Source organism: Homo sapiens, chromosome 10, assembly GCF_000001405.40.
Source record: "Homo sapiens chromosome 10, GRCh38.p14 Primary Assembly".
Taxonomy (NCBI): Eukaryota; Metazoa; Chordata; class Mammalia; order Primates; family Hominidae; genus Homo; species Homo sapiens.
The window spans coordinates 49,337,284-49,580,051 of record NC_000010.11 but is presented as its reverse complement, the minus strand read 5'-3'; the positions used below and the strand labels follow the sequence as shown (position 1 = coordinate 49,580,051).

Sequence of the window (242,768 nt, the reverse complement as noted above, 5' to 3'; positions counted from 1 at the left end):
ATCCCATGAAAGTAGTTTTCATCTCAGGAATTTCACTTGGGTCTTTTTAAAAAATAACTTCCTTATTCTAATTATGGTCATGTTTTCCTGCCTCTGTGAATGCCTGGTAATCCTTTCTTTTTTTTTTTTTGGATGTCAAAAAAGAGAGTTTGCCTTACTGGATGCTGAATATTTTCCATTCCTATAAATCTTCTAGAGCTTTGTTCTGGAATGCAGTTAATTCAGAGTCAGCTTGATCTTTTAAGTCTTGATTTATGATTTGTTTGGTGGGTGTGGCTCAGTGCCCAGTCTCAGTCTGATTATTTTGCACTACTGAGGCAAGACGTTCCTGAGTCTCCTACTGTGAAAGCATGAGGTTTTCCAGTTGGCCTGGTAGGAAAAGGCACTATTCCTGTCTCAGCGTGAGCAGGGGGCATTGCTCCTTCTTATCATTTTGGATAATTCTTTCCCCATAGCTGGGTAATTTCCTTACACACACATGCCGATCAGTACTCTGCTAAATGCTCTAAACCTCTCTCTTTGCTCTCTTCAGTGCTCTCTTCTTTGGCTCTCTGTCCTATGAACTCTAGCTTAGTTGCTCCAGGCTCTCAGCTCCATGTTCTCAAACCAGTCTTCCAGTTCTACTTGGCGCGCCCTCCACCCCGCCCCACCCCCGGCAGGCTAGAAACTCTCTCAAGGTTCTGAGCTGAGGAACCTAGTGTTCACCTCATTTTCCCCGTCTTTCGGGAATTCCCGTCCTTCATTGCCTGATGTCCAATGTGTTGAAGTCCGTGGTTTCATATATTTTGACTGGATCTTTTATTGTTCCAAGTGGGAGGGTAAATATGTTCCTTGTTACTTCATTTCAAAATCTGGTTTTGACTACTATGCACCTACTAGAACGGCAAATCTTCAGAACATAGCAACACCCAATGCTGGTGAGGAGGTGGATCAACAGGAACTCTCATTCGTTGCAGGTAGGGATGCAACATGGAACAATCACTTTGTTTTTCTTTTTTTTTTTTTTTGAGACAGAGTCTTGCTCTGTCTCCCAGGCTGGAGTGCAGTGGTGCAATCTTGGCTCACCGCAACCTCCGCCTCCCAGGTTCAAGCAATTCTCCTGCCTCAGTAGCTGGGATTACTGGCTTGTGCCACCACGCCGGGCTAATTTTTGTATTTTTAGTACAGACAGGATTTCAGCATGTTGGCCAGGCTATTCTCGAATTGACCTCAAGTGATCTGCCTGCCTCGGCCTCCTGAATTGCTGGGATTACAGGTATGAACCACCATGCCCAGCCAGAGCAGGCACTTTGGAAGGCAGTTTGTTTGTGATATAGTTTGGATATATGTCCCGCCCAAATCTCATGTTGAGTTGTAAACCCCAGTGTTGGAGGTGGGGCCTGGTGGGAGGTATTTGGACCATGAGGGTGAATCGCTTGTGGCTTGGTGGTGTCCTTGTGATAGTAAGTGAGCACTCATGAGATCTGGTTGTTTAAAAGTATGTGGCACCTCCCCCACCCCCCCCTCTCTTGCTCCTGCTCTGACTATGTGAAGGGGCTGCTCCAGCTTTGCTTTCGACCATGAGTAAAAGCTCCCTGAGGCCTCCCCAGAAGCTAAGCAAATGATGGTGCCAGTAGGTGGTGCTTCCTGTACAGCTGCAGAACTGTGAGCCAATTAAAACCTCTTTTCTTTACAAATTACCCAGCCTCAGGCATTTCTTTACAGCAATACAAGAATGGCTTAAGACAGGTGGTTTCCTTTTTGAAAAAAAAATTTAATTTCAGGCTGCTCTCAAACTCCTGGCCTCAAGCCTTCCCCTCACCTTAGCCTCCCCAAACGCTGGGGTTACAGGCATGAGTTACTGTGCCAGGCCCAGCTTGGTGGTGTCTCACAAAGCTAAATATACCAGACAACCCAGTAACTGTGCTCCTTCGTATTCTATTCACCCAAAGGAGTTGAAAAAGCATTACCACATGGATGTTCATAGCAGTTTTATTTATAAATTGGAAGCAATCAAGATGTCCTTCAGTAGGTGGATGGATTAGCTGTGGTACATCCAGACAATGGAATATTATTTAGCACTAAGAAGAAATGAGCTATCAAGTCATGAAAAGACATAGAGAAATCTCAAATGCATATTACTAAGAGAAAGAAGCCACTCTGAAAAGGCTACATACTGTATGATTCCGTTCATATGATGCTCAGAAAAAGGCAAAACTGTGGAGATAGTAAAAAGTTTGGTGGTTGCTAGGGGTTGGTGGCAGGGAAGGATGAACAGGCAGAGCACAGAGGATTTTCAGGGTAGTGATATAACTCTGTGTCACTATGTGACACTGTAATGATGGGTACATGCCATTATACACTTACAAAAACCCATAGAATATATAACACCAAGCGTGAACCCTGATGTAAACTGTGGATTTTGGGTGACAATGATGTGTCACTGCCATTTATCAATTACAATAAATGGTGGGGGAAGATGTTGACAAGGGAAAGGCTGTACATGTGTTGGGGAAGGGGTTATATGGGAATCTCTGTACCTTTCTCTCTCTCTGTCTCTCTCTTTTTCTCTCTCTCTCTCTCACACACACACACACACATACACACACACACACACACAACATGCAGAGTCAAGTACCAGAGAAGCTCATCATTGTCATGCAGCTCTGTTTAACTGTGGCTTGTTCAAGACATGGAGAAGCATAGAGATGTTTAGAAATGACTGGATTGTTTTACCTTTTGAAACAATGGTTTCATACTGCCTGCTCTTTCATAAATAAACCCAAAGTTACTCAGTTCTTTCTGCTGAACCACTACTTTATAAGATAATCCCTTTTATCATCCAATGTGCAGCCAGGACTAACTAGGTGATGTTGGGGTCTGATGTCCTCATGAGGTTGGGATGATCCTCTGCACTTCCTCTGGCAACCGGTTTTCTGCATCCTTAGGGAAAATTCTTGCCCTCAGGCATGATGTTTGTAAACTTTTTCTTCTTTTTCTTCATTTTCTTCTCCCATTTGATCCTTCTAGAACTTCATTAGAATTTTCTTGGTATTCTGCAATTCCAATTAGATTTCATGAGAGAAATGATGCCATATTGCTCTTTCTTTTGTTAAAAGTCACTGGCAATTGGAGCACGGTCACTCATGCCTGCAATCCCAGTGCTTTCAGAGGCCGAGGAGGGAGCACTGCTTGAGGCCTCAAGTTCTAGACAAGCCTGGGCAACACAGTGAGACCCCATCTCTACAAAAATTAAAATAAAATTAGCCAAGCATGGTGGCGTGTGCCTGCAGACCCAGCTACTTGGGAGGCTGAGACAGGAGGATCACTTGAGCCCAGGAGTTCAAGGCTGTAGTGAGAGGTGATCATGCTTACTTCACTCCAGCCTGGGTGACAGAGAAAGATGCTGTCTCTAAAAAAAAAGAAAGAAAGAAAAAAAAGGTCGCCAGCAATTTGGAACAGAAAGGCCCACAGTGGAACAGAGCTTCATGAGAACAGTGGGCCCTGAAGGCCCACTGTGGTTTTTTTTTTTTTTTTTTTTGAGACGGAGTCTTGCTCAGTCACCCAGGCTGGAGTGCAGTGGTACAATCTCGGCTCACTGCAACCTCTGCCTCCTGGGTTCAAGCAATTCTTGTGCCTCAGCCTCCCAAGTAGCTGGGATTGCAGGCACATGCCACCATGCCTGGCTAATTTTTGTATTTTTAGTAGAGACAGGGTTTCACCATGTTGGCCAGGCTGGTCTTGAACTCCTGACCTCAGGTGATCCTTCTGCCTTGGCATCCCAAAGTGCTGTGATTACAGGTGTGAGCCACGAGCCCAGCCACTAACTTTGAATAATAATAATGGTGGCGCAGAGGGCATGCCCCATCATGCCCCATAGGAGCTCTTACTTTGTTTAGTTTTTAAAGTGGTCCTAGGCAGTGTGTGGGATAAACACATCAAACCCCTCCCTGCTTCTTGACACATCTCCTTTCTTGGTTTTCGTGCGTTCTCTCATTCCCAGTTTTCCTCCTACCCCAGTGGCCTGTTCTTTCTCAGTCTCCTTTGGTGGTTGCTTGTGCTTGTCCTCTCCATGGTAGAGGCCCCAGAGCTTGGCCTGTCTTCTCCCTTTACACGTCGCCTCAAGGTACTCTTATCTGGTCTCGTGATTCATGTGCCATCCACATACAGTCACGTGTCACATGATGATGTCTTGGTCCATGAGGGACCACACAGATGACAGTGGTCCCATAAGATTATAATGGACCTGAAAAATTCCTATTGCCTAGTGACATCGTAGCTGTGATAACTTCATAGCGCAACGTATTGCTTGCACGTTTATGGTGATGCTTGTGTAAATAAACCTGCTGTGCTGCCAGTCGTATAAAAGTATTGAACAGGGCCAGGTACAGTGCCTCATGCCTGTAATGCCAACGTTTTGGGAGGCTGAGGTGGGAGGATTGCTTAAGGCCAGGAGTTTGAGACCAGCCTGGGCAACACAGTGAGACCCCATTTTTATAAAAGGAAAAAAAATTAGCCAGGCATGGTGGTACATGCTTATAGTCTCAGCTACTCAGGAGGCTGACGTGGGAGGATTGGTTAAACCTAGGAATTGGAGAGTGCAGTGAGCTATGATTGCACCATTGCATTCCCCAGCAAGACCCCATCTCAAAAAAAAAAAAAGGATTACAGAATTATGTACAGTACCTTATACTTGATAATGATAATAAACAACTGTGTTACTGGTTTATGTACTTACTGTACTATAATCATTATTTTAGAATGTACTTCTACTTAAAAAAAAAAAACCAGTTAAATGTAAAATGGCCTCAGGCAGGGCCTTCTGGAGGTACTCTAGAAGAAGGCCTTGTCATCATAGGAGACGAAACCTCCAGGTGTGTTACTACCCCGGAAGACTGTCTGGTAGGACATGATGTAGAGGTGGAAGACGGTGATATTGATGATCCTGACCCCGCGTAGGCTTAGGCTGCCGTGTGTGTTTGTTTCTTCACTTTTAATAAAAACATTTAAAAAGTAAAACAAAAAAATTAAAAATAGATAAATGCTTATAGAATAAAAATATAAAGAAAGAAAATATTTCTGTACAGGTATACAAAGTGGTTTTTTTTTTTTTTTTGAGACAGGGTCTCGCTCTGTTGCCCAGGCTGGCAGTATCAGGGCTCACAGCAGCCTCAACCTCCCAGGCTCAAGCCATCCCAAGTAGCTGGGATTATAGGCATTTGCCACCACGCCCAGCTAATTATGTATATTTTGTAGAGACAGAGTTTCACTATGTTGGCCAGGGTGATCTCAAACTCCTGGGCTCAAGCCACCCACTCTAGCCTCCCAAAGTGCTAGGATTGCAAGCATGATCAAATACAAAGGCCACTGCCCCGGCTGTGTTTGTGTTTTAAGCTAAGTGTTATTACAAAAATCAAAGTTTCTTAAAAATTTAAAGTTTATAAAGCAAAAAAGTTGACATAAACTAAAGTTAATTTATTATTGAAGCAAAAAAATGTGAAGGAAATCTAGTGTAGTTTAAGTGTACAGTGTTTGTAAAGTTTATGGTATACAATAACACCTAGGTCTTCACATTCACTCACTACTCACTAACCCATTCAGACCAACTTCCAGTCTTGCAAGCTCCATTCACAGTAAGTGTCCTATCCAGGTGTGCCATTTTGTATCTTTTTACTGTGTTTTTACTGTATCTTTTCATGTTTAGTTACACAGATACGTACCATGTGCTATAGTTGCTTACAGTATTAAATACAGTAACATGCTACAGGGGTTTACCGTATAGGTTTTCTTACCGAAAACCATCCAGTGGTTTTGTAGTAAGACTAGAATGCAGTTTAAACAGGGACCTTGCAGGCCCTGGCCCTGCGCAATCCAGCCTGACTCACATCTCGGCCCCAGATCGGCCTCGGATCATTCCCACCCGCTCTGTCCATTCACCCTCTTCTGGTCCTTGAACCCAAGTCCCTCTGACCTCTGCTTCTCGCTCCTCGCACCTCACTCTAGGTCTTCCCACGCTGGCTTCCTCTTGGTGACCAGGCCTCACCTCAAAGACCACTCCTCAGAGCCACCTTCCCTGGCCGCTCTAACCAAGTCCCCCTCATCTGACCAGCCACAGTTCCTCTGTCACAGAACTCTCCTCTTTTGCTCAAGGCATTTGTCACTGTCTGACTATGTTGCATTTATTTATTTGCTTACTCATTTATCATTTTTCTTTCTCTACTAAAATATATGTGCCAAGAAAACAGAGATTGCATCTTTGTTCTTTGCTGCTATATCCTCAGTGGCTAGAACAGTGCAGGCCCATGGTAGGCACAGTAAATGCTCATTGAATGAGTGAAGGATTCGGAAACAAGGCTCAGATAGATTAACTAGCTCATAGGGATGCACAAGACTCTGGGACTGAGCCAGTGAGGCAGAAGAATAGGGTCTGGAGGCAGGGGACCTAAGGCCAATTCACGCTGACTTCCTAGAACTAAATAAAAAGGAAAACCAAAACTTTTCACGCCTAAGTAACAAAAGGACTGGAGGCTATGCCCTTTGCAACCTGCCCCTGCTCCACCCCACTCTTTTTCTGCGTGGGAGATGGAAAATTGAAAGTAAGTCTGATCGGTTGCTTTCTACAGGGCTCACTGCAGCCTCAACCTCCCAGGCTCAAGCCATTCCGAGTAGCTGGGACTATAGGCATTTGCTTTCTTCAACTGATCAGACATTTGCATAGGAGTGTAACTTTGTAATTTCACTTCAGTCTCTGATTGGTTGCTTTCCACAGCCAATCATAGTGATTGCAGGCCACTATTTCATTTATCTAGGGTATACACCAAGTAACCAATGGGAAACCTCTGGAGGGTATTTAAATCCCAGAAAATTCTGTAAAGGCACGCTTGATCCTCTGTACTCAGGACCACTCCCACCCTGTGGAGTATACTTTCATTTTCAATAAATCTCTGCTTTTGTTGCTTCGTTCTGTCCTTGCTTTGTGCATTTTGTCCAATTCTTTGTTCAAAACACCAAGAACCTAGACACCTCCCACCAGTAACACCAGGGCACCCGTCCAAGTGTGTTGCCAGATGCACACTCAATGGCTATAATGAGGAAGAGTCCCAGAAACCTCACCTCTAGTTCCCTGAGTGCTACACCGGAAGCACGTCAATGGCCTGAGAGGGAGGGCCTGATCTTCCCCTTGCTGAAGGCTGTCAGGATCAGCCACTCGGGGCAGGGTGCTGTGTGTCCAGGCTGTGGGATGCTGCCAGTGAGTCTTGTGGAATAAGCCAGGCAGCCAGCTGCCTGAGGCTTGTGTGTTCTGGGTGCAGGTTGCAGGCCAGCAGTGGTGCCAGGTGGTATGGTCGCTGCAGGGAGGACGCTGCTCCCATGGAATCTGGCTGTGCACAGCAGAGGGGCCCAGATGTTCTTTCATAAGGCTCTAACCACGGAGGAACTGTTTAGGGCTCTTGGGGCCTGCTGTCGCCCATCTGGATGGAATCGGTCAATCAGGGGAAGGTGGGTTTCAGCATCCCAAATGTTTAAAGAAAGGTTTCAAAACTGGGAAGTTCCAGGGGAGTGTATGGTCAGGCAGCCACAGTCTGACTTGCTTGTAACCATCTGATTTCCCAGGATTAGAGATTTGCGTTTTGATGGCTAGGTGGCAGAAACCTAGATCTCTTCAGGGACATGAAGAGATGTTCAGGTACAAGGGCAGTAAAAGAGGTATATGAGCAGGTTTGGGTAGATGGCAGAGAAGCAGAGCTGATTCCAGCTGGGGGCTGGCTCGCAAGACCTGATAACAGATGGGGCAGAGAACTGGCAGCATGGGTGGACGGAAGGCCGTTCCAACATTCTTCTGTGGGCCCAGAAACTTCTAAAGATCTCACCTCATGGAGGTTCTGCTAAGAGCCAACATCTGAGCCCAGAATCTCAGCTTCACATAGTACCTGCTGCATGACTTAGAACTTCAGCTTGTCCATCTGAAAAGTGGGAATAATACAAAGAATGCAGAACTACCAAGGCACGAGATGAAAATGTGATGTGCAAGGACGCAGAGCAGCCTCCGGAGCAAGCAGGCCCTGAACGCACCAGTGCTAGACCTGCATCTAAAGGTGGAGCAGCCTGGTGTGTGTGGGATGCTCTGCACCCCTTCTGCTCCTAGCCTCCTGGAAGTTGGAGCTGTGTTCCAGAAAAACCCCGAGGGATGGTTTGTTCAGACGGAAACACAGTCCCCCTGGGGGCTTCTTTGGGATAGAAAGAAGGAGGCTTCCTGAAGGGTGAAGGTGCATGAGCCCTACACCTTCATTTTTCTTTACCTCAGCACTCCATCCTGTCTCCTCACACGTTAAGTCAATAAAACCCAGAATGCAGCCATTTTTCTATCATTTCCTCTCTGCTGAGCCCAGTGTGCTCAAGAGCCACTTGAGCTGTGCACTAAGGCAGGACTGTTTTGCTTTTGCTGAGAGTACAGAGATCTGACAGGCCACAACCTTGTATTTTTCAAGTTTTATGATGTCAAAGATGACTCATTAGGTGGATGCTAGCTTTACTGATTAATCTTACTTATGCACATGTCTCGTTTCTCCCTGAAGGTTTGCTGGGAGCATTTATTTCTGCTACACTAGGAACAAACTCACAGGCAGGTCTCTGGAGCATTGCATATTGCAGACTCCATCTCTTTGGCCCTCCACATTAATTTCCTTCAAATGACACCAAGGGGCCAATATCTTGCATGCACACCTTTGCTTTGATGAAAATTTTGCTTTCATTTCTAATCATTTGTGTAAAAAGCCCTGGTTTGGGTTTGTTTAGACCTTTTGGGCAGGGAATTGATCTCCAAACCACTTCCAAATTGCTTCCACTGTGGAAACTCGCTGAGCCCGGCATTTTCTCTGCTGGACCAAAGGCCTCAGATTCCTTTGTCAGTCAGAAAAGAACACATACCACACTGGCTGTGATTCCCAGCCCTCATCCCCAATGAGGATTTAAAATTTTTTGATTAGAGCCGTGATCCCAAGGTGTTAAATGTTTGAGAAAGTTTTGCATTCTTTTCTTGAATATTGTTCTGTTCTACTGGGATTTTTCCTGGGATACTTGCTGATTTCTGCACCCTGGCTCCTGCTTTCTACCTGCACCCTTCTCTGTTGACCCCTAGGCTAGAACAGCCAACCACAAATAAAATACCACATTTCTCAAGTGGATAATGTGAAACTGTGACTTTTGGAAAAAACATTACCATTGGACGCCATGACAGTTATTCTGGTAAGCAAGACAGGCCGAGCTGATAGCAGGGAAATAACGAGGGGGTGGAGGGAAATGTAAGGAGAAGCAACATCAGCCACACTGAGGGAGCATGCTGAGGATGAGCAGCAGAGGCTGAGAGGCGCTTCTCCAGGAAGGCAGAGTTATAAGGCATGTGCCACCTGGTCTGGATCCTAGAGGCCACATCTCAGTGGGCACCAAGTCCCCAAGGAGCTAGAGAGACAGCCTCCTTCCTGACTCACCCCTAGGATTCTGGTTCCAGTGGTCTGAAGGGGGCCTGGGAATCTGTGTTTAACAGCAACAACAATAATAAGAGCCAACACTTGACAACAGCTATGTTCCAGCCATTGTCCTAAGAGTTTCATATATATCAACTTATTTAGTCCTTACAACAACTCTGTGGGGTAGGTGCTGGTGGTAGGCTGAATTCTAAGATAATCGCCAGTGACTCTCGCCCTTGTGTGATCACCTGCTTTTGAATATGGGCAGAACTTCTAAACATAATCTGACTCCCATGATTATGTTAAATTATATGGCAAAGGGGTGTTGTAGATGTTATTAAGATCCCGAAGAAATTGACCTAAGGAGAGGGAGATGATTTTGGGCAGGCCAGACCCAATCAGGTGGGTCCTTAAAAGGGATTGGACTCTTCTTGATGAAAGAGATTTGAAGTGTGAGAAGGATTTGACATGAGAGAGATTCTGCATTACTGGCTTTAAAGATGGGGAGGAGGGGATGTGGTAAGGAACACAAATGACCTCTAGGACTTAGAGTATCTCTCAGCTGACAGCCAGCAAAGAAAGGGGACCTCCATCCCACAGCTGCAAGGAACTGAGTTCTGCCACCACCACATGACCTTGGAAAGGGGTCCTGGGCGCAGATGAGGATGCAGTGATGGCCAATGCCTTGATTTTAACTTTGTGAGACCCTGAGCAGAGAGCCCAGTCACGCTGTGCCTGGACTTCTGACCTACAAAGCCACGAGCTGATAAATGGTTATGTTAAGTGGCTAAATTCATGACACTTTGTTGTGCAGCAATAGAAACCTAAGACAGATTTTGGTACTATAGAGTGGGGCACTGCTGAAGCCACCTTTGCAAAAATTATGACAGTGAGAGAAATCTTACATAGCCTACTCCATCTTGCTTCTAATCTTACAAGCTGTCTTTGCTCATTCCTGGGCATAACTCAAACTAACTATGGGAGGCATTTAGTGAAAAAGGTGATAACAGTTCTTTTCAGAAACTAACAGTTCTTTCCAGAAATGAAACCCCTCCTGTCTTTGTAGGATTATGACTTAGGAGTCATGTAGCCAGAGGTCACAAGACTTGTAACTTCTCCAATTGCTCCTGTAGATAACATCACTGTTATCAAAACCTAAGGTTGATCTTTGAGATATTTTTCAGACTTTTGCATTCTGGTGACTCCACCTGGACTTGTGACTCATACCATGGAACGAATTTAACTCTTTTGTGACGTGCCCAGCCCCCAATCCAGGAGCTGCCTCAGTGCAAGGAGACAGGTTTGACCCCCCCATGATTTCATGCCTGACCCAACCAATCATCATTTCCCATTCCCTAGCCCCCTTCCTGCCAAACTATCCTAGAGAAGCCCTGGCCTCTGAGCTCTGTGGGAGGCTGATTTGAGTAATAACTCCCGTCTTCTGCTTGGCTAGCCCTGTGTTTATTAAATTCTTCCTCTGTTGCAATACTTCTGTCTCAGTGAATCAGCTCTTTATGTGCAGTGGGCAAGAAGAACCTGTCAGGCAATTACACCAAAAATGTGGGAGTGATTCTGGAACTGAGAGTGGGCAGAGGCTGAAGAGAATTTGAGGAGAATTTTGAAGATCATGATGGAGAAAACTTAAGTCACTTTGAACAAACCTAGTAGAAATCTGGTCTTTAAGGGTGCTGCCAGTGAGAGCCATAAGGAAGTGAGAAACACTTTATTGGAAATTGGGAGGAAAGGAATCCTAGTTATGAAGTGGAAGTAAACTTAGCCGAGTTGTCTACTCCAGTTCTTTGGAAAGTGAAACTTGTAAGTGATAAACTTGGATATTTAGCTGAGGAGATGTCCAACGGAACTATTGAAGTGCAGTCTGGTTCCTTCTTGCTGCTTACAGTAAAATGCCAGAAAAAAAAGAGATAAATTGAGGGAATGGTGAAACAAAAAACTTTGTTCTTGATGATTTGGGAAATTCTCACTTTATCCAGCTGGCAAAAATGCTAAAGAGAAAAGATTGCATGTGAAAGTCTGGCAGAGAGTAAAAAGCCAAGGGTGTGACTGCACACACTTTTACTAAAACCTCAGAAACACCAAAAGGTCAGAATATTCAGTCATGCAAGGGGGTTTTTCAAGTTGAGGTTAAGGGTGTGCCTCACGGATCTTCTGGGCCAAACCAGAGGGCTTCTAGGCTTAAGGGTGTTGTACTTAGCTATCTCAGCAGGAGACAAAAACAGAGAAGAGATCATCGTCAAACAATGTGTGGGTGTGGGTTTTGTCTAATGGAAGGAACCCTAATGTAATACACAAGACCATGAAATTCTTAAGAAAATTATTTTGGCAGAAACACTACCAGCTTGGACTAAAAGAGTCCTAAAAGACAGAGAGTGCAAAATGAAAGATGCCTGCTGAACACCTGAGACTCTCCTGGCAGGAAACAGGGTGAGAAAACTGCAGCTGATCCTTGAACAATGTAGGTTTGAATTGTGTGGGTCCACTTACACCCAGATTTTTTTCAATAAAACTTACTTTGAGTGTCCCCGCCTCTCCTGCTCCCCCTTCTACCTCCTCCACCTCTTCCACTTCTGCCACCTCTGAGACAAGACCAACCCTTCCTCTTTCTCCTCTACTTCCCCCTGCTTAATCAATGTGAAGACAGTAAGGATGGAGACCTTTATAATGATCCACTTCTGCTTAGTGAATAGTAAATATATTTTCTCTTCCTTATGATCTTCTTAATAACATTTTCTTTTCTATAGCTTATTTTATTGTAAGAATATAGTATATAATACATATAACATACAAAACAGTTGTGTTAATCAACTGTTTACATGACCAGTAAGGCTTCCAGCCAATAAGCTACTAGTAGTTAAGTTTGGGAGGAGCCAAAATTATACATGGATTTTGGACTGTGTGGGAGGCCTGTGTCCCACCCCCAAAATTGCTCAAGGGTCAACTGCTGTCAGCTGTGCTACCTTTCACAACAAAGGATGAATGATGAGGGCTGAACCAAGAGCCCAGAGGGTCAAACCCACAGCAAGTAAGTTTTGGCCAATGGCCACCCCCAATGGGAGATAACATGAAGGAAAGAGCCAGTTCAGGGTCTTTTAAAAAAATTTATTTCAAGTTCAGGGGTACATTTGCAGGTTTGTTATATAGGTAAACTTGTGTCATGGGGGTTTGTTGTGCAATTATTCATCACCCAGGTATTAAGCTTAGTACCCATTAGTTATTTTTCCTTATCCTCTCCCTCCTCCCACCCTCCACCTTCTAATAGATCCCAGTGGGTCTGTTGTTCCCCTCTCTGTGTCCATGTGTTCTCATCATCTAGTTTCCACTTATAAGTGAGAACATGCTGTATTTGGTTTTCTGTTCCTGTGTTAGTTTGCTAAGGATAATGGCCTCCAGCTTCATCCATGTTCCTGCAAAGGACATGATCTGGTTTCTTTTAATGGCTGCATAGTATTCCATGGTGTATATGTACCACATTTTCTTTATCTAGTCTATCACTGATAGGCATTTAGGTTGATTCAATGTCTTTGCTATTGTGTCAATACTGCTGCAATGAACATGTGTGTGCATGTGCCTTTATAATAGAACGATTTATATCGTTGGGTCACTCTTCTACAATGGGTCACTCTTCTACAAATGGGTCACTCTTCTACAATGGTTGAAGTAATTTACACTCCCACCAACAGTATATAAGTGTTCCTTTTTCTCCTCAACCTCACCAGCATCTGTTATTTTTTGCCTTTTTAATAATAGCCATTCTGACTTGTGTGAGATTGTATCTCATTGTGGTTTTGATTTGCATTTCTCTAAGGATCAGTGAAGTTGAGCTTTTTTTCATATGTTTGTTGGCCACATGTATGTCTTCTTTTGAAAAGTGTCTGTTCGTGTCCTTTGCCCACTTTTTAATAGGATTGCTTGAGGTTTTTTTTTTTTGTAAATTTGTTTAAGTTCCTTATAGATGTGGATATTAGACCTTTGTCAGATGCATAGTTTACCAAAATTTTCTCCTATCCTGTAGGTTGTCTGTTCACTCTGTTGATAGTTTCTTTTGCTGTATAGAAGCTCTTAAGTTTAATTAGATCCCATTTGTTAAATTTTGCTTTTTGTTGCAATTGCTTTTTGTGTCTTTGTTATAAAATCTTTGCCCATTTCTATGTCCTAAATGGTACTGCCTAGGTCGCCTTACAGGGTTTTTAGAGTTTCGGGCTTAACATTTAAGTGTTTAATCCATCTCGAGTTGATTTTTATATATGGTGTAAAGAAGGGGTCCAGTTTCCATCTTCTTCGTATGGCTAGCCAGTTATCCCAGCACCATTTATTGAATAGGGAATCCTTTCCCCATTGCTTGTTTTTGTCAGCTTTGTCAAAGATCAGATGGTTGTAGATGTGCAGCCTTATTTCTGGGTTCTCAATTCTGTTCCATTGGCCTATGTATCTGTTTTTGTACCACTAACTGCTGTTTTGGTTACCGTATCCCTGTAGTATAGTTCGAAGTCGGGTAATATGATGCCTCCAGCTTTGTTCCTTTTGTTCAGAATTGCCTTGGCTATTTGGAGTCTTTTGGGGTTCCATATGAATTTTAAAATAGTTTTTTCTAGTTCTGTGAAGAATGTCAATGGTGGTTTAATAGGAATAGCATTGAATCTATAAATTGCTTTGAGCAGTATGGCCTTTTTTACTATATTGATTCTTCCTATTCATGAGCATGGAATGTTTTTCCGTTTGTTTGTGTCATCTCTGATTTTTTTGAGCAGTGTTTTGTAGTTCTCCCTGTAGAGGTCTTTCACCTCCCTGGTTAGCTGTATTCCTAGGTTTTTTTTTTCTTTGTGTATTTGTGTATGTGTGTGTGTGTGTGTGTGTGGCAGTTGTCAATGGGATTGCATTCCTGGTGTGGCTCTGGGCTTGACCATTGCTGTCCCGTATAAGAATGTTAGTGATTTTTGTACATTAATTTTGTATCCTGAGGCTTGCTGAAGTTGTTTTATCAGCTTAAGAAGCTTTTGGGCTGAGAATATGGGGTTTTCTAGATATAGAATCATGTTGTCTGGAAACAGGTCTAGCTTGGATTCATCTCTTTCAGTTTGGATGCCCTTTATTTTTTTCTCTTACCCTACTGCCCTGGCCAGGACTTCCAATACTATGTTGAATAGGAGTAGTGAGAGAGAGCATCCTTGTTTTGTACTGGTTTTCAAGGGGAATGCTTCCAGCTTTTGCCCATTCAGTATGATGTTGGCTATGGGTTTGTCATAAATGGCTCATTATTTTGAGGTATATTCCTTCAAAGAGGCCAGGGTCTTTACTCTCTGTGCAAGTTTGCCTCATGTTGCAGCTTCTATCAGGAAGTCCTCTCCATGAGGCTCTTCTTCCTAGCTGCAGCCCCACTGTGACTTCTCTGCCATTCAGTGACCCTTGGCCATGTCCTCTCCTACAAGGTCTGCATCTCAGCCTGAGGGACCTCTTCTCTGGCAACTTCATCTCAGCCCTAGGGGTGGTAGCTGCTCTTTATAGCTGCCATTCTGATGTTATTTCAAGTTCTCTTGACTTTTTACCAGAGAATCCTTCATCACGCTCATCCTCTGATATATTAATAATTTTTTATGTTGAATTTTTTCCTGATAAAATTACTGTCTGGTTTTGTTCTTCTGACTGGATTCTCACTGGTACAGAATGGATATCAGGAGTTATCCCAGGAGAAAGGCCACACAGGCAGAAATTTGCATTGGTTTGGTCAGGCCCTTGGGCTTAAGTGCAGTTCTGAGCTCCTTGCCAATGGGCAGTGGAATGCTAGAAACCCATGGCATGTGGCGGTGCCACACTGAATCAAGCTGTCACCTATGGCTGATTGTGATGAAGAACGAGCAGAAGCAAGACTCTTGGGAACCCCAGTGCCACTGCACTGCACTGCGATGGCAGTAATGATGACTATGAGGACTGCAATGTGAGGCAGATTTTCTTCTTAAGCACACTTGGGTACTTACAAAGAGAAAATGGGAAGCACAGTTCTGTTTACTCTCAGCTTGAGTCACAGTCTGAAAACTGGAGAGCCCTAAAAAAATCTCTTATTTTTGGTAGCTGGACTGATAATGCTGAAAATAAAACACCAACTTAATTTTTTGCCGAATTGCACTGGAAATTTAGAACATTGATTGGTAAAGAATGGGATTCTGAAACTTTGAATGGGAGCTTCTGGTTGAACCCAGAAGAAACTGACAATCTTAGACCTCCAAGTCGCTCTGATATTCCTTTACCCATGGAAGGAGCCTGCCCTCCGGTGTCTGAGAATAATAGCCTTCCTTTTCTTTGAGAATCTTGTGATAAGCTCACCTGAGGCAGATGCTTTGAAAGGGGATGCCCTTTCTCCTCAAGACCCAATCAAACCATATGCACATAGACCCATAACTAGTGTCAAATCTCAGCATGCTCCAGAGAACAGGTAGACACAGTGACCCAAAAAGAAGTAGCTTACACACAGAAAGAATAAGGTTTTGTTAATGTATATTGTCAGAAGCCTAGGATGCATGTGTGGAAGTGCATTCTAAGGGCGTTACACCAAGGAGGGTGGAATCTAACACTAGATCAGCCCTGATTGTGAATATGGGTGCTCTTATTGGACATTCTGGATTTAGTGTGTTTGCTCATGCAGCTGAAGGTGATTCTAATGGCTTACCTGGTTGGTTGACTAAAACTTGGACAAAATAGTGGCCAATATGATTCGATAAATGGACTCCAAAGGCTATGGAGATAGGAGTGTTGGGCTGGATTTATCATTTGCAAATGTGTATCTACCCCCAACCTATGTTCCAGCAGGAGGCCCAGAAGACACTCCCTTGACTAAGGCATTGAGAAATGCATTAGTGAGCAAAGCATCTGCACCCTTGGTCAGCTCTGCAGTGGATTTCTTCTGCAGGGCAGATATGACTGTAGGGGATGTTGCATTGAGATGGGCTCTGGTTTCAATAAGGTTGAAATCCCAGAGGATCATAGGCCAAGAGGCAGCACCTAACTGCCAGAGGCACATTCACTGTAAAGGGCAGCAGGGCTATGCAGGCAGTCAGAATGCCTTGACCCACAGAGATATTTGGCAGTGGTCAATTGATATGGCATTCCCAGGAATCAAATAGATGGACAGCTCACTACATTGTTTGATCTGTATAACAGGAAAAACTCTAGGTCTGGTAGCTAAAAGTCTGGCTTGAGTCACAGCTTCTCACCCCATTTCTAGATCTAAGGCAATTTATGTACTTAGCGTGTCCCTTGAATAAAGAAGCCCCTTGAGGAGGGACCCTGCATCACTATTGCAAATTTCCACTGTAAATCTTACTTTAAGTCTTCTCCAAAGCGACCTGTAGCTGTTTATTAGAGTGACTGCATTTGGGAGAAGAGAACTCCCAGACTTTTCCAAGATTATGACATTGGCTCTGAGTTGACACTGATTATTGAGGAGCCAAAATACCACAGTGGCTCACCAGTCAGAGTGGGGGTTTATGGTGTCAGGGGATGGAATCTTAGCCCAGGTCTGACTCACAGTGGGCCCTGTGGTCTACAGACCAAGTCTGCAGTTATTTCCTCAGTTCATTTTTTGTTTTGTTTTGTTTTTGAGACAGGGTCTTGCTCTGTTATTCAGACTGGAGGGTAGTGGTGGGATTGATCACAGCTCACTGCAGCCTTGACCTCCCTGGGCTCAAGTGATCCTCCCACCTCAGCCTCCTGAGTGGCTGGGACTACAGGCATGTGCCACCCTGCCCAGCTAAAGTTTTGTATTTTTTGTAGAGATGGGGTTTCACCATGTTGCCCAGGCTGGTCTCAAACTCCTGGGCTGAGGCAGTCTCGGCCTCCCAAAATGCCTGGATTATAGGCACGAGCCACTACATGAAGCCCTCAGTTCTTGAATGTATAACGGTGATAGACACACTTGGCAACTATGTGGCCTCTCTGATCTATGAGATGAAGATAATTATGATTGGAATGCCTAAGAACTAACTAACTTCTAGTAAACCAGAAGCCATATTATATCCTTGGGAGAATTGCAGAGATTGATGTCACTATAAAAGACTTAAGAAGAGTAGGGGTAATGATAGTTGTCACATCCCTATCTAATACATCAGTGAGGCCTGTGTAGAAGTCAGAAGAATCTGGAGAATGACTGTGGATTGCTGTAAACTTAAATGGTGACTCCAATTTCAGCTGCTGTCCCAAATGTATAGCTTTACTAGAAAAAGTGTTCCTAGTACTTGGTATGCAGCTGTCGACCTAGCTGATACCCTTTTCTCAACACTTATTTATGAGGACCACCAGCAAATCAGTTTGCTTTTCACCTGTCAGGCTCAGCTATGCTCCTTCACACTCTTGCCTCAGAGCTAGTCAATTCTGCTGCTGTCTGCCACATTACAGTTCACAGAGGTCTGGATAATCTTGACATCTGATGAAACATCACAGTAGCCCACTGCATTGATAACATTGTGCTGATGAGATCTGAGGAGCAGGAAGTAGCAAGTTCTTTTGATGCCTTAGTAACATATATGCAAATTAGAGGGGGGAGATAAAACCATTTGGGGTACCAATTCAGTATCAGTCAAGGCTCACTCAGGAGAGAGAAACCACACAATAATTAGAATGCAGGGAGTTTAATATAAATAATTATTAACTATAACAGAGGAATGGAGAGATCGGGCAGTAAAAACTAAAGAGAATGCTAAAGAACACAGTGGTAGCAGATACAAGGAACAGCCTGTACTTCTGGGGCTGACATAGAACGCTCGAGATAATAGTTCCTTAAAGCTGGGAGATCGTGTGTGATTGCAGGGGGACCTTCTTTCTGAGGACCTGGCCTCTCTTTCAGTCAATGGGTTTCAGGTCCCAAAAGTGTCTCAGGGCCAAAAACTGGGCAAAAGTTTATGTTAGAGCTTGACATTTGTGTCTTCTACCCGCAAAGCCATATGTTGAAGCCCTAACCCAAATGTGATGGTATTCGGAAACGGGATCTTTGGAAGGTAATTAGCATTAGATGGGGTCATGAGGGTGGAGCTGTCATGATGAGATTAGTGCCCTTATAATAAGAAATACCATAGAGCTTCTTACTTTCTCCCCGACTCATGCAAAAAGAGTTCATGTGAACACATAGTGAGAGGTGGCAGCCTGCAAGCCAAGAGAAGAGAAGTCAGAATAAAACCCACCTTGCTAGCACCATGATCTTGGACTTCCAAGCCTTCAGAACTGTGAGAAATACATTTCTGTTGTTTAATCTACCTGGTCTACAGTACTCCATCATGGCAGACCACACTATGACTAAGACAAATTTTGACTTTTATTGAGGTGGCTTTCCTCAGCCTTCTGCCCATCATCCTAACTTTCTTTTGATTGTATAGATTGAGCAATGCCTTCACTGACTTCCCTCCTCTCTTGTTCTTAGGAATTCAATATTCTATTGCCTCATGTCCATACCTTTCTGCAAGTCAGTTCACCTGTCCACACTATCAGCTTCTGTTGGTATATGGTGGCTAGGTCTTAAATTTCCTTTTCTTTCTTGGTCAACTCAGTACTCATAGCCAGGATATATGTTGTGCTTTCACACTAGTTCTTGGTCTGGTGATTAGGAGAGAGGGTAGGGGGAGATCCTGAGGAGGTCTATATTATGTAGCAAGGCAGATGCCTCCCCCTATTTTTAAGCAAAGGAGAATTCTAGCCTTTAATAAAGAGGAGTGGGCCACTTCTGAAGACCCAGAGAGTTCAGGGGGCAAAGTTCTTAAATGCATCGACCCAGATGTCCCTGTCCCTCACAGTCTCACTCCTTCCCATCTCAGGCTTTGGTCTTGGAACTGCAGACTTGCTGGGGGTGAGAATTCAACTTCCTTAGAATTCTACTACTTTTAGAGTGAGTCAACTCCCAGGCCTGATCTCAGCTTTTTTTCTGCAAGAGATGAGAATCTCTTTATGTTGCCAAGAAGGCTCTCTGACTTTCACACTATGCCTTTAATTGATAATCAATCACTCTGAAGTCTTTCTTCGATGTATCAATGGCACTCAGTAAGGGTCAACCAGTTTGGCTTAATAATTACTTTATGGTGCCTGAATCATTGTGCCTGCATTATCCCTTCACTGCTGTTCATGGCCCATTTCATGCTGTTCAAGTTTATGGCATGTGTGTTAATAGTTGCCCTGCTTCTTCATGCTCGGGACTCTTGACTCCACCTGTCCCAGTTATGGGATCCTCAGTGTCAACCAGTGGGCGATACAACCTTGAAATCCCATTTTAGAGTCTACTTTCTTGAACTACTCCTGGCCTCATTTGTTTTAGGTCATGTTCCCTGGGAAACAGACTCTCAGGCAGAGGAAGTTCATTGGGAAGTGCTTTTGGTAACAGTACAGTGTGGAAGGGAGGGAAGCTGGACCAGGCAGAGGGAGAAAGTTCCACTGGAATGCAGTTACAAGAAAGGCAGAGGCGGGGGCTGGGAAATCCTGCAGGTCATCTTGTGCGAAAAGAAAATAAAAGTGTCGGGACCCCAGACTCACTATGTCAAAGGGAAAAGTTAGGCTTGGGAACTGAGTCACGCAAAACTGCCTCCCATTTCCTAAATGGATAGCTGCAAAGATAGAAGCCACACACATCCCCAGGGGCCTCCTCAAAATTCGCTTACAAGGAAATTCCTGTGGGCCGAAGATCTTTACCCTAAAACCGACTTCTGTTGAATTTCACTCTGACAATTTAATCAACAGCCTATCTTCACAGGTACAGGACAGACAGGACTTGTGTTTGTCCCTCTGCCCACCTGAGACAAAGGCATATATGACTGCATTTTTTACTCTATATTTCCTTTATTTTATGTAAAAAATGCAGATTCACTGAGCACAAGACCAGTGCATAGTTGACTGTTCCTCTACCCCCTCTTTTCACATGTGCAATGTGGATTCTGTGAACGCTGACCAAAGCCTGGCAAGAATGCAACCATTTGGCTCTTTTATCTACCCTCCCCTTTTTCTCTTTCCTCTGTCTGCTCATTGCTCTTTCAATACTGAAGCCTCCAAACCCTCTTTGGAAAAAACATGGATCACAGATATTCCTGTGATTTTTGTTCCAATTCCCAGGCACATCCTCAACCTTGGTAAAATAAACTTCTGAATTGATTGAGACTGACTTCAGTCATTTTCTTTGATTTACATGAGGAATCCTCCCTACCATGCTACCTCTGTGTTCAGGTCAGGCCTGGACCCCTACCTTCATGGCCACCCAGCCCAGACATAACAGCAGGTGGGAGAGTCAGGAAACCCTGGTAAGGAACACTCTTGGGCTTCCTTGAGAGGGTGCGGGGGCACAGAATGGGGGATAGGAGCAGGCAGCCAGCTGGGTGGAGGATTTAGACTGGGCCCATGTGCCCAGACTGACAAGCTGCTCCAGGGGCCCTGACATGGCTTCTCGATATCTCCTAGGACTTGAATGAGAAGTGAGGGGTTGATGGGGACTGGGAACAGGAGCAGCAGTGGAAGAATACATTATCCAAAATCCTCTCAGCAGTTTTCCCGGCCATGTGTTGACATGAGCAGGGATCCTCTCAAACTCATCTGCCCAGTGCACCCATTTCTGTAACAAATATCTCTTAATACCTCCTAAACACACACATACACACACACACACACACACACACACACACACACACACACAAAGAGTTTTTCCAAAGTCAGTATAATGCCCTCACTGAATAAAAGGAAAGTAATTTATAATAAAAGAATATTGGCCAGGCGTGGTGGCTCACGCCTGTAATCCCAGTGCTTTGGGAGGCTGAGGCAGGTGGATCACGAGGTCAGGGGTTCGAGACCAGCCTGACCAACGTGGTGAAACCCCATCTCTACTAAAAATACAAAAATCAGCTGGGCAGGGTGGCAGGCACCCGTAATCCCAGCTACTTGGGAGGCTGAGGCAGGAGAATTGCTTGAACCCTGGAGGCGGAGGTTGCAGTGGGCCGAGATTGCGCCACTGCACTCCAGCCTGGGTGACAGAGTGAGACTCTGTCTCAAAAAAAAAAAAAAAAAAGAATATTCATTTCAACATGTAAATATTCGGGCAGGCCTGGCCTTGAAGACAAAGTGAATAGTAAGATGTTTGTACCTGTGTGTAGAGTCAACACGAGTGCGGCCATGTCTGCTATAACACATTGCATCAGTCTCGGATGCAGACTGTCACAGTGTGCTATACCAGAGACGTGAACACTAGGAGGGGTGTTTCCATCAGGGATGTGGTTTTAAAAGTGCTGCCAGTCCCAGCTTACCTCACTCCACACAGTAGTTGCATTTCTAGAAAAATGCCTTGCATAGAAAACTGTGCAAAAAGGACTTTATGTTACATGGAGTTCAGGTCTAGGCCTAAATAATCATAAAAACATTTCTCTCCTGCATGAATGTCTGGGAAAGCATTTGAAAGTCCTGTGGGATGTAAGACAACTCTTTCTGCATCTTACACATGGAGAATGTTAGAATTCCTTATCCCGTCCACTAAATGTCTATGGTGCTGCCCCATCCGTGTGTCCACTGTTCCCCTTCACAAAGACCATGACATTAAGAGGTGCCCAGAGAATGGGCATCCTGTGTGTGGCCCTGTCATCACTTTTGTTGGAAGGCCTAGAAAACAGAAACAGTTCCTGCAGAATTTATTAACAAGATACACCCAAATGGAGATTCCACCAACTTGCAAATTGCTATGGGTGGAGGAGCTCTCTACGGCCTCCTTTCTGCTGCCCTCACACTTCTGCTAAAGCACATCACTTGCTGGTGACACATTCATTATTTACTCATTTCAGGCTCAAGAGCAAAGCAGCCAGGCTGGTCTCCACTCACTCATTCATTTTAATTAAACTCTCTAATTTTATTTATGCTGCGACAAACTGATTAACAATTTGCCAGCAGAGAGTAGGAAATCTTAAAAAGCACCTTGAAGAATCTGTGGGTCTCAAAACACAAACCTCACAGAAATGAGGTGGGCTGTGGGTGGGGGCTCCTGCAGGCTGGAGGAAGCAAGTTGTTGAAGCTTCACCACTTCCTACAACCTTGGAACAGCTTCTGGCTCTGAGATCTGGGGCCACCAAGCTGATGGATGGAGAGGCTATCTCTTTGTCTGACATCCCTGAAGCTGTGGGAGAGGGGTTGGGGCTGGCATGGTATCCTGTGTCCCCGGAGGATGGAGATTGTGGGTGGGGGCAGCAGAGATCTCAATCCCCAATCAGTGGGAGAAATGGACATTGATCCAGCCAATTACAAAACACTTTGGTTAAGTGTTGAGGTAGAGTTGAGCCTTGGGTGTTGGAAAAGCTTAGAAAAGGGCTGGAATTTCAGTTAAATCATGGAGGACTCCTAGAATATTACCAGACTGACTAGCTGGAGAGGACATGAGCAAAGACTCAGACATTCATTCCTCCATTCTCCAAAGGCCAGGCGTGCCACTAGTTCCAAATATTAGGGAGAGAAAAAGGAATGAGAGACTGTAACAGACTGAATTGGGGAATTTTAATCCAGTAATGTGCAAATGTGATTTCCTCCCCCCATGCCCCTACAATAACCACTACTATCAGTTTTGCCTTTTCAGATTATTTTTCTGATCCTGAAAGTGGAACAGAAAGAAAACTTGATCTCTTGCCCAATAAGTTTGGCTAGTATTCTGATTCACAGTTAAAACCTTTACCCCCTTTCAGGCAAATACTTAGTTTACTTGGATGTGATGATCCTCTGCCCTGGTCTTCAGCAGTGAGCTGCTGGCAGAGGAGATCATGTGGCTTGCTCTCCCCGCAAGCCTCTCTCTCCTCCCTCTCCTCTGTTCCCTGCCCTAGCCATACAGAATTCAGGGAGGCATGAGAAGAGTCTCATGTAGGGAGCACTGGCTGGTGGAGGAAGCGGCCATTGCTGGCTCATTCCTGCATCTCATCTGGATGCTGGTGATCTGTGCAGCCTTTAAAGTCCTGAGGATCTGCTTGCTCCATGGTGATTGTGCAGTGACCCGTTGGCTGCCCCAGTGCTTTTGTGCAAATGGCAGGTCCTGTCTGGTAGTGTAAGCCCTCAGAGGGAGCCAGTTTTTTGTCCTCCACGTCTTTGGCAATGAGCATGTCACAGCTTTCTAGGTCACCTCCCATATTTGTTAGCTCTTGCTGTATGACAAGGTATTAGAAAACAGTGTTTAATATAATTAATATGCATAAGTTCTTACAATTCTATGGGTCAGCTAGGAATTTCTCTGGTTTGGGTCAGCTTTCTGACTGCTGAGATCAGCTAAAGGCTCAGCTGGGCCTGCATGGTCTAGGATAACTTCACTCACATGCCCTGAGTTGACCTGACACCCATGAGACCCATGTTGGACTTCTGCCTTACAGAACTGTCAGATAATAAATATAGGTTGTTTGAGACAAAAATAAAAAAAGGAAAGTATCCATTGCCAAACTCCAGGTTATAAAGACTCACCCCTAGGTTTTCTTCTAAGAGTTTTAGCACTTACATTTAGGTGTTTGATCCATGTTGAATTAATTTTTGTATATGGTGTGAGGTAGGGGTTGAACTTCATTCTTTTGCATGTGGACATCCACTTGTCCCAGGATCTTTTGTTGAAAAGACAATTATTTCCTCATTGAGTGGTCCTGGCACCCTTGTTGAAAATGAATTGAGCATAGATATATGAATTTATTTCTTGACTGTCAATTCTGTCCCATTGATCTATATGACCATCCTTATGCCAGAATATTTTAAAAATGTAAATGTAATCGTGTCACTTCCTTACTTAAAACCCTCCAACAGATTTGATTTGCATTTAGAATCAAATTTCATGCCTAGGTTACAGAGCTCTAGATATTTGGCCCCTTTCTATCTTGGCTTCAGCCAGAGTCCTAATTTCTAGTCTGAAAACTTGCCAACTTTGTGCCTTACCCCTTCACACTACTGCTTCCTGTCAAGAATCTTCTTCTGCCTGATCTTCCTACAGCTATCTTCTTCCTGTTATTTGGACCACCGTTGAAATGTCTCATATTAAGAGACCACTTCATACCCACCAAAGAGGCACTTGTTCTCTGTTATTCTGTTTTATGTTCCTCAATAGCATTTATTACTTTATATATTTGATTTGTATAGTGCACTTTTAATTTTCTTCCTCTGCTAGAATGCAAGTGCCATGAGAGTAGGGACCTTGTCTGCCTTGTTCATTTCATGTCCCCCACAACCATCAGAGTACCTAGCTCCAAGCAGCCACTCAATAAAATGAATCTGTTGAAATGGAAAATGCCCACATCCATTAGGTGGTATTCTGGTCTCTCTCACAGCCATTTGCTGAATAGCAATTCCTGAGAGTAGGCTAATTTTAAAGGGAGTGACACTGACAATTAAAGAACAAACAATTACAATTGCCCCATGGTATACAGTACAGTAAGATCATGTGATAGTTGATTTTAGGTCAATTTTACCGGATTAAGGAATATCTAGAGAACTGGCAAAGCATCATTTTTGGGTGTGCCTGTGAGGGTGTTTCCAGAGGAGATTGGCTGTGAGTTAGTGGACTGAATGGGAAAGATCCCCTCTCACTGTGGGTGGGCCCCATCCAATTGGCTAGGGACCTGGCTAGAGGTAGAAGAAAGGTGAATTCTTTTCTGTCTCTCTCAGAGCTGGGACACACTTGGTCTTGGACATCAGAACTCCAGCCTTTGGACTGCAGGACTTATGACAGTGGCCTCCTGGGTTTTCAGGCCTTTGGCCTCAGACTGAGAGTTAAACCATTGGCTTCCCAGGTTCTTAGGCTTTAGGATTTAGACCTATCCCAGGGTCTTCAGCTTGCAGATGGTCTGTTGTGTGACTTTTTAGCCTCCATAATCACATGAACCCATTCCCCTAGTAAATCCCTTCTCATACATCTCTATCTCTATCCCTAGCTCTGTCTTTATCATCTCTATCTCTATCTCTATGTCTCTATCTCTATTTCTATCTCTATCTCAGCTATCTCTATCTCTATCCCTGCCCATATCCCTCCCCCATCCCTATCTCTATCTCTACCTATCTCTATCATCTCTATCTCTATCTCTATCTCTATCTATCTCTATCTCTATCTTCATCTCTATCTCTCTGTCTCTATCCTATTGGTTCCATCTTTCTAGAGAACCCTGACTAATACAGATTATATGATTATATTTTCTTTCTACATATTTTATCTGGAATTAAATATCCTGAAAACATGTCCATGCCCTCAGGTTATTCTTTACTGTTGCTACATTCTTATTTATATTTACACTTGCAGTCAGTTTCCTCTGATATGAATAATAGATCAGCAATAACTTTTCCTCTTGTGTTCAGAATCATTACAATTTCCTTCAAAATCTCTTTCATGTATAACTGCACATATTAATCACAATGCTGGTTATTAATGATAAAATTACATTGAAATAGTGGAGCTGCTGAAATTAAGGTACTCTGAGATCAGCCCATGTCTTCTTCTAAAGTTTGAGCAGATCTTTGCTCATCCATCTTTTAGATCAGCTTTGAAGTGTAAGATGATTGTTGGAGATTATCAAAATGTCTCTAAAAGATTACCAAAAAACAATGCCCAAATTAAGCAGGGAAGATCTTGACAAAAAGTCAGGGCAGAGAAAAAGTTGGACAGAATATATGAAACAATGAGAAAAAGAGTAAAAAAAGCACAGAACACCATGGTAGAGGTGGGACTAAAAAGTTAGGGGACTGTTCCTCATTCCTACCTTTCACCCTTCCACTATACACACGCACACACACACACACATGATTCAATGGAATCATATTTTTTTTTTACTAATGAAAAACTGTATTTACTTAGAAGCATTCAGAATGTCAACAAAACTGAAACCACCTTTGCAAAATTATGACAGTAATTAAATTATGATATAGCTGATTCCATCTTGCTTCTAAGATATCCTTGTTCATTCCCGGGTGTAGGCCAAGCTAACTTTGGGAAGAATTTAGTTTATGGTTTAGCTGATAAGAGCCCTTCCCAAAACTAACCTGCCTTTGTAAAACTAATAAAAGTCCACAAGATTAGGACTGTGAGAGTGGCCTGAATCTTGCTAAGATGCAGGCGTAGTTAAACAATTACCGGCCATTGTTCTGGAGGTCACAAGATTTGTAAATTCCTCAATTACTCCTGTAAATAACATCACTATTTTAGAACCTAAGATTGGCCTTTTGAGATGTCTTTTCAGACTTTCGCATTTCTCATAACGAGATGGCTCCATCCAGACCTGCCACTGAAGACAGCTAGTCCTACGTCCCCTGCCAGAAGCAGACTCAGCACGTGAGGACCATTTTCCCACACCCATATGATTACATTCCCAACCAATCAGCAGGACCCAGTCTCTAGTCCCCCACCTGCCAAACTATCTTTAAAAAACTCTAGCCTCCAAATTTTTGGGGAGGCTGATGTGAGTAATAATAAAACTATGGTCTCCCATTTAGCTGGGTCTACGTGTATTAAACTTTCTCTATTGCAATTCCCCTGTCTTGTTAAACTGGTTTCATCTGGACAGTAGGCAAGAAGAACCAATTGGCAGTTACAAATTAGCAGCAACTTCTTCTTCTTTTTTCTTTTTTTGCAATTACTGAGTGTTATTCAGTTAACAAACAATTATTTCATACAAGCCATATCAGAGCAAACTGAAGATGAAGAAACCATCATTCCTACATGTAACTGATTTGTGCTGTGCACCAAAGAACCTGCTTTAAATTTCCATGCCAATTTACAACTCCCATACTGTACCAGGCAAGGTTAGAGTCTGTTGAAAATACCATCAAGGCTATCTAAAGACAAATTTGATAGTGGGTCGGCTATACAAACGGAAGACACTGTATAGTTTAAATACAAATCTTACACATTTCAATTGTTTCCCTTAAAATGAGTGAGTTGTATACACAGGGGTTAAATGCTTTATAGATAAGAAAAAAAAAACTGGACTAGAACCAATTTATTCATCATCATTTTCATCTTCTATCTTCTTCCTCCTCCTCTTCATCTTCCTTCTATTTTCTTACTTTCTTCAGCCTTGATGACTCCCTTTTTGGCAGGCTTTCCTTTAGCTTGGTATGCAGTAATTTCCTTTTTGTATTTTTCCTTCAGCTTCTCAGCCTTCTTTTCCTAAGGCTGCTTGTTATCTGCAGCAGTATTATTATTCCTGAGAAAAGAAAAATAGCTTAGAGCATTCTGAGCTATGTGAAGTATGCAAAATTCATCTGGTCCACAGAGACATAAGTATGAGACTTTAGTCATGTCCTCTACACCCATGCCCGAGGGCAATTGTTTAAAGACTCCTTGTTCCTGACTATCTGCCTCACCCGTTATCTTCATGTTCTTGGAATTTGAATTATCTTCATGTTCCTACACACAGAACAATATATAGACAATCAATAGCTTATGTTATTTTAATGTAAATTCTTGGTAAACAACTTAAGAAGCTCGTCTTCTTTTCCTTTAAAAACCTACTTTTAACAGACTGTATATCTAGGACAACTTGAATCTGTGCTCCCAGATTGCAGTCCTCAAGCTTGGCCCACATAAACTCTCTACTTATATTAACTTTGCCTCAGCCGCTTCCTTTCAAGCCAACTCCACTTCTCTCCAAGCTTCTTTGCAACATCCCCAAAGGATAGTCCAGGTGTTTTCCTTTGACTCTGGGGTGATGGAATAGAATAAGAAAAATGCCTGAGGAATCATCTTGTGCACACTGAAATTCCTGAAGTTTTTATTTGTTTCTCCCTTAGGAGGAAGATAGGTTTTCATTTCTCTCTCTTTTTTTTTTTTTTTTTTTTTTTGAGACGGAGTCTCACTCTGTTGCCCAGGCTGGAGTGCAGTGGCGTGATCTCGGCTCACTGCAACCTCCACCCTCCGAGTTCAAGCGACTCTCCTGCCTCAGCCTCCCAAGTAGCTGGGATTACAGGCACCTGCCACCATGCCCAGCTAATTTTTCGTATTTTTAATAGAGACGGGGTTTCACCATCTTGGCCAGGCTGATCTTGAACTCCTGAGCTCATTATCCACCCGCCTCAGCCTCTCAAAGTGCTGAGATTACAGGCGTGAGCCACGGCGCCTGGCCTTCATTTCTCTTTTATAACAGGACTTGTCTGCCTTTGGCATGTCTTCAGATTTTCCTTTCCCTTTAGCAGATATGGACTTCTGCATCTCTGATCACTTCTTAGTAAACTCTGAGAATCTGACTGAAGCGTCTGGGTTCTTCTTCTGCTCCTCCAGGCAAGCTTGCACAAAGAATGCATGATAACATTTTGCCTCTCAGCTTCTTAGGGTCTCCTTTGTCCACATTTAGTTGTTTTTTCTCCCAGTGCCCATCTGGCTCTCACTTGTCCTGGCTTAGTCTCTATGGAGCACCATGTACTGCAATTGAAACTGCCTTTGCAAAAATTGTAACTGAGGCAATTTCTATGGGAAAGAGATCTGACCTGATTCCATCTTGCTTCTAACCTCCAAGAGGTCCTTGTTCATTCCTGAGTGTACACCAAACTAATTTTGGGAGGAACTCAGTTTATGGTTTAGCTTTGAAACAAAGATGATAATAGCCCTTTCCCAAAACAAACCCCCCTTCCTGCCTGGGGACTAGAGTGCCTTGGCAGGACTAACAAATTAGCTGCAAGATTAGAAATTATGGTTTAGGAGTCATCCAGCTGGAGGCTGCAAGATTCTAAACCTCCTCAAATTGCTCCTGGGGATAACATCATTATTGTAAAACCTGAGATCAGTTCTTGAGATATTTTGCTGTACTCAGTGAATAAGCTGCCCCCCGCCCCCCCCCCCCCCCCCCCCCGCCATTGATAAACTGAGCTAATCTGGTCTTGTGGCCCACACTCAGGAACTGACTCAGCACAAGAGGACAGCTTCGACTCACTGTGATTTCATCTCTGACCTGCCCAATCAGAACTCATGACTAACTGGCCCCTACCCACCAAACTATCCTTAAAAATTCCAATCCCCAGCCGGGCACAGTGGCTCACACCTGTAATCCCAGCACTTTGGGAGTCCCAGGCAGGCAGATCACTGGAGCCCAGGAGTTCAAGACCAGCCTGGCCAATGTGGTGAAACCCTGTCTTTACTAAAGATACAAAAATTAGCTGGGCTTGGTGGTGCTTGCCTGTAATCCCAGCTACTCAGGAGGCTGAGGCACAAGAATTGCTTTAACCTGGGAGGAGGTTGCAGCGAGCTGAAATCACAACACCGCACTCCAGCCTGGGCAACAGAGAGAGACTGTGTCTCCAAAAAAACAAACAAAACAAAACTCTGATCTCCGAATTCTTAGGGAGACTGATTTGAGTAATAATAAAACTCTGGTCTGCACAGCCAGCTCTGCATGAATTACCCTTTCTCTATTGCAGCTCCTCTGTCTTTATAAATTGGCTCTGTCTAGGCTCTAGGCAGCAGGCAAGGTGAATGTGTTGGGTGGTTATGTCAGAGGTGTTTAAACCAGAGCAACTCCATCTTGTATAGGGTCTGGGTAAAATAAGGCTGAGACCTACTGGGCTGCATTCCTAGGAGGTTAGGCATTTGTAAGTACAGGATCAAACAGGAGGTCAGCACAAGACACAGGTCACAAAGACCTTGGTGATAAAAGGATGCAGTAAAGAAGCCAGCCAAAACCCACTAAAACCAAGATGGTGGTGAAGTGACCTCTGGTCATCCTCATTGCTCATTATATACTAATTATAATGTGTTAGCATGCTAAGAGACACTCCCACAAGCACCATGACAGTTTACAAATGCCATGACAATGTCAGGAAGTTACCCTATATGGTCTAAAAAGGGGAGGAACCCTCAGTTCTGGGAACTGCCCACCCCCTTCCCAGAAAACTCATGAATAATCCATTCCTTTTTTAGCATATCATCAATAAATAACCATAAAAATGGGCAACCAACAGCCCCTGGGGCTGCACTGCCTATTCTTTATTCCTTTACTTTCTTAATAAACTTACTTTTACTTTACTCTATGGATTTGCCTCAAATTTTTTCTTGCACAAGATCCAGGAACCTTCTCTTGAGGTCTGGATTGACATCCCTTTCTGGCAACATCTTCCTGGTGAACCACAAAGGGACTATACTGAGGAGACCCTGACCCAAACGAAATAGACTGCAGCACCAATTGGCTAACTTTGGGTACATGGCGGGGTACATTTTACTCAGGTAAAGGATGAGATTGGGTTAGAGGCCTAACTTAGGAAGGTTAGAGTCTCTCCTAAGACAGAGAGGGTTAAAGGCCCCTCTTAATAAAAGGCAAGGATGCTTGACTGAACTTGGGTTTGAGGCCCAACTTAGGAAGGTTAGAGTCCTTCCTAAGATTTAGGGGGTTAGAGGCCCCTGTCAGTAAAGTCCTTCTTGGTTAAAAATGGATTTGGCCCTGCAGGATGTTGACTATTATTCTCTCTGGATTAATCTGTCTTGCATTCTTTGCTGATGGCTGTGGGTGACAGAATTAAGCATGTACAGGACCATGGGACATGGGGAGCTTTTTCCTCCCCAAAGGGGGACAATTGAGAGCTGATGGGCATGCTGGAAAATATCCCTTTGTGGCTGACAAGTGGCCACCTGAACTTCTGGTTCAGTGTCACTGCAATGGGTGGGTCTTTCTCTGGCCTCCATGAGCTCTTTGCCTTCCCTACCCCACTGCAGGCAATGCTTTTCTCCCTTCCTTTTCCTATCTCTCTGCACAAATTTGTTGTAGGAATGGTAAAAATCACCATCTCTTGCATTATCTCTTGCAATTTTAATTAATGAGAAAAAGGATTTCTGAGGCTAGTCTTAAGCTGTAGTGAATCTGATGTATTTTGTGCTATAAATTTGTCTTTCTGTATCATTCTGTCATAAAGAAGAGTATCTTAGGAGAGAACATGGGCTTAGTATCCCATAAAACCACTGTTCAACACACTCCAGCAAGCTGGTCAGTAACAAACTTTGCTGCAGGTCCCTGAAACAATGAAACTGGATGAGGTTTCCCTCTCATCTTGTTCTACGTTCTTGGGAGCTTGATCTTGTAACTGCGGGGCAGTAGTTTCTCTTTCTCCACCATCCGGAGAATAGGAATTTTGGAATTCATGTCATAGCCTTAAAAATTGTCTTGAGCAGTTAAAAGTTTTTGCAAGCTAAGAATTGGCTGCTTCTAGGCTCCTTCTGGGAAGAGTAACAGAAACTGTCCAGTGCTGTAGCTTAGTGGCTAAGGCTTTGTCTTTTCACAATGGGGGCCCGGGTTCAGGGTTCAATTCCTGGCCTAGGGAATGAGTACTTTTTGGTTCATATCTGTGTGAATGTTGCCATTTGTTGATTCTCTGCCCCTCTGTGAACAACTTCTGACTTCCTTCTTGAATTTTCCTTTCTCTGAGCTACCTTTGGAGATTTTACATTTTGTAAAAACTGCTAACCATCTCTTTGAAAAAAACTCGTTGACTCGTGGTTAAGTTATAACCTTAGTTAAGGCTTACTGGTTTTGCCTGAGAGGTTACTGTTGGTAAAATTCAAAAGCCAGAAATATTGGCCATTTGGCCTGGGTGAGATCAGTAACAAGAAATTTAAAAGGACTTTTTAAAAAGAGTGGTATGGTTAAAAGTTAGCTTAATTAAAAGTGGATAGCCAAGCTTTACCTATATTTAAAAGAACTTTATGTTTCTTCTCTTCTTGGAAGATGTTTTTCTGGAAAAAAGGTTTTTTTTTCTTCTCAGTTGAATGAACTGTTTTTCTCCATTTTGTCTTCTTGCCATTCTTGATGCACACATGAGAGGACCTAAGAATTTCTAGCAGCATGGGACTTCTTGGGAAAAACAGAGGAGGTGCCACGACCTCATTTTGGGAAAAATCTCTGTTTTCCTCATAAAATCCCAGGAATCGAAAGTGGATAGATCCCTCTAAAATATAAGGCTCTGTTCTCTTTTGCATTGCATTATCTGATGTTTTTGACTTTTGGGGGTATCAGAAATTTGCCCTGTGAGAGAACTTTAGTGTATAATAACAAGGGAGGAAATGCACTTTTAGGGATGGCTAATGACAGTTATGGGGGGATACTCAACTCTTTGCACATTTGGATCAGAGAAACATGCTCTTGGCCCCCTGGAAGATATGGAAATATACCCACTCACTACTGAGAGATAAGACTCCCATGGGAAATGGCCTGATTTCCTCTTTTTGCGATCCAGGATCTGGTATAAAAATGGGACCCAAAATTTTGGGGAATCTGTTTTGCCTTCCAGCTGTGCCTGCTTATTAGGCCCTAGAAATTGCACACTTTAAAGAGAAACTTAAAAGCTGGCAAATGAAAAATCTTACAACTACTAGATCTGTCTGTCTATTTAAATGTGTTGTATGTGTGATATGTATAAATGAAAGAGCTCTGATTAATTGGCTTAAAAATAATAAGAGCTTAAATCAATCAAGCAATCTGTATTTCCCAAAGATTATTTGATTTAATCTTTGGGAAATAAAGACAGTTTTACAGATTATTGGTAAAATTAAAACATTTGGTCTAAATTACACTGGTTGCTGAATACTTTAAGGTCAATTGCTTCTTTCACTTTTAAAAATTGTTCTAGTACCTGCTTTGGAGCCATTAGATTCTAAGTAAGGCCTGAGGACATGTGGAGTTAGCCATGCCTCCTGGCTATGCTAGAAAGAGTCAGACCTTATCTACACTTCTGTCTGGTGTCTTAAGCTCCAAAGCTGGTACATAATTAGAATCACTTACTTACCAGGTTTTTCACCAAAAATAAAAGTTGCTAAGAGTTAACATTGTAACATGTAATTAAGACTACTAGAGATATACCAGGCATAGTGGCTTATGCCTGTAATCCCCAGCACTTTGAGAAGCTGAGGTGGAAATATCGCTTAAGCTCATGAGTTCCAGATTAGCCTGGGCAACATGGCTAAACCCTGTCTTTATAAAAAATACAAAAAGTAGCTGGGCATGGTGGTGATGTCTGTAGCCCCAGCTACTTGGGAGGCTGAGGTGGGAGGATAGCTTGAGCCCAGGAGGTGGAGGTTGCATCGAGCTGAAATTGTGTCACTGCACTGCAGCCTGGGTAATAGAATGAGACCTTGCCTCAAAACAAAACAAAACAAAACAAAGCAAAACAAAACAAAACAAAAAAAACGGACTACTAGGGAAACAGTTTTACATGCAAGGTATGTAAGGAAAGTGAAATGTATTTTTGGTAAAATATTATAAGAAGGCATGGGAATGTGGACTTTTTTTTTGGCCTAGTTTAGAGGGCTAAAGGATTGGTTTAAGTTAGATAGGATAAAGCTGAAGGTTTGAGCAAGTGCTGGGAGGTTTGTGAAAAATGCATATTGTAAAAGAAATTCTGTGTGTGAACATATTGGCTAAAGTTAAAGGGGAATTATTCGGTTTTTTCATAAATTGAACATTGGAATAAAAACACAACAGGTTTTTCTTAGAGCACTTATCTACTCTTTAACAAAAATTTGTAAGGGGTTATAAAAGATTTATGAGAATCTTACCTTATGGTCAGACATTAAAATTGGATAGATTTGTCTTTAAGGTTTTATTAAGAATTTGGTTTAACATCAATAATGCACTAATGCCATGGTGAAATTTGGCTTATTTGGTATAAAAATCATACAGAAAGCACTGTCAAATATGAAATGGTGTTTGGCTTTCTTTGGGCTGTATTTTTATAAATATTTATTGGTATCTGTTCCAAAATTATGAGAAACTCCTATAATTCTTTTACTTTTTTTTTTTTTTTTTGTGAGACGGATTCTTGCCCTGTCACCCAGGCTGGAGTACAGTGGTGTGATCTCTGCTCACTGCAACCGCCACATCCTGGGTTCACACCATTCTCCTGCCTCAGCTTCCCAAGTAGCTGGGACTACAGGCACCCACCACCATGCCCAGCTAATTTTTTTTTTTTTGTATTTTTAGTAGAGATGGGGTTTCACTGTTTTAGCCAGGATGGTCTTGATCTCCTGACCTTATGATCCGCCTGCCTCAGCCTCCCAAAGTGCTGGGATTACAGGCATGAGCCACCACACCCAGCTGAGAAACTCCTATAATTCTTGTATGACTTAGTGTATATTGTTAATAATTATAATTATGACAAGTCTTTGTATGCACAAAAGTAACCAAAATTCCTAGTCAATTGTGACTTTAATAGTGACTGTCCTAAGGTTTTTTGTCATCCACAGACAAGTGTTATCTTGTATTGTTCCTCTTCAAAAGGTGGTTTATAATCAACTATACGACTTTGACAGGTGCTCTTAAATGCAGGTTTCTGAATAACTTAGGAGATTGTGACATTAGAATAGAGGAAAAAACATTTAGGACTCTCATGGAGAGCTGAAATATTCATGACTATCAAGCAGAACAGGAGTCAACTGCATGGAGTAAACTAATAGAAGCCTGAAGTAATCTTTTTGACTTTTTTTCTTAAAGTGTTGCTGATCCTTTGTTTTGTTTTTCACAGTCAAGAAAACTTTTATTTACAACTTGTAGCAGCTGAGTATGCCTATAAACAAAATTTGAAGCATATTTCTCTCTACCTGATTTCTCCAGAATTTGGAAACTATTTGTGAGTATTCTTATGGCAATATAGTTATTTACATAAGTGCAGTAAGAATCTGTTTTCTTTTACAACAGGACACAGTTGGAGGAACTGATTATTTTACCAAGCCTTTGACTGGAATGGCATGCTTTCAAATATAAACAAACTGCTTCAAGGAATCAAACTTGACTTATAGAGACAATAAAAGCCCCTTGGGAAAACTGGCCTCATACCTTGTCTACACAGTCCTTGTACAGGGTTCTTGGTCTGTAATAAGTAAAGAATGCAACTTTCTGAGAGGCCCAGGAGCACCAATATCTTGGGACCTCAGGAGGAGAGGAATTTACCCAACTTACAGGTATTTGATGGCAGCAACCCATGGCTGGGCTCAGTTTTAAAAAAAGTCTTATTTAAAATTCCTTATAGAACAAAGATCCATCAAATCCAATTACAAAAAAAAAACCCATGTGAAAAATAATTATTCTTGCTGCCCTTTTTACGAAGAATCAGGCCAAGTATAAAACTAAATTTATTTAGTTGGAAGCAAATCAGTCTTACCATGATTTGTCTTTAATAAAAGTGGGAGCCTGAAGAGAGAAAAAAGTTATGTTTCAACTATGGTACACCTGTTATTAGATTCTAGTCTCATCAGTTATTTTTAAGGGTTTTTTCTTCCTTGCAATTTAGACTAACCCTACTTTTTCCTGCCAACTAACCAGTGATCTCTGGCTGCTGCTCAGAAAAAAAATAACAGAAATGGGTAATGTAAAAATCTGGATCAATATTCTAATTCTAATTGGAACATATAGCATGTACAGCAACTTCATATCAGCTTGCCCAGTTCCAGCTGTTGCCGAGTTCATGGAAAGCCTTCTAATTTAGTTTACTTGGGATAGTTTTACTTATTTTGCTTTACCGTTGTGGAACATATTGCTGTTGTACTCCGTGTGGGAGTGCAGGATAAGCTTACTCAATGTTTAATTAAATTGAATACTTTTTAATCTTCCAGATATCACCTTTTGCCCTCAAGAGTTATGAATGTCCCTCACCATAGTGATGCCTTCTGACTGAGCTCCTCACTACCCTGAATACAAGAGACCATAATAGTTAGGTAGGAGTAGCATAGCCCTTATTCAGCTTGAAGAAGTTACAGAAGATGGATCTTTGTCCCTCTACTACCCTTTGGATTAGGCGTTCCCTTGTAAAAGGGAAGGGAGAAATATGTCAGAGGCATTTGAACCAGAGTGATTCCATCTTGAATTGGGGCTGGGTGAAATAAGGCTGAGACCTACTGAGCTGTATTCCCAAGAGGGCAGGCATTCTAAGTCACAGGATGAGGTAGGAGGTTGGCACAAGATACAGGTGACAAAGACCTTGCTGATTAAACAGTTTGCGGTAAAGAAGCTGGCCAAAACCCACGAAAACCAAGATGGCAATGAAAGTGATGTCTGGTCATCCTCACTCTTCCTTATATGCTAATTATAATGCATTAGCATGCTAAGAGACACTCCTATCAGCACATGACAGCTTACAAATGCCATGGCAATATCAGAAAGTTACCCTATATGGTTTAAAAATGGGAAGAACCCTCAGTTCTGGGAATTACCCACCCCTTTCCTAGAAAACTCAGGAATAATCTACCCCTTCTTTAGCATATAATCAAGAAATAACTATAAGTATTCTCATCAAGCAGCCCAAGTTGCTGTTCTGCCTATGGAGTAGCCATTCTTTATTCCTTTACTCTCCTAATAAACTTGCTTTCACTTTACTCTATGGACTTGCCCCGAATTCTTTCTTACTCAAGGTCTAAGAACTCTCTCGGCATCTGGATCGGGAATCCTTCCTGGTAACAGTTCACAATGGATGGTTTTATACATTCATTGCTTTTAAGCTTGCTGATTCATTTATTCAACATACATTTAACATGTTTTTCTAGTGGTTGCCAACACAGTTCTAAATAATATGCTTTTGCTTCTTTTTTGATTTATAATTTTTACAAAGTATTTATTGTGTTTCCAATACATCTAATTATTTTTCATGAGTTTTCCCCATTTATAAGGATCAGAGAACCAAACCGGTTTTGTTGCACTGCCGTTACCCAGAAGTTTTGAAAAGTGAGAGTCAACTCAGACCTCTGTTCTGTAGGTCATTGGGAGAATTCCTTATATTGAACACGAAATGTGAAATAAAGGCGCAAGGATGAATATCGTCATAGTTAAACAAGTTAACATTAGTAAAGCACTCAAGACAATGAAACCACCTTTGCAAAAATTATATCAGTTAGAAAATTATGACAGTGAAAGAGGTCTGAGTTAACGCCCCCATTCCAACACCTATCTTGCCTTTCCCTTAATTATTTCTAAGCTACTGGGGCCAGCTAACTTTGAGAGACATTTAGGCTATAGTTTACATGATAACAGACCTTGCCTGAAACTCAACTGTTTTTGTAAAGCTAATGGGAAGCTATCAGGCTGTGGGGGAGGAGAGGAGCCTGAGTCCTGCTAAGGCGCAGATATGAACGATTGTCAGTCATTATTCTGGAGGTTATAAGATACTCAACTTTCCCAATTACTCCTGCAAATAACACCACTGATATGGTTTGGCTGTGTCCCCACCCAAATCTCATCCTGAATTGTAGTTTCCATAATCCCTACATGTTGTGGGAGGAAGCCGGTGGGAGATAACTGAATCGTGAGGGTGGTTACCTCCATGCTGTTCTGATAGTGAGTTCTCACGAGATCTGATGGTTTTATAAGGGGCTTTCCCCCTCCTTCACTCTGCACTTCTCCTTGCTGCCACCATGTGAAGTAGGACATGTTTGCTCCCCCTGTCACCATGATTGTAAGTTTCCAGAGGCCTCCCCAGCCATGCTTAACTGTGAGTCAATTAAACCTCTTTCCTTTATAAATTACCCAGTCTTGGGTATGTCTTTATTAGCAGCACGAGAGCAGACTAATACAACCACTATTTGTAGCTTTTTGAGATATCTTTCCAGGTTTTTTGCATGTCTGACACCCATGGCTCCACCTGGACCGCCAACCCCACTCCCACAGCCCCACCCAGAAGTGATTCAGACTGCAGGAGGACAGCTTTGACTCCCCCTATGATTTCATCTCAGCCTCAACCAATCAGCAGCAAGCACCTGTTACCTGGCCACTCCCACCCCTTCCTCCAAACTGCGTTTGAAAAACCCCCAGCCTATGAGCTTCGGACTTTGGATCAGATGACCTGAGCATGCACTCCATCTCCCACCTGGCATGGTCGGCCTCGTGTCTATTAAGCTCTTTTTCTACCACAATGCTATGGTCTTTCTTTATGCAGTGGGCAGGAAGAACCCCTTGGGTGGGGTGTTTAAAATAATGCCCAGCTTAGAGTAAGGGCTAGGAAATGGTAGGGAAAATGGATTAAAATCCAAATCAATAACTACTATAATAATGACATTAGAAATATTGGTTTGGGGGTACACAGGAGATGCAAGAGCCTATTGCTGTCAGAGGGTAGGGGAAAGCTTCAGAAAAGAGAAACTTTGTCTGAGTTTGGAATGGGTAAGAGAATTCTAAGCAGAGGGACCTGCTTGTAAGATCACAGAAGTGACAGAATAACAAGTAGGGGTATGTGGGAAAAGATTAATAATTGCCTCTCCCCCAAAGTTCCAGTTTATAGTTTGTCCATTTCTGTGGTATAAATACTCCTACTATGGCTGATTTCAAGCTATTAATGTGAAGTCAACAAAGGCAGAGTTGGTGCTATGGGCTAAACTGGGTGCCCCCCAAATTCATATGCTGAATCCCTAACCCTCAATGTGACTATTTGGAGACAGGGTCTTTAGGCAGCAAATCTGGTTAAATGAGATCATAAGGGTGAGTCCCTAATCCAATACGGCTGATGCCTTAGAAGAAAGGGAAGACAGAGCCCTCTCTCTACCCCATGTAAGGACACAGTGAGAAGGTAACCATTTGCAAGCCATGAGGAGAGCTTCCCCTAAATGAGCTAAATCTGCCTGCATTTGATCTTGGACTTCCCAGCCTCCAGAACTATGAGAAACAAATGCCTGTTGTTTAAGCTGCCCAGTCTATGGCATTTGTTATGGCAGCCTGAGCTAAGGCAGCTGGGAAGAGGTGAACAGTATGCTTGCTAGGCCGTAGAAGCCAATTGTAGCACACCCTTCCTGGGAGAAGAGTAAGTAGTTCCCTAAATCCTGAGCATAGGCATCCAGGGAGTGAAGGACACAAGTGATGCAGAAAAATTAGATGGGGCAGGAGTATAAAAGGGCTTGGACGACTTGCTAAATAACTTGGGACCTCATTTAACTAAATTCCCTCATTAAAGACCCTATCTTCAAATACAGTCACATTCTGAGGTCCCGGGGTGGGGGTGGGGAGTGGCGGTTAGGACTCCAGCATATGAATTTTGGGGAGGGGACACAATTCGGCCCTTAATAGCTCCAGTTGTGCCACCCTGAGTTGTTTTCCTGAACCCCGCCCACGTCTTTGTAAATAATAACTCTCAACTTCCCCTTTTGAGTGGACCATTTTTTCCTGTCCAAATTCTGATATAGGAAGGGTCTCCAAAATAGCTGCAAAGGGAACCTCAGTCTCAAAAGTTGGGATCCACTATATATCTGCTTTTACTTTCAAGCATTGAAACTAATGTCAATCAACTGCCTTTCTATTCTTAATATTTTATCCAAGAAATCGCTAGAATTCTTTCTCCTTTAAAAAAAAAAAAAAGCAAGTTACAAGCCGGGCGTGGTGGCTCACACCTGTAATCCCAGAACTCTAGGAGGCCGAGGCGGGTGGATCACCTGAGGTCAGGAGTTCGCGGACAGCTTGGCTAACATGACGAAACCCCGTCTCTACTAAAAACACAAAAATTAGCTGGGCATGGTGGCAGGCGCCTGTAATCCCAGCTACCCGGCAGGCTGAGGCAGGAGAATCGCTTGAACCTGGGAGGAGGAGGTTGCAGTGAGCCCACATCGTGCCATTGTACTCCATCCTGGGCGACAAGAGCAAAACTCCGTCTCAAAAACAAAAACAAAAACAAAACAAACAAAAAAACCCACTACCACCAACAAAAACAAGTTACATTGTGGGTTGGGGCCGCTGACAGGAGGAATAAGATGATGTTATGGAGCATTTCCTAGTCCCCTTTCCGACCCCATTTCCCTATTGTCCGACTTCAGGCTTCCAAGTGAGGACAGCACTTCCCAGGCAGTGACCCGCAGTCACTGCCCTCCCAGAGGACGTCCTGCCTCGCGGCCCTGGAAAGTCCACCTTCTCCTAGCACCGATCCTGAGCTGAGAAGCTCTGTCTGGTACAGCCATCCTGCATCGTGGGCTGCTTCTTTCCCCAGGCGAAGCTCAACTTCCTCCCATTGTTCTGAACCTCTGTGTGGACATCTTCTTTCTTCAAACGCACCACGGTAAAATTCTCGCCTGCCTCGAAACCCCGCCTACCTCTGAGATCTGAGGACGGATACTAAACGCTGGACTTAAGGCAATGTACACATGTAAGCAGGCTCTGTAGGCACTCACTCCGCCCAGGTGCGCGCGTGGCGGAGGGGGAACAGAGAAGCAGGACAGCTCTCCATCCTTCCCGTGTTCAGTCGTGGGAGACAACAAGAGAGGTCACAGCCTGGCGACCAAAAAGTGCGGCTAACTTCCCTGCCCAAGCTGACTTTCTCTGCAGGGTTCAAGGTTAATTGTGAGGATTTACATTCGCATGGCACACCCGCATCCCCCTCTACGTGGAAATATGTCTTAACTTTCATAACTGCCTTGCCAGCAGGGTATTTTTCGCTAGGGGCGAAGCGTCCTTCGCAAGCCACCCAGCTGACCGGCAGCGGAGACAGCTTTCTCGCCCTGCTCGCACGCAAGTAGAAAGGCGCTGCTGAGCCCGTCCCTCCAAACCACGTGGTCTTGCCCGTGCTTAAAAACAAACGCTGAGCCAGGCGCATGCGCCACGGGCCTCCCCGCACCAGCAGAAGTCGGAGTCGCTGTTGGGGGCGGTGTCTATGGTTGAGCTGAGGGCGCAGGCGCCACGGCCCGTCGAGCTGGGTTCCAAGGCGGCTGGCGGCGGTAGCGTCTCTGTTTCCTTGTGGGCGCTCGCGCGGCCCTGGGTGAGTGTTCGGGGGTCCCGGCCGAATGTCGGGCAGGGGGTGTCGGGGCCCAGCTCAGGCTTCTCGGGCGGGCCGCGGCCCCGCGCCTTGGCCTCGCCGTGGTGATTGAGCCTGTCAGCGAGGACGCACTGTAGCGGGTCTTAGGGCCAAGTGCCCGCTTCCGGCGGCCTCACCTGAGACCGGAAGTAGCGCCAAGGAGCGCTCACCTGAGGCGGCTTGAGTCCCTGGCCGGCCAGCGACCCAGCTACTTCTCCGACTTTGTATAAGGCCCCCTGCGCGCAGGGTCAGCTGGGTCCTTTTTGATCTCGATTAAAATGCTGGAGCTGTTATTTTAAAGAGAGTCGGGCTAGATGTACGTCCGACGTTTTGGGCGTTGATAGAGTCAAATTGATAAGAGTGTGGGCGGATGAGGCAGGCCGCCTGTAAATGCTGCTGTTACGTGACTTCCACGCAGCGTCTTAACTGCTGTCATCCTGTGACAGGCAGCCCTCGCTTTTCTCCTCAACTTTTCCCATCATCTTCTTGTTGCTTTGTCTCCTCCAATCCATTATCCGCACAGTTGTCCAGGTGGTCTCTGGCATAAAGTAGGTCATGCCATCATCAGCCTACTTAACAGTTTTCAGAGTCATTCCATTGCACTGGGAGTGGAATCCATGCTCGTGTTTTCCCAGGCCTTGTGTGATTTGGCCCTTGCCTGTCCCCTCTCAGAACTGTGCCTGTGTCCGACCAACCCTCCAAATGAGACCCAGCTTGCCCCTGGCTGCGGGAGCCCCAGTGATGGGGGAGGACGGTGAAGATACTAGTGTCCCAGATGATTAAGCCTTAGAAGATACTCTGCAAGACTTAGGCCATGAACGGAGCCCTTCTCTGCTCTTCTTAACTCAAAGTTAAAAATAAAGTCAAAAATTCGGTGTTCCAGCCTTCTTGCATTTTCACAAGTGCATCAGCTCTTTCTAGTCTTAAAAGTTACGCACGTTGTTGGGAGGCCGAGGTGGGTGGATCACCCGAGGTCAGGAGTTCGAGACCAGCCTTACCAACGTGGTGAAACCCTGTCTTTACTAAATACGAAAAATTAGCCGGGCATGATGGCATATGCCTGTAATCCCAGCTAATCGGGAGGCCAAGGCAGGAGAATCGCTTGAACCCGGAAGGCGGAGGTTGCAGTGAGCCTGGCGGAGCCTGGCGGAGGTTGCACTCCAGCCTGGGCAACCGGAGCGAAATTCCGTCTCAAAAAAAAAAAAAATTTCACACGTTGTTTCCTTGCAAGACGTTCACTTTACTTTCGACCTGACTGACTTATCAGATGTCACTTTATCAGAGAGGCCTCCTTGACCCCACATCTACCTCCACAATTTCAATTTGGTTTCTCTCATTTTGTCAGAAAGCCTTGTACTTTCCTCTTAACAGCAGTCACCACAATTATATTTGTGTGTGTGTGTGTGTGTGTGTGTGTATGTGTATATATATATATATAGTTTTTAAATGTCTGTTTTTCCCATGAGACTCTAAGCTCTTTGGGGACAGGAATTAGTTAACCTAGTACATTGCCTGGTGTAATTAACTCTCAGTAACTATTTGTTAAATGTATGATTTCTTTCTTTCTTTTTTTTTTTTTTTTTGAGACGGAGTCTTGCCCTGTCGCCCAGGCTGGAGTGCAGTGGTGCGATCTCGCTCACTGCGGCCTCCGCCTCCTGGGTTCAAGCGATTCTCCTGCCCCAGCCTCTCGAGTAGCTGGGATTACAGGCGCGCGCCTCCATGCCCAGCTAATTTTTGCATTTTTAGTAGAGACGGGGTTTCACTATGTTGGTCAGGCTGGTCTCGAACTTCTGACCTCGTGATCCTCCCGCCTCGGCCTCCCAAAGTGCTGGGATTACAGGCATGAGCCACCGCTCCCGGCAAATGTATGATTTATTTCACTTCTGAAATTCTTTAACCTGATAAGAGCCTTCTGGTTTCCAACTCTCACTTCCAGAAGACTTGGTTTTCTGGCCATTGCCAGATACTAAGTGACTTCTTGAACCCTTTCTCCCATTTCCAGGCCCCTTCTGTTTTTTTGTTTGTTTGTTTTTGTTTTTTTAAACCTACCCAGCTTGGACCCTGAAGTCAGTTGCTTCAGCTACTCTTCTCAGCATCTTCAACCCCGTGACTCTTTTGCGCTACCATTTCTGCTCTGAAAACCCTCAATAGTGACATTTCCCCCAGGACTACTGAAGGAGGAGATTGTTCAGCCCTGGAGATTGTTAGCAGTCTATGGCTTTGCAGGGCTGGGGAGATCCTCAGGTAGGTCCTCCACAGCAATCATCAGTGTTTGTTCCCTGTCAACTCCCTTTTCTCTTGTACAGGACATTTATTCCAGACTCTTAGTCTTTAGCCCCAGTGCCAACTTTGTCTCCTGACTCAGGAACTGCCCAACTTGCTGCTTTGTGGGATATTTTGTCTGTAATCCACTTCAGCTTCCCTCCTTTCCACCTGCAAATTTAGATCTATCAGGAATCCTCCTTCTGCCAGAGTCCGAGAAAGATGTGTTGTGCCTCCTGTTCATTTCTGCTTGCGACCTTCCACTTTTGCTGTCTCTTTTGGTACACCTTTCTGGGTTATCTCCTCTGTCTCCCTCCAGCCATTACGTGCTCTAGTTTTTCTTGCCCTAGTTCTCTCCCTACCCCCAACAAATCCATTATTACTTTATCACTGTAGCTGTCTCCCTGCCAGAGGCAAGCTCTTTAAAGGACAGGCCACTCTCTTGTGGCCTCCATTTCCTCATCCACTCCTTACACACCAACTACATTTCAACCACTACAGTCTGGTTTTTGGCCCTATCGCTCCACTGAAACTTTTTTATTTTTTCGAGACAGAGTTTCACTCTTGTTGCCCAGGCTGGAGTTCTGCGGTGTGATCTCAGCTCACTGCAACCTCTGCCTCCTGGGTTCAAGCGATTCTCGTGCCTCAGCCTCCCGAGTAGCTGGGATTACAGGCATGCACCACCACGCCTGGCTAATTTTTGTATTTTAGTAGAGATGGGGTTTCACCATGTTGGGTCAGGCTGGTCACGAACTCAGGTGATCCACCCGCCTTGGCCTCCCAAAGTGCTGGGATTACAGGTGTGAGCCACCAAGCCTGGCCTGAAACTTCTTTTACCAAGGTAAATGGTGACCCATTGGTATCCAAATTCACTCAGCCTTTTCTCATTCACTGGACGCTCTTCCTCCTTTTTTATTATTAGAAGTTTTCCCCAAACTTCTTTATTTTTAACCTTGTCTTTACACTACAATACTATTGCTTTTTGATATTATTTTACAGAAATAGAAAAATGGTTACTTAATATTTTTGGTTGAATTGGCATCCTTTTTTCTTAAAAAGAAATCCTCATGTGTGTACAAATAAGAAAAATGAAAACAGAATTGTTAACTGCCAGCTAGTACAGACACTCTGAGCTGGAATCCTGCTCTCTCTGTTGGAAAGTGAGGTGAGCTGAGCCTTCCTCTTGAAAATAATCAGCAGGCCCCAAAAGAAGGAACTTTCTCACTGTGTTGTTCACTTTTTAACCTTTCCAATGTTAGCCTCCTCGTACCCTCCAAAATGACCTTAGGTACCTGTCAGAGCCTTGGGAACCCTGGAACTGCTCACTCTGCTGATGTGTCCACATGTCACCCAGACTTTCCCTTGAGCTCAGATTTGCATTTCTGACTGCATGCTGCAAATGGTACTGATTACATGTAAGCTGCTTGCCAGTCCTGCTTCCTATCTGCTTCCTTTTTGAGAGTCTCATTTTTGTGACTGAATTCACTGGTGACTCATTTGTCCAGACCAAACTTTTTATTATTTTAGACTTAGCTCTGAACCTCACTTCCTTTCAGCAGATATTGAGCACCTCCTATATATCAGACCATGCATGGCCCATGTGTTCAAATCTCAGTTCCTCCGTGATATTTCTTGGGCCCCAGACACCATATATAGTTCGCTCGATGCTCGTGTGACCTCTTGTCCGTGTCCCGGGCTAGCTGACCTGCCCTGCTCTGTTGTTAACTGACATGCTGCTGCTCCAGTGGATAGCCACTCGGGTGTAGATGATGCTGAATTCTTTGTATCCCGGTGCTTTATTGCTGGGCTTATTTTACTTAATAAGGGATGAGTGGGGCCCACTGGGGGAACTTGTCATTTAACAGAAAAGTTACAGTGCTCAAAGAAATCTTATTCACAGTTAAACAAAAAGCAAGACTGATTTTTGGTTATCGTTTTGCTTTTTAATATATTTATTAGATGTGATAGTTGTATAGGTAATATAGTGAATATATTCTCCTTAAAGCAGCAGGTCCTGAGTATGTGGAGTACAATGTGAACATTCCCCCTTATTTTTCCCTGTGCTTTCTCTTCCCCATCCTGATTTGCAGGCTTAGTTTGTATCCTGCCAGATCATTCTGTGTGCAGGATAGATACTTTTTTCAGCATAAGTGTGTTCATACCATGAATTTTTTCACTTAACATGGCTTTTATATCAGTATACAGAATATACTTAGTAGTTACATTAAACTATTAAAAATGTGCTGCACTAAACATTCTTGCACCTGTGTGTGACTAGTTCTCTGGAATAAATACCTAGAATTGCTTGACAAAGGTCATGTGCCTTTAATTTAATAGATATTGCTAAGTTGTCCCTACAAGGGGCTTTACTAATTTATATTCTCAGCAGCACTATGTGAGGGGGGATCCTTCTCCTTGTCTGTATTGGATTTATCTATCAGGCTTTGAATTCTTGCTAACCTGATGGGTGAGAAATTATACTGTGTATTAAAATGGAGTTTTTTTTTTGTTTTTTTTTTTTTTTTTTTTTGAGATTGAGTCTCACTCTGTTGCCTATGCTGGAATGCAGTGGTGAGATCTCATCTCACTGCAACCTCCGCCTCCTGGGTTCAAGTGATTCTCCTGCTTCAGCCTCCCGAGTGGCTGGGATTACAGGTGCTCACCATCATACCCAGCCAATTATTGTATTTTTAGTAGAGATCGGGTTTCACCATGTTTGCCAGGCTGGTCTCAAACACCTGACCTTAAGTAATCTGCCCGCTTCAGCCTCCCAAAGTGTTGGGATTACAGATGTGAGCCATCGTGCCCAGCCTATTTTTGAGAATATTTTAATTAATCTTTTAAAAAAACTTTAAATTTATTTTACAAGGTCTTGCTCTTTTGCCCAGGCTAGAGTGCAGTTGTGCAATCATGGCTCACTGCAGCCTCCATCTCCCAGGCTCAAGTGATCCTCCTGCCTCAGCCCCTTGAGTAACTGGGACTATAGGTGCACATCACCAGGCCTGGCTAAGGTTTTAAATTTTTAGTAGAGACAAGGTCTCATTATCTTTCCCAGGCTGGTCTCGAAGTCCTGAGCTCGCTGTGTTTCCCTGGCTGGTCTCTATCCTCCCGCTTTGGCCTCCCAAAGTGCTGGGATTACAGGACTGAGCCACGTGCCTGGCCTAATTAATCTTCTGAGCTTCTGATTTGTTCAAAGCTCCTATTTACTGGATAGGTATTCAGCCTAGGAGTTTCTAGTCTCAGATTCACACAGAAGCTCTTTCCTAACATCGCTGTTCCTATGCATTACAGTTGATCTTGCCACTATATTATAAATCATTTGTGTCATAATGAAATGAAGATGCTAACTTGGAAAACAGCAGCCAAATGACTTCAGCTGTTTTGAAGAATATTCCATGGCCATCACCCCAGGATTTTGGTGGCTGGCTTTCTTAGCTGGCTGCCTAAATGTCCTTTGTTGATGATACTGCATTTCTTTTTCTGGTTAATTTTTCTTATTTATTATCAGAACTCAAGAAGATACGTTGTCCCTTTTTAGTAAATTAATACTTGGAAACTTGAATTTATGTAGTTGGAAGATTATTACTTGATCTTTTGAGAAATCAGTCTGCTCTAATTATAAAATATTTAAGAACTACAATGAATCCTATATAACGAAAAGGCTTATAAATTTTTTTCCTTTTAGGTAGTCTGTAGAGAATGCCAAATGAGGGAATCCCCCACTCAAGTCAAACTCAGGAGCAAGACTGTTTACAGAGTCAACCTGTCAGTAATAATGAAGAAATGGCAATCAAGCAAGAAAGTGGTGGTGATGGGGAGGTGGAGGAGTACCTCTCCTTTCGTTCTGTGGGTGACGGGCTGTCCACCTCTGCTGTGGGGTGCGCATCAGCAGCTCCGAGGAGAGGGCCAGCCCTGCTGCACATCGACCGACATCAGATCCAGGCAGTAGAGCCTAGCGCCCAGGCCCTTGAGCTGCAGGGTTTGGGTGTGGACGTCTATGACCAGGACGTGCTGGAACAGGGAGTGCTTCAGCAGGTGGACAATGCCATCCATGAGGCCAGCCGTGCCTCCCAGCTCGTTGACGTGGAGAAGGAGTATCGGTCGGTCCTGGATGACCTCACGTGAGTGCAGCCCATCTTCTTCCTTTCAAAGTGGTGGTAAAACATGACAGGGATATTCAGGTAATGGAAAGCTCTAGTATTCCAGAAGTTTAGGAGATGTGTAGAACCTTTTATTTGGAGGACAGAGTCAATAAGGGCAGTCCTCAACCTCATCTTTGAGTCCCAGCCCTTCCCCTTAGGAGTGGCATTGTACATGGTAGTTAGAGTCTCTGTCCAGCTCGTGAAAGCCAGTTGCATGCATAATGTCCAGAAGAGAAGGGCTGTTCACCAGCATGTGCACAAAGTGATCTCAGGAGAGGTGCACCTAAATTCAGGTGTTTCCTATTCGAGATGCCAGGAATACATTGCGCCCCCTTCACATTTTTCTCTGTGCGGTAGCTTCTTTCTAGCTTACTGTCCCCAAACTTAGTGTTCAGTCCTTGGGCAATTTTTCAGATTTGCATTTTTAGAAATAATAAAGACTCCCCGGTTTTCTTTTCTTCCATCCTTGTTCTGACTCTGGAAATGGAGATTTTATTTGTGTCTTAGAGAGGGAGAAGACTTGAGCTGTTTTGAGCATAGCACGTTAATGGGGAAGAAGGGGAGGCTGTAGACCTGAGCAAGGGTAGGAGGTGAGGACAGGAGAGGGGAAGTGGGAGGGGTTGAGCTCACTTATCATTGCTGCTTGGCCCCCGTTGGGCAGTGTTCTGGGCAGTGTCAGGTAAGCAAGAAAGAAGGCGAGGGCTGAACGGGATGGAGGATGGAGCAGTGTCACAGAGGATAGCTGGGGAGGGTGGAGTGTGGCGCTGTCATGAATGTGGTTGTTGGTACTTCAAAGACATGTTTTCTGCTAACCATTCCCTGGTGTGTTCTTTTGGCCTCCTCAGGAGCAGGTGCTCGTTCATGGTTATAGTCTGAGTGTTGAGGACCTCAACTCTTTGTAATGATACTTTTACATTTGATCTTGGAAATGTGTCCTCTTTCTCCAGAGGTGACAGAGGAGAGTTGTGGGGTCTCCATGCAGAGTGATGCTAGATGGCTGGTGGCATGTGGTGTCTCAGCCAGTAATACGCATTGTTTATCCTGTAATCCACAGAGGATACAAACAGCAAATTACACAATCATCAAGAAGATTGAATTTGTGTTTTGAAAATTGGAAGCTACAATTCTATGGTGTCTATTTTAGGAGTAATTTATTTTAAATTGATTTGTTTTCTTTGCACCACAAAGTTTAGTGCTGTAGTAAGTGAATCTTCCATTTATGTAGAAGAAAAATATTGTCGCAGATGTGTGATTTATATAAAAAAATGTTTAAGCATATTTAGGATGCTTCCAGACTTTGGAAGGCTTCCGTAACGGGCTTAAAAAACCCATGTATGCATTTTTTCATGTAAAAGGACAACTTATTGCACATTGTTCTAGCATAGTGTGTTGAATAAAGTAGGCACTTAAATAATGCTTGTAGAATGACTGAAGCAGCTTACAAATGGGAATGAGCTGATCTAAATCAGCTAGATAAAAGAAAACACTAGCAGTCATCTTAAACCTCTAATGATCCTACAAGTTTTATTTGTGGCCAATAAGGGTATGTATTCTGGTTTAGTTTCCTTTATCTTTTAGTTAATAAGAAGTAAAAGGGACATGTTTTTAGCATTTTTCTCTTTATATTATGCTATAAAAATGTTATCAGAGTGCAAAATAGACAATTTATCTTATTTTTCAGGTCATGTACGACATCCCTAAGGCAAATCAATAAAATTATTGAACAGCTTAGCCCTCAAGCTGCCACCAGCAGAGACATCAACAGGAAACTAGATTCTGTAAAACGACAGAAGTATAATAAGGTGATTCAGAATAACATTCAGTATTGCATTTTTGAAAAAGTCATCATTTAGGGGCACTTAATTTAGGAAGTATTTTAAAAAGTGCTTATAAGATGTGAAGCAAATACTTATAATTACAATAGAGAAATTTTGGGTTTCTTTTGTATGTTTAATCTTTCTGCTGTTTTCCTTTAACATCCCATTCTATTGCATTTAAAAAAACACACATACATAGACACACACATCCATACGTATACAGTTGCTCCTTGATTTACAACAGGGTTACATCCCGACAAACCCATCGTAAATTGAAAATATTGTTAGTCAAAAATGCATTAAATACACTGAAAAACCTATCTTAAAGTCAAAATATTGTAAGTCAAACCATAGTTAAGTCCAGAGGCTCCTCAGTTTATAATGGGGTTATGCCCTGATAAACCCATCACAAAGTTGAAAAATTGCAAGTCAGACCATGATAAGTTGGAGACCATCTGTGTATTTGAGAAAAGTTCCTTTTTGGTGTTGCTTGCCTCACTTGGGCGCACTTCCTTAGTTTTCCTGCATCACCATTTCTTTGGCCTGGCTTAGGGTCACACTGGCCTCAGTCTCCTGGTCTCCTGTGAACTCTTTTCTGCTTAGCCCTTGCTTCCTCTAATTGTCTCCACTCTGTTTCTTGGTGGTGCAGCCATTGACCCTCACACACCTTTGCTGACAGTTGCGAGAGCTTGGCCCTTCCTCCCACCTTGGGTGTTACAGTCAGCACCCAGCCACACTGGGGTTGTACTTAGCTTTGGAAAACTTAAGGGTAGGGAATATTTGTTACTTAGGATATTATTTTTATGAAGTTTGAAACTTTTTTTAAGGATTTATGTACAGCTTTGTGAGGTCTGAAACATTTTTTATGATTTATGTACCCCTTTGTGAAAATACATTGCAATAGATAGGAATGACTAGCTGTAACCATTTCAGTTCTGCCATCCCAACTTGTGCTTACAGTTGATTCACTGCAGTGAGTAGAGTCCTTGCATCTTTTCTTTAAGCTCTCCAGGGGCAGGGCTGTGCGTTGGTTCAGTTCACGTGGCCCTCCTTTTATTATACTTTCCACTCACCAGTCTGTTACCTGCACTACCCCATCTTCTCTCACTTGCTTCCAGAATAGCAGCCCAAAGGTCAAAGCTAGCAGTTGCCCAAGGCAGGTGGGTCCTCCCAAATCAGAGAGAGGACATCTGGTCTCTTGTGGGAGCATGTGAAATTGATGTGCAGAGACCTTCTTGGGCTTCTAGTGGGCTGGAATTTCAAGGGTGTAGAGCATCAAACTTGAGACCACTTCAGGTCCTAGTCTAACTTAATTATGCATTCTTGTCTTTAGCAGCTCTTTGATGGTTAGAGGTAGACTATTCAGAGGGAAAGTGCTTTAGACAGAATGTTGCTGAGAGAAAAACTGAGAAAAAACAAATTGCAAGTCATTGCAGTGTGGCATTTATGTTCAGGATTTCCCCTTGTCCCACACTCGTATTTGAAGTTGAAACATTCTTGACCTTGGAAAGATGAACCAGGTACCACAAGCCCAGTTCATTGGGCCTCCCCAGTGAAGCCCAAGGGCACATATCTGAGTTCTGGTGATGTGGAAGGGAACAAGACAAAGAGGAGTCTGGCGTGGCCAGGGTGGAGAGGCATGGCAAGATATATTTTTTTCTTAAAGCTTTTTGATTAGGTAGAATACTAAAAGGACAGTCATAAATATAGTAGGTTATCAAAGGAGACTAACTTTTTCAATTGAACATTTGTGTTTTTATTTCTTATCTTATGGCCTGTTGACTTCCATAGCCCATTGGTTCTGAATCAGAAATACAGAGTAGTTTAGGGATTTGCCCAGTGTGTAAGGGGGAAACCAAGTAGAACAAGTCCACCTTTCAGGTCAGTGCCCATGTATTTAAGGGCTCGGGCACATAGAAGGCAGTCTGCCGTCCTCAGGAGAGCATGGGGGTGCAGGCATGCCTGTCTGCTGGGAATATTCACGGCCCCTTTACTCCTAGAAAAGTGGTAGTTGCTCACATAGGGCTCTCTAGTAATAGTAATGTATGGAATTTTTATGTAATGTATATTATTTTTATTTTACTTTGGATTTAAGTTTAAAATTTCATAATGCTATCTTTTGTATTTAACAATAAATCACTTCATTGCTGTTTTCTGTCTTCTATATTTACCATTCAAGGAACAACAGCTAAAAAAGATCACTGCAAAACAAAAGCATCTCCAGGCCATCCTTGGAGGAGCAGAGGTGAAAATTGAACTAGATCACGCCAGTCTGGAGGAGGATGCAGGTGAGGATGCTAGGAGCAGTTTCTCTGTGTTCTTGAATTGATGCCTGATGCCTGTAGTCAGTGGAGGGTGTCTCTTTAGTCTTTGCCTGGGTTTTGAGAAAAATACGTTTCTTTGCCTTAGTGTCAAAACAGATTTAGGAAAATTTTATTCTCTACACCTGCAGAACCAAATCCCTCTCAAAGAGAATTAAAGTAAACTTTTAACTCAGTTCATAGGAGGCTGCTGGTACACATTTATTATTACATTTAATACACTGGAAATCTTAAACATTCTTATTTTGTTAATTTGATAAAGACAACTAGCATCATGATTAAATTACATGTTGGAAGCCCAACATCATTAATCGCATTTGTAGAATGGCTCTCACGTGTCTTTAAAGAGCGTATTTGGCAGGCTTTCCAAGCATCAGTTTAAGAAAAGACATCTTCATTCAGGTACTCTGGGCAGTATTTCATTTACATTACTGTCTTGGATGGTTGTCTTTTGGAAAACTTTTTGGGAAAATTCGTAAGCTCTGGAACTAAATTATCTTTGCAGTCATTGTGTGTGTGTATGTGTGTGTGTGTGTACAAATTGTTGGTGGCTGCATAGGCATTGACTATTTGAAATACAGATTAAAGCTGCTTAGCATTAAATTCTCTAAGCAACTATTTTCTACTAGCTTTAGAAGTTTATTCAGTAAGATGAGAATTGTTATGAAGAATTAATTGAAGCAATAGAAAAAAATATGTATATTTTTGAAACAGAGTTTCGTTCTTGTTGCCCAAGTTTGGAGTGCAATGGCACCATCTCAGCTCACTGCAACCTCTGCCTCCCGGGTTCAAGCGATTCTCCTGCCTCAGCCTCCCAAGTAGCTGGATTACAGGCGCATACCACCATGCCCAGCTAATTTTTTGTATTTTTAGTAGAAACAGGGTTTCACCATGTTAGCCAAGCTGGTCTCGAACTCCTGACGTCAGGTGATCTGCTCACCTTGGCCTCCCAAAGTACTGGGATTACAGGTGTGAGCCACTGCACCCAGCCCAAAAGTACGTGGTTTTAAAGTTCAGCCTCTCAGAATTCATTAGGCCTATGACCAGTGCTTTTAACTGCTGTGTACTATGTTTCTCATTGATAACAGATGTTTGTTCCTGTCTGGCCGTCTCAGATCTGCTGTTGTCTTTCACCTCCTACTGTGACTTTGGTAGTAGGGTTAATAGCTACCTCTTAGGGTTAATAGCTAAAACTTTGGTAGTAGGGTTAATAGCTACATTGTCTAGGGTTAATAGCTACCTCCTCAAATCCAAGAGCCCCTTTTTATCCTTGTTCCACTCTGCCTGTCCACAGCAGCTGACACTTCTGTTCCTTGTGGGATCCCTGCTTCTCTACTGGTTTTCTTTTTAGCCCTCTGACTACTTCTGCATAGTTATTTCTGGCCATATCTTAAATATTGATGTTTCTCAGGATTTCTTTGAGCCCTCTTCTTGTTCTACTGCCTCTCCCTGGTTATCTATTCCCCATGGCTTTTGCAGCCACCTAGGTTCTACTAGTACCTTATACAGATCTGTAGACATCTGGCTTTGCTCTTTTTTTGAGTTCCTGGTTCCTATTATATCTCTCCGTCTGGACACCAGCCAACACTTGAAGACATGAACTGAAATTGGAAGTTACACCATAACTGTAAAGTCACCCAGAAAGTATCCCTCTTTCATTAGTTGAAATTCATCTCCGGCAAAATTACCACATAACCAAAATACCAAAAGACCTAAGGCTTAATAGGAAGCAAAATACTCAGTGTAAAGACCTAAGGCTTAATTGAGGCAAAATACTCAGTGTAAAGGAAAAGATTTGTTAAATGGACTATATATAAAACCAAGAACTTCTGTTCATCAGAAGATAGCATTTAGGGCAAGATACTGAGCTGGGGAAGATATTTGCAATACATGTGTGAATCAAAGGACTCAAATCTAGGATGTATAAAGAACTAGAAATCATTTAAAGAAACAGACAAACAAAAATGGGCGAAAGACTGGAACACTTCCTACACAAAAAAGGCTATCCAAAAGATAAATTCATGAAAGGCACCTATTTTGTTAGTCATCAGGGAAATGTAAATTATAGCCATAATGTGGTACCACTACACATCTACCAAAATAGCTAACATGGAATGGCAAGAATATACACCAGTTGGAACTTTCTGACACAGTTGATGGGGACTTTGGAACGTAACACTTTGGAAAACTGACAGTGTCTACTAAAGCTTAGCATACCCAGATATATATATATATATATATATATATATATATATATATATATATAAAAATATATAAATATATAAATATATAAATATAAATAAAACCAAAAGATGTGCATCAGAATATTCATAGCAACATTATTCCTAGTAGCCAAAACCTGGAAGCCACTCAAATGTGCATTAACAGTGAGAGTTAACAAACTACAGCTACATTCAACAGTAAGGATGCAGCTCAAAAGCATAATGTTGGGTGAAGGAAGGTGGACACAGGGCACAAACATTTCCACTTACGTAGCGTTCAGAGACAGGCACAACTTGTCTGTACGTTAGGAGTCCAGGTCCATCATTATCTTGGGGGGCGTAGAGGCTGGGAGGTAGCCTGAAGGGCTCATCTGGTGGTGCTAGTAATTCTGTTAGTTGATATGGCTGCTAGTTTATGAGTACATTTTTTCTGAATATTCACTGAGTTCTACACTTAATGATTTGTGCACTTTCAGATGTATGTTTTATTTCAGTGCAAGTTTAATGAAAAACTGGGTATCATTGGCCTGCAAGAATTGTAGATTTTAGAATATGGATTCCTTCCTATTAAGCCTTAGGTCTTTTGGTATTTTGGTTATGTGGTAATTTTGCCAGAGATGAATTTCAACTAATGAAAGAGGGATACTTTCTGGTGACTTTACACTTATGGTGTAATGTCTTCAAGTCAGTTAACTTCACATATCTAACACAGTGCTGCTGTCCAATAGACCTTTTTGCAGTGATGAAAATGTTCTCTGTGTTGCCCATTATAGTAGCCATTAGTCACGTGTAGCTCTTGAGCACTTGAAAAAGGGCAAATGCAACTGTGGAACTGAGTTTTTAACTTAATGTAATTTAAATTTAAATAGCTGCAGGTGACTGGTAACTGCCATGCTGGGCAGCATAGAGCTGACATTTATGTTTTTCCTTTTTAGGTACATGGTGATCCCTGTTTTTGGTTTTACTGTCTCTTGAATTTAAGTCCATCTGAATGTTGGTTTTAGCAATGACGTGAGAACTTCGGAGCTTGCTTCCTCATGGACGACTACTCAGCTGATAAGGAAACACAGCTAAACTTGACTATTTATAACTGTATTTATACAGTAATAAGCCTATCTTTGGATGGCAGAGAGTATATTTATAGTGAAATATTTTGGGGAAAAGTTACTGAGAAGTTGTCTTTTTGAACAGGAATATATTAAATATAGCATGATGCTATAATTTTATTCTGTCCTTCATATGTAACATGCTTTAGTACATGGATGATTCTTTTTTTATATGAGTTATTTGTAGCTGCCTAATATTTCTTGAAAGAGTGAGCATTTCTTTTGTACCCTCGGAAAGTTTCATGCTAGTGCGAAACGCATTGCTATTGTTCTTTCAGAGCCGGGGCCATCCAGTCTTGGCAGCATGCTCATGCCTGTCCAGGAGACTGCCTGGGAAGAGCTCATCCGCACTGGCCAGATGACACCTTTTGGTACCCAGATCCCTCAGAAACAGGAGAAAAAGCCCAGAAAAATCATGCTTAATGAAGCATCAGGCTTCGAAAAGTATTTGGCAGATCAAGCAAAACTGTCTTTTGAAAGGAAGAAGCAAGGTTGTAATAAAAGAGCAGCTAGAAAAGCTCCAGCCCCAGTCACGCCTCCAGCCCCAGTGCAAAATAAAAACAAACCAAACAAGAAAGCCAGAGTTCTGTCCAAAAAAGAGGAGCGTTTGAAAAAGCACATCAAGAAACTCCAGAAGAGGGCTTTGCAGTTCCAGGGGAAAGTGGGATTGCCAAAGGCAAGGAGACCTTGGGAGTCAGACATGAGGCCAGAGGCAGAGGGAGACTCTGAGGGTGAAGAGTCTGAGTATTTCCCCACAGAGGAGGAGGAAGAGGAGGAAGATGACGAGGTGGAGGGGGCAGAGGCGGACCTGTCTGGAGATGGTACTGACTATGAGCTGAAGCCTCTGCCCAAGGGCGGGAAACGGCAGAAGAAAGTGCCAGTGCAGGAGATTGATGATGACTTTTTCCCAAGTTCTGGGGAAGAAGCTGAAGCTGCTTCTGTAGGAGAAGGAGGAGGAGGAGGTCGGAAAGTGGGAAGATACCGAGATGATGGAGATGAAGATTATTATAAGCAGCGGTTAAGGTCGGTCTGTGGGGATTATAAATACATTGTACTGTTTGCTTTATCTTAGGTGACAGGTTTATTAATATGTAAGCATTCTAGATCCAGCTTAATATATTAGACCCCCCCGATTATACAGAGGTTGGATTTCTGCAGCCTTAACCTGCTAGAAGCAGTGGGGCCCCTGAGTCCTTAATGATGCTGGCCCCAAATGCATGTACTTCTAGGTCTTTAGTTGGATTTGGAGGCAAGTCTAAGATGAAAAACTTAAGGGAAGGCTGGGGCAAGAGGCATACAGAGGGCTGAGTGTGAGCTGTGTCGCCTTTATACCGACAGTCACCCTAGAATGAGTATCAGGAAAAAGAAAAGGGTGAATTAATGCATACTGGATAGGGGTTTCTGTTTTCCCTTTTGAAGCAGGAAAGTAATTTTAGAGAACTTTTCTTCAAAAAAGAGCTGAAACTTAAGCTTTGGCATAGAAAGAATAAGCTTGCTTTTGTAAATCCTTCCTTTGTCTTGAGAAAATAGTCATCTGCATAATTATAAGCCACCATCATGCAAAAAGTGTACTTTGTATGCACAGCATACCTTTCTTTTCACTGTTGTTTTTTATGTTAGAGACTGACTTTGGCTTTTAGCTCCATGACATTGTCATTGTATAAAGCAAGCACCATAAAAGGGAAGGTGAACATGTGAAACATGAAGTCTGAATTGCATATTGCCACACGTTTTCTGAGAGCCAGGAAAAATAATCTGTATTGCAGGCCTCCCCATGGTGGCCCACTGAACACTGTGCTACTGCCGCGCATTTCAAGTCTCCTTGACTTAGAGCTCACTTAGCTCTAAGGAAGTCAAAGGGAAAAAGGAACCTTATTACTTTTAAAATACTTGATAGTGGGATGGCTTTTTCCCAATCCTCAACAGTTTTTTCTTATTTCTCAAGGTGAAGAGACCTAGTTTGTTGTATTTATTGGCCTTTGTGAGTGAAGGTTGACCTGGTGTTTTTTCTTGTTACTTAGAACTGCTCATTAACCCCCGTCCAGACACTACAGACATTCCATAACCTTTCCGAAATAGATGTGTCAATTCTTTTAAACAGTAATTTGAGGACCTGTGACTTAAATCCTGTTCTTTAGAGTTGCGGCACTCACATTCTAGTAGCACCTTATGTAGTAATGCACAGATGAGGGCTGGCTTATATTTGTCATCCCTCAGCACAGCTTTCGTTTCTGTGCACGTTTATTACCTGTGAAGTTGTTTGAGGAATGTTGCCCAGTACTCTTGAACAGTGAGCGGTGTCAGACTTTTTCTTAACTACTGCAAGGAATTAATAAAAGTGTTAATCTCAACATATTGATTATAAATGGAGCAATATATATTTTTCCAATTAAATTGGGTCAATATTAAATATGTTTAAAATATATCAGTATTTTGATCAAGAGCAATTTATTTTGATTGAATTTTAAATGTGGGTTTAGTTAATTTGATGGCAATAAGTTTTTCTTAATAATGTTAAGATTGTAAAACAATTTATTATTTCCAGAGCCAATATTTTGCTAAAGCTACAGTGAAATCTCAAATGAATTTCAGAAATATCAATAACTCTTAATTGCCACCAAAATACGATAGCTCTTAACATTTTATAGCTACAGTTATTAAGGCTGTTAAACTGCAGATATCCACATTGAAATATTTGTTATTACATCTCCTTTGGTGCTGTTTGGTTTGGGGGATGAAAGAAAATAAAATGCTCAGGATTGAGAAGCATATTAGAACTGCCAGTCTCTCTATATTTTGTTACTCATTGCTGATCTTTGTAGACTAATTGAAATGGTAATGCTATTCCCTTGAGAAACAGAAAGACCTTTAGGGTTGCTTGTCTTAGCAGTGGTTTGACGATGGATGATTAGAATAAAGTCATAGAGTTTACAACATAGAAAATTAGTTTTTTTTTAGTGGTTAGAATTTAGGAGTAGTTCCCAGGGTAGGCACCCTTTGCTGAACTTAACACCTTTTACTGAGGGTATAGCCTGTTAATTATAATGCTCTTTTCAACTCTAGGAAGTGAGAGTGGGTGACTTCTGGATATCTCATCCTCTTTATTCTCTCAGCTTGAGAGCCATCGGCCTTTCACTGGCACTAGGTTCACCCTAACTAGGTGCCTTTGTTTTAGCTGATACTTACTAGGAATTTTCCGTCAAGCCCTTTCCATAGCTTTTTTAATGGAACTGGGCAGTCGCCCTTTGGATCCTGCTTTCCTTCATTTGGCTCAAGCCCTCAGCTCAGTCTTTGAAGTTTTAACCATTTTTCAAACCGTGTATTCCCCCTTCTCATGTGTTTCTCCTGCCTCCTCCTCTGCACTGAACTGTATCTGGAGGCTGACTCCTCAGTGGGTTCCCTGGTTTTCATACCCTTTCATGTCATACAGGATGGATGAGCCACTGCTTAGAAGTAAATGTTCTGTCGGTTCTATGGTCAGTGGTATACAGGTCTTGTAAAACATACATTATTTTTTCATTTTACTTTGTGCTACCACGGTTTCCATTTGCTTATGGCTGTTGGTTGTGAGGTCTAGTGCTTTCTTAAAATATACTACTGCTTTGCACATTGTGGGCCTGGGAGCTCCGGGTGCCAAATAAAGATTAGGACTAACACACCTTCAGTGTTTGAGTGATGTGGGTTCCCGGTGAGCACCTACATGCTGCTTACCTAGTACAGGCTGTGCAGCCAAGACAGCCCTGTGTGGCCCAGAAGACCAAACATTTCATGTGAACCTTTCCCCTTCAGGGTGATAAAGATCAGGTCGCTTGTCCCCAGTCCTTGTTACCTCCATGTTATTGATTCACTTCCCAGTTGCCATATTCGAGGTAAGCCTCCATAGCTTTATCTTTGCTTTCATGTCAACAATGCATGTCTGCATCCTTGGACTGGCTTCAAGGGTTTCTGGCAAAAAATTTGCAGTCTGTTAATAGACTTGGGCACAAATAGGACCTAACCAAGTGTGAAGGGAATAATGAATTCAGACTGAGGCATTTGGGAGAGACTGTTGGGGAAGTTCATCCAGTGCAGGGCCTTGTCTTGTTGGGTGGCTCAGATATATTAATATGACCCTTATCCAAATTAACAATGTTACGCATTTGCCCCTAAACTCCAGGTGCATCATTGAGAAGGGAAGGAATTTGCTTTGCTTTGGAGGCACATTATTTCCTCAGGGTTCTCATTTGGATTGCCTTGGAGGTTGGTGTGATGCCACAATGTGCAGAGAGGCTGAGGACAGGGAGGGCAGGTGGGCTTCACTTTCCAGCCAGCTCTGATTTCTGGGGAGTGGTAGTCTATTCAGGGGGCTCCGAGGCCCTGTTTGGGTGGATTGGGAAGAGTGTGCAGTTCCTTAGTGATGTCTATCATAGGCACAGTGGGGAACTAGCAACATTCATGCTAGGTATTTGCCAGCCTTGACATAATAAAACAGATGTCACTGACTCCTGCCTCTTTGTCCAGCAGTGGTCAGCACTGCTTGGTCAGGCTGCAGGGCATAGATGGGTTGCATCCTGAGTGAGAAAATGCATTTCCAGATATGTTTTTGTCTCTTCTTGCTGGCAGGACTAGGGTTAGTGTTTATCATTTGACTTAAACTCATTCCCCCAAGTTCTTACTCTATTTTCATGTATCGGCAGTTACTATTTAAGTTGCTGCCCTCGCAGACTACAGTGAGGGCAACGAGCACAGACGAGAGCAAAGCTTCCCCACCCACAGACTGATTATGCAGTGTCACTGGGAGCCCCTAACACTGGAGACGCTGACTTAGGAAGTGTAGCGTGGGGTCACCGGGCAGGACTTTTAAAAAATGTTCCCAGATGGCTCTGATCACTGTCAGGTTTGGGAGCTAGGGATGGAAATAAGTCAGTCTTATGTATTTCTCTTTTTTGGGGCTGCAGCTTTTGGCTGATGCAGTTTGTATATCAGTTTCTCAAAAATCCTCTTTTATGTGCCCTGCACAGTTGTATGTACACAGGGGAGGGCCTGGCAGGGAGCCTTAGCTAAATGCTGTATGTCATAGATCATCTGGTTCTTGTGGGGTGTGTGTGTCAGAATCACATGGGAAACACCTTCAGAGGGTAGGGGCCTGGGCTCAGCGTGGGGAGTCTGAGGCAGCAGGTGCAGAGTGGGAGGAGCTGGGCACTGCACTTGTGCTTTGGCTGAGCTCCCGCTGACTCTGAGGGGAGCTTGGTGACATTCTTCATGGTCCACAGGACCTTGCTCAGAAAGAACTATGTTCTCATTTAGGAGAGCTTTGAGGCAGTTGGGAAGCATTGTTGGTAAGGATGTTGAGGCTTGAGAATGTAATGCTTTTTTCTTTACTATGGCCCACACTCAGCAAATAATTGCCTCTGGGATAAATCCCCGACCCATGCCCACCCCGATCAGGGAAACATAGTGGGGAGTTCAGAAACGGACTCTTCAGTAGGCGGTGCCTGAGTCTCCTCAGATGACCTGGTGCATTGGGCTAAGCTGCTAAATGCATAGCCTGAAGTGGATTTGAGTTGGTTCCTCTGCATGGTTTGAAGGCTCCCTCGCCACCTTTCAGCACTTCTGATGAGTCCCTATTTTTATTGTAAAAGTATGACAACAATATTAAGATGAAAAAATGACCTCTTTTATGTTTTTATTTTCTACATGTCATTCCAGTCTTTGGTTCTGTGAATACACATCTTTACATGGTTATAATCACGGCCCCTCCAGTTAATTGGCTTGCCCACAGTTTTACTGTGAAGTAGAGCTGAGATTTGAAGTCGGCTGGGCCCTCTACATACATGTTTCCTTCCCTTTGTGGGATTGAGTAGAAGGTGCAATATTTAGGTATGACCACAGGGTGGTGCCAAAAATCAACACATAGCTGCCCCCACCTCCATTGGACTGAAAACCAAACCAAAAACCTAAGCCTGTAATCTGGGAATTTGGATGAGGATATAGGGAGATGGCTCAGGAGTCTAGAAGACCTGGCAAGTATGGTGTGGATGGGGACAGAATTTACTTCATGGTCTGGTGTAACCTGAATCTGTAGACTTGATGCCTGTTGATATAATTGGTTTTTAATAAATTTTTGATCCTAAAGGTTTTTCTTGTGCCCTATTTTTTACCTTTTTTACATGAGTAACTCTGAGATGTAAAGGGGTGATAAAGATTCCATTCATTGTGTAAGTCTTACAGAATGTCTTCTAATAGTCTGTGAGACATAATCTCCTGCGAAGATAATACTCTTCATTGTCCTTCCCCTGAGCACTGGGCCTCTGTGGCCAGGGCCCCATTGAACCCTGGCTTGGGAGGGTTGGGTTGTGCACATCCACTGTTCTGAGGAGGGAGCTGTCAGCATTTCAGATGCTAGGGGTCAAGCCAAGTAGAATGACTGTTATGAAGAGAGTCTTGTGGATTTGGAACGTTGCAGCCTTTAGGGCCTGAGCAAAGGTGGCATCAAGTGGAGGTGGGGGCAGGGGCGGGAGTGGTGCACAAGAACAATGATGGCTGACATGTTTGAATGCGTACGACTTAGTGGTTCTTGTGGTTCTTCTTGTTATATAGGTTAATTCGTTTAATCCTTACAGCCACCCAGGAGATAGGACTTTGAGCCCAGAGAGATGAAGTCATTTGCTCAAGGCAGCAGTCAGTGGAAGGGCTTGGAGAAGGAGAAGGGGTCTGAAGGTGGTGTGGGACACATGAGAGTGATCTCGCAGCTTGGTTTGCTGCAGCAGACTCGGACAAGCATTGTTTCAGTGCCTGGTTTCTCCCTCCACTTGATGGGGGCCAACTCCAACCCAATGTCCCATTCCTATCCTGAAATGCTTCTAAAGGCAGTGCCCTGAGAACCACCAACCTCACAGCCTGTCTCCATTTTATTGTCTTCTGGGAACTTCTCCCTTCTGTCTAGCACCTGTTTGCACTGGGATTGTCCTGTCTGTCCTTCAGTTGGATCCTGGTTTGCACCCGATGAGGATTTAGCAATTTTAGGCTGTGCTTCGGCAAAGGCCAACTCACAATGTGGAGGTTGATTTGATTGTGCCTTTTTTTTAAAGCCCAAATTAAAGAGAAAAAACAAAACTCTCCCAAAATCTGAATTTAGTAAAAGTTTGAGATTTTATCCAGAAACCTAAATACAATTATTTTAAGAATGTTCTTAACATCTCTGAGAGTTCATTTTTCTCAAGAAATAAGCCTGGCCGGGCACAATGGCTCATACCTGTAATCCCAGCACTTTAGGAGGCCAAGGCAGGAGGATTGCTTGAGCTCAAGAGTTCGAGACCAGCCTGGGCAACATGGTGAAACCCCAAAAATAGAAAAAGTTAGCTGGGTGTGGTGATGTGCGCCTGTAGTCCCAGCTACCCAGGAGGCTGAGGTGGGTGGATCACTGGAGCCTGAGAGAAAAAAAAAAAAGAAAGAAGACTGTGTTCATTTTCTTTTAGGAATCTATAAGTTGAAAGAAAAAGTTACACTTTTAAAACCTATTTATGCCTAGTGTTCCATTATTGGAACGCTAAGCATGTGGGAGTTATTCATGCCCTACTGCTCAAGGTCATTGCCAAGGTCTGATTTTTCACACATGTCTGCCTCCTGAGGGTACATGTTATCACTTGGTGCACAGAGTTAGTTACTGCTACAGATACTGGCATGCTGGGAGCTTGTCAAAAAGTGATGTGAGTTTTCAGAAACATTTTTGAGTATCCAAAGACAGGTACATATAACTTTACTGCACTACATCCTATACTAGTAATTTTTAAGAAATAACTTCTCTACTAGTTATGCTATTGTGCGGTAAAAAGAAAATACAGAAAGTATTATTATTGCATTAGTTATGGGTTTGACATTTTTCATGTTCCATTTTTGGAACACTAGGCAAAACCACTACCACTAGGACTAATAATACCTTTTTTCCGTTTTAGTCCCAAGATGCCTCGAACACTAAGTTTACATGAAATAACTGACCTTTTAGAGACAGATGACAGCATAGAAGCAAGTGCTATAGTGATACAACCACCTGAAAATGCTACAGCACCTGTTTCTGATGAGGAATCAGGAGATGAAGAAGGTGGAACAATAAATAATCTGCCAGGTTCTTTGTTGCACACAGCTGCGTATCTTATTCAAGATGGCTCTGATGCTGAGTCTGACTCAGATGATCCCTCATACGCACCTAAAGATGACTCTCCTGATGAAGTTCCATCTACGTTTACTGTGCAGCAACCTCCACCATCAAGGAGGAGGAAAATGACAAAAATTCTTTGCAAATGGAAAAAAGCCGACCTAACTGTACAACCCGTAGCAGGTAGAGTTACAGCACCACCAAACGATTTCTTCACCGTAATGAGAACTCCCACAGAAATTCTTGAACTTTTTCTTGATGACGAGGTCATTGAACTCATTGTCAAGTACTCCAACTTATATGCTTGCAGTAAAGGTGTACATCTTGGCTTGACTAGCTCTGAATTCAAATGTTTTCTGGGAATTATTTTTCTGAGTGGTTATGTCTCAGTTCCTAGAAGGCGTATGTTTTGGGAACAAAGAACAGATGTGCATAATGTACTGGTTAGTGCTGCCATGAGACGTGACCGGTTTGAAACTATATTTTCTAATTTGCATGTTGCTGACAATGCAAATTTGGATCCAGTGGACAAATTTTCCAAATTGCGACCTCTCATAAGCAAACTTAATGAGAGATGCATGAAATTTGTTCCAAATGAAACATATTTCAGCTTTGATGAATTCATGGTTCCTTATTTTGGTCGTCACGGGTGCAAACAATTTATTCGGGGAAAGCCCATTCGGTTTGGCTATAAGTTTTGGTGTGGTGCCACCTGTCTGGGCTACATTTGCTGGTTTCAGCCGTATCAGGGTAAAAACCCAAATACTAAACATGAGGAATATGGTGTCGGTGCGTCACTTGTCCTTCAGTTTAGTGAGGCACTTACAGAGGCACACCCTGGACAATACCATTTTGTATTCAATAACTTTTTCACCAGTATTGCACTTCTTGATAAGCTCAGTTCAATGGGACATCAGGCAACAGGTACAGTGAGAAAGGATCACATTGACAGAGTTCCACTGGAATCAGATGTAGCTTTAAAGAAAAAAGAAAGAGGCACATTTGATTATCGAATTGATGGCAAAGGCAATATTGTCTGCAGATGGAATGATAACAGTGTTGTCACTGTTGCCTCATCTGGTGCTGGTATCCATCCCCTGTGTCTTGTCAGTCGTTACTCCCAGAAACTGAAAAAGAAGATACAAGTTCAGCAGCCAAACATGATCAAAGTGTATAACCAGTTCATGGGAGGCGTAGACAGAGCTGATGAAAACATTGATAAGTATCGGGCATCAATCCGTGGAAAGAAATGGTATTCAAGCCCTCTTTTGTTCTGTTTCGAACTGGTCTTACAAAATGCTTGGCAATTGCATAAAACATATGATGAGAAACCAGTGGATTTTCTGGAGTTTCGTCGACGTGTGGTATGCCATTATCTGGAGACCCATGGTCATCCTCCAGAACCTGGCCAAAAAGGAAGACCTCAGAAGCGTAACATTGACTCACGTTATGATGGCATAAATCATGTGATAGTCAAACAGGGAAAGCAAACGCGATGCGCTGAATGTCATAAGAACACAACTTTTCGATGTGAAAAATGTGATGTTGCCTTACATGTGAAGTGTTCCGTTGAATATCACACTGAATAGCAGGTGTCACCACCTCCTGAGATAAGAAACATAGTTTTATACATTATGTACAGTGTAGCAGTGGTTTTGCCTAGTGTTCCAATTTTGGAACGTCACATAACAATGGAACATAATAAATTTTTTTTTCTCTTCAAATTTTTGTTCCTTGAATTTTTCTAGGTAACATATATGAATTTCATGCAAAAATTCAAAAAATTGTAACCTCAGACATAAATGGGTTAAAGATGTTTTCTTAGAGAGCACATTGCCTTCTTTTAAATAACAAAGCTGAGACACAAATGAAGACTAATTCTGCTTCCTGCTCTGCACACACCTTTCATTCTTGGCTCTGGGCATAATTGTCTATATCAGTCTTAATTTACTCCATGAGATCTGCACTCCTAACTGAGGGTATTTCATCTGCTCAGATTTGCCAATTAAGTTTACCCAGATAGACCATAAAAAGGAAGATAAGAAAAGTAAAACACCAAGTATCTCAATTTAGCAAATTAGACTAATCTGTAAGGCATTCTTAGCTGTCTGAAATAGAAAACCTATCATACTACAGAATGCAAACTATATTAAATACCCAGCTTGGTGCCTGAATATATTTTTAAAAATCAAATTGTACTCATTGTGCCTCTGTTGTTGAATTTCTTAAATGGATATTGCAATAGGTAGAGAATGATCTTGAGGTTGAAATGTCACTCTGTATTAAGAATGATTTAACTGTATGATACACAGCTTTTTCCTTACAGACGGTGTAGATTTAAACTGCTCTGTGTACAATGATCCTTGCAACATAAAAATATTACAATAGAGCAGTAAGGTCTGTTTTGAATTTTGAGCACCACGGTAGGTGACCTCCTTGAAGTTTTGGAGAGGGCATGTTTATTTTATTAATATGATCTCAGGCAACTAATATTTGATAATTCCCATTAATATGTGTATTTTGTCCCTTTTGTGTGTTGGTATGGGCAGTTGTGTACATTGATTTGTCTAGTATAAAATGTGTATTACATGATTGTTCAGCCTATATTATGTATAGTTCAAAGAACTGCTAAACTGATTTTACTGTTACTTGGAAAAGTTTGCAGGGGTGTAGTGAAGAGTGAGTTTTGACTTACTTTGCACACTATTAAGGTGGGGAAGGAATCATGTTATTGTACAAAAATGAAGGCAATCTTTCCCTTCTTTAAACCTTAGTCCTGATGTTTTTTTAAGACAACATTTGGATTGAAGTTTTAGAATTTGGTTTGTTCTTGTGCAATTGCTTTCGTTCTGTGGCAGTTAGAGGACCCTTCGCTGGCACTGTGAGAAAAGGGGTGGTACTAGGGAGTTTGGAAAATACTTTTTTGAAGACAGTATTATGTAACAGATAGGAATATAGACTCTGGAACTTGATTATCTGGGTTTGAATCTTTTCCCTTAACTCATTGGTAATCTTGGACAGCTTCCTTTCTTTCTCCCTGTCTGCTTTAATTGTTAAAAAAAAAAGAGAGAGAGAGAGAATAACAATAGTATTGATATGGTTTGGCTTTCTGTCCCCACCCAAATCTCATCTTGAATTGTAGTCCCCATATGTCAAGGGAGGAACCTGATGGGAAGTGATTGGATTATGGGGGCGGTTTCCCCCATGCTGTTCTCACGATAGTTAGTTTTCATGAGAGCTTATGGTTTTAAAAGTGGAAGTTTTTCCTGTGCTTGCACTCACTTCCTCCTGCCGCCTTGTGAAGAAGGTGCCCTTCACCTTCCACCATGATTATAAGTTTCCTGAGGCCTCCCAGCCGTGCCGAATTGTGAGTCAATTAAACCTCTTTCCTTATAAATTACCCAGTCTCGGGTATTTCTTTATAGCAGTGAAAATGGACTCATACAATATAGTATCTCCCTTATTAGGTTGTAAAGATTAAATGAATTAATAAATGTGAAATACTTAAAATAGTGCCCAGTACCCAGTATCACTGTCAGTCATAATTACTATTTGTTTTCTGACCCAATTAAGAAATATGTATGTATGTGTGTATATGTAATCTCAAAACAAAACTTGTCCAGAGCTAGCTGACTTTCCTTAAGGAGGCAGTATATAGCATAGGGGTTAGACACCACGGGCCATGGAGTGAGTGCCAGAGCCTAGCCGAGTAGCTCTGAGGTCTTGTGTATCCACTCACCTGTAAGATGGGGATCACAGCAGTACCTTCTTCATGGGTGATGATATGTATAAGATATTTGGCATACATCAGGCACTCCGTAAGTATTAGCTATTCTTGTTACATGCCCACTAGCTAAAAGTTACCACAAAGATTCCACCAAGGCAGTAAGATGCTTGAAATGAGGGTCTGTGAGAACCGTGAAGGAGGGTGTATAATGAATACTCATACGTATGAAAAGGTGACCTTTCACAAGTAAAGGCAGTTTAACAATTGATATTACAGGTTGACCATCCCTAGTCCGAAAATCCAAAATCTGAAAATTTTTTAGCAACGTGATGCCACAAGTGGAAAATTCCATATTTGACCTCATATGTTGGGTCTCAGTCAAGACACAGTCAAAACTTCGTTTCATGCACAAAATATTGTATAAAATTACCTTCAGCCTATGTGTATAAGTTATATATGAAACATAAATGAATTCGTATTTAGTCTTGGGTCCCATCCCAACATATCTCATTGTGTATATGCAAATATTCCAAAATCCAAAACACTTCTTGTCCCAAGCATTTTGGATAAGGGCTGTTCAACGTATCATAGGCATAGTAAAATCATTAGCTGTTACAAACTTTGTTTTATTGATGTTATGCTTTTGGTACCTTTCATACTTTTTTAAAATAAGCTTAAGGCCCACTTAATGATAAAATATCTATAAAAATATAAGTACAGTATCAATATTGGGAAGAAATGTAATTATTTCTCCTTTGAACACACTAGGGGGCACTAGACATCTGTCTAGGGGACAAACCGTGCAACATGCCCCTTGGTTCTAAGTGTAGGTAGGTCAGGATTGCAGTATGGTTTCTCACAGTTGTATTCTGAGGTAGATGTACCAGATCCTTCTCTTGTATCTCTTTTGTGTCTTCTCTTTTGGCTTGATTTCCAGCCTCCTTGCTGTCCTGGATGATAGGATGTCCTGACTGGAATGTCCTGCTGATCTTGACTGACCAGTATGGAGTGAGCTAGCATGACAGTCTGCTATGCTTGGGGGTTGAACTGAGCTCCTGCTGGCTCAAGACTGCAATAGGTGTTTTGACATTTGTTATTTTTTATTCACATTTAACCTGCAATTAATTAAAATTTCTCAATCTTTTTGTGTAATCTGCCAACTGTTATAGCATCTGAAATTTATGTAGTTTCAAAAGTATAATGTACATACATAATTTCATTTAGTCCTCATAAAAAGTCATTATTTGGCTCATTTTGTGGTGGAGGAGGCAGATTCAACAATGTTACATTATATTTTCTAAAGTTCAGGCCTCCCCTTACCAGTTAAATGCCTGTAATGCACCTCTTTTGCCTACATTCGGTTTTCACTTCTCTGTGGTTATCTTAAATCTGTGTCTGTTGTTGGGTTCTCTTCTAGTGACCACCACTGGAGCCTGAGACGGGCTTTAGGAGTTAGAAAATGCCCTGATGGGTCGGGAATGGTGGCTCACGCCTGCAATCCTAGCACTTTGGAAGGCAAGGCAGGCAGATCACTTGAGGTCAGTAGTCTGAGACCAGCTTGGCCAATATGGCAAAACCCCATCTACACCAAAAAATACAAAACTTAGCCGGACATGGTGGCGCATGCCTGTAGTCCTAGCTATTCTGGAGGCTGAGGCACAAGGATTGCTTGAATCTGGAAAGTGGAGGTTGCAGTGAGCTGAGATCGTGCCACTGTACTCCAGCTGACGTGACAGAGTGAGACTTTGTCTCAAAAAAAAAAAAAAAGTAAAAAAGAAGATGAACAACACACTTACTTTATTTGGGTGCAGCTGTGACTTTTACATGTATAGATTAAAGAAAAAAATGAAAGTGGGAACATCAAAAACACTATTTCCTTCCTAGTAATGTAAATATAGTTTAAGTCTAGACTTTTTTCCCATCATAAGAATTCTTTCATAAGAAGGTGCTTCTTTTGTCCAGCCTTTCCCACCTGGTCCTGGGGAAGCTTGGGAGCAAACTCAGGGCTCCTGGTTCTTTCCATCAGCTGGCGTGCAGAAACCAGGCTCCTTACAGAGGAGACCTACTGGTGATGAACCCAAAAAATGGAGCTCAGACTTAAATCACTCACACAATTTTTATTTATTTACCTTTTTATTGTTCAAAATGATGAGCTTTCCTTCTCCTTATCTTTTTTTTTTTTTGTTATAAGATTCTAAATTAAGAACTTCTCTGATGTTGCAGCCACCCTCATTATGGGTCATTTTTTTGTAGCGAACCTTAACCATTTTTATCCAGTGGACAGAGCTAGGAGCAGTGCTTTAAAGTCATATGGGTAGAAGGAGTAGGAAATGCAGCAAGAGGTAGGCTCTAAATGAGACAGAACAGAAAGTTTCCAGAACCCATTTCTGGATGACCCCATTTGACCATTTTCAAGTCACGCTTCTCTGTCTGTGTCTTCCTTTTCCCTAACCGAATTATGAACTTCATTCATTCATTCAGCACTTAACGGTCTGCCATGAGGAGGCATTATACCAGTCTCTAGTGCTATAAAAATGGCTAAGACAGTGTTTGTCCCCAGGTGGCTTCCAGTCCAGTGGAGGACACTGGTATGGATTTCACAATATGCTACACTTGATGGGCACTGTAGTAGAGATCCCAGGTGTGTCCAAGATGTCACGGGATTGGGAGGGCCCTTGGAAGACAGGACACCTAAGTCTGGCTGGTCATGGGAGGTTTCTGTGCATGGTGGTGCTGCATGAGTGAGGGTTTGAAAGGTCTGCTGAATGTGTGGATATGTAAGGGGAAGGATTTGGGGACAGTACAGGAATGCAGGTGCACAGAGATGAGGAGGCTGCATACATGGTATGGCACGGTGGTAGCTAGCTGTGTCTTTCCACTTATTTATTTTGAACATCCTTGGAATGCTGAAAATTCTTCTAAAATAAATTAACTTTAAATGGCAGCAACTAGCTTTCAGGGTTCCATTGATGCGGCACCCTAATAGGTTACAACTGGGGGAAGCATTGTTCCTGGTGTCGTTCAACTGGTTGTGCTGGGTCTGAGTTGCTTCTGACAGATGATTATTGCAGTCTCAGCCCCAGGCCCCACAGCCTGGGCCAGATTCTCATTCCTACCTGAATGTAGGGAAACCAGGGAGTGTTTTCTCTGTCTGCATCTGACTGGAATTGTAGGTTTATGTTTGTTCCCAGCTTCTCTTGTAATTGGCTGCCAGTGGAGTTGACAGCAGGCTGAATCTGGCAGTTGTGTGAGGAGCTAGAAACACAGCCAGTGAACACCATGCCCACCACTTCGTTTTATGTGGCTGCAGCTGTGACTATTACGTGTGTGGATTTTTTAAAATGAGAGAATAGAGAACATGAAAAAGTTATTTGTTTTCTAAAAGGGTAAATATTGGACTATTTACTGCCCCCTTCTGCTTTTTCTCAGTTAACTGGTCTACTTTTTGAAATAACAGAATTTAGACATTTTGAGGTCATTTCTAATTTTTAAGATTTCAGCTCACTTGGCCCAGATTTTAATTCTTACCCACTCCCTACCAATTTTAAGTCAATCTGTATCTATTTTTGTTACTATCATGTAAAAGACTGCCATACTTAATGACAGTTTACTATTTACAAATTTGTGACAGAATTTTTAAATTGAGATATTCCAGCAGGTACCATCTGAAGACTAGGTATCTTTACTCCTATGGTGAGCACATTATTCATAATAATTAACTGAGCATCCATTTGATGAGCTATCATAGTTTCTGTTTAAGTATACATGTTCAGGTAGTTCTGTTAAACAGAGTACGTTGCAATATGCACATTGCATTGGGCCACATACGTAACTTGCTTTCTCTTCTTTCAGTGAACATAGTAATAGTATCTGCTGCAGGGTTGTCGTGAGGATTTCAGAAAATGTATGTGGTTTTATATAATACTATAGTAGTTTATTAAGCACTTCCTAATCTAGGTTCTGTGCTAAGGTGCTTTATATGTGACACCTTATTTAATCCTTCCCAGAACCCAGTGAAGTAGGTGCTGCTGTTCTCCCCATCTCAGTGGAGGAAACTTAGATGCTGATGAAGTTAAGTTACTTGCTGAGGGTTCATGAGCTAGTAAATGGCACCAGGATTTGACTATAGCTAGTCTGAGCTCAGACTTTTGTGCCTGGGCCTGCACTTCTGCATATGTCAAACCCAGGATGTTTATATACAGAATCCTTTATATCTGCTGGCCAGACAGACTACTCAGCCTGCCAGACTACAGTACAGGCTGGTTAGACATGTTAAAGAGAGCCCTTAAAGTCTCTTGGCAGCGTCTGGGATGAGGAAGGCACGTTTCTGTGTATGTGCAGATGAACCTGGTTCTCCCCCTTTCCCTAGTGTGTTGTGGTGTACTTGTCGGCCCCATCTTTAGCTGTGCTGCTTCAGTGGACCCTCATCAGATGGTCAGGTCTATTTTGGCTACAAGTCACATGAGGAAGTATTGCTTATGTAACAGAAGAATCTCTTCGCCTGAGCTCTGTATGCATGTGGTTTTATAACCATGATATTTTCTGTCTTTAATATGTGTATAATTCTACTGGGGCAATTTGTCTTCACAATGATACAAATACTTGCAGGCAATAATGATTTTCCCCACCACTTTTAGTCATCCTTTAGCCAAACTGAATAAATGTTTGGCCCTTTTCATCTTTCTTTATGAAGCGGAAGGCACTAGAATGCAATCGTTTCTGTAGTGGCTTATGTGGTTTCCTAGGTGCTGAGTTCTGTGGCGACAAGATGCCTGTATATTTTAGGAGGGAGGGAGGAGGAGGAAACTGAATCTTGTCGATGCAGAGTGATGTGGTGGGAAATTTAGCAGCCACAAAGATTGACTGGCTAAGTCTAAGGAAATGGTCATCATATATCAATAAAGTTTAAAAAGTGATACCCTGTATATAAAATATTTAATGGCCTTGTGCCAAACTTCAAAAGGCAATATATTCTGGTGTTTTTATTTCTCCTTCTGTAAAATTATCTTGGAGAAATTGCAAAGTGAAGTATGTTTAAGTGGCTGTGATTCTTCCAAGGTTTATGTTATCCACAAGTTTGCTAAATACAAGTATCCTTTGTTATGCAGAAGTTTGGCTCTGCGTTCATAGTTTTGATACCGAGGACTCTCTCATTATGTAAACTCCTCGACTGCTGAATTTCAGAGTGAGTAGCAAGAATTCAGATATGTGTATCAGGAAAGTGTATATATATCAAGAATTCAGATATGTGTATCAGGAAAGTGTATATATATCTGTTCAGTTTCTAAGTTTTGATAGTAAGGGATACCTATATGCCAGGGCTTCTTGGCTTTGACATTATTGACATTTGAGACTTGATAACTTTTTACCGAGGGGTTTGGGGGCTGTCCTGTGTGGTGTAGGATGTTTAGCAGCATACCTGGACTCACCTGCAAGATGCCAGTAGTAGTATATCCTCCCGACTCCTTCCACAGTTCTAACAACCAAGAATATCTCTGGGCATTGTCAGATTACCCCAGGGTGGGGTTGAAGGGACAGAATTGCCCCCTGTCAAGAACGATTGTTGTACACCATTGCATTTAACTAAATTTGTAAATAACATGAAACCCAGAAGACTTTTATAGCCACCTAGAGATAATTCATTTTGTCCATTGCATGGAGATAATTTTTAAGGAAAAAAAATACCAGTGGAGAAGAAGAGATTGCCTTTAGAAGTTAAGCACAAAAAGGACATTAAATTTTTTTATAAAAAGTATCACTTATTAAACTGTTGTTAGATGATAGCTATTTCCTTAGACTTGGCCATATACTGCCTCTTCCATTTGCTGTTCTTCTCTGGAAATGACCAACAGTGCTTCATTGATCTTATTTATAGGTCCTTTACTACCGTGTAGTGCAATTTCAGATAACCAGTTCTTGTTGATCACAAGTAAATTTCAGCTAGCCCTTCCTTTTGTTACCTTGAAGAGTTGAAATTTTCAACAAGGCAAGAGTTTATCAGAGGATGTGCTTTAAGGTCCACCAGTAGCTACCTACATACTAGCATTGGGCTCTGTGTGGTTTTGTAATGGATACTGGACAACACACCATACCTTTGGCCAGGCAGCATGTGTAGTATTACCCTTTCATTTTCTCTTGCCTTCCCTCGGACATTCTCTCTTACTCTTGCATAGTCAGTGGCAGATAAATGCCTTATATGTGTTGCTGCTCTTACTCGCTTCCTATGAGTTTTTTTTTTATTGTAGTTTGAAAGCATTTCTCTGTATTATTGTTTTATTCCATTTCCACCATTTTGTGAAATTCAGAGCATCAGTTGCACCATGCTGAATGAAAACATCATCTTTTTATTTTGAAAGTGAATAGAATTTGAGGCTTTTTTTTTTTCCCCACTCACGACAACTAGAGTCCATTATAGTTATGTAAATGCAAAATTAGTCTGGTTAAATGGGTGCACCTTCTCCACAACCTTGGTGTATTGCTAAGACTTTCAGATATTTAGATGAAATATATTTCCTTCTGAAATATAAGTGTTCACCTTATTTTATATCTGAAAGTATCATATTACTAAATTTGTAACTTAGATTTTATTCAGTGAACACATTTTTTTGAGTGGTAGCACTATCAGTGCTTGTATATTGCTGATGCCTCTTCCCCCAGTTAAGTAATCAGTAATGTGAACCTGATTCAGTGATTTTGACCCCAAATTTGCTTTATGTTTAAGGGGCTTTGTTGTTTTATGCTGTGACTATCATATCTTTAGAACAGAAATAGTAATTATAAATCTATTTTTTGTTACATAGTATTGCGGTTGTGAAGACACTCAATTATATTGAAATTTTTACTGAATCTTTTCTAGGACTAATTTCATGTCTTACGAACCAGCAGAGAAATTTTCCCTTAGGGTATGCCAGAAGAGGAGCAAGTAGTTTTGATAATGAAATGAGACCTTAAAGAAATATTTCTAGAGCAGCTATAATAATTTACATAAGAAATGAATTGAGATGGCTGGAGAAGAGAATTGTTTTTCCTCTTTGAATATCAGTGTTTTGGGTAATAATGGCAGCATTAACCTAAGAGACCGTTCTAATTTGCCTGTTTTTTCTTGTACATTATCAGGAGCTATCTTTTTAAATCTGTCTTGTGATCAAAATAATGGAAATGTGATTTTTATTTTCATGGTAGGAGATGGAATAAACTGAGACTGCAGGACAAAGAGAAACGTCTGAAGCTGGAGGACGATTCTGAGGAAAGTGATGCTGAATTTGACGAAGGTTTTAAAGTGCCAGGTTTTCTGTTCAAAAAGCTTTTTAAGTATGTACCATATGTTCTTTCCTTTCTATTTGCTATCAAGCCATTATGTACAAATTAACATTTTAGGAATTACATAGTAGTTACCTGTGGGCCCTGAAGGTACTTGCAGCAATTTGTTGCAAAAACAGATACTGTCAAATGAAATTATAGCCACGTGCTGTTCATTAAAATTGGATGATAATAAGTTGACTAAAATGTGCATTGGGTATGTTTGTAAACTGATGAATCTATATGGACCTGCCTCAGCAGACTAAAAGCAACACATTTAAAAGCCATTTATGTTGAATAATTTTTTTGTTCTTAGTAATTTTAAGGTGCCAAACTCCTAATTTCTTAAATAAGATTAATAGGAAGAGTTGCATATTAAAATCAATATTGGGAAGGATTTTTTTTCTTCTATGTGGAAATAAAAAACTTTTGACATTTTTTTTGAGTGTCTTATATTGTACCTGAGGGTATAATATTTTTGAGCTGACCAAATGTGCATCTAAATATTTTATGTAGGATGTCATTCTAATGTCAAAAGAGAAGATATGGGCAACACCTTGATGATTAAGTTGCTATTTGAAGCCAGGTTTCATGTGTAAGTGGCCAAGCATTGGAGATGACCGGATGCTGCCTGATAGATGTGTTCATGTTGTCTCTAAGGGCTGGCCAGTCTCCCGTGATGAATGTAAATACTGAGGAACATTTTCAGTCTCGTCACTCCTGGGATTTACTTAACAAGATACTTTAGGAAGGCTTCTTAGATGCATATAGGAAGTTAAACCATTACATAGCTTCTTTCTGTCTCTTTTGTATAATCAATTTGTAGTTGGGAGCAGGATGCAAAGTTCTTTGTTCGAGATGATTAAGTTTGGTCTCCTTTATAGATTCAGCTGTCAGCCATGCCCTAAACTTGTGGAAGAAGTCTACTTAAAAACAGCATGCTCTTTATATTTTCTCTCAAAGAGCTTATATTATAGTTTTAATTTTTCTCTCCATTGGGGTAGGGGAGAGTGAAGAGTAGTTTTTTTATCCCACTAAACATTATAGAAAGCCAAACTCTAAAGATGTGAAGTGACTTGATGTGATTGCTTTAACTGGACAGAGGAACAGCCGTGTAGAAGTTGAAATCTGAATCTGTAGTAATATTTACAGAGGTGGTTGCTTTGTTTATTGCTTCTCCCAAATGAGAATTAACTATGGAAAGGTAAATAAAGGCCACTTTTATTGGCAACTCTTTTTGTTTTCTCTACAGTGATTCTTTGTTAAGAAACAAGCCAAATACCATCAGTGTTGTACTAGCAAAAGGAATACCCAAATTATAGATTAAATTGATTTAAAAAAGACAGGATACTTCTGTGTATTTGTAGTAAGTGATTTGGCAGATATCCTCAAGGATCAAGTTGAGTCTGCATTTTTGTATAAATGTCAGATTTTCTAGCAAAGATATTTCACAATTAATAGTACTAAACTTTGCTTACTAAAAGTATTTAGGATTCAGTGTATTAACAAAACTCTATAGTAGTTAATATAAATAATATTCGTTTTTTAAAAATTAGTCTTAATTGCACATTCCTGGAAAGTATTGTGTTTTTTTAATCTCTGCAAAAACAGGATTTTAAATATTTTATGTCATAAAACTTCTGTTCATTTTCTTTTGCTGTATGAAAAAAATTAATAGGATTGATAGAGTCTCCATTTTTCTTTTATGATTGCGTTTTAGCGGGGCCAATTTAATTTTAAACTGTAGATATATTTTTTTACTGTATTTGCTGCATTCTGTGGAATTGAATTGACAGGGTATAGAGTTGTACACAAGGGAGTCAGAAGGTACAATTAGCCATTTAAGTACATTTTCTGCAAGATAGTGTTTAACTTTTAAATTTCTGTTTTGAAAGTTTGCCCAGCAAGTATATTTGTCTATCTAATTTAGCAGTCAAATGACAAACTTCAATCTTTTGACCTTATTTTCAGCCACACTAGTAAATGCAATCTTGGGTTAGTGTGGCAATGCCAATGTACACCAATTATTTGTGGTCACATTGTGATGCCTCAGTCTCAAGGGATAGCAGAATAAATTTTTTTATGTTGTATATTCATAAAAATCTTTAACTGTCCCTAAAGAGTAATTTTTATATGCTTTTCAAAAATTTTGAAAACTAGATTCTATAATATGTTTTTATTTAAACTATGTAATTGGTTTACACTGTTTATTATTAGGAAGGTAAAGCAATAAAACCAAAGTCAGTTAGTGGCACAGCTGAAACCTGAGCTCAGGCCCTTATATTCCTCATCTAGCAACACCAGCTATGTATATCATCTACCAGCTGTGTGGCTAGTGCTTTTAATCTGCAAGTGAATTTCCTTTAAATACCATCTGAGGGCCTTCGTGTATTGTGTGGAAAGAAAGAGCCACTCTTTGCTATCTTTGTAACTATCCCTAGTTTTTGGGGATCCTGCTAGAGATATGACTTACATGCTGCCTAGTAAGATTTTTTTTAATGTCATTTTCTTAGTGCTGTTCATCTTCTTGTAAACACACTCACATGCTGTTTGAAAGCCGTCGAAGATTAGATTTGTAGATGAGGAAACACCCAGCACATTGTATGCTGCCTTTCCTGGGCCACACAGAATCTAGTTGTCTTAACCCCCTCTCAGGTTCCTTTTGGGATCCTATGCTGTTTACCATTTCTTTAATAATTTCTCAACTGCTCCTTTCCGCACTCTCCCTACTTTAGTTAAGTTGATGAGCCCCAAGCAAAAAGAGTTGTTGGACCCATGTAGGATGGAGGCAGTGTGGTGTAGGAGTAATACACTAGAATAATCACTGGGAGATTTTGTTCCCCGACTGGAGGAGCTGGTCCAGTTGTTCTGTATCTCAGCAAAAAGAGGTCAACTGACTAGAATGTAGTGATTCTGGAAACTAATTGCACATCAGTTTTTTTGGAGAGCTTTTTGCAGTGTGTCTTTTTCAAAAGTTGAGATTATTCTAGTGTAGCCAGTTCATGAACCAGCTTTTGTTCTAAATGAGGGTTTCTCGACCTTGACACAATTGACACTTAGGGCTAAATAATTTGTTGCTGTGGGGACTGTCCTGTGCAGTATCAGATATTGAACAGCTTCTCTGGCCTCTACTATTGCACTTCTCTGGTTGTAACAAAAATGTCTTTAGACATTGCCAAATGTCCCATAGGGAGAAGAATTACCCCTGGCTGAGAACTATTGGTCTAGATCATTTCCAGAATCACTTTGGAAACATACAGTTCTGGATTTCAGCTCTGGCTTGCTCATTTTTTTCTAGCGATGTCACCTTTGGCAAGTTACCTAACCATTCTGAGCTTTTGTTTCCTAATTATAAAGTGTGCTGATAATCTCCTTTGTGCAAGTTGATTGTGAGGCTGTGTCCAAACCACCTGGCCTGGTGCCTCCTCAGCAGTTGGTTCCTTAAGTGGTAGCCATTATTCTCTGATTACATACCACATATTTTCGGAATTTGTCCTTCTTCCCAAATTAAATGATCTTGTATCTGTACTACACTTCATCGTGTTTTGATTTTTAGTTCTTTTCTCCAAGGTGCATATCCAGTGTGTGTATTATAATTAGCAAACTTAATAAGCAGCAAAGTTCTCATTTAGAGTTTTCCTTATGTAATAGGTAATAATGGAACAGCTAGAGTCAAACTTCTAGAATTGCTTTGCAAAATACTGGGAGAAAGTTAATTATGACGTATTTACTGAGAGGAGATTAAATAAAACCAGTTAAATGAGCTGAAGTCCAAAATGAGATTTTAGGTAGACATACCTATAGGTACCAGATAGTAAGTATTTGGACAGCAAAACAACAAAACTATCTTCTTTTAAGGTGGGTAGCCCATCAGCCTTGATATTTTCTTTGAAAAAAAAATGCCTTATCTTGCATCATCTTTTTATTTATTTATTAGAGATGGGGTCTCACTCTGTTGCCCAGTTTGGAATCCGGTGGTGCAATCATGGTTCATTGCAGCCTCAACCTCCATGGCTCAAGCAATCCTCTCACCTTAGCCTCCCAAGTAGCTAGGACTACAGGCACGTGCCACCACTCCTGGCTAAATTTTTTTTTTTTTTCTTGTAGAGATGAGGTCTTACTATGTTGCCCATGCTGGTCTTGAACTCCTGGGCTTAAATGATCCTCCTGCCTCGGCTTCCCAAAGTGCTGGGATTTACAGGCATGAGCCACCTCATCTAACCTATCATCTTTTAATTCAAGTGGTTTTTGCTTTAGATTTTGTAACTTGGGATATAATCTTCATACCATTCCCTGTTGTTAAGTGTTTCTTCCACTCTCCGAAAATTTTTTTGTATTTTTCCTTTTTTAACTTTATTTTTAGGTTATAGATTAAACATATCATTGATGGAGAAAGAAAAATATCAACTTCTGTTTTTTGCAGGGGGAGGGGTTAAGGTTAAATTATTTCTCTTTGACCCATATTCCTTATTTAAAATCTTAATAGCTATGATCTTTTCGTACCTTTGGTAAACTCCCTGAATCAATTTCTGCTTTGAAATATTAAAAAGACCTTTTGTATTGTTGAGTCTTTAAACTGTGCTTTTTTTTGCATCTGCTAGTAATATGACAGAATCATCTGTTATGTTCTAATTTTGAGAGCAGACCTATTATTCAGACTTGTTTATGGCCTTAAAATTTAATTTTTTCTATTAAAAGATAATATGATCACCAAGTGACTTTTCAACAGTATAAGCTATAGGTTGTGGTGTTCTCTGTCCTGCTTTTTTGATGCTATTCAGATTGAAAAAATAAACATTAGTGCCCCTTTTTTATAGAAAAATTAATGGAACTTTATATATGAAAAATATTTGGGATTTTTTCCCCCAGAAAGTGAGTAAAAAATAGTAAGTTTATGCTTGTTTAGCAAGCTATTTCTAATGTTGAAAAGAAAGGAAATAGTCTCTAATTACCCCATCTATCAGTTTAATTAGAAATGTGTTAATGTTTTGTAAAGAAAAATTTGTGATTTTTATGCCTAGGTGATCAAAAATGTATGACCTTATAAATATAATACTCATGTAAAACACACATCCCGCATGTTTCTCTGACTGGTACTAGAACCTAGCCAAATGATTAATTCATGAGTACTTTCTGTTATGATCTGTATTATCCACCATTTGCCATTTTCTCTTTTCTTGTTGGTGTTTGTTGTCATAGGTACCAGCAGACAGGTGTTAGGTGGCTGTGGGAATTGCACTGCCAGCAGGCAGGAGGAATTCTGGGAGATGAAATGGGATTGGGCAAGACCATCCAGATAATTGCCTTCTTGGCAGGTCTGAGCTACAGCAAGATCAGGACTCGTGGTTCAAATTACAGGCAAGTGCTCCTCTGCAGACTGTCAGTCTGTGGAGCTCAATTAATATTTCATCAGATGTATTGCTGTGGAGGAGGGTCTTGTGAATTATTGATGACATTTCAATTACAATATTCCTTTAATTCTTTTAGTGGGGGACATCAAAGGAAAAATTTTACGAGACAATGGAGCTGTAGGGCAGGAGAAATTAAACATGTAACACTTTTAATGAATTCCAGGCATTGATGCTTCATTTTGCAGATGAGCCCCACTAGATATTTTGGGTCAATACGATGTCTAAGGTTAGCTTCTACAAAGGGATTGTTTACAAACTCAATTATGTTAATATCAATAGTTTACACAATATGGAATTTTAAATTAGACATAATACCTTTAGTTCCATTTATTAAATTTTACATTAAAATATTTGTTCTGGCAGGAGACCAGGTGAGCATTACAGTAAGTACAAAGTCTATTCATGGGGAGAGTTGGAGCTTTGAAGAAGCCATTCTCCCTAATTTCCTTTATAATGAGTGTGCATGATAGCATTTCTAGATAGCTTGCTCTCTCTCTTGTTTTTGAATGAAGTTACTTGTCTGATCCCTGTGTTTTCTGCCCTTCCCAATCTATGAACTTTATGTAATAAATTCTAATGCCAAAACGTAAGTGACTACCTAAAATGGTAGAAAACTATGTTTAGATGTTAATCTTTATTCTCTTTAGAAATTTAAATAAACTATTAAGGCTTTTGTATTCCAGAAGAATAAGCATTTAATCTATTTGATATGGTAGGACTGAAATACTTTATTTTGAAAGAAAGTACTATGAGCACTTCCATATTTAAACTGTAAATTGACTCTGTAGAAATCAGTATTGGTAAAAATATTGGTCGGTAAATTATGTAGGATATTTCATCATACTGAACCCAGATAAGTCCGAGCTCCTTGTGTTTCAGTAGGCTTATATAAAGAGTAAGAGCAAGGTAGTTGCTAGAGGGGTGTGCCCAGGAAACCTCAGACACTCCCTATATATGATTTGGAGATAACCTTTACAGTAGTGTCAGTGTGCCTGAAGTCAGCAACTGCCGAAAGTTCTTCCTACTCTCCAGCTCATCAGCAGCGAAATGCTTAGTAGAGAGCCAAATATGAACCATAAACTGAGTCAAGATCATGTTTCTTTAGTCTCCAGAGTTTAGTGTTTTATTTCTTACTCTTTCGTTAAGTTAGCAGATCAATACTTCTGTGAGGAGTGTTTGGAGTTTTAGAATATTTTAGAACGCCAGTTGCATTTATATAGATGTAGGAAGGGGAAGAAAACACTTGGAGATTTTTAAATGCTAAACATCGTGTTGTTGTTGTTACAAGGAAGTTATATTGAAGCAGGGGATTTTTTCAAAGATGAGAATTCTATTACATTTTGCTTGGAAGCATGTGAAAACATTCCAGACCAAAGGAAAAGTTGAAGTTCCAAGTGGGCATTTAGTGTGGTCTTATCTATGACTGTTAATTTTTTTAATATGCTTTTTCTGTTTCAAATAAAATGCTTTTTCTGTTTCAAATAAGCTCTTTGGTTGGCTTGTTTTCTGCAACTCTGTTGGGTGTTTTTGGTAACTAGACAACCCCAAACTCCTCCAAATGGTTTCTAGGACTCTTTCTTTCCTTAAATGGTTTCTGGGATTTTCTTATTTCCCATTTCATTTCTTTTCTTTGCTTCCCTTCCTATTATCATCACACTTATGTGGAGTCCAGTGCTCAGGTCCTAGGAGAACTAAAGTCATCCCTGCAGTGTAGTTTTGATCTAAAAATTAAAACATGCTCTCTTGGGTGGTGACAATCCTACTAAGAATGAAGTCAAGGCTAATAATGAACAGCAGCTGTAATCAATTAACTATCAATGCTCATATCCTCTTCTCTATAATGAAATAATGTGGCATATTGGACTACATCCCAGATTGTCTTTATTAAGATGGTATTGGTGGAAGTGGCTTGTGAGAATGTGGTGCTGCACCACAAACACCTGGGCTCCTCATGAGTGGAAGTTTACAGAGGAGTGTGGTCCCCCCCGCTCATATGTACCAGGGCGGACTGGACCACATCTTCCTAACAACTTTATAACACATCCTCCTCTGGAACCAGATGAACTTGGGAGTTCTCTATACTTATGTCTTACAGAAAAATAGCTCTTAAGGTCAAATGAAGTTCTGTGTGAGCTGTTATTGCCTCATTGGCTATGTATATTTCCTGTGAACTCTTACAAACTGTAGAGGGGCCCTAATTTGAGATGATTTTGGTGTTGTAATTTTAAGGACCATGAACATTGAAATGGGAACAGTGTCTCTGTGATACCAAGAAACTTCATGGTAAAAGAAGTTTGATTTGTTATTTTTTAAAAAATGTGTGTTGTATGTGTGTTTCTAGAAGACAGAGAAACATATTGCTTATGGTTAATAAACATCTGTACTGGTTGCTGTGTTCCCCTTCATAATGGATACACCACCTTCTTTTCACTTTGCCATTCATATTATAATGATAGGCCCCTCAATCTTATAATGAAAAGGAAATAAATTGACTTTCAAACTCAGTTAATTTTTTAAAGTCTTGGATATCATTTGGTAATTCCTAATGTTATTGAATTTAATAAACTTTCAAGGATAAATATTTTACTTTGTAGTTCCTGGTAAGTTCTGGGTATGACTAGCAGATTTCCATCCTGCAGGTTGATATATTTGACCATGGAGCTATTGGCTTTCCCTAAATTTATTAGGTAATCAATGGTAATCAAAGATTAAAGGAATTGTAGTCTGTTTGGTAATTGATGCTAATCACTGTAGTACACTTAGCCATTACTCATGTTCATCTCACTGGTATTAAGAGTTAGGAAAGGGTGGTTCAGTTGACGATGTGACTGTTAATGGAGTTGATTGTCCTGCTGTGGTCCAGCAACAGTCTAGGTCTGCTCCTAGATCTCAACTCAGCGTGAAAATCTCCAATTTTTTCTACTAAGGGGGAAAATGGCAGAAATTAAAGGGCATCTTGATAATGCCAGATAGATGTTCAGCCAGAAGAATATACTAGCCTTAGATAACAAAATGTGAGTCATCAATGTAGCAGTTTGCAGAAGGCACATTATAAAAGAGAAAAAAATACTGTATAACCTGAAAAAACATATGCATGTGTTTATGCTTATTTGAATGTGAGTTTGTTGTAAAAATATTTTAGACAGCTTTTGATTGGTTGTTTCCTAATCCCTGCTAAGTGCATATTGATGATAACTCTTTTATTCCCCTTGGAGGATAGAAAGAAGCTGGTGCATTTAATCCTTTTAGAAAGGCTTGCTGCCATGGAAGGGGCCAGGCAGAGTCCCACTCTCCTTGGGGAGCTCAAGGGGCACCTGGACAGGCCCTGCCTTGGTGAGGAGCATGGCTTAGAAACTCTGTAGGAAGAGTGTCGGAGTCTCTTGTAGCCTCTGGCTTCTTGTAGTCTGGCCCTTTCCACCCAGTTGAAGGGCAGGGACAGTGACTGTAGCTGGAGGCAGGGAGGGTTTCAAAGTGGACATAGGTTATTTTGTTACGTTGGAGTATAAGGGTAGGCCTCATTTAAGTTAGGGCTTTACCAAAATTTCATTGTTTTTCTATAGAACTACAAATTATTTTTCAGTTGTGTAGTAGATGATTTTTAATATTTCAAGCATTGTATGATTTACTCTTCAGTTATTTGTAAAAATTGTATTTTGTTTGTTTGTTTGTTTGTTCTGAGACAGAGTCTCGCTCTTGTCGCCCAGGCTGGAGTGCAGTGGCACAATCTCAGCTCACTGCAACCTCCGCCTCCCGGGTTCAAGTGATTCTCCTGCCTCAGCCTCCCAAGTAGCTGGGATTACAGACACTCACCACCATACCCGGCTAATTTTTATAGTTTAGGTAGAGACGGGGTTTCACCATGTTGGCCAGGCTGGTCTCAAACTCCTGACTTCAGGTGATCCACCCGCCTCGGCCTCCCAAAGTGTTGGGATTATAGGTGTGAGCCACTGTACCCGGCCAAAAATTGTTTTAAGTTCAGGAATAATTTATTTCTGAGCTCTAGTAAGAAAACAAAAATCACTTATGATTCCCCAACTCTGAAATAATCTCTTTTAGCATGTTGATATATTTTCTTCCAATCTTAAAAAATGTTTTAATTTAATAAAGCCAGCATTCATTAATTGCTTGCTATTAGGTAGGCATTGAGATCATTTGAAGAAGAGATTATCTCTGCTCTCACAGAGTTTAGGGAGGATCTCATACAATTACAGTAAAGGTGATTTGTGTTTTGTCAGGGTTAATGTGGAGTGCACTAAGGAAGAGTCGTTAACTTGTTTACAGAGAAAGGGACAGGGAAGGCTTTGTCGAGGAAGCTAGAGATCTGAATGTTGAGTAGAAGGTAGCTGGAGGGGTAAGAGGGTAACCAGGACATGGTGAAGGTCGATTGGAGGAAGGGAAGACGGTTCAGGCTGGTGGGCTGCTAGCCACAGGAGCAAGTGGTAGGATAATGGCAGTGAGAGGTAAGGCAGGAGAGATGAGCAGAGGTCAGTCTTCGTGGCCTCGTAGGCCACGTCCAGGTGTTTAATCTCTGTCGCAAGAGCAGTGGGCAGTCATTAGAGGCTTTGAAGTGAGAGGATGAGGAATTCAAATTTTACTGTTTGAAATAATCATCCTCGGAGATGCAGTAACCCAGATGAGAGAGGAGAGTGGCTGGACCTGGCATAGCAACAGTGTAGACGGAGAGACATGGCGACTGAAAGGATTCAGGAGGTAAAAATGATGTGAACTCAGTGTAGGTTGCTCGTGGTGGAGAGCAAGCAGGTCTGCTCAAGGATGAGGCCTAGGTTTCTGATTTGGGCACCTGGACAGTGGGACAAAATTCTTTCCATTGGTTTGGAAGCACGGGGACAGGGGACAGCCAGGTAGGGGAGGATGGCGTGTGGTGCTTTGGGGATATCGGCAGTGAGATTTCTAGTGTGTGGTGGTTTGGAGTTCAGAAGAGTGATCTGGGCTGGAGACTTAGATTTGGCATTACCAGCATCTAGAATTGAAATTGTGGGAATTAGTGAGATAGAAGGGGTAGTGTATACAGTGGAGTAATGTATGTGCATTTTGCTTCACACAGTCAACATCTTTGTGGGGCAGGAAAAGGGAGTGGAGGAGAGGAATGACAGTGTGCAGAGTGCAGTGACTCTGCTCCAGGTGTGTGAGAGGCAGGCGTGTGGCCCTGTGATGCCCTCAGTCAATCCCAGTTTTTAGTTGCCTCTTGTAGCATGAGCTGAGTGTTGTTGAAGAGGTTGCCACGGTTAGTTTTGACTTCTGCTTAATTTTCTTCTTATGCACTGACTGGCACCCAACTCCCAGCAAGACTGAAGGTTAATGGGCTACAGTAATGGGAGTGCCGCTTGTGGAGATACAAGCTCAAGAGCTTAGCTAAAGGGATTGGTCTCAAACAAGAAAAGGGACACTGTCCCTTTGTCCCAGAAGGGCAGGAGGAGTGCAGATGCAGACAGGGAATACAGTGTAGGACGTATCAGGATATTTGACTGCACCTAAGTGAAACCTGGCCTCAAATTGGGTTAAACATTCACAAATGTATGGTACACCTAGAAACCTACAGAGGGGGAGGCTGTGGACACAGCATGATCAGCAGCTCAATGATGTCTTCAGGGACCCAGATACTTTAATTTTTGCCTAAGGCCAGGTGTCCTTGTAATCATTAGATCTCCTTATCACTGTAACCCAGTGACCATTGGTCTGTACATGTAGCCAGAAAGACCAGGAGAGAAAAGTCTCTCCCAACCCAGAATGTAATTTTTCCTTACAAAGTTGGTCAGTCTTGCCAGGCCAGCTTCATGGACTAGTGAGAGTTTCAGGGGAGTACCATGCACTGACAGGTTATAGATGAGCCAGGATTCCTGCTTCTGAGCCAGGCAGTGGTCAGAGTCCCATAAACTGTGTGTCTGCAGTAAGGAAGAAGGAGGGCACCTGCAGAGATCTGATTCTTCAGGAAAAAGGGAGAGGGGAATGCATGTTGAGACAATGGCCACAACCAGTTTTTCTACGTATACCTATGTCTAAGGAAATTGGGGTGATTCCATAAATAATTTTTAAAAATTATGGTGAACATTTTTCTAGTTTATTAACTTCTTCAAAATGATTTTAATAGTTATATGATATTCCATCTTATTTAACAGAATCTTATAGTATTTTCTATATGGTCCTGTTCTAAGCACTTTACAGATGTTAACTGATTTAATCTTCGTAATAACCCTATAAGATCAATACTGTTATTATTCCCATTTGAAAATGAAAAACTGACGTTCCCAGAGGTTAAATGGTGTGCCCGAGATCATACAATGTGTGCAGAGTTGGATTCAGATCCAGGCAGTGCCTCTAACCACTGGCCCATGCTTTGTTAAAGAAATGGGATAGTTCATTCAGCTTTCCTCTTCTCCATGGACATAGGTAGCACCCACTTTTTCTGCAGTATAAAGAATGCTCCAGTGTGTATCCCAGTGTGTAAATGTTTTTATTGGGATTGCTGGGTCAATGCATGGGTGCTGTTGAGGCTCTTGATTTTGCTGCCGAACTACCTGCCCACACAGCAGTGCCAGCTTGTACACTGTCGGTGTGGGCTTCCCAGGAGAGAACACTCGCTCGGATGCTCCTCCATGGTGCTTTGGTGGTGTAGAGGAGCAGGCAGGGTGGTGTAGTGAGGACAGGCTGCAGTAAGTGAAGACTGGCTGCTAGGCAGCCCTCTGTCCCCTGGTAGCCATGTCACCTGGGCCATGCCAGCCTTATGAGCCCCCATCAGTGGAGCATTTCTGGCCTACTTGCTTCCTAGGGCAGTGAGATTGAAATTCTGTGGCTTGAAAACTCTTGGTAGACTATAAAACTTCAGACAAATTTAAGATTCTATTATGTTCACTTAGGTTAAGATACACTGTATAAAAACTTCACTAATCTGTAGTAGAAGGGAAAAGAGTATTTTTGTTAAATAATATTTGATTATCTTTTATGTTACTATAGATGTTATATCTCTTAATATATTATTAAGTGTTTTCTCTTAACACCTACATCCACTAATTGATGAATGAGATTATGGAGATTTTACTTACTGGGTTTTAACATCAGTAACTTTTTCTTAAAGAAAATATCAATAAATTTCCATAGTTAGCATTGTTTTTTTGAACTAAGTTTTTTGTTTGTTGTTTTGGGGGATCTTTTGAGCAGTTGATGACTGTATATGCTCTTTCATGGTTGTTTTCTTCTTGGACGTTTGGATGCAGGTTTGAGGGGTTGGGTCCAACTGTAATTGTCTGTCCAACAACAGTGATGCATCAGTGGGTGAAGGAATTTCACACGTGGTGGCCTCCGTTCAGAGTGGCAATTCTACATGAAACCGGTTCCTATACCCACAAAAAGGTAACACAATATTTCAGTACCTTTTTGTTTTGTTTTAATGCCCTCCATTTTACATATTTGGTTTTTCTCTGATCCATGTGTTTCTCAAATGTATATTCCTGTGTTTTTTTTCCTGCATTTAAAGTTAATTTATTATTATTGACTTACTTTAGAGCTCTGTGTTTTCAGAACAGTTATGAATATAGGTCTTATTGTTCTAACAGTCTGTGGTGGTGTTGTGACAATGTCTGTTGTCCAGTAAAATACGAATCATCTCAGACAGGGCACAAGCCTGGCAGTGTGGGTTGGAGTCATAAGTCAGGTGGCTGCGTCCAGTAAGGAGAGACTTTGCGCATTAGTGGCTTCAAACAGTTTTAGGAAGGTGGATACAGAAGTAAAATAACAACTCTTAATTGGTAAATGCATTTGTTAGTATGCATTTAACCTTCCATCTTGAGAATTTCGCAAGTATTGTTGCTTTTTAGTTGTGTTTTGTTCCTTGAATCCTTGATCGTCATGTATTGACAGTTGTATTTCTTCACTTAGAGTTTGGTAATATCACAGTATCAAAAAAGAGCTTTATCTGTGCTCCTGTGGGTAGCATAGATACGTTGTATTCTTCCTTTTTTCTTCTCATCTGTCTAACCATCCAGACTGTGAGCTCTGTTGAGTAGGGACTGTGTCTGATTCATTTTTATATCCCGGGTGACCCATAAGCATTTGCTGAATAAATAATAATCACGCAGTTTCACTGTGAATTTGCAGGTTACATTATTGGGGAGAAGCAGCAGTCTCTTAGGAGCTAGTTCTTTCTTTCCTGAGTCTTCTGAGCTCTTGAGTTCGTTCTCGGGGCCCAGGAAAGCAGTGCCGGCTGCAAGGGCTATGGAGTGTTTGCCTCACGGAGTCAGATGCACGGGGACCACGAAACTCCAGGATTCCTGTTGTGTTTGTGTTCATGGAAAAGCAAACTTTTGATAGAAGTGACTCAGAAAAATCTATGGTTTGGTAGCACAAATAAGGCGAGATGGAATTTTGCTTACACTGTTATTGTTAAAACCAACTGACTTTGCCCAGAATTTTAAGTGATAAATGGAAAATAAACTGGATAAGATAATTAATAAATTAGGGTAAATGCTGTGAGTTATAAAAAGTGATTTTTAGCAGTATGAAGATAATAGCAGTATAGATTGTTGTCTAGTCAAACCTTAAATTGTTTGTCAAACCTTAAACTATCCTGTCACTACCCTTGTAAAACATTTGTGGTTCCTTTTTCATTTCTGTTATCTGTTAACATCTCTTAGTGTTTTGTGCTGCAAAATCCTGTGGCAGGACTCATTAGCTGATGTTTGTCTTATAAAGGCAATTTAAAAAAATGTTATTCCTTTCATTTTCTTTTGGGGTAGTAAAGTGTGTGTATTGGACACCTTCACCTGGATCATGGCTTGCCTCCAGTTCCTTTGTCACCATAGTTTGAAGAACTGCCTTCGTGTAAACCACATACATGGACTCATTATGGAAATAGAATTGACAGTAAATTTGGTGAAATTTGTCTCCTTGACTTTGGAGGGCAAACTTCTAAGAAGAGATATTTCACTTTTGGTTGCAGTGGCTTTACCTTCTGAGGTTGTTTTACCTTCACAGACACTTGCATACATATGGTTGTTAATAATTTTTTCAGTGTTTTACAGTTTACCAAGGACTCTAACTTGAAGATTCTTAATTAACTTTTGAGGAAAAACAGCATTACAGTTTCCTTGTGTTTTTACTCAAACTCTTAACTCTTCCTACTGTTCCTTTTCCATTATAAAGTATCTTAGATCACTAAAGATGTAAACTGTTAGGCAAAAGATCAAAAATATGTACTTTTATATGTATCAAACTATATTCTTAACTTAGAAGCCCTATATTTATTACTTTTCATTAATGTTAATATTGGCTTATTTGTGGTGACGACACATTGGAAATGTATTAATAGTTCCTTTCCATAGGCCTTACTATTGACATTTCTAAGATCATAACTTTGGTTTCTGGATTCAACTACTGAAGGGGTATTTGCTTCCTCTGCACCTTCGATCTTCTGTGTATGTGCAGATCTCTGTCACCACACATGCATACCTGCTGGCTTACACGTGTGTTAAATTACAATAGAGTCTATGTTTCTTATTCATATTTCAAAAATTCTGTTTGTGGTGATTCGTCCTCTAACTCAGCGTCTAATGCCTGACTTCCTTATCAGCTGTGATTTCTTTTTACAGTGGATGAGCTTTCTGTGCCCACCAGCTGTTCTGTCTGAATTTAATAATGGTACTCTGACATTGGGACATTCAATACTGGATGTATTAGGAACAGGGAAGAGAAGAGAATTTCTCTTTAGAAATATTTAAAAGAATAATAATGCCAGAATTGTTTTGTTTATCGTTCAAGTAGATTATCTTTATTTTCCAAATGCTTTGTTGTAGCTGGTATGACATAAATTTTGAAAATTGTCCGGGCGTGGTGGCTCATGCCTGTAATCCCAGCACTTTGGGAGGCCGAGGCGGGTGGATCACGAGGTCAGGGGTTTGAGACCAGCCTGGCCAATGTGGTGAAACCCTGTCTGTACTAAAAATACAAAAATTAGCTGGTTGTGGTGGCACACGCCTATAGTCCTAGCTACTCGGGAGGCTGAGGCAGGAGAATCTCTTGAACCCTAGAGGCGGAGGTTGCAGTGAGCCTGGACTGTGCCACTGCACTCTAGCCTGGGCGACAGAGCGAGACTCTGTCTCAAAAAAAAAAAAAAAGGAAAATTTTTCATTTGGAAAAATATCAAATGGTCAATTTCTCAATTAAGCACATCTATCATTCTTCTTCCCCAAGTTGCCCTTTAGCTTCCCACCTCTCTCACCCTTTGATCCTATGTTATCTTTGTTAATAGTCTCTGATTGGCAGCATAATTTAGAATTGTCAAATGTACACCCAGCAGCCATGCAAAAAAATATACAACTGATAGTTTCAACCAAATGATGAAATCTGATAAAGAAATTTTTAGGCTTCTGAATCTCTTTTAATGGTCACTTGAAATCGCATTTAATAAAAGTTCAAGATTTCCTTTTTCTGATTATATTTCGTGATCCTTTTTTCTAATATAGAGCAACTTTCATGTGAGTTGATTAATATTTATTTGTTAAAACAACAATAAACACTGCATTTCAGGTGTTTGATGTTGCTAGGGCTCAAAAAAAATAAAGGATGTTTTTAACTAACCTTAAAAAGCCAACTCTTTCCTTGGGGAAAGAAAATGTAGTAAATGAAGAGATAAAGAAGGCAGTCTTGTGATACCTATCCCATAACTCACAGTAGGTGGTGACATCTTTAGCACTGTCTTGTAAAGTTTATTTAATGATTAAGGATTTTTTTTTCAATTTATTGGAAGATACATAATGATAAATTGCTTATGTTCTGAAACAGTTGTCTCTCTCCTACCTTTTTTTGCTACGTAGTCTCTAGTAGTTCTGTAACATCTTAGGTAATTTAAAGAGTTTTGTTTCGTTTTGATCAATTCATGACATGTAGATGCATAAGAGTGGGAAAAGCAACAAGAGCATGCAGTTTTAAGTGCATTGGTTTTGTGCTTACAAGACCAGGGTTCGAATCTTGGATCTGCTGTTTTATAACTTTGCAAGCTTGGGCGAATCACTTGCCTTCCTGAGCCTGATTTGATCACTTATAAAATGGGTAAATTTTGGTAAACTTGTTAGGACTTTTTGGGTTAATATGTATGTATGAAGAGCTTAGTGTGGTCCCTAATAGGTAACATTTACTCAGGTAATTCTTGCTGTTGTTAGAAACAAAGAATATTTAGGCCTCTTCACCTCAGTAGTTGGGAAAAGAAAAGATGCTGAATGAGGCATTGCTGATTGACTCAGTATGTAGTCTAGAGAGAAGGTACACATCTACTTTATCAAAAATGTTCATGGTCATTCAAGATCATCTAGACCTTTTATTCTCATGTTCAGATACATTTGGCCCCAGATGGAAACAGTGAAGTGCAGGGCGTGGTTAAAAAAGCAAATAATGGCCTGGCACGGTGGCTCACGCCTATAATCCCAGCACTTTGGGAGGCTGAGGCCGGCGGATCATGAGGTCAGAAGATCGAGACCATCCTGGCCACATGGTGAAACCCCGTCTCTACTAAAAATACAAAAAATTAGCCAGGCGTGGTGGCAGGCACCTTGTAGTCCCAGCTACTCGGGAGGCTGAGGCAGGAGAATGGCGTGAACCTGGGAGGCGGAACTTGCAGTGAGCTGAGATCACGCCACTGCACTCCAGTCTGGGCGACAGAGCGAGACTCTGTCTCAAAAAGAAAAAAAGCAAATAACACAAAAACTTGGCCATCCGATGAAACTCCCATCAACATGTTCTTTAAAAGGGCCTGTTTTCTGAAACACTAGAGCAAAAAGACGTGGCTTTAAAAAAAGCTAGAAGGGAGTAAAAAACTTTAAAAAAAAAAAAAAAAGAAAGAGGCCACATTATTCCTTAAGCATCTGAAATATTTCAGACACATTCTGAGTACACAAATTATAATAGAATGCAAAGTGGTATCATTCCTATTAACTTTAGAGTCAGTGTATACACCTTATAGAAGACATGATAGATGCTGGGCTTGTTCTGCGAGGTATGTTGTAAAATTGTGTTGCTGGAGCCCTTTTTTTTCTTATTGTCAGCACAAATCCTTGTTTATTAAAGATTTAGCTTGAAGGAAATTTTAATTAATTACAGGTGCAGTAAATCCTGCCTAGGAAGCGGCTGTACTGTGTTTCCTGTGAATGGCCTTCATGTGCCTGTGCTTCGCTCCTCTCCCCGCCGCCTGACAGTGTGATTTATGGCTGTTGTTTTCCACCAGTCCACTGTTTGCCCTCTAGGAGGGATTGGTCTCTTGAGCCTCCATAATAACAGCAGCCCTTTCACAGACATCTTCTAATGACAACAGCACTGCATTCAGTAAGTCAGGCTAATTGCAGATGTACCCTATTAATTGCAAAAACTAGGAGAGGTTACATATTTTACAAGCTTTTAATTTGAAACCGCCCGAGATGATTTGTCTTAAGTGTTTGGATAGAGCCGTCCATAATATTCAACAATTCACCATTATTGAAACTCCAGTCTAGGCAGCTATAGAATTCTGCGATTGAATCAGGTGATAACAAATAGTCTTAGATGGGGTTTTGCCCAGTGGCTAAGTGGAGATTATATTTTCAACTGGGACATTTTGAACAATTTCTTGTTCTTTTTACATAAGCATCTTTTTAATTCTTGTTAATCATTAATACATCTTCCTGAACACAGGAAGTTTTGTATTTCTATAGCTAACATTTCTATACCTATAATAATATTTAGAATTTTCCAGATAAATTTCAATCCTTAAGCAAGCATAAGAAACTAAACATCATTCCAGTGGTATACATTTGGGAAGCTTGGTGTCTCATTTGGTAACTGTGGGAAAGCTCCAGCTACACTAGGTGATGTCCAGAATTCATTTCGGCTTTGGCTTCTAAAGGTCGCAGGTCTGACCAGGTGAGGTGCTAAAGGTGGATGGTTTTTCTCTGGGCAGACTGCTTTCTTCACTGGCACCAGCAGCTAAGTGGGGCTGGTGGCGAGGGAGTCCTGAGGGAACCCGTACGTGTGTTTTTAAGGCCGTTGTGCACCCCAAGGCGTTTATTGCTGTATTCTTGTGAGGTCAAAAGTCAGGAAATGGGTCTTTCAGATGTGGCCTTCAATATGGTATTGTGCAGGTGTCGAATTTTGTGAATGGGAAGATGGAAGATGAGTAGTCATAATAGTAATAAAAGTATGGCACACACCTGTCAAATTATTAATAGGTCCAGGCATTGTGGTTATTCTCTGCAGCAATTGTATTAACTCTTTGAATGTTACATGAATTACAACATATGAGAAGACAATGTCTCTTTATTTTGTTCCTTCAGATTTTCTTAGCCTTTCTTGTACCCTTTTATACTCTGTTGAATTAAAACACATTTTAATCCTAGTTCTTTAAGAAGATATAAAATTACCATTTTTTGAAGATGTTGAATTTTATAAAATTTGTATTAGATGATTGTGATTACATGAATTATATTAGGCTTCCTGATAGCTATTCTTGTATTCCTGTGATAAGCCTTTAGTAGGTTAATATATTACTAGGTTTTATCTGTAAAGTAGTGGATCTCTAGTTTAGAGGCGTGTATGCACACTCATAAGTGTGCTGTGTCAGTTTTGAAAACAGGGTTTGCTAGCCTTGTAACAATGATTGGAATCCATTCTTTTTCTATATTTTGGAACAATTTCAGTAATAGGATCTAGTCCTACTTTACTCATAAAACCCCTTTGGGTCTGGTAGACTTTTGGTGAGAAGAGTATAACATCTTTTTCACATTGTTCAGTATTGGTTTGTTCTGTTGGTCTGATTTTTCTTGGGTCCATTTTTGCAACGAACTTTTTAGCTATCATATCTGTCAAAATGTTCAGATTTTGTAGCATGTATATTGGTTAACACTTTTGTATTCTCTACATCTGTAATTGTGTTCCTTTGACATTTCTGATGCTGTACATCTCAGTCTGTTATTTTGGCTCACTTTTCAGAGGTTTGTTTGGTTTAGTCTTTCCAAAGAGTTATTATTATTTTGCTTTATCAATTCTACCAGTTTTTTTAATACCCACTAATTTTTATCTTACTAATTCTCTCATTTTCCTTTTTTGGGAGGCTAAGTTGACTGCTCTCTTTGATTTCAGCTTTTCTTAATAGAGTGTTTGTAAAGAATGAATATTCTTTGTATAGTCTAAAGTGCTGCTGATCACTGTTGAAAGGAGGTCTGATGGTGATACTCAAATCCTTTGCATCCTCTTTGTAAATGTTTTATTTTCTTTGATCTGACTTTCTCTCAGAGAGGCTGTGGTCAGCTCTCTGGGTAGGCTGTGGATGTGTCATTTTGACAGCTCTAAGGGCCCTGCTTTTGTGTTTATTGCTGTGCGTTTTGGTAGGTAAAGGTTCATGGTTCTTTTTTCTTATTGTGGCATCCCCATTAAAATATAAAATATCCCTCTTTCTGTTCACTCCTTTTTGTTTCATATTTACATTGCTAAGCCTGCCCTTTTTTGGTTGGCATTTCTTTGATATATCTTTGATAATTCCCATATTACAACTTTCAGTGCCAGTCTGGTTTGGGTCTCTTTTAAACAGAAGGCTAGGTTTTTGCCTTACCCAGTGGAATGTCTCCCTGTTAATAACTCACTGTCTTGTGGTGGGTTACTAGGTTTAGTTTGAAACCTGGTATTTTGTTTTCTGTTTTATATTGTCCTGATTTTTGCTATTTTCTATTATTTTCCTCTGTAATGGTTTGATAGTTCTACATTCTATTTTCTAGTTTTTAGGTGGAAGTAGCAACTGTTACTCAGTAATCAGCATAAAGTTTTGGCAAATGTATTTTAACATATTTTTCTCACATAGTTAAGAATTAAATATCTATTGCCTGTGTACCTTTCTACCATTGGACAGGGTGGAATTTTTAGTTCACTTTTATTTTCCCTTAATCTCAATCCAGCTTTTATGAAACTGAACAGGAATTACAGTAACATTTAAAAATATATACCTTTTAATATTTTAGATCCCCTCTTAACAGTTTCATTCATATTTAAGTGTTTAATATTTAGGCTTTGTTGTTATGCTTTAATGATTTATTTTAAATGGTATGTATATCACATACAATCTTCTTTTTAAACTTTTTCTTTTATATTTTAGTAGGAGGTAGTGTAGCCTAGTGTCAATAGTACTAGCTTTGGATTTGGCTGCCTTTCTCCGTTCGAATTCTGACTCCACCACTTAGCAGCTGCGTGACCTGGTACATTAGTTACCATTTCCAAGCCCCAGTTCCCTCATCTGTAAAATGGGGTTAGTGATGGCCCCTCTGTCCTTCCTTGGGGAGCTGCTGTGAGCATGGTCTGTGGTGAGAATGTGGTGCAGGAGCATTGCTGTCTTTCCTTCTTCAGGGCATGGCATTTGTGCATGCCTTCCTCTTTGTCCACGACTGCACCACTCCACTGTCTGGGTGCAGTGCACTGTAGTTAGCCAATCTCTTGGTGACTGATCTTCCAAGTCCTTGCCTATCTGAAGCTGGAATTTGTTTATTTTATTCATCAAGCATGACTGCTAGTTTGGATTGATGTAGAATCCATGGTCACCACTTTTCCTTCTTAGAATTACGTAAAGATTTTCCTCTTTGCCTTCGGACATTTTTAGTGTTGCAGAAAAGATGTCTGATGCAGGTAGTCTTTTTCCTCTGAAGGGAATATTTTCTTTTTCTGTTTTGTTCTGACTAGAATCTATGACATTTTCTCCTTATTTTTAAAAACATTTTTCTCTTTTGAGTCAGGATCTTGCGCCGTTGTCTAGCCTGGAATGCAGTGGTGAGATTATAGCTCACTGTAGACTCTAACTCCTGAGCTCAAGGGATCTTCTTGCCTGAGCCTGCTAAGTAGCTGGCACTGCAGCTGTGCACCACCATGCAGTGCTAATTTTTTTATTTTTTGTAGAGACAGGGTCTTGCTTTGTTGTTCAGGCTAGTCTTGAACTCCTGGCCTCAAGCGATTCTCCTCCCTCAGCCTCCCAAAGTGCTGAGATTACAGACATAAGCCACTTTGCCTGGCTGTTTTTATTTATTTTTGGAATTCAGACATCTAGTAAGATATGTCTACAGATGCGTCTTTTTCTTAGTGTCTCTGCCTGACACTCTGGGAGATGTTTTGTTCTGTAGATTCAAATCTCGGCTCCATTTATGGTGATTGTTTTCTAACATTTTCTTTTTTTTTTTTTCTTTTTTTTTTTTTGAGGCAGAGTCTGACTGTCACCCAGGCTGGAGTGTAGTGGTGCCATCACTGCTCACTGTAGCCTTGACCTCCTGGGCTCAAGGGATCCTCCCACCTCAGCCTCCTGAGTAGATGGGACTACAGGTGCTTGGCACCACATCCAGCTAACTTTTAAAATTTTTTTTTAGAGATAGGCTTTCACCATGTTGCGTAGGCTGGTCTCGAACTCCTGGGCTCAAGCAATCCACCCACCTCAGCCTCCCAAAGTGCTGGGATTACAGTTGTGAGCCACTGTACCCGGCTTTTTTTCTATCATTTTAAAATCATTGCTTTTATATCCTTTTCACTCTGTCCTGGAATTCTTGTTATACATTGTTAGAGATCCTAGATTTGTCTGCCTTGTCTCTTTGGATTTTCTCTTATTTTCTTGCTTTTGTTTTAAATTAATATATTTTCCATCCACATTGTTGTTTTGACAAGAATGGACACAAAGGATGTTTTGAAAAAATAAAAATAATAATTTAATATATGTATATATTTATAAATATATGTATTATAACTTTGTCATCTTTTTGAGAGTCTCCTTCCCCTAATAACGGCTGTATTAGTCAGCGTTTACTACTTGCCAGGTTAACAAGTACACTTCCAGTGCTGATAATGTCTGTGATTGTGCATGTTATGTTTGTATTTGTGCATTTTTATAAAGTACTTTAGATTGTGTCATGATTGAAAGGGTGTCACTTCTTATTTAAAACTGACTTTACCATTTTATTGTGGTCTCAGGAGAAACTAATTCGAGATGTTGCTCATTGTCATGGAATTTTGATCACATCTTACTCCTACATTCGATTGATGCAGGATGACATTAGCAGGTATGACTGGCACTATGTGATCTTGGACGAAGGACACAAAATTCGAAATCCAAATGCTGCTGTCACCCTTGCTTGCAAACAGGTATGACCTCTTTTAACAAGGGAGATTTCCAAGTGGAGAAGAATAATTAATTCAGAATAAACTATCTGCTTTTAGTAACACATTTATTGAATCTTTCCTTGTGCCAACTGCACAAGAAATTTAAAATGTGCATTTTCCTTAATGCAGAAAACTCTTTATTTTTGCCCTTAATCATGTCTTTAATTCTGATTGTTCATGTTATTTAATGTCTCTTGTAGGGGCCAGTTGTTAGAATGTAACCAAACCCAACTCTAATCTATAGTATTCAGCTTCAACAATAAGAAAAAATTCTTTCTCATTTTTTCATCTAAATGTAATTAAGGATTTGTAATTGCATAAAATGTGTATGTTTTGGAGAGTACCAAAATGATGCAAGAATGATGAGTAAATGTGTAAATAATTTGCAGAGGAGCGTTTTAGGGTAGGAATGGCGATTGCTAAAAGGTAAATTTAATAAAAAGGTGCTTCCTTTCCTCAAATAGTTTCGCACCCCTCATCGGATCATTCTGTCTGGCTCACCGATGCAAAATAACCTCCGAGAGCTGTGGTCGCTCTTTGACTTCATCTTCCCGGGAAAGTTAGGCACGTTGCCTGTGTTTATGGAGCAGTTCTCCGTCCCCATCACCATGGGGGGATATTCAAATGCTTCCCCAGTACAGGTAAAATATTAGGATGATAATACTTTTGGCATTTTAATATTTAAAGTGCTCCTATTAAATACTATAATTTGTAGCCAAGTCATTCAGAATGTGAGAAAGATGGCCAGGCTCATAAATTGGTATCTGGTTAAAAAAAAAAAAAAAAAATCACAAAATTATCTTTGCTTGATCATATTTTTTCACTTAAAACATCATGAAAACTATTCACAGAGAGGAAAGCCCTAGAATAAAATATCTCCTTGTTTAATGGAAATTAAACAGTTTTGGCATTGTTCCTGGGATGTTTAAAAAGATGTCACATGTGGTCAGAAGAGCAGTTAGAAATTATGAAACAAGGACAAATCAGTTTGGAACAGCATGTAATTTAGTCCTGCAAACTGGGGTAGTGCATCTTATAAAGTAGTGGAGAAACTTAGAAAAGGGGACACTAGGAGGATTGGACTGTTCAGGGATGATTTAATGAGACATGCCCCTTAACCTGATTCTGGGAATGTAGGCCATGGAGAGTGAGGGCATTCTTGATTAGGGCAACAGTGTGGATGCAGCCACCATATGTGGCAGGGCGCAGTGAAGAGACCCACTTGACTGGATTGGAGATGCTTGTGGGGGCATAGCTAAAAAGCTGTGGATGCTAGAACTGTGGGGCCTTGAAAGGGAAGCAGTGGCACTCAGGGAGGGCTGGGTTACTGAAAGTGTCTGAGCAGGACTCTGGAGGATGCTGGTTCTCAGGGGTTCCTCAGGCTACAGGGTAGTCACAAGAGGGAGGCTGGCACTGAGTGACCTGCAGGAACCACTGGGGTGAGGGCCATGAGGACCTGGACCTGATCTTGGGTGGTGGTCTGAGAAAGATGGTGGGGCAGGAGACGCAGGTGGCATTTTTAGGCAGAACAAACAAGGTTTGGAGGCTGACAGGATCGAGGAGATGGAGTAGGGGCTAAGCTTGCTGTGAATGACTGACTGACTCCTGAGGTTTCAGGCCCGGGTGCCTGATGGAATGGGGTGGTCACAGGCAGAAATGCCAGGAGGTGAAGTTAGCCATAGGGTGGTTTGTGGCCTGTATGGCAGGCTGCAGCCTGGGTGGGAGGCACGGTTTCTGTGCATCCCTTCTTGGGTGGGCCTGTGCCTACCAGGTCATGGCTGAGCCAGGGATGAGACCTTCCACCAAAAGGGAAGCTCTCGTATTTTGGAGTATTTAATTAGAAAAAGAATTTTAGACCTTTAAGATTAAAAGATTGTCAAAAACAATTTTAATATATTTTACATTTTGAGATTGAATGATTTTCAGTTAACTTTTGTAAGGAGTCTCTTCTTTCTCTGAATCTCCTGTTATACCATTCTTTTTTTTAAAAAAATTTATTTTGAAATAATTTCAAACTTAACAGAAAGTTGCAAGAATTTTAAAAGAACAAACAAACAAGAAAACCTTCTTAACACTTCACCCAGATTCACTGATTGTTAGCATTTTGCAAACATTTTGCCACATTGGCTTTACCATTCCTCCCCTCCCTCTCCCACACCTCTTTCCATGTAGATTCACAGCTGAGGTTACTGTTTTCTAACCACCTGAGGGCAGGTTGCAGATCTGATGCCCCTTTCTCCAAATCCCTCAGTGTGTATTTCCAAAAACAAGGATCGCCTCTTACATAGCCAGTGTAAGCAACAAAATCAGAACGAAGTTTAACATTAATAGGAGTCTGTTATCTAGTCTATAATCACTCATATTTTGTCAGTTCCAGTAGTTTCCGTGTCTCTAGTCTCCTTTAATCTGGGACTGTTTCTTTGCCCTTCATTACCTTGACATTTTTAAAGACTATAGGCCTGTTAGTTTGTAGAATGTACCTCAGTTTGGGTTTGCCTTACATTTCTTCATGATTGGATTCAGGTTATACATTTTGGCTAGGAATATCACAGAAGTGATGTGTCTTCCTCAGTGCATGGTATCTGGAGGAACATGCTGTCTGTTTGTTCCACTATGGGTGATGTTAACTCTGATTACTTTAAGGTGGTGTTGGCCAGATCTAAACTCTGTGAGATTACCACTTCTCCTTTGGCATTAATAAGTCATTTATAGAAAAATTATTTGAGAACATGTCATTATGATCTGTTTTTTTCCTTGAAGTTCTTGTTTCAGGAATTTGTGTACTTATCTTTCTCCCCTTCCTAGCGGGTGAGATCTTTGGAAGCAGAGTATTGGTTGTATTTGCTCCTTTTTGTTTGAGACCATGTTGCCTTGCATTATTGAATTCTAAGAAGATAGTCTGTGTGCCGGTATTTATTCTGTCATGCTGGTGCTAAAATGATGGCAGGGGCTAGAAACCAGAACCTTCCCATGAAGGTATTTCCAGTCCAGTAGGGGTGGGCACAGGGGAAAATGGCAAATAAACCTGGTCCCAGTACAGGGCAGTGAGGACTGTGATCAGGGGAGATGCCCAGTGTCAGAGCTTATGGGGCTCAGAAAGGCTTCTCGGAGAAGGGATGACTCACCTGGGGCCTGAAAGGTGAGGAAGGTGATGGGGAGCATGTCAGCAGCCCAAATATAGACTGCTGCTGGGGTTGGTGTGCTCAGCTGGGGCAGGGCATGTGAGAACTGAGAAGAGCCTGCAGGGACGCCTAGTTGACCCTCTTTATTCCACATGCAAGGTTTTTGATTCTCAGCGTTCTGGTGACTTGCCTAAGGTCACTGTGCTCAGGAAGAGGCAGAGCTCTGCCTTGTCAGAATGGGAAGGAGCATGGGCATGCTCAGCAAGTTGTCTGTTTTCCACAGCACTGGGATGTGAGCATTGGTAGAGAAATCTAGCTGAATCCCCACCTTGTGTTTTTATGAATAGAGGAACAGACTGGGAGCCAGTTGGGAGTGAAACAGAAGATCATCTCCATGGGGTGGCATGCAGGAGAGAGCAGGAGCCACAGCCCGGCCGTTCCCCAGCCTAGCCCTGGTTTAGTTGACCAGCACCTCCAACCAGCATGCTCGCTCTTCTGCGGAAGGGGGTGTGGGTGGAGGGAGGATGTGGGGGCAGTTTTCTTTATAGACTGTACATTCGTGCTTCCTCAGTGGGACTATGTTTTTAAATTCTGAAATTTCATCATCTCTGCATCAGAAATCATAATATGTACCTCATCATCATCTTCAAGGTGATATTCATCAGTCTGAATGATATATTTAAGGAGTTATATATAACTAAAAGTCATTGATTAGTTGAGCTTCTTTTTTATGTATTATTCAAAGTAAAGCCTATTTTAATATTTACGCACATGCATTCATACAACAGATACACACACATACATATATGTGCATGAGTGAGGTATTTTTAGCGTTCTTTAAGAACATTTTTTAACAAGTTAATTTTTTAACTTTTTTTTCTGTGTGTGTGGTCAAGCTCTTTTTTATTATCATTCATTTTACAGCTGACTTTCTTAAATTTAAACTTTGGTTGGAATTTTTTCCATGAAATAGTAATTTACTAAGTTGTTAAGCCTATTTAGATTTTTTTTGAAGTAGCAATAATTTATTGACTACTTTGCCTGTAAGTGAATTGCAGAGGGAGTGGTTTTCTGGGCTGTGGGGCTTTTTTTTTTTGCGTATATTTAGTACTCATCTCATGTGGCCGTGCTCCATTACAGAACCATATGCTGCATTTTAGGGCAGAGTGACCTTTCGTTTCTGGGATCAGAGGGCTCTTGTTGAACTTACTCTTGTAAGTCTCCAGTGGACAGTAATCTCTGCTTATTGGCTGGCTGCTCCATCACTGTAGCTTTTCCCCAGAGTTAGCTTTTGATCTTCAGCTTTGCAGAGTTCCTTTGTAGCTTTTGGAGAATACAAGATCATAAACAGAGATTTGTACAAAAGCAGTTTTTCCCCTAGGGCTGGTGGTCAAGAACCCAGTAAGTCTCTACTTTAGGGTTTAACTGTATAGTAATAATTAAAGGAAAGTGTATAAGAGAAATAAGGCACAAAATTATCAGTTTTTCTTTTGTTGTACATTTTGGTTAATGAGATAATTTTTTTAACTGATAATATTATGAAAGCTACCACCCCTTGGAGTATATGGAACTTATGCTAGCTTTTTCAAACCATTTTGCAATCATTTCCCACTGACTTTATACAGCTGTTGGTTATTCTTTTTTTTTTTTTAAGGAATGGAAGCAATTGAGAGGTAAGAACAAATGCGTTCCTTAAACATATATAGTAATGTTCCCTTCTCTGCTCTTATTAAAGGTCAAAACTGCTTACAAGTGTGCATGTGTCTTACGAGATACCATAAATCCATACCTACTGCGGAGAATGAAGTCAGATGTCAAGATGAGCCTTTCTTTGCCAGATAAAAATGAACAGGTCTGTAAATCCAGGAGTTAACGAAGCATTCCTAAAGCACAAGTGTGTCTTTCCCTTCACTCTGATTCTCCTCTGCGGATGAGAGAGTCTGGTGAGGTATGATCCTGGAACTGTGGGCAGGCTAGGCCCGCTGTGGCGTCTGCCCTCAGTGGATTCTTCTCTAGTCCACAGGCTTTGACCTCCCTCTTACTGACACATGGATTCCTATAGCTACTCTTTTAAACATCTCCATTCTCCTTAAGCCCCTAATTCATTCATGCTACAAATTGTATTAGGTGCCAACCATATGCCTGTCGTGATCCTAGGCTCTGAGATACAGCAGTGAACAAAGCAAGTTTTGTTCTCATGGGGACTCACATTTATTCTTGAGGGAGAGTGTCACAAAAAGGTATAGAAGATGTCAGGTGGCAGCATTAAGTGTGGAGACAAATGAAGCAGGGTTGAAGGATAAGCTGGGAATGCTGAGGGCAAGGATTTGGGGAAGTGGGCCATTTGTAAGGGTTGGTCAGAGAAGACCTTTGATGAACTGACACCTGAGCAGAGGCCTAAAGAAGGCGAAGGAGCAAGTCTTGTAGGTTTTGAAGGCAGAGCATTGCAGATGGTGAGCTGTGGCAGTGCTTTGGGGCCTTCATAGACAGCAGGGAGGCCAGTGTGGTCAGGGCTGGGAGCAAGGAGGAGGGTAGAAGAGGAGGAGCTAGCTGGGAAGACTGGGGAGGCTGGCACAGACAGGTGCATGAACAGAAGTGAAGACCTGGGCATCGGAAGGTGAGTAGGGTGACCTGGAAAGGACCCAGTGTGTTTGGCCACTAGGAAGTCATGAGTGATGCCTCAGTGGCATCAACAGAGGTGCCCGTGAGGCTTGCTCTGGGTGCGGGCTTCAGGAGTGACTGGAGGTGAGGAAGTGGAGGTGGGGATGGTACCTAATTTTCTCAGGAATGCCCCCATCTTCCACTTGGAGGCTAATGGGTGAGGCACTGTACTGGGGAGAATGAGTGGGTCTTCAGATACAGTGCAGAGGTGGAAGGGTTGCCCTCCATCCTGTACAAGAACCTCTTCCTCTGGGAATAAAGGAAAATGAGGTGGATGCAGAAGTAGAGACATGTTAGGGAGTGAAAACCAGGGAATCATGCCTGATCCTGGTAGGTTCAGGTTTGATTTTCATTTTGTTTTTATTTGTCTGATTGTTTTTAAGTAGAAGTTGAGACAGAGTTGCGGGTGGCTTGGGTGGTGAGGAGCATGGGCACAGTTGCTCTGGGCTTGTGGAAGATGCTGGGCGGGCATGCGTAGAGGACCCCCTGGAGCAGGACAGGCCATGGCAGGATGCTGCCATGTATGAGCTTTTCTCCAGCAGCACCGGCACTGACCATAGGTCTGCAGAAGACTGATGGTTGAGTTGACCTACCTTTGGATGTTTACAGGGAAGATGCAGGGGGTTGAAAGGGGTCCAGGTAGGTGGCAGAGGGGTGGCTAAATGAGCATCCGTGGGAATGTAACTGGCGGTGGTGGACTTTGCGAAGGAGGGAGGGTTGAGAGGTGAAGGGTCACAGAGCACGATCGCATGGAGTGGTTGGTGCAGTGGGCTGGGAGGGTAAGGGTTGCCGTCCAAGGCAAGTCTGGTAACTCATGGGCCTGCACTTAGAGCTCCAGGAGAGGGAGAGCTCCAGGTGAGGTTGTGGTCTCTGGTCAGGTCTGCCGAGTAGAGCATGGCATGGGTCATGGGAGGTGGGATGGTTTGAGCACTTGGAGGCTAACGTGGAGGATGGTCTGTGCACCTGGGCACTGAACTTGCCCGTGAGCAGGAAGCCAGTCTTTGGGGACTGTGGGATGGGCCCTGGAGGTAGACAAGTGACAGAGATGGAGGGGCTGGTGAGCAGGGTATGGTGAGAAGTATTGTCACCCTTTGTTGTTTTAATATTAATAATAGGGATATCATTAAAATCGCATGCATTGTGCTCTTTTGATCAGGAAGTTTTGTTGATATTTTAATTATTTCTGTTAATTTTTTTTTTGAAATTATAGTTTCCTTGTTTTTCCCGTCCGTAGGTCTTATTTTGCCGTCTTACAGATGAGCAGCATAAAGTCTACCAAAATTTCGTTGATTCCAAAGAAGTTTACAGGATTCTCAATGGAGAGATGCAGGTCAGCTAAAAAATAGAAGCTGGAGAAATGAATTGTGGACCAAGAGAAGTGAGGGAGGAAAAGAAACTAGGATCTACATTGTGCCAGGCTTTTCACGTACTGTCATCTCACTTCACTTGCATGAAGTCCCGCATGGTAGATGTGCAGTCAGCCTATGGCCTGGAGCCGTAAGGTGCAGAGGAGTAGGTAACTGGTGAAAGGTGGAAAGTTGCAGAGCTGTGTGCTGTGGATCTGAACCCAGACGCAAATGCAGCTGCGAGCTGTGCAGTTACTGTTACTTCCGAGGGTCTTACCTGGTAGGTGGGCGGGTGTCAGGTACATAGCTGCATTTTCCCAGATATTATGACCAGAATTATATATCTTGTGGAGAGGATCATGAGGATTCATAACTTTCATCAGCTTCCTAAAGGAGCCCCATTCCCCAATAAATGTTTATGAACCATTGCCATGTTAGGAACCAGATATAAATCTGGTTCAAATGTCCCTGGCTCTAATTCTCATTGTCCCCAGGGTAGGACAGTAATTTATTTATGGTGATTCTGTTCCTTTCAATACTGAGAAAGCTCTCTTTCTACTAGTGTCCAGAATTCAGAAGTTCCTAGCTAGTGTCTTCTCCAAAAGACTCTATTGTATAAATAATGTGAGTGTGATTAGGTCATTTCAGTTCTTTTAACCATCTCTCACAATTTCTTATTTCATTTCTTATTGGTTGCTACAGGAGGTTCTTCAGTCATTCACATCTATTCATCTCCATGAATCTCCCCTTAACTTCTTCAGGTCTTTCCAAGTTAGGGGGTCTAGATCACACTATCCAGGAAAGGGAATGCAAACTACACTTGGAATTGTAAATTTTCTAGTAGTCACATTAAAAAGGAAAAAGAGAAACAGGTGAAATTAATTTTGATATATATTTTATTTCATATATCTAAAATACATTTTAATATGTAATCAAAAATTAAAAATGATTAAAAAGATATTTTACTCCTTTTTTGTTCTGTCTTCGAAATTGGGTATGTATTTTACATATGCAGCACATCACAATTTGGACTAGCCACACTTCATGTGCTCAGTAGCCACGTGTGACTAGTGACTACTGCATTGGACAGTGCAGATTGAAAGGAAGAAGAATGAGTCACGGATGACTCTGGGGAGGTTTACCAATGTTCCTGACTTATTCAGATCATTTATTGTTAATCTGTTTACTGTTGTTTACTAGTGATAGCTACCCTACCCTTTGATTATTGGCTTAATGGTGATTTCTCCTCTGCTCAAGCTTTTAGACCAGTGAGTTTGATTTGAATCATCCTCTCAAGGCTGGAAGAGCCCCATTATTGAAGTTTTGTTAATGTTCTTTTGTGGGGATGGGCCGGGGCACTCACCCCTTGTCTTCTGTGCCCTTCTGCATGGACCATATCTTTCCCATTCGTGCATTCCTATTCGTGCATTTTTCATGCAGTTTTTTTTCTGATATAATAATAATCTAAAGGTAAATGGATCCTCAACCTCTGACTCATATTAAACTGCAGAACTTTTAGTGAGGTAATTAGGAGTGTAATATTTAAATGCATTTGATAAGTCACATGACTGATGTCTCCAAATTTAGGTTGATAGGACATTTCTGATCCATATTTAAAAGGCGAATTCCTTTTTTATATTAGGTTTATAATACCGTGAACTGCATACCTTTTTTCTAGTGAGGGAAAATGAATTATCAGCAATTGAATATGACCCCTGTAGACGTGTTCAGTCCAGTAGAATTTTTTTGTTTCTGAGAACTTGTTCTATCAGGGAAACAAGATGAGTGAAAGTTAATTTCTCCCAGCTCATGATAATGCTGTGACTAGAGAAGAAACTAAGAAGCTGGTGGAGAACTGTTTTTTAGTCTGTGTTATAGGTTAAACAGCCTCCTTGCCTAGGGAATCTTACTTTACATGGGGTCATCTGAGTGTACATGTACTCTTTCTTACCACAGATTTTCTCCGGACTTATAGCCCTAAGAAAAATTTGCAACCACCCTGATCTCTTTTCTGGAGGTCCCAAGAATCTCAAAGGTCTTCCTGATGATGAACTAGAAGAAGATCAGTTTGGGTACTGGAAACGTTCTGGGAAAATGATTGTTGTTGAGTCTTTGTTGAAAATATGGCACAAGCAGGGTCAGCGAGTATTGCTGTTTTCTCAGTCAAGGCAGGTGAGTGCACAGACTTCAGACGGGAAACAGGCTGGTTCTTTATGACAGCCATCAACTCACAAAATGGGATTCAATCTAAAGTAATGATTCTGAAGCAAGTCTACCACTGATGCTGAGGTGGCAGTCTACCGATTTCTTTGGGAGTTTAGATCTTTCTCTAGAGTTGGTGTCTAAAAGTTGACTTTTTAAAAAAGCTCACCATGTGATTCTAGTCTGCAAGTAAGTTTAGGCCTGAGCTTTGGCTGTTTACAAAAGTAAGAATTAACCATACGGAAATACCAAAAATACTCTTTTAACAGTTCTGTTTATCTGTCCTAAAGCAAGAAACTCCTTTTAACATAGGCCTGTTGGGGAAGGTGTTACCATTTACACAAATAGAGAAGCACTCACTGGGAATGTGTATTTGCTTTGCAAACTCCTATCCCCCACCTCCAAACAGATGCTGGACATACTTGAAGTATTCCTTAGAGCCCAAAAGTATACCTATCTCAAGATGGATGGTACCACTACAATAGCTTCAAGACAGCCACTGATTACGAGATACAATGAGGTAACATGTGAATGTAACAGGGAAGTTGAGTGGTGCTGCTGTACGTGGAGGGAAAGGACTAAGCGTATCCACACCCTTACCCACCAAAGCAGCATTGACATCTGGGCTTGGGAGGGGGCCTAAGGGGAGACTTGTTGTTTTTAACTCTATGCCCTACTTCTGGATATTTGGGGGCGGGGATTGTGGGCATGTGTATGTTCAAACAAAGAATGCGTTTTCTACAGCATGTATTTTCCTCCTAAAAACCCAATTTTTAAATATTTCTATTAAATATTAAAAGTAAAAGCTGTGAAATGAGATTTTGATTCACCAGAGGTCTCTAGGACATTACCATTCCTTATATTGGGAACAGCCCAGTAATTCCATGTGTACAATATGTGGAGGCAGAGGCTGAGAACTGTAACTGGTCTTAAGTGTGTGTGCTCAGTGTTGTGTGTCTTACCTCTAGGACACATCCATATTTGTGTTTCTTCTGACCACGCGGGTGGGCGGCTTAGGTGTCAACCTGACGGGGGCAAACAGAGTTGTCATCTATGACCCAGACTGGAACCCAAGCACGGACACGCAGGTTTGTTTTTATTTTTTTTTTAAAAGAATGTATTAGTAGAAATATAGTTTCATGGTTAGCGCTTTTGACTGTCCTTTGATGTTCTGGTTGGCTTCAGCATACGTTTCACATTTTGATTGTCTCCTGTTCTTCAACGTGAAAGAAGACACCCTTCAGAGTCAAATGGACAGGAACCATCTTCAGCAGTTTATCCATAGCATTCATTCCTAGAGTTGGGGTAAAAAGAACATAGGCAAAGTTACAAACATTTTTTCAAGTAGAGATGTCTTTTCAACTGGCTGTTCATCTTCCTGAGTAGGCCTTAGGTGTACTTGACGTCATGAGTCAAAATTCTAACTCTGGGAGTGACAGGTAGTGACCAGCTAGCTTTGTTTCTTATAGTCAGTGCTTGTCATTGGGAAGGATTCTCGTTGAGAGGTCTCTCTCTCTCTGTTGCAGGCCCGGGAGCGAGCATGGAGAATAGGCCAGAAGAAGCAAGTGACTGTGTACAGGCTCCTGACTGCGGGCACCATTGAAGAAAAGATCTACCACCGGTCAGTGCACACAGTGGCCACTCTTGGCTGTGCGTTCCCAGAGTCTTGAGCAGGGAATTTTTCCAAAGTGTTGTTTTTAAAAGTCTTAACATCTTAGAATAATAGTTGCTATAACTTAAGGCTTTGGTTTTTGTTTTGTATTTTTTCTTTCCCTTTAAAATATGCTTAGATGTCTTACTGTGAGTTGTCAAAAAATGTCTTTGAACCTGATAATTTTTGTACCTTATTCTACCTCAAGAATCACATACATGTAAACTTCATATTGTTATTTGAAAGGAATATTTCTGCCTGCTATGGTGTGTTGCCTTCAGAAAAATTTTAAAAAATGACAAGGTTGAATGTTACCATATTGGTGTTTACATACCACATTATGCAGGTAGGATCAGTGTGGGTGTTCTGGCAGTCTTTGACTCTGATGCCCCTTACAAAGAAGTCGACAGGATGGCTGTTTCGTCCTCTGTCTTTCCATAATGACTAGGGGATTTTAGACAGTGGTAACTTCAACAGTAGAATCAAGACATTGCCAGCTTCTCCCACTCCCCCACCACAGACTTTATCCTTGAGCCATAGCCCAGCTTTTATAGGAAGCTCTGTGCCCTTTACCACATGCTGGGCCATTCCTGGAACATTACATCTTCCTCGAGGGAGTGTTGTGTGAGGGTGGAGGACGAGTTGGATCCTGTGAGAAGAGAGCTTCCTTTTATAGATTCATGCTTTAGCTGGGAGAATAAATGACAGGGAGGGACAGGGTGGCTGGTGGAGGTGCCTGTTCCAGAGTGGCAGTGGTGTGGGGCTTCAGCAGAGTGTGGACCTGCAGGTGGGAGCAGGGAGAGAGAGGTCAGAGTGGAGACATTGCAAAGCCCAGGTAAGAGAGTTTGCTGAGCCCTATGATAGGAAGGTTCTAGGCAGGGCAGGACCCTTGGTATTCAAGTCAAGGAGGCTAAGAGAGACTATGAGTCACATGATGGCATGTGAAAAGGTGTTTCTTGAAATGTGTTAGATCTTGGAGGTTGAAAAAGCTCATTCGGTGTAAATAATAAGGTATTATTTCTAATTTAAATTCTGCAAGACCTGGGAGATTAACTGATGTATTATATATTTCCTGAATTGTAATTTTCCAAGGCTGAAAGTTTGGGGGATTATTTAGCCATTCATGCAGCAGCTGTTATCATCTCTCTCTTATATTGCTTTATAACTTGAATTTTTAGGTAGAGCTACACATTGTTTTATACCAGCTTATCTTTTATTTTTTTAGACAAATCTTCAAGCAGTTTTTGACAAATAGAGTGCTAAAAGACCCAAAACAAAGGCGGTTTTTCAAATCCAATGATCTCTATGAGCTATTTACTCTGACTAGTCCTGATGCATCCCAGAGCACTGAAACAAGTGCAATTTTTGCAGGTATTACATAAAATCATTTAATTTAAAGTAATCAATTGCACAAGATGATACAATATAGTATTAGTGGTGTTTTTCCTCTTTACAGGAACTGGATCAGATGTTCAGACACCCAAATGCCATCTAAAAAGAAGGATTCAACCAGCCTTTGGAGCAGACCATGATGTTCCAAAACGCAAGAAGTTCCCTGCTTCTAACATATCTGTAAATGATGCCACATCATCTGAAGAGAAATCTGAGGCTAAAGGAGCTGAAGTAAATGCAGTAACTTCTAATCGAAGTGATCCTTTGAAAGATGACCCTCACATGAGTAGTAATGTAACTAGCAATGATAGGCTTGGAGAAGAGACAAATGCAGTATCTGGACCAGAAGAGTTGTCAGTGATTAGTGGAAATGGGGAATGTTCAAATTCTTCAGGAACAGGCAAAACTTCTATGCCATCTGGTGATGAAAGCATTGATGAAAAGTTAGGTCTTTCTTACAAAAGAGAAAGACCCAGCCAGGCTCAAACAGAAGCTTTTTGGGAGAATAAACAAATGGAAAATAATTTTTATAAGCACAAGTCAAAAACAAAACATCATAGTGTGGCAGAAGAAGAGACCCTGGAGAAACATCTGAGACCAAAGCAAAAGCCTAAGAACTCTAAGCATTGCAGAGACGCCAAGTTTGAAGGAACTCGAATTCCACACCTGGTGAAGAAAAGGCGTTACCAGAAGCAAGACAGTGAAAACAAGAGTGAGGCCAAGGAACAGAGCAATGACGATTATGTTTTGGAAAAGCTTTTCAAAAAATCAGGTAATCCATTTGATACGTTTGCCACAGGGATGCTAGGATTAGAAAATGAGTAGGCTGTTTCTAGCAGTAGCAGTCTTTAACTGATGGTGCATAGAGGGCTGTCAGCCATTAGTGTTTTTCTTCAAAAATTTAGATTTGAAATATATTGACATTTTAAAAATCGTATTTACACCTCTTTTCTGAAGACCTAGAATAATTTGAAACTTTGGAAAACAATAGTACTTATGGCCACTCATGGGAGGTGTGCAATTCTTAAATCGATGTGTACTACCTGAACATTAGTAGGCAGTTACTTTACATGCTATATGCTACATTAATCTGATTTTCCAACCACAGGAGATTAAAGTAACATCATAAGGGAGAGGGACAAGCGTGTGGCTAGAGACAGACATTCTAGAAGTATGAAAGCTGATAGCTTATGTCAAGGGAGAAAAGTTAGGAGATGTAGACTCAACAATTGCTCAAGACCATGGAGTATATAGATAGCCCTGCTTAGTGATCCCTTAGCAGTCACTGTGTTCACAATGTGATGGCCTTGAGTTACCAAAGATTGCTGCTTATGGTACTCAGTTTAAGAAGGCAGGTTTATGTGTAGCATTTCAGAAAGACTTTTATTTAGCATGGTTAATTTTTTTGTTAATTTCATATTTTGAAGTAATTTCAAACTTAAATCAGTTGGGTCTCAAAAAAAAATCAGTTGGAATAATACGAAGAACTCTCCTATATCCTTTATCTAAGTTATTAACATTTTTCAGCTTTTGCTTTATCATTCACACACACACCCATCTATGCATACATTTTTTTTTTGGTAGGAATGCCACAGAGGTGATACCGTATCTTACTCAGTGCATCTATCAGGAGACACATGCTGGTTTGACCTATTACAAGTTGATTTTTAAGATCACTTGGTTAAGGTGGAGTCTGCCAGGTTTCTCAATGCTAAGGTTAATATTTTTACCTTTGTAATTAATTTGTGCTTTCAAGGAATATGCTTTGAGACTGTGTAAATATCCTGTTTCTCATCAAACTTTTATCCACTAGTTTTAATATCTATTGATGATTCTTTCCTCAGTCAGTTATTACTACAATGGTTGCCAAATGGTGATTAACATTCTATTGTAAGGAAGGTTTTCCTTCTCTCTTATTTATTTATTAATTTATTTTTAGATCAGTGTGGACTAATGGATTCTTTTTTTTTCCATGACTGTAATCCATTAGTAGGGGTATTATGATGCTCGTATTGTCTTAGATTTGCCTCATGGGTGGGAGCTCCTTCAAGCTGGCTCCTTTGTCCCTCTGGTATGTCCCCACCATTCTTTGAGCACCTCCTTTCTTCTTGGCATACTAATATATGCTGAGCTCAATTTGTATTCTGTGCCAGCCCTGGAATCAGCCATTTCTTCAAGGAACCCTGGAGAATGGTATTTAGGAACTAGGATCCGGGTTCTCAGAGTGTTCATTGCTGCTATTATGTCATTGCTTTCGTAGCCAATAGTATCAGGAAATAGATGTATGTATGTGTGTGTATGTGTTTGTTGTGTACATACATATACACATACATACGTGCATATATATGCACAACAAATTGCACAGATACACCTGTCTCTATGTCTGTGAAAACCATGAATTTGGCTTCCAGCAAAGGCAGATTAACATTTACCCTTCCATGTGAAACAATGAAAACAATGACAAAACATATGAAGCAATGGTTTTCAGACACCAAAGGGCAGTGATCTCTTGAGAGATGGGAAACAAATGAACTGAGCTCTCCAGTTGCCCTGCCCTACTGCCTTGAGAGAATTTTCGTGCTGTAACAGAAAGAGGGAGAACCCAGATGGGAGTCCAGGCAGACCCTCTGTTGAAAAGGCAGAGCTGAGCATCAGGGGAGGCCAGGGTGGCTGGCATTCACATGCAAGAGACGATAGCGGAGACAGCTCTGCACAGGGAGAGAACCCCACAGGTCTGCAGAGTCTCCACTGGCACTCAGCTGAATACTGACCAGCACATTGTGCAAGAAAACTACTTAAGGTCAGTGAAAAGGCCTTTCCTCTTTAACTTTTCGAATTAGAGGAAACATGTCTGGTGCTCACCCATGGCCAGGGATAGTGCCTGTTCCCACCAGCTAAGACTGGAAAAATATTTCATGGGGCATTGGGTATGATACAGAGTAGGGGGTCTTGCCTCTGTAGTAGGGAATGATCAGCCTTAGAGTGAGCACTGCTTCAGCCCTACCTGAGTGTTTACAGGAATATACAAATACCCAACATCCAACAAGATGAAATTCACAATGTCTGGAACCCAATAAAAAATTACTGGCTGGGTGTGGTGGCTCAGCCTGTAATCCCAGTGCTTTGAGAGGCTGAGGTGGGTTGATTGCTTGAGCCTAGGAGTTCAAAACCAGCCTGGGCAACATAGTGAGATCCTATCTCTACAAAAAATAAAAAAAAAAATAGCCGGGTGTGGTAGCATACACCTGTGGTCCCAGCTACTTGCGAGGCTGAGCTGGGAGGATTGCTCGAGCCTGGGAGGTTGAGGCTGTGGTGAGCTGTGATCATGCCACTGCACTCCAGCCTGGGCAGCAGAGCGAGACCCCATGTCAAAAAATAATAAAATGTATAACCCAATTTTTTAAATGGACAAATAATTTGAACAGACTTCACCAAGAAAGATATGTAGATGGCAAATAAATATATGAAACTTGTTAATATTATTAGTTATTAGGGAAATGCCAATTAGAACCATAACGAGATACCACTATACACCCTCTAGAATGGCTAAAATGAAAGAAGACTGACCATACTAAGTGTTGGTAAAGATGTGAAGCAGTTGGGTCTCATACACGCCTGGTGGGAATGTAAAATGGCACAATCACTTTGGAAAACAGTTTGGCAGTTGCATGCGCTTTCCTTGTGATATAGCTTTTTCAGTCCTGGGTGTGTATTTGCCCAAGAGAAATGGAAAAATATGTCCATACGAAGGCTTGTACATGAATATTCGTAGCAGCTTTATTAGTAATAGCCAAAAATGTAGAAATCAAATGTCTACCAACAAGTAAATAGTTAAACTAACCATGGCATATCCATATGATCAAATACTAGTCGACAGGTGGGGCTTGGCTCACGCCTGTAATCCCAGCACTTTGGGAGGCCGAGGTGGGTGAATCACCTGAGGTCAGGAGTTCGAGACCAACCTGGACAACATGGTGAAACTCCATCTCTACAAAAATACAAAAATTAGGCATGATGGTGGGTGTCTGGAATCCCAGCTACTTGGGAAGCTGAGCGGGAGAATCGCTTGAACCTGGGAAGTGGAGGTTGCAGTGAGCCGAGATCACACCATTGTACTCCTGCCTGTGCGACAGAGCAAGACTCCGTCTCAAAAAATATATATACTAATCAACAATAAAAGGAAGTAGAGTATTGATACATGCTACAGCATGGATGACTTTCGGACTAGTAAGATTAGTACATACTCTGATGCCGTTTGCATAAAATTCTAGAAAACACACAGTCATGACAGAAATTGGATTGGTTGTCTGGGCATGGGGTATTTGACGGTGGGATTACAAAGGGACATGAGTTTTGCAGGTGACGGCTATGTTCATTGTCTTGATTGTAGTGATAGTTTCATGGTATGTACATAATGTCACAACTTACCAAATACTGTACTTTAGCAGTTATTGCATATCAGTTACACTCTAATAAGCTCCAAAAAGCAAAATAAGATGAGGGAATACTGTTGTCTCCAATTTCATTTCAGCACCCTAGGGCCCTTTCCATGTTTGTAGCTTCCTTCTTCAAGACCTTCATTCACAACGTACTGAGTTACTTGTCAATCCTAGGATACATGGTAGCTTTTTACAATTTCTGACCTGAACTATGGCAAGAAACAGTTATACTAACTAGAATTCAATATTTGTTTTTATTTATACTAACTAAAGTTCAATATTTGTTTTTATTTCTTTTTGTCTTTAGTCTAAGTTTTTGGTCAAAACACTACTTGAGTCAAAAATAACTTAGTTCTTTTTTCTCACCCTTCATCATATTTTCAGTGTGTGCTATCAGTTTAAAATACAGTTAGGTTAATTTATTTGTTTGTATTCCACTTTAGGGTTTCCTCCCATCCTTGTTGACTCTATGTTATCTTCTGAGTAGTAACACATTAACATAGTAACAAAAGACAAAATATGCAAAAAGGAATACCAGAGTAGTGTCATCCCCCACCCTGTCCCCACCCCTTCCTTACCTTACCAGTCTCATGAGTTTCTGGCATTTCCTTCATGTGTTTCTGTGTTAGTCTGTTTTCACACTGCTGATAAAGACATACCAGAGACTGGGCAATTTACAAAAGAAAGAGGTTTAATTGACTTACAATTCCACATGACTGGGGAGGCTTTACAATCATGCAAGGAGGAGCAAGTAACATCTTTCATGGATAGCAGCAGGCAAAGAGCTTGTGCAGAGAAATTCCCATTTTTAAAACCATCAGATCTCATATAAGACTCATTCACTAGTACAAGAACAGCACAGGAAAGACCCAACCCCATAATTCAGTCACCTCCCACCAGATTCCTCCCATGACATGTGGGAATTGTGGGAGTTACAATTCAAGATGAGATTTGGCTGGGACATAGCCAAACCATATCTTTCCACCTCTGGCCCCTCCCATATCTCATATCTTCACATTTTAAAACCAATCATGCCTTCCCAACAGTCCCCTAAAGTCTCAACTCATTTCAGCATTAACTCAAAAGTCCACAGTCCAGAGTCTCATCCAAGACCAGGCAAGTCTCTTCTGCCTATGAGCCTGTAAAATCAAAAGCAAGTTAGTTACTTCCTAGATACAATAGGGTTACAGGCATTGGGTAAGTACAGCCATTCCAAATGGGAGAAATTGACCAAAACAAAGGGGCTATAGGCCCCACACAAGTCTGAAGTCCAGCAGGGCAGTCAAATCTTAAAGCTCCAAAATGATCTCCTTTGACTCCTTGTCTCGCATCCAGGTCACGCTGATGCAAGAGGTGGGTTCCTATGGTCTTGGGCAGCTCTGCCCCTTTGGCTTTGCAGGGTATAGCCCCCCTCCTGGCTGCTTTCATGGGTGGCATTGAGTGTCTGCAGCCTTTCCAGGTGCATGGTGCAAGCTGTCAGTGGATCTACTGTTCTGGGGTCTGGAGGACCGTGGCCCTCTTCTCATAGCTCCACTAGGTGGTGCCCCAGTAGGGACTCTGTGTGGGGACTCCAACCCAACATTTTCCTTCTGCACTGCCCTAGGAGAGATTCTCCATGAGAACCCTGCCCCTGCAGCAAACTTCTGCCTGGGCATCTAGGAGTTTCCATACATCTTTTGAAATCTAGGCAGAAGTTCCCAAACCTCAGTTATTGACTTCTGTGCACCCTCAGGCTCAACACTGTGTGGAAGCTCCCAAGGCTTGGGGCTTGCACCATCTGAAGCCACAGCCTGAGCTCTTTGTTGGCCCCTTTCAGCCACAGCTGGAGTGGCTGGGACACAGTACACCAAGTCCCCAGGCTGCACACAGCATGGGGACCATGGGCCAGGCCCGTGAAACCACTTTTTCCCCCTGGGCCTCTGGGCCTGTGATGGGAGGGGTTGCCATGAAGGTCTCTGATATGCCCTGCAGACATTTTCCTCATTGTCTTGGGGATTAACATTTGGCTCCTCGTTACGTAATGCAAATTTCTGCAGCCAGCTTGAATTTCTCTTGAGAAAATGGGGTTTTCTTTCCTATCACATTGTAAGGCTGCAAATTGTCCAAACTTTTATGCACTGCTTCCCTTATAAAACTGAATGCCTTTAACAACACCCATGTCACCTGTTGAATGCTTTGCTGCTTAGAAATTTCTTCCGCCAGATACCCTAAATCATCTCTCTCAAGTTCAAAGTTCCACAGATCTCTAGGGCAGGGGCAAAATGCCGCCTGTCTCTTTGCTAAAACATAACAAGAGTCACCTTTGCTCCAATTCCCAACAAGTTCCTCATCTCCGTCTGAGACCACCTCAGTTTGGACCTTACTGTTCATATCACTATCAACATTTTTGTCAAAGCTATTCAAGAAGTCTCTAGGAAGTTGCAAACCTTCCCACATTTTCCTCTCGTCTTCTGAGCCCTCCAAACTGTTCCCATCTCTACCTGTTACCCAGTTCCAAAGTTGCTTCCACATTTTGGGATATCTTTTCAGGAGCGCACCTCCCCACTGGTACCAGTTGCCTTTATTAGTGCATTTTTATGCTGCTGATAAAGACATTACCCAAGACTGGGCAATTTACAAAAGAAAGAGGTTTAATCAACTTACAGTTCTGTGTGGCTGTGGAGGCCTCACAGTCATGTCAGAAGGCAAGGAGGAGCAAGTCACATCTTACATGGACGGCAGCAGGCAAAGAGAGCTTATGCAGGAAAACTCCCATTTTTAAAACCATGAGATCTCATGAAACTCATTCACTCATGAGAACAGTGTAGGAAAGACGCATCTTCATAATTAATCACCTCCCACTGGGTTCCTCCCATGTCACGTGGGAATTGTGGGAGTTACAATTCAAGATGAGATTTGGGTGGGGACACAGCTGAACTATATGTTTCTTTTGTAGAAATAAGCAGGCACATGTATAATTTTATATTCCCTTATTCTCTTACACAAAAGGTTGTATACTATATTATCTTCTGTTCCTTTTTTTAAAAAAACTTCATATATCCTGACAGCCACTGCAGTATTAATTAACAGAGAGCTATTCCTCCTTTAGCAATTTTTATTGCTAGAGTGCTCTGCTATGTTGACCCAAAACCTGAAATCTAAAATGCTCTAAAATCCAAAACTTTTTGTGCACTGACATGATGCCAGATGTGGAAAATTCCACACCTGACTTCATGTGATGGGTCACAGTCAAAACACAATTAACACTTTGTTTCCTGCACAAAATTGATAAACGTATTATATTAAAATTACCTTCAGGCTATGTGTGTAAGGTGTATGTTAAAAATATATACATTTTGTGTTTAGACTTGGGGCCCATCCCCAAGATGTCTCATTAGGTATATGCAATTATTCCAAAATCTGAAAAAGGCAAAATCTGAAGCACTTCTGGTCCCAAGAATTTTGGGTAAGAGATATTCAACCTGTACCACAGTTTATCCACATATGAGGATTTAGATTTTTTATAGCTTCTTTTAGCCACAGTGCTGCACTAAATAATCCTGTGCTTATACAAGAGGAATTGCTAGATCAAAAGGTAAACACATATGTAAGTTTGTTTTGTTTGTTTGTTTGAATAATGCCCAACTCCCTTTTGTAAGGTTTAGATCAATTTGAATTGTCACGAGCAGTTGTTGCCCAGAGGCTTGTCAAGAGTGTGGTGTTACACTTTTAATTTTTCCCAATCTGATAGGTGAGAAAGGATATCTTAAGTTTTAATTTCCAGTTATTTTCTTTGAGTGAAATTGAACTTTTTATAGGACCATTTATATTTAAAAAATTTTTCTTTCTGTGAACTTGTCTGTTCATGTCTTTTGTCCATTTTCTAAATCAGGTTTTTGGTCCCTTTTTCCCCTTGGTTTTAAAGAGTTCTTTATATATTAGGGATGTTAGCTTTTCATTTTTCATATATGTTACAAGTATTTCCTCATTGGTTGTCCTTTATTATGATTTTTTTCCTATGAAACAGGTTTTTTTTTAAAAAAATTGTCAGTCTTTTATTAATTGGAATTGTAGTTCTAAGCCTTTTCTACATATAGATCATATGATAATTCGCCATGTTTTCTTGTACTACTTGTATGGTTTTGCTTTTTACATTCAGATTTCTGATCCATTTGGAGTATGAGGTGTGGATTTTATCTTGGTTCAAAGATAAAATGCCCCAACGTTTGTGCCCCAACGTTTGTAGCATCATTTATTTCAAATAAGTTTTTCTCAGTGATTAGAGATGCCTTTATCATGTAGTACATTTCCAAATGCAGTTCAATCTATTTCTATTTTCTGGTCAATCTCCTGTTGTGTCTCTTCTTTCCTCAGCACCAAACTGTTGTAATTGGAGCGTGTTTTATTGTCCAATAGGGTGTTACTTTGCCTTTTCAGTGTTTTCTGATCTGTTCATGAAGGTTTATTGTTCTGTATGAACTTTAGTGTCAGTTTGTCTAGCTTCATAAGAAAGGTTGACATTTTTATTGAGATTACATTAAACATATAAATTAACTCAGGGAAAATGGTTATTGAGTCATTCTACTCAAATGCAAGGGATGTCTTTCTGTTTGTTTAAGTCTGATAGTCTATCTTCCCAGGAGTGTTTTCATGTCTTCTCCATATAGGCTTTACACATTGCTTGGGTTTATTCCTAAGTGTTTGGTCTTTTCTGTTACTGTAAATAGAATTTTCCCACCATTATATTTTTAGCTGGCTATTGTTTGTAAATAGGAAGGTTATAGGTTTCTGTGTGTGAATTTTATATTTTTTATGTTGCTTGAATTATCTTACTATTTTTTATCATTGATTCTCTAGGGTTTTCTAAGTGTACTATCACTTTGTTTTTGTCTACTACAGTACTGTACTTATACAGAGGAGAAAAGTGTCTTTCTTGCATACAGAGTGAAATATCACTTTGCTATTTCTTTTCTTGCTAGTTGGCGTGCACAGTGTCATGAAGCACGATGCCATCATGGATGGAGCCAGCCCAGATTATGTACTGGTGGAGGCAGAAGCCAACCGAGTGGCCCAGGATGCCCTGAAAGCACTGAGGCTCTCTCGTCAGCGGTGTCTGGGAGCAGTGTCTGGTGTTCCCACCTGGACTGGCCACAGGGGGATTTCTGGTGCACCAGCAGGAAAAAAGTAAGAGATTGCTGCATGCCATACTTGCAAGGAGTCCAAACAACTAAGGCTAGAAATAAAATCAGGGCAGGTGTGGAGGCTTATACTGTTATTTCTCTTCAGGAATAAATCCCCAGGGAGGGATTATAGCAGCAAAATCTGGGTGACTTGGAGAAATACTGTTATAACTTTGCCTTCCTCCTTGCTTTCATCCCCTGTTTTCCAAAGTGGCTTCAGGAGAAGTGATTGGTTTTATTTGAGAGATGGTGTTGTTAAAAATAGTAAGAGATACAGGATAATGATTAAACCTTAATGAGATAATTAGCCAGTTTACAGCACACATTAATTACTTTGCTATTCAGTATGCTCTTTTAGAATGATTTTCCTACTTGGAATTGAGAATGGTTCCCATCATCTTTTGAACAAGATACTGAGTGGTTCTCATTCTGAGATGCAGCAGTTCCTTTTTTTTTTTCTTTTTTTAGAGATGGAGTCTCGCCCTTTCGCCCGGGCTGGAGTGCAGTGGTGTGATCTTGGCCCACTGCATTCTCTGCTTCCTGAGTAGCTGGGATTACAGGCTCCCGCCACCATGCCAGGCTAATTTTTGTATTTTTAGTAGAGACGGGATTTCACCATGTTGGCCAGGCTAGTCTCGACCTCCTGACCTCAAGTGATCTGCCTGCCTCAGCCTCCCAAAGTGTTGGGATTACAGGCATGAGCCACTGCGCCCAGCCAGCAGTTACTTTCTAGGAGGGTGGAGTGGAAGAATCGAGGGGGATAGAGCAGAAATGGCATGGCTGTGAAAGAATAAGCATGCAGATGGAAATGTTTCCAGGAAGAAGTTCATTGTTGAAAGAATATTTTGATCTCTAAGTCTCAAAAGCAAACATTTAATCTACTGTGATGCTTTTCCTTTTTTAGGAGTAGATTTGGTAAGAAAAGGAATTCTAACTTCTCTGTGCAGCATCCTTCATCAACATCTCCAACAGAGAAGTGCCAGGTAATATAGATAACCTTTTTGCTTTCCAGGGTGAGACTTGCTTGATTGAATGCTGTGAAAATTTCACCTGATTCTGGATGTGAAGAAAATGGTCATCTCTGGTGTAATGACACCTGATATTTGTGTTGCACGCTCTGATTTACGATGCACATTCACTTGAATCTAAAAGGACCTGCTGATTTCCTAAAGACAAAGTCTTTAACCCAAGATCCGTAGCAGCATTTCTGTTTTGCCATTAGAAGGTTGACACAGGGATAGGTGTGTCGCTGCTAGGACAGCCTGCCTTGTCTAGAGGGAAAGTGCCAGCTCCAGAGACCACAACCCTCTGAAATAAAAGTCCAGAAAACTGCCTTGAATGTTGGTGTCTGTAACTCACTGGCTGCTAGAGCAGAGTGCCTGTCTTTCTCTGCTCAAGAATGCCCTGCTTGCCTTGAGTGCTACTGTGGTTAAAACTAGTCCAGATTCCACCATTCAGTGGAAGTCTTTCTGGTCTTTCTGATTAAGGATTATGTTAAAACTCCCAGATTCAGACTCCAATTTTAAGTTAATGTGAACATGTTTAGGAATACTAGTACCTTTTTGACTTCCCATGTTCTGTGCTTTTAGCAGTAGGGATTTGAGACCCTTTCAGAGTTAGATTTGTGTTTTTTTAAGGCAAGTTGCATTAGATGTAAGGTAGGAAAGAGTAAGAAGACTTAAAAGTGAAGAAAAGGAAGTATAGCTATGATATTGTTCCTTATCCACAGTGTACAGGGTCCATTTGAGAGGAAGAACAGGAAAAGCCCACAGGTACTGAAAGTGGTCCTGGGCCTCCTAGAGACAGATTTTCCTGAAACCTTGCCTGGAAGCCTCCACTCTGCCTTCCTGTCCACCACCATGTTGAGTGGTGGTGACTAAGGGAATGGCTTGGTTGCCCCCTCTTTATTTTTTTTTAGGAAACGGTCTCTTAACAGTGGGAGGATTTAGATACCAGACCCTCCTCCTTTCCCTTTTCATTAGGTGGAGTCTCAGTCTCACCCTGTCAACCTCACCACCCTGGCACATGTGTTGTCTTGTGACCCTTCACAGCCTTTGGGGAAGGAAGTGGGGGCATAAACTAGAAATTAAATATATCAGTATAGTGGTCTTCTTTTTATAGGATGGCATCATGAAAAAGGAGGGAAAAGATAATGTCCCTGAGCATTTTAGTGGAAGAGCAGAAGATGCAGACTCTTCATCCGGGCCCCTCGCTTCCTCCTCACTCTTGGCTAAAATGAGAGCTAGAAACCACCTGATTCTGCCAGAGCGTTTAGAAAGTGAAAGCGGGCACCTGCAGGAAGCTTCTGCCCTGCTGCCCACCACAGAACACGATGACCTTCTGGTGGAGATGAGAAACTTCATCGCTTTCCAGGCCCACACTGATGGCCAGGCCAGCACCAGGGAGATACTGCAGGAGTTTGAATCCAAGTTATCTGCATCACAGTCTTGTGTCTTCCGAGAACTATTGAGAAATCTGTGCACTTTCCATAGAACTTCTGGTGGTGAAGGAATTTGGAAACTCAAGCCAGAATACTGCTAAACAACATTGCTTCCTAAACTTTCAAGTCCCTTTTTCTAACGGGCATTTCTGATTATTAATTTATTATTAATAATCATGTTTGTCAATGGAAGTTGGCTGCACTTGATGTTTGTTTGCATGATGTCTACCTCAGAATTAAAACTTTAAGGAAGAAGAAACTCTTCTCTGAAAGTTAAAAGTTTTAATAATGCTAGCTAAAGGAGAAAATACTTGGATTGATTTTTTTTTTTTTGGCAATCTAATTATATTGTAAATCAGGTACCTAACAGTTACTCCTTGGAGCACATTTGTTCCTTTACCCAAAAGATGCTGTCAGGGAGCACAGTTAGAAGTTTGCAGAACAGAAATCTCAATATTTTTTTTTATTGGTGCTAAAAACAGGTCTTACATTCAGTCAGACCTGTTCAATAAGTTCATCAATATCTGATAACAGCATTATTTTGATGCTTAAACTTTAAACATTTATATTTACCATTTGCCACCCACAAAGGTCAGGTTTGTTATTTGTTGTTTGATAATTATATTAATTTTCTTGGAAAGATCCTCTTTTCAAGGTACTGGTAAATTGGTGAGTATTTTTATTAGTAAAGCATGAAATAGTATGGTAATAAATGATAAGACATGTATTTGTGGAAAGCTGTAGGGTATTCAGTTTACCCTGGCTTTCCTTTAAGCAGAGGGCATCTTTTTCTCTCCTACAGTCACAAAATGTGTTATCATTAAAAAAAATCAAATTAAAGCCAAAAGTAGGTACATAAAAACCACACACATGCATGCACACAAACATCACTGCAGCCCACAGCAGACCCAGCCGTTGTTACCATGAAGTGACACCACTCCAGGCCTCTCTTGTCTGCAGGCTGGCAGGCTGTCTTCTCTCCAGTTGCCTTCGTCTTGCGCCTGCCTTTGCATTCCTTGCGACGGGCTTTCTTGTTTCTGCGGTTTGGATTCCAGCCAAGGCTGTTTGTATCTCACTACTGTTTATGTGTTTGTGGTTCTGTGATGGTGTTGCTTTGATCCTCAGTTTATTTTCTTACCCATGTTTTTCTTGTTTCCTTCTCAGGATGATTTTATCATCTCATCTTTGAAGTGTTGTTTTCCGAAATTCATCGTATTCCTGAAATTTCTTCTTAGCTGTCTTAGTGCAGTTTGTTTCTTGGATTTGTATTCTCTGGCATGCTCTTTTCCTCTCTCTCATTTTTCTGTAGTATGCCTGCCCTCCTACCCTGCTATTTCTTTACATCTCTCTCATGCTTAACATGGATAGCTGTGTCCAGATCTTCTGTCTGCTCATCCATGTGACTCAGAGAGGAGGGTTCTGGGCAGGGGGGCCTTGCCGGACTGCATGAGAGGACATGAGTTTTGCTTTCTCTGCTCTAATATTTTGCTTAAGCCAAGAATCCTTTTCTTAGAGATGTTCTATATGATTCCTGTCAGGATTTTCTAGTTTTTTTTGGATTATAGCTTGTTCATTTCTTTTGTTTTTAGTTTGGTTTATATATAATGAGGGAAGAAGATGATTACATTATTTTTGTCACTTTGCCATCATTGTTTAGAAGTCATAGAAAGAATTTTTAAATAGGCCAATAAGTCTTAAACTTGAGTACTTGGCTTAGAAGAAAGTCAAAACTCCTTCCTTTTTGACTAAGTGGTTTGTTTCTGGGGAGCTCTTAATTTCTATTTTTATAATCATTAGCCTATAAGGAAATTGTGTCTTCCTTGTTCTCAGGGTGATCTGCTGACCTTGTTCACTCATGAAGCATTTGGGTATCATACTTATAGTGTCTGAAACATAAACTGTATTGAGCTAGACAAGGTATAGCCTCCTCTTCAAGTAGCAAATACTATCAAAAGCTATAATGCAGTAGGAGCAAGGTGGTCCTTGTTCCAGTTTTTGTCTCAGTTCTGCTGCTGATGTACCATGATCTTGGGAAGGTGGTGTCTCAGTGTGGAGATCTGACACATTGTTACCGTGCCTCCTGGCTGGAGGGACTTGGAGAACAATGCAGTTAAGTAGAATGGTTTTAACAATACAGAGAAATTTATTCATTTAGATAAAAATCTGATTTTTAGAACTTTAAAAGCTTTGTACAGTGTAAATAGATTTAATGTATTTAACATGCTTTATCAGCACAAATAAAGGATTTTAAAATTTTGTCAAAAAATTAAATGTTAATACTATCACCATTAAAAATGTTCAAGCAATAGTCTGCCTCCCCACCCCCACACCATCTTGCACCTGTTCCACAGCTAAGTACAGCCCTAGGTTTGGTGTGTATTCTCCATGCATTTAGAGAATCACATGACACAGACTGCTGCTATAATGTCATTTTCCCATTCTTCCTTTACTAATAAAATTTTTGAGTTTTACCTGGACGTCTGGCTGCTCAGCTTAAGACTACTTCTCAGCCTCTCTTATAGTTAATTGTGGCCATATGACTAAGTTTTAAACTTCCCAATTGGCCCTTTAAAGAAGCAGGGTATGCACTCTCCTTGACATTCCCCTTTCTTGCTGGCTGGGAGGCCAATGGGAGCTTCAGTAGTGACCTGGCATCTCAAGAGATGGAAGTGATGTGTTGAGGAAGGAGAAGTTGGCCTGCCAGTCTTGAACTGCTCTCCTTTGACCTGTTATTTAAGAGTAAAATAAAATACTGACTTGCTTAAGCTACTGTCTTTTGAAGTCTATTATAGCAATTAGTTTGCTTTAAATATGTAATTTATATTAATGGCCTTATACCATCCTTATTTTGCAACTAACTTTTCATTTAATATTATATGCAAGACATTTCTATTCCTGTAAGTATAGCTCTGCCTGCACAGAATTGTTGGATTAATGATGTAGATTTTAAATGTCAGTGGATGTAGCAGAATTGCTTGCATCAATTCACCCTCCATAAAAGGACCCATTTCTCCAAACCCTTGCCAACAGTAAGTGGTATCAATATCGATAGGTTGTTTTGTTTTGTTTTAACCAGTCTCGTGATTGAAAGTACCTTGTTTTCACTTGAATTTCCCTGATTACGTACAAAATCAAACATTTCCATGTTTATTGGCCATTTGTAGATCTCTACCGTACATTGCCTATTAGTGTTATGTTGGCCTAGTTTTCCTGTGGGTTGTTTATCTTTTAGGATTGCTCCCCTAAACAAAAACAAAAAGGCAGTTATTCCAATGATCAACAAATATTCTTTTCTCCACCAGTTTAAAATGTCAGCTTTCAACTCATCACATGCTAAGTTGTCTATTTCTGTCCTGTGGATCCAGGTGTTGGTTCTACCAACCACACTCCTCACGCTGTCATTTGGTGCTTTGCATTGTGTTTTGCCATTCATGGGCAAGTTCCTTTTCCTTTCTCCCCCTCTTCAGTGTCTTATACTTGGGTGTTTTCTGTTCCAGCTGAATCAAGAATTAGTTTATTAAATTCCAGTAAAATTGTGGTGTTCTTTTGACTAGGATTGCATTTGTTTACACATTAATTTGAGAATAATAGACCTCTTTATAATTAATATAATGTTTCTGATTAGTGTTATGATAGGCCTCATTTTATTAAAGTCTTTTATATTCTTGGATGAAATTTTAATAACTTTCTTCATAAATGTCTTGCACATTTCATAATAGGCTTATTCCTAGGTGTTTTATAGATTTTTAGTTTTGGTTGTGAGTCTTTTAACTTACATAAAAATATGGAGAATTAGCATATTCACATATCTATTTTGTGATGTTTATCATACGGAAGTTTTAAAATATAGTAAATTCAGTCTTTCCATTTTTTTTTGTTTATTTAAGAACCATTCCCTAGCTAGGGTCATGAATACATTCTTATGAATTATTAATCCCATATGGATAGCTAGTTTCCCTAGCACCTTTAAAAAATAGTTTATTATTTTCCTCCTGATGTATAAGGCCACCTTTACCAATTTACATATAATGTACGGAAATGTTTCTTGGCTCTGCATTCTGTTAAATTGGTCCATTTATCTAACTTTGCTTAGTAACCCACTGTTTTTATCATTGTGGTATCATAATTGATTATCACAAATGGTAGAATGATTGTCCTCAAAGTCTTTTCTGGTATATATTGATATAATTGTATAGCTTTTCTTGGTGTAGTAAAGTACACAGTTAAATTTTCTAACATTGAAATATCTTTTAGATTTTCACTTCCAGAATGGCAATGTGAAGGGCCCTGTGGACCCACTGTCCTAGGAATTAGCTATAACTAGTGAAAATTGTAACAAAAAATAAACACCTTCCTCTCATACAGAGAGACACAAACACTTAATGCCACTGGAAATTGTCCTAAAAGCATGTAGAATAAAGTAACGCTTATTCAAGAAAATCCAAATCTTGGTAAGAACAGTGAGTCAGACATTTCAGCCACAACACACTCACTCCCTCCCTCCCATTTCAGTGGGTGCAGCCAAGAAAACAGAGCTCCGTCTCCCTCAGCTCCCTGTCCAGAGGTATGGTACCTCACAGGGAGGGGCAAGATGCCAGCATTTCTTATCCCCTCCAGCTTCAAGTGGCAAGAGCTAAATTCATGAAGTTAAAAACTATAATAAGGAAAAAATGCACTAAAGGGGTTCAATAGTAGATTTGAACTGGCAGAAGAAATTGTCAGCCAACTGGCAGATAGAATAAGAGAGATATGCTTTCCAAAGAACAGAGAGAAAAAAAATGAAAAATGAGCAAAACCTCAGAGAAATGTGAAGCACCATTATGTGCACCATTAAGTATGCATGTAATGGGAGTACAAGAAGAGCAGAAGAAAAAGGAAATATTTAAAGATACAATGACTGAAAACTCTCCAAATTGATTGAAAAACATCTAGGAAGCTTAGTGAACTTCCAGCATGATAAATGCAGAGGGATTCACAGACACATCATAGTCAAAAATGCTGAAATCAAAGATGAGAAAACCTTGAAAGTAGTGAGTGAAAAAAAGATACATCACTTAGAGAACAAAATTAATACTTGACTTCTCAAAAGAAATAATGGAGGCCAGAAGGCAGGTATAACAGTCAAAGTGCTTGAAGAAAAAAAAACTGTCAACCAAGAATCCTATATCCAGCAAATGTATTATTCAAAAATATAAGTGAAATACTTTCCCAGATAAACAAAAACAGAAAAATTGTTGTTAACCAACCTGCCTAATAAGAAGTATTAAATGAAGTTCTTTAGGCTGAAAGCAAGAGAAGAGCACCAGTAAAAGCAATTATATAATTATAAAAGTCACATAAATGCATATTTTTCTCCTCTTAACTGATTAAAATGCAACTGTATCAAATAATACGTATATGATGTATTGGTCTATAACATACAGAAATGTCATATATGTAACATTTGTCAAAACAGCACAAAGGAGGTGGCTGGGAGCAAAGCTGTAGTAGACTAATTAAATGATGGCAGATGGTAAAGTAATAATTATAACAATGTGTTGGATTTGTAACATTAATAGATACCATATGTATACCTAAAATATCACAAAAAGGGGGAAAGGGAATATAGCTATATAAGAGTAAAGCTTCTATATATTATTGGAGTTAAGCTTGTGTAATTCTAACAGATTCTGATAAGATGTATATGGTAAACACTAGAGCAACCACTAATAAAATAACTCCAGAAATATAGTTGAAAAATCATTAATCAAATTAAAATACTACCTTAGAAAATACTCGATGCAAAAGGCAATATTAAAAGAGAATGAAAAGAACACAATGGATACTAGAAAACAAAAAGTAATGTGTATTCAACTTATCAATAATAAATGTTAATGAATTTAATCAGGCAGAGACTATCAGATTGGATTAAAAATACATTCCAACTCTATGTTATCTATGCTCCCATAGATAACACACTTTAGGCTCAAAGACACAGATAGATTAAAAGGATACAAAAAGAAATAGTGCAAACAATTGCCATAAGAAAGCTGGACTGGCTATACTAGTGTCAGACAAAGTAGACTTTAAGACAAAAATGCTCCTAGAGATAGAGACATTTTATAATGATAAAAAGGTTAACCCATCAAAAAGATATAACAGTTGTAAACATATGTATGAACTTAACAGTATCAAAACACAGAAAGCAAAAACTGACAGAAATGGAAGAAGAAAATGGTCACAATAATAATTGGAGACTCCATAACCTATTTTCAGTAATGGACAAAACTAGACACAAGGTTAACAATGAAATAGAAAACTTGACCAACGCTGTAAACCAACTAGCCCTAACAGACATCTATAGAACACTTCACCCAAGCGCTACAGCATATACATTATCAAATGCTCATAGAACATTCTTCAGGATAGGCCTTATGCTAGACCATGAAACTTCAATACGTTTAAAAGGATAGAAATAATGCAAAGTGCATTTTGTGAACATAATCACAGGATTAAATTAGAAATAAAAAATGGGAACATTTGAAGAACTCACAATTAGGAAATTGAACAACACACTACTAAATGACCAATAGACCAAAGAAGAAAACAAGAAGGTAATCAGCACTTTGAGGCTAATGAAAATTAAGACACAAGTAAACTGTACGGATGCAGCTAAAAAAGTGCTTAGAGGAAATTTATAGGTGTAAATGCCTGTATTAAGGAAGAAATAAAGCAATAACCTTTCTTCCACCTTAAGTCACTGAAGAAAGAAGAACAAACTAAACCTAAAGCAAGCAGAAGGAAGGAAATAATAAAATTAGAGTAGAAATTAATGAAAGAATAGAAAAACAATAGAGAAAATATTACTAGAAACTGGTAATTTGAAAAGATCAATAAATATGACAAATATTTCACTAGGTTGACCAATAAAAAGGCAATACTCAAATTACTAGGATCTGATATGAAAGAGTAGACACTACTACCAACCTTACAGAAATGGGCAATCTGAATAGACCTATAACTAGTGAACAGATTAAACCAGGAATCAGAAAATTGCCCACAAAGAATAGTCCAGGCACAGACAGTTTTACCACTGTGTTCTACCAAACAATCAAATAAATTATAGCAATTATTCTCAAACTCTTTCAAGAAATAGGAGGGAGTACTTCCCAGTATTGCCCTGATAACAAAACTGCTCAAAGATATTACAAGAAAACTGCAGACCAATATGTCTTATGAAATACCTGCAAAAATCCTCAACTAAATGCTGCAAACCAAATCCAGCAACATATAAAAATAATTATGCACCATCACCAAGTAGGATTTATCCCAGGGATATAAGATTGGCTTAACATGTGAAAATCAATGTAATACATTATATCAATATAATAAAAAAGTCATCTCTACTGATGCAAAAATAGCTGCATTTGAATAAATCCAACACCCTTTCATCATAAAAATGTTTGAAAAACGAGGAACGGAAGGAAACTACCTTAACCTGATAAAGAACATCTATGAAAAATCTACAGCTTTCTTTATACTTAATGGTGAAAAACTGAATGCTTTCCCACTGAGATTAGAAATAAGACAAGGATGCCCATTATCACACTTCTATTTAACATTGTACTGGAGGGTCTAAGCCATTGCAATTATGCAAGAAGAAAATAAAGGTTGGAAAGGAAGAAGAAAGACTGTTCACAAATGACATGATCTTGTATGTAGAAGATTCTAGGGAATCCACCAAAAAAAAAAAAAAAAACTATTGAAACTAATAAGTGAGTTCAGCAAGATGGGAGGATACAACATCAGTATTTAAAAATCAGTTGGGCCGGGCATGGTGGCTCACGCCTGTAATCCCAGCACTTTGGGAGGCCGAGGCAGGTGGATCATGAGGTCAGGAGATCAAGACCATCCTGGCTAACACGGTGAAACCCTGTCTCCACTAAAAATACAAAAAATTAGCCAGGCGTGGTGGCGGGTGCCTGTAGTCCCAGCTACTTGGGAGGCTGAGGCAGGAGAATGGCATGAACCTGGGAGGCGGAGCTTGCAGTGAGCCAAGATTGTGCCACCGCACTCCAGCCTGGGTGACAAAGCGAGACTCCATCTCAAAAAAAAAAAAATCGTATTTCTACACACTTGCAATGAATAATCAAAAATGAAATTAAGAATATTCATAATAGCATCAAAAAGAATAAGGTGCTTAATAACATATTTAACAAAAAGTGCAAAACTTACACTCTGAAAACTACAAAACATTGCAGAAAGTAATTAAAGAAGACCTAAATAAATGGAAAAACATGCCATGTTCATGGATCAGAAGAGTTAATGCTGTTAAGATGACAATATTCCTCAAACTTGTCTGCAGATTCAGCATAATCCCTGTCAGAATCTCTGCTGACATCTTTGCAGAAATTGACAAGCTGATGCTAAGAGTTATATGAAATTTCAAGGGACCCAGAATAGCCAAAGAAATCCTGAAAAAGAATAAAGTAGAAAAACCCACATTTCTTCATTTTGAATTACAAAACAATAGTAATTAAGAAGTGTGTTACTGGCACAAGGGTAGACATAGATCATTGTATTTTTTTAAAAAATGGTGATTCCAGAAATAAATGCAAACATCTGTAGTCAACTGATTTTCAGTAAAGGTGCCAAGTCCATTCAGTGGGGAAAGAACAGTCTTTTCAACAAATGGTGCTGGGACAAGTGGATAGTCACGTGCAAAAGAATGAAGTTGGACACTTACCTTACATTATATTTAAAAAGTTGGCTGGGTATGACGGCCCATGCCTGTAGTCTTAGCACTTTGGGAGGCAAAGGGGCAGATTGCTTGAGTCCAGGAGTTTCAGACCAGCCTGGGCAACATGGCAAAGTCATGTCTCTACAGAAAAAACAAGTTAGCTGGTCATGGTCATGTGCATCTGTAGTCCCAGCTACTCAGGAGGCTATGGTGAGAGGATCACTTGAGCCCAGGAGGTCAAGGTTGTAGTGATCCATGAGCATGCCACTGTACTCCAGCCTGGGTGACAGAGCAAGACCCTATCTCAAAAAAAAGAAAAAAGAAAACAAGTTAAAATAGATGAAAGAGGCCAGGCGCGGTGGCTCACGCCTGTAATCCTAACACTTTGGGAGGCTGAGGTGGGCAGATCATAAGGTCAGGAGTTTGAGAGCAGCCTGGTCAATATGGTGAAACCCTGTCTCTACTAAAAATACAAAAATTAGCTGGGCGTGGTGGCGTGCACCTGTAGTCCCAGCTACTTGGGAGGCTGAGGCAGAAGGATCACTTGAACCCAGGAGCCGAGATTGTGCCACTGCGTTCCAGCCTGGGTGACAGAGTGAGACTCTGTCTCAAAAAAAAAAAAAAAAAAAAAAAAAAGACCTAACTATCAAAGCAAAACCTATAAAACTCTTAGAAGAAAATGGGTAAATCTTCATGAACTTGGGCTTGGCAAGCATTCTAAGATATGACATTAAAAACACAAGCAGCAAAAGAAGAGAATTTGGACTTCATTGAAATTTAAAGCTTTTGTGCTTTGAAGGATACCATCAAGAAAGGGAAAAGACAACCTACAGAATTGGAGAAAATATTTGTGAATCATATCTAATAAAGACTCAGAAATAACTTTAAAAATGGACAAAGGATCTGATTAGACATTTTCCCAAATATATAAAAATGGCCAATAAGCACATGAAAAGATGCTTGACATCATTAGTCATCAGGGAAATGCAAAGCAAAACCACAATGAGATATCACTTCACACCCACTAAGTTGGCTAAAATAAAAAAGATAGTAACAAGTGTTGACAAGAGATTGTAGAGAGATTGGAAGCCACAGATACTGCTGGTGAGAATGTAAAATGGTGCAGCCACTTTAGAAAACAGTTGCAATTTCTCAAATGATTAAACACAGAGCTAGCCTATGACCTAGAAATTCCTCTCCTAGGTATATAACCAAGTGAAATGAAGACTTATGTCCACACAGAAACTTGTAAATGAATCTCTAGCAGCATTGTTCGTAATAGCCAAAAAGTGGAAACAGCTCAAATATACATCAATAGGTGAATGGATTTTAAAATGCAGTATATCTATACAATGGAATATTATTCAGCCCCAAAAAGCAATGAAGGACGGATACACTGATACATGCTATAACACTGATGAACCTCTAAAATTTCCTGCTAAGTGAAAAAGTCATGAAAGACCACATGCTATGATCCCATCCATATAAAAGTCCAGAATAGGGAAATCTATAGAAACAGGAAGTAGGTTAGTGGTTGCTTAAAGAAAGAGTGGTAAGTAGGTTGCTTAAAGGGTCATAAGTGGGGACAATAGTTAAAAAGTTGGGGGTTTGGAGGTGATTTTTAGGTTTTCAGATGATGAAAATGTAAAATTGAGGTGGTGATGGTTGCATGTATCTTTGAGTATACTAAAAGCTACTGAATTGTACTACTGAAATAAATGAGTTATATGGTATATGAATTATATCTCAGTACAGTTGTTAATAAATAATTAACATAAGGTGCAAGATAAATTGGGAGCTTAACAAAAAGACAACCCAATTAAAAATGCTTGAAGAATCTGAATAGACATTTCCCAAAGAAGATATACAAATGGCCAAAAAGCACATGAAAAGATGCTTGACATCATTAGTCTTTAGGGAAAGGCAAGTCAAAACTGTGATGAGGTACCACTTCACAGTCACTAGCATGACTATAATAATTTTTTTAAAACTCAATAACAAATGTTGACAAGGACATGGATAAGCAAACCTTTATACATTGCTGGTGAGAATGTAAAATGGTGCAACCACTGTGAAAAATAGTTTGGTGTTTCCTCAAAAAGTTAAACATACAATTACCATATGATCCAACAATTATACTTTGTGGAATATTCCACAAACTGAAAACTGGTGCTCAAACAAATACTTGTATGTGAATATTCATAGTAGCACTATTCACAATGGTCAAAATGTGGACACAGTTGAAGCGTCCATTGACAGATGAATAGATAAACAAAATGTGGTCTATCTACACAGTGGAATATTACTCAGCCACAAAAGGGATGAAGTACTGATGCAACAAGGATGACACAGAAGATAACATATATTGTATGATACCATTTATATAAAATACACAGAACAGGGAATTCTATAGACAGAAAGCAGATGAATGGTTGTGAGAGGCTGGGGTGGGGAGGGGGATGGGGAGTGATTTCTTTCTTTCTTTTTTTTTTTTTGAGACAGTCTTGCTCTGCTGCCCAGGCTGGAGTGCAGTGGCACGATCTTGGCTCACTGCAAGCTCCACCTCCCAGGTTCACGCCATTCTCCTGCCTCGGCCTCCTGCCTCAGCCTCCCAAGTAGCTGGGACTACAGGTGCCCGCCACTATGCCCGGCTAATTTTTTTTGTATTTTTTTAGTAGAGATGGGGTTTCACCATATTAACCAGGATGGTCTCGATCTCCTGACCTTGTGATCTGCCCGCCTCGGCCTCCCAAAGTGCTGGGATTACAGGCGTGAGCCACCACGCCCAGCTGGGGAGTGATTTCTTAATGGGTATAGGGTTCTTTTATGGGGTGATGAAAGTGCTTTGGAACCAGATGGAAGTGGTGATCGCACAACATTGTGAATGTACTAAAGGCTGCTGATTTGTACACTTTAAAAAATATCTTCAGGTGTTCAATATTGCTTTCAGTCTATTTTGGTAAGATTTTTCTAGAAAATTGTTTATTTTGTCTGTTTTAAAAGTTGTTCCTTTGTGGATATCATCTGTTTGTCATTGGTGTTCTGCAGTTTCATTATGATTTATGTGTCTTTTTTCCACATAAATTTTTCAAAGTTATTCCTTTGTGGTTATCATCTGTTTGTCATTGGTGTTCTGCAGTTTCACTCTGATTTATGGGTGTTTTTCCCCTTCTGGTTCAGTCCTCAGAGATATGTGGATTTATTTTTATCCTGTATGGAGCCTGTGCTTCCTGAATTTAAGGATTCATGTCCTTCAACAGTTCTGGAAGACTGTAGCCATTATTTCTTTGAATACTGCCTCTCCTCATTTGCTTTCACCCTTCTGGAACTTTTTATTTCTAACTTTCTGGTTAAGCTATCCATTGAATTTTTATTATTATTTTTTGAGACATAGTTTCACTTTTGCCCAGGTTGAAGTGCAGTGGCACGATCATAGCTCAGATCATAGCTCACTGCAAACTTTTGACCATAGCTCACTGCAACCTCGAACTCTTGGGCTCAAGTGATCCTCCCGCCTCAGCCTCCCAAGAGGCTGGGGCTACAGGCAGATGCCACCACACCTGGCTGAAGTTTGAAAATTTTTTCAGAGAGACAGAGTCTCGCTGTGTCACCCAGGCCAGTCTTGAACTCTTGGCTCAAGTGATCCTCCTGCTTTGGCCTCCCAAAGCACTGGGATTACATGTATGAGGCACTGTGCCCAGCCTGAATTTTTAATTTTATAATCATAATGTTTATTTCTAAAATTGTTTCTTCCTCCCCTCTAAGCTTCCCAATTTTGTCTTACAATGCTTTTTTCTTATTTTTTCTTCTTGTGGCTATAATAATTTTAAACACCACTGTTTCATAGACTCCATCAGATTACTGCACTGGCTGGAGGTCTTGCTGTTGATCCTGCTCTTTGTGGTGTCTGCTGGCTCTCCCTCACAGTAAATTGGGGGGTGTGTGTGTGTGTGTGTGTGTGTGTGTGTGACGTTTTTGTGTGTAAAGATGGGTGAGTCATCTTCAAAGGGGCTTTCTCACCAGCATGGTTTTTGTATGTGCTTGCATCTGATGGTTATTATCAGCCTGGGACCAATTTTTTCTGTTAATTTCTTAACTTTCAATATTTTGGATCTTGTGGTAATGTAAGTTTGGACTTCAAACTCATGTGAACTTATAGTTATGAATTGTCTGAGTGTAGAGGTGGGGTGAGATATGAGGGAGGATAAGTCCCCCACTAAGAATCCAGCTCAAACAGCAAAGCTTCTCTGTAGCGGGAGGTAGATTCTATTAATATTCTAGCCCACTGTTTTTCTGAGGCCATACCTGTATGAGGGGGTCTCAGTTCTGATTCTTTTTCTAAAGCAAGCCCATATTTTTGTCTGCTACCCATGCCTTGGTGTTAAATCCAAACTTCTGTATTTCAGGAACAGCACTTTTCAGGGAATATGGACCACTCTATTTATAGTTTCTTTCTCGTTTGTAGCCCCTGGCACTTGACTTTGCTAAGATCTCAGCTATGTCGTTAAACGGATTTTTGTCACATTATATTTAACATTATAAATAACATTTCTTGTTTAGAAGGCCTTTTGGGTAATCTTATCTGTTACATTGCTGAAACCATTACATTTTTTAATTTGTCATGTTGGTCTAAAGAGCTTAGAATAGTGCCTGGCACAAAAATAAGAGCTGTGTGTGTTAGCAGTTTCATTTTTATGTTACTTTTCTTATTTTTATTACTGCTGGATTATCTTTATAGTTCTAAAGCTTCAGCAACTGGTTCTCATATTTTCTAGATATACCAAAGATCATCTACAAATAACGACATGATTGCCTCTTTCTTTTCAGTATTTATAAACCTTATTCTTTTCTTACTGTGCTACCATCTTCCTCTAGCCCCGCATTTGCCAGGAATGGTGATGGGAGTGGTCATCTGTGTCTTTTTCCTAACTTAAATGAGGAATGCTTTGCATGTGTGAAGCATATGTGCTCTAAATTTCTGGTTGACACCTTTTAATGAGTTAAGAACCCTTTTCCTGTTCCTAGCTTACAAATAGTTTTCATTAGAAACAAATTATGAATTTTTTAGTTGCATTTTCTACATTTACTGAAATGACAATACTTCTTTAATCTACTAGGTTTCTGAATTGGATTAGTATAGTATATTTAGTGTTTTTTTGTTGTTGTTTTTTTTAAATCAACTCATCATTCCTAGAATATTCCTAATCCTGGGATGAAGGTGGGGAACCCCTATTTGGTCATGATATATTTCGCTTTTAATATACTGCTGGTTTCAATTGGCTAATACTTTATTAGATTTTTAACCTCTCAGATCATAAGGGAAATTGCTGTATAGTTATTTTTTCTTTACTTTTTGCTGTGCTGTGTGTGTGTGCATGCATGCATGTGTGAAAGTTGTTCTTGTCTTGGAAAATAAATTGGGAAATACTCCACCTTTTTATGTTCTCAGAAGAGTTCCTGTAACATAGGAATTACATGCACATTTCATAGACTACTTGTAAAACTGGGCTTTTGTACATTTTGGAAGAATGTTTCAGCTCAATCCTCGTACTCACTCAATTGCTTTTCAATAGTGTCCATTCTGATATTCTGCCCATGCCCCGATGTTTTTCTTTTAATTTCACAATCGACTGTTCTCTCCTAGGATTTGCCCTTGGTCCTTCTTTCGTAATGCTCTGTCCTGTGTCATGGATGCACTGGGCTCTCCTAAAATATAGGATATATCCTCCCCATCTCCTTTTGCCTCCTCCAGTGCTGCAGTTGGTTGAGTTTTGTGGTGTTGGTTTTCTTCAGATCTTGGGTGGTCTTAGCTATGTTTGATATATTTGAGACCCCCTGTTTGCCTGTCCTGTTGATCCTGTGGATCCTACACTGCCTCCAGCGCTGTGGAGAGAGCTGGGTTGGGCTGCTGAGGAGGGTGTCCAGGAGCGAGTCTCAGTAGGGTGAAGGCTCCCATTTCTCCTGGTGAATTCCAGCCCTGAGGGCATGGCAAGGCCTCTTTGTCGAAGTGTCCACAGAAATGTCTGGGGCAGGGGTAGACAAAGGTCTCTGCATGGCAAGGGCAGGGGAAGGAGGACCTAATCCTTGGCTGATCCTAATGCAGTGACCCTGTGGGCCCAGCACACCTCTCCTTGCCAGCACTCCCACCTTGGCAGCCGCCACCTGCCCCATCTGAGTATGCTTTCCTTCTTATCCTATGTGGTTTTTGATTCACAGTGGCCTTCCTTTTCCTGTCGTCAACCACTTATGAATGTATATACAGACAGGTGTCACTTAATGACAGGGATATGAGGACACGTTCTGAGCAGCATGTCATAGGCACTTTTATCATTGTGCTAGCCTCATAGAGTGACTTATCCAAACCTCAGTGGTACAGCTACTACACACCTAGGCTATATGGCTACAAACCTGTACAGCATGTGACTGTACTGATTGCTGTAGGCAGTTGTAACATAATGGTATTTGTGTATCTGAACATATCTAAACACAGAAAAGGTGCAGAAAAAATATGGTATAAAAGATAGCAAATGGTACACCCCTATAGGACACTTCTGACTGGAGCTTGGAGGACTGGAAGTTGCTCTGGGTTTGTCAGTGAGTGTAAGTGAATGTGAAGGCCTAAGACATTACTGTACACTTTTATACAACTGGCAGTGCAGTAGGGTTGTTTACAACAGCATCAAGATAAACACATAATATATTGCACTGCAATGTTCTGAGGGCTGTGATGTACTAGGTGGTAAGAATTTTTTAGCTCTATTATAGTCTTTTGGGACCACCATTGTGTATTCCATCCATGATTGACTGAAACATCATTATGTGGTGTATGATTGTATATATCTAAATAGTATACAAGTATTTATGAGTTTTTTTGCGTGTACTTTTTTTTCTGTTGTCTTGGAATTTTGTCTTCATCTAATGACATTGATTTAACTTCCTTTAACCTCAGTTTATAAACACTTAATTTATGAAAGTAATTGTAGAACATATTTTTAAAATCTGAATCTTTACAACACAAATGGCAAAAGGTTCTTTCAGAAGTTAGAATTCAGTTTCCCATTCAATGTCTGTTCTGTTAAATCACTGGGAACGTCATTTACGCAAAGGCAGAAGAAGAGGTAACTTCCTGCCCACCAAGCCACACTAACGGTACATTTTACACCCTCATTGGCACAAGCGTCAGAAGTAAATGAAAACAAAATCACTCTATCTGCAGACAGAGTGACACTCTAACATTTTCAGTCTGTTGGGTATGTTTTAATCCTAAAATTAATGTTTGGAATAGAATTTTGAAATTGTTTTAATCTGGAGAATAAAAATTACATTTTGCTGAGCAAGTAAACTGAACTTAAAATAGAAAATATTTTTCACTAAAAATAGGAATAAAAAGATGGAAGTGAAGAATGGAAAGAAGTCTGCAGTGAGCAGCTTGAGAAGGTAATTGTTCATCTGAACAAAAGAAATTCTTGTAGTCCTATGGCCTTCCTGGTTCCATGGCCACCTGCCCCCAGCATGGTCAACCAAGCACAGTGTGATGTGCTGACAATCTCACCTTGTGTGCATTGTGGGTTTCAGATTTGGAAAAAGACTGGCATCAGCTTCCACGGAGATTACTGTATTGTTTTGTGCAGTTTCTGAATTTAAGACAGGAAAAATCTGACTAATGCATATCACCAGCATCGTGGCTGTCAAGAATTTCTATGTTGTTTCAACTTTCTGCTTCTTTGGGAGAGAGGAAGGGCAGCACCTTAGCTTTGTGCCTTGGTTTGAGGAACCGTGTTTCTCAATATTGGCCACCACCATTGATCCTTTTCTTCTTCACAGGGAATTCGGTGCCCTGTGCCTTTGCTTTCGCTTTGCAAGACAATCAAGGCCGACCTGGGCATGGGTCCCCACTCAGCGTCCCGACCCCGCACCGGGCGCTGAGGCAGAGAGCGCGAGAGGGCGGGGGTCCACCTTCTTCCTCAGTGGCAGCTCACCCGTGCGTAACTGTCGTTTGGAGGACAGTGATACAAGTTAGGAAAACCAGGCATTTGTTTAACTCTTCTGCCTGAGGAAAAGCAATGTTGGACATTTGCAGTTCTGGCGATTCAGCTTGGTTTTCCTAAAAGACAGGCCCCCACCCCTTCCCCCGGGGGCGCGGGTCTTGTTTGGATACCGGCAGCCTGGGGCCAGGGATGTGCTAGGGCAACAAAGATGGTCCTGGAGGAGGAGGCCGTTCGTTTCTGCCGCTCCCGGGAGTTTTTGGGCTCAACTCACAGGACGAAGTTTTGCTTTCAGTGGTAAAGCACACTTTCTCCCGCCTGCTTTTGTTCCTGTCTGGTTCTTGCATATGCTGCCTTTTCTCCTTTTAGTTTTTAGTTGGTCGTAAACAGTAATATAAATAAACAAACCAAAACAAAGCGCGGTGTAACTACCTGTGACACCAGGAAAACCCTGTGCACAGCGGGGCTGGCGCTGCGGGCGGACAGCGTTGGGCCCACCCGAGCTCCCTGGCTGCGAACTCTCTGCTCCCGTCCGCACCCGCTGCCACCCACAGACAGGAAATACAGCACCCCACCTGCGGAGACGCCGGCGGCTGGGGGACAGCACGCTTTGTTAAGAAATCAGAATGCAAAATGGCACACCGTGCACAACTGGGTCTACACAGGCAAGGGAAGAGGAGGAAATGTAAACAGCTGTCCCGAGTTTACTAAGAGGGCAAAGTGAGTAAATTTTTTTCATTAGTCCTGCTTTCACAACAATCGCATTTTAGAATAACTGTAACTTGTATTGAGAGGGAGGCCCCTCCTCCACTTCGTGACCACAGTGTGGAAGCTGCACTGCGGGCAGCCAGGGTTTTCCTCGGCCTCCATAGAAAGACGCTTAACTTCTTATATGGTTGTGGCAAGCACTAAAATCCTGATTTTTACAGAATAGTAGTAAAAATGCCTCAGTGACTTACTTTGAAAACAGTACATTGGTACATGGCTCTTGTACCCAGTATCAGGAATGTACAAATGTCTTTTTATTCAAAAGTACAAAATGAATTATCTGTAGGCACGGACAATGACAGCAATAAACCATTATATATTTTGTCAACTGAAACCAGTAACTGATGGTTATAGTGATTTCTTAAACATCAGCCAGCCTTTTCTTCATTTTCTCCAACTGACTTCTCTGAAATTATTAGTGAGGAACACTGCCTTGGGCTTCCTGTCACAGCTCATTAATAAAGGTAAAGCACTATTCTAGGAATTAGAACATGCCACCTCTCATACCACCTCCCATTCCACCCATTCCAGGGTTCTTCTCTTCTTTAGGAATTTCTGTGACTACAGCTTCTGCTGTAGTTAACAGAGAGGCCATGCCATCAGCATCCAATATAGTAGTGCCCACCATGCCTGCCCCATTCCTGTAACCCCCGCCTGGCTGCTCACCAGTTTCCTCTCAGAGATTTCCTCTCCCTATTTTTGAGTTAATTATTGACTTCTTTTTGAAACCTCCCTTTTAGACTTGTGCATTTTTGAAGGCAGAATTAAATGGTGCCATTCTGCCTTTTGCAATGATGACCTTGCATCTTTGGTTTAACAGTTACCAAGATATTAAGCAAAATTTGTCTCAGATCTTTTCTTTTTCCCTTAAAGACATACATGTGACAAAAAGAATTAGCCACCCCAGTTCCTTTTCATGTCCTCTCTCTGCAGAGGTAACTCTCTGATGTGGTGTGGCTGTGCCCCCACCCAAATCTCAACTTGAATTGTAGATCCCAGAATTTCCATGTGTTGTGGGAGGGACCAGGCGGAGGTAATTGAATCATGAGGGCCGGTCTTTCCCATGCTATTCTCATGGTAGTGAACAAGTCTCACGAGATCTGATGGGTTTATCAGGGGTTTCTGCTTTTGCTTCTTTCTCATTTTCTTTTGCCATCACCATGTAAGAAGTGCCTTTCACCTCCTGCCATGATTCTGAGGCCTGCCCAGCCATGTGGAACTGTAAGTCCAATTAAACCTCTTTTTCTTCCCAGTCTTGCGTATGTCTTTATTAGCAGCATGAAAATGGACTAATACAGTCAGTTGGTACCAGTAGAATGGAATGTTGCTGAAAAGATACCCAAAAATGTGGAAGTGACTTTGGAACTGGGTAATAGGCAGAGGTTAGAACAGTTTGGAAGGCTCAGAAGAGGACAGGAAAATGTGGGAAAGTTTGGAACTCCCTGGAGACTTGTTGAATGGGTTTGACCAGAAGCCTGATAGCAATATGGACAATAAGGTCCAGACTGAGGTGGTCTCAGATGGAGATGAGAAACTTGTTTTGGGAACTGGAGTGAAGGTGACTCTTGTTACGTTTTAGCAAAGATACTGGCAGCATTTTGCCCCTGCCCTAGAGATGTGTGGGACTTTGAACTTGAGAGCAATGATTTAGGGTATCTAGCGGAAGAAATTTCCAAGCAGCAAAGCATCCAAGAGATGACTTGGAGGCTGTTAAAGGCATTTAGTTTTATAAGGGAAGCAGTGCATAAAAGTTTGGAAAATTTGCAGCCTGACAATGTGATAGAAAAGAAAAACCCATTTTCTGAGGAGAAATTCAAGTCGGCTGTAGAAATTTGCATAAAGTAACGAGGAGCCAAATGTCAGTCCCCAAGAGGATGGGGGAAAATGTCTCCAGGACATGTCAGAGGTCTTCACAGCAGCTCCTCCTATCACAGGCCCGAAGGCCTAGGAGGAAAAAAGTGGTTTCATGGGCTGGGCCCAGGGTCCCCCAGCTGTGTGCAGCCTACGGACTTGGTGTCCTGCATCCCAGCTGCTCCAGCTGTGGCTGAAAGGGGCCAACATAGAGCTCAGGCCATGGCTTCAGATGGTGCAAGCCCCAAGCCTTGGCAGCTTCCACATGGTGTTGAGCCTGAGGATGCACAGAAGACAAGAATTGAGGTTTGGGAACCTCCACCTGGATTTCAGAAGATGTATGGAAATGCCTAGATGCCCAGGCAGAAGTTTGCTGCAGGGGCGGGGCACTCATGGAGAACCTTTGCTAGGGCAGTGTGGAAGGAAATGTGGAGTCAGGGCCCCCAGGCAGAGTCCCTACTGGGGCATCACTTAGTGGAGCTATAAGAAGAGGGCCACTGTCCTCCAGACCCCAGAATGGTAGATGCACCAACAGTTTGCACTGTGCACCTGGAAAAGCCGCAGACAATGGCAGCCCATGAAAGCAGCTGGGCAGGAGTCTGTACCCTGCAAAGCCACAGGGGCGGAGCTTCCCAAGACCATGGGAACCTACTTTTTACATCAGCGTGACCTAGATGTGAGACTTGGAGTCAAAGGAGATCGTTTTGGAGCTTTAAAATTTGACTGCCCTGCTGGATTTTGGATGCATGGGTCCTGAAACCCTTTTGTTTTGGCCAATTTCTCCCATTTGGAACGGCTGTATTTACCCAATACCTGTACCTCCATTCTATGTAGGAAGTAACTAGCTTGCTTTTGATTTTACAGGCTCATAGGCAGAAGGGACTTTCCTTGTCTTGGATGAGACTTTGGACTGTTGACTTTTGGGTTCATACTGAAATGAGTTAACACTTTGGGGGACTGTTGGGAAGGCATGATTGGTTTTCAAATGTGAGGACATGAGATTTGGAGGGGTTGGGGCAGAATGATATGGTTTGGCTGTGTCCCCTCCCAAATGTTGCATTGTAGCTCCCAGAATTCCCATGTGCTGTGGGAGGGACCCAGTGGGAAGTAATTGAATCATGGGGGCTGGTCTTTCCCATGCTATTCTTGTGATAGTGAATAAATTTCACGAGATCTGATGGGTTTATCAGGGGTTTCCACTTTTTCTACTTTCTCACTTTCTCTTGCCACTGCCATGTAAGAAGTGCCTTTTGCCTCCCACCATGATTCTGAGGCCTCCCCAGCCATGTAGAACTGTAAGTCCAGTTAAATCTCTTTTTCTTTCCAGTCTCTGGTTGTCTTTATCAGCAGGTTGAAAATGGACTAATATACTCCCCTTCTAAAGTTGACGTGTATTGGTCTCCAGGCATGCTTCATTCACTGACCATGCCTTCCTGGCCATCGCTGTCCCTGGGGTCCACACTGGATCTGCAGTGTGGTTGGATCTGCAGTGTGGTTGGATCTGCAACCAACTGCAGTTCAAGAATACGTTTTTAGAAAATAACAATACAATAAAATATAATACAAACAAAAAACAATACAGTATGACAACTATTTGCCTAGCATTTACATTGTATTAGGTATTGCAAGTAGTCCATAAATGGTGTAAAGTACACAGGAGGATGTGCCTATGTTATATGCACATGTGTCCTATTCTCAAATGGTTATTTAAATTTTGACTTTAACTGTAATTACTTTTTTAAAATATTTTTAAGACTATTTCCATGTTTTTCTTCCCTTTATTCACCTTGATCTCATGCTGGAGGTTTGTCTCTCTTATTAGTCTCTTCAAAAAATCAGCCTTTTATTATTTATTTGATTACTCTGTTGTTAACTTTCTAACAGACCTCAGGTGCTCAGAACCAGATAAGCCAGAATTCTTGGCAGAAGAGGCTCCCTGTCATCCTGTCATGCCTGTTTTATTTTGGTTATGCCTGTACTAGTAAGCACCCATGAACCCACTCTCCAGAATTAGAGAAAGGACACCCCAATAACTCACAGCTACCTGTCTATTCCTCTCCTCTCCTCCACCTTTCTTCCCCAGCTAGTAAACACTATTCTCAGTTTTGTACTATTTCCTTGCTTATATGTTTGTATATACCTAGAAGAACATTATTTTTAGTTGTTCTTAATGTAATAAAAAGGGATCTTGCTGTACTTAATATTCTGAGACTTTGTTTTTAAAGTCAATGTTATACTGGTGTGTTTTATCCACATTATTGCATGTAGCTGTATATATTAGTCCGTTTTCATGCTGCTGATAAAGACATACCTGAGACTGGGTAATTTATAAAGAAAAAGAAGTTTAATGGACTCACAGTTCCACATGGCTGGGGAGGCTTCATAATCATGGCGGAAGGCAAGGGAAGAACAAAGATATGTCTTATATGGCAGCAGGTGAGAGAGAATGAGAACCAAGCAAAAGGCATTTCCCCTTATAAAACCATCGGATCTCCTGAGACTTATTCACTACCACAAGAACAGCATGGGGGAAACCACCCCCCATGATTCAATCATCTCTCACCGGGTGCTTCCCACAACAGGTGGGAATTATGGGAGCTACAATTCAAGATGAAATTTGGTGGGGACACAGCCAAACCATATCACTGTACTTTTAAGTTTCACCATGGTATGATATGCCATTTTGTAAATATTCCACAATTTATCTATTCTCTCTTACCTGGTTCTAATTTCTTATTACCTATGTGATTTCTTATTGAAAGGCATTCAGTTATCTCAGGTTTTTCCATTATAAATACTGCAGCTATTAACACTTTGATATATGCCTCCCGGTACACATGAGTGAGGTTGTCTCTTGGACATAGAGCCAGGAATGGAATTGTATCCATTGTGCCAACTATTACACTTTAAGTATAAGAAATCCTGCTGATTTGTATCCTTTCCAATATGTAATGCTATCAGACTTTAATTTTTGTAGACCAAATTAGTTTAAAATCTCATTCTGACCTTTATTTGATTTTCTTTATGTCTAATGGTTTCAGACATTTCTTCATGTGTGTTTCCTTTTCAGTTCTTTTTCCTGTTCATTTTTATTGGCTTGTTTGTCCTTCTCTTATTGATTTGTAGGGGTTCTTTGTATTCTTGATTCAGATTCAGTGTAGATTATGTAAATATTATCTCCAAGTTTCTAATGTGTCTTTCTGTTTCACTAAGTTATTTGTTGATGAGCTTACTTTTTTATATATAGTCAAATTTATCAATCTTTTATTTTATTGCTAGTGTTTGCTGTGTCTTTTTTAAAAAATCTTTTCCTACTCTACATTTGGAAAGACTTTTACTTATATTTCCTAGTGAAATTTTTACTTTTGTCATTTAAGTACTTAATCCAGCTAGAATTAATTTTTAAGCATGGAGAGAGGTAGAGGTTCAATTTCATTTGTTTCCCCAAATGAATATGCTCATCATCATTTTCTTCCTTTGGTGGCTTTGGAATTTAGTCTGTTAATTCTTCAAATAATAATTTGAGTTAGATCCTTGTTTCATAGTTTTTTAGTCTTCCTTGCTTTTTTTTTTTTTCTTTCTTTCTTTTTTTTGAGACAGTCTGATTCTGTCGCCCAGGCTGGAGTACAGTGGCACGATCTCGGCTCACTGCAACCTCCTCCGGCTCCCAGGTTCAAGTGATTCTCCTGCTTCAGCCTCCTGAGTAGCTGGGATGACAGGCGCCTGCCACCATGCCCAGCTAATTTTTGTATTTTTAGTAGAGACGAGGTTTCACCATGTTGGCCAGGCTGGTCTTGAACTCCTGACCTCAAGTGATCCACCCGCCTCAGCCTCCCAAAGTGCTGAGATTACAGGTGTGAGCCATTGCACCCTGCCCTCTTCCTTGCTTTTTAATACTTGCATTTAAAGCTATAACTTTCCCTCTAAGTACTGCTTTAGGTTCATCCTATATTTTTTATATGCTATGCATTCATCATTATTTGATTCTAATTTCTAATTTTCAATATGATTTCTTCCAATTCATAAGCTATTTAAAGTGTTGAATTTTCAAATACATTTGCAGGGTTGACTGTCTTTCTGTAATTGATTTTTAGTGCTGTTTCACTGTGGTCAGAGACTGTGCTCTGCGTGGGATTGGCTATTTTGGTGTTTCTTGAGGCCACTTTTGTTGCTTAGCAACTGATCAGAATGTGCTGATTGTTGGGTGTTCTGTGACTGTTTATTAGGTCAAGTATGTAAACTGGGTTGCTTAAATTTTCTGTGTCCTTGCTAATCTTTATTTTCCCTGCTTAATCTATCAATTACTGAACGAAGGTATGTGAACTTTTCCATTATTATATGGATTTTAAAATTTCTCTTTATAAATCTATCAGTTTTTGATTTTTCTGTTTTAAGACTATATTGTTAGAAACATACAGATTCTGGATTTTAAAAATATCTTTATGGTGAATTTTCATTGTCATATATGATAGAAATTGTTCCCATGATCACATGATAACCTCTTTCACCCTAATAATGCTTTTTGTCTTGTTTATTTTGTCTAATGTAAGTATAGCTAGAACTGTTCTCTTTTGATTAATATTTGCCTAGTATGTTTTTTCATTTATCATTTTACAAATAATTTTCATCAGTATACAGATAATTTTCATCAGTATACAAACATAGTCAATGTATAACTGAGATTACTAATAAATTTGGATTTATTTCTGTCATTACATGTGTGTTGTATTTATTATCATGCTTTGTTTTCATCTTTAACTTTATTTTCCTCTCCTGTCTTCTATGAATTTTTTTTTTTTTTTTTTGAGATGGAGTTTTCCTCTTGTTGCCCAGGCTAGTTGCTCTTGTTGCCCAGGAGTGCAGTGGTGTGATCTCAGCTCACTGCAACCTCTGCCTCCTGGGTTCAAGCAGTTCTCCTGCCTCAGCCTCGCGAGTAGCTGGGATTATAGGCATCTGCCACCATGCCCAGCTAATTTTTTGTATTTTTTTAGTAGAGATGTTTTGGCCAGGCTGGTCTTGAACTCCTGACCTCAGGTGATCTACCTGACTCAGCTTACCGAAGTGTTGGGATTACAGGCGTGAGCCACCGCGCCTGGCCCTGTCTCCTATGAATTAATTGGACTTTTGTTATTCGCTTTCCCTTTTTCACTGAAGTTATACAGTTTATTCCTAGTCTTTACAAATTTAATATGCACTTTTAAAGCCAGTATTTTCATCTTCTTTCCCCAGAATAAAAGAACCACAGAACTCCGTAACTGTTATTATTGTATCTTTCCCTCAACTTGCATGTTCTATTGTCTTAATTTTAGGTCCACCCTGTTTCTAATGATCCCCATTCATCATTAGTATTGTTTCAAACAGTTTGTGGTCGCTAGGTTTAGATTTCCCTGCATGTTTATTACTTTTCCTGCTCATTGCATCTCACTCTGTCTTTGTTTCTGAATTATGTTCTTCACTAGTTCTCTCAGTGTGTTTATGTGTGTGTGTGTGGGGTGCTCTATTTGAATGAAAATTACTTCATTTCACTCTCATTCTGGAATGCTTGTTGAACAGGGCATGGAATGTTCAGTTAAAATTATTTGTTTCCAGCACATTGAAGATGTGATTCTCTTTTCTTCAGACCTCTTCTATTGCACTTTAGGCATCTGCGGTCCGTCAAGTGGAAGCTGGTTGCTAGGTTATTAGTCTTTTCTCCCTGGTTGCTAACTAGATTTTCTCTTTGTCTTTGACATTTTATGATTTTTATTGAGGTATATCCATGTATTCATTTTTTTTTGAGTCAGTCTTGCTCTGTCGCCCAGTCTGGAGTGCAGTGGCACGATCTTGGCTCACTGCAACCTCTGCCTTGTGGGTTCAAGTGATTCTCCTGCCTCAGCCTCCTGAGTAGCTTGGACTATAGGTGCGTGCTATCATGCCTGGCTATTTTTTGTATTTTTAGTAGAGATGGGGTTTCATCATGTTGACCAGGCTGGTCTTGAACTCCTGGCCTCAAGTTATTTCCCTGCCTTGGCCTCCCAAAGTGTTGGGATTGCAGGCATGAGCCACTGCGCCCAGCCCATGTATTCATTTTTACTTTTTGTGCTCAGAACTACTTGTACTTACTCAACCCAAGGATTTATATTTTTAATAATTTCTTTAAAATGACGAATCTCTCAAATATTGCCTCTCCTCCCTCTTCATTCAGAAAGTTCTCCTTTCTATAGGCCCATCAGCTGTGTGTCAGCTCTTATTCTTTTCTCCAGTTTTTGAGCCCTTCAAGGTTTTTTTAAAAATTATTTATATCTCTGTGATGCATTCTAGGTGATTTCCTCAGAAGTATCTTCCACTTCACGAATTCTCTCCCCACAGGTGTTTAACTTGCATTTAACCTGCCCATTGAGTTTTTAATTTCAATGCCTTTTAATTTTATTTTTCAGTTTTATTGAGGTATAATTGACAAATAAAAATTGTATATATTTACAGTGTACATGATAACTTGATATATCTATACATTCTGAAAGGATTGCCACAATCCAGCTGGATAACCTATCACCTAACATTCTTACCATTTTTTTTTGTAGTGAGAACATTTAACATCTATTCTCTTAGTGACTTTTTATATTTTTAAGTGTTTTATTTTTCCTTTACCTAATCTTTTAGAAGTTCTCTTTTCTCATATGATTTCTAGTTTCTTTAATCTTTTGAAATAGTCTTATTTTATAAACATTTTCATAATATTTTACTGACTCAAGTTTGGTGAGGGTTGGGAGAAGCCAATCTAGTTTGCCATTTCTGCTTTTTTTTTTTTTTAAAAATAGGCTTTATTTTTTACAGCAGTTTGAGGTTCACAGAAAAACTGAGTGGAATAGCTCTGTTGAGTTTTACTCATTGTGTCATATTTCCTTGTGTGTTTTGAAATTTTTAAACTGGGACCTCCTATATGGCAAGATTTGTGTTTGTTAGTTTTTAATGTAGGAACCTCTGGGCTGGGAAATTTTTTCTAAGGATGGGTTTTGCCTTTGCTGTCTCTGAGACAACTGAAGTCTCAACCAATTATAAACAATTCTCATGTTACTTTTGCAGTTTAGGGATTTCAGTGACACATGGACTTCAAACCTGTGCATAATGTAAGCTCAGGGTCTCAGTTTCCCTTAGGAGAGTCCTCCTCCTCTCCTCCTTTCCTTCAGTGCTCTAGGCAGATACCAGCTTTCTTGACCTCTTACATGCTAGTGGGCAGAATTTTTCTCATTCTCCTTTCATGGCAGCCTCCCACTCTCAAGGATCTCAGCTTTATGTAGTTCCAGTTCTCTAGCTTGAATGCACGCAACGCTGCTTCTCCTCTCTCTTTGTGGGGTGATAAAGTGGGTTTGGATTATAATCCTGGAGGACACATCCTGAATGCCATGATCTTGAATGCTGAATTCGAAAGATCGACATCCCTAATGTCTAAATTCCTACAGTCTAAAAGCCCCAAAATCACAATCCCAACAGATTAGAATCCTGAATGTTGAAATCCTGAAAGTCAAATTCTGAGGAAGGGATTAGTGCCTCTTTCATTCTACATAGGATAGTTCCATCATGTTAGGTGGAACTATTACCTCCATATTGTCTTTATGTGAAAATTAAGTATGGTTTAAGGAGATGCATATGGCTATGTATTTCATCTTTGCATCATTTCCAATACTGGAGGTATAAATTGTATAGAGACTTCTAGAGAGTTCTAATTTGTTTCATGCATTTTTTGCAGATTTGACTCCAGAGTGCATTATCACAGTGTTGACTGTGTGTAAGCATTGTGTATATACATAGGAATGTTGAAACTTCTTCAATAAACGAAGAGATGTCCTTTTTGTACATCTGCATTTGTAAAAGAGATTTCTTAAGATCTTGGCTGTTTGGGTAACTGCTTATGTGCTGGTGACCCATTGTGGTTTTTTGATTGATCTTCTCAAAAGATAGGCTGTTCATCATGATATTTCAGATGACCACAGTTATAAAGCTGGGTGCACGTAGTGACTGACCATAATGATATGTGTTTATACATCCCTTTTTGACCTATTTCTTCATGAATATCTGCTCATTACTCTTATGTTCATGTGACTGCCCTTAGTAGACCTGAGTGTTTATGCTTGCAAATTATGTATGTTATTATTGCCTATTGTGTAAAGTGGTCTGTGAAGTGTTCTGCTATTTATTTTAATTTTTTTGAGACACAGTCTTGCTCTCTGTCACCCAGACTGGAGTGCAGTGGCCTGATCTCTGCTCACTGCAACCTCTGCTTCCCAGGCTCAAGCAATTCTCCTTCCTAAGCCTCCCAAGTAGCTGGAACTACAGGCATGCACCACCATACCGGATAATTTTTTGTATTTTTAGTACAGATGGGGTTTTACCATGTTGGCCCAAGCTGGTCTCTAACTCCTGGCCTCAAGTGATCCACACATCTCAGCCTGTGTTCTGTTATGTTTTTATATGTTCCTCAAATAAATCCCATTTTGAAAATGTAAATATCTTTTCAATAACTTTTTAAAATTATTTTTTCCAGAGTTATATTTTCAGGATTTTAATCTCTCAGTATTTCAACATTCAGGATTATAGTGTTTGGGATTATGGTGTTTGGGATTGTGATTGGCTCCCAGTAAAGCACAGGGCTAATTATCACAGGTGAGCAACAGAAATGTTCAAATACAGGTGTGAATCTTCTGAATATGAAATCAGTGGTGAAATTTCTACTCGCAGTAATAAGGAGACAGTTGTAGAGGAAGGGCACCACCAGAGTCGTGGGTGCATGCCTTCACCCCAGGTCAGGTTCTTGGAGGAGAGAGAGGAGTGTGTGGGTGGGAGCATGGGGATAGCGTCCAGCACTGCTGCCCCTTCCAGTACGGTAAGCACCAGGCTCAGGTGGCTGCTGCGTGCTTGCAGTGTGGCTCTCACAGATTGAGATGTGCTTAAAATACACACGGGATTTCAAAGACTTGGGTGAAAAAAGTAAAATATTTCAATATATTTGTATATGGATACATGTTGAAATAATAATGTTTTGATGTATTGGCTTAAATAAAACATAATTTAACATAATCTGTCTCATTTTACTTTTTAAAAATATTGCTTCTAGAACATTTATAATTCAATCTGTGGCTCCTGTTGTATTTTTTTTTTTTTTTTTTTGAGACAGGGTCTCACTCTGTCACCTGGGCTAGGATGCAGTGGCGCAATCATAGCTCTTTGTAGCCTTGACCTCCCACCTCAGCCCCCTGAGTAGCTGGGATTACAGGCCCGTGCCTTATGCCTGACTAGTTTTTGTATTTTTCACCATTCGCCAACCACCATTCACCATCTACAGTCACCTCTACTCATCATCTACCATTTACCACCCACCAGTCACCTCCACTCATTATCCACCATTCACTATCCACCATTCACCTCCATTAACCACCCACCATTTATTATTCACCTTCTGTCTATTCACCCTCCATCTCCATTCACCATCTACCTTTTTCTATTCTCCATCCACCATCCATCATTCACTATTCACTATTTACCATCCACCACCTGCTATTCACCAACCACATTCACTTCCATTCACCATTTTCCATTTATCATTGATATAATTTCCCTCCCTTGGTCCCTGCAACCTGCACAATGGTGCTTTCATTAAAATAAGGATGGGGAAGCCAAGGCTATGTACCAGAGGTGAGTGACCCACCTGATACAGAAGCAGAATAGGCGTTTTTTCTTTCTCTTTTTTCAGAGACTCCCTGTCTCTTCAACGTCAAATTTTACTGCAGAGACTTTGCCCCATGCTGTGACCTCCAGTGCCATGGTCTGCCGTCAGTGAAAAGTTATTGTCCCAAAGACAGTGCTTAATCCTGGGCCCCAACAACCTGGGGCATTTGGGAGATCTTAAGTATGCTTGAAACTCGGCATTCTTGGCTTACAAAGGTGGTTGGTTACTCATGCCCAGCGAAGTTAGGAAACACCCTTAACAACATTACAGCCACTTAGAAAATGAAGCAGAGGCCTTCAGTTGGAAAGGGAGTTTGAGCTCTCAGTTTTCCCCGCTCCTTCCTGAAACCCTATTGTGTAAACCTACAAGGGCAGGAGGACCAGGAAGAAACCATTGTTGAGACATACCAAAAATTTTCTTCAAGTCAGGATGCAGATGAAAGAGGGTGATAGTTGACCCCTCCAAATCTCACATTGAAATGTAATCCCCAGTGCTGGCGGTGGAGCTAGTGGGAGGTGTTTTGGTCGTGGGGGTGGATCCCTCATGAATGTCTTCGTATCATCCTCAAGGTAATAAGTGAGTTCTCATTCTAGCTCATGTGAGATCTGATTATTAAAACGAGCCTAGCATCTCTTTCCTCTCTCGCCATGTGATAGACTGACAGGCAGGAGCCTGTGGGGGAGAGGGTGAGGCTGTGCTGTGCAGAATAGAGGAGCAGGACCCCTGGGGCACCCATATTGCTAGCTTTGGGTGAAGAAAGCGTCCCTGAGCTGGAGCCATAGGCGGCTCAGGAAAAGAGGATTTTACTTCCATTGCAGGTGATTCCAAGGTGCCCAAGAAAAATTCAGAGGCCAAGGCTGGCAGCAGAGCTGGGGGAGAGGGGCCCATGGCATCTCTCAGGAAGGGCCTGCGCTGCAGGCACCCATCAGCCCCAGCTGCACGAAGGAGCTCCATCCACTAAGGGGACTCTGATATGTCCTCCCCCGGCCCCTGGCCAGAGGTCCAGGGAGCGGGGCTAGGAGGGAAGGCCTGGGCCCTACTACCCTCTGCCCAGGAGGAGGCTCATCTGTCCCAGGGTCACCCCAAACCTTTCCCTCCAGAGCAGGTTCCCCAAGGGAGGGAAATGCAGATTCCCAGGCAGCTGCTGCCAGGAACAGGGCCTTTCTTCTCTTGGTCCCCTCCTCGTGCCGCACAATCAGGGCTGGGTAAAGGAGATCAGTATGGATTTCCTTATGAAAGATGGTGGTCTGCCCAGGCGGTGTGAGGACCCAAGGAGGCCCACTCCAGTGGAGTGCTGAGGGGAGGGCCCTCTGGTTGGGTCAGGGTCTCTTTCAACAGGAGGGAGCAGAGAGGGACTCCAGTGGGGGTCAGGAACCCCTTGCTGGGTGACCTGGGACAAGTACCTTTTCCTCTGGGGCCCCTGCCCTCTGACTCTGTGAAAACAAAGCTTCCATGTCCTGGGTTTCAGCACTTTCTTTCTGTTTTACTCACTGCCCTGCGGGGCTTCTGGAAAGTTTGCCCTCACCAGACACATAGATGGATCACAGAGTTACACAATAATGATAATGATAAAGCATCGTTGGTCTATAAAAAAGACAAACCTATCAGTGAACCAGAGTGGATCCAGTAACAGCTCGTATACACACAGGAAATTTCTACATGGTCTGGGGCCAGAAGGACAAGGAGACTTACTTAACAAACAGTACTGAAAAGCTAGATCTACTTGTAACATATTGCAGATAGTTGTAGATAATTATGTACAAATTAATTTCAAGGCCAGGCGAGGTGGCTCACTTCTGTAATCCCAGCACTTTGGGAGGCCAAGGCAGACAGATTGCCTGAACCCAGGAGTTCGCGACAAGCCTAGGCAACATGGTGAAACCCTGTCTCTACAAAAAAATAGAAAAGTTAGCAGGGTGTGGTGGTGTGCACCTGTGGTCCCAGCTACTCTGGAGGGGGAGGTGGGAGGATCCCTTGAGCTGGGCGTTCAAGGCTGTGGTGAGCCATGATTGCGCCACTGCAGTCCAGCCTGGGTGACAGAGTGAGACCCTGTCTCAAAAATAAAAAAACAAAAAATTAAAGAACTAAAAGTAAAAATACATAAAAGCATTGGGAGAAATTATTGAATAACCTGTGTATAAAAAGACTAGGAAAGGCCCTCAAAAGCAACACATCCACACACCCACATAAAGAACTATAAAATATAGACAAAAAGATGGATATATTTTAATCTGTCATAATGTTAAAGCTTCTCAGCTGTACCAGACATTATAAGTAATGATAAAAACAGTCTGGGACAACATACCTGCAACATATCCAGCACAGGATTTGTACCCAAAATGTAGAAACCATATAGAAAGTGATAAGAAAACAATAATGTGTGAAGTTCACATGATCAGTATCAGGTGCAGACACAGAATCTTGGCTGCAGAGTCAAATGACCCAACTCAGCCACAGCGGAGGTGCCTATGAACCATTATGTGGGAAAAATAGCCAAAAATGGATGCTGTTCTCCATGTTGGAAAGGGGTGCTTTCTGTTGATGGAAATGTAAACTGATCATTTTGCTGTATCTATTTAAATTCTGACAAAGAGGCACATACACAGGCATGTCATTTCAAATTGTGGCAACCTATAATCTATCTGGGCAGGAACAATGTGACGATGGTTTAGTCACAGTCCTGAGTGCTGTATTTATTTATACACTGAGGTGCAGTTTCAAGGGGACACAGTGGCCATTTATTTACTGATGCAGAAATACCTCACACATATACAGCTAAGTGAGAAAAAACTTGTGGAGCAGGATTTGCAATGTGATACCATTTGTTTAAAAACAGTGCTGTATAAAAGAATCTGGCCTGAATTCTTAAAAAATGTCAGGTTATAAAACACCCCAAAAGGCTGTTCTACAAGAGGGGAGACACAAAACACTCGAGTTCTAAATGCAGTCCAGGAAGCCCCTGATTCTCTAATCAGGGTAGTTTATTCCATAGTAGCATAGTGTCACTGTGAACTCTCTGGATTTGGCAACTGGACTGTGGTTACGTCAGAGAATGTACTTGTTCTTGGGAAATATCCGCTAAAGTATCTGGGGGTTAAAGGCCATCCATCAGCCAGCCGCTACCTCTCAAGTGATTTAAGGGTGCTACCCCATGGCGGTTGATCATCTGTCTGCTGAGAGGCTTGGTTCTGCCCAACTTTGGCTCTTGCCTGTGGTCATCAGCCAACGGTGTCATCAGAAGAGACCTCAGAGCAGCTGCCAGCCCATGGTAGTGCAGGTGGCATGAAGCTACCGGGCATTTAACACATGAGCTCTCCATGAGCTAGGAGTCAGTTCAGGCGCCTCTCCCTGATATGGTTTGGATGTCTGTCCCCTCCAAATCTCATGTTGAAATGTGGCCTTCAATATTGGAGGTGGGCCTAGTGGGAGGTGTTTGGGGGTGGATCCCTCATGAATGGCTTGGTGCTGTCCTCACCATAATGAGTGAGCTCTCGCTTTATAAGTTCACAGGAGAACTGGTTAAGAGCCTGTTGCCTCCCCTCTCTCTCTTGCTCTCTCTTCCACCATGAGTGGAAGCTGCCTGAGCCCTCCCCAGAAGCAGATGCTGGTGCCATGCTTCTTGTACAGCCTGCAGAACCTTGAGCCAAATAAACCTCTTTTCTTTATAAATTACCCAGCCTCAGGCATCTCCTTATAATAATGCAAATGGACTAACACACTTCCCATCCCCAACTCACCCTTGGACCAAGGAGGAACCTATCCCAAGGCAGGTGCAATCTCAAGACCCCCCCTCTCCAGACGCCCCCTCCTCCACACACCGATGCTTGTTCATCCCTCTGAGCCCTGGGAAGAGGCCGTCTTGGTGAGCCTGGGCTGCTGGGCATGGGGTGACTGACACCCCTCAGAGTCATGCGCAGGAGTGGGAGAGAGGGCTCTGGGCAGCCAGGAAGCTCTTCCTGGAGAGAGTCACTGACAGCCCCAGGCCATTTAGGCTGAAACCAGAGCTGCCTGGAAGGTAGTAGGGCCCCAGAGCTTTCTCCCGGGTCAGTCACCCAAGCTTCCACATGAGAAACAGGGTTGGAATAATTTTCATACTCTAGAAAAGTAACAGGCTTGGGCGGTTCCATGATGGCCGAATAGGAACAGCTCCAGTCTACAGCAGTCTACAGCTCCCAGCGTGAGAGATGCAGAAGACAGGTGATTTCTGCATTTCCAGCTGAGGTACTGGGTTCATCTCACTGGGGATTGTCGGACAGTGGGTGCAGGACAGTGGGTGTAGCACACTGAGCATGAGCCGAAGCAGGACGAGGCATCGCCTCACCTGGGAAGCACAAGGGGACAGGGAATTCCTTTTCCTAGCCAAGGGGAGGGGTGACAAATGGCACCTGGAAAATCAAATCACTCCCACCCTAATACTGCACTTTTCCAATGGTCTTAGCAAATGGCACACCAGGAGATTATATCCCGCGCCTGGCTTGGAGGCTCCTACACCCACGGAGCCTCGCTCATTGCTAGCACAGCAGTCTGAGATAGAACTGTAATGTGGCAGCGAGGCGGGGGAGGGGCGCCGGCCACTGCTGAGGCTTGAGTAGGTAAACAAAGCTGCCAGGAAGCTCAAACTGGGTGGAGCCCACCACAGTTCAAGGAGGCCTGCCTGCCTCTGTAGATTCCACCTCTGGGGGCAGGGCATAGCCAAACAAAAGGCAGCAGAAACCTCTGCAGACTTAAATATCCCTGTCTGACAACTTGGAAGACAGTAGTGGTTCTCCCAACACGGAGCTTGAGATCTGAGAACAGACAGACTGCCTCCTCAAGTGGGTCCCTGACCCCCAAGTAGCCTAACTGGGAGGCACCCCCAAGTAGGGGCAGACTGACACCCCACACAGCCGGGTACCCCCTAAGATGAAACTTCCAGAGGAACGAACAGGCAGCACCATTTGCTGTTCACCAATATTCGCTGTTCTGCAGCCTCCGCTGCTGATACCCCGGCAAACAGGGTCTGAAGTGGACCTCCAGCAAACTCCAACAGACCTGCAGCTGAGGGTCCTGACTGTTAGAAGGAAAACTAACAGAAAGGACATCCACACCAAAACCCCATCTGTACGTCACCATCGTCAAAGACCAAAGGTAGATAAAACAACAAAGATGGGGAAAAAACAGAGCAGAAAAACTGAAAATTCTAAAAATCAGAGCGCCTCTCCTCCTCCAAAGGAACGCAGCTCCTCACCAGCAACGGAACAAAGCTGGATGGACAATGACTTTCACAAGTTGAGAGAGGAAGGCTCCAGACGATCAAACTTCTCTGAGCTAAAGGAGGAAGTTCGAACCCATAGCAAAGAAGTTACAAACCTTGAAAAAAGGTTAGACGAATGGCTAACTAGAATAACCAATGCAGAGAAGTCCTTAAAGGACCTGATGGAGCTGAAAACCATGGCACGAGAACTACGTGATGAATGCACAAGCTTCAGTAGCTGATTCGATCAACTGTAAGAAAGGGTATCAGTGATGACAGATCAAATGAATGAAATGAAGCAAGAAGACAAGTTTAGAGAAAAAAGAATAAAAAGAAACGAACGAAGGCTCCAAGAAATATGGGACTATGTGAAAAGACCAAATCTACGTCTGATTGGTGTACTCGAAAGTGATGGCGAGAATGGAAGCAAGTTGGAAAACACTCTGCAGGATATTATCCAGAAGAACTTTCCCAACCTAGCAAGGCAGGCCAACATTCAAATTCAGGAAATACAGAGAATGCCACAGAGATACTCCTCGAGAAGAGCAACTCCAAGACACATAATTGTCAGATTCATCAAAGTTGAAATGAAGGAAAAAATGTTAAGGGCAGCCAGAGAGAAAGCTCGGGTTACCCACAAAGGGAAGCCCATCAGACTAACAGCTGATCTCTCGACAGAAACTCTACAAGCCAGAAGAGAGTGGGGGCCAATATTCAGCATACTTAAAGAAAAGAATTTTCAACCCAGAATTTCATATCCAGCCAAACTAAGCTTCATAAGTAAAGAAGAAATAAAATACTTTACAGACAAGCAAATGCTGAGAGATTTTGTCACCACCAGGCCTGTCCTACAAGAGCTCCTGAAGGAAGCACTAAACATGGAAAGGAACAACCGTTACCAGCCACTGCAAAAACATGCCAAATTGTAAAGACCGTCGAGGCTAGGAAGAAACTGCACCAACTAATGAGCAAAATAACCAGCTAACATCATAATGACAGGATCTAATTCACACATAAGAGTATTAACCTTAAATGTAAATGGGCTAAATGCTCCAATTAAAAGACACAGACTGGCAAATTGGATAAAGAGTCAAGACCCATCAGTGTGCTGTATTCAGGAAACCCATCTCACGTGTAGAGACACACATAGGCTCAAAATAAAGGGATGGAGGAAGATCTACCAAGCAAATGGAAAACAAAAAAAGGCAGGGGTTGCAATCCTAGTCTCTGATAAAACGGACTTTAAACCAAGAAAGATCAAAAGTGACAAAGAAGGCCATTACATAATGGTAAAGTGATCAATTCAACAAGAAGAGCTAACTATCCTAAATATATATGCACCCAATACAGGAGGACCCAGATTCATAAAGCAAGTCCTTAGAGACCTACAAAGAGACTTAGACTCCCACACAGTAATAATGGGAGACTTTAACACCCCACAGTCAACATTAGGCAGATCAACGAGACAGACAATTAACAAGGATATCCAGGAACTGAACTCAGTTCTGCACCAAGCGGACCTAATAGACATCTACAGAACTTTCCACCCCAAATCAACAGAATATATACATTCTTCTCAGCACCACACTGCACTTATTCCAAAATTGACCACATAGTTGGAAGTAAAGCACTCCTTAGCAAAGGTAAAAGAACAGAAATTATAACAAACTGTCTCTCAGACCACAGTGCAATGAAACTAGAACTCAGGATTACGAAACTCACTCAAAACCGCTCAACTACATGGAAACTGAACAACCTGCTCCTGAATGACTACTGGGTACATAATGAAATGAAGGCAGAAATAAAGATGTTCTTTGAAACCAATGAGAACAAAGACACAACATACCAGAATCTCTGGGACACATTTAAACAGTGTGTAGAGGGAAATTTATAGCACTAAATGCCCACAAGAGAAAGCAGGAAAGATCTAAAATTGACACCCTAACATCACAATTAAAAGAACTAGAAAAGCAAGAGCAAACACATTCAAAAGCTAGCAGAAGGCAAGAAATAACTAAGATCAGAGCAGAACTGAAGGAGATAGAGACACAAAAAACCCTTCAAAAAATCAATGAATCCAGGAGCTGGTTTTTTGAAAGGATAAACAAAATTGATAGACCGCTAGCAAGACTAATAAAGAAGAAAAGAGAGAAGAATCAAATAGACGCAATAAAAAAATGATAAAGGGGATAGCACCACCGATCCCACAGAAATACAAACTACCATCAGAGAATACTATAAACACCTCTATGCAAATACACTAGAAAATCTAGAAGAAATGGATAAATTCCTCTACATACACCCTCCCAAGACTAAACCAGGAAGAAGCTGAATCTCTGAATAGACCAATAACAGGCTTTGAAATTGAGGGAATAATTAATAGCTTACCAACCAAAAAAAGTCCAGGACTAGACAGATTCATAGCCAAATTCTACCAGAGGTACAAGGAAGAGCTGGTACCATTCCTTCTGAAACTATTCCAATCAATAGAAAAAGAAGGAATCCTCCCTAACTCATTTTATGAGGCCAGCATCATCCTGATACCAAAGCCTGGCAGAAACACAACAAAAAAAGAGAATTTTAGACCAATATCCCTGATGAATATCGATGCAAAAATCCTCAATAAAATGCTGGCAAACCGAATCCAGCAACACATCAAAAATCTTATCCACCATGGTCAAGTGGGCTTCATCCCTGGGATGCAAGGCTGGTTCAACATATGCAAATCAATAAATGTAATCCAGCATATAAAGAGAACCAAACACAAAAACCACATGATTATCTCAATAGATGCAGAAAAGGCCTTTGACAAAATTCAACAACTCTTCATGCTAAAAACTCTCAATAAATTAGGTATTGATGGGACGTATCTCAAAATAATAAGAGCTATCTATGACAAACCCACAGCCAATATCATACTGAATGGGCAAAAACTGGAAGCATTCCCATTGAAAACTGGCACAAGACAGGGATGCCTTCTCTCACCACTCCTATTCAACATAGTGTTGGAAGTTCTGGCCAGGGCAATCAGGCAGGAGAAAGAAATAAAGGGTATTCAATTAGGAAAAGAGGAAGTCAGATTGTCCCTGTTGGCAGATGACATGATTGTATATCTAGAAAACCCCATCATCTCAGCCCAAAATCTCCTTAAGCTGATAAGCAACTTCAGCAAAGTCTCAGGATACAAAATCAATGTACAAAAATCACAAGCATTCTTATACACCAATAACAGACAAACAGAGAGCCAAATCATGAGTGAACTCCCATTCACAATTGCTTCAAAGAGAATAAAATACCTAGGAATCCAACTTACAAGGGACGTGAAGGACCTCTTCGAGGAGAACTACAAACCACTGCTCAAGGAAATGAAAAAGGATACAAACAAATGGAAGAACATTCCATGCTCATGGATAGGAAGAATCAATATTGTGAAAATGGCCATACTGCCCAAGGTAATTTATAGATTCAATGCCATCCCCATCAAGCTACCAATGACTTTCTTCACAGAATTGGAAAAAAACTACTTCAAAGTTCATATGGAACCAAAAAAGAGCCCGCATTGCCAAATCAATCCTAAGGCAAAAGAACAAAGCTGGAGGCATCACGCTACCTGACTTCAATCTATACTACAAGGCTACAGTAACCAAAACAGCATGGTACTGGTACCAAAACAGAGGTATAGACCAATGGAACAGAACAGAGCCCTCAGAAATAATACCACACATCTACGACCATCTAATCTTTGATAAACCTGACAAAAACAAGAAATGGGGAAAGGATTCCCTATTTAACAAACGGTGCTGGGAAAACTGGCTAGCCATATGTAGAAAGCTGATACTGGATCCCTTCCTTACACCTTATACAAAAATTACTTCAAGATGGATTAAAGACTTAAATGTTAGACCTAAAACCATAAAAACCCTAGAAGAAAATCTAGTCAATACCATTCAGGACATAGGCATGGGCAAAGACTTCATGTCTAAAACACCAAAAGCAGTGGCAACAAAAGCCAAAATTGACAAATGGGATCTAATTAAACTAAAGGGCTTCTGCACAGCAAAAGAAACTATCATCAGAGTGAACAGGCAACCTACAGAATGGGAGAAAATTTTTGCAATCTACTCATCTGACAAAGGGCTAATACCCAGAATCTACAAAGAACTCAAACAAATTTACAAGAAAAAAACACACAACCCCATCAACAAGTGGGCAAAGGATATGAACAGGGATTTCTCAAAAGAAGACATTTATGCAGCCAACAGGCACATGAAAAAATGCTCATCATCACTGGCCGTCAGAGAAATGCAAATCAAAACCACAACGAGATACCATCTCACACCAGTTAGAATGGCGATGATTAAAAAGTCAGGAAACAACAGGTGCTGGAGAGGATGTGGAGAAATAGGAACACTTTTGCTCTGTTGGTGGGACTGTAAACTGGTTCAACCATTGTGGAAGACAGTGTGGTGATTCCTCAAGTATCTAGAACTAGAAATACCATTTGACCCAGCCATCCCATTACTGGGTATATACCCAAAGGATTATAAAACATGCTGCTATAAAGACGCATGCACATGTATGTTTATTGTGGCACTATTCACAATAGCAAAGACTTGGAACCAACCCAAATGTCCAACAGTGATAGACTGGATTAAGAAAATATGGCACATATACACCATGGAATACTATGCAGCCATAAAAAATGATGAGTTCATGTCCTTTGTAGGGACATGGGTGAAGCTGGAAACCATCATTCTCAGCAAACTATCACAAGGACAAAAAACCAAACACCGCATGTTCCACTCATAGGTGGGAATTGAACAATGAGAACACTTGGACACAGGAAGGGGGACAGCACACACCGGGGCCTGTTGTGGGGTGGAGGGAGAGGGGAGGGATAGCATTAGGAGATATACCTAATGTAAATGATGAGTTAATGGGTGCATCACACCAATATGGCACATGTATACATATGCAACAAACCTGCACTTTGTGCACATGTACCCTAGAACTTAAAGTATAATAAAAAAATAAATAAATAAATAAAAAATAAAAACAAGTATATTTACAATAAAAAAAAAAAAAGAAAAGTAACAGGCTTGCCCCCAGGAAGAAAACTCTGCACCTGTGGCTTCTCTTATTTTACCTTGTAGCTTTTCAATTTGAATCCCATATGGGGAGAGCGGCAGGGGCTCCATTTTTGGTTCAAACTTTAGGCCTTCCAAAGTCGTGCTGTGCCGAAGGTAGCTGTTGTGAGGCGCTCCCAGGATCCACCGTCATCCCTGGATATTTCCCACTGACCTTGGGCGACCTTGGGTGACTTCAGGCAACAGTGAGGGGTGCAGCCCGTGGCAGTCACTGACACACCTCAGCCAGCACCAAGCCTCCCACAGAGCCGGTAAGTGGAGTGATCTTGATCCCTGATCTTCCCCACAGCCCTTGGCAGGAATGTTGTTATTCCTGTTTGTAGATGACAAAGCTGAGTTCAAACAGCATGCCTGGGTTTGCACACATCCCCGGCAGGGGCAGAACGGGAAGTTAGGTCTCTGTCACTCCAAGCCCAGTTCTTTTTACTGAACAGAGTTAGTGCAACACCCACAGCATTGCTCCCATACTTCCCCTGAAAGATTCTCAGACTTCTGGCTTTAAAAATGTTGGGGTCCAACCAGATTGACCAGTCTTTTTTAAGCCTAGTCAGGAATTTGAAAAAACTATGAGGTGGGCAGAGCTGGGTTTTGTCCAGCAGTGGTTGTTGTGAGCTGGGTAGGCTCACACCCTCATTTGATTTATTACTCATTGCAGTCCTGCGCATGAAGTGTTCATCCCTGACTGCAAATGGAGAAACTGAGGCAGGGCAAAGCAACGTAATTTGCCCTCAGCTATGGGTGCTGAGGCAGGGCAGAAGCCCGGGCTTGTGGCCTGCAGTCTGGGCTGAGGAATGCCCCTGGGGCCCACATTCTGCCCTGGGAGGGATCTATATTGGGGATCCACTCTTGCCCCCATGAGGGCATGAGAAGCAGATGAGAATTCTGTAAGGGCCTTTGGAGCCCCCAAACCCTGAAGCGGTAAAATGCCCTTCCCTACAATTCACTTCCAAATACAAACAATACCAAATGCAAGCACAGGAGGGCCCTAGAAGCACAGATTTTCCTCCCATGCACTTCTGGAGTTGAGATTTTTTTCTTTAGGTATCTAGTGTGAAATCATTAAAGTAGTTAATATTTGGTGCCTGTGCTTTGCTGGTGCTCCACTTACAACCTCAGAGTGTCCTCCGGGTACCCTCTATGGGGGTTTCAGGAGCTCTTTGCAGATGGGGAAACTGAGGCCCAAACACAAGTATGGTCCTGGGCACAGAGGGTACCCACTCTGTCCCCTCAGGAGGCCTCCTTTCCAGGGAGGGTGGGGCCAGACCTACCCAGCCCTTGGTCACCACCCCCACCCCCAGGGCGGGAGCCGTTGCCCTGCAGTTGCTGCCTGTGGCGAGCTGGGCCAGCCTGGTCCTCTGCTCCTGGGCCTGGGGGCACTGGTGGCCAGGTACGAGGCCGAGAAGGAGAAGCAGCTGGTGTTGGAGATGGAACACCTGTTGCCCTGGAGGGGCACGCCCATGTGTTCCCCCACCCACACTTGGCTGCATGCGGGACCCCTTCCAGAAGGGTGCCGACTCCAGCGGGGTCACCAAGGACCAACGCTGCCACAGGCAACACGTGTGGTGCCTCCAGGGGGAGAGGGTGCTGGGCTGCCTGGTGGGTGGGGGGGAGATGGAGGGTGGGTCTGGAGGTGGGGGCGTGTCGGGGAGGGGAGAGGGAAACAGACTGGGAGAAGGGGAGCAGGAGTGAGGCCCCCTTACTGGAGGGCAGGAGCGCCACCCCGGACCTAACGCTTTTGTTCCTCGGACCCAGCCTCCCCGGCCTTACCCTTATTCCCAACCCCGCCCAAGGGCGAGTGCTAGGGGCCGCGGGCTCCTAACAGCACCGACAGCCGCCCTTTTCCTCCAGGGTCTCCCCTGGGCCAAGCTGGAGAAGGTTCTGACAGCCAAGCTCAGCTCCACATGTTCAAGCTCTGGCATCCGCAGGAGACTACTTCCTGAGACAAAGCCTAGCATTAGCACAGGTGAGAGGCCTGTGGTGTGGTGCGGTGCCGGGAGGCAGTCTGCGAGTCCACGCTGGAGGGAGCGCTCCTGGGGAGGACAGCCGGCTTTGACCCGTCCAGATGCATTTCCCCTGGGCTCCCTGCAAGCCAGTTTCCTGGCCTCAAGCCTGGCCTGGGGGTGGCCTGTGGGGGAGAAGCCACGAGGGCAGCAGCTCTGGCTCCAGGGCTGTTTCTGAAGGAGCCGGGGTGGGCGTCCCAGCAGCCAGCATGCAGGTGGCACAGGGTGGGTGCTCTGTGTTTCCGGGTGATCTAGCAAGCCCCAACTCCTTTCCTCTCCCTGTTCCCCTCACTCCTTTACTGCTTGTTTCTTGTTTATTTCTAAGGGTAAGTCAGGTAAGGGCTCTGTTCTCAAAGGCCCTGATCTGGGGAGACAAGGTGGAGAGACAGGCTCTCCAGGAGCCATGGAGAGGCAGGGAGAATGCCCGTTTTGGGGAGGGTCTTAAGGGACAGAGCTGGATGCCTAGGAGGCAGGTATCCGAAACGGCACTACACTCACTCTTCCACACTCATCAGTGGGGCAACACTGGAGGCCAGCGTTGTCCCCAGAAACGCTCCTGTCGTCTGAGCTGGCCTTGAGAGCTGCACAGACTTTGCTAGGCCCAGGAGGGACTCTAGGAGGAAGAGAGCATGGGCAAGGAGGGCACTGCTGGAATGAGTGATGAGCCAGGGCTCATCACAGAAGGCCAGGAATGGGAACAAGGCAGTTGGATTTTATTCCACAGGCAACAAGGTAACATAACCCATGGGAACTACAAAAAGTCCAAAGGAGAGGCAAGTAAGACACCCATGATCGCACCACTCAGGAGCGACTGTAATTAACATCTAGATCTATTTCCTTCCAGTCTTTTTTCTTATAGTTTTTCATGGTAGATTATAGTTTATCTATCTGTATATTTTCATTTGATGTCTTAATCCAATCATTTTCCCCTTTGAAGAGTTCTTCGGATCACATAATATTGTATCAAGTGGGTGTATCCTAATTTACTTAACATCAATTTCCCAGCTTCTTCTGTTATAAATAACCCCTCTGGACATTTCCATGCATGAAATCTTTCTCCCCTCTCATTTTACATCAGTTTCTTGCAAGACTTCCCAGGTCAGAGGCCGTTCACCTTCCACCTCCCTGCTTGCATGACAGCAAGCTTTTCTTGCACCTGTGTCTTATTTCTCAAGGGCACGATGTGTAGCTTTTCTTCTTCTCTTTTGGGAGTGAGGGCTATGCTCATGGCAGGAGTGCTGTGTCCCCAGGTAAAATCCACAAATTCCTTGGATCTACCCCAGAGTCAGAAGGAGGGAGCCTCCTCTTGGCCAGAAGCATGCCTCTGGCCTCCCAAAGCTGGCTAACTTTTGATGTCACCCAGATGTAAGACAGTGAGGGTCTGGACCTTCTGGACTAGAGGGGTCCAGGGGTGAGGGGAGCAGTGTCATGGAGCACCCAGGACCTACCAGACACCACTCCTGGTGCTTCTGTATGCCTCATTTCAGAGGAGTCTCCTCCAGCCTATCTGGCTCATTTACAGGTGTGGGGAGATCACGGTTGGGAGGACTCCCAGATACCTCACACACAGGTGCTGGGGGGCTGGGAGCTGTCAGCCACATCCCTTTGTCACTCTTTTGGTGGTGCCCAAAGCAGAGCATCTGGATCAGCACACGGTCAAATACCTTTCACTTTAAAGATGTTTCTATTTAGAAATAACTTCAAACTTACGGAAAAGCTATGAGAGTGGCAGATAACTCCCATGAGCTTTTGATCCAAATTCACCAACTGTTTATGTTTTTGTTCCATTTATTTTACCATTTGTATTCTCTCCCCTCTCCCTTCCCCTTCTTTCCTCATCTCTCCTCTCCTCTCTTTCTCCCTCTCCTCCCCTTCTCCTCTTCTGTCTTTCTTCTCCTCTCCTCTCTCTCTCTCCAGACACATATACATGCACGCATGCATACACAAGTACACATTTTTTTTTCCCCAAACGTTTGAGAGTAAGTTGCAGGTATCATGCCCCTTTGCGCCTAAATATTTCAATGTTTTTCCAAGGCACAAGGGCGATCTCTTAGAGAATCGCAGTACAGTTATCAAAACCAGGAAACTTCACATTGACACAACACTGATCCACATTCACACTTTGCCAGCTCTTCCCACACTGTCCTTAGCAGCTCTCCTGCCTGCCTGTCCAGGCTCCCATGCTGCATTCGGTCATCTACCCCTTTAGTCTCCTGCAGCTGGGATAGTCCCCCGCCCTTCCTCAGCCTTCATGACATTCACAATTTGGAGTTCACAGAATGTCTCTTGGTTTGGGTCTGCCTGATGTTTCCTCATGCTCTGGGTGAAGCATCTGTAGCTGATCACATCAGGAGGGGCACATCTGTCCCGAAATCCCTGGGTAGGGTGGTCGACTCCAGGCCCTGCGAATGTAAGCTAATTTTAACGCCTTTGAGCTCAGTAAGTAATTTGTGGGGACATCTTTCTGAGATTATGCAAGTATCCTATTCCTCATCCAACTTTTGCCCAGTGTTTTAACCTCATTGATGAGTTTTGCCTGAATGCATTATTACTATGAGGGCTGCCAAAGGATTTTCTGACTCTGTCACTCCTACATTTATTATCGGCATTTACTGGAAGGAAGAGCTGCTCCTCCTTATTTATTTCCATCAGAATGGACTCATGGAATTTTGTTTTATTCACTAGATTATAATCCATTAGCCTCATCATTTATTTTGATGCTCAAATATTCCTAGTCTTGGCCAGGAGCTGCTGTGAGATAGTGCTGGTGGCCTTTTGACAGGCTCCCATTGCCTTTGGCCATGTCCTCACCTCCTGGCACAGCTCCTTGTGTACATTCCGTATCCTGGCTGGAATCAGACCTCCTTCTGAGAAGTCCTGTCCTTCCCTCCCTTCCTCCCTCCTCCCGATTTTAAACTCTTCATTCTGAAATAATTTCAAACTTATGTAACATTTGCAAGCCTGGCCCCTGTTGCAGTGGGGAATATTATTTAGAAGCCAGTGAGCCCTTTTTGTGCACGTTGCTATTGGAGTATCATTTGTACGATGTGTTTATTTTATATTGATCCTTGTGTGCATAAGAATACTGAGTTTATCATAGTGCTACCAAGTGTCCATTTAAATTACACTTTTGGTTACCAAAGTGAGGCAATTGACAGAAAAATGTGAAGTCAATAGTAGATCTTAGATACAAAGATGGAATGTGGCTGAAATTAGAGAATATGAATGAGTAAAATCAAGAAAACCTGGGCCACATCGTGCTGGACTTGGGTCTGAACACCAATGGGCCCTTTGGCATCCTCACAAACCACTGAATGCCCAACCTTGTGAATATTGCCTTGGGCTATGAGAAGTAGCTCATCCATGCCAAGGCATATGAGTTTAATACTCTCAGCAAGCCTGTGAGGTTTACCAGTATTACTGCTATTATACAGATGGGGAAACCGAGGCACAAAATGCCAATCAATGAGGCGGGGCACCTTGGTGCTCTAGGAACTCAAATCTATAATGGCAATCAGGGACATTGTTCTCTGGGTTCCTACTTTGGGGTATGGGATGTCAGACTGCACAAAATTGAAGATTTTTTCTATTGCTAATATTCAAAGATAAAATGTTTATTGGGGTTGTCTTTCCATTGCAAATGTGCACTGGCTTGGAAGCAATGACTTGCTCATTCAGTTTGTCTGAAAGGGAATTTGTGGGTACGGTCATGTGTTGATTAATGATGGGGATACATTCTGAGAAATGCATCATTAGGTGATTTTGTTGTTGTGTGAACATCATAGAGTGTACTTACACAGACCTAGATGATATAGCCTACTACACACCCAGGCTACACACTTGTACAGGCTTTTACTGTCCTGAGTAGAGCAGGTGATTGTAACACAATGGTAAATATCTGTGTCTCTAACCGTATCTAAACATAGAAGAGGTGCAGTAAAAATATGGTATTAGGCTGGGCTCAGTGTCTTATGCCCTGTAAGCCCAGCACCGTGGGAGGCTGAGGCAGGTGGATGGCTTGAACCCAGGAGTTTGAGATTAGCTTGGCAACACAGCAAGACCCCGTCTCTACCAAAAAAAAAAAAAAAAAAAAAGATGAGCTAGATGTAGTGTTGCACACCTGTAGTCCTAGCTACTTGGGAGGCTAGGTGGGAGAATCACTTGAGGCCTAAGCTGGGGTCAATTTGGTTCCTCTCATGTGGAGCTGAATCAATTGTCATTTATACCAAGTCATATGAATTTAATGTTCTCAGCAGGCCTAGGAGATTTATACCATTATTATTACTATTATACAGCTAGGAAAACGAAGGCACAAAAAGGCCACTCAGCTGGTAAGAGCCTGAGCCAGAGTTTGAATCCAGGCAGTGTGGCTGCAGGCATCCTGTTTAGCTCCCATCCATTTGGCACCTGGTGCAGAGTTAACACGGGGAAGCACACAGCTCAGTGCCTGGCTCCTGGTTGTGTTACTCGTGGCCACGAGGTAAGGAAAAGGTAGGACCACCTGGAAGGCAGAAGTGGTTCTTGGTTGGCCAGTAAAGCTTTGCCTGTGAGGCCAGAAGTGGTGTGCAAGGGCTGGGGCACAGGCAAAGGGAGCTGGGGTGCAGGGCAGGGTCAAATGGGGATGGTCATACTGAGCCCCCTCTGATGCTCTCCACTGCTCTGCAGCTGCCCTTGGGGCTGTAGCGTCTGCCCCAGTGTCTGGCTGCCCCAGACATCACCGCCAGCCAGCCCAGGTGGCTGAGGAGTGTGAGACACAAAGTGGACTTCCAGGACATTGGCTGAGTCTTCCCACCACCCATCAAGCTACCGAATCAATTACTGCAAGGGTTGGTGTGTCTTCCCAGTGGGCCACAAGACCAATGCCTCCCATCACACCTCCTTCATGTCCTTCTTCTCTCACTTCAAGGTGAACCCTGACATCTCCAACCCCGCTTATGTCCCCAACAAGCTCAACTCCACCAGACTCCTTTACTTGGACTCACAGAAGATGGTCTTGCTGAGGGAGTATGCAAACAGAGCGCTGGAGAGTGTGGCTGTGGGGAGGGTCCCGCCCTGGCATGAGCTTCTCTTGACTTTTCATGACTGCTGAGTAGGGTGAGCAGTGGGAATGGTGTGGGAAGAAATGATATCCACTTGGGAACTCAGAGCACTAGATCTCATTTAATGATGACATTGAAGTCCCTGTATGATCTTGGGTGAGGCATAGACTCTCCCTAAGCCTCGGTTTATCCATCCTGGGAATGGTGCTGGCTGAGGGGAGGTATGGGGGCCAGCTTAGGGGGGACTATTGCCTCCTGTGTTATTCTATTCCATAAAACATACAGCTGGGTTCCCCAGGGCAACACTGGCCCAGCACAGAGACAGCCGTTGGTATTTATTGAATGAATAACGAACGGATCAGAGGCTTCTCTTGTCATTCTTTTTCTTTTTAACTCTTTTTTTCCACTTAAAGCCCAGTGTGATCATATTTAGCTATTTCTCTCACAAGGCGATGTCCTGTTTTTTTAAAGCAGGAGGAAGAGTTTTATAGCTTTCTTGCCTTCCCCCACCTCCTTCCCAGCTTAGGTCCAGAAGTCCTGGTTTGCGGGCAGAACCTAAACTCTCCTGGCTGGCTGACTGGGAGATGGTGGAATTGGTCAGCTTTAGCAGGTGATCAGCAGTGGAATTTATAAAGCTTAGGGAAGCAGGTCACTGGCAGAGCTGAGACCCTGCACAGCTGGTGGCCAGTGGCACCTGTGTTTCTGTACCACTGGGACAGAGTGGTGGAGAGAAAAACCTTTTTGATCTTCACTCTTCTTGACCACCCTCCTGGAGCCCAAGTGAGACCATTTGAGATCTAATGAAATCAGAACAAGAGCCCTGCCGTGCCAGTAAGCTACCACTCTCAATCAGGTAGTGGAAAGAGAACAACTTCCTCTGTTGTCCATTGTGGATGTGTGGTATTGCTTAGATTAAAGTGAAGCAAACCCATCCATCCATCCTTCCATCCATCCATCCATCCTTCCATCTATCCATCCATCCATCCATCCGTCCATTCATCCATCCATCCAAATTATGGAGAAGACATTGAAGATGATGTTTATAGCAAGATGTTCAACAACACTGTTTGATTCAAAAAGCTGGTCACAGAAGTCTTCACAATATGATCCTATTTTTGTTTACAACTATTTGTATAGAAAAAACACCAGGCAGAAATTCATTACAGTCAACACTGGAAAGCTTTTCTCTCATTAGTGAGATCATGTGTGGTTTTTATTCTCTTCTTATTTAGCTATGTTTTCTACATTTTCTTCAGTGAAGATATATAATTTTATTTAAAAGAAAAAACGTAACTGATTTAAAAAGAGAGCAGATGTGTTCTGTGTGTTCTTTGGATCTGACTGGGAGACAGGGGTGTCTGTGGGGGAAGGTGGGGACAGCCAGGCAGGGGCATCTTCAGGCTTCATTTGCCAGGTCCTGGTGGGCTCCTGCCTGGCATGAATGAGGTTCTGGTGACCTCTGAGGCTTCTCCTAACTCAGGGTTCCTAGATCAACCTAAGGTGCCATTCAAGGACAGTCTCTCGGTGCCCTGCAGACCTGGGGTGCGGGGAGGTGAAGACAGTCCCATCCCAGCCCTCTGTGAACCGAGGATATGTTCAAAGTCCTGCATTTGAACCTGGCTCTGTCCCTGGCCACCCAGCTGTGTGACCTTAGGAAAATTCCCTCACCTCTGTGAGTGGCAGGCTTCTTATCTGCAAAGAATGGGAAATACCACGTCTCTTAAAGGGCTTATGGGGGAATAAATGGCACAGTAAGCAAATAGAAAGCAAGAGACACTCATCTCTAGTGAGGAGATGAGACAAACACTAGTTCACATAAAAGCCAGCCAAGAAGATGGTGTGGGGCTGGGCTGGGAGCACCCGGGAGCTGGTTTTGCCAGCACTCCTCTGCAGTGCCCAGGCCTGGCAGTGCCCAGGCTGGGCAGAGTGCCCAGGCCTGGTGTTAGGAACATGTCTGCTACTTAATAAAGATAAGGGGGAGGTAACAGGACCGCAGGAATGAATCTATAAAAGCACAGGCTGCTGGCAGCAGCAAAATGGGAATAAACTCCTTAGTGCACCTGCAGAGCCCTCTGTCCCATCACTACGCAGGTGCCCCCACAGCAGGACAACCCTGGGAATGCCTGGGACCCTCTGGCCTGGCAACAGTTTGTTGATTGAATAGATAGAAGCACATACAAGACCCACTTTCTCCCAATAACCCCAGGACCATAATTAGGAGCCAGATAAGCCCGCTACTTGCCTCAGCTCCCCTCTGGTTTTTTGTGTGCCCGGGGCCGGCCCCAGGCTGAGCCAAGGAATCCCAGAGAGGGGCATCTGCCACTTCCTCCTGGGGCTGTCTGGGCTCTCTAGGGTCAAGGACAGTGAGTAAGGAGCCCGATGTGGGTCTGCAGAGCCCAGCTTCACCTGCAGCAGTCTCAAAGGTCCTCCCACCTCCTCTGCTGCTGACACAGCCTCCCCCAATCCTGCCATCTAGTGCTCCTTTGATGATGGTGAATTCTGAAAGGAGCCCCACCTGCAGACCTGGGGAGGGCCACAGGGTTTAGAAGACTTTCTGAGAAAACACACCGGTGAAGTCCAGCTGTCCTGCTGGACGCGCTCCTGGACTGTGTGGCTTTCTTGCAGATTTCTTTCCCCTTTCTTCCCTCTTTGGTGTCCCAGGTTGTTTTGTCCTCCCCTAATCCCTTCCTAAGTAGAAACAAAGACTCAAAAAGCCAGGAGCCTGAATGCAAGATGGGAATAAAGAGGTTGAAGAGCCAGGGATGCAGGAGGGCAGGAAGGAGGAAGGCCCTTGGGGGGAAGATGGGTGAGACAGGCCCTGCTGGGGTTGGCAAGGAGAGGGTCTCTCTTCTTGGGTAGCCAGAGAATCAGTGCCGGGTGCTACCTCACCCAACTGGTGGAGCTCTGATGTTCCTGCCGCAAGGACTTTCTGGGGGAATGGGGCCTTGGGGGCTGTCTCCCACCCTCACCAAGACTAAAAGGGCCGAGGCAGTTGAGACTGTCATGTGAGTGGACACACAACCACTGCCACACAAGAAATTGGGAAAAACATCTGTGTCACAGATGACAAATGGAAGATGAAAGCCTTATGACATTAAAAGCTCTCACAAGCTATGAACCTTTCAAAAAGAAAACAGGCGGAGAAGAGGAAGTCCCCCCACCTTGGCCCGGCACAAACAACTTAAAAAAATACAATATAGTCAATATATGTATGATAAACTGTTTTAGCCTGTAAAAATGGAAAAAAGAAAAAACCCTGAGATAAAACAAAATGCCTTTTTGTGTGGCTTGTCAAATCCAGGCACCTGGCATGTGGAGAAATTCCACCATCCCCGAGGTCCTCGGGTTTTAGATTGCTCTCCAGGAGGGCAGACATCCTGCCCTGGTGGCGGGCTCAGAGCCAAAGGCAAGGCCGATAAATAAGTGATGGGATTTCTGGGCACAGAGAGGCAGCTGGGATTACGGTAAATGAAACCTGAACATCGAGGCTCCCACTCACCACTGGACCTGCACAGGTGGATACTCCAAATGATCTCCTTTTGTGCACCCTCACTATAGTTTCATTATGGTCCATTAAACAGCAATAATTAAAACAAAATATATTGGATTTGTTTATCCTGGACTTTGCAAGGAAATGAGATTTGCAACGGTGTTGGTGCACAGTTGAGGACTACAGGACTTGTAATTAGCAGGGTAATTAAGGAGGTGTCGCCTTTTTACTGCAACGGTGAACTTCTCAGGGATAATGAACTCTCCTGGTGGAGGGGAGTCCGGCTGGGGGTAGCCATGGGGACCAGGGGCTGCCTATTGCTGGTCCAGCCAGTAGGGGAGCTGGGGCTCATTTACGTAACAAAATGCTGCATGCCAGGTGCTGTTCTAGAAGCCAGGGTGCACCGTGGAGCTTGCATGAGAGCACTGAGACAGACACCAAGCATGTGCCAATAAAGCATTTGAGAAGGACTTAACAGCTAAGCAGGAAACCAAAGCAAGAATAAAGGTGGAGAGTAGTGGGGACGAGAATTGGGCTTCTTTCGTCTCGGAAGTCTTCTCTTGAAGAGAAGACTTTAAGCCGAGATTAGGATGAAGTGAGGGCCAGAGTCTTGAAGGCCACCCAGGGGCAGCTTTCCAGACAGTGGGAAGGGCAAGGACTGGTGGGAAGGTGGGTGATGGTGTCTGGCCAGGCTGGAGTGGGAACGGGGTACAGGAATGGGTTTTCTCCCCGACTGCCCCCGGTGTGATGCAGAGTGTGAGGACACCCCAGTGACCTCTTGCTCTCTACCCCCTGACACAGAAGGCAGACCTTGTCCCCACTAATTTATTCAATAAAGGCCCTCTCTCCAGGCTGTGTACCTCAGGTGGAGCTAGAGGCAGAGGCACCTGGGAGGACATATTCTTGAGTTGGAGTTGTGAGGTCCAGGGCACATCTCCAGCTTCACCTGTGGTGCCCACCTAAAGGAGAAGGGGTGCCCAGCTACTGTGGGGCTAGGGAGGTAGAATGAACTCCATCATCTGTCCCTTCATCCATCCATTTTTTCATTCCTCCTTCCTCCTTCCATCCACCCACCTATCCATCCATTCTCCACCCAGCAGGCATTTGCAATTTCTGATACCCCAGGCTGTTCCAGGGCCTTAGTAGGAGCAGGAACACCCAGATTGGCCCTGGCTCCTGCCATCCACATGAAGCTCTCTCCAGCGGAAAAGGAGCTACTCCGTCTGCAGTTTGGTGCCACCTGGTGGCAGCTGTTGGCTCTGGCTGAAATCAGTGAGGATGATTCTGGGCTGGGTGGCTCTGTGCAACTTCAGGACAGCAGCAGCTGTTTCAGAAAGTACCAAGTAGGTTAATGCCTCTTCTCAGCCCAGTCTGAGGAAGTTGAGCTGGGAGAATGTTGGGGATGCAGAGACCCCTCCCTGCCCCCACTTCCCTTTTCCCACGATTGGTGGCAGGCTACCTGGCTTCCCACTGTTTCCCCTGTGCTCCCTCGGAGGCAGTGGTTACTACTCTGAATTTACATTTTTATGGAGTTTATAGTTCTGTCCAGTGACCCAGAAAGTATGGCCACTGAGGAGTCTCTCTGTAGGGCTGTAGGCAGAGAGCCCCATCTGCTGCTGACAGCCCTCTGAGACCGTGGGAGGAGCCAAGCGGGTTCAGGGGAGGCTCTGAGGACCACCATATGCCACATGCTAGATGACCCTGCCTGGGAGAAACAGCCAGCAGCCTTGACCTTGACTCCTTTACTATCTGAACTTGTGAGTATCTTTTTTCCTGGCCACGGAAAACAGACCCCTGACCTCATGACTGATTGTCCTAGGACCTGCCTCTACAGGCTTCCAGCTCCACCCCAGAGACCTTTAGCTTTGGGCTACCTGCTTATGACCTCTTCCCCCAGCCAGCCTCTTTACTGAAGCATCTATCTGGAGGCTCAGGGCTTTCCTACAGACCTCTGTCCCTGGCCTGGGTCCTCACATAAGTGTCCAACATCCCAGGCCGTCCCTGAGACCCTGCCTGGCTCTAACTTTGCCACCACTGACTAGAGTGGCTGACTCAGAGGCCTCTGGGATTTGCATGATGGATGTAGTTTTCCACATGGAGCTGTGCTCGTGGGTGTCTCACCACCCAAGAGGATGGGCCACTTGGTTAAGGAGGGGGAGCTGAAGGTTGCTCAAGGTGGAAGTGAAGATGAAGAGAAAAATACTTGCATGCCAATGGTCACTGATGGGCTTTCACAGAAATAGGAAGGACTGTGAGTAATTTGAGGCATCTGCAATATGCTTATTCTTTGATCAGATCATGTATCTACTGAAAATTTATTTTAAGAAAATAACAAAAATTAGCCCAGCAAATTTTTGTATTTTTTGTACAGATGGGGTTTTGCCATGTTGTCCAGGCTTGTCTGGAACTCCTGGGCCTGCCTCAGCCTCCCAAAGTGCTGGGACTACAGGCATGAGCCACCTCCCACTGCTAGTTTTAATTTTTTGTCTTATGTCCTTCGTTAAAATTTTTTTAAACATTTAATTCATTGATTGATTGATTTTCCTTTAGACAACTTTTTCTGAAGAGCATAATAAAAGGAAAGTCAGCCATAAACAAAGCACTTAAAAAATACATTCAGGGATTATAAGTTCAGCTGCCTTCAGACAAGAGACAGAAAGTATCCTTGTGTGAGGGGTGAGATATTCCAAGGGACCAGAACCTCCGCCAGATGCATTCCGTGCAATTGTTTTCACATTTTAGAAAATACAAAACGACTCTAATACTGACACTGGCCAAACAACTCAATGCTCCCACTGGCTGGACAGCCAGAAGGTAACCTTTGCCTAAAGTAAGAAATGAGGGTCCCCTTCCCTTCACCCCTTCTGCATTCCTACCCCCCAACTCCAAACACAATTTCCTGGTTAAAGGGGCGAGGACATGAGAGCCAAGGCAGGTGCTCCTGGGAGAGCCATTGCAGGGAATGGGGAGTAGGCATTACTTGGACACAGCAGAGTTTAGCATAGATGTTGCCAGACAGAGTCTGGACCTGGGTGGGGACAGGCAGGAGGAGAAGGAAAAGGGGGAAGAGGGACAGAAGGGAGGGGAGAGGGAAAGGGGTGAGGAGAGAGGGAGAGGGAGTGGGAGGGAAGGGAAAGAGGAAGGGAAGGAGGGAGTGGAGGGGAGAGTAGGGAGAGAGGGTGGGAAAAAGGGAAGAGGAGGAGGAGAGAGAAAAGGAGGAAGGAGAGAGAGGGAGAGAGAGAAAGACGGGGGGCATTTCAGGAGTGAGGACAGATATGCAGATGTGGAAGGGCTGCCCCCCTCCTCTGTTTTCTGAAAGGCTGTCACAGTTGCTAACCACCACCATCAGCTGTGGAGAATGTTACCATTTCACACAGTAGTTCTTCCATGATGGGAATCCTTTTGGCTTTGCAGATGGGAAAAATGATGCTCAAAAAGCTAAGACAACCAAAGAGCTGGAAAGCAGCAATAAGGATTTGGGACATGAAGCCCCATATCCATTCTATGACTTCAGCTGCAGAGTGGTGGGAGAGTAGCCATTGGGATGGTTTGTGGGTGCAGTCAAGAGAAGCAGGCTAGGGAGAAGTGCCTTCCCACTGCTGCAGCCTTTCCTGTAAGACTGGAGAGGGTGTTCACCTGGCTCGCACACCGTGTATCCCCATGACCATGTAGAAGGTGACTCTCTAAAGGCCCTCAGCAACCTTTAGTAACAGATACAGGAAAGAAGAGACAATTGATTGTCCCTCTTTAATTCATGCGATTATTCAAGGCCTGACTTGTCCCAGAGAGCACTGAAGGACACCAGCCCAGCACTGCAGGGAGGCACTGGCTTTGTTCGCTGTCTGAGGCACTTATCTCCAAATGCTTTGTTCACGGCTATGTCCTCTGTGACTTGAAGCTGTAGATCTTGTCTTATTAATGTATGCATTGAACAGATCTTTATTTTATGCCTACTAGGTGCCAGCACTGCTAAGCCCATGCTGACCTGCTGTTTACAGTCAGCATTTACAGTCTAGTTGGGGAAATAATATTGGTAAACACACATACACGAACACACACAAATATTATATTAAAAGGTTTAAGCACTGTGAAGGAAATGACATCTCTTTTCTTTTGCCCCCATGTAAGGCTGGCATGAACAGGGTTCTCAGTGAGCATCTGTTGAAGAAATGAGTGCATAAGGGAGAAGAAGAATGTGCAGGCTACAGGAGGGGCCTCCATCCTCCAGCAAAAGGGAGGCCTGGTCCTGAGCTGGGCTGGTGTGGCGGGGGAGTGAAGACGCCATGGACAGCCTGGCTGGCTGGGACTCCCTGAGCCCAAGCTGCCGGGGCTGAGGGGCTGCCTTGGACAGCTGAGGTCCTCTCCAGGGCTGCATCCAGGGGACCTACTCCCTGTTGCTGGAGGTCTCGATTTGGCAAGCTTTGCTACAGTGTCTGTACGAGGCCCTCCCAACACCCCAACCTCCCCAGGTCCCCAGGTACATCTGCTGAATGTTACCTGACCACCGAAACGGGGCTGCACAGCTGTCTGAATAATGGATAAGGAGGCTGATGGATGGGTGGGCAAAGGTGCATGCCTCCCTGTGTGTTACCTTGCCTCTCGCCAGGCTGGCCTGTGGGGGCTGCAGGCTGATTGGGGATGGGGCTGAAAAGTGGGAATTGCCTGGGCCAGCCTTGCCTAGACAGCAGACAATTTCATGGAATAAATATTTCTATTGCGATCTAAATGTGCTCTGAGAGTCTGCTGTTGAGTGAGACTGAGGCCACGGGGAGGAGAGGGAGGCAGTGCCCCACCCCTGGGAAATGTGCTGAGGAGTCCTGTTATGGCCTGGCTATGCCATGCAAGGTCATGGCCAACAGAGTCACCAAGAGCAGAGCAGTGAGGTGTTGGGGAGGGCAGAGGGCAGTCCTGGAGAGGTGGGACCGATGTGGATGGGAGTGGGCTGGTCAGGTGGGGAGACGGAGGGCCCTGCTGATCCAGGATTGCAAGAGCATGACAGTGAAGTCACAGCTGAGAAGTATTCACTGTGTGTGTCTTTGCGTGTGTGAGAGAGTGGGAGGGGGAGAGAGAGAGGAGAGAGAGAAAGAAGGGAGGGAGAGAAAGAGAAAGGGAGGGAAAGAAGGAGAGAGAGAAAGAGGAGAGAGAGAAAGAAGGGAGGGAGAGAAAGAGAAAGGGAGGGAAAGAAGGAGAGAGAGAAAGAGGAGAGAGAGAAAGAAGGGAGGGGGAGAAAGAGAAAGGGAGGGAAAGAAGGAGAGAGAGAAAGAAGGAGAGAGAGAAAGAGAGAGAGAGAGAAAGAAGGAAAGAAAGGAGAGACAGAAGGGGAGAGAAAAAAGGGGAGAGCGAGAAAGAGAGACAGAAAGAAGGAGAGAAAGAAGAGAATGAGAGAGAAGGAGAGAGAGAAAGAAGGGAGAGAGAGGGAGAGGGAGAGAAGGAGAGAAAGAGCAAGAGAGACAGGGAGAGAAAAAAGAGGAAGAGAGAGAGGGCTGGAAAGAGAAAGAATGAAGTGGTGAAAGGAAGAAAGAGAAACGGGGAGAGGGAAAGAGAGAAAGAAGAGAGAGTGCTGGGGGCAGCGAGAATAACCTACTGATGCCTGGATCAAGTACTGACAGGCAGACCTTGTCAATAGGGAGGTTTAAGAGGCCAGACTTGACCCCAAGTTCTCCTGGTTGAAAACCCAAACGCCTCCTGCTGCAGCTATGTACATAATCCAAGTCTTAGAAATGGAAAAGATTCATTGTGTTTGCTAATTATTCATGTAGCAAACTTACTTCATTCCTTCCGTGGTAATTTCCATTAAATTCCACACATTTATCGAGCACTTAATATGGGCAATTGAACGTGCGTTTTGTTTGAGGGGAGCCATGTCCTATTTAGGGGGCAGCAGCCGGGGGTGTCGGGCTGGGGATCAGGAGGACTGGCCGCCAACCCTGCCTCTGCTGTTCCCAGTCCCCTCTCCATGTACCACAGCTCCATTCAAGTCATATGAATGCACCCAAAGAGCTTTGCACCCAAGAGCTGACCTTGAAAGCTATTTTTTTTTTCTAGAGGTTTATTGGTGAAATAATTTAGACTTGGAGACTGAGATCTTTCTTCTATTTCTGGCCGGTCCCAATTTGAGATTTCCTTAGATTGATTTAGTTTTCTTATTAGCAATTCATTATTGCATGTTAATAGTAGCTAGACTTACCAACTAAATACTTATAAAAGTATTTTGCTCCAAGTCAGTGACTCCAGTGAATCAATTAGAGCAGTCTTGGATGCTGGGATCTAAGAAATCGAAACTGTGGGTGTACCTGGAGGAGGTCTCCCAGACCAATGTGGGTCTCCTAGCCCCTCAAGATTGTCCCATTAGGAGGCTGACGGCTGATGCTTAGCCCTGTCAAGACCCCTTGACAAGACTCTGGCGAGAACTCTGGGGACAGAGGAGATACTGTGTCTTTGGTCTCTTCTCCACTGGAAGCTGCAGGAGAGCACATAAGGACAGGAGCTCCTCCCCAGCTAGAGGTGAGCTATGTTCTCAGAGCTGCCCATCCAGAAGTTCCTCTAGGGCGGTGGAGACAAGGTACAGTGGATCCAGTACCTTTGGGTGTGGTTTCCACGTGGTGCGAGTTTCCCTTACCTCTGCATCCCCATCTCCTTCCCTAGCCAGAATCCCTAGGGGCTGGTTCCCCAGGGCTGTGAGCTCAGAACTGCATCCCCTGGCATGGCACAGAGAAGGTGCTAGATACCTGAGAGAAGGGGAGAGAAAGAAGGAGAGACAGAGAAAGAAAGAAGGAGAGAAAGGAGAGAGAGAGAGAATGAGAGAGAAAGGAGAGAGAGAAAGAAAGAAGGGAGAAGGAGAGAAGAGTTGAAATGGACTGAACGAGACCCTGAAATGCTAGAAGCCGAAGACTTGGCCTTCCTCAACACACCCCTTTCTTATCCTAACACTTGACAAAAAGTCATTATCAGTCTGAAAATAATGATAAACTCACATAGAATTTATGTCAAGGGTAGGAAAGACAGATAACTGCAGGAGCCGGGGGGTTACACAACCTGGAGAGAGGAAAGTAGTAGGGAATAGTGAGGTCTGTGACCAAGTAGTTGACATGCCCAATCTAAAGGCAATGGATTTAAATTTCTAAAACATTTCTATCAACTGGATAAGATGCCTTTGATTGAGCTCAAAGGACCTTGGTTTAGGTTTTCTAGCAAAATAGGTGTTTTGAGTACAGTTCAACAAACCAGGCAATTAAGTATGAAGAACAAAAAACGGTAAGGAAGCAAGTGTGGCAGACAGGCAAGTGGGAGCTCTCCCAAGGGTGGTGTGGCTTTGGCCTGGTGAGGAACAGGGCTCATTTAGGAGACCACCAGAAGATTCAGGTGCCATCTGTAAGTTCCCAAAATGGCTCACAGGATCATCTCTCCAGGAACGTGGCCCTAGCAGCAAGACAATAATAATGATAATGATAATGCCACAGTTGCAGCTGATGTTCACAGGGCAGTTGCTATGTGCTGGGCATTGTGTTCAGCACCCTCTTTAAAATTTTTTAACTTTTAAAATAGACTTTATTTTGTAGAGGAGTTTTCTATGCACTGCAGAATTGAGCAGGAAGTGCAGCGAGTTCCCATATATCCACCCCCCAGCCTCCCCAACTGTTAACATTAGCACCAGAGTGGCACGTTTGTTACAGTAGGTATACCTGCATTGACATGTCATCAGAGGCCACCATTTACATTAGGGTTCATCTTGGTGTTGTACATTCTATGAGTTTAGACAAACGTCAAATGACGTATATCTACTGTTAAAATAGTTTTAACTGTCCTAAAAGTCTTTTAGCACTGTCTTTTTTTTTTTTTTTTTGAGACGGAGTCTCACTCTGTCGACAGGCTGGAGTGCAGTGGTGCAATCTCAGCTCACTGCAACCTCTGCCTCCTGGGTTCAAGTGATTCTCCTGCCTCAGCCTCCCGAGTAGCTGGGACTAGAGGCATGTGCCACCATGCCCAGCTAATTTTTGTGTTTTTATTAGAGACAGGGTTTCACCATGTTGGCCAGGATGGTCTCGATCTCTTGACCTTGTGATCTGCCCGCCTCGGCCTCCCTAAGTGTTGGGATTACAGCCGTGAGCCACCGCACACGGCTGGCACTGTCTTTTAATCCTCCCTCCAGCACTTGATGTGGCATTGTTGTCCCATGTCACACAATGAGAGAGGGATGTCCTGAGAGAGTAAGTGACCTGCTCAAGCTCACTGGTCTCCTGAGGACCGAAGCCTGCTTGAATGGAGGCAGGGGCACAGACTCTGCAGGTGGTGGGCCTTCCTCCTGGGCTGTGCTCTCTTTCCTTGTGAGAGTTAGGAGGCCATGGGCAACCCTCCAAGCTCTGCAGCAAACACAGGGCCAAAGGTTGAAGCTGAGCTCTGAGATCCCTGGGAACCACATGGGAATATACTTTGTCCTGTGGTCACTGGACAAGAACAGGTGAAGTTATTGGAAGTTGGCTTGCATTTGAGCAGCTACTATGTTTTATATGGCAGTAAAACTAGTGAATTATAGGGAATTTCCAGGATGATAAAATGCATATCTATCCCTTGTTGTGTATATATATTTTCTGTTCCTAAGTCCCCGGGAAATCTGGAATTTCCATTAACTGCTATGTCCTTCACATATTCTCTCATGTTTAGCTTAGCTAAGCTAACTTTTTTGGCAATTTCCAAAACTACAATATAACGATAGATTTGCCGACAAGTAGAGAATACGCCATATTCACACTGAGATATATCCACCGGGGATTATGCTAGAGAGCCTTTAAAACATTTGTAAAAATATCAAACCTGGGCCCTTCCAAAACATATAATTAGGAATTCAGTGTGGTTTTTTCCTCCCTGATAATTTAAGTATTTTACCTGCTTTACCCTCTTGCTATGGGTTTAAGCCATGTGTACTGAAGTCATTTCTGCTAAGGAAAGTTTTAAAAGGGAGGTTGTGAAAATCCTTTCTGAGCACAATTAAGATGTCAAATCCAACACATATTTTTGTATTTGGGCTCAAAAGATGAGGACAGAGGTGTCTCCAAATATTTTCCCAATTTTCCTAAAACAAGGCAAACAGTAAGAAATGAATACTATGTATGGTATTTAAGACCCAACTCGGAGCCTTCAAACCCCTACATTTTCTAAGGATTTGGAATTCTTTTCAGGAATCAATTTAAAATGATTCATAATTCAACTGAAAACAATTGAGGGCTTAGATAGATGCTCGCATTTCCAGCTTTTTATTGCTGCTCTTAGTGTTTCTGAGATGACAGTTTTCCTTTCATAGAACCAGCTTAAAATTAGAAAAATCAAACACCCATTAGAGAAAGCAGATTTACTCTGCTATTAATTGATATAGAGATGTAAAACTTCCATCACCTGGGCAGAAGCCTAGCGCATCCCTGCAGACAGTTGCAGTGGCTAGAACCTGGGGGGTCAGCAGCCCACTCACTGGGCCTGAGCTGGAGCTGTCAGCCTTTGGGAGCCAAGCCTCGAATTTTCAGCACTAAGACATGCGGCTCTGGGGGAGCTGCATCTGTAACAACATCTGCACGCCAGTCTTCAGGCGTGTTACTGTCTTCCCATTTTATTTTTAAAAACATGAACAACTTTGAAAGTTGAACTCCCCACCCTGAGCTGGCTTCTCTCTTCCCTATGGGACAGGAGGCAAAGTAGCACACCCTATGTAGCAACCAGGAAATGATTCTCGGGAATGCAGATGCTGTGGCTGCGGGTATGAGATGCGGAGAGAAGGGGCACTGAGGACCCAGGATTGTCTCCCTACAGAGGCGGGAGGCAGGCTAGGTGAGGGCGGGGAGCGGGGGAGGGGGTGGGGAGGACTGTGAATCTGCTGAAATATGACCCCGCGGTTTTAACTTTAAATAAGCATTTCTGTCCTAGTGGAAGCCCCTCTAATGTCTCCTGCAGCTTTGATTTTGGAACACGTCACATTCCTCATTAAAGCAATCACTGTTAAAACATAAAGCAACACAGGATTTATTTCTTCATTAAACTGATGATCCGTATATGAAGCCAATTAACATTATGAGTCTGGTGAACATCAAGTGTAAAGAGGTTAGAGAAAATTAAAAGCAGTCACCTTGGTCTTTAGATAAAGAAAGTACACTTTTAGGTTGTAAATTATCAGAGTGTCCAAGCGAGACAGATCGGCGAATTTGGTTAATTGGAAAATACATTTTACCGCACAAAAATTAAGGAAAAATAACCTTTTCGTTACTAACGCCCTTTTTTAGGGGGAGGGGGACCGTAGCGAACACCTATTAGTCACCTTCTCCCGGGTGTCGAGACATTCGGAAAAAAAGGGGGCTGGCGTCATCAAAGTTTGGTGCAGCCTTTCGTTTCTAAGGTTGTTTGGTTGTTTGTTTACTCGCTGTTTTGCCAACGGGAAGGAGCCCAGCCTAGCGGCTCCGGGAGAGGAGCGCCGGGCGAGGCGAGGCCGAGGGTCCCAAGCCGGCTTAGAGCCCCCGCGAGGTGGGTGTGTTGAGGGAGCTCGGCTGGTTATCTAGTCAGTGAGGCGGCCGGACTCTCCTCGGGGGCCGCGAGATGGTTTCCGGCTGCAGCGGCCGGGTAGGAGCGGCGCGTGGTACTGCGGAGAAGGGAGTTTTGTCTCTGTTGCCAGCGCTGAGCGCATGTCCGGAGTAACTTTCGCAGGTTTGGACTGGGAGAGGATTGGGGTCGGTCCCCGGACGCCTGGGGTCCGGCCGGGCGGATCCCACCCCTGAGCAGCGAGGGGCCCCGGCTGGGCCCCCGGTACGGCTTCTTTCTCCGCAGCAGCCGGGGGTGGGTGGGGGTGCGGAAACCGGCGCCGCTGTCCAGGGTTCTGACCTGCCGGGTTGCTCGGCGAGCGCGCCGTCCTCAGACCGCGCAGGTCTGAGCCTGTCTCATCCGCGCCGGATGAGCCTGTCTCGTCCCGGGGTCATCTCTGGGCCTTAATAGGAACTTGCCTCGGTCGATGTCAGGGATGGGGAACTGAGACTGGCGTTTGGACCTCATTGGTTTCTGGGGCCAACACTGCACCCCGGGCTGGGCTGCTGCCGCTGAGGGTTCCCGCACACACCCCCAGGTGCGCCTGAGCATCTTGGCCGAGGCGGCCCAGAAGCTGTCCGCACCTCACTTCACGGCCACCGGGTTCCCAAAGCGCACAGGCAGGGAACTGCTGCCTAGGGCAGGAGGGAACCCGAGGGGACTTTCGGCAGACCTAGGCGGCAAGAGGAGCCTCGGGCTCTTGTCAAGAGCTCCAGAGAGCAGGGGCCCTCTGAGGGAGACAGGGAGAGAGACAGCGCGCGCGAGCCAGTCTCTTGACCTGGGCTAAGGGAGGATCAGCTCTAGGGGCTCCCAGCCCTCTTGGCATGACGTAGGAAAGGCCCTCGGCTGCCCTGCCGGCCCCTGCCTGCCACCTCACCCGCCTTCGGGACCTGCTAGCCGCTCCTCCCGGGCCGGCTGCCTGGACTCTCGGAGTCGGTGGCCCTGGCGGAAATGGCGCCCCGAGCTCTCTCCGCTCTGAAACGAGCGGAAGTTTCCTGTGATTCTTTCCCCGAGGCAGAGCAGACTCTGCTCTGGAGCGACTGAGCCCAGGAAGGGCCGCTTCACTGGAATAGATCCTGACTTGCCTCGACCGGAGCGGGACTGGTCTTCCTCCCGGCTGTTTTCGGAGGGGCGTCAACGGCGGCCGGGACCCAGCGCTCTGTCCTGCAGCTCGATGCTCCTTGCCCAGCGCTGGTGTCCAGCGGCGGGCCTGCCAGGCCTTTTGTTTCCAAAGCGCTGCGTCTTTAAGATCAAGGCTGTATCCCGGGCCGTGCAGGGACCCGACCCACCACCTCGCCAAGGCTCCCTAACGCAGCATTAGAATGTTTATAAAATATTCAATTTATGTAGTCTGTCCAAGAAGCCATCGTCCCAAAATAAAATCAGCAGTCTAGACGGAGCACAGACACCAGAACTTATCAACAGTTGTCTGACTTGCATCTTCTGATGCATCTTGAGTGGGTCATAATACCAACTTTATTTTCAGTGGTGCATAAATTAATTACACGCATTTAATAACCAAAATATCATTATATTCCCCCTTTAATATCATAAAGGCTTTCCGCCAGGGAAGCACTTAATAGTGCAGGGGGCCGTAACGGGCTATTATCCTGGTGTAATGCTATTACAGAACCAATTATGCGCCATTAGACTTGCTTTTTTTGCAGTTTATGTGATTTGATCCAATCCCGCGCCCCTGACTTGAAAATTTCAGCCCGGTACTTTAGAGTTTAATTTTCACCCAGGCAGAGAGAAGGGCGGTCTCTCTCCGTTGAGTGTCTGCCTCGGATGCATTTTAAAAGTAATTGCAAAGGGTCCCACCGCATATCATTTGCATCGAGAAGCGAACATAAATTCAGGGACCCCTTGCTGAGAACAAAATCAAACTTTCCTTTTGTACGATCGTTTGGAAAGGGAAGCCGTGTGCAAAGAGTCCCCCCAAAACCCATCCGGCGGCGACAATTAGCAGCGCTTTGCCAATTTGCAGCCCGGGAGTCACCAGGCCTTTGATAAGGGCAGCCCAAACCAGGCTCTCTCGGAGAAAGGTTTGCCTCTGAGGGGACATGAGGTGGGGGGTGGGGCCTAGTGTGTTTTCGGAAAATGTATGTTTTTGGGGGTGATGGTGGTGGTGGTTGTATCGTTCTCTTTTAAAAGAGGAAAAAGCATTCCTGATGTTTGCTGAGAAATGACGGATTTTTTTTTTAACACCACGTGGGCCATTTGTAAGGCCCAATAGACCTATCCAAGTTACTCGCTGTAGACAGCGCTGGAAATAATCAGATTAAGGCCAATTATGCGTGAGATTATAAAGGCGAGTGCTGAGCGGCGGCGCGCGCTGCAGACAGACAGCAAGACATCTGGCCACTTCCCGAGTCACTTCTTTGGTCCTGCGGGCGCCAGCCGCGCCGAGCCCCGCCCGCCGCCAGCCGAGCAGGGCTTGCGGATCGGAGGCGGTCACGCTCCGACCTCCTCGACCGCCGCCCGCCGAGGTATGCTCGGCTCCTGACCCACTCGCCGGGCCCCGAGCGCCGGGCCTTGGGGCTCGGCTGCCTTCCTGGCCTGAGCTGCAGCTCGCAGATGGCCTTGCGCGCTAGCCGGACCTGGCTGCGGTGGCCCGGGTGCAGGGCTTCTGGCTGGGACCCCAGAGAGCCAGAAACTACGCTGCGGGGTTTGGTGCTGGGGCCAGGGTGAGGGCACGGCCGTCCGGGAGGTGGACACACCCGAAGGACTGCCCTGTGGGGTTGCTGCTTGCGACGGGGCTGCCGCCTTCCCTCCTGTCCCCCGCAGTGAGATGAGGGCGTTGGGAGGGACTTTCCAGGAGGGGAGCGCCGGGTGCGCCCTAGGGCTGGGCGGGAGCGCTGGCAGAGGGAGACTTGAAGCTCTATCGCTGTTTGCTTTGCAGCCAGGCAGGAGCAACGCGCGCGGGTCCGTTCTGCTGCCACCCTCCCAGGTCTCGGCCGTCCAGCCGATCTGACAGCCGGCGATGTTTTATTTCCACTGCCCGCCACAGCTAGAGGGTAAGTAAGCGCTGCGCCCCAGGGTCTCCATGAAGCCAGAGCCGGCCAGAAAGGGCCGGAGCGGCAGCAGGGCTGGTGGGTGGCTGGGTCCCCGCCCTGCGGGGGGCGCAGCCGCCTGCCGGTGAGTAGGGGCCTCCCTGGACCCCTCCCTACACCCCACTCCAGGCCCGCTCCAGCTCCCCGCCCCGTCGCCACCTGCCTCCCAGCTCCCTCCCCGCCTGGGCCAGGACGCCCCGGGCTAGGCGTGCCGCGGGGACCGGCCGAATCCTCCCAGCACAGATGCTGGTGTCACGCCTCTAATTGGGGCTCCGCAACCCAGGGGGCCGCATCAATCTTTCACGGTGCTTCTGCAAACATCCCAGAAAGCAAAGGCGAGTGGACCCGCCGCGTCCTGGCCCAGATCACGAGCTGCACGAGCCTACAAGGGCCCGTCGCTGGGCTGCTCTCACTGGGGCCGCTGGCGAGAACACTGCAGGGGCCTCTTCCGCCCTGGATTCTGGGCAGCTCAATTCCCTTCCCGGCCTCCTGGCCGTCCCTGGAACCAGGTGGCCCTGCCCACCACCTGCCCGGACTGACCTAGCATGGCTCCTTCTCTGTGACTCACTAACCCTAAATGTCGACCACTCCCCACTCCCCAGGCCAGAATTTCCATCTTTGAGTGTCTCCAGGCCTGAGAAGAAATTTCCCCTCAGGATCCCCAGTCTGGCTTCTGCACCCAGTTGTTAGTGGGGGCGTGGGTTGGTGAGAAGGGGACAGTTGGGACCTCAGCATGCCCCTGCTCAGGACCCGAGGGATCCAAGGATGGGGTCTTCACATCAGGGGGCCAATTAGTAGCCATCAGGTGAGCCAATGCCACACTGTGGGCTTTAATGGGGCCTTCTGCAGAGCAGCAGTCTCAGCACTGGGGTATTGGGACTTTTGTAACCGTCGGACTGGCATTTGGCAACCTACTCGTTTGATTTATTATTGTGGTGGGAGAATTTGGGAAGCCAAGTAGTTGTGGGAGACAAGGGGCAGGGTATATGTTGTGAGGCGCTAGGAGACCTGAGACTTCAGGTGATGCTTGTCAGTCTTGCTGCAGGCTGCCCTGAGCAGTGGCTGAGCCTCAGAAAGTTTGTTTTTGTTTTTCTCATAAAAGCTCTTAAGAGTCCAATAGGATTTTCTAAAGGAGGCTAATGAGGACCAGTGTTTAAGCCCTGCTAGCTCTGTCAGCATTCCTAGGAAGGGAAGGCCACACATTTGCCTGCATTTCACATTTTATCCCCAAGTTCCCATGCAGGGTGGGTTTTATGGAAGGGTGGGAGACGTGCATCCCCTGACAGTGTACCCTAGGGGATGAGGGAGACTTTCTGTATGTTAAGGGTGCCTTCTCTGTGCATCTGAACCAGGGGTCTGGACTAATTGCCAGCCAGTGTCCCACCCTTCTGGTCAAAGTGGGTAAGGCAGAAGTTTGGGCATTTGGCAGGTAGGGGACGTCATGAATGTCTGTCTGCGGGGTGGACTGCAGCAGTGAGTTAGGGAGAGTCCTGGCCTGGCCTGCGGTGACCCCAGCTCTCAGCCCAGCTCAGCTGGCTTACTGTGCTCCCCACACCCTGGGCACATCCCACCTCAGTGCTGACTCTGTGATATAACCAGAAGAAAAGGAGATGGGTCTTTAAGAGCCTTTCATCCCTTTGTAGATGTGATTCTATGCCAGTTTTGCAGAAAGGAGTAATTTAGTTTAGTTTAGTGTTGCTGGGTGAAAGGGATCTCCCGCAAATGGAAAAGTTGAGAACAGACCCTTGGAATATGACATAATTATAGCCTATCATCTTTTTTATTTTAATTTTTTGTTAATCTAGATAGGCATAAGGGAGAAAAGAAAGAAAGGCTCATAATCTTACTTCTCAGATAATTTTGCTGATGTTACATTAAAAAGTACTACTGGCACCTGCCTGAGAAGTTTGAATACAACAGAAACTTATACATTGAAAAGCAAAATCCTCCTTTTCCACCTCTTTTCCTAAAAGTATCTGCTATTTTTTTTGTGATTCCTTCAAGAAAAACATGATTTAATTCTCATTTATGTATTTTTAAAATATGTGTTTTGCCTTATTTGCACTGAAATTATATTGCTACATCATTCTGTACTTTGCTTTTTTTACTTTGTAATATATCTTGGAGATTTGTTCATGCCAATGCATATAGATCTACTGATTTCTTTTAAACTGCTGTGTAGTATTCCATTGTATGTTGTGAAGAAAGCATCTGCTGATGGGCATTTTGGTTGTTTTCATTTTTTTTCAACTACAGTATTTCCAGAAGCACTTTTTTTTTCTATTTTGGCACACATTACAAATATATTTATAGATTAAATACCTGTATGTGTACTTACATTTTTGATGGATGTTGTCAAATTACCTTCTAATAAGGCTGTACCCAATTTGTACTCCTACAAATGGTGAATAAGCCTGCACATCTTATGATACTCATATCTGTACTGGGTGTCTTTATGCACCTCATTTTTTCTTCAAAATGTTGAAAATAATATTCCATTGTTCTGTTGTGTTTGGTTGAATTATCCTCAAGGTTTAGCATTTTCATAATATTATCGACTATTCTACTTATTTTTAAGTAAAAGAGCTATTCTCATTTTTTCCTCTTTTCTATTAGGTTGTCAATCTTTTATTAATTTGGTGAACTGTCAGCCCTTTTTTAGGATTCAGTTCGACATGCAGTGTTTTACTTAAAGATTCTGCATGTACACATTGTGAGCCACTTTGGGACCATGATGTATAAATTAGAAGACTGAGCGAAATTGTGATTGGAGATCCTCAGAGATTGTGTTCCATCCTCACCAGTCAAGTGCATTGTTTCAAAAAAAGACAATTTGTTTTCTTGCAAAGTAATGAAAATAAGACTGCTTTGAGGTCATTTCTTTTAAGTTTCCAATGAGCTGGAGAGAAATACCTGTAACTAAGGTTTTGAGGAACAATGCAATTTGGACAGGAAGATGGAAGGAGAACGCTTTAGCAGAGAGTCAGGGTGTTTGGCAAAGGATGTGGCCCTGGATGGTGAAAGAATAACTAAAAGGAACTTCCTCTAGTAGACAGAATTTTAAGAAGCCCAAAGGACTTTCAATCTTTGAGACTGAGGTCCTTCTGAGGGTCCTTGTCTGGGACAGTGTAGCTCCAGAACTCCTAATGCCGTGATTCTGAGAACAGAGCCCATGGCAGGTAAAGTATTCACTGGTTAATGGCAACTTGCTCATTTGTTTTCCTAAGAAGCCATTGTGGACTATCAAGTAAATAGAGCACATTTGGAAAATGATCTGAATGCACATTTGGGGCCAAACTCTGTTCTGCGTTTATAACGAGCTTGGAAGCCTGCTGGGGAGGACAATGTCTTTCTTTTGTGGGGAAGTAGAAGTGGTAGGTGCTTTATAAGGCTTGGCCAGAGGGTGGGGTGCCCTTTGAGAGTGGCCTTGTTCAAGTCTGCTTGGCATTCAGGACAGTCACTATTGGTGCAGATCTCTTGTTAATTGACATCTATATAACAGATCCACTATGGTGCTGATGAGCTGTGACCAACGGTAATTAATATTCATTTATAAACTTCTTACCTCCTCACGTTCTGCACTTATAAGAGAAAAGTGCCGTGAAAAGCTCTTGGTGTTTTCTTTCCTCCCCCAGCCTCTCCTAACCCCCAGATTTTAATTCTTGTTAATAGAAACAAGGGAAAGTAAACTACCATATGAGCCAAAGGGAGACACACAGGCTTCTATTAAAGGATCTGGAGTAGGGGTGAGATAAAGGCACATTGAACAGGGGTGGAGCTGGGAGCTGGAGAGCACGTGAAGGCTCTGCCTCAAGCCAGTGACCCTTCCTGGTTCAGAGTCTAGAATTTCACAAGAATTGAAATTGGCCATCTTGGGGATTAAGGTCACCACTCGCCCTATGTAATAGGGATACCTGGATTTAAAGTCAGAGGTTTTGGGGACAGAGTGGAAAAGAGGAGGATTTAATAGGAGGAACAGAAAAATATCCTTTGGGACAAACAGGGCTTCCTGTCTGGTGGGTCAGGTGGGTGCCCTCTGAACTGTGTCTGGGGGCGGTCTGAGGACTGGGGCCCCTTCCTGCCCAGGTTGATCAGTTTGCTCTTGGTAGGCACTGCAACCTTTGGCAATCACTCTTCGGGGGATTTTGATGACGGGTTTCTGCGTAGAAAACAGCGCCGGAACCGGACGACGTTCACTCTTCAGCAGGTACCAACGTTGATTCTCCTTTCAAACATCAGCTACTTCCTACCTCCCCCAAATCAAAGTTGAGCAACTCTTCTTTGTCTTTTAAAATAAGACCAATTGATTATGCTAACTGAATCTTTCTGTTTTCTTGAACAACTTATGTGCCATGGAATCAAAATTTAGGAGGCATGCAGATGACGCTAACCTTGTAATCCCAGATGAGTGAAGAGGCAACAACGTTCTCTCCCACTTGCCTTAGGTGGATAGTTTGGGGAACACTTCCATGTCAGCAATATCATTTGAACCTCACAGTGATCCTCTGAGGAAGGCAGGTCAGACATTCTCATTCTCAGTACAGAGATGAAAAACCGGATCCCTGGAAGTTGGCTGACTTGGATAAGGTATAGTTGCCCACAAGTGGAAGGGCTACAACTGGGACCTTGATACTGTGTTTCCCAGAGCTGGGCTTTTTCCCCTCGATCAGCCTCTGTCCTACTCTTGGAGTGAACTGGAGTGGCTGTGAAGGTGACCAAATATCCCTATGGCGTTTTGTGGGATGACACCATGAGGCTTCTGCAAGTTGTTTCTGTTCCCTGGCTTCCTATGGTGAAAGCGATAACAATTACTCTAACAGTTCATAAGGTGACTGTTAGTTTTTTTTTGATTCCTATGACAATACTTAAATGTAAATGCATATAAATATTCACACCTCTCTTATTTCTACTTCTTGCCAGAGCACTGAGGTTGCTAGTAAGCCGTAGCTCCTAAGTCATCCGCGGTTGAAATTCTCATTCTGTGGGATCTTTCCAAAGAGCTCTCTTCTCCCTGTCCTTCCTCGATTTAATCTGTGAAACTGCTTCCTCACCACTCACAGGAGATTTGAAATATGCATCTGCTTCCCCTCACCTAGCCACAGCCTCTCACCAGTACATATTTTTTCCTTTTACCAGCTGGAAGCTCTCGAGGCCGTTTTTGCCCAAACACACTATCCAGATGTCTTCACCAGAGAAGAGCTCGCCATGAAAATAAACCTCACAGAAGCCAGAGTGCAGGTAAACCTTCTTTTTAATTATTTAACTCTCTAATATTAAAACTGGCAAACTTTTTTTTGACATCATGACTGCAGAGTGCACATTTGGCCAAAGAAAGCAAATGAAGACTATCTGTCATTTTCATGATGCACTTTAATAACATCAACATAATGTGGAATATTAGATTAGGTTGATTAATCGGTCATTCATAATTAACTAGTGATAATGTTCTACACTAATTTGTCCGCGTCTCTAAGGTACTAAATTACATCAATGCACATCCATTTCCTTGCTTTGGAAAAAAAAAAAAAAAGAAAGAAAGAAAGAAAAGAGCTGAGATGCTATTCTAAAAGCAGCTCTGACCGCTCTGGGGTAAGGCTGGTCAATTGCAGAGAACCGCGTTTTCAGATGGGAAGCAGAGTAGGATCTGCTTTCCAGAAATTGCATCATGTCCAACTTTTCCCCTGCCCTCAGACTCTTTCAACAAAGTGGATCCAAAGAAGATGTGCAATTTAAAAATCTTTAAACAGCAGTAGTGATAGGGCTGCTTCAGAGATGAGTATGGCCCGCGGTGACCGTCTCTAAACAGGATTTCTGTTTAGAAGCTACACGGTGATTACATTTAGGCACACAAACCTGCCCGCCGAACCCAGCAGATGTGCCCAAGTGCGAGAGGAAGGGATTCACGGTGCCGCCTCTCTGGGCGAGCTATTCTTTGAGCACAATTATATATTCATTTTATTTATGGGGTTTCCTCCATGCTGTTTCTGTTCTTTTTTATGTAGGGGCTTGGGGTTAAGACTATGCAAAGATCTAATTGTAGGAAATATAATAGTTTGCTTTCGGTTCCCCTGGGTCATGTTAGTATCTCTTAAAAACCAATGGCTGAAGAGAGATAATGGAATTCTGAGCAGTAAATTGGGGGTTGTAAACAAATTATTTCCCCTATAATCAGATTATGTGATCCTGATTATTAAATCTGAACATGAATCATTGGTCATATGCGGGCAAATTAAACTGATTATTATTTGGAAATGAAAATCTCCTTTGGCCAGGATACCGTCTATCCTTTCTTTTTTTAATGCCAGCTTGCCAATAGCTGCCTAAAGACTGAACTGCAAATTGAGATAAATGACACAATTATTGAGCATTCAGAAGTGGAAGATCATAACTTCTCCCTGAAAGGTGCAAGGGTAAGATAGGGGTGGTGACAATTAAAGCCGGGAATTGTTGTTCAGGCTGTTGTTGGCTATTATGCAGACAGACAATGGCTGTGAAGCGCTTGTTTAGTGAGCCTCCATGTGGGGACGTGGGCTTTGGTGGTGGGAAGGGAGATGTGTTTACATTTATACCCCTTGCTCATTCAAATATGATTAATGTTCTATAAAGCAGGGTCTTAATCGAAGCTGATGTTGTCAAACAATAACTAAATAGGGAAATAAACGACTCCATCATGCTCTTTCCTCAGAAGCAGGCGAACTGTCAGTGCAAAGTCATTAAAATATGATAATGAAAAATAGCTCAATTAAATGTTGTTATAGCTGTGACCTTCATTCAATTAAGACGCAAGAAAGTGTCTGCATTTTGCTTTGCATTTAACTGCCCTAAATTTAGAATATAGATAAAATCATTATTCAATGGTTGCTGATATGTGCAATTAAAAGCCAAGTAGATTAGAAAAGAAAGAAAGAAACCCAGTTAAAGGAGAATGAAAGTTAAGAGATAGGGTGGGCCAGCCCAGCAGAGGGCTCAGCCTCAAGGACCCAGGCTCTCTCTGGGGCCAGTGTGCCAGCAGCCAGGGGAGGAGAGGATGCCCTGGGGAATTGAAGGGAGGTCTTGCCAAGCATTTCTTTTTTCTTTGTAGTCAGGAATTATCTCCCAGGAGAGGAGGGAAGAGGTTTTGCTGGAAGGAGTAAACAGCAGCAGGATTTCACTGACCTCTGGAAACTCCTTGAATCTGGGCTGCCCAGCTTCCATGAGGCCATCCTACAGAATACAATTTTGGTTTCTAAGGCTTAAAGAACCCTGCACCTACCTCTAAGAAGGTGCTCAGGTCAAGGTGAATTACCAGCTTTTTTGTAACCTGAGGGTGACGGAGATGACATGAGTACGTGTTTACTGAGTGATGGATGGCTATGCATCAGGCCCTGTGCTCGGTGTTTTGCAGACATGCCAATCTTCCTAACAAGGCTTATGGGGTGGCCACAGTTATTACCCCCAAACAGTTTGAATCACAGTTCCCAGCCAAGCCATTGGGCTTCAAACTGTGGATCTGCCATTTACCACCTGGATAGCCTTAGGCAAGTTAATTAACCTCACTGCACTTAATTTTCTCATCTGAAAAATGGGGATAACAGGACTACTTACCTCATAGGGATGCAGTGGATTCTAAACCAGATTTACTGAGGTCCCAAATTCTAGGCCATGGCTAGATCCAGAGTCAGTGTTTCTTTTCTTTCTGTCTTTTCTTTCTGTCTTTTTTTTTTTTTTTGTGATGGAGTCTCACTGTGTCACCCAGGCTGGAGTGCAGTGGCATGATCTCGGCTCACTGCGACCTCTACCTCCCGGGTTCAAGTGATTATCTTGCCTCAGCCTCCTGAATAGCTGGGATTACAGGCATGTACCACCACACCCGTCTAACTTTTTGTATTTTTACAAAAAGAGATGGGGTTTCATCATGTTGGCCAGGCTGGTCTCAAACTCCCAACCTCAAGTGATCCGCCCACCTTGGCATCCGAAAGTCCTGGGACTGCATGCCTGAGCCACCACGCCTGACCCAGAGTCAATGTTTCTAATGGGTGCACTGGGCTGCTGATCACGAATATGTCATGATGTGTATCCAGATGATATCATAGATATGAGGCCAGACCAGACACACCCAGGTACCCAGGCCACAGCTGTCAGAAGAGCTAGTGAGTCTGTGATGAGGAAGCCCCGGGTCAGGTTTCTTAAGCTGCTTTGCTGGTGATCCTCCACCTCCAGTAGGAAATACATTTCACAACAAATAAATGAACTTGCGTGTGACTCAACGTTAAGGATTTCCACAAGACAGTGCTTTTACCCTTACTATGGGCATTCGGATACTTTCCATTATTTAACATTCATTAAAAAATGCCTGTCCTAACCTTTTAAGCGGATCTTCTGACCCCTCTGTGGGCCTGACGCTGCAGTTCAGAGGGCATGGTGTGGAGAGGAGGCTGCAGGGTGAGCTGTGAGTGCCAGCACTGGGTCCAGGGTTCTGGCTTCTTCCTCCTGTTTGATTTTCACTGGGTGTATGTTTCCATCTGGGATTCAGGTTTGGTTCCAGAACAGAAGGGCCAAATGGAGGAAGACAGAGAGAGGGGCCTCAGACCAGGAGCCAGGAGCCAAGGAGCCCATGGCAGAGGTGACACCTCCTCCAGTGAGAAACATCAACTCCCCGCCCCCTGGGGACCAAGCCCGGAGTAAGAAGGAGGCGCTGGAGGCCCAGCAGAGGTGAGGCTGTGGGTCTCTGGGCCCGGTGGGCCATGGGCAGCACTGCAGACACAGGGCGAGACCTCAATATGATCTCCTTCCTTTGCCAGCCTGGGGCGAACGGTAGGTCCTGCAGGGCCTTTCTTCCCCTCCTGCTTGCCGGGGACTCTCCTGAACACGGCCACCTACGCCCAGGCCTTGTCCCATGTGGCTTCCCTCAAAGGTGAGTTTGGGTTCGGCTGGGCTGGTGGGCGTGGCCTCATGGGGTTGGTGGAGTTTGTGTGACCGGCCTGGGTCTTGGCTCGGCCGTCCTTGCACCTGGGCCTGTGCAGCTTCCTCGCCTCCTGTCAGTCACAGCCAGGGCCACTGGTGCTGTCCAGTGCTATCTTGATTGCTTCCTACATGCGTCCTGAGCATAGAGAGAATGTCCTAAGCATCATTCCACCCACAGAGGGCTGGTCCTAGAGCAGGCTGCCCCACAGTGACCTTCCATGTTCACAGCTTTCTCCTGCTCCCTGGTAACAGTGTTAGGTGCCAACCTGCAGCTCACGGGTGGGGCCTGTGTGGGACAATCATCCCTGCTCCCAGCTCCCTCTCCATGCATGCGACTGGGCCACTTGCCTTCCCCAGGTCTCCTGATGCCAGAGGTCTGAGCCGTTAGGATTTGTGGTTTTCCAGTATGTGCTCTCTTCTCGGTGGCTGTTGTTTCATCTGAAGGATAGAAATCGTTAGGGGCATTTTGTCAGACTCAGAGAGAGGAGCCTCTGTGGATTGGCCCTTGGGATTTCTGAGCAGACTCACTGGAATGGGCTTATCCAGTGTTTCTCAGATTCTGGCCCCAAACCTATTCCTTCAGTGATCAGGCTGCACAGCTGTGTTGGCCAGGAACAGAGCTGGGCCCCAGCGTGCGTCTGGGGGAGTGAGTGTTAGGGGGCTCGTTTGTCACAGGGGGTCTGGGAGGTGGAGGCATAGGTGCAGGCTGTAGGCTTTTTTTTCTGATAATAGGAAGTAGGAGACACACCCTTAGGGTGTCCCCTGCATGTTCTGCTAACGCCTGAGGTCTCCCTGCTCTCGAGGAGGGTCCCTCTCCAGCAGGTGGGACACACACATACACACACACACACACAGTGTGGCAATCTGTGTTGCAAAGGTGGTTTCTGGAGACAGAAGGAGAATATGATGGAGTCTCCCTAGACAGTGTCCAGGAAGAAGGAGGGAAGGGATTCTGGGTGTAGGGAACAGCATATGCAAAGAGTTCCAGGGGCGAGGAGGGTGCCCATGGGAGAGTGCCCAGAGATAGGGTGAGGGTGCCCAGCAGGGGCCAGAGCTTGATGGCCCTGGATGCCAGGATCCTGAGTCTGGACTTTCCACTGCAAGAGGTGGAGCCCTTTTAGCCTGGGGCTGCTTCTGAGTGGTCCAGGCAGCTGGGTGCATCCCCTGGCTCAGTCGGCTGATGTGGACAAGGCCTAGCTCAGTACCTTCTCCTGGTACTTCCTTCAGCTCCAGGGTCCAGGTGCTCTGGGGGCCACATAGAAGCCCCCCACTCCCCAACCCCATAGAGCAACATTGGGACATATTTACAAGACACAGTGGGCTGCTCAGGGGCTACAGTTGTGCAGGCAGCCAATTAGAAGGGGGATCCAGAAGATTACCAGTGGGATGTGGGCATCATCCAAGGGGCTGGCGCTTGGCAAAGGAGCAATCAATCCTATGTCTACCCAGCCCTGTCTGCTTCGACAAGGGCCAGGTCAGCTCCTGAGAGTCATCTTCTCTTTTACAAATGAGGGTCGCTCGCCCTACTCTGGCCTCATGAATAGGAAGTGATTCCCACGGCGTCTCTGATAGGCTGAGCTGAGGCCCCGTTGGACGCCAGCAGTGGCTGAAGGGGGCTTGAGGACTAGACTGCAGCCAGGAGGGTGGGGAGACCGAGGGCAGTGTGTGAGAGGGAGACAGAACTGGGCTTGTGGCTCCCACACCCTGGGGGTGCTCCCAGCTCAGCACCAACCCAGGACAGAGGCTGGTGCGGACAGGAGGGGGTGGTGCTGAACTGGACCAACTGGCCTGAGTGAACGTGGCCACAAACATCTGTCCATCCTCTTCCTCTCCCCTCCACCCCTTCCCTAAGCCCTTCTGGCTGGGCTGTGACCTGCCACCCCGCCCCGGAGCCTGCCCCATGCCTGCCTTGCTGGAGATGGACTTTTCTCTGTTGCTGCCTTTCTTGTCGGATCTTGGGAGGTGCAGGGCCCTGTGGAGGTGGCAGGAACCACAGTGTGCTCATCAAACTTGGATGTGTCTTTGTGCACTGTAGGGGCCCTTCAGGGGCAGCCAGCACACCCCTGTGAGATCCCCTTCCTGACTAGTCAGGGGCATGGCGGGCCCTTGAGGTCGGCGACATACCGTGTTTCCAGAGCCAGGCAGGTGGGCACAAAGTGAGCGTGTGCAGGTGTTGTCTTTTTTCCCCCAGTTACAAATGAGCTCTTGCTCCCTTTTCTTGAAACAGGAGGCCCTCTGGGTCTGTTTATCATTTTCCCACTTCTGAGAGAGGCCTGGGTAAAAGGCACATGTTGCTACCACCAGAAGCAGCTAAGCAAGGAGCCATGCTGGGGGCACCCTCAGATTCGGGTTGGGCAGAGGCAGGCTGGGGCACCTTTGCCCACTCAAAGGGCAGCCGTTGCTCAGCCAGCTGATTGTGGCTGCGTGGGAACGTGGATGCTGTGTTGCCAGAATTGCTGCATTTTCCAGAGTAGCTGGAGATTTGTATTTATATTTGAAGTATTCCTGTCTTAGTTGGTTCAGGCTGCTATAACACAGTGCCCTATGCTGGGTGGCTTAGACACAGAAGTTTATGTCTCACAGTGCTGGAGGCAGGAAGTCTGCGATCAGGACGCCAGCAGGGTTGGGTTCTAGTGAGGGCTCTCTTCTGGGGCTGCAGGCTGCTGACTGCTCCTTGTGGAAAGAGAGCAAGCTCCTCTCAGGACTCTTCTTAAGAGGGCACGAGTCCCATTCACGAGAGCTCCGCCCTCATGGCCGATGTCCTACCAAAGGCCCTGCCTCTGAACGCCATCACAAGATTTCAATCTATGAATTTTGGGAGGGACACACAAGCATTCTGTCCGTAACAATTTCCATCTTTTAAATGTTGCCTCCAAGTCTTTGGGCCAAATTGGCAGGTCCTTGGTTGGACCTGCCATGGCCCTGCTGTTTTGTGACAGGCTGTAAGGGGGTGTCCCATTTCTGCTTTCTGAGTTCTCTCTGCATACCTACCTCCTGCCCCCAGCAAAGCTCTCCTCCCTGGGCTCATCCTGACACCTTCCCCTTCCATGGCCCACTCCTGCCTGGCCTTTCTGAGCAGTGGCTTTTAAATCTCCAACAAGCTAAGTCATGTTGGAAAGGGAGGCAAGTGAGCGATTATGGAAAGTTATCCTGTGCTCTACCAGGCAACCTGCCATTCAATTCTCACGGTAGTGTGGTCAGTATTATAGCAAGAGGGGGTCTGTAGTTGTACAACCAGTGGGTGAAGCTGGGATTGCTTATGTGAGTCGTGGCACCTCTGCATTCTAAAAGTGCCTGGCTCCATTGTGGGACACTTCTGGAAGTGAGGTCTTCTGAGCTGCCAGTCCCTGGGGCTGCCTTGGAGTCAGCAGGTCAGCCCTGCCTTGCCCTTGGAGGTGTGTGGGGATCTCTGCTCCAGGACCCTGGGTGGGGGTGGGAGGTGTGTGCTTGCGGCATAGTCAGCTTCGAACACCGCCAAGGTTCAATTCTCCCCGGGGTCCCTCTCCAGCAGGTGGGACACACACACACACAGTGTGGCAGTCTGTGTTTCAAAGGTGGTTTCTGGAGACAGAAGGAGAATATGATAGAGTCTCCCTAGACAGTGTCCAGGAAGAAGGAGGGAAGGGATTCTGGGTGTAGGGAATGGCATAGGCAAAGCATTCCAGGGGCGAGGAGGAGAACCAGACCCCTCTGGAGAATGGCTGGTGTGTTGGGTGCCTATGGGAGAGTGCCCAGAGGTAGGGTGAGGGTGGAACATGTGTTACGTGGCTTGGAGCCAGCACAGCTTTCTGACTCTTGCAGCCCAGTCTTCTCCTTCTCTTAGGTTTCCCCAGGCTGTAGAAATTAAGCACACAGCCCAATCTAGGCCTGGGCAAGGAATGACCTCAATTTTTTAGGTCCTAGCTCAGTTTGAGGAGCTCTGGGCTATGACATAGCCTCCCTCATCTTCCTGCATCCCCAGAGGTAGCTGGGCACAGCTGTTGGCTGAACTAGTTCTCCTTTTCTCAGGCCTGAACCCTGCTTCCTAGGGGCTGCTAGCCAACTCGGGGACTAGCACAGCATGCATGCTGGTGCTAGAAGGCACCTGACTGAGCTCTTTTTATAAATGAGAAACCGAGGCTTGGGGAGGGGAAGTCGCTTGCTCACACATCACTGATTCTGGTGGGTCTCCCCCTTGGGATGGAGGCTGCTGTCCTCAGGTTCCTGATGTGTCCTTCCCTCCCTGCCTGGCACTACCAGACACCACTTTTTCATTAATTCCTCTGGATGAGCATGGCTGGTTGGGGGACAATGAGAGGCCTTGGACATCCCTCCTTGCTGCTCCCCAGCAAGTAGTGACAGTCATAAATCTACTGGGGGAGGGGCTGGACTTGCCAAGGACCACAGAGACCAGAACCAATGTGGGCTGAGCCCTGGGGCCCCTTCTAGTCCAGACATCCCAACCACTTCTCCAAGCCCGTGGCAGCTTGCAATTCACCCAGAAGAAATGAATCAGAGTTGTTTTCAGCTCCCAGACCCAAATCAGTGCTAGTCTCCTTCCCCAGGCTTTGTGGTCTTACTGGGATCTTACAGCCTTGGACCAAAGATAGCAAACATCTCTGGGTAGGCCACGGAGGTTCGGGCCCAGCCCTAGATACCCCCTGGGTGCTGCTCCCCTGTGACTGAGGATCCAAGCCAAGGCTGTTCTGTGCTGCACCAGCCCCCAGCTAGAATGTGAGGCCGATGCAGGGTTCCCAATGCCCCAGGGCAAGACCTGTTCTCCCAGTGAGCAACTGGGGCACCGCCGAGAGCATTATGTGTGGTTACACATCAGAGGACTCTGAGCTGGGGGTCCTGGTCTTTTGGTTCTGGGCATGGTTGTCATGGATGTGAAGTCCTTGTCTTGCACATATTGAGAGAGCCTCCACATATTGAGAGAGCTGGGGATGCTAGCACAGCAGGGTTGGTGCTGGGGCCTGTGGGGCAGCACGTGCATGAGAAAGATGTGGCTGCCAAGGTCAGCAGGGCTGCTCGGGCCAGAGGGAGCCGGGCAAGGGTTGGAGGTTTGTGGGAGATGGCAGCCGTTTTTGGGAAGGAGATCCTGGCCACTCCAATGAGGCTGGCCAGGTGGAGTGTCCACAGGTGCAGGTGTGGCAGACCAGTCTGCAGGGTTACCAGGTGGGCGCCTGGATGGCCCTCGGGCTGCCCCCATCAGGCCGTGAGGCAACTGGCTGCCTCGAGTCAGGAAGCTGCCCACCAGGGACAGAGCTAGGCAATCAGAAACCAGGCTCTTGCGGGGATTTTCTCCTTTAATTCTGAAGCAGCTGACTAGCACAGTGGCTTCCAGCAAGGGCCTGCTGGTGTGAACCGTAGTTCTTCTATTCTGTAGCCATGCACATCTTGAGTAAATCACTGAAACGCTCTGTACTTCTGCTCACTCATCTGCAGAATGGGGATCTTGATCATAATAGCACTGAATTCATAAGACTGAATGAGGAGAACACAAGCTAGAGCATTTGAGGCCCTCAGGACAGTGGGTAGCATGTGGGAAGCGACACTATCACTAACCATCATTGAACACCAACTATTGTTGACCAGAGTCCTCCATTCTCATGCCCAGCTGCAGTCCCTAGACCCCATTCACTTTTAAAGGACCCAATGAAGTACCTTCTCCAAAACCTCTCCCATTTCTCTGAACTTTATTGCTACTGAAATTTACCTTTTCCTTGTAATCCTTGTTGCTCCAATTTTTGACCATGAGATATCCTTTGTAGGATTTCCTGGTTGGGGCTCCCTGGGGCTTCAAGCAGTGATGTGCTTTTGTCCTCTGGGATGGCCAGGCAGGCTTGCTGGGCTCACTGTGGGCATGTTTTATTTTATGGAAACTCTCAAATAAGAAGAGAGCAGGAACCCTACTCCTGTGCAGGGAGGACTAACATGACAATAATGGGTGTCCAGAGAAAAATCTGTCCCAATACAAAGAATTTTCTTAGGCTGTCTTAATGGCCAGGATTTCATTCACAATTCATTAATGCAGAGGAGGTTATTAATGGCCAGGGAGGCGCTTGGGTTTGTTCCGGAGAAGTGCTGGCCACAGGCAGGGCAGGAATGGCTGGGGCTGGAGAGCCACAGTCAGCGGAGGAGGTGCTCTCCTCGGTGCATTAGCTGGTCTGCCTCTAACCTGTGATTCACAGAGCTGGGTGTGAGGTGGGACATAATTACAGCTGCCAGGGTAGAGCTTTCATAACTCACTGCACGCTCATGCTGCAGGAGTCACAGCCACCCCCCTGCACTGGGCAGGACAGCCTGCCAAGTGGCGGCACCATAGCTGACCTTCCCAGGTGGGAGGGGTAAGCCTTCTGGGCAAGGTGGACATGATGGGGACCCTCAACCCCAGCGTGGTTCCCTAGAGTCAGAGCCCGAGGCCAGAGAACAGTGGCAGGACAATGGAGTAAGATCTGACTCCTTGCCTTCCTCCTCATCCCCTCTGGAGAGGTGACATGGTTCCAGCCAGTTGCAGGTAAGGCCCAGGCTGGGAGGAGTGTGGGGACAGATAGGCTGGAGTCTGGCCCCATCTTCCCCGCAGAGGCCTTGGACGCTGTCAGGACTGAAGGAGCTGCTGTAGGTCAAGTGCCCCGCGTGGTGCAGGCATGCAATGGCACTCACTAGACATGAGCAATTGAGCCACAGTCCTGGTCCTGCACCGAGTGTCTGAAGATGAGGGGAAGGATGTTCAGGGGAAGGGAGTGCTAGCAGAGGTCTGGCCATGGCCTTCCTAAGGGCAAGGCCCCTGCATTAGTCAAGGATGTTTTGCTTTGCTTTGGTCTTTGCCCTTGGACTTCCAGGCCAGGCTGAAGTGTCCAGCTTCTGAGGGCTGTATTGGCCATAGCGTTTGTCCACAAAGGCTGACCTCAGAGTCAGAAGTGACCTCTTCCTCCTCTGAGGCCCCCCAAAACCATCTTTCCCCTCTTCTTCTTTAACGATGTTTTCCTTTTTAAAAAAATTGTGATGTTTTAAAAAATTTAAAAAACAATTTTTATAATGGTTTTATTGTAAAATAGAATATTCATTAGAAAAATGCACGAAGCTTGCACCTAGGACTTTATTAATGGTTTCAAGCATCCAAATGGCCTTGCTTGCACTCCACACTCCTAACTCCATGTGCCTCGTTTTACTCACGTCACTTTTCTTCCCAGCAAAAGACACCGCTCTGCTGACTTTTATGATGATATAACTTTACCACTGAAGTAGGCATTCTGAAACACTGTACCAGTTAGTTTCCCTTATCCACAGTGGTTGGACCAGAAGTGTTTCTGATTTTGCATTTTTTTTGGATTTCAGAATATTTGCATTTTACTTAGTGGTTGAGCATCCCAAATCTGAAAATCCTAAATCTGAAACACTCCAATGAGCATTTTATTTGTGTGTCATGTTAGCATGCAAAAGTTCTAGATTTACAGCATTTCAAATTTTGGACTTGGGAGGCTCAATCTATAGTCTTGACTTTTTTGAACTTCACATATACATATATGTACTATATATATAGTAGATATACAGCATATATATACACACATGCATATACACACACACATATACATGGAGTCTTACAGTATGTATTTTTTTGTGTCTGAGTTCTTCGGCTCAGCACTATGTTTACAAGATTTGTTGCAATTAGGTTTAGTCATAGATTCTTTATGATATTGTAGGTACACAAGCATGTCTATAAAGACAGTTTGTCTATTCTTTTCCAAGCTTATACTTTTCAATTTCTTTTTCTTGCTGGACTGTGCTGGCTAGAACCTCTAGTACAGTATTGAACAGAAGTGGTGAAAACAGGCATCTGGCCTTATTCTAATGTTTTTAAAGCTTTATTGAGATATAATTTGCATTCTATACAATTCATCCATTAAAGTGTACAATTCAGTAATTTTAGTGTATTCACCATTTGAGTGTTCACCATCACTACAATAAATTTTAGAACATTTTCACCACTCTGTACTCATTATCAGTCACTGGCACTTTCTCCATTTTGCACAGCCCAGAGCAACCCTGACTCTGCCCTCTGTCTCTGCAGACTGTGGACATCTCATGTGAATGGAATCGTGCAATATGTGGTGTGTGTGACCTGCTGTTGCTTTATTGATCTCATGAGGAAGCTCTTAGGGTTTCACAGTTGTGTTTGCTGCCTTTTTTTTTAAAGATACCCTTTATCAATTAAATATATTTTCTTCATCCTAGTTTTCTAAGAATTTTATCTTATCATTTTTAAAAATTACTAATATTAATGAATATTGAATTTCATCACTTCTTCTGTAACTGTTGAGCTGACTGCATGATTTTTTTTCTTTCTCAATATACTAGTAGGATGAATTATATTGATTCTTTTTTTAAATGTTAAAACAACTGCACATTCCTGGAATAGACCCAAATTAGATGTGACATGCTATTCTTTTTACATATTACTGAATTTGGTTTGCTAATGTTTTCTTTAGGGAGTTTGAAGCTATGATCATGAGGAGATGGGCCTGTGGTTTTTTTCTTATAATCTCCATTCCAGGTTTTGGTATGGTTTTATTTAACTGTGGTTGCCCCAAAAGTTAGTATTATAAAATAGCAACTGTTGTGTTATCTCTCATCATTCTGAGGGCTGGCTGGGCTCAACTGGGCAGTTCTTCTGCTGCTTTTCCTTAGGCTCTTTCGTGAGGTTGCAGTCAGATGGCAGCTGTGCCTGGTATATACAAGATGGCATTACTTAGGTCTCTGGTGCTTTTACAGAGATGCTGGGAGGCTGGAACCTCTCCCTCTTTCTCCACATGGTCTCTCCTATGGTTAGCTTGGGGTAGGGTTGAATGGTGGTTGGATACCAAGAGTATAAAAGCAGAGGATGCCAGGCCTTCTTAAGGGTCACACCCAGAATGGGTACAGTGTCACTGCTGCTGCATCCTATTGATTAAAGCCAATCGCCGGGCCAGCCCAGACTCAGGCAGAGGGGACTGCACGTGGGTGTGAGTCCTGGGAGGTGTGGTCCATTGAAGACTGACTGCAGACACTAACTGCCACAGGTATCAAGGTTATGCTGGCCCCTGCCATGAGTTGGGGTGTTTGTTGTTGACCACCCGTACTTCCAGTTGGGACTATTTATACTTTAAGGGCACTATTCACATCCAACATGCCTCTGGATCCTTCCACCTACCTCTGCCCCAGCACAGAGTCTGGTGCAGAGTAAAATGTAATGCAGTTTGGGAAAAGAAGGAAAGAATCTTGTGTTGCTCTGGGCCTGGGAGAAGGTCCTCTCTTAGGAGATTCCAAAGATATTGACCCTGGCTTTGCACTGCTGGCCACCTGCAGGACTCCAGAGACCTCGAGGCTCTCCTGTTCTTCATTCAGCACCCACTGAGCAGCTACACTTTGCCAGACTCTGAACCACAGGTTGAGCATCTAGCAATGAATTAGACTCATCCCTACGTGAAGGATCTGGAGGGCTAGGGGGTGGGCTTGGAGAGACAGACAGGTCCACCAAGAATCCTAGTTCAGGTGACAGTCATGGACTCTCATAGAAGCAAACAATGGCATACAAAGTATGGGGAAGCCCAGAGGAGGGAGGAAGTTTCTCCACAGGAAGAAGTCTTTCCAGAGAAGATGCTTGAGCTGTGCAGTGAGTGAGGGTCCCCCAGGCAGAGAGAAACATGAACACCGGGAAGGAGCCTGGCAATGCTGCGTCCTTCTTGACACTGGGTCACCTTGGGGTGGATTTCAGGCTCCTCACCTGTGAAACAAAGACTGTAACAGCCATACCTAATGGTGCCCATGCATCTGGCACATCCAAATCCACCTAAGTTCTCGTAATTGTTGTTAGAGTCATGATGTTGAGCCAAAAAGTCACTTGGGATCTGATTAGGGCTTGGGTTTGGATCGCTGAGGCAGAGGTTTCTGCTTCCTGCAAGCATTTACTCTCCCATGGGAGAGTCTCCCAGTACCCAGTGCATGGTGACTGGGGTTCATGGTGTGTGGACAGCACATAGGGCTCCAGGAAAGCAACACAGTCTCCCAGGGCTCCTGGCTTGTTACTGAGGATACAGGTATTTGGGGAGCAGAGGACTCAAGGGGACAGAAGTGGTCGTTCCTCATGGGGAAAGTGGCTGGGTCAGCCCTGGCTCCTCCATGCCTAGCTGATGTCAGGAAGACAGGTGGAGAATCCTGGCACTTAAGATTTGTAGGAGATCTCTTTGTTGAGCATGTTACCACGGCTTCTGCAGAATATAGTGGGGGAACCTGAGGCCTGGAGAAGAGATAGAACTGTCCAAGGTCACATAGCATGAATGTCAGAGGCACAACAATTCAGGGACCTGGGTGTGCAACCTTCCAGCCCCCTACACCCTGTATTGATTCTGCTCCTTTGACAGGCACCTTCTGTCATCTTCTGGCTTGAAAACCTGCAACTCACTCTGCAGAAGCCATTTCCTATGGGTGCTGATGGGTTTGCCCTTCCTGCTAATCAATGGGGCCCTGGAGTGCACAGAGCTGAGCAGAAGGGTCTGGCTGGTGCCAGAGGCAGCAGGAGAAGCAGCCTGCCCATGCCGAGCTCTGGCTGCTGCTGGAAGGAGGGAGGGTTGTGTGAATTGGCATCTGACTGCCAGGAACATGCGTCCCTGTGACTGCTCTGGCTGTGTCCTTGGATCTGGGGGCAACTGTCATTACTTGTTTGACCCTGCAGAGACATCCAAGCAGAAAAAGAACATGTGCACTGGCCCTGAGACTGTGTCACAGCACAAGGCTCTGGTTGGAATGGTCGGCTGAGTTGGCCCCCATCAATGAGTGTTTGCTGAGTGAATAAGTAATTGTCGAAACAGAGGCCTTACATGTAATAGGTGAAATTAAGGGACGGGTGGGATTTAGAGCTGATTCCACCAAAACCCCTTCCAAATTAACTCAGGGATTTTGACATTAATCAGATTGGTTAACTTCGTTAAGAATACAGTTTTTCTTTCCATGGGGTATTGAGGAAGCTTAGAACCTGGGAGATGGCAACTTTGAAGAACTAAAATGTGCCAACTCGGTCAAGAAAGATAGATTCTCTCTCCTTTTCTCCCTTCACCAAATATTCACTGAGTGTTTACTTTGTACCAAAATGGGACAGTTTTGTTCTGCAATCAGGGCTGTGAGATTGGATCTGGGAGGCACATACATCAAGCTTGGGAGGTGAGGTGTGTACAAAAACAAACACGGCTCATGGTGAAAAGACAAGAAATAAACCATAAAACAAGAGGAGGAGAAAGTACTTCAGGAGTTCCTTTAGTAGAAGACAGTGTGTCCAGGAGTGAATTTGGCCTTGTTTTTTGTTTGATTATTGGTGACTGCACTTAAACACAGCAGCTAAAAGTATGCTTAAATATTGTAGGCATCTACCAATATTCCCACTTAAACTCTCCTTGTGAACTATAAGGAACTGGTGTGATGACTCACAAAATGTTTATTAGTTTATTTATTTTACTACAAAGTGGAAATAAGTGAACTATGCTGTTTGCGTTAGACGTCTCATAAATCCATGTATTCATTTTCTGTTCAACTCTTGTTACCCTAACCTGAACGTTCAACAGGAAAACCGTGTGTGAGAGCTCTCCTTGTCACTGGCATTGGAGTCTACATACCTTAATGATGAAAATGTGCTATTGGCAGAGACGAGACAGAGCTAACTTAATTTTTCCTGTCAGTCTTGGTAGTAGATCAATTAAACTGCCAAGGAGATCAAATATTTCAGACTGTATTTATTACATTAAGTATTTATATTCAGACCAAGCCTTTAAAGCATGATGTCATATAGGAATGGAGGCCGATTAGATCAATTCAGCAGAATTTGATGGAACTTAATGGAAATCAAATTGTGTGTTTTAATTTAGTGTCCAGGAGGTAGTAGCATGTTCTCAGGCTGAATTTAAGGACCAGAGGGCTCTTACAAAGACTTTTGTGATGGCACAAGCCTGCCAGGGGGAGGAAGGGAGTCATGGCCTTTTAGGGGCTTCATGGGGTGGGAGCAGGCAGGAAGGGACTCACTGACTTTGGTCCACACAAATGGGAGGGGAGATGAATAGAAGGTTGCTGGTGAATCTCATGGCGCACCCTCAGCCCCATGTTTGCTGTCAATACCCTGAGTGCAGGCGGAGGCCATTAGTCATCTTGGAGTCTTCACTGGGTGATGAAGACACGGTCTTTATCCCTTTGCAACCTGTGTGGGACTCTGTGCTGGAGAACATCTGTCACCATCGTCTGAATGAGAGAAGACAGGAAATCACAAACCCCAAGGAGATTACCCTTTCTATGAGAGTAATACCTGGTCAGTTTAGAAAGAGCAAAACATACAATAAAACACAAATAAAAAAAATTCATAGCCTCAACACCCAGAACCAGCCACTGTGAATATTTTGGTATTGGAACATTTTAAAATGTCATTTATGAATATATATCCCTAATAAACATATGTTTAATAACTTTTAAATTAAGAAGTTTAAATTAAGATTTTAAATTTATACATTTTTCTATTTCTAAGTAAATTTATATTTATATACATACACCTATGAAGCTAGATTTATGTGGTCTATGGCTGTACATATATATATGTACACTACATGCATATATGTGTTTTAGTATATGTGGATATGGATCATCTTAGTCCATTTGGGCTGCTATAACTAAATACCGTAAACCCGGGGACTTATAAACAATGGAAATTTATTTCTCACAGTTCTGGAGGCTGGGAAGTCTAAGATCAAGGTGCTGGAAGACTCAGTGTCTTGTGAGGGCACTGGATTCATAGATGGTATCTTGTTGCTGTGTCCTTGTATAGTGGAAGAGGAAGAGACAGGGCAACCCTCTGGGGTCTCTTACGTAAGGACATTAGTCCCTGAGAGATCTGTGCTCATGACTTAATCATCTTCCAAAAGCCCCACCTCCCAATGCTGTCACCTTGGGGTTTAGGATTTCAACATATGAATTTTGGGGTGGGGGGACATCACCATTCAGTCTATCGCATGTGTATGTTTTATACACACGCATATATATTCCAAAATGTATTCATGTTGACTTACTGATGACTTATTGTTTATTTACTGCTCTTTTACCTATTTTTTAAATGTCTTATTTCATTAGTATCTTTTTCATGGTACTAAATATCCTCCTTTAATATAATTTGTCGTAGTTGTAGTGTGTTCTATATGGGTATAACTTATTCAGCCAGTTCCCTATTACTGGGCCATGGGTTGATTCATGATTTTTTGCTGCTATATGTGCACAAGGATGACTTCCTTAGTAGCTAATTTAATTTTTAGCCCATTCATTATAGCTTAAAATTTTTTTATTTAAATTTTTTATCTTTAAAAAATATTATTTGCTTATCTTCTCTTTATTGTTCCAATTTTAGTGCATGTGCTGCTGAAGTGAGCACATGATAGCTTTTTGATAAATTAAAGAAAAACAAAAACAAAAACAATACTCTGCTACTCCCTTCTAGAGTCCCATGTCTAGAAATCAAGTAATTAGGAGGGGGTTTTGAAAGTTTGTTTGGCTTACTCTTCAAAATTCTCTTGGCAGTATAAATTACTTTTTGGCCAGATGGGAAGATTTCACTGAGGAAAAAATACAGCTGTGAAAAAGTGTACGGCTTGTGCCAATGGCAGGGTAGGCACACAGTGCTGGTGAGAGCAGTCACTGCATGTACCATATGTGCATGTATGTAGTGTTACGTGTGTGTGCATGAGTACTGTTGCAGGTCTCGTGTCCATCATGGTGTCCTCTGGGGAATACTCGGGACAACTTGGGTTCTTCAGCTGGTCATGGAATTGAACCAGAAATTGGAATAAGCTGTGAATTGTGACTTAGAATTGTCCTTTAATTTGTATGGAATTGTGGAAATAATTGTTTGAGGATTAAGTACCAGGTGCTTTATAGGATTTATCCCCAAAGTAGGTGTGTTAAGGCGAAGAAGCTGAAGCTTGAGTGGATGAAGGCGGGTCCCGTGTCTGGTTAACAGTGGGGTCAGGGGCCAGACTTCTTCTACCACCTTCTTCTGACCACCTTCTTCTTTTGATCACCTTCTTCTGCTCTACACAGCTGCATTGGCTTTTCTGGCCCCAGAGATGTCCTATTGTCACTCGTTTATAGGATTTCCATAATGATGACTTGGTTTTAGGGTAGACCTTTTCTAAGTGTGTTTGTCACCTTATGACATAATAAAGAGTCAGTGCCTAGCTCCTCTCACGGCCAACTCAGTGGCCCCATGACTAATAGTCACAGGCTTGGTGCAGTTTTCAAAGCCCTGTCAAACACCATGTCTTGTGACCCACAGTCGCCACTGTGATGGCTTTGGGCCATCCTGGGATTCTGCTCTGCTTGCCTCTGTGCAAATGGCTCCAGGTTATTATGCATTTTGAGTGTTTTTGGCTGTTTCAGAAAATTTTGTCTCTTTTCTCAGCATTAACCATCAATGTGTCTGCCACTAGCAGTCACATTTCTTTCTAGTTTGTGGCAGTCTTGGAAATCAGACAACTTATGTTAGAAATGCACTTTGCACATAGGAGAATCTTCAAGCATTTGGTGAGGGTCCTAGTAGCTGGGACTACAACTGTGTGCCACCATACCTGGCTTTTTTTTTTTTTTTTTTTTTTGAGATGGAGTCTCACTCTGTTGTCCAGGCTGGAGTGCAGTGGCATGATCTCAGTTCACTGCAACCTCCACCTCCCGGGTTCAAGCGATTCTCCTACCTTAGCCTCCGGAGTACCTGGGATTACAGGAGCACACCATCATGCCTGGCTAATTTTTGTATTTTTAGTACAGATGGGGTTTCACCATGTTGACCAGGCTGGTCTTGAACTCCTGACCTCAGGTGATCCCCCTGCCTTGGCCTCCCAAAGTGCTGGGATTACAGGTGCCTGCCACCACACCTGGCTAATTTTTTTTGTATATTTTGTAGAGACAGGGTTTTGCCATGTTGCCAAGGCTGGTCTCAAAACTCCTGGGCTCAAGCGATCCACCCACCTCAGCCTCCCAAAGTGCTGGGAATACAGGTGCGAGCCACTGTGCCTGGCCTCTACTTGAGCACACGTTTCATGGCCAAAGTGCATGAGCTTTGGGTCTGGATTTTTACTCAGTAGCTATTTACTAATGAGTCACCCTGGGAACCCCAGAGGATGAAGCTCCATCATGTTATTTCAAGTTCTCAGCAGTGTTCAGGGTCCATGAAGTTGTTTGTGCAGGCGGCATATTGATACTGTCAGATCACTGAGAAATCAAGAGTCAGTTTTTTAAGAATCCTGCTTGTGGAAATAATTTTTTTCCTTTGCAAAAAATGGCTATAGAATTCAAGGGAGATGCTGGTTGTTGGACAATTTAAGTTAACATGTGTATGTGCCGAGATCACTGTAGTTCCTATCCCCCCACTGCTTTTCTCTTTAGGGTGATGACAGAGGTGTCTGTGGATGGGAGACATAAGGCAGGGTGTGACCATCACACAAGAGAGAAGGACTTTACCCTCCCTTTTTCTGCAGGTTCTGCCTCTGTTAAGGCAACCTACAACCCTGTGGGATGGCAGTGAAGTTACTGTGAAGTCGTATTGACCACATGATTGATTGCTGAGCCATGTCTCCTTTGTGTAGTTGGATCCTTGGATGCAGATTATTGACTTTATACTTTTCCTTGTTAACCATCTCACTAGATTTGTCCCCTGTTTGCTTTTAATCTTGTCTCTTACACAGATGGCCTCTCTCAGTCTTTTCCATACCTCTGTCTTGGATCCACATATCTTCCCAGTTCTCATTCAGGTCTGGGCAGGTCCAGGGGAAGCCCCTTTGGCAGCCTCTGAGGACCTCCCTTCAGATGGCCAGGGCTCATTTGCCACATTCCTAGGTGTGGCTGTTACCGTGTTTGTGCGTCCACCTGCAGGCATCCGCCCCCTTTGATGGACACTTTTGCTGCAGTCCAGGCTTGGGGTGCAGATGAGGAAAGGGAGCGACGGCACCTGTTGGGCTGTGTGCCCAAGGCTCTTTTTATTTTTTTGAGAAGGAGTATCACTCTTTCACCCAGACTGGAGTGCAGTGGCACGATCTTGGCTCACTGCAACCTCCACTTCCCAGGTTCAAGCAATTCTCCTGTCTCAGCCTCTGGAGTAGCTGGGACTACAGGTGCAAGCCACCACACCTGGCTAATTTTTGTATTTTTAGTAGAGACGGGATTTCACCATATTGGTCAGGCTGGTCTCGAACTCCAGACCTCAGGTGATCCACTCGTCTAGGCCTCCCAAAGTGCTGGTTTTACAGGTGTGAGCCACTGTGCCAGGCCCCAAGACTCTTGTTGCTCAGTGCACACCTATCAGGGTCAGCTGCCTGCTGAGGAATTCCACCCCCACCTGCCCCTCTCACCAATAGTCAAGAGCTGGAGGGACGTGTGAAAACCCTGCGAAGCTTCCTTAGGCAAAGGCCCGGTGAGTGCGGTGGGTTGAGAGTGCCAGCCCCATGGACGTGGGACTGGGTGTGGCTGGGTGAGTGTTTGGCAGCTCAAGGGGCTTTGAAGATTGTTGCTCACTGCAGGAGCCATAAAAACAGGCCAGGCTGCCCTGTGTGCACTTCATCTTCCTGGATCACTTTGCCCTCAACTCCCCTCTGGCCAGCACACTTAAAAAAAAAAAAATCTTATTTTCTTTTTGATTATGGTAAAACATGCGTAACATAAAATTTACCATCTTAACCATTTTTAAGTGTATGAGTCAGTCGTATTAAGCACCTTCCTGCTGTTGTGCAGCCAATCTCCTGAACTCTTCATCTTGCAAAACCGAAGCTCTGACCGGCGAACAATTCCCACTTCCCCTCCCCGGCCCCAGGTCCGTGTCATTCTACTTCTGTCTCTGGGAATTTGAGTACTCTGGGGACCTCACAGAAGAGGACTCCTGCAGGATTTGTTCTTTTAGTGACTGGCTTATTTCACTTAGCATACTGTCTTCATAATGACCCCTGTTGGAGCGAGTGTCAGAATTCCCTTCCTTTTAAGTCTGAGTCATATTCCATGGTATGTACAGTCCTTACGGTTTTTAACCACAGGGTCCTTGGCTTCACTTGGTCCTCAGTTTCCCATCAATCCAGTGCTGTGTGAGTATGTGTGTAGGGGGTGAGCCAGGCACATGTAGACTCTTTACCCTGCTGCAGCCCTGGTTCTGTGAGTTAATTTATTCCTCTTAACTTCCAAGTTTGGGTTTTGAGGGCCAGGAGTATAGTTATGGGTAGCTTTCTTGGGGTCTGCTGCAGGTGTGACCTAGCAGCTGTAGGCTATGGCTCCAGGGCAAGGAGGCTCTGTCACTTCTACGTCTGGCACATGGCTAGATTTGCCACTGAGTTACAGAGCATTGAACTCACCATTGATGCTTACATTGGAGCAAGCTCTTGACTGGGTTAATACCAGCCTGAGATGGATTGAGCCCATCTTTCTCATCTGGCCTGACCCAGGGCCAGCTACCCAGGGCTAAGCCTAAGGACAGTGGCCTCTTCCAGGTCCCTGAGAGCCTATAGCCCCAACCAGTCTCTGCTCTCAGGTGTGCCTGTCTTTAGCCTTCCTTCTTTTTAACATTCATTTAAAATTAACATTATGTTTCTAAGTTTAAAAGACATTCATTTTCATTGTAGAAAAACAAGAAAAATTCTAAATAGATATAGAGAGGAAAACACAAATCTACAGCATACCCTCTCCAAGGGGGACCACCATTCTTAATAACTTGGTGTCTTCACACATTAGGTGCTCCTCACCAGTGAGTGCGTTTGGGCAGGAAGACTTGGAGGAAGATAAGGCCCCATGGGGGTGGGTTCTAACCATCAGGAAGGACTGAGGCTCATAGCAGGCATTGTTCCCAGCAAAAGCTGTCATCTCCCATGAGAGTCTCTCAGTGACTGGTGTCAGGGTGTGGCTATGCCTGTGTAAGAGCCCCTAGGAGAAGTGGAGCAGCCAGGCCTCGGGGTTTGACCAAAAGCATGACAGGCTGGAGGCCAGCGGGCCTGCAGGGCAGTGGGGCTGGTCTCAGAGCTCCCTTGCACACTGTGCGTGTGTGCTGCCTCACACTCATCTTGGTATCTGCTGCCTACGGGATCAGTCCCTCAGTCAAACTTGAGGTAGGAGGTGAAGCTGCATTTAAACCTCCCATTACAATACAGGAGAGGGAAAGGCCACCAGGAGGTTCTGGTCCCATCTCTACAATAAACTGTGCAAATCTGGAGCCTCAGTTTTCTTACCTGGAGAGGGGGATGAACCACGCCTACATTATGGGTGGCCGTAATGTGATGAGAGGAGCAGCGGGTGGTAAAGGTGAGGTTCCCTTTGTCTCTCAGCAGGCTTGGCAAGGAAGAGGAGGATACATGAATATGCTTGAGGGGAGCAGAAGGTACCCTGGCTTTGGCATTAGGAAGGCTGTCTTGGGAAGGGAGGTGGGGAAGTCCCAGCTGCTGGAAAAGCTGGTGTAGCTCCGGCTGCCCCTGAGGTTGATCTCTACAAGTGGGTGCCAGGCCAGGGTGGCCTTCCAGGCTCCAGTGAGCACAGACATTTGTCTCACGATTACTGCCCCTTGGTGGCTTGAGGAAGGACTCCAGAGCATGCTCAGAAAGGCAGAACAGCAGCTCAAAGCTCACTTGCAGCCTGAGGACATGTCCAGGACTGCAGGGGAGCTGGGACACAAGTGTGCTGACCTTGGTGCTGACCTTGCTGCAGCCCTCAGCCTCGGCTGGGACCACTTCAGAAATTCCCTCTTCGTATTTTCCATTATCAGCAGCCAAGAGGCAACACGTGGGTGAGAAGGATTGACCTGGGCTTGGACCTACACTAAGCACTTTCCAAATTGGTTCCCTCTGAGGTTCTCAGACCTCAGTTCATGACACCTGTGGGCCATAAGCAATATCTAACAGTTAACAGTTCTGTTCATTCAATGGTTAGGTCCAAGCAGCTCACTAAGTATGTCCTGACAACTTAGTAGCCATTTGAAAAATAATACTTATAAATTGAAAGAAAAATAATGTTTTTCTTTTCTTTTCTTTTTCTTTTTCTTTTTAATGTTATTATTTTTTAGAGACAGGGACTTGCTCTGTTGCCCAGGCTGGAGTGCAGTGATGCAATCATGGCTCACTGTACCCTTGAACTCCTGGGCTCAAGTGATCTTCCTGCCTCAGCCTTCCAAGTAGGTAGGACTATCGGCACATACCATGATGCCTGGTTAATTTATTTTTTATTTTTATTTTGTAGCGATAGGGTCTCACTATGTTGCCCATGCTGGTCTTGAACTCTTGTGCTCAGTCGATCCTCCTACCTCAGACTCCCAAACTGTTGGGATTGTAGGTGTGAGCCACTGTACCTGACTGCTTTCATTTTTAAATAGCCACTATTCCTTTCTAAGGGGCTTATGTGCCTTATAAGCTTTGTACAGCTTCTCTAATCTTGGAATCCTATTAGACTCCACCACACACATTTTATATTCCAATGTGGAATTTTGTGTGGTGCTTGCAAAATCCAGCTTCACAAAGCAATAAAATTCTTGACAGGAATGCAGCAGGATCTCGTGGTTAGGCTGGGAACTGCCTGCAGCCAGCAGCTTGCCCGGCACCTGACATGTGTGGCTGGGTTTCCTTCCATTTAAGGTATCCCCGCAGTGCCCCAGTGAGTTCTTAGGGGTGCCTTGACACAGTTTGGGAGTGTGGAATGACTTAATGGGAACCTCCTTATAATCCTGCAATGTAGGTATTACCCCATTTTACAGAAGTAGAAACTGAGGCTCAGAGAAGCCAAGATATTGGCCTAAGGCCACACAGCTGCTTGGCAAGGGAGCCAGGACTCGCCAGGTGTCCCTGATGCTCTGACAATCCTTTGAACGATTAACTAGGTCCCTTATTTGTGTGTCTTTGAGGTTCTGAGCACTTGTCCTTCTCCCTTTAGTATCTGGCACCAGAGGGAATCAATCTTTCTGTCCTTCAGAACTCAGATCGTTTCCTGTCACCCAGCCCTGAGAGGCAGAAAGTAGACAGTGATGGGAGCCTGTTGTTTTTCCTTTTCCAGGGGGCCCACTGTGCTCTTGCTGCGTCCCAGACCCCATGGGACTCTCCTTCCTTCCCACCTATGGCTGCCAGAGTAACCGCACGGCCAGCGTGGCCACCCTGCGCATGAAGGCCCGCGAGCACTCAGAAGCTGTCCTGCAGTCAGCCAACCTCCTGCCTTCCACCAGCAGCAGCCCCGGCCCTGTCGCCAAGCCGGCGCCCCCAGATGGCAGCCAGGAAAAGACCTCTCCCACCAAGGAACAGAGCGAGGCAGAGAAGAGTGTATGAGGGTCCACAGTGCCCCGCCCGGCCTGCCCTCCCCCGCCCCTCCTTCTCCCAGCCTCAGCCCCTACAGAAAACTCTCCAAATAGCAAGGAGAAGCCTGCGGCCCCAGGGCCTCTGCATGGACCCAGGACGGGCAAGTGAGACCCACAGCTCCCTTGGCACCTGGAGCGTCCCTCTGGAGTCCCACCAGTGCGGCAGTGTTGTCCTGGCTTCTTTGGCAACAGATCCCGATGGCACTTGGTGGCAGCAGAGCCCTCTCTGTGAGGAGCCTCCCTGGGATTTCCATCCAGGCCCAGAGTCTCGGAGGGAGGTAGATTCCTCATCCGTCTCCCTTCCTATTTCCTCCCTGGGCTGCCTTTGAAGGTCTTGTCAACCCCAGGAACTGTGGCATGGGCTGAAGTTTCATGAAAAGAAAAGGGCCTGTCCCGCTTACAGTGTTTAAGAACTGGGGAACTGGTGGAACCCCAAGCGACTCTTGCTCCCCTGGACCAAGATGAGCAGTAATGCCCTTTCTCTTGTTGGAGAATATTGGTTGTGGGCTTCATTACAAAGTGAGAAGATGCAGGGTAGGGAGGGGCCAACAGGACACAGCCTGTCCCAGAGGACCACGGTGGCTCTGACCCAGGAGATCTCACTGGCACATCTGGCCGGGGGGCTGGGCTAATCACCCAGGCCACCTGCTCCATGAACTGGGGGCTGCTGTCTTGACACTGTGGGTGTGGAACTAGTGTGGCCCCTGTACCTGAAGCACTCACCTGCAAGCCCTTCCTCTCTCCCAGATAGACCTGTGGATTGGTGGGAAGTTAAGCAACTGAAAAGCAGCTCTCTGGTCCAGGAGGGCCTGAGGGCCCTTGGAGAGGGAAGAAGCCCTTCAGGAATGCCTCTGAAGTAATTATGCATACAGATGAACTACCTTTCCCCACATGCCTGGCACGTAGAGGGGGCTCTTCAGTGGTGGTGGTTTTTTACTGGGGAAAAAAAAGTAGGAAAGGAGACAGGAACGGCGTATGTGCAGATATGGAGCATGGGGAAGACAGCTTTCTCATGGTGTGGAGAGCATTAATTCCAAAGGGCCAAATTTCACAGAGATTTCTGTTTTGGTCTAGTGTGGCTGTTTTCTCTGGTGAGGATGGTGACCTAGAGGAGATCCAAGGGGAACGTGCAATAGCATAAGCTCTGCCGCTTTCTGGCAGGGGCGCCCGGCATGGGAAAGGTTGCAGTCTTTGGTGGCTTTTGCTGATGGTGTTTCCATGCGGATGGTTATTGCCTTCATGATGGTTATTTTGGTTTCAGTTATTATCGTCAAAATGTTTTACTTTCACATTTCCTGTCCCCTTTTTACCTTCCCCCACTCCATGACCCCCAAATAATACTCCTGAGTGTATCATGCCTTGTCTATGATCACTACGAAGCATTTGATAAAACCCACTGTCTCCTTTAAAGAAAAAAATCAAATCCTTCTTCCTGCTGTATTTTGCTTGTTGAGTATAAAGATGAAACGATTTGCCAAAAAGCGGCAAAGTTGCTTCCGTTTCCCTGTAATTACGAATGTTTGGTTGAAGGATGTAAGCTCAAGCCCTTATGTACACTAACTCTTCAATCTAATTGTTTGATTAAACTCGTATTTCCTCCAGAAAGGTACATAAATAAGTGAACTGTTGAGCAAATTAAGAATACTTAACAGCATTGCATCTGAAAAGTAGTTATGCTGATTAAATTTTGTGTCCTTGAGGACTTTCAGGAAATTACTTTTGATCGTCAATAACACAATTAAGTAAACTACACACACATTAGCATGAATAATTGATAAGAAATTATGTATTACCACGAAGCACTGATTTAATAATTCATGATGCGACACTCTAGTGACTGTGCAAAACTGGATCATATCGAAAAGTCTGCCTGATGTTACTGAAAGGAAAGAAAATGAGCACCAAACCTCTGCAGAGATATTGAGTACTTTGTTTTGTTGTACAAAGGCAAAAAGTAATGATGCATGATGTAGTTTCTGTTTGTTTAAATACCCAAATAAATTTAGAGGAGTTAAAACAAAGACCGAAAAAGCTCAGGTCCTCTCTTTGTTCCTCCCAGCCCTGAGGCTGCAGGGCTGGGTGGAGTCTGCGCTCTTCAATTTTCCACTTTGGCCAAGGTGCAAATAGAAACCTGGAAACTTCCAGGAGGAGGACATTGAGGCCTTGGCTCAGGAACCTTTTAGTGGATGCTGGGACAAGACAGGGGCCCCTGTGCAGATCAGAGCCCTCCCCAAGGCATTGACAAGCACTGCATTGCAGGGTCATTCTCGCTGGAGCCCCTGTAGGTTGCCCTGTCTGCAGAAGTTCATCACACGACTGTAAAAGGCAGCTGGGCTTCAGTGTGGGAAGGAGGCTCGGGCCCCAGGGATTGATTGATTAATTAATTAATTATTATTATTCATTTATTAGTCGAGGCAAATGAAGTCCATTCCTGAATGCCCTCCAGGTTATGGGAAAGGAGTCTAGAAACCACTGAAGTTGTGACTGTGACTGGGGCAGCAGCCCGGCCTTGTTGGGCATGACAGCCTGCCCGGAGGAGAAGCAACTGTGGCATGGCATGGAGTCAGGGCGGGCAGCCCTGGCATAGGACCTGGGGGACTTGGGGGCTCCTCCTCCATTCCTCAGTGGGTGCCCAGTGTCTGATCTCTCAGTTGGGTAGAAAGAACTTCCTTTGACTCTGCCACTGTCTCATTTCCTGGGAACTTTACACAGGTTAACACATTTAATCCCAATGATAAACCCACAATGTAAGTCCTACTATTCCCATTTAACAGTTAAGGAAACTGAGGCACATTAAGGTCGGGCAACTTCTGTGAAGCTACATAGTTGATAGGCTCTGATAGGAAGAGGGAAAGCTCGGCTTTATTGGGTGTCACACAGAGAGTGGTTAATAAATGACTTGATGAGGTCAACTGGGCTCAGTCTTCAAGGCCAGGAGCTCCACGGAGGCATATGAGGACCCGTTGTTCCCAGCAGGTTTCAACAGATGGTGAGTCATGGTTTGACTTTGCTCACTGTCTTTTGGGTTCTGTCCTGGATGGGCCTGTGGGAGGGGAGGATGAACCACCCCAGCGCCCTGTCAGACCTCAGTGTCTCCCTCCCCTGGGTCCGGCCTGGCAGGGGCAGGGGTAAGCCTGCCCCCATTTTATCTGCACCTGGCCTTAGGTGTGTGCCTGTCTGAGAGCAGGCCCAGTGGCGATCCCTGAACTCAATGGTGCCCAGAACTTCTGGGCCCCTCTGATGGATATTCTAGCAAGACGGGACACCAAGAAGGCGCCTGAGACTCAACCAGTCTACGTAATGGAAACTCTCTTTCTTCCTAATTTTCTGGCTTCACCAGAAGAAGTGAAACCTTTACAGATTCAGAGCTTCATCAAAGTTGGTTAAGAGCATGTTTCACTTCTTCAGAATCCTAGCCCTAAGGGCTGTGTGACTCTGGGTGGGTCACCTAACCTCTATGTGCTTCAGTCATCTACGTAATAATGGCACCAGCCTCCCGGGGCTCTTTGGAGATTAAATGAGTGGATAGCTACATGGTGCCTGGCATGGACGAAGTGCAGTAGAAAAGCCAGCTCTTGTTCCACCAAGCCTCACACATGTCAAAGGCTTGAAGACCTTTTTCAGGTGAAAACCTCACTTTCTCAAGAAGGAAATGATGGAATGGCTCTCAGCTGTGCCTGAGCCTGCAGAGGGAGTTGGGATTGCCACTCCGTTTCCTGAGCAAATTGTGTGGGCTGTAGGAGAGTTGATTTTCAGGAGGAGGCGTGTGCCCAGGCACTTGAGCTTGGAAGGGAATCTGTGGTACCCAGAGGCAGGGGTGGGCATGAAGGCTGGGGTCAGGGAGAGTGTCTTAGAGAGAGCTCTTCTAGTGGCAAGTACTGGAAAGCACTGAAGCCAGTTTATGTCAAAAAGCACTTTTAGGAGGAGGATACCAAGCGATCTCATGGAGCTCAGGATGGCTGAGACTCTAGTCCTAGGATCCCAGTGAGACAGGCACCAAGAAGCGGGGGGTTGTCAGGAACCTCCCTCGTTTTCCCCCGCAGCTTGGCCCTCTCTGCTCTCTCACAGTCATCAGCCAGGCCGGGATCATTGTGACTTTCCAGCCTCAGCCACACCCTTTGGGGACTTGAGCCAGCAGACACCTCTGGTCTCATCAGGAGTGGTCAATCATGTCCACTCTGGCCCTGCCCTGCCCGGGGGAGGGAACATGGCTCTAAGTCTCTGGGCTGGGGATCTGGGTCGATACCCAGCATATACCCCCATTACCCCCACGGGGATGGCACCAGAGGCAGAGAAGGGCACAGATGTAGAAAACCCAGTCCCTGCTGAGGCAAGTTAAACCAAAGGATGATAGGTTTCCCTGAGACAGGGACTATAAGGGCTTATATTTTTATTATTTTTAAATGATAATGCAGCTTCATTCTGGTCTCCACTCATGAACACCGTCAGCCTACTTCAGAGAATTCCACATTTGGCTGTTTTTCTCATCAAGACTTGGCCAAATACCTTCTACAGCAGCTCCAGCAAACTTGTAGGAATGGAGGGTGTGCCTGCCGCACCCAGGAAGCTCAAAGACCCTAGGGCTGTGGAACACCCAGGTGTCCCATTGGAGCCGTTCTCAGCTGCCTGCCTGTGTCCAGATCATACTCCCAATGACAACAAAGCCCTGGCCTCCAAGTTTGGACGCCCTTGGCCCCAGCACCACCAACTGCCGTCTGAGGGGGACGACATAATTAGTGCGAGACTGGCAGGTGGTTGGGGCCTGCAGTCCTCGTGGCCAAGAGCAGTGGCCCCAACCTTTCTCCCAGCCTGAGCTGTTCTGGCAGAGCCGGCCCCCCTGGCTCTCAGTCCCATAACAGGAGTCAGGGTAATGGGTTTGGATAAACCAGAATCCATCCCCCAGCCCCCAGGAAGAGCATTTTAGAAAAGGCGGCTGCCCCTGCCCAGATATGGGCTTTTCAGCTGCCTCTTTCTGAGCCACCTCAAGACAAAGCGAGGCATTTCGGTGGAAAGCAGCATTGGTTGGTGCCCTGGAAGTGCCTAGGGCCTCTCCTGCCCTGGTACCCTGGAAGCACCTAGGGCTTGTCCTGCACCCTGCCGGATGGACCAAGGAGACTGGCCTGGGAGCCCGGCCTGTGCTTAGTGCTGCTGCCTGCCATCTGCTCACCGGCCTCTTAGCTGACAACAGGGCCCCTGCCAGGCGAAGCTGCTTCTTGTCAGAGCCTGGCTGAGTTCAGGACGGGCCATTGCTCTTTAGCACACCTCTTTAGGTCCTGGGCACCACCCCCTCCCTCTTTCTGGGTGCATTATCAGACAACGCTGGAGCTGCGGCTGCCTGGCCCTGGCCTGGCTCAGCTAGGTGGCCCAGATCACAGCAACCCCTATCTTGGGACCTCTGCTGTGGCTGGGAGAGGAGGCTTGCCAGCTGTTGGAGGGCTGCCAACCCTGCCTGGGCCACACGGCAGTTGGGGGTTGAGTGGGAGAGGGCACTCATCCATCATGAGCCAGGGTCTAGGAGCAAAGGGGGGTGGTGCAAGAGGAAATTACCCAAGCTGGGGGCCCACCAGGTCAAGGGCTGCCTGGCAGCTGCCAAGGGGGCAAGGCGTTCCTTGCAGTCTCTGGTGGCCTCATTCCTCCACTCAGCAGAGAGGAGCAGCCCTTGCTGTAGCCCTGGCCCTGGAAACCCTCCTCTGAGGTGGAGTTCCCCATACATGGTAACACTCCAGCAGGGTTACTGCTGCCTGGGGCGGAGGAAGCGTCACAGGCCTGGGAATCAGAGTCCTGACATTCCTAGCTATGTGACCGTGGGCAAGCCATTTAACCTCTCTGTTCCTCATTTCTTTATCTGTATCATGGACAGAATCATCCTAACTTCGAGTACAGAGGGTTATTGTGAGGAGTCAAGGAAACGATGCATGTGAAGGCAGTTTTTGAACGACTCTCAGGAGAACAAGGTCATTGGCAGCACATGGTGCTGTCTGAAGCTGCCTCCTGCTGCATCAGTGTGGCCTGGGAAAATGCAACCTAAGAGCAGAGAGGAGGCAGTGCCAGGAAGTGAATCGCATGGACTCTCCCCAGGGCTTTTCCTGCCTCAAAGCCCCTCCCCCTCCCAAGATCTGGATGGGGCAGCGAGAGGGGGCTAAGTGATTGTGTAATGGCCACATCTGTCAGCACTGGCCAAATGGTTTTTTCAGGAGTCAGGGAGCTAATGGCCCTGCAGCCGGGACAGACTTTCTCCTAAGTGAAGCACTTTATCTACCCGGGAACTTAAGAGCAGCATGGCCTCAGGCCACAGGGACCCAGAGAACAGCTGCTCTGCTGCAGACTTGAATTAGTGCCCTCTCCCCATTGGCTTCCCTCACACCTGCTGCCAGAGGCCAGACTGCGGGTGGCAGCCTGAGTGGTGGTGGTGGGGGGGGCGGGCGATGGCAGCCCAGAGGGGGTGTCACCACACCCAGCCTTGAGTCCAGGATCCCACGCCACCCACCTAAGCAAGTCCCCTGCCCTCTCCAAGTCTCAGTTTCCTCATCTGTAAAATGGGGACAATGAGGATTAGGTGGGATGAGACAGTGAGGGGCACTGTGGCCAGCACTCAGTGAGGTTACTGCTGCAGAGGAGGGTGTGAGCTGTCCTGGACAACGGTGAGCAGCTTCAGACTGAGGGAACTGGAGAAGAATCCTCTGGGCAGAGAGAAGCCTCTATAAATGAGAGGGAGGCAGAATTCCACTGACGCTGGGGCACTGAGCGTGTTGTGCCCCTGTTTTCACCAGGAGTGCACCTGGGATGATATGAAAGTCCTGTGTACAGAAGTCTAACAAGACCTTACACATGATAAAGTGGCTTCCGTCTCCAAGGAGCTATAGAATATCACAAATTCTCTAACTATTGGATACATGTCTTAATTTTTAATTTTTTAGGGTCAGGAAATAGTGGTACATATTTATAGGGTAAATGTGATATTTTGACACAAAAATACAATGTGTAATGATCAAATCAAGAATATCCATCACCCCAAATCAACTATTCTTTCTTTGTGTTGAGAACATTCCAAATCCATTCCTCAAGTTATTTTGAAATATACAATAAATTATTGTCAATATAGCTACCCTATTGTGCTACCAAACACTAGATCTTACCCCTACCATCTAACTGTATTGTTGTACCCATTAACTAATCTCTCTTAATCCCCCCATCCTCACCACCCTTCTAAGCCTCTGGTAACCTTCACTATACTCTCTACTTCCATGAGATCATTTTTTTTTTAGCTCCCACATATGAGATAATATGCAATATTTATCTTTCTGTGTCTGGCATGTTTAACTTAACATAATGTCCCCCAGTTCCATCCATGTTGTTGCAAACAACAGAATTTCATTCTTTTTTATGACTGAATATTATTCCCTTGTGTATATATACCATGTTTCCTTTATCCATTCATCTGTTGATGGATACTCAGGTTGATTTCATGTCTTGGCTATTGTGAATAGTGTTGCAATAAACATGGGAGGACAGATGTTTTTTTTCAATATACTGAGGTTTTTTCTTTTGGATATATACCTAGGAGTGAAACTGCTGGATCATACGGTAGTTTCATTTTTGTTTCCTTGAGGAAACTCCATACTCTTTCCCTTGGTAGCGGTACTAGTTTATGTTCCCACCAACAGTGTACAAGTGTTCTCCTGTCTCCACGTATATGCCATTACCAGCTTTTTTTTTTTTTTTTATCTTTTTGATAAAAGCTACTTTAACTGTGGATACATTTTAGAAGTCTTTTTATTTTGAAATAATTTTTGAATCACTTAAAGTTTGCAAAAGTAGTACAGAGTTCTCATGTCCTTTTCACCCAACTTCTCCCAAAGAGAACACTGACATAACAATAGTACAATGATCCAAACTGAAAACGGACATTGCTACAATACTATTAACTAATCTACAGACCTTATTTGGATTTCATAAATTTTTACATATGCTCGTTTTGGGGGAGGAAGGTAATGATTGCATGAAATGTCATCACATATACATTTTCCATCAGGATGTGGAACTGTTCCTTCACTTGCAAGAGACTCATACTACTGTTTTGTAATCATACCCTCCCCAGCTGTAACCCCTGGCAGTATTCATCTGTCCTCCATCATTATACTTTAAAAAATTTTGAGACTGTTATATACATGAGAGCACACAGGGGCTATATGGTTTTTAAAGAAGAGTGTTAAGCGTGATTGTTATTCATGGTGATTTAAAACATTAACTGTAGAGAGTAAACATTGACTACATACAACATGTATTAGTCAGTTTGGGCTGCTATAACAGAATACCACAGACAGGATGGCTTATACAACAGAAATTAATTTTCTCCCACTTCTGGAGGCTGAAGTTTGAGATCATGGTGGCAGCAGTGTTGGTTCCTGGTGAGGGCTCTCTTCCAGGCTTGCAGACAGAAGCCTTCTTGCTGTGTCCTTAAGTAACCTTTCCTCATGGGGTAGGGGAGGGGAGAGAGAGAACTCTCTGGTATCTCCTCTTACAAGGACACAAATCTTGTTGGATCAGGGCCCCACCCTTATAATGTAATTTAATCTTAATTACTTCCTTTATGTCACATCTCTAAATATAGCCACACTGGGGGATTAGGGCTTCAACATATGAAGCCAGTGAGTTGGGGGTGGGGACACAAACAGTCAACACAACATAACTTCTAAAATACTTTTTAAACACTTGAATCTAGTTCTGTCAGATAGCATATAGTGACATTTATGAAACAGAAAAAATTTTTAATTAAAAATATATTTTATTGTGGCAAAATACACATGACATAAAATTTACTATCTTGACCATTTCTGAGTATAGAGTTCAGTGGCATTAAGTTCATTCACATTGATGTGCTACCATCAACAACATTCATCTCCAGAACTTCGCATCTTGCAAAACTGAAACTCTGGTAACTCCCCAATCCCTCCTCTCCTTTGCCCTTGGCAACCACTATTCTACTTTCTGTTTCTATGAGTTTGACTGCTCTAAGTACCTCATCTAAGTGGAATCATTCAGTATTTGCCTTTTTCCAGTTGGCATATTTCACTTAGCATCATGTCCTCAAGGCATTCATGTTATAGCATGTGTCAGAATTTCCCTCCTTTCTAAGACTGGGTAATATTCCATTGTAAGTATACTCCACATTTAGCTTCACAATTCATCCCCCATGGACACTTGGACAAATGGATAAGCAACCAAACGAGGGTTGCTTCAGCCTTTGGGCTATTGTCATTTTTGAGACCCTGCTTTCAGTTCTTTTGGTATATCTCCTATTCCGCAAAGTGAGATTACTGGATTATATGGTAGTTCTGTTTTAATTTTTTGAGGGACTACCATACTGTTTTCCATAGTGGCAGCATCGTTGTATATTCCCACCAACACACAAGGATTCTAGTTATTTTTTATTTTTTTACATTGACCCTTCTAATGGGAGTGAGATGACATCTCATTGTGGTGTTGATTTACATTTTCCTCAGGATTAGTGGTGTTGAGCATCTTTTCATGTGCTTATTGGAGGAAATTATTTTTGATGTGGAAAAAGCCTTGCTGATGGGGATTCTTTCAAGGTGTATAAGATTGAGCAGGACAATGCAAAATTGACTTTGGTGATGTCTTATCAACTTTTGGGAACAATCTGTCAAGAGGAGATGTAATGCCAGCCTGCTTGGCAGGGGAGTCTGTGGGAAGCCACAACGTAACATATGGACTCATGAATCTTCTCTGCATTTGGATCCGTATGCTACAACCTACTCACGTGGTAAGAAAAAAACAGGGAAGCCTGGTGAATTATGTTGGATGTTTTCTCCCCATTGCTGACCTTCTCTCTTCTGGCCTCTCTCCCTAAAGATGTCCTCTGCTACCAGGTTCCTCGTATCCACCCAGAGACAGCATATATGCATATCTCCCATTCAAACAAATAGTGGCATGTCAAATACACTGATGGGTCTTTGCTTTTTCCTTCTTAAATACCTATTTTGGAGGGAGTCCCAAAATATGTAGCAGGTGTAAGAATTTCCCTCCTTTCTAAGACTGGGTAATATTTCATTGTAAGTATACTCCACATTTAGCTTCACAATTCATCCCCCATGGACACTTGGATGAATGACACAGGGCCTAGGCTTCTGCTTCTGGAATGTTCTTTTGCAGTTCATTCTCAATCCATGCATCTCTATTCCCTCCATCCATGCACTTAACTTCTAGAAACTTCCTTTCTGCTTCCTCCGGACCTCTGGCTGCTGCTCTTCTCCTGGTTTGTTCCTTACACAGATGGACACCTAGTGCCCAGACTGTTCCAGTGAACATCAGAGTGAAAGCAGTGGCTTGTTGGTAGCAGTATGCCTCATGATTTATATTTTTTTTCTGCTTTAATTTTAGTTAGCAACCTAATGTCTCCTTTCCCACTTTTTAAAAAGATAATAAGGGCTAATAATCTTGTATAGCACCAACACTGCGGTATTGATAAAAATATGTTCACACTAAAGCACTGACTATTTAGCTTAAAGTGTCCATGCACAGGCTGATGCTCTGAAGTCGAGCTTTGGTACTAGAAAGTTGACTTAGGGGTGCAGGTACAATGTTTGGAGACCCGTCCTGTGGGAAAATTGATGTATTTATGTGAAGAGTCAATGTAGTCCCATGTGAGAAGAACAAAGGTGGCCAGGGTGTGGTGGGGGAGGTCCAGAACACAGGCTTAGGCCAGAGGCCAGGGGCCTTGAGAAGCAGGGTGGGGGTCTGAGCTTTACACTGTATGGGCTGCAAGGAAGTTTTGGAATACCAAGGAAGTTTTGGAATATCAAGGGTTGCTGGGCTGACTTTGTCTTTGATTATGAAAATAAAGATTATTTATGGATACCATCTATGTGCCAAGCATTCGGCCAGAGGCTTCTCACCTATTATTTCTGATACACACATACATTTATAAGGCTGGTATTATTTTATGTTTTTTACTTTACATCTGGAAGAAGCAGAGGCTTAAAGGGTTTAAGTGACTTACCTAGAGACAAAATGGCTAGTGATCAGCAGAGCCAAAATACATCTGATGCAGATGCCTAGGCTCCCTCCTTTCCTGAGAATTTGTCCCAAAGCAAAGGTATGGTCTTCAGGGATCGGCAACCTGTCCTGAGCCCCCCTGCCCTGCTGGAGAGAGGTGGGCCTGCTGCTGTCTGCAGTGTTGACAGTGGATTAGAAGCTCCTTCCCCAGGACTGCCAAGCTGAGGAACCCCTCAGCCCTGCCCACTCCAAGACAGACAGCTTGAATCCTGACTGCCAACACAAGAAGCAAGGCACCCCACTTCCTGTGCCCCAAGGTGGCTGCAGGGATCATGCCCTGGCTGTGAGAAGACTGGGTGTCCCAGGCACATAGCTGGAGTAGAGTTGTGGGGAGTGCTGCATTCCGGGTATGAAAAACACTTAGACGGTTCCTGCATCAACACAGTTGTTATATAGATGTGTATCCATGTTGACATGCATTAAGAAACAGAAAACTGGCACAGCAAAACATTGAGATAGTTTCCTTTTAGAATATTTTAGTGGAATAAAAAAGGGAGTTGATTTAAAGAAAAAGTATTACATCAACTGTGGTCCTGAGAGTACTTGGCTGAGGCAGGTGAGTGACCAGACTGATCTAGAGAGACGGCGCTCACCCAGAGAGCTGGGAGCAGGATGCTGCCACTCCTGTTTGTACCTCTTGGCAGCTGTGCAGTAAAAAGCCAGACCTAAGCAGCCAGGTGAGGTCCCAGGAGGAGACTCCACGCTCACCTCAGCTTGTTGAGGCAGCCGGACACGTCCACACAGCTGTCAGATGGGCCTGGCAGCTTATCTTATGGCCACTGGAGCCTTCATCCTTGTCTCTGTCCCATCCTCATTCCCACCCTGTCCCCACCAGCTCCCAGCTCTGGGCTGAGTCCACCCCATCTCCACCAGTCAGGGTCCTGCAGGTGCCTTCCCGTAGGTGGTTTCAAAGAGCTTCATGGAGGGAGGGTTTTCAGGTGTGTAGGTGAAGCTGGCAACAGTGGGGAGCCATTACACCCCTGGACCCAAGCGGATAAGGGCTGGCAGGGTCCTTGAGCCAGTGGGCCCTATCGCTTGGAGGGGGGCTGCTGGATAGGAGTCTTGGCCTGGGGACAGGCATTCCACTACACTCAGCTCTGAGTCCCAGAGAGGGACAGGGAACACATATTCCTGCTGGGGTTTCCTCCTGCTTTGCTTCCCAGCCAATCCTGCACTGCCTGTCGCTGCAGTGGAGGGGGCTGGAGGGTGTGGGGAGGGATGCTGGAAGCTAGCTGGAGACGGGGCAACAGGTCATCCTGTTGGTGTCTCAAGACTGGGGCTGAGTTCTGCCTTCCAGCCTGTCTTGGTGGGGGGTCCCCAGCTGTCACAACATGGGGAGGGAAACTTGACCCTAGGCCAGCCCTCCTCTGGCCAACTCAGAGGTGGGCAGGTAGGTAGAGGAATGAGATGTGGGAGAAAGCATGAGAGTTCAGGAAGTCCTGGGCAGAGTTAGGAGGCTATTGGGACACTTCTGCTCACCTTTAGGCCCCCAGAGGCTGTCTACACCCCCGGCTCTGTGAGCTTCCTGGAGCTCCAGCTCAAGTGGCCATCAATGACTCATGGAAATGAGTGGTACCTCCACTCTCACTTTCATTAATATCCAGATCTCTTTCTCCAGATGTCTGTACAGAGCTGGCTCCCCAGTGCTGGGCCTGGGTCAAAGACCAGTGTTCCTGGTGGGCTCCTCCCTCCCAGAAAGCAGGCAGAGTGATGGCTGCTCTGGGATGAGCCCTGAGTGAGGTAAGGGAGACAGAGCCCCGAGCATAGGCGGGACCCCAAATGCAGTCCACATTGGGCATGTTTCTCCTATCCTGAAAAGGCCACCTGCTTCTTGGTTCCCATTTCTCTGTGGGCAGAGGAGTGCCAGGAGAGAAGAGGGTCACACACAATAGCCAGGCACAGCTGCCAGCCATGCTTCAGGGAGCCCCCTCACGCTCCCTTTTTTGGTATCTGTGTCACCATGTGTATGAGGGGATTAAAGAGCAGATGTGGGTTGACACAAATTCTCAAATTCCTTTGTTCTTTTAGGGTACTTTTTTACTGCAGGGTTGTAGGGGGGAGAAGCAAACACAACTTGGGAGGAAATATTTCATCTTGTTGATGAATGTCCTGCCTCCCTCCATCCCTCCCTCACTCCCTGATGCCTTCTTTGACTCTGAGGACCACCTGCCTCTCAGCTGGTCTTTTCACCACCCACCCCCATATGTAGTAGGTGTGGCAGGCAGCTTCTAAAATGTCCCCCAGTGATTCCTGTAGCCCCCTCCCCTTGAGTGTGGACTGGATTTAGTAACTCATTTCTGATGAATAAAAGCAGCTTTGGGATGCCACTTCCCAGATTAGGGTAGAAAATGATGGCAGCTTCCGTCCCAGGTGTGTGCTCCCACTTTTTCTTGGATAGCTCCCTCAGGAGAGGGTGGGCCCCCAGCTGCCATATCATGAGGCAGGAACTGAGGGAGGCCTCAGGCCAACAGCCCTAGAGGAGCAGAGGCCCATCTGCATGAGTTTGAAAGAGTGCCCTTCCCCAGCATTCTTTGGATGAGACAGCAGCCCAGGTCAACAGCTTGACTGCAGCCTCATGAGACACCGAAGGCCAGAGACACCCAGCCAGGCCATGCCCAATTCTCACCCAGAGAAACTGCAGGATAATAAGTGTTTGTTCTTTTAAGCTGCTAAGTTTCAGGATAATTTGTTATGCGACCGTAGTGGGGGGATGCTGTCATTACAACTGAGAAAGGGCGACCTGGACCTGGTGTGCTTGGCAGTGGGAACCATCAGGGTCCTTCCTGTGACCCCAGGAGTAGGGCAGGGCAGTGCATTCCCATACCTAGGAGCTCTTGTCAGTGCTCAGTGCTAGGGCTGAGAGTTGATGGAAGACTCCACTAGGGTCAGGGAGGCTGGTGTCCCCTCTTCTTTTATTATTGACTGAGCTCAATGACTATTTTATTAATAATACATGGCTGGCAGTGATGTCTGTGAAAGCATGTTTGCCTCTCAAGCATAATTGTTCTGTCGGGCCTCCCTCCTGTAGATTTATCATTCCATCTCCGTTCTTTATTTAGCAGTTTTATTGCCAGTGATTAGTAATGGCATCAGTTGGAGTCCCTCTTTATGGGGAAGATTCATCTCTGTTTACTCAGTGGGGTGACTTTGGAGGGTGGCAGTTTGTCAGAGCCTGGTGCCCCGCTGGCCTCCCTCATCCAGCAGCTCCAGGTCTCCAGTGCCTACAGCAACTTCAGGCTGCCCCTGCCAGGCGTTCACCCTCCTCTCCTGGTTGGGCCCAGATAGTCCTGCAGGCTTGGCTCTGCCTCCTTATCAGAATGCCTCAGTGGGCAGGGGGCACCTGAACAGCTTCACACTTTACTCCCTGTATCCCCATTTAGAGGAACTTAGAATCATAACACCTTCTGAGTTCCCTTTCTGTCCCTCCAAGCACCATGTCCTAACATTCACTTCTTAGGAGGCTTTTGTGCTGGGAAAGTATTCCTGCAGCAGACCTGGGGCTGTGGGGAATTGGCTGTTGCTACCACCTGCAGATTCTTCATTGCCCCATTCACTATTGCTGCCCACCCCACATGTGTTCCAGGCATGGAGCTTTCTAACTTTGGGTGAATCTGACTTTCCACTGTGGCAGCCCTCAATGACAGCTATGCCCCGCAACACTGCCTGAAGCCTGCAGAATCCAGGCTTTGGGGTTCACACCCTCACGATAACCTGCCTGGCACAGGGCATCTTTCCCAGTGCACCAATTCCCTGTCTGATGGAGAGGACATTCTTCTGCAAAAGGTATGTGGAGGGCTGCAGGGGCAAGGCAGGCTGGCAGCAGGGGTTCATGGGGAGGAGCATGTCTCTGGACGGATATAGTCATGCCTGCTTGTGGAGGGAGTGGAGGTTACTGGACAGGACTGGTCCAATTCTCTGTGCAGGGTGGGGAAGTGAGTTGGCCTCAGCTTGCCCCATGCAGGACCCCTCCCTGTTTCCTCCCACACTGCTGCAGTCTGCACAGCATGACTGGGCTCTTCCCTGAGCATCCGTGGTGTTGGCAAAGCCACTTAGGCTTGCAGTTGGGGAAACCCAGGGCTCAGATCCAAGTTCCACTCTGTGTGGGCACAATGACCTTGGTGTGCACTAAGCCTCAGGTTTCTCTTCAGCACAATGGAGAGAATAATTGCTATCAATAAGTGGCTTATCAGGCCTCTAAAAAGTGAGACCTGCCCTTCAAGGCAAGGAGGGCTGGCTGGCCAGGGCTTACAGCCTCAACTTCTGCCATGGAGGATTCTCATGCTACTCTCTTACTAATCAGCCACCTCCTCCATGCTGTCCCTGAGGGTTGTGTCTCCTCTGACCCAAGCACAGACACTCCATCTTTCCCCTATCCCCTATTGCACAGTGGAGCATGGTGGAGACCAGCTGAAATGTTCCATTGCTCTGTTGCTGAGTGACAAATTATTTTAGAATCAGTGGCTTAAGGCAACACCAATGCTTTATTATATCTCTTGGGTCTGTGGGTCAGGAATTTGGGAATGGTTTGGCTGGTGGCTCTGGCACCATACCTGTCATGTAGTTGTCCTGGGGTCATGGCTGGAGTTGGAAGGGCAAGGGCTGTGGCAGATCAGGGGAGATCCAGCATCTTGTCACATAGTCTCAGGGCCTCTCCCTGTGGTCTGCCTGTGTGAGCTAGTTGGGCTTCCTCACAGCATGGTGGCCTCAGACTTTTTACTTGACAGCCCTGGGTTACAAAGAGAGAATCAGGTAGAAGCTGTATCACCTTTTGTGACCCAGCCTCAGAAGTCACATAGGGTCACTTCCACTGTACTTTATGAGTGGAGGCAGTCACAAAGGCCCATCCAGGGGCAGGCAGGGGAAGAAACATAGACTCTATCTCTTACTGTGGGAATGAAAAATTTCCAGGAGAGTATGTGGGATGGGAAATAATTTAGTAGCATTTTGGAAAACACAGTCTGTCACATTCATCCTACAGGGAAGTGGGCTGCAAAAAGACCTATGACCCAGGGCCATCAGAGCACAGGGTACTGCACCTTCAGTTTGGAGGCCACCATGGCTGCATCCTTCCTCTTTCTGCTCCACCTCTAACCTCCACCACAGGCAGCAGCTCAGCAATCCCCACTAAGGACAGTCTGTGTCCTCAGTCAAGGTCCCAGGAAATGAGATTTGAGAGCCAGGCTGACCTGTCTCTCTGTCCCAGGCCTTCCTTTCAAGGTCACTTCCTGTCTAGGGATCCATCCCTTTTCCTATGATTGACACCAGGATCCCCCTTTACCCCTGCCCCTTCCAAGCCTAGGAAGAACTGCTCTAGCCACAGGCCTATGTACTGACACTGTGTTCCACTTCCAGGGAGTGCTGGTCCAGCAGCAGAGGCAGCTTCATCCTGGGGCCTACAGAGTGTGCTGACCCTCTTGCCTAACAAGTCCACAAGCAGTGAGCAGGGAGAAAAAATTCTTATTCCTTTGTCGTTCTGAGAGTTCCCCCAGTGACGTCCATTTTCTTCCCCCTCCCACCTGGCTCTGACTGTGATCTTCCCCACTATCTCAGGGCGCGTATTGGTGGGGGCATGACTGGCATGCCAAGATACTCCTTGGTCTCTTCATGAGCTCCAAGGGGCCTTGAATCCTTCTTTGTGACCGGTGGTCTACCATCTGATGCTAATCCACACTGCTGTCTTTCTGCCTGCCTTCCTCCCTCCCGGCTCCCTCCCTCTCTCCTTCCGGTCTTCCACACATATTTACTGAGCATCTACTATGTTCCAGGTGCTTTGGATACATCGGAGGACAAAACAGACAGAGATGCTTGCCTTTTTTGGCTTGTATTCTTGTTGAGAGAAAAGAGACAATAAATGGTAGACCTAATTTAATCCTAAATTATGGGGTGCTATGGCTTGGATGTTTGTCCCTTCCAAACCTCATGTTGAAATTTGATCCCAAAGTTGAAGGTGGAGCCAAATGTGAGGTGTTTGGGTCATGAGGGCAGGTCCTTCAAGAAGAGGTCAATGTTCTCCCTCCCAGATGAGTGAGTTCTTACTCTCTTCGTTTACACAAGAGCTGGTTGTTGAAGAGCCTGGCACCTCCCCTTCTCTCTTGCTTCCTTTCTCACCAAGAGATCTCTGCAAAGGCTGGCTCCCCTTTGCCTTCTGCCATGAGTGGAAGCAGCCAAAGCCCCTCACCAGATGCAGACGTGCAATTTCAAACTTTCCAGCCTTCAGAATTGTGAGCTAAATAAACTTCTTCTCTTTATAAATTGCCCAGTCTCAGGTGTTCTGTTATAGCAACACAAACTAAGACACATGGTATGTTGGCAGGTGACAAGCACTGGGGAAAAAGTAATGAAGAGGAATAGGGCAGGGGAGCCTGGCAGTGCTGGGATGATGGACTTGGGTGATAGGAGACAGAGAGGTGGTTAGGAATGGGAAGCCCTCATGGGTGGGGGATGCTGGTGGCCACTGCAAAGCCTGGTATGACACTTCCCATGCCAGGAACTCTAGGAGTCTGAATCCCTCTGGCTTTTCTCACACAGGTGCTGTGCAGTCCAGGGCCTGCCTGGGAGCTTCAAGCAGAGCACCAGCCTATATCTCACAGCCAGCATTGCTCACAGACAACATGAGGAGGTTCTCTGCTCAGGGTCTGAGCCCTAAGCCTTGAGCACCATCCCCAAAGTAGAGATGCTCCTCAGAGGCCATGGCCACTTCTGCCACGATTGCTTCACCAGATTATGTTCTTGGAGTTGGTGCAAGGAAGGAGGGAGTAACTTTCCAATTAAGTCTCATTTGCTTGGTCATCTGAATCTAATTCCGTCCTTTATTAAACTTGGGCCTTCCCTGTGCATGAGCTACAACTGCAGCTGCTGCAGAATCCAGAGCCTCCACCAGGTTCTGAGAAGCCCTGTGCTCCTGGAGGTCTTCTTGCAACTTTTTCAAGCCCGTGTTGTGGGAGGAAGTGCAGCGAGCAGTGACCTTCTCAGCCTCCAGGATTGGGAGGGGTCCTGCCCCTGGCTTAGCCCTGCTAGGCTCTCAGGGCCATCACTGGACAATAAGCCTCTGCTGAGCAGTGAGGGCCTGTGGCCAAAGGAACCAGAAAGTGATGGTGACAGTGCCTGACACTTGTGAACATTTAGTGGGTGCCAGACCCTGGGCATACTAACTCACCTAATCCTCATCACCATTGTATGAGGTTGGGATTAGAATGATCCTCATTTTACAGATGAAGATACTGAGGGTCAGAGTGGCCTGCCCAATCACTGAGTAAGTGGTAGTCTGGTGGGAATGTGAACCCAGACAATCTGATTTTAAGCCTGTGCCTTAGCTCCTCATAGGTGGGGCCTCTCTTCGGTAGTGACTGTGAGCTGCCTCTGCGGAGTAGGAGTTGGGTAATTGTTTGTTACTCTGGCATGCTTTGGTTGCATGTCTTCGGGGATCTCCTTCAGTGAGAGGTGGTGACTGGGGGATACCTTCTCTCAGACCCCTTGACTGAGGAAGGCCAGACAAATGCTGCCCCAACAAATGCTGCCCTAGCTGACATCTTGCCTCAATCTCATGAGTTACGCTAACCTGGAATATGCAGCTAAGCCACTCTTGCATTCCTGAACCTTGATAGTGTGAGGAAGTAAGGTGACTTTTTTTAAAGCCACTATGTTTTTGGTATTTTGTGATGTATCAATAGATAACTAATACAGTGTTTGTATGAATTAATGTTCTGTCAAGCAGTCTACTAGAATTCCCATAACTCCCTATTCTTGTCAACACTTGGGATTTGTCAGAATTGATGATTTTTCCATTTTGATGGGTAGGTGATGCTGTTTTATTTAGACTTTACTTCATGAACTTTAGAACTCTGTTGTTAGGCACATGCACATTCAGGATTATTGTGTCTTCTTGATTAATTGGCTCCTTTATCATTCTGAAATGTTTCTATTTTTTCCTTCTTCTAAAATCTACTTTTGCTATTGCAAGTGAGAGGATCTCATTCTTTTTATGGCTGAATACTACTCCATCATGTATAGGTGCCACATTTTGTTTATGCACTTGTCTGTTGATGGACACTTAAGTTGCTTCCAAATCTTGGCTATTGTGAACAGTGCTGCATTAAACATGGGAGAGCAGACATCATTTCAATATACTGATTTCCTTTCTTTTGGGTACATACCTAGCAGTGGAATTGCTGGATCGTATGGTAGTTCTTTTTTTTAGTTTTATGAGGCATCTTTAAACTGTTCTCCATAGTGGTTGTACTAATTTACATTCTCACCAACAGTGTACATGGTTTTCTTTTCTCCACATCCTTGCCAGCATCTGTTATTGCCTGTCTTTTGGATAAAAGTCATTTTAACTGGGGTGAGATGATACGTCATTGTAGTTTTTGTTGTTGTTGTTGTTGTTGTTTTTTGTTTGTTTGTTTTGAGACGAAGTCTTGCTCTGTGGCCAGGGTGGAATGCAGTGGCATGATCTTGGCTCACTGCAACCTCCGCTTCCTGGGTTCAAGCAATTCTCCTGTTTTAGCCTCTGGAGTAGTGCTGGGACTACAGGTGCATGCCACCACAGCCGGCTAATTTTTGTATTTTTAGTAGAGATGGTGTTTCACCATATTGGCCAGGCTGGTCTCAAACTCCTGACCTCAGGCGATCCACCCACTTCGGCCTCCCAAAGTGCTGGGATGACAGGCATGAGTCACCATGCCAGGCATCCTTGTAGTTTTGATTTGCATTTCTCTGATGATCCATGATGTTGAGCACCTTTTCATATGCCTGTTTGCCATTCGTATGTCTTCTTTTGAGAAATGTCTCTTCACATCTTTTGCCCATTTTTTGATCAGATTATTAGATTATTTCCTGTAGCGTTGTTTAAGCTCTTTGTATATTCTGCTTATTAATCCCTTGTCAGATGGGTAGTTTGCAAATATTTTCTCCCATTCTGTGGGTTTTTCCCTTCACTTCATTGATTGTTTCCTTGCTGTGCAGAAGTTTTTAATTTGATGGACAATTCTCATTTGTCCATTCTTGCTTTGTTTGCTTGTGCTTTCGGGGTATTGCTCAAGAAATTTTTGCTCAGATCAATGTCCTGGAGATTTTCCCCAATGTTTTCTTGTAGTAGTTTCATAGTTTAAGGTCTTAGATTTAAATGTTTAATCAATTTTGATTTGATTTTTGTATATAGTGAGTGACAGGGGTCTAGTTTCATTCTTTTGCATATGGATATTCAGTTTTCCCAGCACCATTTATTGAAGAGACTGTCTTTTCCCCAGTGTATGTTCTTGTCACCTTTGTTAAAAATGAGTTCACTGTAGCTGTGTGGATTTGTTTCTGGGTTTTATATTCTTTTCCCTTGATCTATGTGTCAGTTTTTATGCCAGTAGCATGTTGTTTGGGTGACTATGGCTCTGTAGTATAATTTGAAGTCAGGTCATGTGATTTCTTCAGTTTTGTTCTTTTTGCTTAGGATAGCTTTGGCTATTATGGATCTTTTGTGGTTACACGTAAATTTAATGCTAGGTTTTTCTATTTCTGTGAAGAATGTCATTGGTATTTTGATAAGGACTGCATTGAATCTGTAGATTGCTTTGGGTAGTATGGATGTTTTAGCAATATTGATACTTCCAATTCACAAACATGGAATATTTTTCCATTTTTTTGTATCCTCTTCAATTTCTCTCATCAGTATTCTATAGTTTTCATTATAGAGACGTTTCACTTCTTTGGTTAAGTTAATTCCTAGGTATATAATTTTATGTGTGGCTATTGTAAATGGGATTATTTTTTAAAATTTCCTTTTCACATTGTTCACTATTGGCGTATAGAAATGCTACTAATTTTTGTATGTTGATTTTGTATCCTGCAACTTTAGTGGATTTGTTTATCAGTTCTGGTAGTTTTCTTGTGGAGTCTTTAGGTTTTTCCAAATATAAGACCATATCATTTACAAACAAGGATGATTTGACTTCCTCATTTCCAGTTTGGTTGCCCTTTATATCCTTCTCTTGTCTGACTGCTCTAGCTAGGACTTCTAGTACTGTGTTGAGTAATAATGGTGACAGTGGACATCCTTGCTGTGTTCTAGATCTTAGAGGAAAGGCTTTCAGTTTTCCTGCATTCAGTATGATACTAGCTGTGGGTCTGTCACATACGGCTTTTATTATGTTGAGTTATGTTCTGTTAAACCTCATTTTTTGAATTTTTATCATAAAGAGGTATTGAATTTTATCAAATGCTTTTTCAGCATCAATTGAAATGATCAAATGGTTCTTATCCTTCATTCTATTGATATGATGTATCACACTGATTGATTTATGTATGTTGAACCATACTTGCATCCCAGAGATAAATCCCATTTGGTCATGATAAAGGATTTTTCTAATGCATTGTTGAATTTGATTTGCTAGTATTTTGTTGAGGATTTTTGCATCAATATTCATTAGAGATATGGGCCTGTAGTTTTCTTTTTCTGATGTGTCTTTGTCTGGTTTTGGTATGAAGGTAATACTGGCCTCATAGAATAAGTTTGGAAGTATTCCGTCCTCTATTTTTTGGAATAGTTTGAGTAAGATTGATATTATTTCTTTAACTGTTTGGTAGAATTCAGCAGTGAAGCCATCAGATCCTGGGGTTGTCTTTACTGGGATACTTTTTGTTATGGCTTTGATGTCATTACTTATTATTGATCTGTGCAGGTTTTGGATTTCTTCCTGATTTTGTCTTGGTAAGTTGTATGTTTACATGAATTTGTCCATTTATTCTAGATTTTCCAACTTATTGGTATATGGTTGCTCATAGTGGCCACTAATGATCCTTTGAATTTCTGCAGTATCGGTTGTAATGTCTCCTTTTTCATTTCCGATTTTATTTACTTGGATCTTGTCTTATTTTTTCTTAGTCTGGCTAAAGGTTTGTCAATTTCATTTAACTTTTCAAAAAAATCAACTTTTTGTTTGATTAATCTTTTATATTTTTTCATTTCAGTTTCATTTATTTCTGCTATGATATTTATTATTTCTTTTCTTCTAATCTTGGGTTTGGTTTGCTCTTGGTTTTTTTATTCTTTAAGATGCATCATTAGATTGCTTATTAGAAGTTTTTCCTCTTTTTTGATGGAAACATTTACAGCTATAAACTTTTCTCTTAGTGTTGTTTTTGCTGTATTCCATAGGTTTTGGTATGTTGTGGTTCCATTATCATTTATTTCAATACATTTTTCAATTTCCTTCTTAATTTCTTCACTGACTCACTGGCCATTCAGGGGCATGTTTAATTTCCATGCATTTGTGTAGTTTCCAAAATTCCTCTTGTTATTAATTTTTAGTTTTATTCCATTGTGGTCAGAGAAGATGCTTGATATTATTTCAATTTTTCTGAATGTTCTAAGACTCGTTTTGTGACCTAACATATGGTCTATTGAGAATGATCCATGTGTTGAGGAAAATAATGTGTATTATGCAGCTCTTGGATAAAATGTTCTGTAAATATCTATTAGATCCATTTGGTCTATAGTGCAAATTAAGTCTGATGTTTATTTGTTGATTTTCTCTCTGGATAATCTGCCCAATGCTGAGGGTCGGGTGTTGAAGTCTCCAGCTATTATTGTATTGGGCTTATCTCTCTCTTTAGCTCATATTATACTTCCTTTATATATCTGATGCTCCTGTGTTAGGTGCATATATATTTAAAATGGTTAAATCCTCTTGCTAAATTGATCCCTTTATCTTACTGGTGTCTCAGTATGTCTCATGCTCCCCCAGTCCACTGTCTCTGGGTCTGGTTCAGCACCAGGCCTCACCTAAGAATTGCAGTCCTTATGGCATAGACTGCCTTTCAAGTTTACTTGGAGGCACAGAGTAGTGTAGCCCTCAGTAGTGAGGTTTGCAGGGACTCACGTTTGGACTGCTGGGGTAGGCAATTCCCCTCTGGCTAGGGCTGGTTTAAATGCTCCTTCTGTGGGTGGGTGTCAGCTGTGTTTGGTCTGGTTTTCCTTTCTGTTCTAACAGAATAGTCCCAAGTTCAGTGCCTCACAGTTTTTATGTTCTTCCTCCCCAAGGGCCTGGAGAGGCTGTCTGTACCAAGCCACTGCCGGGGTGGAGGAGGAGTGGTGATGGCAATTCAGGACTGTTTTTTCTCTCTTCAGTGTCTATCTCAGTGATATGAAGTTAAAACCAGGTACTATGAGTGCTCACCTGATTTTTGGTCCTTAGGAAGGTGTTTTTTTCTGTGTAAATAGTTGTTAAATTGGTGTCCGTGCAGGGGTGATGATTGGTGGAGCTTTCTATTCTGCTATCTTGCTCTGCCCCTCCATCTCTGCTATTGATGTCTAATTTAATTTTCTTTTGGTCGGAGAACATGCTTTTTATTGTTTGAACCCTTTAAAATTTATTGAGATTTGCTTTATGACCCAGAATATGGCCTATCTTGGTAAATATTCTATGTGCACTTGAAAAGAATATTTTTATGATGTTGGTTGAAGTGCTATATAAATGTCAGTAAGATCAAGTTGGTTAATGGTGTTTTTCAAGTCTTCTATATCATTACTGATTTTCTGTCTACTTGTATCAATTATTAAGAGACTGATGTTGAAATCTTTGTGATATGGTTTTGTCTGTGTTCCCACCAAATCTTATGTCGAATTGTAATCACCAGTGTTGGAGGTGGGGCCTGGTGGAAGGTGATTGGATCATGGGGGCAGTTTCTCATGAACAGTTTAACACTACCTTGATGCTGTTCTTGGGATAGTGAATGAATTCTTATGACGTCTGATTGTTTAAAGGTGTGTAGTACCTACCCCCAACCTTTCTATTGCTCCTTCTCCTGCCATGTGAGACATTTGTTCCCCTTTGCCTTCTACTGTAACTGGAAGCTTCCTGAGGCCTCTCCAGAAGCAGAAGCTGCTATGCTTCCTGTACAGCCTGCAGAACCATGAGCCAATTGAAGCTCTTTTTTAAAAAAATAAATTACCCAGTCTCAGGTATACCTTTTTTTTTTTTTTTTTTTTTTTCTGTTTTTTTGAGATGGAGTCTTACTCTGTCATCCAGGCTGGAGCGCAGTGGTATGATCTCGGCGCACTGCAACCTCTGCCTCCTGGGTTCAAACGATTCCTGTGCTTCAGCCTCCTGAGTAGCTGGGATTACAGGCACGTGCCACCACACCCAGCTAATTTTTGCATTTTTTTTTTAGTAGAGATGGAGTTTGGCCATGTTGCCCAGGCTGGTCTTGAACTCATGGCCTCAAGTTATTTGCCTGCCTTGGCCTCCCAAAGTGCTGGGATTACAGGTGTGAGCCACTGTGCCCAGCCTTCAGGTATTTCTTTATAGCAGTGCAAGAATGGACTAATACACTTTGACTACAATTTTTTAAATTTATCCTTGTCATTTTATAAGTTTTCACCTCATGTATTTTGAAGCTTTGTTTTTACTTAGGACCCCTATATTATCACCTTCACTCTTTGTAATATTTGTTTCTCTGAAGCCTGTTTGTTCAATTCTGATGTAGGCAAGTTAGTTTTATTTTTATTGGTGTTAGCATAACATGTCTTTTTCTATGCTTTTACTTTTAAAACTGTTTGTGACTTTACATTGAATTTGAATGTCTATTGACAGGTTATAATTGGGTTTTTCTTTTTCAATCTAATCTGACCATCTCTGTCTCTCATTTATGTTTAATATAGTTATCTATTTTGGATTTAAATCTACCATCTTGATATTTGTCTCATATCCTCTTTCTTTCTTTTTTCTGTGTTTCCCTCTCTTCTTTTGGAAACATTATTTTCTATAATTTCATTTCACTCCACTCTTGGTTTAATCTCATGTTTTTTTTTTTTAGTTGCTCTAGAATTTACAATTTAATCCTTAATTTAAAACAACCTTCCAATATTATCATACTTCTCATAAAAACCTTACAACAATATTTTTGTCTACCTCCTTTTATCCCTTGTGCTATTGTTGACATATATTTTGTTTCTGTTTACATAAATCCCACATGCGTTGACATTATTTTTGCTTTAAACAAATATCTTTAAGTATGCTAAATGTAAAAAAATGGCTGTTTTACTTACCCACATATTTCCCATTTTTATGGTTCATTAATCTCTAGTGTATATTCAGATTCTCAGCTTGCCATCAGATATCATTTTCCTTCTGCCTAAAGAACTTACTTTTATATTTCTTGAGGTACATATCTTCCAGAGATAAGTTGTCCTAGAATTTTTTGTCTGATTTTATTTAATCTTTATTTTTGGATGACATTTTTGCTGGCCAAACAATTACACATTGGCAGAGTATTTCTTTTAATACTCTAAAGATGTTGCTACACTGTCTTCTTACTTGCATAGATTCTGGTGATAGGTCTGTTGTGATTCTTATCTTTGATCTTTCGAACGCAATATGTCTTCTTTTCCTAGAGCCACTTTAAAAATTTTCTCTTAATCACTGGTTAGTTAGCATGGTTGTCTTCAGATTTATTCTGCATAGCATTTGTTGAACTTCTTGGATTTCTGGATATATATTTATTACCAAATTTGTGTTATGCCATTCTTACATCACTATAAAGAAATACCTGGCCGGGCGCGGTGGCTCACGCCTGTAATCCCAGCACTTTGGGAGGCCGAGGCGGGTGGATCATGAGGTCAGGAGATCAAGACCATCCTGGCTAACAAGGTGAAACCCCGTCTCTACTAAAAATACAAAAAATTAGCCGGGCACGGTGGCGGGCGCCTGTAGTCCCAGCTACTCGGGAGGCTGAGGCAGGAGAATGGCGTGAACCCGGGAAGCGGAGCTTGCAGTGAGCCGAGATTGCGCCACTGCAGTCCGCAGTCCGGCCTGGGCGACAGAGCGAGACTCCGTCTCAAAAAAAAAAAAAAAAAAAAAAAAAGAAATACCTAAGACTGGGTAATTTATAAAGAAAAGAAGTTTATTTGGCTCACAGTCCTGCATGCTGTAAAGGAAGCATGGCACCTGCATCTGCAGGGCTTCTGGGGAGGCCTAAGGAAGCTTACAATTGTGGTGGAAAGCAAAAGGTAAGCAGGCACATCACATGGCAAGAGCAGGAGCAAGAGCGAGTGGGGGAGGAAAGGTGCCACAAACTTAAACAACCAGATCTCATGAGTACTCACTCACTCACACTACTGTGAGGATGGCACCAAGCCATGAGGGATCCGCCCCATGATCCAATCACCTCCCAGCAGGCCTCACTTCCAACACTGGGGGTTACAATTTAACATGAGATTTGGAGGGGACATCCAAACTATATCACCAAATCTGGAAAAAATCAACCATTATTTCTTGAATTTTTTTCCTTATCTCTTTCTTCCTCACTTTTATTCCAATTAAGTGTATATTAAACCCATTGATATTGTCCCACAAGCCACTAATGCTATTAACTTTTTAAAAGTTCTTTTCTATGTGTCTTATTTTATATTGTTTCTCTTGCTATATCTTCTAGTTCACTGGCATTTTCTTCTAATTGTCTAATCTGCTGTTAATTTGATCCAGTATATTCTTCATTTCAGATATTGTAATATTTATCTCCAGAAGTTACATTTGGATTATTTCTTATATCTTACATTTGTCTCCTTACCATGCTCATGTTTTTCTCTACATTCTGGAATGTATAGAACATGTTTATTATAGTTGTTTGAATGCCTTTGTCTGGTTGTTTATTATTTCTTTCATTTAGGGTATGTTTCTATTGAGTGAATTCTTTTACCTGATTATGAGTTGTGTTTTTCTGCTTTTTGCATGCCTGGTAATATTTGATTGGCTACTGAAAATTGCTGGATTTTGTTGTATTCTTCTAAATGGAGTCATATTTTGTATGGTGAACAACTAAGTTACTTGAAGTTAGTTGGATCCTTTAGAACTTATTTTGATAAATGTTCTATAAACTGTCCAGAAGGATAGCCACTACTCACATGTGTCTTGTGAACACTTTTTATTTAGCTAGTACAACTGAGTAACTAAACTTTGAATTTCATTTCATTTAAAACAGCCACATTTGGCTAGTGGCTACCCTATAGGACACTGCAGATTTCAAGCTTGCTTTCAAGCTTTCTAAAAGGTAGAGCCAGTAAGCCTTTATTCTAAGACTTATTTAGCTTCATTCCAAAGTGATACCCTTCTGAAGATTCTAGTCAATGACCTGTGTCTTGTGAGGTATTTCCACTCTGATGGGTGGGACATGAACTATTCCCAGCTTTGTATGAGCCCTGGGGATTATTCTGCATATGCATTACTGGTACTTCACTTCCTAGCAGTTTCTTCTCACATATATGTATATCACTACTAAGCCCAAGACTTGAGAAGACCCCTCTGCATATTTCCAAAGCTTTCCTTCTGTGACGCTTCCTTCTCCCCAGTATTCTGCCCTGCAGATTCTGGCTTTTTGGGTCTCTTCAAACTCTGATCTCTGTGGCTACAAAGACAAACCACCAGGCTCTTGCTGGGTTTCCCCTCCCTGCATCGCAGCCTGAAAACTTCCTTCAGATAATAAGCTGGTAAAATCCTGGGACTTACCTTGTGCTTGTGCCCTCTCTTCAGGATTCCAGTCCTATGCTGCCTATTGCCCAATATCTAAAAATTGTTTAGTTTTTTCATGCAGAAGGAAGGGAAGACAGAAGAGACATGCCTTTGTGATGTATAGTTCAGTTAGTTTTGGTGGTTAATTTTAGTGACTGGTAAATTCAGCTAAGAGCTTATTCATGGAGTATGATAAAATTATTCATATCCTTTTGATACAAAATTCCCATTAAAATTTGAAAAGGCTTTTGGCGTAAATCAGAATGACCCAATTTTATGGGTCTACTGATGATGATACCTTGAAAGGACACATCTCACCTGGGTTGCTGGAGTCCCTGCCTAAGTGGCAGAGAGGAAAGACTCATACCTAGTAAATCCTCTCTACAGCCATCAACATAGGGCTCAGGTTTACTTAGAAAGACCCTTACCCTTAGCTTCTTAGTCCATTTTGTGCTGCTATAACAAAATACCACAGACTTGATAATTTGTAACAATAGAGTTTATTTGGCTTATAGTTCTGGAGGCTAGGAAGTTCAAGATCAAGGGCTGCATCTGCTAAGGGCCTTCTTGCAGCATCATAGCATAGCAGAAGGCATCACCTGGCTCAGGGGCCATGTATGTGAGAGAGGAACGGGGGCCACACTCATCCTTTCATCAGGAACCCACTCCTGAGGTAACAGTATTAATCCATTCATGAGGGTAGAGCCCTCATGACCTAATCACTTCCTAAATGTCCCACCTTTCAACATAGTTGCATTGGGCAATAAATTGCCAACACATAGACTTTAGGGGCCATAATCAAACCATAGCCTTTAGCATCTTCTGCCAACAGTCTGGAGGACTGAGACTAGATTGTAATATGATGTGGGCATTTTTTGGAGGGAATTTCTTCCTACTTTCTCCTTGCTTCTGGCGGCTTCTGCCCCACCCCTGACCCTTGCAGAGTGTGGGAGCTGGATGGGCCCATCCTTGTCAGCAATGATAATATGCTGTAGGAACTCAGAGTGGTCTGGGTTCCTTCAACAAATTCATTTAGCTGGGTCAGCTGGTTTAAAGTTTTTGGAGCCTCAAGAACTTGCTCAAAGGAAGCTGTTGGAATTTTCTGGGACATTAAAAAACTCCTAGTGGCTAATTTGACTTCCTAAAAGCCACCCGATTTGACCTTTAAAGCCACCTGTTTCAAAAACTCATAGAAAAATTGATTGAGATATGAACATGTAAAGCATCCTTT

General features: G+C 43.4%; 3 protein-coding genes and 2 pseudogenes across 7 annotated transcripts, besides 10 other annotated features; 3 read left to right on the top strand and 2 right to left on the bottom strand.

Annotated features, from left to right (window-relative positions):
* HMGB1P50 (high mobility group box 1 pseudogene 50) lies at positions 27,400–28,744 on the bottom strand (annotated as a pseudogene).
* Positions 40,249–40,488: an enhancer, noted in NCBI's record as "active region_3354". NCBI's record gives its function as "activates an Ori minimal core promoter by ATAC-STARR-seq in GM12878 lymphoblastoid cells {active_cell/tissue: GM12878}" and the evidence as "EXISTENCE:reporter gene assay evidence [ECO:0000049][PMID:35858748]".
* On the top strand, positions 40,514–145,171 carry ERCC6 (ERCC excision repair 6, chromatin remodeling factor). 4 transcript variants are annotated; one of them, NM_001346440.2, is made up of 21 exons: positions 40,931–41,090; positions 47,078–47,509; positions 49,212–49,332; positions 51,527–51,635; positions 55,275–56,019; positions 74,040–74,168; positions 79,356–79,514; positions 86,800–86,935; positions 96,536–96,706; positions 97,189–97,365; positions 101,582–101,698; positions 103,742–103,837; positions 105,810–106,025; positions 106,465–106,575; positions 107,024–107,143; positions 107,582–107,676; positions 108,932–109,077; positions 109,163–109,870; positions 118,496–118,700; positions 119,601–119,679; positions 120,818–145,171. In NM_001346440.2, the coding sequence occupies exons 2-21, from the start codon at positions 47,088–47,090 to the stop codon at positions 121,235–121,237; spliced, it is 4,482 nt and encodes a 1,493-aa protein (NP_001333369.1). In that variant the 5' UTR covers positions 40,931–41,090; positions 47,078–47,087; the 3' UTR covers positions 121,238–145,171. The 4 variants fall into 4 exon arrangements, with proteins under 4 accessions (NP_001263988.1, NP_001333369.1, NP_000115.1 ...); NM_000124.4 differs by having other exon boundaries at positions 47,074–47,509; positions 120,818–125,582; NM_001277059.2 differs by lacking the exons at positions 40,931–41,090; positions 74,040–74,168; positions 79,356–79,514; ... (12 more) ...; positions 119,601–119,679; positions 120,818–145,171 and adding exons at positions 40,514–40,620; positions 62,931–64,854 and having other exon boundaries at positions 47,074–47,509.
* Positions 40,519–40,578: an enhancer, noted in NCBI's record as "active region_3353". NCBI's record gives its function as "activates an Ori minimal core promoter by ATAC-STARR-seq in GM12878 lymphoblastoid cells {active_cell/tissue: GM12878}" and the evidence as "EXISTENCE:reporter gene assay evidence [ECO:0000049][PMID:35858748]".
* Positions 40,999–41,288: a silencer, noted in NCBI's record as "silent region_2363". NCBI's record gives its function as "represses an Ori minimal core promoter by ATAC-STARR-seq in GM12878 lymphoblastoid cells {active_cell/tissue: GM12878}" and the evidence as "EXISTENCE:reporter gene assay evidence [ECO:0000049][PMID:35858748]".
* Positions 42,234–42,422: a silencer, noted in NCBI's record as "fragment chr10:50745676-50745864 (GRCh37/hg19 assembly coordinates)". NCBI's record gives its function as "represses an EF-1alpha promoter that drives an FKBP-Casp9 reporter gene in an ReSE screen in K562 erythroleukemia cells {active_cell/tissue: K562}" and the evidence as "EXISTENCE:reporter gene assay evidence [ECO:0000049][PMID:32094911]".
* Positions 43,821–43,880: an enhancer, noted in NCBI's record as "active region_3352". NCBI's record gives its function as "activates an Ori minimal core promoter by ATAC-STARR-seq in GM12878 lymphoblastoid cells {active_cell/tissue: GM12878}" and the evidence as "EXISTENCE:reporter gene assay evidence [ECO:0000049][PMID:35858748]".
* Positions 43,911–43,960: an enhancer, noted in NCBI's record as "active region_3351". NCBI's record gives its function as "activates an Ori minimal core promoter by ATAC-STARR-seq in GM12878 lymphoblastoid cells {active_cell/tissue: GM12878}" and the evidence as "EXISTENCE:reporter gene assay evidence [ECO:0000049][PMID:35858748]".
* Positions 45,119–45,278: an enhancer, noted in NCBI's record as "active region_3350". NCBI's record gives its function as "activates an Ori minimal core promoter by ATAC-STARR-seq in GM12878 lymphoblastoid cells {active_cell/tissue: GM12878}" and the evidence as "EXISTENCE:reporter gene assay evidence [ECO:0000049][PMID:35858748]".
* On the top strand, positions 55,771–64,947 carry PGBD3 (piggyBac transposable element derived 3). The gene is made up of 2 exons (NM_170753.3): positions 55,771–56,019; positions 62,931–64,947. Exon 2 carries the CDS (start codon positions 62,938–62,940, stop codon positions 64,717–64,719), a length of 1,782 nt encoding a protein of 593 aa, NP_736609.2. The 5' UTR covers positions 55,771–56,019; positions 62,931–62,937; the 3' UTR covers positions 64,720–64,947.
* Positions 106,937–108,136: an enhancer, noted in NCBI's record as "BRD4-independent group 4 enhancer chr10:50679962-50681161 (GRCh37/hg19 assembly coordinates)". NCBI's record gives its function as "activates an origin of replication core promoter dependent on BRD2, P300/CBP, MED14 and CDK7 cofactors, and independent of BRD4, by STARR-seq in HCT116 cells {active_cell/tissue: HCT116}" and the evidence as "EXISTENCE:reporter gene assay evidence [ECO:0000049][PMID:35650434]".
* On the bottom strand, positions 139,096–139,236 carry HSPD1P17 (heat shock protein family D (Hsp60) member 1 pseudogene 17; annotated as a pseudogene).
* Positions 181,789–181,948: a silencer, noted in NCBI's record as "silent region_2362". NCBI's record gives its function as "represses an Ori minimal core promoter by ATAC-STARR-seq in GM12878 lymphoblastoid cells {active_cell/tissue: GM12878}" and the evidence as "EXISTENCE:reporter gene assay evidence [ECO:0000049][PMID:35858748]".
* DRGX (dorsal root ganglia homeobox) lies at positions 183,963–215,986 on the top strand. Of its 2 annotated transcripts, none has more exons than NM_001276451.2 (7): positions 183,963–184,117; positions 184,531–184,645; positions 188,791–188,888; positions 189,818–189,919; positions 193,194–193,372; positions 193,462–193,574; positions 213,671–215,986. In NM_001276451.2, exons 2-7 carry the CDS (start codon positions 184,612–184,614, stop codon positions 213,934–213,936), a joined length of 792 nt encoding a protein of 263 aa, NP_001263380.1. In that variant the 5' UTR covers positions 183,963–184,117; positions 184,531–184,611; the 3' UTR covers positions 213,937–215,986. The 2 variants fall into 2 exon arrangements, with proteins under 2 accessions (NP_001263380.1, XP_011538391.1); XM_011540089.4 differs by lacking the exon at positions 183,963–184,117 and adding an exon at positions 190,987–191,091.
* Positions 200,006–200,506: an enhancer, noted in NCBI's record as "H3K4me1 hESC enhancer chr10:50587592-50588092 (GRCh37/hg19 assembly coordinates)". NCBI's record gives its function as "activates a minimal SCP1, AML or CMV promoter by ChIP-STARR-seq in primed H9 embryonic stem cells {active_cell/tissue: H9 hESC(primed)}" and the evidence as "EXISTENCE:reporter gene assay evidence [ECO:0000049][PMID:30033119]".
* Positions 215,987–242,768: the final 26,782 nt, after the last annotated feature.

Bases quoted from the DNA above. Each gene is read 5' to 3' on its own strand.
- ERCC6 (NM_001346440.2), top strand. From the start codon at position 47,088: ATGCCAAATGAGGGAATCCCCCACTCAAGTCAAACTCAGGAGCAAGAC. The intron at 56,020-74,039 runs GTCGGTCTGTGG...TTTTCATGGTAG, and splicing joins TATTATAAGCAGCGGTTAAG to GAGATGGAATAAACTGAGAC. The intron at 106,026-106,464 runs GTGAGTGCACAG...ACCTCCAAACAG, and splicing joins TGTTTTCTCAGTCAAGGCAG to ATGCTGGACATACTTGAAGT.
- PGBD3 (NM_170753.3), top strand. From the start codon at position 62,938: ATGCCTCGAACACTAAGTTTACATGAAATAACTGACCTTTTAGAGACA.
- DRGX (XM_011540089.4), top strand. From the start codon at position 184,612: ATGTTTTATTTCCACTGCCCGCCACAGCTAGAGG. The intron at 184,646-188,790 runs GTAAGTAAGCGC...TGCTCTTGGTAG, and splicing joins CTGCCCGCCACAGCTAGAGG to GCACTGCAACCTTTGGCAAT. The intron at 191,092-193,193 runs GTAAGATAGGGG...TCTGGGATTCAG, and splicing joins TCTCCCTGAAAGGTGCAAGG to GTTTGGTTCCAGAACAGAAG.